Raw genomic sequence first — 243,793 nt, 5'->3', positions numbered from 1 at the left:
CAGCGAATCGTTGTTGAACTTAATTGGTTGGAATAGCTAATGAACGTGGGTTACATCAGCAGAGATGTGTGGGTTACTAAAACATTTTCAAACGTCCTGTCCACTAAAGAGACTAGCTAATGAATCATCTGACGTTTCTCCTATAACCGTGCTATCCCTATGTGTTTCATTAAGGAGTGCTATTTGATTCTTATTCTTTGATTTTGATGTCAGTACCAAATTGTTACAAAAACTGATTAACTTTTATCTCCAAGATTTATGTAACATTGCCTAAAGCTGTTTGTTTCTTTTGGATTCTCCTACGAATCCTGCTGCCAAGAAAAGTCGTGGCTCTGTCCTGAAGTTACAAGGCAACTCCATTGACAGGTCCCACATCTAACGGGACACTGAGTCCGCTGAGGAGGCCATCCTCCAGAATCATCACACAGCGTTACAGCGTCTCTCTCATACTAGACAAAAGCATGAGTTGTTTTTCTCTTCGGTCGGAGGCAAATTCCACCTTAAAAAGCACTGCTATTCGATAATTAAAAAGACAACCCGATTTTAAAAAAGCATTTGATTTTTTAAATAGAAATACTTTTATTTTAAAATGAAGATGTTGAAAGCATAAGAAACCTAAAAGTTCCATAAAATTACTTCCAAAAATCTTGTGTATTTTGTATTTTCACAATATAATGGAACTAAACGTGTACCCTCAAAAATGATTATCAAGTAATCACTGAAATAGTCGCCATTTTAACCTTGAGGTGTTTTTTCCAGCTTTAATGAGGAATAATTGACAAATATAATTGTATATTTTAAAAGGTACAAATATAATTGTATATATGTAAAACGTACACATGATGATTTGATACACATATACATTGTAAAATGATTACCAAGATCAAGATAATTAACATATCCATCACCACACATAGTTAACACTGTGTGTGTGTGGTAAGAAGGCTTAATGTCTCAGCAGGTTTCAAGTATACAATACTGTATCTTTAACTAGAGTCATCATGCTGTACATTAGAGCCTCAGAACTTATTCATTTTATAACTTTGTACCCTTTGTACCAATGTTTGTACGGTTTGACCTCTATCTCGCTCCATCATTGCAGTGTCATACCACATGGTTTCACTGCCCTAAAAATGCCATGCTCTGCTTATTCATCCCTCTCTTCCCTTCCCCCAGCCCCTCGTTATGATTTTGATTCACATTTCCATAGGGACTAATGTTGATGATCTTTTCAGGTGCTTATTAGCCACTTATGTATCTTTTTCGCATACATTATTAAACATTGTCAAAACCCACAGAGTGTGCAACACCAAAGGTGAATGCTAATGTAAACTATGGCCTTTGTACAATAATGATGTGTAAATATCATCAATTATAACAACAAATTTACCACTGGTGCAGAATATTGATAGAGCAGAGATTGGGGGTCGGGGAGTAGAAGGTATATAGGAACCCTACTTTCTGCTCAATTTTGCAGCAAACCTAAGCAGCTCAGAGAAATAGTCTATTGAACAAAATACAATGAGAAACCATTTCACACCCACTAGAATGACTATAATCAAAATACAATAACAAGTTTCACAAGGATATGGAAAATCGAAAACCTCGTGCATTGTTGGTGCAAATGTAAAGTGGGATAGCCACTTTGGAAAACAGTTTGTCCATTTCTTAAAAAGTCAAACATACACTTAGCAGCTATGCCACTCCTCTGTTTTTACTAAAAAGAAAAAAACGTATACAAAGACTTGTATACGAATTTTTTGGCAAGTCCACAAACTGTTAAACACAGAATTACCATATGACTCAGCAATTCCATTCCTAGACATATACCTGTATTAGTCAGCTAGGGCTGCCATGACAAAGTACCACAGACTGGGTGGCTTAAACAACAGAAATTTATTTCTCGCAGTTCTGGAAGCGGGAAGGTGAAGATCAAGGCACTGGCAGGTCTGGTTTCTTCTGAGGCCTCTCTCCTTGGCTTGCAGACGGCTGCCTTCTCCATGGCCTGAGTCTCTCTGTGTGGATGCACCCTTGGTGTCTGCCTTCTCATAAGGACACCGTTGACATAAGAAATGTCCACACCTGTAGAGAACTTTTATGAGTTTATTTGAGCCAAACTGATAACACTTGCCAGGAAGCAAAATTTCAAAAGATCGAGAAAATGTTCCAGAGAACGGCAGTTTTGCAGTTTATTTTATACAATTGAACCCAAGGAGGAGATATAAAGAGAGTTACATGAAATCTGGTGGTAAATTAAGGGGACAGAAGAAAGCAATGCAGGGAGATCTCTGGGATTGGATAAAAAGTAAACCGAAGAGATACATACTTCTTTCACATTGGTGGATACAGGATAGTTAATAATTAACATTTACAGCACAGAGAGATGGTATTTGGGGAACAAGATAACAATGAGGGGTTCTGTGGCCTTGTGCTCTGGTGGGAGTTTGTGTACTCAGGGGTCTGTAAAATATTACTCTGACGTTTCAAAGTTATGTTATCTTAGATGTAAAAAGACAATAGACAGTCTCACTTAAGCTAAAGATTGACCTTTGTCAAGGAAGGTACAGGACTAGGACGTGACTACCAGCCATTACCTGTTTTTAATTAGGGATTTTTATGTTCAGACCATCTTATATGGTTACTTTTGGTCTCTGAGTTTGCAGGGCCTGCCTTGCTGGCCTCTCTCACATGTCAGGTTTATATGTGGCCCCTCTGTCATCCACAACATCATCATATTAGATTAGGGCCCCACCCTAAAATTTCTTCTCATCAGCATTATTTACAGGAGGCAAAAGTAGAAACAACCAAAAGGTCCATCATATGATAAATGGATAAACAAAAGGTAGTATATACTTACAATAGAATACTACTCGGACATAAAAAGAAATGAAGTGCTGATACCTGCTACAAAGAACGAAAACATGTTAAGTAAAAGGTAATAAAAATACGGTATGTTTCTATTTATATGAAATGTCTAGAACAGCCAAATCTATAGAGTCAAAAAATGCATAGTGGTTGCCTGGGCCTCGGGAAGAGGCTGGGGTATGTGGAGCGACTGCTAGTAATGAGGTTACTTTATGGGATGATGAAAATTTTCTAAACTTAGATTGTAGTGAGAGATAGTTGCACAATTCTGTGAATATACTAAAAAACATTGACTTGTACACTTTAAATGTCTGGATTTTGTGGTATGTGAATTATATTTCAACAAAAGTATTTTAAAACATTTTTTCATATAGCACTGTTTGTGTGTGTGTGTGTGTGTGTGTGGTATAAGTCATTTGGCATGCAAAAGCTTTGCCAGAGCCCATTCTAGACTAAAATGAGACAGATGGTCTTCAAAATATGTCACACATTATACAGAATGTTGTACTCGGCCTGTGAGTCCCATTGGAATCAGGCAGCCACAGTTAAAATACTGTAGCATCTGGACTCACTAGTTGTAATTGACACTCAGCTGCACAGAGCCATGGGACAGGAAGGACGAAACAATGCAGAGCGTTCTTAGACATAAAACAAAGGTCACTATTTCTCCAAACCTCATTAATCCTCATGCTATTCTTATGTAAAGCCACAATCTGACACACTTACCAATTTCTAATCAAGAATCAAACGGTCTTCCAACTCAAGTAATGACTAACTCACTAGGTACAAGACATGTAACCTCAAAGTAATGTGTCCTTACCTTCCTGGAAATGTATGACAGTGGTCGTCTTCCTTTGGCACTCAAATATTGAGTTGAACAAGTGAACCGTAAGGCTCACTTAAAGGAATGCAATTGTAACATGAACTGTGGAATGAACTACGAGCTGTGGCCTAAGTCAGATTCTCAATCTCAGCACTCCTGACATTTTAGACCAGATCAATCTTTCCTGTGGGGACTTTCCTATGTACTGTAGATGTTTAAGAGGATGCCTGGCCTCAATCCACTAGACGCCAGGAGCACACTCTACCCCCCAAGTTATGACAACCAAAAATGTTGCCAGACATTACCAAATATCTCCTGGCGGACAAAATGGAGAACCACTGGCAGAAGTCAAGGAGACCTTTACATGTTCCATTAACCAAACAGTAGCAAAAATACATGTTTGATTTCTAATTCACATGTATAAGCTCTGTTGATTTGAAATATTCAGACTATTGGGTAAAAAGCAGTGTTATGGATCTTACTAAATTCAGCTGACCATATTATTTGCCGAGTTTATGTGAAGATTTTTATAGTTTGCTCTAAAACTTGAATCTAATCGCAAAATGCCAGCTAGGAGCCCCAGGAGGAATGAGTTGTTTGTATTATAGTAAAAGCTTGCCCTTTTACTTATGAATGGAAACACTTCAAAGGACTAGAAATGTAATTTTATATTCAATTTCACCACGTAGGAAGTAGGAAGGGATTTACTGTCTATTGACAGAGTTTGCAAATACAGCTGATGTGTTTATCATTAAGGACCCCAACTTAGCACGGCAGACTTCATCTTCATTGTCTTTGTAGCCTATCATTTCCATCACCTAAGAATGAAGCATGTAGTCATTTCAGTTTTGACACATTGCACTTCAGGGGTTTTAAATGTGAATTTACTGCAATCTGGAACCGTGGTGGGCATGGCGTCTCCCACACATTTTGATATGTCATAATGTTCATCTATCACTTTGTGCCATTAATTTTCCCACTGAAAAGGCTTCACCTGCCTCAAGAGGTCTGGACGTGGACCTGAGGCCTCTGCCTTTTAGAAGATGGGGTTAAATGGTTCCTAACTTTCTTTCCTTCCTCCCTTCCCTCCTTCCTTCCTTCCTGAACAAGCATAGCTGAGATTCTAAAGCTAACGTCCCCACCCCCTTTGCAACCCTATGCATGGAAGCGTGGACACGCTAGCCTCTCCTAGTAAAAGGATGGCGGTTTTACCAAGAACCACCTTCGCACCACAGAGCTCAAGCCATGGTGTTGCCTACAGATGCCCACTAGAGAAATATAAGATCATAAGCGGTACAGTCTTTTCCCAGAACTGGGAAAAATAAAATGAACTTGTTAATAGGAAGTTTGGTTCACTAACGGTGTAAGAAGAAACCTACTGTCTGTTTTCTGTAGTGAATGGCACCCCAGCCTTCCCTTGCTCAAGTCAAAACCTTGGCATCATCCTGATGCCTTTTCCTCTTCTGACCCCTCACATCTAAGCCATCAGCCAGTCAAGTCCGCCCTCAAAATACACCTGGACTCCAAGCACCCTCATCACCTCCGCCGCGGCCACCTCGTCCCCGGCCATAGTCACTCTTAACTGGGCTATTGGGACAGCCTCCTAGAGTCTTTTCCCAACACAACCCACAACCAGCTGAGTGATCCTTTGAAGATCTGTGCAAACTCCTTCCATAGTTGTTCAACTCACTCAGAGAGAAACGTAAATCCTCATGAAGGCTGGTTGGCCCCAGCTGACCTGGGCTTCTGTGGCCTCTCTGTCCTCATCACTCCCCCTCTCTACCTCTGTTCCATCCTCAGGATGCTTCTTGTACTTAGAACCCGCCAAGCGTGCTTCCTCAGGGCCTTTGAAACGGCTGCACCCTCTGCCTGTATACTTTTCCCCAGATGCTCCTGAGGCCCACTGCCTCTTTTTTTTTTTGAGCCTCTGCTCCAATGTCAACTTACCAATGAGGACTTCTTGAACATCCTACACAAAATTGCACCCTTCCTTTCCACCATTGTCATTCTAGCCCCCTTATTACTTTATTTTCTCTAAGCGCTTATCACCACCTGACATATATTCTTTTTATACATTTTCTCTGTCTTCCTCAATAGAAATAAACTCCACAAGAGCTGAAATTTTATTTTGTTTACTGGTTTAGCCCAGCCCCTGGAAAACAGTAGGAGCTCAGTAGATATGTGTTGAAAAGATAAATGCAACAGATCTTATTTTACCATATAATAGATGGAGTAAGGATTAGTACAGTTCCAAAGACTTCCCACAGAAACTGTTGTTTTCAAAAAAATAATAATAGTTAAAGCTTATAATTTATCTTATTTGTGCATAAAGTAGAATGGGGGACTCATTGTAGATACCTGTGTATTCCGGTTTTTTGGGCTCGCTGCTGCTAATCAAGCCTTATAACCATGCCTTCATCTTCAGCTAAGACATTGATAAATGACCCCCTCATTTTTATTTCTACTCCTTAACTCTCTTTCCAGCCCCAACCCTTAGTTCTAACTTGCTTTGAATAGATCCAGCAGCACCTAAGTTTGGAGTAAGGCCATCTGAGCTCTTCACTCCATCCAACTTGATGTATCACAAGCTGCGTCTCCTTGAACAAAACATGTTTTCTCTCAGCTTCCTTATGTGTAAACCAGAGACTTGGATTAGCTCAGCAGCACTCGACAACATATTGCTGTATTTGGACCACATGAGAGAGAGTTAGGATCGGATCAGAATTATGTCTAACCAAAACCTTTGTGTTCTGTATGCTAGCTGGACAGTTTAAAGCTGCAAACAAGCAGGGCCTGAGCAGGCTGGAGGGAGGGAAGAGAGTGGGGTCAGATCATTTCTTCTCCCAGCTCCCTCCCTCCTGAAGGCAGAGACCACAAGGAATAGCTGCTTTCCTCCACCAAAGATCACATCTCTCATCCAATCCTTCCCAGTTTCCTGGAACTGTCCTTTCTTCTCGCTCCATCAGGCTTTATTCAGGATTTTTCTGATTTTTTTGTTTTGCTTTGTTTTGGGACTTTATTTTCAATATTTATAACAATATCTGGCAGATAGTCTTCAATAAATATTTGTTCAATGAATGATGTTATGTTTGGAAAGTCTACCTGTCGTGCGGGAGACCCTGCTCGCTGCGCCATTTGTCGTGCGAGACGGCCTGCGAGGTCTCTGGTCCCGCTCCCCACATAACACAGGATATGGTGAGGCCAAAAAGGAACACCCACGGAGCCATAGGTAGGGGAGTCATACCACTATATTCTCTCTGGCGGCACTATACTCTCACTGGAGGCTGGATCCACACTGTCCGCAAACCGCCATCCACGCTTGCCAGCCCAGCCAACATCTTGCTAGACCCCATTTTTCTCTTCTTTCTGCTAGCGTAGCCACAGCAGTTATATTAGTGGCCAATGGCTCACTGGTTACAGCTGACGGCCAACTAGCCACAGCTGATGGCCATGCAATCACAGTTGATGGCCATTTACTACCTGAGCCAGCACCTGTCTATGTGAGGCCCAGAGCCTGGAAACTACTTTCTGGGGCTCTGCCCCCACACTACCCATTAACAAACATTTCAGAACATGATCAAATTCTTTAAGAAAAAGGATGATTTCTCACGAAACATATATGAGAGGCATTATTATTTAAGAAGAATAAAAACTGTTAGATGGCAAGATATGTTACTTTCTCTTAAAAATAACTGATAATTCATTGCAGATGTTTGTTTTTCCCAAAATGATATTTCAAGAAATCGGTTATAAGAGTGATTGCTGTACAGCAGACTTTTTAAAAATACTGTAGTGATTCAGACTATACCAGGCTCCACCTTCTTCAGCTTCAGATTGAATTTACTGAGAAGGAGCTAGAGGGATGAGGTAGAAAAAAAGACACTTTTCTAAGACAGCTCCCTAGTCTTCCTTTGACTTCTTTTCATTTCACTCTTTATATTCTGAAGCACAAATGTTAGAAGTTCATATATGTCAGTCTACCTTTAGTTTCATAACGTACACTGGGGGTCCTCTCATTTCCATTGACTTTCTGCGTCTTAGTTAATTTTGGTATCTTTATCTCCACCTGACTGAAATTTTTCTAATGAGAAATAATGTTCAACATAAGTTAATTCTACCTAAAACAATTGTGGGGACAGAGCCAGGAGTGCAGTTTCCAGGTGCTCGCCCTCACATGGAAAGGTGCTGGCTCAGGTAGTAAATAGCCATCAACTGTGATTGAATGGCCATCAGCTGTAACCAGTGAGCCACTGGCCACTAATATAACTGCCGTGGCTACGCTAGCAGAAAAATGGGGGCTAGCAAGAAGATGGTGGCTGAGCTAGCAAGAGCAGATTGCAGCTAGCACGGCGGATTGCAGCTAGCAAGTGAGGTTGGTTGGCAGAGACAAATGGACGGCAGGTTGCGGATAGTGTGGCTCCTGCTTCCTGTGTCTCCAACCCAGCCGCCAGCGAGACCATAGTGGTATGACTCCCCTATCTATGGCTCCGTGGGTGTTCCTTTTTGGCCTCACCACATCCTGTGTTCTTATGTGGGGAGCGACCAGAGACCCCGCATGACACCCTGCATGACAGCAATTTTGTATTATTATTACTTTTAAGAACTCAGTAGTGGAGTCAGAGGAAATTGATTTCAAGTCCAAGCTCCCAGACTTATCAGCGGTGTGGGGACAGAGCCCCAGAAAGCAGTTTCCAGGCTCTCGGCCTCACACAGACAGGTGTTGGCTCAGGTAGTAAATGGCCATCAACTGTGATTGCATGGCCATCAGCTGTGGCCAGTTGGCCATCAGCTGTAACCAGTGAGCCACTGGCCACTAATATAACTGCTGTGGCTACGCTAGCAGAAAATGGGGGCTAGCAAGAAGATGGTGGCTGAGCTGACAAGAGCGGATTGCAGAGAGGCGGATGCCGCCAGCGAGAATATAGTGGTGTGACTCCCCTACTTATGGCTCCATGGGTGTTCCTTTTTGGCCTCACCATGTCCTGCGTTCTTATGTGGGGAGCAGGACCAGAGACCCCGCAGGCCTCCTGCATGACAAGCGGTGTCAGATTAAGCACAGTTTTGGGCTGTGGTCTTCCCTCCTGAGTAGAAATGGAGATAATGATGTTACCTGGTATTATGGACTGAATTGTGTCCCCCTCAAAATGTACATCTTTTTCAAAGTCCTCACCCTCAGCATGTGACTGTGTTTGGAGATAGCATCTGTACAGAGGTAATGAGGGTAGAATGAGGTCATACGGGTTGGCCCTAATTCAATATGCCTGACTTGCTTACATATGAAGCCCTTAGGACACACACAGGAATGTGCAACGGAAGACCTTGTGAAGACACAGGGAAGGGAGGGCCATTTATAAGCTAAGGAAAGAGGTCTCAGAAGGAATCGACCCCACTGACCTCTCAATCTTGAACTTCCAGTCTCCAAAAAACTGTGATAGAATAAATGTCTGTTGTTTAAGTTACCCTGTCTGTGGTTCTTTGTTATGGCAGCCCTAGCAAACGAATACACTTGGCAAAGTTGGGGGAGGCAGTTGCCTTTTGTTTTTTAAGACTCTACAAGAGTCTTTGTGTTTGTGTAAGTATCTGTATTAGTTTTCTGTGGCTGCTGTGACCAATTATTATAAACTCCGTAGCTGAAAACAAATGACATTGATTCTCTCCCAGTCTGGAAGCCAAAAGTTTGAAATCAGCTTCACTGGGGTGAAATCAAGGTGTTAGCAGGGCTGTGCTGCCTCTGGGAGCTGCAGGGGAAAGTTCGTTCCTTGTATCTCCCAGCTTCTGGGGCTGCTGGCATTCCGGGGCTTATGGTCATCTCAGGTTGGTCTCTGCCTCTGTGGTCACGATGCCTTTACCTCTTCTGTCTGTGTCAAATCTCCACCTCTCTTTCATAACGTGGCTTGTGATTGCGTTCTGACTCTCTTACTGGTGATCTAGATAATCTCCCCTTGTCACAATCCTCCACTTAATCACTGTTCTGAAGGCCCTGTTTCCATATAAGGTAAGAATTTCAGAGCCCAGGGATGAGGCCCTGATATCTTTGGGAGCCATTATTCAGCCTAATGCCGCATCTATAGAGAAATGCTTTCAAATATTCTGTGAACGCGAGTTATCTTCCTGTGAACCTGTGCATTAGGAATGTTTGATGAACAAGAGGTTCCACGTACCTGTGCATTATGAGACCAGGGAGAGATAAAGAGCAGAAAAGTGAACCTAAGAATCCTGCAACTCTTAAAAATCATCACAGAATATTTCCAGAGAGACCTCAATTTTGAACTTGAGCTTTTTATTTTAAAGTCTTAGATTTTATATTTTTCAACTGAAATAAGTAATTTGATTGTAAAAAGCAGGATATAGATCCAGTCAATAAGTGTTGGCAATCCTTAGGTGTTCTGACGACTCTATATTCACTGTAGGATTTTGCATGCCCGAAATCCTGCTCTCTGCGCCATCTGTCCATCTTCCCCCCTCAGCCAGCACAGGCAAAGGCCCGGAGAAGTGACAAGTAATAGTGTGTTAGACCAGCTGAAGGTTTGCATGGAGAAAGCACCTTTGACCTCTGAGTCCCTGGGGGCAAAGGGCCCAGAAAGGAAGAGGCAACTCTTAGAGTCTCCTTTAACCCTTCTCTGCCACTGGTGGCCTCGTCCCTGGAATCGGAAACCAGTAGGTGTACCCATGTCCCCATTTGCCCAGCACGTGAGCTGGGCACCTTACACTCATTGAGTGCTACCTAAGATGAACCCTCTGGCGACTTTCAAAATGAGGTCAGAGGTTGTTGCCTCCTGTGCTGTCAATAAGGTCTGACACCAACAACAATACCTCCTATTAGTCTAGTATTTTATGATAAAGAGCACTTTGGGGCAGATTCTTTTTCCCAGATACTAGGAATACAAAAGGAAATAAGACACATTTTCAACCCTTAGGGATCATTTCAACCCAGTTAATTATAAATCATTCAATCCCAAAAACTCACAGAGGAAAGTGGGAAGGTATGCTCATTTTCCAAATGAGGAAATTGAGTGTTAAAAGCTAATTTTCAAAGAAAGTTACAATTGTGACTTTCATAGATTTTTTTTTTAATGGACATGTGATAAATTTTTGTTTAACTTATTCGATGAGGGAAGTAAGTAGATGTTACAGCTGATTCAAAAAGAAACCAAGAAACATGAATACACATAGGATGAAGGTGTGTGGAAGGGAATTGCAAATGGCAGCAAACTCCCCCACACACGTACACCACATACCAGGGACAGGGGCAGAGGAGAGTAGATAAAACTCATATAGGCAGGACAGGATTTGTATGCCCATCAGTTACTTACAATGTACATAGTTGTAAAATAGCTCCCACAGAATCAAAATAAAGTAACTCAAGGAAAGATGCATAGACAATCCATGGGGTTTCCCAAACAGAGCCTGCATGTGAATTTTATTCTCTCTGGCAACCGAATTCAGTTTGTCCCATCCACCAGTGGTCCCTGCTCCTGAGAAATGTACTCCTTTGTTGCCTTGATTAGGTGAAACAAAGTTACCCCCACAAAATTACAAATGAGAGCATAAAAGGGAAACAGGTTAGAGATGTCCTGCTATTCTCACTCAGTCCTGCTGTGCCTTGATGCTCATGGAAGCTGCCAATAAACCAATATGCAGACGAACTGGGCTCTTGGGGAGGGTGCCCACAACTCTCCTCATGCCAGGAGACCTCTCCTCACACCAGCACATCTCTCCTCACACCAGGGCACCTCTCCTCACACCAGGGCACACCTCTGCTCACACCAGCACACCTCTCCTCACAGCAGGGCGCATCTCTCCTCACAGCAGGGCACAGCTCTCCTAACACCAGGGCACAATTCCCGAAATGAGTGGCTTTGGGATTCGCATTGCTTCTCACTGGGGTTTGAATAGCAGCTTGAATTAGAAAGAAAAATAACCATCTGCTTGCTTCCCCCCACATTCAGGCGGGAAGAGCATAGAGGGGTCAAAGGCATCCATATGTGAACTCAAACAGACTTAAGTCAGGGATCCTGGGATTGCCCTAATTATTGGGAAGAAAATATTCAACCCAGAATAATAAAATGATAACAGTTTACAAAAATGTGGCAGTTTATGGTTTTGAACATTCCATACTAGAAATAAATATAAAGGCACCACACTCCCAAATTTTGTTTATGTTTTAAATTTTATTTGATGCTTTAGATTTACTAGACTAAAACAAAAAGTGGGGAGGGGATATTAACAAAAAATAACAGTGGTATTAACAAAAAATAACAGTGGTATTAACAAGTTTGCCTTCTACTAATGACCTAAAAAATGTGGCTACTCAAAAAGAACAATCATTTCAGTGTAGACTGTCCCAGAAATCTAGGACATCATCAAACCTTGTTCCCTTTGGGCTTTTCACTTGGAAAGAATGCAGTGCCTTTTTCTTTCTTTCTTGTTTTCTTTCTTTCTTTCTTTCTTTTTTTTTTTTACTTGCCTTATGCTCCAAGTCTTTTAAAATTGTGTTCATAAGCTAAACGACTTTGAAGAACTCACACCCATCTTTACACCAGATAGCCAAGCACTACCTCTTTACAAGAGGCTTTATGGTTTTTTCGGCTGCGCCTCAGTTTACTTACCTGTATTGTGAGGATGTCTATGGTCCACTCCTGTATTAGCAAGGCCACTTCCCTTCTGCCCCTGTATACGAAGAGCCAGAGGTGACAATAAGTATTTCCAAGGTATAAAGTTGGAGCATAAAGAAAAACCTAATGTTTTTTTTGTCCATATTCACACAGAAGATTGAGGGAAATTAACAGTCAAGTACAACCAAAATGGTGTCTAGGCATAAAACCTGCAAGTGTGGGTAAATGCTGGAATCTCTGGAGGCAAGAGGCCAAATAAAAAAGTGAGATTTTTTTTTTTTTTTTTTTGGTGATTCTCAGCCTTTGATCTGCTCTTTAACACCCCGGGTGCAGGATCTCCCCCAACAGCGGTCATTAAAGACCTTGGGGATTACAACAGAAACCTTCTTGGTTTTTACCCCATAAGACACTTGTACACTCATATGCTGATCAAATAAATTTAGCCCATTTGACTAAACAGGACTGTTACCTTCTGAGCCCCTGTGCTAAGCACATAAGATGGACATTTTTAGCTTTTACAATCATATACAAGTGTGGGGACAGAGTCCCAGAGAGCGGTTTCCAGGCTTTCGGCCTCGCGTGTGGAGGTGCTGGCTCGGGTCATGAATGACGGTCAACTGTGATTGGTTGGCCGTCAGCTGTGACCAGTTGGCCAATTGGCTACTGATGTAACTGCGGAGCTGCGTTGATTGGTTGGTTGGTTGGCAGGCAGAGAAGTGAATGGCGGACTGCAAATCGTGTGGGTACTATTGCGTGTGTCTCACCCAGTGTCCAGTGAGACTATAGTGGTATGACTCCCCTACCTATGGCTCCCTGGGTGTTCCTTTATGGCCTCACCACATCCTGCGTTCTTATGTGGGGAGCGGGAGCTGAGACCCCACAGGCCGCCCCGCATGACAACAAGTGTTCCCTTTCTAATCCTAAAGATACATAAAATAAAACCACACTTGATATGGCATTTACTAGTTAATTTCTTATTTTCAAGTTAAATTCTTCACCTGCGTTCAGATCATTACACAAGAAAAAGTTGAGGATATGGACTATTACTTATGAAGAATTCAATGTGAAACTTTTCATGGTATATTAACTTACTTTAGTCAAATTTTAGGCCTATATTGATCCAGTTTGAAAACTTGCTGCAGTGTCCTTCTTGTAATGCTAGTTTTGATGTCATTTGCAAAACCCTTTTAGTGAAGGGAACAAATAAGAAAACAGACAAGTACCACACAATATATGAAGCACTGTAATAGAATACCTAAATCCTGTTTGGGGAGATTAAGAAACTAGGATATGCACTGGAACCTGAACAATGATTGCGGATTAGCCAGATTTTGGCGGGGGTTGGTGGAGACCAGAGAGTTCTGAGTCAGAAGGAATAGCATTTGCAAAGATTTCAGAGGCAAAAGAAATCAGATAGTATTTAGGGCTGAATATAGTTTGGAGGGATGAGAGCAGATAATGGTGAAAGATTGGAGAGGCAAGTAGGACCAGATCATGAAGGAAGGACATGTCTATTGAGCCTTGCTTTCTAAATATTTTCCACATATATAGTGGATCTTCATTAATTTTCTACACACACACACACACACACACACACACACACACACACAGAGGCTTAGAAAGTGTACTGTCATTTTTTATCAAAGAGGAATGAAGGCTTAGAGTAAAGTGATTTGCTAACATTTATTTAATAAATATGCTCTCTATTCTGTTCGTGAGACTGTCCCTTGATGCTGAAATGATAGGTGGCTGGAGGAGGAATGTCGGTAGCAGGTGTGCTTTTGCCTTTCATTCTGCAACTCACAAGTTGTTCCTAAGCCACAGATGTCCACGCCCTTCCGCATAACCCGTTAGGAAATCCATCCATGGCTCTTGTAGGATTTAGCCCTTAGAATGATTCCCTAAGGGGTCGTTGGCAGAAATAAAAAGTGACTCATTCAACAGAATTAGGATCCTGGGATTCTTGCTTCTATTTTTAAAGGTACTAGATCCGTAGAATTCAAATTATTACGACAAACTTTCTGGGTAAGTTCACTGAGTAAGAATGACAAACCAAAATTTCCCTAGCGTGTAAGTTGCACAGTCACTACAACTTGGCAAGGTTAGGAACAAAGCTGTACAGTGACTGAATAATGTGGTGACCTGGCTGTCCTCTCCATATGAGTGACTGGTCACCAGTGGTGACATATGATAAGCTTAATCCAGATAAAAGAGGCTTTTAAGTATTATTAAAATAACACGAATTCTATTTTGGTCTTTGCATTTATTGCTCATTTGTTCAAGGGTCCTCGGTTCGGCCTGATGAAACAATGCTTCAGACATTGTCAGTTAGTTTGTGGCAACAGCAAAATTCCTGATTTTTGGTCAGGTATAATCCATGGCTTTCTGTCTTCGCAGTTCTTTCTAGGTGCCCTCAAGTTGGTAAGGATAAAACACTAATAATGAATGAAAAAAAATCTAGAAAACAAATGCAAATATTTTTAAGAACCTGGACAGTCCATCTCAGGTCAGCTGTGAACAGATTCTGGAAACTATCCAATGTCACCAGATTCTTTTCTCTGTTCCTTTGTATTGTCCTCATTCGTAGCCAGACTCTTTCAAAGTGCTGGCAAAAATGGTGCCTGGCCACTCTAAGCTCCATTATACTCAAGGTTGCAGACCCTGTAAAAGGGAGCACCTCTCTTCTTGAAAATTAGAACTACAATCAATAATCTAGCTTGAATTACCTGTCCATTGTTGAATGGATTGCTGTGTGCAGGGAAGTAAAGGACCTAACAGATATAGCCAAGGGACATACCACCTTGAATTTGGATAAATGGGGTCTGGGAAATTAGTCGGTTCTCCAGAAGGAAAAAATACAAAGCGAGTAAAAATATAAATGCGAAAATAAGTTGCAGGTGTCCTCTACACAGGCAAATCAGATAAAGAAAATCTTTTATTGAGAGCCAAAATAAAGCATCTTTAGAAAATAATTTTCCACAATACTTTCCACACATTTGAAGAATATGTTATTATACTGTTAGAAGGAAAAAGATTATTTGTCTCTCCCTTCTATCAACAAAGATTGTTTAAAATCACACACACACACACACACACACACACACACACACACAAATTCCCAGTACACTTTAAATATTAAAACATATTTTTAAATAGACTTATTTAATTTAAATTCAAATGACTATCAATTGACATATTGTTTCCAGTGAAAACGAAAACAAAAGAAATACTTGGCTCAAAATATATCTTAATGGAAGTTAACTGGCTGATATAGCAGGCAAAAAAAAAAAAATCAAATAAGAATCAGAATGACATTTTGTAAACTGACTAAATTAAAGGCTACTCTGTTTCAGAAGTTTATACGAGTACATTGTATGACATGACCAAAACCCACTTAGGATCATTCAAAACTTTCTTTACATAAGATACTTTTAATAAAATACTGACAAACATATCTTTATACACACTTTAAGGGGAAAAGACTTTATTCTATTATTGTTAAATAAATATATATTTACTCTTAATCTATTGTTCTTGTAGCTGATTTTAAAAGTGAAGGCAAGGGAGAAGCAGGGGTGGAGGGGGGAGAGAAAAAAGGCTCTAAAGACAGAACAACCAGTTATTTCCGTGTTAGACAAGAGAGAGAGAAAGAAGGGGGGGGAGGGGAAGGAGGAGAGAGACAGAAAGGAAAGAAAGAAAAGGAAAGAAAGCTGCACAGTGTCAGACCATAAACAAAGTGCCTTCCAAAGCAGATTGTATAAAAGGCATTTCACAAGTTAAACAATCCCCCAACCGTCAAGGTTGTGAAAGAGAACAGAGACTAAAAGAGGAAGCAATCTCCCTTCTTTCTGTGTTGGTTAAAGTAGAGATTCCCAGAGTCTCTGAGGCTGAATCTATCTCATCATGAGCTGGATTCTGTGCAGCCTCTGCAACTCCCTCTTCTTCCTAGAAGTGTGATATACTATCTATTTTTTATGAAATGAATGGAAATTTTATTTTTAACACATTTTATTCCACCTTTTGATTTAATTGGGCTCTCCGCAAACACACAGTGAGGTTCATTGAGCTAGAAGATGAGAGCTGGAAAGGAACTGACTCGTGGAAGGTGGGCTGCCCCTTCCACCCCCGCCCTCCCCACGGGATAGACCTCATGATGTTAAACTGTTTGATAGTTTAAACTGTCATTTCCCTCTGAGCTTCTCTAATCAAAGAATGCTTTCTGGATCAGAAACATCCCACTGCGTTCTCTGAGGATGTTATGCAAATATAGGCTTTAATGATTAGATTTTGTCTTTTATTTGAACAGTTCTGAGCAAAGACAGTTGGGTGCTTAGATACAAAATAACCACAATACCCTCTTATTCACAGAGCAGCCTTATGGTATTAAGAGAAATGTAGCCAACAGTGGAGAAAGTAGGAAAAATAAGTGCCTAATAACTAGATGTGTGCACATACTGGTTTGCCTTGAATAATTATTAATAGTGCCTCCTTTTACTCTCAAGAGAGTTTCCAGTGTGGATGATACACTACATGGTCACCCCACAAATAACCTGTATTTCTAAAGGTACTGTTGTAGCCGACATGGTTACATACAGTAACATATACAAAAGGGCCTTGATAGTACGTGATTAGTGGACTTGCAATGAATCAAAAGTCTGAAAACTTTATATTAAATAATACCGATCCATTATCTAGCTCAGTTCTACCCTTCCATTTGACACGCATGTTTGTTCCCCTAGGCTTACTGCTATGGACAGTGGGCACACAGGTGCCCAAGGAAGACAGGGCTGGTTGGGAACCAGGGAAAAGCTCACACCAACCAGAGGAAATGGGAGAATATCAGCCACTGGGAAGGAAGGCACATGTTTCAGAACATGGAGGTCATTAAAAAAGTGATGAGCAAGGAGGGGTGGGGAAGGGTGACAGGAAACCTAAAGCTGCCTTTGCCTAGCTCTGCTCCTGCCCCTCTTGTCACATTCTGTGGTGAGGAGTGGGGAAGTCAAACGCACTTGTGTTGCCTCAGTCAAGCTCAGAACATAAGCTGCCCACCATCACACCAATTATCCAGGACAAGCTTTCCCTTGTGCCCCGCGTCCTGCTCCTTCCATTTGTTTATATACTTCCAGCAGTAGAAGAGGAACTAAAGTGCAAGTATGTAGATGAGAATCCTGGCAAATGAGTTCCTGATAGAATGATGGTTATGTCATTGGATCTCTTCTGTTGCTAAATTGCAGTTGGGACACTAACAGTCGCAACCCAAACCATGAGAACTTTTAAAACCATCATCATTGCTTGAATTGCAGTGAGGAAAGAAACGCATGAGATTTTGAAACACCTGTTAACTTAAAGGAACGATCACTGGTCAATATACATGCAGTGACCTGCTCCATAGCAGGAAATCCTAATTTTTTGAATCAATCAATCAATCAATCAGTCAATAATTATCCCTGGCTCAACACACACTAGTTCCCTAGTATTGAATATATTGTAACACATTATAAAAGCAGATCCATAAAACACAGATGTCAACCTGGCATCACTCCTTGTGGCTGTACAGATTTCACTGAACACATAGGATAAAAGGTTACAGAGGTTGCAGTACTAATCAGGATTCTCCAGAGAAATAGAATCAATAGTATATATATATATATATATATATATATATATATATATATATATATATAATTTTATGATAAAAAATATAATTTTGTGTAATATATAAAATTGTATATATAAAATATAAAATTACATATAATCTTCCGCTATACATCTTTTGACATATATCTGATATATATATATATATATATATATATATATATATATATATATATATATATGTATATGTATCAGGGAAGCAGAGAGAGAGATTTTGAGGAATTGGTTCATAGAAATGTGGGGGGCTGGCAAGCTCAAGATCTGCAAAGTAGGCCAGGAGGCTGGAGACCCAGGGAGGACACGCAGTTAAAGTCCAGAGGTCATCTGCTAGAAGAAATCCTTTTCTACCAGAGTTCAGATTTTTTCTAATAAGTTATTCACCTGATAGGATGCGGTCCACCTACATTAAGGAGAGTAATCTGCTTTCCTCAAGTCTACTGACTTAAATGTTAATCTCATCTATAAAATACCTTCCTAGAAACATCTAGAATGATGTTTAATCTAATGTCTGGGTACTGTAGGCTAGCCAAGTTGACACAAGAAATTAACCATCACAGTCACTGTCCCCAGTATAATGCTACTTTGGTATTGTTTGGACTTTCAAAGTCCAATTAGCAATAGTAAGAGGCCCAGAATATTGCTAGCTGAGAGAGTACACTAATAATGCAAATAAAAACGAAACACCTGTGGAGGATTATTTGAAATTAGTAACGCAGAGAAGAATTCTTTCCTAAAGTAATGGAAAAAAATAAAGAAATTAATTCCCTTGAGCTTTTGCCCAGGTTTCTTGACCTACGTTTTGGAGGATAACACTTGTAGGAAAATAATCAATCATATCAATTCATTCCTTGCAACTGAGACATAGTCAGTCATGAGAAGCAGATAAATAAGGTAGGTGAAGGTTACACTGAGTCATTCAGACTTGCATCTTCTGACCAACTAAGACAATGTATGGTTGATTTTTCTCAGAAAATTGTCAACAAACAGTTTCTGGAATTTGGAAATGCAAAATGTTTTTTTTTGTAAACCTTACTTGTAAGGATATGGAAATACATGTCACCACTAGAACATACTTTCTGTTTTTAATCAAGGATAGTTTCCTAGTAGTCAGTAACCATTATTGGGTGCAGCCCCAAGAGCGTTCTTGGAGTAGGATGGGGACTAGAAAATGAATGTCCCAAGAGGTTCTCCAGGGACCAGAATATCGGAAACCAAAATAGAGGCGCCTGGACTGGCAGATGGGCTGACAATGGCACAGGATACTTTAAGCAGAAACTTGGAAACTTCTATCCTAGAAAACCTTCCTGGCTTTTATTTTTCTCTCAAAGAAAAAAGGTATATATATAAAAAAGATTTTGTAAAAAAGAGATATAGCAAGACATTTACAAAATGAACTTTTTCCTTAGGTAAGTTATCTACCTTTAAATGCAAGCCATCATGACAAATGAAATAAAGCTGATTCCTGGAAATGAGAACAAAATACCATTGGTGGTGAATAATTCCTATTTACATTTTATTTCTGGTAGTAAATAATTATTTCCATATTTTTACCTCTTGAGTTTTAGATCAATGAAATATATGAAGCATCCATTCAATGACCTTTTCTTGCTGTGCTGAGGATAGTCTCGACAAATACTGTTGCTCATGCATTTATTCCTTTAACATGCGTTGAAAACTGTGTATTAGCATTGTGAGACATGCTGGAGGCTGGCGGAGGAGTAAAACACAGCTTCTAATCTCCTGTTGTAGTAGGGAAATCCGGCGTGGAAACCAGTGTAGGCATCATGAAATTAGAGGAACACAGACAAAGGAGGGTCAAGCCTTCTTCAGAGAGAAGAAAAAAGCCAGGACAGTCTTAGTCAATAAGAAAGATGTTAATTCTTGAAATATCTGTGTGTCCAGCCCAGACATGGCCTTCCTTTGTCTAGTGCGGCCTCAGCAGTGGACACCCCAAATGAAACTGCAGAAATGTTGGCACTGTGGTTCTTCTTCCCAGACAGCAGGAAAACGGCTGTGTGGAATGTGGGGTCTGAAAGAGAGGGCGCCTCTCGGAAGTCTGACTAGGAAAGAGAACAGAAGCTCCAATGTGTTGCTGCTGCCTGAATGGAGGCTGGACACAGTGTCCAACAACTGTCAGACACTGGGGCTGCTATGCTCATACTCCTGGCTCAGCCATTCTCCATGTGAGCGTTGCTGAAAAAGCAGGGGCCTTTATTACACGCATTGTTCAGACCTTGCAGCGTACTTCCAGAAAGAATCTGAGAATGCCTGCAACGTGATCGATAAAATAATAAATGCTAAGTAATTGAGGAGGTAGTGAGTGGATAGGTTAACCTAGTTGTATGCAAGTGAGCTTTAAGTTTAGCTCTATTCTCTCTGACAATCAAGGAGGGGAGGGAAAGGGAAAGACAGAAGATGGGGGCAGGCGAACAAGATGAGTTCACACAGCTTTTATCATTAGATAAAAAAGAAAACCAGCAATTGAGAAATGTCTTTATTCTTCCTCTAGGGAAAAATCCTAAGAGGGACATGTTGTAAGGATATTTCTACATAGGGAATTAGGTAATAGTTGTACAAAGGATGCAGATACATACATACAGCTTGTGTGTGTGTGTTATAAAGGCTGAAGGCAAATTGTTAAATCTCTCAAAATGTCTTTCTATGGGAGCCAACATAGTGATAATAGCTCCCACGTACTATATGCTGACACTATACACATATTTTCTCCAACAACATTCTGAGGTAAATGCTATTGTTCTTTCACAAGTTACCGAGGAGGGAGCTGAGAGAGACGGAGGAACTTGGCCTAGGTGTAAAGCCAAGACATGGGTCCTGGTCTATAGTCCATATTCTTTTCACTCTACCCACTCAGACATACAGAGTTTTGTTAATTTAATATAGAGCTAGAAGTAGAACAATCTGGAAAATGCTAGTTATCATGTCTCTACATCTCCGATAACAATTTGCCAGTCCAACTTTTGTACATACTTGGGAGAGCAAACAATTCGAGTTTGAGGTGGCTGACAAATACCTGCAACACTGGTATATCGCAAAAGAAAATGAAAATATTTTATACACCAGATCTATAAGAGGCACAGCTGAATTTCTGTTAAATGAAAATTAGAGCCAGATATACACTTTCCAAGATGAAGAGTAAATCACGTCCGTGCAAAGGTGGGCTGTGGGGCTGCCTAGGATTAGGGCCAAGCTTCTCTTTGTAAGCAGGCAGATGTTCCAGATTCCACACGATAAAGCTTTCAAGAAACATACATCTGTAAGGACCCTCGCTTGAAAGTGACAGAAACCCAATTTGAGCCAACATAAGAAAAAGGGAAAGAAGTAGTTATCTTACAAAATCTAAAGAAGGCGTGAGTATCCAAATCCTGTGAAAAGCCGATTTAGTTGGGTCGGGAACCGATGGAACAAGGGACTCGAATGCTGCCAGGTCTCTCTCTCACACTTATTTTCTCTGTCTCACTTGCTATCTCTTTGCTCTGGGCCAATGTTTTCTCCCACAGAGCTAGGCTTTCTCCACGTGGCAGGAAATCTGATCACTTCCAGTTTCCAAGTTTTACATCTCAGTTCTATCACAGGATAGGATTGCCTCATGTGTACTACACGCTCCTCTTCAACTAACAAACAACAACCCAAGAAATGCCTGACAAGAAAAGCTTGATTTGGTTGCCCATCAACACTTCCTAGGAGGCAGAGTTGGTCAGAAAACTACATGATTGCAGTGGCAAGAGGAACAGCTTCCAGAGGAAAGAGTTGCTTTTTTCCAAAAGAGGGCAAGAGGTGGTTGGCAGAATAAACAGTAAATGGTATCTTCCATGGAGTTGTCTTGTCTCTGTGGCTTTTGAAGCAGATATTTCCATCTTGTCAAATTCATCTGTACTATAAACATAATATTTTATTTAACTGATGGATTAAAACTTTTTTCTTAATACTCTATCTTATTGAAAGAGATTTAAAATCACTTAAAGGGATATATAAAAAATATTAAGCTACCAATAAAATATGCTAATAAATCATAAACTACAAATGTTATGAGCGTGGAAAAGGAAAAATAAACATGGGGGGCATAAAACAGAATGAATTAATTGAAAAATGCAATTATATTGTCATTTTGAGCTACAAATTACACTCTATGACAGGGAATGTGAAAAGGGAAATATGATTGGTAACACAATTCATACTATCCATAAAATAAAAACAAATAAATTTCTCAACACATGCAAGACTATTCCTGATACTAGGACCGGAAAAGAAATTTTATTGAGGGGCTTCATAAAGTAGAGAGTGTAAATTCTAACAACATGAGCTCCATAGGAGAATTAATAGAGCAGTTTTCAGTATAATCCCAGGATATCATATGAAATACAGCTCAGGAACAATAATTCTTTAGGGAGAAAAACAATATATTATGGAAATATATCTCTTAGCTCTTAAGAGACTTAATCCAGGGATAGATTTTATACACTTGTTCAATTAACAAATATCATGTAGTACCCTCGCCAGACACAGATGTTGGGAATAGAGTGGGAACAAAATATGAAGGAATGCATGAAATGTGTCTCTTGCTGAAATCATCCATGGACATTGTTTCTCTTAGTTGAGCTTTTAATAGATACTTGAGTAGCAAAGAATTCAAGAGTGTAATTTCTGGTAAGTAGCTAGCAGGTCTTCTTAGTTGCCAATTAAGGACATAATTATATGACTCCTGCAGGGAAGAGCTAGGGTTAGGATGAACAACTTGTGAAAAATAAAGCACTTAAAGACATTTTTCCTGAAGCCATTCCTCTTCCTTTCAGAGGTGAGTGAGGGAATTTCTGTAGGCAGAACCAAGATCATCATACTTAGAAAATAACGAATGTCAAAAGTTTCCAAATATTTCTTCCAGATAATTTGACAATTATTTTAGTCGACAAAAAATTATAAAGCAGTGTATGTGAATGTCAATATGCACATTATAAGATCCCGATGAAACACTCAAGAACACCAAGTTTGGAACTACTCTCTGATATAGCCTCCAAGAGGGACTATTTGTCAAATGTACATCTCAGTCAGTGGAAAAAGAGATATGCTGCATAGATTTCTAATAATAGTTTCAACTCTGACCTGATGTATCATGAGAATACTGAATTATTATTATTATCTTTAAGATGTGATAGTATTGTGGATGTATTTATAGAAATAGTCTATATCTTTTAGTGAAACATAATGAAATGATACAGTCCTAGAGTTCGCTTCTAAATCATCTACGTGGGCAGAGCAAGGGTACTAATGAAACAAGATTGTCCACAAGGTTATAACCATTGAAGCTGGGGGATGGGTAGAGGATGGGTTTAGCATTCTAGTCTCTCTGCTTTTCAATGTGTTTGAAATTTTCCCTAATAAAACATTTATTTTTTTATCTTTTTTTAAAATCATGGATCTCTTTTATTTATACCAATATATCTATTAATAATAGTTCAATAATTCTTACAAATGCAGGCATGTATTGTATATTGCTTAACAAAGTAAATATACTTATTTAAATAAATCTAAATTGCATTACTTTTTATGATTCAAGATTTTTACTAAATATTGAGTAATAACTCAATTCACCCTTTTTGAATAGTAACTATGATCTCTCTGCCCAAGCTCTCTGAGTATTGCTCCCCACAGCGAGGAAAGGGAAAAATCATGGACTGACTCCTTTGCATAGATGGAACTTAAGGGTTTTTTTGTTTGTTTGTTTGTTTGTTTGTTTATTGTGGTAAGAACATTTAACATGAGATCTACCTTTTAACAAAATTTTAAGAGCACCATAAATACAGTACTGTTACCTATAGAAACTGTGTTGTATAGAAGATCTCTGCAATGTATTCGTCTTGTGGAACTGAAACTTTATACCAGTTACACATCAGTTCCCCATTTCCCACGCCCCCAGCCCCTGACAACCACTTCTGGGTACATATCCAAAATAATTGAAATCTGTATCTTGAAGAAATATGTACATTCCCATGTTCATTACAGCATTATTCATAATAGCCAAGATATGGAAACAGCCTAAATGTCCATAGATGGATGAATGGGTACAGAAAATGTAGAAGATACATACAATGGAATATTATTCAACCTTAAAAAAAGCAGGAAATCCTGTTATTTGCAACAACATGGATAAATCTGGAGGACATTATGCTAGGTGAAATAAGCCAGGTGTAGGACAAACACTTCATGATTCCATTTATATGAGGTATCTAAAAAAATTTGTTTTAATGTACAGTGATTTTTGAAAAACAACTCTGTCATCCTACGGAAATTTCTTTTCTAATGAACAAAAATAAATCTTTGTTAGAGAAGCCAAGGCAAATACGGAAAGTCACAGCATGAGTTGCTTTTCAAATTCTCAGGGGGTTTTGAGCATACCCGCTGACATCTTACTTGGAAATCATCATGTCTGGCAACTGTTCGCACTTCCGACACTTGAGCCACCCTAAGCTGGTTTTAGCCTGATATTAAGGTAGGTCACCCTGAGCTTCTGAGTCATTAGTAACACAGACTCACCATACAGTCTTATATTAACCTAAAAATTTTAAGGTATTCAGTACAAACCACAGACCTCTGTAAATTTCTGTCATCTGTCGCTCTCCTTAAAAATGTTCATTGTCTTCTGGTTTTACATCTCTGTCTCTTCTATTCAATACGATCATACCTATTGTATGAGTTTTATTTCACGTAATCTTGCTTCAAACTCTTGAAAATTCAACTGTATTCATAGGGGAAGACAGTAGCTACATGTATAGGGTCTTATTACTGAGTACTTAATAATTTTATCCTACGGGGTTCTATTATAATGGAGTCACTTTTATCAATTAAAAAAAGAAAAAATCCTCCCAGTGTATTAGGTAGGATTCCTCTGTCCTTTATTCCCAAGAGAGTAGGGAAGACAAGAGGCTCAGCGAGGGATCCACAGCCACAGGCAGAGGGTCACGACCAAACGAGTGGACCAGGGCCAGCCCGGTTCGGGCCAGAGCAGGAGGCAGCCAGCAACAGCCATGCCAGAAAGCTGGCATAGGAGCTTGGGTCATGCAGCCAGAGGCAAACAGGTTGGGGGAGGTCAAAATACAGTGCAGCCTCTCCGAGTTCATAAGACACAAGTTTCTGCCCTGGCCCTGCCTTTCCCTGTGATCAGACATTCTTCAAGTGATAGTGTTTCCAGCGCTGACTTCAGTTACACGGTTTTCCCCCAGTGCCTCCAGCACCTCTGAATGACAGTGAATTCTTTAGCTTTTGCCCCTTCAGCAGTTCATTCTGAGTCTAAAGTTGACATTAATATTAATGAAATATGTAACTAATATTAACCAGGACAAATTGCAGAAATACTATCGGTAAACAACTTGGACTAACTGACTCCTTTGAGAGATGTGAGATTGTTTTTTTAAGCTTAAATGCTTTATTTCTAAACAGGATCTCAAAGATTTTTCTCTTTTATTAAAAAAATGTAGTTTTGTTTCTTTCCTTTGTGGTTTATAGTAGAACACTTAATGGTATACTTTACTATTTAAATGGATTTGTGAATTAGATAGGACACATTAAAACCATTGTTCTCTAAATCACAAATACAGCAAAATATTATTATAATATAGGTGACTTATTAAGGTGCCTTTTAATCTAACATTAGAAACTAAACTATTTTTTTAATCCATCTCAATGTGAGCACCACTGTAAAAATATGAATAAAGTGTCTTGCTAGCTTCCCCTTCTAGAACCTACAAACACGACAGATGCCTTTTCTGTTCCACCCCATGCCTCTGTCCTTGACCCAAGAATCCCTGACGCCTATAGTATGGTTTCATCACCAAAGTCCTCTTTAATTATCTATCCACTTTCCTCTTCTCTCCGTGCACTCAGAGACTCCACGTTTTGAACTATTTCACTGATTTGGTATAATTTCACCTGCAAGCAAGGAAAGTTGATCTTTTACTAGCCTGTATATAATGTGTAGCTCTATACAGAAATATGGCACGCTCGGAAATGTCATTCGGACTTGCTGGTGGTGAGCTGCACAACTCCAGAAAGAAAACATTCTAAACACTCTGAAAAAGGAGGTATCAATTCCATATGGTACATTGCTCTTTTTAATGTAAGATGCTACATCAAAGTGGTATGGGTGCCAGACAGCAGATTTGTTGACTCCCGACTTTTCTGACTCTGCAATGATTAACATTGTCTGTAATTGGTGCCTTCGTTTATAAAACGATGGGTTAATCATCTCTAAGGTGCACCTGATTTGGTCATCGTGTTGCTGACAGAGGGCAAATACAGAATCGAGAGACCTCAGCTCTACCTCCAGCTCTGTGCTGTGAAGCCTGGAGGCAGAGCTCACGCCAAGTGCTCTCTGGCCCTATTTCCCCCCCAATACTAAGTAGGGATAGCTTGAGTCACTCATGAGATGCATAGTGAAGTTGTAGTAAGGGGTTATAAAAATGATTTGAAATCATTTAAAATGTGTTATACAATGTAAGGGGCGCTTCACTTAAAATTAGTTTATGTCAGCTGTGCTTATGAAGATAAATTCACCTGATGTTTGGCAGGGAAGAATTTGCCTCTACCAGTGAAAACAGCAAAGCGAAACAAGGGTGTCCAAGCCAGGACTTCAAGAACAGAGGCAAAGGTAGAGGGTCAAAACTAAAAATATCTTTCCTGACCTGGAATGTGGGCCGGTCCTGTCCCTCCTGGCTCAGGACACCTGCTCTTACTGCAGCAAAGTCTGGCTGAGGCTGGACGTTTTTTGTGGATATTCTCAGGGCTGCTTGTGCCTTGGGGGACCCTAGGGAATAAAGAGGCTTTTCTTGACCACATCCCTCTCTCAGTCAATCCTTTGACCATCCACCCCGCCCTTCGCCCCCATCCCTGATTCTAAGACCCATATCTTTTCAGACATCCTAAGTTGCTTTGATATTGCTGTTCATATTATGCCATGTCAGGGTCCTCTTAACTATGAGCTTCGACAACAATTAGATCAGGCAGGTTGATTTTGATGTACTTTGCATTAAGGCTCACCCTGAAAAGTGCTACTATTTGACTTCTGTCTCTTTCTGAAACCTGTTTTCCCCTATTTCTCAAATGTTTATGTTCTTTAACAAATATTAACAGCATTTGGCCAAATGTGGGAAGCAACTGAAAGTTATTTTAGTGCTGAGACATCAGCCAGTCCTGCTTCTCCAAGGAATATTAATGTGTGACCTCACTAAGGAAGGGAAGAAATAGAAGCACATGTTTATAACATTTACCTGCATAAGACACTCATATGCTGAGATGTGCAGGCGGGGCAGATCAGGAAGTAGCCAGCTCCTTCAACTCTGAAATGTCTGAGAGAGACATGGGGACAGATTAAGTACCCAAAGATGACGAGGAATTTGGGTTGTGGTGACTTAGGCTTTAAAAAATGACCATGTGGGCTTGCTTACGTCTTTCCATTTCTGGTTGGACATGAAATTGAGCATTTGATAAGTGAACTGCAAGTCAATTTGGGGTTTATTTAATTTTGGTATGAGTATGTTTGTTTTCAATATCTTGTTAATTAAATCACCGTGTGTGGGAGTCAGGTCCCAGACTCTCGTCCTGGCTCAGAAATTGATTTCAGTGTCTTTTCTACTTATAAAATATGGGTGATATGAAAAGTCATAATGCCTTGGAGGACATAAAAGACCAGTGAAGATTTCTATGAAAAGGATATCCAGGGCAATTAACTGTGGTTCTTCTTTTATGTCCGGAAATTCAATAAAACTTCTACATGGAACACAATTTGCCCAGTAATGTCAAGGCAAATTGAAGATGATGACATCAGAATTGTATCTGATGCAGTGATTATACCCCACCTTAATGTGCAACTCCTATGAAAAAAAGAAACAGATGCAGACCCAGACTTAGAATCATTGGGTACAAGAGTCCACAGATGGGACAAATAGAAGGTAAATTTTCAGAACTAAATTTGAGGCCTCCACTGCACCCCCAATCGCTTCACCATGAGGAGGCCCTGAGAATCTCCAATTCTCATGCTTCAGATCTTCTTCTGCTACCAACTGTCCATAATCCTTCTAAACAAAGTACCTGTTCCAGGGTTATTTGTCTTTTCATAGGTGATTCTAGAAGACCTCATAATCATCAAAGGGACACATTGATAGTTTTGTGTCCCATCCAGAGGACTTGTGTTTCACACAGCTGTATAGATCTCAAATGTCCCAACCTTGAGGGAGAGGACAAGAAGACACCTGTCTCTCTAGAGTTTTATTTGTTTTCCTCAAGGGAGAGGCAGTCCAGAGAGGAAGTGTGTGTGTGGGTGTATAAGGGGGGAGGGAGAGGCATTTGCCAGACACTAGCTTCACTGTGTAAGCTGACAGAAATGCAGAAAGAACCCTCATCCTTTAATCCTCTGAATACTGGAGGAGAGAATTCCAAAGGTGCACTCTTGCTTTCTAGGTCATCTGTTGTCTCATCCATCCTCAGAGACATCGAATTCTCCTTTTAATTGAAAAACTCTCCTAAGTCTGCATTTTTACTTTCAAGATTTATGTGATAGGGGATTTCTTACCGCAATTACTTCACCTACCTTGAGTGATCAGTAACATCAACTCACTTATTTTTTGCTTACACACATCTGTCATGCAGGGCGGCCTGCGTGGTCTCTGCTCCCGCTCCCCACATAAGAACGCAGAACATGGTGAGGCCAAAAAGGAACACCCACAGAGCCATAGATAGGGGAGTCATACCACTATAGTCTCACTGGCGGCTGGGTTGGAGACACAGGAAGCAGCAGCCACACTATCCACAACCTGCCGTCCACTTCTCTCTGCCAACCCACCTCCTTTGCTAGCTGCAACCTGCCGTCCTAACTGCAATCCACACTTGCTAGCTCAGCTACCATCTTCTTGCTAGCCCCCATTTTTTTGCTAGTGTGGCCACAGCAGTTATATTAGTGGCCAATGGCTCGCTGGTTACAGCTGATGGCCATCCAATCACAGTTGATGGCCGTTTACTACCCGAGTGAGTCCCTTTCCACATGAGGCCGAGAGCCTGGAAACTGCACTCCTGGCTCTGTCCCCACAACATCTCTTTTCCTCAGCCCTGTCTTCCATATTCTGAACATATCCTGAATTGTTTGCATAACAAAAGAGAAATGGAAGTATGCTGGTTAATTTACTTCTTCAGGAAATACATATTCTAGCTTAGCATGATTAGTTAGCGTATTACTTCAGATACTTCAGTGGAGTGGAAAATAATCAATCTATTGACCCTGAGGACCAGCTTGCCCCTCCTTCCAGAAATGTGCCAAGGTATCAGTGGGCATGTGAGGCTCTAGCCCAACGTCACTATGCATCCTCTTCCCTTTATTGTCAAAGTGTGAGGTCAAGCAAGAGAAAGGTCTGTGAAAACTGCCGCCATCTCAAAGTAGGAAGTAGTAACAACTTATAATTATTGGAGTACCATAAATGTAATTTGGCAAAATCTGTTTAACACCAACTACATCATACTCCCCTGGGTTCTGGGGAAACAAGAAAAAGCATGACAGACAACAGACCCTGCCCCTAGGCCATTTGGGGTTACCAGCTTGGTATTACAAGGCTTGATGGAGGGAGTCAGCTACAAATCTCAATGGCAGGACTCACTCCCCTGCAGAGGCTCATCTCACAGCCTGGCTCGGTTGTTTCTGGGCTTGCTCAAGGAGTTCGTCACATGTGCTCAGGAAGAAATCCACTCATGTTCTGCCGCTCGGGCTTCTTCCTCATTGTCCAGCACCTCAAGGGAGAGGCTGGGCCTCTGCGCTCTGTGGGGACATGGCTCCTCTGGCTTCCATAGGCACCCCTGGGGCTCTGTCAGGCTCCGCAGCAAAGCCGCCCAGCGATAGTACACAAGTGGGCACAACTTTCCCTGTGCCCCAACACAGTGTCACGATTAGTCACTTGAGCTGGGAGCCGCACTGAGGCAGCTCTCTCAGCCACTGCCTACTACAACTTCCTTATTAAGATGCGTGACGTCACTTCTGGGCTCTGACTGAGGAAAGAGGCCCACCACTACTCAGGGCTCATATGTGCCGGCACTGTGCTAAGCATTTTACATGAATTAACTCATGTAAGTCTCACAATAGCTTATGTTGGAGGGGAGGGGGGTCGCACTATTATCTTTCCCATTTAGAGTTGAGAAAAGTAGGTGTGGCATATTAATCTACCGCTATACAACAGACGACCACAAACTTAGTGGCTTGACACAACAAATACCTATGATGTCACATCTTCTATGAAGCATAGCTTAGTGGGCCTCTGCTTCAAGGTCTCTCATGAGGTTGCCACCGACGTGTTGACTAGGGGTTAGGTCTCACCTGAAGTCCCAACTGGAAAAGGGTGTGCTTCCAATCTCATAAATATGGTTGCTGGCAAGATTCAGTTACTGCGGGATATGGAATTGAGGATCTCAATTCCTAGGTGGCTGTCGTCCAGTGGACACTCTCAGTTCTGTGTCATGTGGGCCTCCCCAACATGACAACTTGTTTCATCCAAGCCTACGAGAGGAAAGTTTGCCAGCAAGAGAAAAGTCAGTCTTTTGTAACTTAACACAGAAGTGATAGCCTAACACCTTTGATACCGGCTGTTGGTTGGGAGCAAATCACAGCTCCTGCCCACTGACAAGGGGAGAATATTACAAAAAGTGTGCATGGAGGAGAATAGGCCATTGGGGGCCGTCCTAGAGTCTGTGTGCTACATACAGAGAGGGTAAGCAATTTACTGTCTTAGCCTGTCCGGGCTGCTATGACAAAATACCATAGACTGGGTGGCTTATAAGCAACCAAAATTTATTTCTCACAGTTCTGGAAGTCCAAGATTGTGGCTCAGTGGATTCGGTGAGAGCCGCTTCTCTGTAACCGCACGTGGCATGGGGTCTCTTTTGTAAGAGAACTAATGCCACTCATGAGAGCTTTTCCCTCATGACCGTAACACCTCATCAAGGCTCCACCTCCTAATACCATCACATTGGGGATTAGGTTCCAATATATAAATTTTGGGGGAACACATCCAATCTATAACACCCAAGAATTATCAGCTAACAGGCAATTAAGCCAATACTTGAGCACAAGAAATCTAACTCCAGAGGAAGTGTGACTGAAATGGTTTGGAAACTATGCTCTCCACAGATACAAGTGTGTTCTTCCATTTTATCATCTTTTGGATGAGTCACTAAAACAAGGGTTGCTGAAGATGTTGGCTTTTTTTGTGGTTGTTGATTCCCCCCCCCCCCATGTCCATCCCCCCACACACACAGGTTTTCAAAAAGTTTGAAAATGTCATGTGGTTTTAACAGAATTATCTAGATTTGCAGATGCTTTTAAAAGAATTATCAAAAGATATGGTAACACTATTTGCTCCATTCTCCTGCCTCAACAGGTATCCACTAGGGCTAAGGAACAACTAAGTAACAATGTGCTTGTCTGATCTCAGCTCCCTTGGACCTCGCTTCTCCTTACCAGCATGACATTTAACTGGAGGCATGTGGCTTTGCTACCACTGCAGCTAAACTGAATAGCGAACTCATTTATGGCGCCGATTAAAAATGGTTCCTCCCCGATATCTAATATCAAATTTCTTTGAGTAACATGTAATGTATACATTGAAATTAGATACTACTCCCAAAATGAGCTGTTAGTGTAACAGAGTTACATATATATCCACAGACAATTGATTAAGATGTCATCTTTATTACCTACACCTGAGAAATCACCTGCTTACCTGCTCATGCACAAACTAGTTCCACCTAGTGGCAGCTACCTGAACTATAAATATAACACCTTGGAAGCACTCAACAGCCTTTCTGGGAATAGAATTATTTGTTCCTTTATTGGGTCAATGGACATACGCTATGATTGGTAGGCACTGTGTTAATAAATCTTATTATAATAACTCAAATTGTGAAACATCGAAATGCATATGACAGGTAATTTCAGCAATGTCCGATAGCAAGCTTGTAGTGTACAGGAACAAAACCTGGGTCTTCTAATTCTTCTAACATTCCAGGCTGCCTTGGTTCAAATTCCCTTCATTATTTATATAAGACGGCAAGGTTGGTTTGGGGTTATGAACATTATCCTTGGCAGGCTGTTTCTAAATGACTGTATCATTGTATGTTAATTGGCACATTTTTCAGACTTCAAATATACTTACATAGGAAATATAATTACAGCTATTAGATTCTAAACTCTAGCAATTAGGTGATTCAAACTGTCTCTTTCTCTCTTGTAATTCTTTAGGAGCATATTATAAAAGAGGAATGGTATTTCCCACCACAGTTCCAGTTGGTAGTTCTGATTGTCCCATGATTTCACAGCTGCAAATCAGCCCCCACCCTCTCACACTTGTCTCTAGTTAATGATGCTTTCCTTAATTAGCACATGCCTTTAACGTTAGTCTTGACTTATCTGTTGCCTTGGTCTCCGGTCTCATTGGGAAAGAAAACCTATTTGAACATGGATGCTATCTGTCCTGACACTGAACAAAGGGAAGCATGATTTGTCTGGTTGTTGAATTTGCTTTCTTTACCAACTGAATTTGCATTCCCTGCCAACTCTCTCTTACAATCTAGTCTGAGGTCTAGGCTTTGTATTTCTTTGTATTAGTTTATTCTTTTGGTTCTTATACCATCTTCAACTTGAGAATGACCTCTAGAGAAAGCCACTGGGAGAGATGTCTTGTCTAAATCTGTGTGAGACGGCCTGCAGAGGGGGATCTCAGGAGACACAAGGTCCTCCTCTTTAAGGTCAAACCTAATATTGCCCTGTCCTGCTTATTTACTTTAAACTCCCAGGGTCAGTCACTCCCCGGGGTGCTTAAGCCACACAGATGACAGCTTTGTCTTAGAAGTCTATGTCAAATACGTGTCTATCAGAGAGGAGAGCATAGCTGAGGAAATGGCCATCCCTGGCATACTCTCCGCTTGTCACTGAAGTTTTAGATACATTTCCTTGAAAAGGCACAAAGAGAAAGTTCTCTGAGGAGTGAGAAAATAAAGCAGAAAATAAAAATGGGGACAGAATGAAACGAGAGAAGTACACATTTTGTTTCTGAAGTGACAAGTATTCATTGAGCATTTACAATACACATGGAGGGCAGCTACAAAAGCATGCAAAACATGCTTCCATGGGTTTGGGGATAATCTGTAAGCTGACATACAGGTAACGGTGAAAGAGGTGAAACAGGTAACAAAGGCATGAGGTGCTGAACACAGAAGTCCCACCTGGAGGACATGGGATTAGAGCTACACAGTTAAGAGGGAGGAAGTTTGGGTGTTGTCATCATATAGGCACAGGCAACTTGGAATTGGACTGTGTATAGTGTTTGGTGGAGAAAAGAAGGAAACTAATCAGGCTAGAATGAAAGATTTACTTTGAGCAATTGAAGACAGGAGTTGAGACTTTACCCCATGGCGTGACATAGCCATCATAGATATCCGGACAGAGGACTCACAAGATGAAACGGCTGTGTTAGGAAGTACTACGTTGGTGGCAGGTTTGAGGTGAGAAGCACTGGAGGAGGAAAGACGGGTGAGGTGATGGCAGAAATCCGGATTTGTCTCAGATGGGAACTAGGAATAAATGTGAAAGACAGGAGGAAAGGATTTTTTTTTTTTTAATTGCCTGGACATGGAACATTATTGAGATGGAAGAGGCAAAGAAGACTGTGAGGTTTACAGCCTGAATGACTCAGCTTGAGGGCGTGGGTGGTGACCCAGTGTCAGCTAGGTGACTTAGTAAAAGGGAAAGCCCCAGATTTCACAAAGTACAATCATTGAATCATGAGATTTTAAAGCTGGAAGGGGCTTTCGAGAGCACCTATTCTACCTCTTTCATCTTATAGGAGGGCAAACGAGGCAAAGGGAAGATATGTGACTCAACCCAGGACAGTGAGCAGAGGAGCGCAAGAGTGTAGCATCACCCACATCCTGTCCTACCTGGTCATCGTGCCTGCTGCACTGTCCTTTCTGACTTGTTCTTAGGACAGTGGGTCTCAAACTCTAGACTGAGGACCAAGGTCTACCTGCAGACAAATGAGACAAAATAAGAAAAACAGACTGAATTTCTCAAGAAGCTAAAGAACTGACCTTCACTCTGATTATGTCCTTCCTATTACTAGTAACTGGTGTTAAAACCGCCTTTTATTTTATGAAATGAGGCACTAAGATGAGTGGTACCATTTTCACTGCCTTTCTTAGCACAATAAAAAGCTAGTCATCGAAGTACGTACCTTCTTCAGCTTTTTTTTAAAAACTGGACTTTAAAATCTAAAAGTCTGAGTCATTTTCCTTCAGAACGGTATATGTATATCTATAACCCCACGCACGCTGGGGTTGAAACGTAGCAACAAAAAGGATGCCAGTTTCCCTGTGTCTGCCCCCATCCACAAGGCCAGGATGACAGCTATCCCCTTGATCACAGTTCTCTTGCACGAGGACTGGGCAGCAGTCCACGGGATGGACATCGGGTAGGGCTGAGGCGACGAGGGACACTCACCACTCAGCCCTCTGAATCACTGTCCCGTCTGTCCCTCGACCTTAGGCCAAGGCTTGGCGCTAGTAGCGGGGTAAGGGACCCAATTCTTTGCAATGGCCGTGCGGTATTTCTTCCGTCGGCAGTCACTTGTAAAAGCAGCCTGCAAAAGCGGCGTCAAGCCACCTTCCTTGCTAGATTGCTTCGCCCTTCCCGTGTACACAACCTCACCGCTGTGGTCTGTGCGGAGAATCCTGTCCCTCACGGAGAAGCAGGGCTCCCGGTGGACTGCCCGGCCTGGGCTCGGGGACAGCACTGCGACGGTGACTCCTGCGCTGAGGTCCACGTGGAGCAGGTAGAGCCCTACCAGGGTCAGGGCACGAGGTCACAGCGCTCGGGCTCGTCGGGCCAGCAGGCGGCCAGGCCTGTGGCGGCGATCGTTACAGATTCAGCGAGAGCCGAACCCTAACTGTGACCTGCGCTTAGAGCACCGCACCGAGAGCTAAAGGACTTGCGCTGCTTCTACAATTTAGGGAGGTAACCGAGTCACTCTACTTGGGCCTGTTCCCCAATTCCCAACACTACCCGTCTAGCATTCCTTCCAAGGGTCTAACATCGAACAGGACTTGGAATCACTGCCGGGGAGGAGCCAGGCGGGGCCCAAGTGGGAACCCCTTGCAGGCAGGGAACTCCAGGGCCCACTCCCCGCCACGTCGCCTGAGGTGTGAGTGGGGGCGTGCGCGTGCTCGCGAAGCTCAGCGTGCGCGTCTCCGTCGGGCTCAACGCCTGCGCTTCCGCCGGGTCGCCGCTGCTGCCGCCGCCACAGCCTCGGAGGCCTGGCCGGGCCGGGTGGGCGGGGCGAGCGGAGCAGAGCGGAGGGGGCGGGGCGAGTGGCGCGGAGGGGGCGGGGCGCACGAGGAGGGCGGCCTCCTGGGGAGCAGGCCCAGCAGCTGCTGGAGAAGAGGAGAGGTAAGGCCGCTGCCCGGCGGGGCAGAGAGGCAAGAAGAAGGGCGGACCGCGCGGGCGTGTGGGGCGCGGAGTGGCGCCGGGGCGGCGCGGAGCAGCGGGCCACGACGGCCACGACAGCCTTGGGCCTGGGCCGCGGTTCGGCCGTGCCGGCCGGTGAGTGTCAGGAGGCCCGCAGGGGAGGCCGACACGGCCAGGGGTGCCCCGGGGATGAAGGCGGCGGCCGGGCCGTGCGAGGCCCGCGGCCGAGGCGGAGGCGGCCGTGGGGGTCGGCGGGCCGGACCTGGGCCGGAGTAAACACGGCCGGGTGCTGCCCGGTGGGGTCCTGTCTCCAAAGCGGGCGGCCGCGCGCGGCGTGGGCGGCGGCGGCCATCCTCCGCCCGGCCAGCCGCAGAGGCGGTCCGCAAATGGCGACCCACACCCTGAGGGCTGACCCCCGAGTCCCCCTGCCTTGGTGTTGGTGTGGTGGGGAGGGGTGGAGCCGGAGTTCCACTCGGAAGACCCGACGAACCTCGAAAACCCGGCTTCTCTTTGCTTTTGCCTTTCAGACACTTGGGTTCTTTGGGGGTCACAAACGGGTTAAAGTAAGACTGGGAGGCATCATCAACTGTCTCCACGGGATGAGTGAAGTTGGTAACTTTTCCATTCATGGAAGTGAGAAGCTCTGAGTCTTGCTGAGCCTCAGCCCTTATTAAAGGGGAACTTCCTGATTTTACAGATCCGAGGGGTATGGCCACTTCCAAGTTGCCTGTGCCCTGTCGCGTGCAAGTGCATTGCTTGGAAGGGGGCCGCACGGTGCGCGTTGAATTCAAAGTAGTCTCCTTCGAGTATGTGTTTAACGTGTGTGTTGGGGAGGATAGAGACTGGCAGAGCAGTGTGTTGTTTACCATGGCTCTGGTACTCCGGTCCCCTCTGCCCCTCTCTTGTTTTTCTTTCCGAGCCATGTCGTAAGCCTCAGATAAAAGATGCTTGGGAAGGAATTGACCTTTTATTCCATAATTACTTTGTTGACTCCGATCCAAGATGAAGTTATTTATGGGCATTCTGATATCAGCGTGCATTAAGTTAAAACTCTTTAAATACAAAAACCCAAACTTTCTAAGCTTTAATTCCTGGTTGCTGCCTTTCAGTCGTGTGCTGTGTCCTTCAGAGACCTAGTAAATTAAATGAACAGGTTTTACATTTGCTCATATTTGTCAAGGTTTTCCAAAGCAGTCCAGTTGTTGACGCAGCAAAAGTTTTTCCTTTTTCGAGTAGGTAGGATAAAATGTACGTTTAGGATTTTTTCTAAGGGTTGGATTGTTTAGGATGAGATTTTTCGCTGAATCACTGTTCTTTATGCTTAGTCACTGTTTCTTACTACAGAATTTTAATTGGGGATAACATGGTGTTTTGCAAACTTTTTAAGTTGCCAGTTTGTTTTTATCTGGTACTTGAATGCGGTGACATAGCTTATTTTGTGATTCTGGAAATGTTAGTGGGTGGAGTTTTGTGTTACCAGAGAACTGAAGTTTCCGATACAGGCAAACTTTTATGCATTCCAAGTGTACTAGGGTATTTAACTTCAATATTTCTCCGTGTCTAGCACTGGAGACTTTTTTTTTTAAACACAAAGCTTCCTAATAAAATATACTATTAACGAAGCAATAATACATATTTTGAGGTAACAGATGGTTAGAGAGGTCACCAAAATAGGCATTGGTTCATGTGTGTTTACTATTTGATGTTACCAAAATGTGACTTTTAATGGGATAAGATGCTGTTCTTTATGGTTTTGGGTACATCTTTTAACTGAATTCTTATGACTGCCTGTTTCATCAAAAGGAGTTCGTATATGCTCTGGAATGACATTGTATTCCTAGAATTCTTTGACATTAAAGTCTTCAGTCAAAAGGCTATATAAAACATTATTTAATTTGAAAATTGGTTTGATGAAAAAGGTGAGATCGGCCTTTCATTAGTGGTTTTTACATTGTAGGTAGCTGGATAGTTAAACACAGAGAAGCATGCCTGAATTAAAACCCAGTCTGAAAATTTTTTATAAAAAGGGTGTCTTTTTTTTTTTTTTTTTTTTGAGTGGGTAATGTTAGCATTAGATCATTCCTCATATGATTACTTTTAGTAAACTTTATAAGTATAAAAGACCTGATATAAAAAATAATTATACATACACCTTTGTGTATGTAAATGTTGCTGTTGTGTAAAGTGAAGTACATCCAATTTCTGAGGAAAACAGTTTGTATCCTACTGGACACACACATAACAGTAACCAGCCTTTGTAGAGTTCTAGGTTGTTTTCACAATGGAGTAATTAATTACCTGAAGGTCACAAAGCTGAGATTTTTTGGAAGCCCATTCCCCTGTGCCTTGCTGCCCATTGTAATAAGCTGAGTTCCACCCCTTGGGTGGATTACTTTTATTTGAGTATCTACTCAGATAGGTTCTGGTCTTAAATATTTATTAATATTTGTTATTTTGATTTCTGATGTAAGTCTATAATAATTTCATTTGCATATTTAGTGGAGAATATGGCAGGTAGTTAGAACTTTCACTTTGGAATAAGTTACTCATGACCATATTTAGAAATGAAAGAGGTATGTTTTGATTCTATAACTGGAAGGCTAAAAACTTGAAAAAAACTTCCATATAATTAGGTCATCATTCTGTAAATAAAAAGTCAGAACCGAAATTTAATAAAAGAATGTATACAGTGTAGCCCATTTAGCTGTTTGGACTCATCAGGAGGATGTGTGCTTTGAATAGGGAGTTTGATGATATTGGGCTTTCAATCTTGCCCCAACCCCTTTTTTTTTAAACCAGTGAAATAAGATGTCCAACTGAGGTTATAGATTTATTGCAGTTTTTAAAACTTAGTGTACCTGATCAGCAAATCAGCCAGCAAGTGTTTCTGTTTACTGTGTAGTAGTACCTTGTACTATACAAGAAGGAAGAGACTCGCTCTGGAGGAGCTCATTACTGATTGCGTAATTTGAAATTTTAGTCATAGACTCACTGGTAATGGTTAATGAGTTGAACAAGTCTGTCTATAGTTCCATTCAGCTTTACATTGAAGCAGTATTTTCATAAGTAGACTTTTAGTCCATCTAGTACCATATTAATTGTAATATTAAGCAGTAGGCTGATACAACTTCCTTTTTTGAGCTTCTTTTTCTTACCCTATACCTACCTAGGCACTTACACATGTGCAGACATCTCCACCTTTGCTTTTCTTTTTGAATCTGATGTCTCTATAGTCAGAAACCAGTAACCAGACTGCAACATTGATTAGGGGATTAAAATAGTGGAGCAGTGTATAGGTAAATGTTCCCTTCTGTCCCTTTTAATACTATTTTTTTTAGGATTTTAAAATAATGGAAGATTGAAATTAACTTCATTTTTCCCTTTGATTTGCTTTTATTGATGGACAGTTTGTCTTACTCTATATATAATGCCTAGGACATATGACCTGGGTGCTCAATAAATGTTTGAGAACTATTGACTTTTTATAACTGATGCAGTGAGATATCAGCTATAAAATTTTGATTCAGTTTGATTGTCTAATGCTAAATCTATAAGATTGTATCTTTTCATGAAATACGTAGTTTTCCATGAAATCAAGAATCTTGTTTTGGAATCCATTTGTTTATTTCTTGTATTATAAATCTTTCATTTGTTCATGTTTTTAAGATAAGTGAGGCTGTAATTGAGGTATAATTTTAGGGACTATAGGGAACTCAAGAATGAATGAGACAGAGATGATCCTGCCTCCTTCATGGAGTTTATAGTTTTCCTGTAGAGATAGAGATTAAACAGGATAATTACCAAGGAAAAAGGCAACGTGTAGTGAGCATGTAGCATAATATGGGATCCATACCTTCCTTGCCTTTGGGTATGTGGAGAAGTAACAATGAAGCTGAGACAAAGAATGGAGGCAGCAGTTGGGGAGGGAAAGGTAGAGGTGTGGTGTGTGTGTGTGTGTGTGCGCGCGTGCGTGCGTGCGTGTGTGCGTGTGTGTGTGTGTGTGTGTGTGTGTGAGTGAGTGAGAAGAAAAGCCTGAGGCAGCAAGTTGGGTCCAGTACTTTGGGTGACTTGACTTAGCATATTTTAAAATTGTGCTAATTTGCAGTGTTTTATTGATTTATCGCATTATGCATTTTAATGAATTTGGAAAAATAAAGAAATACTATTTTGAGGGCATATCTTTAAGCATAGAAATAACCTTCAAAAACAAGGGCTCATTTCATTGTATGGGAAAGTGCCATGTCTTAAAACTATTTTTATGGATTGCTTGTCAGCCGTAGAGTAATAGTTTGCCAAGAATTTCTGTTAGAGAAAATTGAAACTACTGTAAAGCATTTAATCATTTACAGATATTTTCTAGTCTAATGAAACTTTTTCCAGTTGTTTGGAATGTTGAGATTCTCTTTCTAGAGCATTTAAAAAGCCTTAATATTGAGAAGTTTTAAATTAAGCTCATCTTGAACTTGAAGCCTCAATTTTAGCAACATGTTTTCTCCTGGGCCTGCTGTGTCACTGTTCAACTGATAAAGAAGGGATTGATGTTTTAGACTGTTTCACAGGATTTGTGAGCAACATGAAATCCTTTACAGAGGCATATTTAATTTGATAGTAATCACCTTGATTAGAAAGAGGATGGCTCTGGAAGTTTAAGTTCTGATACTGTGGGTTGTAGCCCCAGAATACTCTTTGGGTATTGTCTAGTGCCTTTTCTTATTTCTTAATATATTTAACAGTGTCATGGAATTAAACTTGATTCCTTTGTACAGCTATTTTGAGAATTGTTAAATTTATATTGTGCCATATGTTTATAGTGAACATTATAAATGTAAGTTATTTTTTTAAATAATTTAAAGCAAAGTACTGTGCTATTATAATTAGAAAGGACCAAAAAGTCTTTCTTGACCACAGGGGTGATTGTATTGGAATAAACAACAAGCAAAGTTGTGTCATCTCCATTCCTCAAATACCATCTTACAATTGGATCATCAGTTACTGAAGTGCTGCCTGATTTTCTTAAACTTTCATAAGTAAACATATCTGTTATTGTCCAAGTGCATCAATCAGATATAGATTTAAATCCTAGCTCTGCCACTTACTATGTAGATGACCTCGGACAGGTCTCTCAGCCTTTCTGGACCTCAGTTTCCTCTGGGTTTTCAGGAGGCTTGTGACATTAAGGACATGACATATGTAAAGAAAGACAAAATAGGTACATAGTTACTGTTCCCTCGTTCTTGTTCTCTGTAAGTCTACTGCAATGAATAATAAGTATTTTAGAGTCATTGCTGTGGATGTTTTTATTTTTTAACACTTGTTATTCAGAATGGAACAGTGTGCAAGAGGCTATTTATTTTGAAGCTTGAGAGCCTTCTACTGCCTGTCAGAGTTATTGCTGTTTTGCATTTAACTCAGTTGTTTGTAGCAGTTGCTATTTTAAACACTTTTGAATTAAGTGACTTGTCTGAGTTGTATTCTGTCTGGTGTGGTCATGTGATATGCACATAACATAAAGTGTTTCTACAAGTTCTGAGAGCAGTGGTCACTTCTGTTGGAACTGCTTATATTTTTAGGTTTCTCTCTTAGTAACAGTCAAGCTTATAACTTTCAGCACGTGAGATGAACTCATTCTGGTTGCAAAATAAGAAAGCTACTGCTGTTTTCACAATCTAATCACGCAGTAAAATTTGTCCTAATTCTTATTAAAGTTTCGTTTTGAATTTCTGCTTAATTTAGAAATGTTTGCCATCATTAATCCATCATTTCTTCTATTATGACTCTTAGCATATTTATCTTTAAAGGTTCTGTCCTTACCTATACAATTTATGGGGTTAAGTATTCGAAAATATATTTAGTTCATAATTTGTAATTTTTAAACACAATTTAAAAATACGGTTTTGTTGATAAGTGTGTGCCTCCCTCTCACCCCCTGCATCATTAAGCACCATAATATCGACTCATAACTTTTCTGCTTAATCAACAAAGCTCTATTAATAATCAGTAGACTTTTATTATTTTAGTTTGAGGAAAATCAAACTTGCACTGGAGAAAAAGAAATAGCAATTTGACAAGTAATTAGTTTACAGTAGCGACTATTAGGTTGGTGCAAAAGTAATTGTGGTTCAAAACGTTAATAATTGCAAAAACCACAGTTACTTTTGCACCAACCTAATAGCAATCTTTTATGCACCGAAGTGAAAAAAATAAGCTAATAATCAGCATTTTATCCACAAAATTGTTATCTACTACAACATAATGTAACTTGGGAAATGTTGACATGAGTTGCCTGTGACATATACAAGTAGAAATGTATAATAAGTAATTAGCTGTAGAGATCTCAACTTTGGAAGAGGGATCTGGGTGGGAGGCACGGATGAGTTTTCCGCATATTGGTGGTAATTGAAGCTTTTGTGAAACGGAGAACACCCAGGGAGAGAATGTGTAGAATGATCATGAAATGACATTGATCCCTGAAGAAGAGTAATATTTTAGAAGTAAAGTTGAAGGAATAACCAAAGAGGTGGGAGGAAAACCAGGGAAATGTGACATCATGAAAACTAAGGAAAGACAATAGTTCCCAAAAGGAGGAATTAGTCAACATAAGGATATAACGGCTAGGGAAGATAGGGTCTGGAAAAAATACCCTTTGGATTTAGCATTGAGAATCTGAGAGTGCAGTTTTACTATGAGTGGTAGTAAAAATAAAAGCCAGATTAGAGGCTGAAGAGTATATGGGAGGTTAGAAGGGTTTTAGGGTTAATTTTTTGTTTTTCTTCTGAAAGCTTGACCGAATAGGAAAAAAGAATAGTAGCAAAAGGGGGGATATTGCTTCATTATTTAGGTTTTTAAAGGTAAAATAGTCTTTTAAGTTTTTACTGCTAGTAGGAACAAGCCAATAAAGAAGTTAAATATAGAAAAAAGACATTGAATAGGTTCAGTAATTATAATTGAATCAATATATTGTGCTGATGCTTTCTCTTATTTTTATATTAAACTTTTCTTGATAAAAGCAGGCAAGACTCTTAGGTATCTGTAATTCCCTAGTGTTATTTTATAGATACCATTTCTCCGTTTAACTCCCAGTGATTTCCAGTTAAGGTCTGAACTCCTCGGAGTAGCATCTCATGCCCTCTTCAGGGTTTGCCTTATTCCTGTCTGGCCTCATCTCTCACAGCCACCTTGCATTTTCACATTGTGACTAGGTAATGCTAGGAAACTTGGAGTTCCCTGGACATCATTTGCCCATTCTTGCTTTTCTACATTTGCTTGTGCTTTTACTTCAGCATTGAATGCCTCCCTTTCTTTCCAAACCTACCCACTTTAAAAGACATTTCATCTTTCAAGACTTACTCTGAATTCTTCTTTAGCCCCTACCAATACTGATTATTTTCTCTGTATTACCATTTTACTGCTGTCATACTGATCACATAATAATATGACACGAGTTTTACTGTCTCTGACTTCCTGCTGTAGCTCCTTAAAAGGAGACACCGTGTTTTACTAACCTTTATGTTTCCACGTCAGACGCCGTGTCTGGTACATAATAGTTAAGCAATAAATAGATGTTTAATGAATGAATGGAAACTGTGGCCCTTAGAAGTAAGTGATTTGCCTATAGCCATGGAACTGGAGCTAGAACTTATATTTTTCTGAGTAAATTCTCTGTATGTTTTAATTAAGGTTTACTCTATTGATTTGCTGTGGAATTTATTAAGGCACCTGTAGAAGGAACAAACAATAAATGAAATCTTAAATGAATTCATATATTTAGAGGAAATAAAAGAACATCTAATAAACATTGAGTTAGATATATTAGTGAAATTCAGATTATTCTCTTAGGAATATGGTGAGTTCTCTGCAATTTGGGATACTTCAGGATTAGTTTTGTTGAAATTAAACAGGTGAAAGCTAAAGCATTCTCTGACATGTAAGAGTTAAATATACATTAACGCTTCTTTTATATATACATTATGTATACACTAACTTGTTTCTTGTTATATGGTATATAAAAATGAACTTTTATGACATTTTAGCTAAAGTACTGAATTGTTAGTTGAAATGCTTAAGTTGTTTCAAGATGCATTGTTTATATGTAAAATAACCTTGTTAAATATGTTTATATTTTATGTATCTCATTCTAAAATAAGCCAATATACCTTTATAATTTGATTTACATTATTAAACAATTTTTAAAAATGTATGATTCTTTGCCTAACTTCTCATCTTTTTTCCATCTCAACAACTAGCGCTGGAGTGGCCATTATGGAGGCGGAGCTGCAGCATTCGCACTGCGTGAATTGTGTCAGTAGACGGTGTATGACCAGACCAGAGCCTGGGATTTCTTGTGACTTGATTGGTTGTCCGTTAGTTTGTGGAGCAGTCTTCCATTCTTGTAAAGCTGATGAGCATCGACTCTTATGTCCATTTGAACGCGTGCCTTGCTTAAATAGTGACTTTGGATGTCCATTTACAATGGCTCGAAATAAAGTTGCTGAACATCTAGAAACGTGTCCAGCAAGTGTGGTGTGCTGTACTATGGAGTGGAACCGATGGCCGGTTAGTTACGCAGACCGGAAATCATATGAAAATCTAAGCAGAGATGTGGATGAAGTGGCACAATTAGATATGGCCTTGGCTCTTCAAGACCAAAGGATGCTCTTAGAATCTCTGAAAGTAGCCACCATGATGTCAAAAGCAACTGATAAAGTATCAGAACCTAGAGAACAAATATCAGTTAAATCAAATGTCCCAGAGATACCACATGCTAATGGTTTGGTGTCTGTTGATGAAGAATCTTATGGTGCACTTTATCAAGCTACTGTAGAAACAACCAGAAGTTTGGCTGCTGCTTTAGATATCCTGAATACCGCCACAAGAGACATTGGCATGTTAAGTGCTTCCCCAAATGAAATGAATGAAGAGCAAAATGCCAGAGAAAGCTTACAGAATAGAAACTTGAAAGACCAGGACCATCTTCACGAGGATGAGATGGGAGCAGTAGGTGGAATTGACCATAACAACGCACGTCAGAATGCCCCGTCTGAACAAAATGGTTCAAGTGATTTATTATGTGACTTGAATACCAGTTCTCATGGCACTTCTGCTCTTTGTAATGGCTTTCCTTTGGAAAATATATGTACACAGGTCATAGACCAGAACCAGAATTCACATGATGATTCAAAACAAAGTAACTTAACGAATGGAGAATGTGTCGCGTCAGATGGCACTTCCCAACCTTCCAGTTCACTTTCAGTAGCAGCACGACTTAGGGAAGTGATCCCATCTAATGCTTTGCCTAACGGCACAGTTCAGCGAATCCTCATGCCTGATGGTGAGGATGAGGAATTGTGTTGGAGGAAAGTAGACTTAGGGGACTTGAGGAATGTGGATGTCTTATCTTTCAGTCATCCTCCTTCATTCAAATTTCTTTCTAATTCATGTTGGACTAAACCAAAGGAAGACAAAGCAGTAGATACATCAGATTTGGAAGTGGCAGAAGATCCAATGGGCCTCCAAGGAATAGATCTAATCACAGCAGCCTTACTGTTTTGTCTAGGAGATTCTCCAGGTGGGAGGGGTATATCTGATAGTCGCATGGTCGATGTTTATCACATTGACTTTGGGACTCAGACTTTTTCACTTCCATCTGCAATTTTAGCTACAAATACAATGGTTGGGGAAATAGCTTCAGCTTCAGCTTGTGACCATGCCAACCCACAGCTTTCAAATCCAAGTCCTTTTCAGACGCTTGGGCTGGATTTAGTGTTGGAATGTGTCGCTAGGTACCAGCCCAAGCAGCGTTCAATGTTTACATTTGTTTGTGGACAGTTATTTAGAAGAAGAGAATTTTCTTCACATTTTAAGAACGTGCATGGTGACATTCATGCTGGACTCAATGGCTGGATGGAACAGAGGTGTCCTTTAGCATATTATGGTTGTACCTATTCTCAGCGTAGATTTTGTCCATCAACACAAGGAGCAAAGATTATACATGACCGCCATTTGCGGTCATTTGGAGTTCAGCCATGTGTCTCTACAGTATTAGTAGAGCCTGCTAGAAATTGTGTGTTGGGATTACATAGTGACCATCTGAGTAGTCTTCCTTTTGAGGTTCTGCAACATATTGCGGGGTTTCTCGATGGCTTCAGCCTATGCCAGCTCTCGTGTGTATCCAAGTTAATGAGGGACGTGTGTGGCAGTCTGCTTCAGTCTCGTGGAATGGTCATACTGCAGTGGGGGAAAAGGAAGTACCCAGAAGGAAACTCATCATGGCAGATCAAAGAAAAGGTTAGTTTAACCTTAACTGTGTCAAGCCCTTTCTTAGCATATAATAAGCAGTGATGTTGCTGAATTAATAAAATGAGTGTCTTTTGAAATTGACTATCCTTTAAAACTTAATATGACATCCAACTCTTTTTTTTATAATAGTAATTAATGAAAAACTAGGATAGTTAAAATTTTGTGTTGTAATCAAATATTTACTGCACACATCCTAGAACCGGATTCTAATCTAATACGGCAGAGGCCATTTCTCTTTTTTCCAGTTGAGCAGTTCTCTACCCATTCAGTTCTCCTGTAGCAACTCTCTTTGTTTGAGGCCATGTTAGCCACCTTCAAATTTGGGCTCCATATGAAACATTTTCACTATAGGACACTGGGGGAGGAGGCAAGAAGACAGTGTTTTACTGCTTACAATTGGCAGCTTCTTTCTATTTTTAGCAATTTCTTTTTTAGGACTTGGTTGTTTCTGGTAGAACTTAAATTGGGAGAGATGAGAAAAAGTGATAACTACTGCTACTGTTAAGACCAACGGAGTATTTGGGGTATAGAGGACATAAATGGACGGATATGGATACGTATTAGATTGAAGTGAGATAAGAGTAAGGAAATAGGATTTGGTATTGTTGGTGGGGAATCTGGGTTTAGTACAGTAAAAGGGAGGGAGTGGGGAAGTTTGGAAGCTTGAGCTAGCGATAGGCAGACCCGGGAACAAATCCTGGCTCCGCCCTTTTCCTCCTGTGATACCCTACTTTTCCCAGCTTCTGTTTGAAGTAGTATGCAATAGAAACAAGAAGGTATTACAAATATCTGATTGATGGTGTTTTTCATTTCAAAACCATCACAATGTGAATCCATGCATTTTATAAACTGGAGAAAAATTTGACAAACTTCACATCGGTTGCACAGGGTTCAAATTTTTAGCTACTTTATTTTTGCCACCCTTAGGTTTTCTCTTACTTTCACTAATTAATCCAGTTTTTCAGAATTCTACATCTGCTTCTGTGTTCTCCTGTGGCTTTGACCAATGAATGAACACACTGATTATTTTATGACTTTTTTTTCTAAATGGAATTTGGTGGCACAGAGTTTCATACTTGCTGTGTATACATGTGTGCTTGTGTGTATTTTCATTTTCCAGATGATTTGGTGTCTTCCATTTGGGTAGGACATTCTGAGTATGGCCTTTTTTTGTCCTTGCCCACTAGTATTGATCTGTGAGGGGAAATATTTTCTGGAGTTCTATTCCTGCAGAAAATCTTATCTACTCTTGTACTCTTGGAGTTCAAATTGCCATCATTCATACAGATTACTCACACATCTTTATTTTGGCCATTTTCTCCTTTGAACTCCGGACCGTTATGTACCAGCATCTACCGGACATCTCCACTTGATTATCTTACACTGATCAAGCTCAACATGTCCAGCCTACTCCACTTCTCTCCCTCTCTCATTCTCAGAAAATGGCATCATCATCTATCCAGTTGCCTAAACTAGGAACTTGGGAGTTAGGGTTGATTCCCTTGTGTCCCCTTTATTTCCATATCCATGTCGTCACAAAGTCCTATCGAGTCCCCCTTCTTCATACCTCTTAGGTTTGCTTTACTGTTTCCACTGCTATTTCCTTAGGTTACTCCCACCTTTAATTCTCTCCTGGATTACTGCAGCTGCCTCCTAACTGGGTTTCTAGTTCCAACTGTGTCCCTTATTCTCTACAAAAGAGCAAGAAGGACAGTATTTTCTTAAATACAGTTCTCAGGCTGCAGTGCTTAAGAACTTCAAATGTTTGTCTCTTGCCCTGGGATAGAGACAGTCCTTAATGAAACATTTAAGACTTCTTATAATCTTGTCCTTGCTTCCCTCTTCCATTTCCTCTTATCACTTTATATTCTACTCACATTGATTTATTTACAGTTGCCTGATGTTTTCTTTTAATTTTAATATTCTTTTTATTTTTTAATTACGGTTGACATACAATATTATATTTGTTTCAGGTAAACAACATAGCGATTAGACATTTATATAACTTAGGAAATTATCACCCCACTAAATCTAATACCCATCTGACACCATACATAGTTATTCCCCGAAAATAAGACCTAGCCAGGCCATCAGCTCTAATGTGTCTTTTGGAGCAAAAATCAATATAAGACCCGGTCTTATATTGTACCCAGTCTTATATTGTATAAGACCGGGTCTTATAGTAAAATAAGACCAAAAGATGCATTTAAGCTGATGGTCCGGCTTGGTTTTTTTTTGGGGGGAAACACGGTATTGTTGACTATATTGCCTGATTTTGTTTTCTTTTTTTTTTTGCTCCCCCCACCCCACCCCCCGGGTTTTAAGCCATCGTTTCTCCGTCTAGTTATAGGACGCAGCTCCCTGGCCCGTGCTGGTATTATGAACCTTGCTCTCCACTCGGCCTTCTGTGTTGGGAGCACGGCGCTCCCACCACCTGAGCCACTGGGCTGCCAGATGTTTTCTTTCTTGCCTTAAGACCTTTGAGTATGCCATCCCTCACACCTACATTTGAGCACTTGCAATATGCTAGATAGTGTGCTAATAAGCATTTTACTTTCGTTAATTTATTTAATCTACTGTCTCTATTTTATGGATGAAGAAATTGAGGTTTAGAGAGGGTCAGTAACTTCTCTAACGAATCTATGGATTCAGACCTAGGAAACCTGCCTTTGAAGGTTGTAATCTTCAACTCCTTTCCACATCCTGCTTCCTTTTAAGATCTTCCTCAAGTTAAGCCTTCTGGAACCCCACTCTGAAGCATTCAAGGAGGCCCACTGCTCTGTGTTTGTGTGGTGCCCATGGTGTACCCCTGCTCCATACACCCTTAACTTTATACACCCCTACTTCATACACCCTCACTTCATATACTCCTGCTTGGTAAACCCCTGCTTCAAACACCCCTACTTCATACACCGCTACTAAAGCACTCACCATGCTATTTTGAAATTCACTGATAAATTGTCAGTTTTTTCATTAGACTGTAATTTTCTTGAGAAGCAAAACTCGGGGAACCAAAATATCTAATGCCTAGCATAGTACCTGCATATAGCAGTCAATTAGTAAATGCTTGATGGATACTTGAATGCAAAATTGACCCATTACTAAGAAAGCTTGTCACCAGGAGGTGGGAGCCATCCATTTTTTTCCTGAGTTTGTTTCACCGGGCTCTCGAACTGTGTGGAAGTAGGGAGGCTGTCTGCCGCCATTGAATCTTTCAGCTAACTATTTCTGCTGAAGCTTAGCAAAAACTCCTCTACTTCTTCCCGTAGTTTAGTGGGTGTGGGGAATTGTAATCTAAAATGTCTATTGGTAGCTACTCTTTAGACCTTCACCGACTGCTGGGAAATGACTCCATCCAGGGTAACTGATACAACCCTCAGGAGTATAACAGCTAAGCCCCATGTGCCCAACAGTGGTGACTTCTGTTGCCAACTGAAAAATAATCATGTTCACACAGAATTCGAAGGCATCTGGCCACCCCGGAAGTGATTACCAGCCTTTCCTGAGAAGTTCTGAGGGCTCCCTCAAGTCCACGGCTACTTTCTAGCGTACCTGCTGTTTCACCATGGAGTCAGTGGTCTCTGACCAGGCATTACCTCAGCGGAGCTTAGCTCGGATGCCCAGGCCCGTCCTGTCCCACTCCTGCTTGTTACCCAGGCCTGTGCTGTTGTATGCAAGCTTATTAGCCATGTGCAAGTAGCTTTGTGTGTGCAGTTGTAAAGATGTGAGGGGGCCGTAACAATCATTGCCAGACTAATAAGATGACAGTGCTTCCTTGGGACTTGGAGCTGCTGAGTGGGCCAAAGGGGAAGTAGCCCACATTTTTACCTGCAGGTGCAAGAACAGGGATAGCAGGTGAATATGATAGGAAGTAAAATAAGACTCACTTTAGAAAAGTTTGTTCTATGTAAATTTTCAGAAAGTTTTTGAACACATCGAAGCACCTGTATTCTTCAATACTACGAAGTATCTTTAGTACTTATATATAGTGGAAAGATAAGGTACCTTGGCACAATATTCTACAGTATTTTTTAGTATGATTCATATAGTATAATAGGAATGGAACAAAAACTTGGAGAACAAAAATAATATTTGTATTGTGTGTATCTTCAGGCTATGGATAGTCTATATTGCCAATTGGATAGGATGAAGAATAGTGTGCATTATGTATTATTTTAGGAAATAGTTCTGAATTCGTGAGGTTATGGTTTTGTTTTTTTTAATTGCTTAATAAGCAAGGTTGGATGTGATTTTTAATGTTGATTTTTGTTTTTTTGGTTATTGAAGTCATGTCAAAGAAGTGATTTATCGTAAAAATATTTGATAAACATTCGTATCCAAATGGATTTATTATTTCAATTATGTAGCTAACTACTTGAAACTCTATATTGAATGTTTCTCTAACAGTAGAAATGTATAGAGTTAGAGGAAAAGGTGTGTTTTGATACTTGTATAAATTGACTTGTTTAAATCTGAAGTAGAATTTTCTTTTAGGTATGGCGATTCAGTACGGCGTTTTGTTCTGTTAATGAATGGAAGTTTGCTGACATCCTAAGCATGGCTGACCACTTGAAGAAATGCAGTTACAATATTGTAGAGAAACGGGAGGAAGCCATCCCATTGCCATGTATGTGTGTGACACGAGAACTCACGAAAGAAGGACGTTCACTTCGCTCAGTTTTAAAACCTGTACTTTAAAAACTATAACTCCACTTGCACATACATGCAAGCACCTAGTATAATTTCTTTGTAACATGTGACACTTTATTAATGTATTAAAGATTACAACTAGCTAAATTTATTGTCACTGTGTATATAATGTTTTGAAGTGACATATATTTTTATAAAGTACTGTTTAGTTGGGGAAAAGTTGCCTTAATGTTTGAAATGTGTGAAATTTTTGGAACTTGCTGGACAGGGTGATTGAATTTTTAGCTACATAATTATCAGAATTAGTATTTTTAATGGTGTGCATATTTTGGTTCTAAAATCTTTTACTTCTTAAACTAACAAGATCCTGACCAAACAATATATTCCTCATGTTTTCTGTGGGTTGCAACCCATGCATTCAAAAAGTAAAATTTTGATTCAAATTTTTGCAGCATAGGTTTTTCAGATTAAAAAATTCAGTTGCTTAAGCACTTCCTTAAGATCATCATAAAGATTTTATTTTCTAGTGCTCCCTAATACAATTGTTGATACATAGATGATCTCTGTACTTACATAATATTTAATATCATGGTTGGTAATGCCATTTATCATGTTTTAAAAATAATTCACAAAGATGTTTTCACCTTATGTATTTACAACTCCGATTTAGAGAGTGTCCATGTGCAACTTTCTTCTTTGTTAGACGCCACATCCAAAGACTCATGGCAATGTGTTATACGACAGGTTAAAGCAAAGACAAACAAAAAGCCTGTGAATTTATTTTAATTGGAAACTGTTCAAGGTATTTGCTAGGTCTGTGATATTTGTGGAGAAGAAAATATACCTCATTTTAAGTTTGAATTGGACATACTGTGTAAATAAATTTCAACTATTCAGAATGCAAAGGGCTTAACTGTTTTCATAAGCATTTACAATTTTTGCCTTTTGATGTTTATCACAACTATGTTTTAAGACATTTAAAAATGTGAAATTTGGTATCTTTGTAAGATGACAATCTTAAAATGCAGAAACCTGTCATGGTTGACAATCTCTAAAACATGTCCAGGTTAATTTCCTATAGACTTCTCTACCAAAAAAAGTACGAATTTCATCTTTGTGTAAGGATTGAGATCTAACGGAAAACTATTCAAAGACCTGTTCTTGAGCTATTTTAGTATAGTGTTCAAGTTTACGAATACTATTATTAACCTGATGTGATCAGTTTTTTTAAAAAATGAACATACCCGTATTTAGAAATAAATTGCAAAGATGGGGACATGTGCTTAAATAATTTGTTTTAAGTAACTTCTGGCATTTGGTAGTCTGAAATGGTGACAAGTGACCTCGTTATAAATATCAAGACTCTGTTTTGTCTCCACCTACATTTGTCCCTGGGCGTGCTCTTCTGTTACGAGGTTCTTGATTCCCATATATGGCAACCAGGCTGGGCAGAGGCGTTCCTTGGGCATTAGAAAAGAATTCAGAACTGCTTAAGACTTGCTTTGGTTGGATCAAGTCCTTATTACAGTTGAAAAATAATAGCACTAAAGACTAATCAATTGTTTTGCCTCACCTGTCATTTTAATGAGTAGAATACTTGTTTTTTAGTGCTTAAACTTTCTTTTTCAACTGTGAGATTGAATGACACAAACAGTCGCTATTTCTGTGGAAAGTCAGAAATAAGATTATCAAATACTGTAAAATATAACTGCCTTTTAAAGTTTTGCTGAAGAATGTGTGTCTGGTTAGGATAGCACAAACATTAAGTTTTTGTTTTATGGTTGTGCTTTTTAAAATCCTTGGTTTTTAAGTGTAGACTTCTTGTTTCCGTACTGGCTCGTGAGATAGTTAACATTTTCCGCCTGATATTTCTTTTACACATCTTTGGGTATTTTCTTTTTTGTTTGTTATGCCACCATACCATTTTGTTAAAATGTGTTCTTTGTGGAACATTTGTTCAAATTCTAATAAAAGTAATATTTTCCCTTCATATGGCTCAGTAACTTAAAAAGAAAAACTTTCATTTAAATAAAATTTTAGTAGTTGTTTTGACAAATTCCAAACACAGTCATCTTGTTTCTATCGAGGGGATTTCTGCATGTTGTAGGGGTTGCTTGTTGATCATTGCTCACCCATGTTTTCCTGGTGAGCATTAAACTTCTTTTTTAAAATGGAACACTCAGTAGTTAGCTTTCTTTGTCCCCTCAGTGTCTTCTTGAAAGTAGTCCCACCTAGGACCATTGAAAGGCTGAGGAATGGGGGGCAATATTGTTTTTCTAAAACTTTACTGGGAATAGTCTAGCCTTTTAAGCATGAAAAGGTTGGTATGTTGACAAACTGTCATTTGAGAAGTCTGTTGATGCCTTAGTCTTTGCTAACCAGCAAGATAAAGGCTAAGTATCAGGATGGAGGGAAGTATCTGAATTCACTTTTATCTGTTGCCTCCTTCCCCAGAACACGTCTCCCTCCCCCCTCCCTCTCCTCTTCCTCCTCCCTGTCCCCCTTCCCCTCCCCCTCCCTCTCTCACTCTCATTGTCTTTTAAGCCTCACATATCATTATAGTAGTGATTCCCAGAGGGTGGTCCCTGGACCAGTTGCATCATCATCTCCTGGCAATTTGTTAGAAGTGCGAATTCTCGGGCCTCTGCAGAGTTAATAATTCAGAAATTCTAGGGTGGGAACCAGCAATCTGTTTTAACAAAGGCCTTCATGTGGTTCTGATTCATACTAAAGTATGAGAACTTGGAGGAAAGCCTGGGATGTGCCAGCTATTCTCCTGAATGATATGTTATTGGAGTGAGTAAATGTGTGTACGTATATATATGTGTGTAATCCAAAATTAAATGAAGAGTAATGGTAATTTATTAATAGTCAAGTTAAATTATATACGTATATATTGTCTCACTATTGCAGCCATATGACAAAATACATTGGGGACTTTTTTTAAAAACTAGTATTTACTAGTAATTTTGAATTCACTGTTGTCATTAGTATTAATATTTCACTAGTGTTTTCTTCTGTTCAAGATAATGAACTTGATTATCACTAACCTTTAGCCTAGTCATCATTCATTCTCTTATTTAGTGGTTGCAGAGTCATGTGAATGTATTAGATTTCTAGGATAAGTAAAGAGTAGACATAAAGAATAGAAGTAGACAAATACTGGATTAAATCCTACAAAAATATTTGTAGGAATCCTTTCAACCCTATCAATGAAAGCTTTTAAAGGTTGAGTTTCTGGTTCATCAGTAGTGTAGTCTTTTTTGGTCTTTGACCCTGTGCTGTATATCCCTTCAGTATTGTTGCTGTTATTAACTATCCCTTAACATTGGGCTTGTGACGTTCAAGATAATGGGGTTTTCAATAAAACTTGAAGATAGGGTAGTTTATGTTACTATATTGATCACAGATTTTTACCTCTGGTAATTTGAATGTAGTCTTTGGCATTTAGAAACAAAACACATTTCTTCATGTTTTTTGCATTCCAATCTGAAAAGACATTGGGGTTTGTTAATTTTTGGAATTTTCTAAGGAATAGATTTTGCAAACATTAAAAAATGTGTTTGTTTCACGCATGACACACGGCATTGGAAGGTGATGTGATTGCAGGTGGATGTTTAGAATAGCAGTGGAAAGAAAGCAATTGGCCCTCATTCTCTCAAAAGTCTGGACAAAGCCTTTGATGGAAAGAATTTCTTTGATAATGTGTTTGGCTGGTTAGCTAAATACTGCTCTAATTCTCTTACATGCAAGAGCATATTAGTTATGCCTTTAAAGGAAATCAACTTGTCAATGACATCTCCATTGTGTTTAAAATAATTCAGTATTTTTGTTAGGTTTTTGTTGGGTTTTGTTAGGATTTAATCTAAATCTGATTTCCAAACAAAAAAAGTGAGATGCATAAGTAGAGGCCAACCCTAAAGGAATAAACTCCTTTCTAAAAGTAAGGGAAGAGGGAGGATGGTTTCTTTGTAAAGTTACCTTTTATGCAATTATTTTCTTAAAAGATCAAAGGAATTTCAAAAGATAAATCCTTTCAAGTTTCGATTTTATGGCTGGGAAAACTGAGGTTCTCAAGTTTACTTACTGATGAGTGTGGGGATATTTGAGAGATGTGTCACTTTTCTACTTTACAAATGCAGAAAGAGAAGGGACATTTAGATATAAGGAAATTACTTTGGAAAATATTGTTGCCTAGAATATTTGATTCCTAATAAGTGTTTTGGAAGAATTATTGAATAATACCGATAAGAAACAACATAGTTAACTTCTAAGTATGACATGTTGCTCTGAAAATCCTTTGCAAAGACTAGGGTCTTTTGCTGCGTTTTTACAGGTATTTTATTGCAACTGTGAATGGTGGAGTTCTATAAATTCATTGTTTACATGTATATTTGCATGTATAATATCTATAAATTGGCCAAGTAGATTTTAATACATCTTGAGGTGTATTAATGGAGGTACAGCTTGTGCTTTTTTCACCTTAGAACATTTCAAAACTGACATTTTGTATTCAGAATGTTTGACATTCCAATGTATTATGTGGGGAGTGACTTAAGAAACTACAAAAAAAAATTGGGTTACACAGATGATTCATGAAATGCTTTATAGAAGTACCATAAAACTCAACTGATATGGATCTCCTATTTTATAATTGTTTTATCTTTGACATGCTCGACTGAAGTCTCTATTCTGTACTGTGAAGAAAAGCATTTCTAAAGCAAACTGAAAAACAGCAATAATTTGTTATTGCTCAAAAGATTGAAGTTGAAAAATGGAGATCCTACCCTTTGCTATCCTAGATTATTTTTTCATTGAAATCCTTCTTGCCCTATTAATTGTCATTTCTTTTTTATACCATGACTTAAATTTTCTGACCAGGTGATCAGATCAGAAAACTTGGATGAAGTACATAGTTTTTTTAAAAAACTTGTTCTGCTAATCAGCCTACGTTTAGCAGTTTGGGCCAGTAAGTGTAGGTTTGATTAAGTAACGTCTTGAGCTTCTTTTAAAAGGCAGCTCACAAATCTGTAGTATTGAAAAACAAGTGTCATCATTCAAGTTTGACCACATTATTTGATTAAAAGAAATCAAACTAGAAATGGAAACCATAATAAGTATTACATCTGTTCAAGAGAAGAATTACCCAGTGAATACTTAATTATGTCAACTGGATGTCTTTTATATCAATTGATAACTTTTAAAAATTGTTACCTGTATTAGAACGAGATTGGAAATGGAGAATAGTATTGATTCCCTACAACATTCCAGTAGCTTTGCAATGAAAGCTGTGATGTATAAAAATAAATTGGTTTTAATGATTGATAGTTTGGTGGGCATGAATTTTAAAGATTTTTATGCTGCATTTCTATTGTTACAAATCTGTGTTGTTATTTGATCAGTGTTTAAGCACCATTCAGTCCTGAAAACTTGAATTGCATTCTGAAAGGTAATTGCACTGACTCACTCACTTACCTCAGATATTATTTAGTTTCCGAGGTGTCTTCTTTTTTTCATGATTTACTTTAATAGTTTTTCTTTCCTTAAATGTGAAAGGAAAAATATATTTCTTGAAAAACATGCTAAGTGAAAGAAGCTAGACACAAAAGGCCACATATTGTATGACTCCATTTATATGAAATATCTAGAATAGGCAAGTCCATCAAGACAGAAATCAGATTAATGGTTGATAGGGGCTGGGGAAGAGGGGATAGTGGGAAGTGACAGCTTAAATGGGTACTGGTTTCCTTCCAGGGATGAAAATACACTAGAACAAGATGGTTGATTGCACACTGTTGTGAACATACTAAATGCCACTGAATTGTGCAACTGGGTAATTGGCTTCAATGTCAATGTTCAGTTTTCACCTTTTACGTCTTCTTACGATGACTTGTGGCACATCTCAATTACACTTTTTAAAGGTCCGTATTTAATATCACAGTTTGCAAAAAAATGTAAATACTTTTCAGGATTATTTTTACAGTTTTATACTTTGTGTTCCTTTTAAACAGCAAGTACAATGATATGTTGGATAAGACTAAATTAATAAATTGAACTAATGTGCACATTTTGTATTCTTTTGTGTTGTCTCATGGGAAAAACATTTGAATCTTGGGATTGGTAGGTACTTTAATGATCATTTAATTTCTCATTTTATATTTGGAGAGTGTTTGTTCATTCAGTAAGCATTTACTGAGCACTCAGGCCAGACACTCGAGGCTTGATTCTGGAAGGTTGTGACATGCCTAAAGTTATGCAGGAGTTACTACTGCTTCCTTCCTTTCCCTTCCCTTTTCCCTCTCCCCCTCCTCCTCCTCCTCCTCCTCCTACTGTTTACCGGGTTACTGTGCCAGGTACATGAACAAATGGCCAAGTTCCAGAGAAGGAACTGTAGGCGGAGGTTTACTTTAAATGGTTCTTCACATAACTCTTCCCTAAACACTTTAAAGATATGTTTGAGACAGTAAAAGACACATGAACATAAGTAGTTTATTACTTGAATGCGTTTATTAATTAAATTTACCTTTATGATTTACCTTGGTAAGAGGAAATTACAGATTTCCCCTGCTATCCAAAAGTAGAGGTTCCTATGAGAACTTTCTCACCAGCTGAGGTGAAGACGCAATTACTATTAATTTATATGGAAAAATGTTGGAGCATTCCCAGATCCAAAAAATAACATACTACCAAATCATAGCAAATAATACATACAACCTAAAATAACACTATCATGGTAAAATGATCAATACACAGCCTGTAAAAGTAAAAATACTGTATGTACAGTTTTCACTTACTAAAAAGACTGTCCAATTTCTCTTTAAATATATGACAATGGAACACAGTGGTTTATACATGTCTGTAAGGGCTTATGCAACACAATGCTATTGTCATTTTTCCCTTTTTTTCATAAAAGTGAAAATCCTCTTCAGATTTCTTTTGGTTAGCGGAAACAGGTACTAACATGGGTCTTGTGTAAAACTAAAGTGGTATAACACAAACTTTCAAAAAGTGGGGGATACCTGTACTTTAAAACAATTATTTTTCCACTTTGTTCTTAGCAGCTGACTTTGGAAAGTTATTCATTAAAACCAATGTAAAAAGAAACAGTTAAATTGCTTTGCAAATAACTGCCTCTCATATCATTGGGGAGATATATGCCAATTTAGGTGTGTGTGTGCTCCAACTTGAAGGACATTAAGTATAATTAAATGAGTCTTAAGTAGAATGGGGCTGATGGTGTGAACTAAACTACTATCAGGATAAACACAGAGTCCGTAAGAGGAGACTTGCACACCAATCAATAGCTTTACTTACTGCGACAGGGTCCAAAGTCAAAGAGTGGGAGGAAGGGAAATGTGATAATTTGTACTCTGACGAGTTTGTTGTGATTTTTCACTTTAGGGATTTCTTCTTCATTTTGTGATATTTCTACAATAGTTAAGACTTCTTTCCAAATAAGTTATTTGAATCATATTTTCTCTTTTTTGTTGTTTATTTTTTAGAATGCAAAATGAGAGCACCTTGCTGTTTTAATAGTGCAAAAGCAAGAACATACAACATTCATTTATCCACATTTTAAATAGTCATTTGTGTGGTGGATAAATGCCATTTCAAAATATTTTCATTAGAAAAATCATTTATAAATCAGTTTACAGAAGATTAAAAACATCAGGGTTTTTAATACCAACGTTAGCTATAAATAACTAAAAAGAAAAAAAAATGTTCTCTAGCCTGTTTTGGCTTCAACATCTATGTCTTCTCCTTGCCTTTCGGAGCAAAGACTGCATTGTAAGTCTGCTGTCTTTGGAGGAGGGCGGGGGTCAAGATCTCCCTTAATGTACGTAACCTCTTTCCTTACAAGTCCGAGTAGAAGGAAAACCAACTTCCCAGAAATTCTCTGTGTGTTGGGTGGAATGTAGTGGAACCGGTGTGCTGAACAGGAAGCCAAGTTCTTTTCCTTCTGCTGGAATATCTGCATAATAAATTTCACATTCCTTACATGTATGTCCGAGAGCGAGAACCATATTTTCTTAATCGTCACTTCACACCCTTGCGGGCTACAACACTTTATATTCTTTTCTGTTTCTGAGCCTTTACATAGGCTTTTCCCTTTGACTAGAATGCCCTCCCCCAACTTACTTGCTGGTAAACTTCAGTTAATTGCGGAGGATCCAATTCTGATGTCATCTAGACCATCCCAAGCCAATGAGTCACCTATGTCCCCGTTTTTCTTTTTGGATCATACCTTTTGTCATTCACTGACCTCACTGCCATTACTGATGTGCTAGTATCTGTACACTCTTACCAGGGTGGGGGCCCCTCTAGGTCAAAACCGTGTCGTATTTGACTTTGGATCCCTGTACCTAGCCAAGGGCCTCACACACGGATGGCCTCAGTCAGTATCTGTTGAACTAATCAAAAGAAATGAATACTTTCATTGCTGTTTCAGTTAGCTTTTGCTACATAACATGCCACCCCCAAACGTCATGGCTTGGAACAAGTTTAATTAGCTCATGATTAGTGGGCTGGGCTATTCTGGTCTGGCCTGGCTTGGCTGACCTCTGCCTGCTTGGCTCACACATCCATGGTCAGCTGATGGGTCAGCTGGAGGTTAGATAACCTAAGACAGACTTTCTGACACATTGGACAGTTGGCAGGGTATTGGCTGGGGTGATGAGAATGATTAGGCCACGTCTCTCATCATCCATAAGGCTAGCCCAGGCTTATTTACATGGTGGTAGCAAGAACAGCAGGAATAAGCCCCAACGTGCAAGCCCTTTCCAAGCCACTGCTTGTCACATTTGCTAATGTCCCATTTTCCAAATGGCCAACCTCAAGCCTCATGGGATGCAGAAGTAGACTACCTCTCAAAAGGAGGAGCAGTAAAGTCATCTTGCAAATGAGGGTGTGTATATGGGAGAATCATTGAAATCTACCCCAAATGCCTGGGAAACTTCCAAATTTGATAGTCCCTCCTCCCTTCTTTATATTTGTCTAACAAAAACCCCCTGAGTATTAAAAACAAAGGCCAATTCAAAATCAGAATTATCTTCTGCTTTTTTTTCTTTTTTCAAATTGGAAAGAGTAAAAAAGTAATGGATTCTTTCTCCAGAAAATTTTCATAAGAATTGCTTGAGAGAAATGGAGTCAGAATAAAAGAATTACATTCTTGAAGGCCTCTGTGTTTAAACTCCTTTGGGGTTAAGGGAGGTGAGGAAGGTATCAGATGCTGTAGCTTTTCCATAGTGGTTCCGTGTGATGAAGAAATGGTGGCAAGATTTTCTGTCAAGGATGCTTGCTGGAGTAGTAGTGGGCAAAAATGCAAGGCATGGAAAAAAGATACCAGAGTTGGGAAGTGAGGGAAAGTTTGGGAAAGAGACCTGGGGAGGAGAGAAAAGGTTGTTTTGAGCACTGTCGATGTAGCTTATGATGTGGAATCCTTGTTTTTTGGAAAAGATAAATCAAGCTCGAAATTCTTGTTCTAAAGACACTTTGGCCCATGAGTTATGTTTCCTTGAATGTAACTCAAGGAAAATGTAGGGTCTGAGCCACAGAGAACACCAATTAACTTTCAGTTTAAAATTCGAATAATAGCCCTGATATAACATTGATGAATTAGGAGGCTTCGAAAGTATGTGATGAGTTGGAGAATTTTATGCCCCAAATTCATGCATGTGGCTATGTTGTCTAGTGGCAATGTAGTCTAGGTGAGAGAACATTCCTGCGGACTGCTTTGGCAGCTGCAAAGGGTGGGGAGCGTCACATGCTGTAAGGACAGCAGAGGGGAGACAGGACAAGGAGAGGGGCGACCAGGGTAGCACTTCAGAGGAAAGTGACTCCTTAGTGTGTGTGCTTTTAGTGTTTACAGGATCTGCAGTCAGGGCCCATGTTTCATTGCTGGTATTGGTCATTTGTTTATTCTTTTTTGTTGTTTTTCTTTACTACTTTTGATAGGGGTTTATGCATTTATTAATTTTTTCAAAGAACCTACTTTGCCTTCATTAATTTTCTCCCTTGTTTGTCTATTACATGCCATTGATTTTTGCCTCTTCTCATTACTTCCTTTGTTTCTACCTTGTTTAATTTGCTCTTTACCAGCTTCTTACTGTGGAAAGTTGATTTGATTTTATTTTATATATAATATATATTACATATTATTTATATATATTATATATTATTTGTATATTATATATATTTAGATGTTTATATATTTATGGATATAAACGTAATTTTTCAATTACAGTTGGCATACAATATTATATTAGTTTCAGGTGTACAACACAGTAGATTATTGCTTTTAAATCCTTTTTCCTTTTATAATATAGGCATTTAAAGATATAAATTTCCCTCTAATCACTGCCTCAGTTACACCCCATATATTTTGATATGTTGTATTTCATTATCATTCAGTTCAAAATATTTTCAGATTTCCCCTCTGATTCTTCCTCTTATTTATTTAAAAGTTATTGAATTTCCAGATTAAGAGAATTTTATAGATAGTAGTTGTTACTGATTTCTAATTCCATTGTGTTCAGAGAATATACTCTATGATTTCAACCTTTTGAAATGTATCATGACTTTTATTTTGTGGGTCAGCTTGTGGCCCCTCTTGAAAAATCCGTGTGCACTTGAGCAGGATGTGGGTTCTGCAGTTGGGGCTATCCCATTTAGTAAATGTCAGTCAGATGTTACGTATCCTGACTGATTTCTTTTGCACTTGCCCTATCAATGATTGAGAAGGGATGTTCAGAGCTCCAACTATGATTGTGGATTTATTTCTGTTTTCAGTTTTGTGAGTTTTTGCTTCAGGTATTTTATAACTCGTAATCAGTGTATGTTCCTTTATTATTGTCTTCCTGATGAACTGACTTTTTTTTATCTTTAGGAAACGTTCTCTTTTATCACTGGTAAAAGATATGCTATGGAAAGGAAATGCTGTGGAAAATAAAGAAAAGCTAGGAGAAAGAGGATTCAGGAAGGAGGGAATGAGAGGCAGCTTGTAATTTTTAAAAGGGATCAGAAGAAGCCTCCTTAAGAAGACAACATTTGAGCAAAGATGAGGACGTTTGCAAAGTGGAGATTCAGGCAAGAGGGTTCCAGGCAGGGGACAGCAACAAGCACAAATGCCCCTAGACAAAAGTGTGCCTGAGTATTTTCAACGAATAGCAAGAAAGACAGTGTGGCCGGAGAGGAAGGAGTGATGGGGAGAATAGTAAGAGCAGCTGAGAGCACTAGTGGGAGACCAGATCATGTGGAGCCTTGAAGGTTTTCGTGAGACTGGCTTTTACTTTTAGTGAAACGGGGAGTCATTACATGGCTTTGAATGTGACTTTCCTCATTCTCTGTACTGAGTGGAGCTTGTCGTGGCACAGGAGATAGAAGCAAGGACACCTCCGTTCAGATTCTTGCAGCAGTCCAGGCACAGGAGGGGATGATTTAAGCCAGGGGCTTAGCAGTGGAGACAGCAAAGCATAAGAGAAGAAGAGGAGACCGAGATGACTTGAAGTCTTTGGGCCTGAATGAGTACAGCTTTATCCTCATTTTACAAATAGGAAACTAAGATCTAGCTCAGTTCGTTAGTCACTCCCCAAAAAATGGGTAACAGGGAAGCTAACGTTTCTTGAGGCTGTTGAGAGCTGTTGCTGTATCTGTGTCTGTCGCCAGAAAGGGACACTGGAAGCCTGGACACTGGTCACATGGGGTAGAAGCCCTGAGAGACTGGCTTCAAATCAAACATTTTATGAGATGGGCCAAGGTTGCCAAACTGCTTACAAATGAAGTGAGTTCTTCGGCTAGTAACAAAGATGCCTGAAATTATTTGAAATATTGCTTTAAAATATTGCTTTAAAATCTGTGTGGGCAGATTATGCTTCCAAAAGGGATAATGGAATGAATAAAGAGTCAGTCTCGCTGATGCGCTAAAGAGAAAATGCATCATGAATAATCTAGGTATATTCATGGGAAGTTTTGAAAGTGAACACCATCAAAAATCTATTGTTGATGTGGTAACATGAGATAAAAATGCTATGCTAAGAAGCAGGTGTTTTAAAATGTTAAACAGGTAGCACATGTTAGATATAAGAAAATAGATAATACAGATAAAAATGAAAAATATTAGCATTAAATTATTATCACCCGATGGTAATCACACTTAATACTTCAGTTTTTATATTTCTAAAGTTTTTCTAAACATATTTTGTTTTACCCAAATGATGCCATAGTGTAAATATTGTTTTGTGAGTTACTTTTTCCAATCAATGATTTCTATTTTGGAAAATAGAAAATTTCAGTAAATTTTTATCACACCTACTGCCCAGGCCATATTCAATATTTTCCAGTTATTCTGCAGAATGTTCTTTATTGGCTTATTCAATGCAGTATCTAATCCAAGCCCACATAGTACATCTGGTTGTTCTGTGTTACAAGTGTCTTTTAAACTAGTACAACCCTTTTTTATGATACCGACTGATTGAAGATTTCTGTGAGAACCATCTCCTGCCTTTGTCTGATTGCTTCATCATTTAGCTTTTTTCTGTATCCCTGGTATTACCTGAATACTGGAAATTAAATCGAGTTAACCCTTTCTGATTAGATTACATCTTAACAGGTATTGTACTTATGGTACTTTTAATACTTTTTAAAACACATAATGACAGAGGATACAAATAACATGAAAAACTATACCTCCAGTTGATTCAAATCTCTCTCTCATTTAGTCATCAGCCTCAACTCGATCTTCATGAAATGTTTAACCACAGCAACTTAGGAAAAGTGGAAGGTCAATTTGAGTTTTATATCCTTTGCTTTTGTTTTCCTCTTTCTAGTAAAGATTCATGTGAACAATGAAATGGTAAAATTGAAGAGCATCAGGAAAGAGAGAAGAAAAGCAAGAGACCTTGTCATTCACAAAATAAATATAATTTCTAAGTAATACGTACTAGTGAAATAATAAACATAAATAAATTTATTTCATTATTTAAAATTTCAAAATATGGGGGTGACATTATCGCTAATGGCAGAGTAAGGACCTCAAGTAACCTTTTCGCCATAAAAGCAATGAGAATACTGGCAAATATAGTCAAAACGAACTTTTTTTCAAAACTCAGGAAAATAACCAAAGACTTGTAACAATCCAGGGAATATTTATTCAAGAAAAATGGCTGTATCTCAGTAAGAGGAGCAAGCGTTGTGGCATTTTAACTTACCTCAATCTCGTCTCCCTCTCTCAAGCTCCATGGAAACCCTGAAAACCCACAGCTTGCAATTGTGTTGAAAACCAGCAGTTTCGCGGCAAAGGGGTCAGAATGGGTTTAAAGGTTTTCCAAAGACTCATTCTCAGAGAAATGTAATTATTTCATCTGGCAGTTTCCTGGAAAACTCTACTTGTAATGCATGTCTTTATTTGACCTGATTCACAGCTCACCTAATGTGAACAGCCTTCATCCAGGGGCATTTACTGAAAATAATAAGTGGTAGTTGTTTAACCTTGCAGCTATGCGAGACAGTAGGGCAAACAATAGTTTAATGAAAAAAATTTAAAAGGAAAAGCTAAGGACCGCGATGTCCATAGGGCACTTTGTAAAGCTCTGATACATAATTGGGAATCTATAAATTTACATGCACACGCAGGGCTGTATGCATACTTAGGAAAGACCTGTATACAGGTCTTTCCCTTAGATCTGTTTGACTTGGAGGCTTTGTGCAAGAAGGCTCTAATGAAGTCATATCCCAACACACACACACACACACACACACACGGACCTTTGAGAAAGAGTGCACCTTTCAGAAAGAACCTAGACAGTAAGTCAAATCCACAAGAAGAGATAAAGTGTACTAGCAAGGGTAACTACATAGGTAAATATGAAAGACAGTATAAATGTAATTCTTGCTTGTAACTTCTTATTCCTCCTAAGAGACAAATGGCTAAAGCAATAATTGTAAGTCTGTGTTCATGAGCATACAATGTATAAAGATGTTATTTGTGCAATAATAACAGCACAATGGAAAGGGAGGGAAAGGAGATATATAAGAGCACAGCTTTTCTATAGATTACTTGGTGTTAATCTGAACCAGATTGTGATAAATTAAGATGATGTATTAGTTTCCTAGGATTTTCATATCCAATGACCACAAACTGAGTGGCTTAAAAAATAGGAATTTATTCTTTCATGGTTCTGCAGTCTAGAAGCTGGAAATCAAGGTGTCAGGAGCGCCACACGCCCTCTCAGGTCTCTAGGGGAGAATGCTGTCTTGCTTCTTCAGAGCTTTTGGTGGTTTCTGACAATCCTTGGGATTCCTTGGCTCGGAGCCGCCTCACCAGGTCCCTGCCTCTGCATCACATGGGCTCCTTCCGTGTCTATGTCTGTGGGTCCTCTTCTCTTCCGATAAAGACATTTTTCATTGAATTTAGGACCCGCCCTCATTCAGTTGGACATCATCTTTGTTTGCCAATGAATAAACAACATGTGGTATATCCATACAATGCAATGTTATTTGGCAATAAAAAAAGAATGAAGAATTGATGCATTCTATGACTTGGTGGAACCTTAAGACACTGTGCTATGTGAAAGAAGCCAGACACAAAAGGCTACATATTACATCATTCCATTTATATGAAATGTTCAGAATAGGCAAGTCCATAGCAAAGGAAAGTTGATTAGTGGTTTCCAAGGGCTGAGGTAAAAGGAATATGGGGAGTTATTATTTATGGGCGTGGGGCTTCTTTTTGAGGTGGTGAAAATATTTTGTGAATGCACTAAAAAGCAGTGAATTTTACACTTAAAAGGGGTGATTTTTATGGCATAAGTTATCCTTCAATTTCAAATGTATAATATATAAAATTCACAGAGTTCAGTATCATTAACCTAAACAGGGTTTTGAAATTTTCACCCATGCTTTATTTGGTTGGCTCGTGATTTGAGCAACATTGTGTGTTGTTACAAACAGAAATGTTCGAGCATTAATCTCCTGTATGTGCTGCAGAGTAGACCTACCACTCACAATTTCCTCATTTATCTTTGCTTTCTTCTGCATTAAAAATTCACCCATGTATAAAATTAAAATAAAACAAAACTGATTACAGCATCACAACTCATAAGCACTTTCAATAATTCATAATCATGCAGCAGTAAACTGTTCAGCAGTGATGGTCACCCATTAATAATGAGTGTGGCACAGAAATACACTTGGGTTATTTGCCATTCTCTCCACGTTGACTCTAACATCCTCTCCTTTCTCTCCCACTCCACCGAACATTTCTGGAAAGCCAGTGAGTGGAAATGATGCTTGTATAGGGAGGAACTCTAAATGGTGCATTATTGTCAAACTTTGAATTTGGGGCATTAATATCAAATTAGTTATAAGAGACATAGGAACTGAGAACTGGAGGACAGTGCAAGGGTTAGGTTACTGAAATATTTACCTCTGACCAGTTCTCTGGATTCCATCTTTCTCTCCTGCCTCTTAGGGGCAGTGCTGGGGCGGCCTCCGCACTGGCGCTGCTAACAAGTGATCAGGGCAACATTCCTGTAGATCTAACGGAGTGCTTTGGAAAGGGAAGGTGAGGAGAGTTCAACTGCGGTACTTGCAGACCATCTGGGAGATGTTAACTGGAAGGTAATTAGGCCAATCACTATGGAGTTGAAAAGAGGATTAGATTTGGAAGTCATCAAATCTGGTTTGCCTACAGGTGAGAAGTAAATGTGATTGTCCAGTTTGAGTGGAGAAGAGGCCCATGGGTGAAATGCTGGTGTGCCCTGGTGTGAAAGAAGAGCCCTGAGATGGAGAAGGAGCATTTATTCATTCATCTGACAAATATTTGCGTGTCTTCTCTAGATGACGCACTGAACTTGGTAATGGGAAGACGAGTAAGATGTGGTCCATGCCCTTGGAAGTCTGGTTAAAGTCAGCTGCCCCCAAAAACTGAAAGGAAAAGTAGGAGGAAATAGTATAAGGGAAGATGTAGGAAGCAAGTTTTGAGTGTCACAGAGAGTTTGCTATAGATAAGTACAGAGAAGTATCCCAATGGAAATGAATTAGCAGCTCTCCATTGTCAGGAGCTGGCAATGTGATTGTAATGTAAACTTATCACATTTGTGCTTGATAAGTTTTAAAACTTTTTGATGCTTAAAAATCTCTAGATAAATAGATACTTAAATAAGTATTTATTTTTATGTTATAGTCCATATGTGGCAAAGGGAAATTTTTTCTCTCTTTTCTCCAAATTTTTTCACCTACTGGTACACACACACACACACACACACACACACACACACTCCTTCCCTACTAATCCCTTCAGTCTCTGGTCCATCCCAAACTAGAATATTCAAAGAGGAAATCTTAGGCTTTGGCAAAGCAGAGAAAGCATTCAGATTAGGCTATAAAAAGTAGTCAATGAGTAAGGAAAATGTTTCTCTGTCTCATGAATGTCTCTCTCTGAGAACCAAAGGAACTGAAGCATCTCCCATATAGATTCCATTCCATCAAGATATACTGTAAATTATATCAAAGAAAGGTGAGCAGTAAGTAGAAGATGTGAGAAAAATAGGTTTAACTGGTGAATCTTAAGATGCAATAGTAGCATAAGTGATCCAGTGAAGACAGAAAAATTGGGGACGCAGGGGAGAGAGGGGAGAATTGCTTCAGTGATGCCCTTGAGTAGATGAGAGGAGGTGAGATCATGTAGCGATGGAGGAGTGAGCCTTACCCAGGAGGACTGACACGCAGTATGAGTGTATGAGTCCAGGTATGTTTTGCTGGGTAGAGGTAGAGGTGAAAGCTTGTACAATTTCCCTTGTGATTATATTTTCAATAAAAATGTCTTCAAGTTCACTTCTTCATATGATGCTATGTAGGTTGACATAAAAGAGCAATTTGTGTCAGAAATTTGTAGGAAGTTTAGAAAAATTAGTACTTGTCTAGCGCAGTGCTTCTCAATGAGGTGTGGTATTACCCCGCAGGGGACATTTGATGACATCTGGGGACATACTGGTTGGCACAACTGCAGCTGGTATTTAGTGGGTAGAGGCCACTGATGCCACTAAACATCCTACAGTGCACAGGAAAGCCCCACAAGTAACTATGCGGCTCAAAATGCCAGAAGTGCTGAGGTTGAGAAACCCTGGTCTAGACTAGCGATGAGCAAACCTTTTCTTAAAGGATAAGATAGTCAACATTTTAGGATCGGAGGCCATTTGGTTTCTGTTGCATCTACTGAACTCGGCTGTTGTGTGAAAGCAGCCTTAGACACTACACAGTGGGCCTGCCTGCGTCCCAAGAAACTTCCTTTATGAAAGCGGGGGACCAGTTTGCTGACCCCTAGAGGAATCCTTTTCTCTTTTGTGACCCCTGAAGAAATAGAAGCAGAGTTTGAACTAATTATAAGTGGTAACCATGATTAAAACTTCTGCATTTCTGATGAATATTGGTGCTTTGATATGCTGGCTTTGTACCTAGCTGATGCTTAGTGAATACTTTTAAACCCAGACTTAAGCATTGTAAGTCAGTAAGTTACCTGTGTTTTTAGTTTAAACATTAGATATCCTCCTGTCATTTTTTTCCCACTGAGGTAATTTCCTAGTGGCCACTGTTCCTCTCTATGTCCTTGTGATTTGGGGCTGATCATCTCTGCTTCTTCCTATAACTAAAGCGATCTCTGCCCTCCATCCCCAGGCTCACTGTGCTCCTAAATGCACACACACACACACACACACACTCACACACACACTCACACACACACACACACACACACACACACAGCCACGCTACATTGAAAGGTCACTATTTATTATCTTTGGTTAATTTTTCTTCTATATTATTATTAATCAGCACACACATATACTAAACAGAGCATGTTTTTGCCATTTTATTGAAAAAAATAACTCACTAATTCTTTTCAGGATTTGACAATCCCAAACCTTATGATATTGTAATTTAACCAAATTTAAAAGTCATCAAAATCAAATCTTCACTGGTGAGGCATTGAAACAATATTCCTTTTGCAGAACTATACAATTAAGTTTATTACTTTGGAATTTTCAGAAATCAAGAAAAATGTGACCTAGCATCTCTTTTTAGAATAATATAAGTTTCTCAGAAATCTATCATTCTTGATTTTGGTACACTAAGTTAGTAATGTTGCCCAGAGTTCCCTTCATTTGTTATTTTTAGCTTAGCTAGCAATAAAAGAATCATATCTAGAGTCACTAGGAAATTATCTTGACATTTTTAATATTTTCCACTGAAGATATGGCTTGTGTTACATTTGGGAACTTATATAACTTATATGTAATTTGACTATTAAAAAAATTTTTCTTATACCATAGTAGTTAATTTTGTATTTTTTCTCAGCAGGGCTAAAGTTTTTAATAAATATAGATCTTTAACACATTACCTTTTCTTCCCAGTAAAGAATCACTTTTGATAGGCTGTGAAGAAGGAAAAATAGCTATCCTGGCTCAGCCAAAGGGTAAGAAGATTAGAGGAAAATGGTGATTAATTTATTAAAATTAAAAAGAAAGGAGAAAATGGAAGAGAAAAATATTCCTGTGCATAATGGGCAATGAGAAAAACAATGAAAAAAATAGTAATTATTGAAACTTCTATTTTCAATGCATCTGAGAAGGTTAGGTTACACAGGAGCATTTTTCCAGTGGTTTCAAGTTTTCTGCCTCAGAATAGTATCAAACTCACACAAAATGAGCTAAAAATTCATCTACCAAAGTGAACTTGTGTTAGAGCAAAAATTGGATGGACTTAAGAGTCAACCAGAACAAATATCTTACCTCTGTGGATTTGGGAGCTAAATTCCTCCTACTTATTGACATTATTGTATTAATTGTTACATATTTGTTTCTAAATTGCCATTGTTTAAATTGACTTCCCAAGAATGAATGAAATGCAATATTTTCAAATAGTATTTTTTTTTCTTCTTAGCTTAAGTCAATTTCTTGGGTGCTTAAATATTAATAAATTTAAATTTATTTTTAGTTTAGTGATATATTTTCAAAGAAGGTACAGCTTCTTTTCTTAAACTAGGCCTCCAAATCTCTTTTGACTTTTTTTTCATAACTTAATATCCTCACCAGTATATTTGCTGTCTCAATTAATTTAATGTCATTTGAACTGTAGCATCTTTTACGAGGTAGCAAATAAATTTGAAGCCTCTGAATATTTTATAAAAAATATGAGGCCTTTTGAGTCAAATAACCTTCAGTTCAAATATCAGCTCAACCACTGCTAACTCGGAACACAGAAAAAATTTACTTCACCACTTAGGCTTCAGTATTTTAACCAGGAAAATGAAATAATAATTTCTAGTTAACAAAATTAAGGGGACTTTATTAGACGGTGTAACCATAGTGGAACCGCCACAAGGTAGCTCTCTTTAAATAGTCTCTTCTATTGTTATTACCAAACTATTTGAGAAAATCTAAGTATTTATGAAGCAGTTAGACTTTTACCGAAATATTTTGCTTTTTTATTCAGATTTTTTGCTTATCTAAACAATGAGATGTATTATAGACTGTTGTGTACAGGTCAGACAATTAAATTTGCGAACTCATCCTAGAAAAAAATGCTACATACTTCATTGCTGAATATCACTATGTTCACCTTCAAAGCTACTCCCCTTGGGAAGCTATGCACTGACGCCAGTGAGTCCACCCTTCAAAGCAATTTTGGAACTCTTTCTGGAATGGCCATCAGAGCTGTCATCATATTTGCCTTGATGTCCTGAATGTCATCAAAATGTTTTCCTTTCAATATTTCCTTTATCTTCGGGTAAAGAAAGAAGTCATTGGGGGCTAGATCAGCGAGTAGGGTGGGTGTTCCAATACAGTTATTTGTTTACTGGCTAAAAACTCCCTCACAGACAGTGCCTTGTGAGCTGGTACATTGTCGTGATGCAAGAGCCATGAATTGTTGGCAAAAATTCCAGTTGTTTTCATCTAAGTTTTTCACACAGCCTTTTTAGCACCTCCAAACAGTAATCTTAGTTAGCTATTTGTCCAGTTGGTACAAATTCATAATGAATGATCTCTCTGATATAAAAAGTTTAGCAATATTTTTGCAACAAGTTCTCCAACTTAATTGTCAGATCTCATATAAACAAATGCTAACCCTCTGAAATTTCTTTGTGTCTAAAATAGTTTTGTTTTGCATATTTTTGCTTGTAGAAAAATTTCGCACTTTCAACTTTCTAAGTATAAATTGTCAAACAGATCTTATGTAAAAGAGAACTGTTTTCTGAAGCCAGTAAATACAAGGGAAGTTAGTAAAAATTTTCCCTATTTCACTTTCTTTCCCATCGTTACTTAGCAACCAGCTCAATCTCCTTTGAATACTAAATTATCATTAAGATTTGTGTCTGTTGCTAAATTGAAGATCAAATATGCAGTAACAGTTTCCCTAAAGGACACAGTTGAAACCTAGGTAGTATTACCTCATTGCCATTAAGAGACCAATGTTTTGACCTTCCTGTTGAGGGATATCATTATGTGTTGTTACTTTTGCATAATAAATTCATAATAAAGTCTCAGAGACTGGGTTGTAAGTTGAAATGTGTCATGTATCCAACCACCCCCTTTAATATTTGATATGAGCCAGTCCTCCAGAAGCATTCCTTATTTTCCTTATTTGCTCTGAGAACACAAACATGAAGTGTGACATGAATACAGTAACAGTACAATTTGCTTTGCCTGGGATGGATCTAGTTTACATCTATTGTAAGTCAATTAAAACTGATTTTAACACTTCTTTTCATTCTCAAAATTGACCTGCTTTGAACAATAAATTACGTGGTGATCCTGGATGTGAAAAATTTGGAGGCAGTCCAGAAGGGAGAGAAGAAAATAATTAAATCATAGGAAATAGACTCTAAGAAGAAATAACTAAAGGAATTGGGTTTATTTACTTGTTGAAGAAAAGAGAATACTTAGGGAGATTGTACTACTTAAATATAGGAGACACTTTAAAAAGAAAAAAATGTCTTTGCCTTCTTTCCCACCCAGCGCTGCATCGAACTAAATCCTCACACTGGAGATACACTGCGTAGGAAGTAGAGATTAGCAAGATGTAACCACTGGATCACACCCCTGGTAAAGGTTATTATTTCCTATTTTGAATATTCTTTAAAGAACACATAGAATATTGTAGGGACAGAGTCCCAGAGAGCAGTTTCCAGGCTCTCGGCCTCAGGTGGAAAGGTGCTGGCTTGGGTAGTAGATGGCCATCAGCTGTGACTAATTAGCCATCAGCTGTTACCGGTTAGCCATTAGCCACTGATATGACTGCCAAGGCTATGTCGGTTGGTTGGTTGGTTGGCAGAGAAGCGGATGGCAGGTTGCAGATCGCGTGGCTCCTGCTTCCTGTGTCTCCAACCCAGCAGCCAGCGAGACTATAGTGGTATGACTCCCCTATCTATGGCTCCGTGGGTGTTCCTTTTTGGCCTCACCATATCCTGTGTTCTTGTGAGGGGAGCGAGACTAGAGACCCTGCATGACAAATATGTTCATATTTTATGTTTAGCAATTCTACTTCTAGGTATATACCCTAAAGCAACTTGTACAAATATACATCAAGATGTACATACCAGGCTGTTAATAGCTTCGCTGTTTGTAATAGGACCACAGTGAAAATAACTCTTCTATCCATTAACAGTAAAATTTGAGATATTCAAATGATGAAACATGCTATAAACAAAAATTACTGAAACATATATAGTTACAGGCCACGATATGTATGTATTTCAAAAAGACAATGTTGAGTGAAAGACATAAGTTACAAAAGAATAATGCAGTATGGTTTCATTTATACAAAATTCAAAAAATAAGTGAAACTTATTTTCTTAGTATGAGTGCCCCAAAAGGAGATCCTCAATCAAGGATTCAAGTTCAAATATTAAGTTGAACATGAAACTACTGATATTCAATCATTTTTTACCTATAAAAATGGCAAATCTGGTTCAATCTTATAGTTTACTTGAGAGGGGAAATAGTAGAAGTGGGGAAACAGATAAGTAACAGAAGCATATTATAGGGTGCATTTTCAAGTCAGTTAGCACTGTGGATGACGAGCTTAATCCCATTAGGGAAACGCAAGGGACCCAGTAAAAATCACGCACCAGAATTAACTTATTTAGGGCAAAGAAGTTGAGATATTCATACACAATTTCCTGTCAATTTTTGTTGGAGAGCTGCGCCAGGGTTTGCACACGCTCCACACAACACCACTCTCTTCCTCGAACATCTCTATCTTGATGGGATCAGCTGGGATATATGTTGCAAAAAAGCATGTCACTTGTACTACAGGCTGAACTGCTACCAAGCCCTCTTTTGTTCTGGGCCCAACCTCAACTGGTAGTTCTCTAAATTACCTAACGAATGGGTTTGAGGCACAGTTCCCTAGTGTAGTTAGTATACATTCTCCAAAATCCAAAGAGGCTAACTAATGTCTCTATGTCTTCCTTAGTTGTAGGAGTTGCAAGGTACAATAACTTGTCCTTTACTCCCAAGAAGATATGCTGGCATTCCCCTGACCACTGAATCGCTAAGCACTCTATCTGTGTTGCAGGCCCTTGAATCTTTGAAGGGATTTTTTCCCAACACTCTGTGTGTATTTGCCTTCCTAGGGCATCCAGAGCATTACAACGTCTTGATCCTTAGTTCCAATTATTATGCCATCTAGTATAGTAGCTTGGTGTGCGGTTCTGAGAGATATTCAGATGATTGAGGTTCTTATGGACTGCGTTGTGATCAAGGTCAGGAAGTTATCATAGTCCTGGGAAGACTGATGTAGTCTGCTGTCAGTCTGTCATGATCCGTATGGTTTTTGCAAGGGCTGAATTGGTGAATTAAGTGGAGCTATGATGGAGACATGCCCCTGTATCCTTGAAACTTTGGAGGGAGACACTAATCTCTGCCATTCCATCCTGGATGAGAGTCTGTCTTGCCTAAAAAGGAAGGCAGTTTGAATGACGTCCACTATTTAACAGATGAAAACAAACAGATGAGAAACTTAAAGAAAATGGTTTTGTAAGAGCATCAGTTTCCTTTGTTTATCAAACAAAGAGGAATGGAATGCAGAGGTCTTTCGGGCTCTTAAAATTCTGCAGTTCCAAATACAATAGTTTTTTCTTGGAATTTTCTAACTCAGGCAATGTGGTAAACTAACTATATGAAATTGACTGATATTAAAGGCATTAATCTAGGTAAATAAATTATGGTTTCATTTATTCTCTGCAGGAATTTCTAAATTGAATCATAGAATCAATTGCTACTCCACCTGAGACCTACAAACTAAATTAAACCACATAATTTTTTTTTCCAGGTGAACTTAGTGGCCCTGCAGTGACTATATCAGAGGTAAACATTTATCGAAAATTAAAGATTCTGGAAAAACAGTCTTTTCCTCAAAGTGATAATGAATCACATTTTCTAAAAAGGATGTTTTGCATCCCAAAGATATTCACTGAAAAGAGCAGTCTCATATACTTAACCTATACTTCAAAAAGTTTGATAACTGAATGAGATTATTACATTAGCCTTTCCATACTTAATATTGTTTGCCCAGTAAGCTGTGAGTGGTACGCTCATATACTCACTGCTGAAGGTAATGAGTAAATAGATGATAACTGACAATGCACTAGTTTCTGCTGCTGTGAATGAAAGAGCATGACAGCTCACCTCTTCTTGTGGGATTAAGGCGTATGAAGTGGTTCACCTTTTGATTTCAACAAGTTTGACAGTCTCTCTTTGAACATTAAACATTAAACATCTGTCTTTTATGTTCCATTTCTTCTTTATAGAACTACACAACATGCTTGTCTCTTTATCCATTATTTTAATTTCAAATTGCCATATGTGAAGCATATAAGCCAAAGTGCATAATTAATCCAAAATGTAATTAAGGCAAAATATATGTTTGTAGTATAATTATGTTAGAAAACCACTTTCTGAACTCTTTATCCTTTGTTAAAGTTACTTTACCTTAAATGATATGCTCTGAGATTTTCTGCCTCTCTGCTTTTGTCAATGCAGTTTCCTGACCTGGAATACCAGTGACCCCTCATTTCCATCTCTCTGTTGTTTTTTGTCTATTCCAAGTTCTGGTTTCAAGTCTTTCAGGACCTGATATCAGACCCAACCTGTCCAGGTCCCAGGTGCTCAGTCCTCTTCTGACCTTTACGGTGACTGTTCCTCGTTGTTAGTCATTGCTCTGTGACAAGTGATTTAGTATTGTTAAATTAAAAAAAAAAATTTGTGTGTCTGCTGTAATTTAACTGTTCATGTGTATTTCTCTCCAACGACTACACCATAAACTTCTTGTGGGCAATGATCACATATTTGTTTGTGAGTTCCTCATCACAGAACCTAATGCTCTATACTTCAAAAATATTTGTATATTAATTGTCAGGTGTGAAATAATTGCCTTTTTTTGAAAGATTTGAAAAAAATGAAAAGGTTATACTTCCCATCCACCACGGCAAAGTGCAAATCAGTACCTTAGTACATGCTAAAGGGAGCAAATTTCCTCTTCTAGATTCTTAGGAATCAGATTTATATGCATTTTCCTTTGAAAAGCAGAGGTTCAAAACTCAAATGATGTAAAGAGTCTGCACAAGCTGGTGTAATAATTAATTTGCTTTTTTTTTTTTTTTTGGAAACAGCCTTATTTAGATATAATTTATATACCATACAAATCATCCAGTTAAAGTGTACAAATCAATGGTTTTTACCATATTCACAGAGTTACGCAACCATCATCACAAGTCACATGCAGATCATTTTCAACACTCCCTCCACAAATCCCATAACTGTTACCAGTCATTCCCTATTTTCCCCAGTCTCCCTCGCCCTGAGGGAGACACTAATCTACTTTCTATCTTTGTAGGTTTGCCTATTCTGGACATTTCATTCAAATGGAATCATACAATACGTGGTCTTTTGTGACTGGCTTCTTTCACTTAACATGATGTTTTCAAGGTCCAGCTATGTTGTAGCATTTATTAGCACTTCATTCCTTTTTAAGGCTGAATAATATTCCATTGTTATGGATATACCATATTTTATTGATCCAGTCATCAGTTGGATAGACATTTGGATTGTTTCCAATATTTGCTGTTCTGAATGATGTTACTTTGAATATTCATGTATAAGTTTTTATATGGACATATGTTTTTACTTCTCATGGAGGAGTGAAATTGCTGGGTCATATAGTGACTCTATTGTAGGGACAGAGTCTCAGAGAGCAGTTTCCAGGCTCTCGGCCTCACGTGGAAAGGTGCTGGCTCCGGTAGTAGATGGCCATCAGCTGTGACTGGTTGGCCATCAGCTGTTACCTGTTAGCCATTAGCCAGTGATATAACTGCTGTGGCTGAGCTAGCAAGAGTGGATTGCAGTTAGCAAGTGAGCAAGTGAGGTTGGTTGACAGAGAAGCAGACGGCAGATTGTGGACTGTGTGGCTCCTGTTTCCTGTGTCTCCAACCCAGCCGCCAGCGAGAATATAGTGGTATGACTCCCCTATCTATGGCTCTGTGGGTGTTCCTTTATGGCCTCACCATATCCTGCGTTCTTATGTGGGAGCTGGAGCTGAGACCCCGCATGACACCTCACATGACATCTATGTTTAATCTTTTTGAGGAACTGTCAAATCATTTTCCAAAGTGGCTGCACTATTTCACATTCTCACCAACACCAGCAACAAATGAGGGTTCCAGTATTTCCATATCCTTGCTACTTTCTTTTTAATGCTATTGTGAACAACTAACAGACACACAAAAACTCGTGGAGGGTAAGGATGAACAGCAACTTGGCCTCAATTTCAGGGAGATAATTCGGGCGGGGTGGAGACCTAAAGGTCAGGAGTTCAAGCCCATCCAAAGGGGAGGCAGCCTCCAGCTTCGGCCTACTGTGCCTTTCAAGGCTGCGGCCCCTTCTTGCCAAGTCTGCTGGGTTTTTAAGAGAGGACAAAAGTTTGGATGTTTTTTGTGAAATTATCCGATTTTTAATTTTTATTTTGGCAACTACTTAAATAAAAGTTCATGTGTACCTGTCAGGTATGGTCTGCTGTTTTGTAACCTCTGCGGCAGAGAATACCAGTCGTTTCTAAGCTCACAGACTCATGATATTAAGTCACTGTGGTTACTGCCAGCAGAAGGACCAACAGTTACTGTTGTTACAATGCTTCCATCCAATGCAGCTCCTCCCCCCGCCCATCCCTCTGCTTCCCATAGGATGACGAGAAATTCTGCAAGCCTTGTTTTGTGTGATGGCATACAGAATAGCCCCTCGCTTCAGTGGGTCTCATTTCTAGCTGACACTGTGTTCAGCGAAATGTGTTCAGTCAGGTTAAGAAAACTGTTTCCCTCATCCTAGCCTTCTCTGGCCTTCTTTCAAGGAAGGAAGCATGAGAATTTTGGTTTCCTGTCTCACTCATTCGAGTTCCCTGAGCTACAGAAAGGCGGTGAGTTCCTGTGATGCTCCTGCTGAACCAGGTCTTAGCAGATCCCCAAAGGCGGACAATGTCACCATAGCGAATGTATGTAAAGTCTAGACTACTGTTCAGAATCTAGTTAGATGCATTTGTATTTGTCCAGGCTGATAAATGTAACCTGCCAACAGCAGCAATTTTGTTAAGGATCTGTCCCAATGAGTAAAAATATTGAGATTTGCCAAACTGTGTCTAAACATTTATCATTTCAATGTTTTTATACTTTTGGAGTCAGGGCTTCAGCTTATCGAATGCCTTAGGGGGACCTGGGAGTAGTGAAAAATGTCATCCCTGGGTACTCGCCACCCCCATGGCTTTCTATAGATTTTCCCTGTTGTATAGGTTGACTAAGGAGTATTTGATGGGAAGGAAAAGGCATTCAGAGCAAAAGGCTTTGCAAGTGGAGCGTGGGCTGAGTTTCAGCCCCCACTGTCGCTCCGCCTAGTGCTTTCGTACCGAGTACGAGCTACACGGTGGTATGCTGAGTAGCTGGCTGGAGAGGCCACCGGGTCAGACAGTCCTGGATGGAAATCCTGCTTCTGTCACTTAGTAGCTGTATGACTTTAGGCAAATCAGTTAATGTTTCAAAAACTTGGGTCCTTCTCCTGTTTAATGAAGATTATAACTATGTCATAGAACTAGGGAGAGGATTAAATAAAATATGTGAGAAAACCAGTACGGTGCTTAGACACGGTAGATAGAAACTCAACAGATGGGAACTTTTTATTGTTATTAAACGTTGTTTAGGAAAAGTCTCCCAGACTTAGGACTAAGGTGCAAGATTCACTGCATGTCCTACAGGCTGGGGCAGTGTTCACCTGGCCCACTTGAGAATTATTATCTATAAGATTATTCATGCTTTCATTTGTCTATTTACTGTTGACTAGGACCTAACCACCAAAGTTCCATATTACATCTTGCAGGGGTGTATCTGTTAAACATACCAGTGAATTTCTGTCTGGTAGAAGAGATAAACCCAAAGGTCACAGTTTTATGGTCCAGTAGGACATGAATCAATTTTGTATTTAATTTAGTTATCTTCTATTATTCTTTCAGTGTCTATGTACATTGTATATTGAATTCTTTTTGAACCATCTTTACCATCCTGCTGGTTCCTTCATTAATTTATACGAGAGTCATTTGGGAAAATTATACTTTGATAACATCCATAGTGCATATTTTTGAATAGGTGGCTGGTTCCATGACTTAAGATATGAGTACACTTTTTCCTCCTAAACTATTTCTGCATTTCCAGAGCATCTCTGAGTTCCTAGTAAGAGCTCTCGATCTGGAGGAAGCCCAAGACCTTTTCTTAGCTCCTAATTTATCCTTTTTTTTTTTCCTGTTGAAGGTCAATGGGGTTTCACTAAAGGTCCCCCTTTCCAGTTACCACTAACCCTTACCTTCCTCTCTGGGGGCCTCTTCTTCAACTAACTGATGAGTAAAAGAATGTTTGCCAACCAACCTTCTTCCTAACTTCCTGTCCCCATTTCAGAAACAAGCACCCCTAAATAGTTTTATGTTTAAAATATTTTGAATATAAACACATTCAATGGTTAGGAAAAATAAGCAAAGGGAAAATTACAGTGTTCAATTTCTTAAAAGCACCTGTCAGGTCCCCCCCCCCCCCCGCCGACTCCTGTCCTTCTCCCCGACCTCAGTCTCCATTCTCCATTTAAGTATAAATGAGCCAGCTCTGCTTTCAGCTAACCTCTTTTCTTTTTACCAAACTCTCTGCAAGTTCCCTTGAGAATTTCAAATCATCCCTTCCAGTCACTACTCTTTTATTCCTAGGAGTTGCATTATCAAGCCCTCTACCCTCTTGGAGAAAGGGGTTAACTAGCCTGCCATTCAGCTTCCCCCAGACCTGGGAGGATCTTTTTACAACTGAAGGAAGCCCTAAGCTGGTGTCTCTAACCTTGAGGTCCAGCCACCTGGCTTGGCCCTCTACTTTCCCTAGGAAAAGTCAGTTGAGGTCATTGCTGAACAGAAAGCCCAGGATTGACTGACCTGCTAAGGAGAAGTTCTCAACTGAGAAGTGTGAGAGGAAGTGTGGATTTCACAATGCTGAGTGTTGGATGGGATGTGTGAGGGAAAGGGCAGGTTGATGCTTTTGAAAAGGTGTATGCCTCAGGGTAATTTTATCCTTAGAGCATTTTTTAAAATTACTATTTTTATTGTATAAATTACAGAGAAAGAAGCTTTGACAAAATTGGCTGTTGGTGATGAACTGAAAATGCTGTACTTCTCTATGGCGGGATGGAGTGGGAAGTGGAATTGTTGGAATCTCCTGGAGATAGGAGACTTTTATATGTATTAAAAAAGGATATGTGTGTTTTGTTTTGTTTTAATAGTTGAGAAACATGGGAATTTTGGACAGAGCCTTGGTACAGCTCAAATCCTTCTATTGCTCCAGATTCTCAAAGGGATTTCAAGTATTCTAACCTACAATCTTCCAACCCAGGAAAGTCAGCAGCAATATGCAAAAGATTCTAAGCTGTATTCAAATTCTCTCTGGAAGGTTTTGTTTTTTGTTTTTTACTCTACAAAATTGGAAATAGTATACGTGACACATTAAACTCTTAGATATGTTCTGACAAGTAATATACTAATAGTTATAATGGTCCCTGAACTATTTGGATGATATATGGTTTACATCAGTGGGTATGTGTACACATATACAATATTATAAGGAAAGATTTATGATGTCTCATTGACTAGCGAAAGATTGCTTCAGAAAACATAAATCACAAGAAATCTAAATAATAGCTTTCCCAGAGGGGGCTTCGAAAGAATTAACATTTGAATTGGATCCTGAAACTCTAAATTTGAACTTACCCATTGTTCAAGAAAGATTGCAGTTATATACAAGATAGCACTTTAGAAATGAAACTCAAAGAAAACAAATTAATTTGATCTTTAAAATATATTGCTAGAATTATGTCACTCTACTGAGCTGATGCTTGTTCTAAATTCAGCGTATCCTTAATAGCATCAAGAATCTGACTTCAAATGGATTTCAGAAATAATCCCTTTAATAGATATCATAATTCTTTGAAATGTAGAAAGAAATCTCACATGGAGAACTCAATGAGGAAAAAGAGCATAACACAGCTTAATAACTGGCAAAATGCTTCACCTTTCCTTCTTAAATCTGTTTCCATTACCAACAAGATAGGCATATAAAGGCATAAAATGACCATTTTCTAGGACCTGAGGTTAAACCCACTTTAAATACCAAGATATTTATGTCTTATGGACTCATTGATCAGTTTAGATTGCCACTTATGATTCATGTGTTCCATCATTCTTAAGGATGAAATTAGTTACAGGAAATGACAGGAAATTATCTATTAAGAGCTAATAGAGAATAACTCATTTAAATATGCTGGGATTTAAATGATTTTCCTTATTAGAAATCAAATTATATATATATATATATATATATATATATACATACATATACACACACATATACACACACATACATACACACACACACTTATATATTATATATATCTTTAACTATAAGCTGAATAGATGACTTTTAGCACTGGCTCTGTCCCTTCCTTGCTGTGGGCTATTTACTGGACCTTTCTGTACCTGTTTCCTCACGTATAAAAATGGGGATAACAATAGTAGTTACCTCCTAGGGCTGGTGAGAGAATGAAATGAAATAATATAAGTATGAAAACCATGTGCTTGACACATGATAAGGGCTCAGTGGCTGTTATAATTTTCATGGAGAATAAATTCAAATGGTCGACAAAGTATGACTGAGACTTTGCAGTATGTCCTTTCATCCAGATTTTGGTCTTGCTCTTCTTTTTAGTTGCATTTTACTTGGTACACCACGTAGCAATAACATTTGTATTACATTTAAATTCATACCTTAAAATAAGCAGTTACATATTTTGTTCAGAGGCTTAAAGGGGTACTTTCGGCAGTTAAAATTACTCAATTTCTTTATGATGAGAAAAGAGCAATAATGTGTGTTGAAAAAATATATTGTTTTCTTTTTTTTTGTTAGTGTTTTATCTATAGAATGGTATGAAAGAATTTCAATCTAAAAATGGAAATTTTGTTTATGGTTTCCAGAGACATGAACAACTGACCCAGGTCGGTTGATGTCGTAAAATAAGCTGAATTGAGTTTTGATTGACTGGACTGTTTCATTCAAAGCTTGTCTCCGTTTGTTTTTTATTTTGACAGAGTCTAATGGAACTCTCCTCTCTTTACATTCCCTGCCCATAAATACAGCCCACCCACCCAAACCCTTAGTGGACTGGCCTGTAGCTTGCTACAGTTTGCACTTCCTGAATTGCAATTCCTCTGCTATTCCTGAATAAACTCATCTTTTTGACAATTTTGAGCTTGCCTCAGTTTACCTTTATTTAGTTTGACAATGGACAGTACTCACTTTGGAAGAGCTGGAGGAAATACGTGCTATTTGGAAAGTATATAACACAGGCAGTATGGCAGAACACACGAAAGTCCTGAATTGTCACTTCCCAGGGTCCTTGCATGGACAAATGACTCAATTTCCTAAAATAAGGCTAAGAATAGTCAGTAAGAGCAGTTGGAATAAACAGACTCACATGCCACTGTGATTTAATGTCTGCTTTGCTAATGAATCAGCTGTGTTTGGCCAGCCTTCCTGTCTTCACGTTTTTTGTGTTCACCCTTAAGCTTAGCAACCAACCAAACATTGAGTGGAATATTAATATTTAAGAGTAAGATGTAGTATTAGTTTACTGATTGTGCCACAGAAAGACTGAGTTTGTATGGTTTACATGTTTGTACTTTTTTCTGTTTTACTTAAGATATTCTGCGTGCATAAAATCTTGGCTCCTTCCCACACTATTTCTAAGCTTTTGAATACTGGTAAAAATATGCCTTTGTGTGTTGTTTGGTCACATACGAGGTTGTTATGTTACAAGTTGATGAATACATAAATGTAAGAACACGAGAACAATTTTATTAAAAAATCAAAAAGTAACGATGTAAAACAGGACGTCTGATCACCTTACATCAATGACAAAAATCAAAGCTGCCCCCAATATAGTTTTCTTTTGATCAAATAGCTACAAACCTGTTTCTTGACACAATAATGCTTTTTACGTTGAAAAAATAGTTCTGACTTTTCCTGAAAGCCAATTTTAAACAAAAGGTTTTATTTTTATGGCTTTAAAAATTATGAATGTCGCACATTTATAGTCACAGAATTACAGTTTTTGTTTTGTTTTACCTTGGAATTTGAAAATATTTGCTCCAAAGCCCTTTTACACGTACTAAAAATATTTATTTTTTTTCTTTGAAAAAAGAAAGTGATCAGGTGTCATTTCAGGCCTCGAATTGGACTAAACAACGGAAAAGTACTAAAGAGTTTTTGTATCAGCTCTGGGCTGGGAATGGCGCCTCTTCCACCAATCAGAGAAACTTTAGAGCAAAGTCTTTCAACGAGGTCTTACACCCTCACTTTAAAGATAAAAAATCTGAGGCCCAGAAAGAGCAAGAGATCTGTTAAGGTCCGGAGCTCTCCAGGCACTCGGTCCAGAATCGTTCCCAACTTCACTATTTCGGAGGCTGCCTTTCTACATGCCATTCCCTTTTTCTTTAGGAACCTCATAAACATAACTTCCAGTCATTTGGAAAGATGACTAGAAAACCGCAAGACTCATGAAATATTTTCCTCTCTTTCCGAACCCCGTTTTATCTTTCTTTTCTTCCTTTCGCCGCGTCCCCAGCCGCCCGGGGAAGCCGCGGTGCAGGAAGGGGCGGCTGGGCAGGGGCCAGTCTGCGTCTCCGGGACAGGCGGGTGGTGGCGCCCGCTCACCCCTGCCCGCGGCCATAGGTCCAGGCGTGGCGGAGACCGTGACTCCTGGGCCGCGTGATGCAACCCAAAAAGGTGCCGCGTTGCACGTGTCCCCGCTGGAGCCCCGGCCACTCGCCTGCAGGCCTCTTGCGTCGCCGCCCAATCGCCGCGCCCGTGTCGCGCTACAGCCGCGTCCGCGGGCCGCGGGGACACCGGGGATCGGGAGCCGAGCCACCCGCCGCCATGCTGTTCCGCTTCGGGGTGGTGGTGCCGCCCGCGGTGGCCGGGGCCCGGCCGGAGCTGCTAGTCGTGGGGTCACGGCCGGAGCTGGGGCGCTGGGAGCCGTCGGAGGGCGTGCGCCTTAGGCGGGCAGGCAGAGCCGCGAGCGCCGGGGCGCTGGCGCTGCAGGAGCCGGGCCTGTGGCTCGGGGAGGTGGAGCTGGCGCCCGAAGAGGCGGCGCAGGCCGGGGCGGAGTGGGGCCGCGTGGACACGTTCTGGTACAAGTTCCTGAAGAGGGAGCCTGGAGGAGAGGTCTCCTGGGAAGGTACTGGGAGCTGACGCTGTCCGAGCGCGCAGCGGGGACCCCGGCCTCAGGCCGGCCCCGTAGTCCCCGTTGCGGTGCTTCTGGGCACTTTGCCCGTCCGAGGGCCTTCGAAAGCCGCCCGAACTCCCCGGACTCCCCGAGCTGACGCACCTCTGCTGGCCAAACTGTGGTCGCCAGTCGCGCCTCCGGCTCCAGACTGGTCCCTAGATTTATGTTGTGTCCCCGCCCTCCACCCCTTTGGGTCGTCGAGCCTCCGACCTCTTTCCCGCACCCAGTTCCTTTCCTGCTTCGTGGGCCGGTTCCTTCCTCCTCCGCGTCCTCCCTGCGCCCGGTCCCTGGACTGCCTAGCCAGCCCCGTAGCTCGTGGGCTCACTCCTCAACTCTTCCTGAATTATTTTTGTGCCCTCCTTGTCTTACCCTAGTTCACTGAAAAAATGACCCAACCAGTGAAAATAGCCTTTTCGCTAATCCTAGACTGCAAAGTGCTGCTTACTGTGTGTCCACCATCCTCCCCCGCCCCCACCCCCACCGCTTAGATTTGAGATTTGAGAAAACTCAACTAATCTAAAGACGTTGAGTTTTTCGGATTTTTTAAAAATCTCAAATATATGACCATGGAGGCATGCCCTGATGTCTTAAAAGTACGTGCTGGTTGAAGAAAAAAAATAAATAGAGGAATCACACATCTTACGCCCACTGCTCACTGTCCAATATGTGTGTATGTATGACACTTTTAAGTGTCCCTATTTTTAGCTTTCCTGATATTCCTCCAAAAGTTCTGAATAATTTGCTAATATTGCTATTTCTCAGTGTATCAACTTGAACTTTTCTGTTTTCAGATTTTCTGAGTTACCATATAAATTATATTTTATTAAAATTAGACAATATCTACTGACAGCTGCTCTATATCCATAAAATCAACCTTGATACTTGCTATGAAATATGAGGAATTTAGCTCAAGTTCATTATCTCTCTCCCCCTGCTGAATTTTATATTATTTTAAATTATATATAATTTTATGTATGTTTATTATAATATATGTAACATATATTGTTCCATTTTATATAATTTATATTGTTTTGTGTTACTTTGCCTTCCTATTTTAGATTGATACGTTGATTCTAAGAATTCTAAGTTAGCAAAGAGTGTTCTGAGAAGGCAAACAGTGTCTAGGAGCAAGAATTCTAGAGCCAGAATGCCTGGGTTCACTAACCATCGTGCCACCTTGGGCAAATCATTTAGCCTCACTATTCTGTTGTTGCTGACCTGGCGAATACATTTAAAGGACTTAGAATAGGACATATATTAAGTGTTAAATAAGTGCTAGTTATTTTACTATTATGATTAGTAAATGATTACTTACTGCAGAACCAAGTAGTTCAAGTAGACTCATAGAAAAGGAAATATAATTCTGTGACATAGAACCTGTGCCACTAGAAGGAAAAAGTCTTTTCTTTTTTACTGTATAAATCATGCTCAGATTTTACTTAAAATGACACCAGAATTGGTTTTACTTCATATTAGGATGGCAGTGTTCTTCTACAACTTGTTTTAAAGTTTCTAGTTAATTTTTTTTTAGCAGGAGAAACACACCAATCCTGAAAATTTCCCAGGTTAATTGCATTATTTGATGAATGCACATTACTTACTTTTTGAAAACATTTTTTTTCCTTAAAGAATTGGGATTTTTATTCTAATTTTCACTAATATACAGCCTTCTGAGCATAGCTATCAGGGACTTTTTTTTTTAATTGAACTGTGTTAGTTGTGTTGTTGTGGATTCTGTTGTTCCTCTTTCTTGAATATCTTAACAATTTTGTTGGATTGTATCCTCAAATAATTTTCTAGAAGCAGTAACTGGGAGATAAAATATCTGAGTCCTTAAATGCCTGAGAATGTCTTTGTTTTGCCCTCACATGTGGTTCATCATTTGTTAGAATATTCTAGTCTCAAACTAATTTTCCTTTTGAAGGCTTTGCCCCTGTACTTTCTAGCACCCACTGTAGTTGATAATTCTGATGTGAAAATAAGCCAATTTTTTTGTAGGCAGTGTTTTTTTTTCTCTTGAAGGTTTTAAACTTTCCCTTATGTTATTTTACCAGGATGTATCTGAGTTTTTTTTTGTTTTTTGTTTTTTTTTTGTTCATATCTCTTGGCAATTGGTTGGCTCTTTCAATTCTAGGAATTGTTTCTTTCAACTCAGGGAAGTTTTCTATTATGTATTTCTTTGTTTCCTCCTCTCTGTTTTCTCTGTTCTTTCCCCTGAAATGTCTGTTGGCTATATATTGTATCTTCTGTTTATATATTCAGCATCTCTTAACTTTTCTCTGGTATTTTCCATCTTTTCTGCTTGGATGGGTTTCTTTCCCTGACTTTGTTTCTCAGACCACTCTCTGTTTTTTTTTTTTTTTCTTTTTTCTATACTAGCCATTCCATCATTTAGTCCTTACACTGGACTTTTCATTCTTGGCAATCATATTTTTAATCTCCCACATTTTTCTGGTATTCTCTGATTGTTTTTTTAATTTTTTTCCCCAGAACTACTTGTTCTTCCTATATGGATGCAATTTGTACCTGAATATTTCTGAGGACATTAAATTGAAACGGTTAAAAGTTGTTTTTTGTCTTGCGTTAACTTTTTTTTCTTTGTAGTCAATTGGGTTTTTCATGATGATTTTTTTCATGCCATAGATTTTTTTCAAATATATGGTAATCCTTGGATGGCCATTCATTTTCATGAATGAAGGATATGTTGATTAGTTTAGGGCAGCTATGCTGGTTTTCTGTTGAAATTGCTTATTTTTATTCACAATCCCCTCTAAATGGGAGGACACTCATCGGATACTGTGTAATTTAGCAGATTTTGTGGAGGGGAAAGTTTCTCTCTTTAGGATGTATGGCTGGGGAATCAGCAGACCCCAGGTCCCTATCATTAGTAAAGTTAAAACAAAACAAAACAAAACAATTTTACTATGGGGTTCAATATTTTAGTATATTTTCTTCCTGAATGGGTCTGCCTTTTTCTTTTACCTTTCAGGTCTGTTGGGACATCTCAGTATCTGTTCTGCCTAGATCTCTAGCCCTTACCCCCATGCCAGGGCCATTTCCTGGCAAACCTTTCCCCACTATGTGTGTTTAGAGCACACTTATTTCATGTTAGGAATACGGTGGGTTGGAAGGAGGCAGGTGGTAAACCTTTCCTTCAGCTCTGCTCCAGGCTGGCATATGTTTATTTGTTAGGTCTCCTCTTACATATTGCACTTTTACCTAACTGCCTTCTTATTTTTTCTCATAGCACCTGTTCCTTTCCTTATACCTCTTATTACAGTATAAAATCACATTAGTTAATTGGCTTGGACTCTTTGGTTGTAAGTAATAGCAACTGAACCAAACTAAAAGAAGCATGGGGTCCAATCTCTCCTCACTTGCTCTCTAACTCTCTCTCCCTTCCCCTTAGATTTACTTTACTCAGGCATTGGCTTTGTTATTTCAAGCTGACTGATTCAACCAAGCTAGACTTCCCCATAGGGAACTCCAGGCTTACATACTTAAAGCCTTTATCAAAATGTAATATAATTAGAACCATATAGTGTATGATCGTATAGACTTTTCAGACAGGCTTCTTTCACTTATCAATATGATTTAAGATCTATCCATCTCTTTTTGTGGCTTGTTAGCTCTTTTATTTTTATTGCTGAATAATATTCCATTATAGGATGTACCACAGTTTTTTGAATCCATTCACCTATTGAAGGACATCTTGGTTGCTTTCAGGTTTGGTGATTATGAATAAAGCTGCCGTAAACATCGATGGGCAAGTTTTTGTGTAGACATATGTTTTCAGATCAGTTGGGTAAATACCTAGGATTGGGTTTGCTGGATCATGTGATAAGATTTATTTAGCATTATAAGAAACTACTAAACCATTTTTCAGAGTGCGGTAGCATTTTTCATTTCTACCAGCAATGAAAGAGAATTCCTGTTGCTCCATAGTCTCATCAATGATTGGTATTGTGTTTTTTTTTGGATTTTAACTTTTCTAATAGGTTTGTAATGGTATCTCATTGTTTTAATTTGCAATTCCCTAATGATAAATGATGTTGAGCATCTTTTCATATACTATTTGCCATCAGTATATCTTCTTTAATATACGGATATTATATTTGAATGTCTGCTCAGATCTTTTCTCCATTTTTAAATTGGGTTGTTTGTTTTCTTACTGCTGACTTCTAAGGGTTCTTTGTATATTTTTTGTACAAGTTCTAAAGAGATACATGATTTGCAAACATTTGCTCCCAGTCTGTGACTTGTCTTTTCAAATTCTCTTAATAGTGTTTTTCTCAGTGCAGAACTTTTAATTTTAATAAAATCCACCTTACAAATTTTTTCCTTTCATGGACTGTGCTTTTAGTTTTGATTTAAAAACACAACAAAAAAAACTTATCCCCAAATCCAAGGTCACCTAGATTTTCTCCTATGTTATTTTCTCAAATTTTTATAGTTTTGTACTTTATGTTTAGGTCTATAACTCATTTTGTGTTAATTTTTATGTATGATTCAAGGTCTGTGTATAGGTTCTTTTTTTTTTTTTTTTTTTTTTTGGTATTTTTGTATACAGACATCCAATTGTTTCAGGACCATTTATTGAAAATACTATCCTTCATTTTTTGAATTGCCTTTATCAAAAATCAGTTCGCTATGTTTGCATTGCATGTGGTTTTTCTGGGCTCTGTATTTAGTCCCACTGATTTGTGTGTCTCTTCTTTCACCAAAATCACACTGTGTCAATGACTTTATACTAGCTTTATAGTAATCTTGAAATAGTGGAGTGTGATTTGTTCTCCCACTTTGTTCTTCTTCTTCAGTATTGTATTGGCTCTTCTTGGACCTTTGCCTTTACATATACATTTTAGAATCAATCTGTTATTATCCACAAAATAGCTTGTTATGGTTTTGATTTGGATTGCATTGAATTGATCAAATTTAGAAGAATTGACATCTTAATAATATTGAGTCTTTCAATCTATGAATGTGGAATTTATCTCTATTGAATTAGGTCTTTTTTGATATTTTTCCTTAGTGTTTTGTAGTTTTCCATGTGCCGACCCTGTACATATTTTGTTAGATTTATACATAAGGGGTTTTTTTTGTACTATTTTAAGAATTATATTGTTTTAAAATTTCCATTTTAAATTTCAGTTGTTCATTGCTGGTATGTAGGAAATAAGTTGACTTTTGTGTCTATTGATTTTTGTTTGGATGCTGGACATTTTGGTTTTACATTGTTTCAAAGAGTTTGGATTTTTTTTTTCTTCTGACAGTTATTTGTGGATTAGCTAATTCCTTTTGAGGTTTATCCTGAAGGTTTATAAGGGCAGGTCTATAATAACTCTTACTGTAGGCCTAAATTAGCCCCACTGCTAAGCCATGAGCTTTCTAGGTTCTCTACTAAATGCTCCATGTATCAAACAAGGTCTCTTCACTCTGTTTGGTGGAAACTCAAATGTGTCCCAGTTCTGTGTGAGCTCTGTATTTTTCTTGTCATTTGTTTGCATAGCTCTCACAAATTCCCCCTTATGCATCCACAGATTGGATGCAGCCAAAGAGTCTAGGAGACCTTTATACAGATTTATAGACCTCTTTCTCTGTATAACCTTATCGTCTCTGGAATTTGGCTCTACAAATTCCAGTCCCTTTATTCTAGATTTGGATTTCTATTTCCTCAATCATGAGACTATTGGGCTCAATCTATTTGGGATCCCTTCCCTGTGTCATGGTTCAGAAATTCCCTACAGATAGAAATGCCTGGCACTCTTATTGTTCACCTTGTTTATATTCCTTCTCTCAGGGATTACAGTCCTGCACAACATTAGTAGATATCTAAAAACAGTTGTTTCATGTATTTTGACATTTTTCTAGTTGTTGCTTTTATAAGCAGGAGAAAAAGTCACTGACTGATTTTTAAAAGTTTGCAGGTATAGATATTTTTCCAGATATTTAAAAAATTTTTCCAATATTTTTAAAATTGTTGCAAAGTAATTCCTGATTTTGTTGTTTATTTCTAATATTTTAATGTACATATGTGTATATGTACATGTATACCAGACACACAGACTCACACATGTAGAATATATCTTTCTTGCTAAAATGAGATTTTCTTTGAGAATATATTTTGTCATTCTGAATTTCCTTAACTCTTAACTTATGACCTTCTGTTGAATTTTGTCCCCACCCAGCAAAACTCTGGATCAGGCTTTATAGTCTTAGATTGTAATGGCCATAAATTCAATGTTCAAATTATCATTTTTTTACTCCACTCTTATTCCTTCTACACAAAGTGTAACTTATCTTCATATCACCTTTTGTGCAAGAACAGTGATTGTGTTAGAGTAGAACTGATATGAAAATTTTGAATTCTTAAATAATCCATTATTACTACTTAAGAAGATTAAACAAATCAACATGCAACTTTATATCTTTAAGATAATATATTAGTTTGCTAGAGCTGTATTACAAAGTAATATTCTAGACAAAAGGCATATCTTCTGAGGGCAGCATGAAGAGACCACTGTCCAGTGGAGAGAATAAATGTTTGGAATAAGATAAATGCAGATTAGACCAAATTCTGCCATAGACTTGTTGTATAACCTTACACACATTACTGAGCCCAGTGCATTTGTTCCTTCCTTTCTACAAAGGAGTGAGGAGCATCCCCTCTGGGGTTGTTGTAAGGACTCGTTTATAAAGTGTTGAGAACAAAGTAGTAGCTATAACTTTAAGATACCCAACAGTTTTAGGTAGCTTAATTACTTCTGCCTTTCCATTTTTACTAAGATGAACTTGATTGATCTTAAAGACAATATCTGTATGTATGTTCATAGAGGCAGCAGTTTTATGTAATACTGGACTACGCCATACTCTGACCCCAAATTATAGCAATGTTACCTGTATATTCTCGGCCATGCTGCAGCCTTCAGGTAACCACTTGCAGTACCCCTTTCTGCTCATGATTCTACTTTGCGCTGTGCCTTGATGAAGACTGGGTTAGAGTAAAGGATAGATGGACATGTACTGTATTAGGGATATCATTCACATTCCAGCCAAATTTTGTGAATACAATGCACCCAATTTTAATTAGATAAACTGAGTAGAAGATAGGTCTCCTAAATATAACCTTGGTACTTTGTTTCATCCGTTATGAAGTAAGAGTGTTTCAAGAGCACAGCTATGCTTACTACATGCAAAGGAACCATCAAAGGAGTCATTGGAAAGGTGAGCTGAGACCCTTCCAACCAGTCTTTTCTCTTGACATTCTCTTACCCTCCTGTCCCCACTTTCTTTCTTCCTAATATTCATTTAATGTGTTGTTTCAGTCAAAACAACACAAAATTTAGAAAATATTAGTAAGAAGGACATTTGAATAAAAATGAAAAGCATCGTTTTCCCACTCTTGTATCAAACCATAGTCTGCCACGTATCCAAACAAGTTGTGCTGGACTAAATTATAAAACTATAAAATAATCCAGGAGTAGATATTGTTGTAGTTTCTCATTCTATCTTCCCCAGTACCTGATCCTCAGCCTTTGCCAAAAAGTTCATGGGAGCTGAAATGAAACTATTTGCTGCTTTTGGATGACTTGTTCATGTCCCCTAGAAACAGAGTGAGGTTCTAATTTTAGGGAAATTAAAGAAAATATTGTTGCAGGCTGACGCTGTGGGGAAGGAGAAGAGTTATGAAACTCTTTTCTTTCAAAAGGTGGTAGAACAAGTACAATCTTAAAAGTGTTCCTTGGTGCTCCTATGGAGACAAAACAGTAAGCTCGATAAAGCATTAATATAAACCAGGAGAACATATTCTGTGGTGTTTAGGAAAATATAATACATGTGGTGGAGATTTTATACTTCATTAAATATGTTTCTTTGCATAAAGATAATGCTTATGAGTGTTTGGGATTTGAGGATGAATGAGAAAAAGATTTATAAATTGGATCTGTAGAAAGCCGGGGAATGGAGCGCTTAATGAGGTGATGGAAGTCTGAGGAGATTTCAGCTTTCTGGGAAAGAGACCAGTTCAGCCGGCAAGTCAAGTCTGACTAGCTGGGCTTCCAGTAGGTATGAGAGAAGGCTCTATGTCTTGGCAGCAGCATTGGTTCTGGCGCTTCTGTAACAGTAAGCTCATTAAAATGTTTTGTTATTCCAACACCATAAAAATTTGAATTTTGATAATTTGGAAAAGTTTCTCAGTTTTCTGCTCTGATGCGATCCTGGGCTGTGTCCCGCTAGCTCGGGTCTGTAGAATGGCTAGTATACGCTGGAGTGAAAAGCTTAACATTTTCAAGTCCATGACCTTCATGTTTTTAAATGTTAAATCATAATGTCACATTAACATAGAGCTTTCTCCTGAATTTTAGCAATTAAATCATAGAGAACCAGAGGAATGGTTACTGTGAAATGATTTTCTTTTTCAGGTTTAGTTGTAGAAAGCCATACTGTTTCCATGAGCAAAGATAATTTTTACCATCATTTGTTCTCTTATTGCCACGATTTCTGGATGTTATATTTGTAGATTTTATGAACTATTTGTACCTTTGGAATAAGTTAATATAACATTTACGTTCATGTCTTTTGCCATAATTACCAATATATTACTTTCTTCACTAACTGAAATCACTAAAAATCTATGTATCTGATGAGTGCTACAATCGTACAGAGCAATTTCAGAACTGGAATAATTCAGACTCACATACGCAGAAAACAATGGGGGTTACACTGTTATTTTCGTGATCTCAGATTCAGAACGATTCTAAATGTCTTCTATTGAATTCTGAGGTTGTGTAAATTCTGAATGTTGTGTAAAAAGACATTGGTTCATAGTGCAGCTTTAACACTTACTAGTTCAGAATAATTATGAGGAAGAATTGAGTTATATATATGAATATTCTTTGTAAATGGGATGTACTGAAATTTTTGATTGATGATTTTTGTCATTGGATTATTTATGTTTATTATTTTTTGATAATATCTCAGCTTTTATTTGCAATGAAGGGGTATTCCATAAAAAATTTTTATTAAAAAGTACTTTACTCCAGAGCTGTGTATACATTTTTACACAGACTTCAGTCTTTACTTACTTAATCTATTTAGAAATCTAAAATTTTAGCTTGATAGTATTTTCTTTTGATTGTGGTTGAAGAGGCTTTATTATTTCTCAAAGAGATATACTTAGAATTCATTAATGAATCAATGTAATTAGGTATGGGGAATGTAGAGATACATAATCCAAATGAAATTTAACAAAAGTCACTCTTCTAGGTAATCTGCCATTACCAAGGGGAAAAATGCCCTGAAAATAAAAATGTATTAATTTTATTAAACCTCAAATTTCAGTATTGTTTAAAACCTTATTTTGGTATTAGTCATTGAGAAAGAATTTCTATTACTTACCTTCCCTCAATTAAAAAAAACAAAAAACCCTAAAACAACAACAACAAAACACACACACAAAAAAAACCCTAACATGAGAATCAGTATTTGATTCATTTATTCAGTTCATTTAACAAACAATTTTGAGGCTCAGTTATCCACCTGGAATTGTGATACGTGCTTGGATACAAAGATTAAAAACTCACCACCCTTGAGTTTAAGAAACTCATATTCTAGCTGAGAAAAAAAAAAGTATGTTAATCAAGTACGGATTAGAATGGAAGTCTGAAAATCTGTGTGCAATGTAGGAATAAAGTTCATCCTGGAGGGAATTCAGGCCGGGGAGGAGCATTGGGGAGGGGTTTAGAGAGGGGATAATATTTTGAACTTAGTATTTAAAGAAGAATAGGATCTTTCCTATTTATTGTCTTTTTATAATTATGGAAATACAAAGAAAACCAAAATTGTTTTTAGAAAACTGAGGTGAATCCAAGAGGAAGTGGGTGCTCTGACTTTACCTTCCACAGGTGAGAGTCATGAGTAAGGCTGGTTTTGTTAAAGTGACAAAGAAAGAAGCAAAATCTGAGGATTCAAAGCACTTCAGCTTGTGTGGTAGGGCTCCCTGAGAGTCCTGGGATAGTGTGGGGGGGGCCCTGTATGCGTTGGGGGCGAGCTGTATGAGGGAGAGACTGCTGCAGGGACCGCTGGTGAGGAGGGTGGGATGGGGGCGAGCGGGAGGCTGGGAGGGCGTGTCGCTGTGGGGCGGGGGGCGGGGCCTTCCTTCTTGAGGCCTGGAGGACGTGGGCTGGGATAGCCTCGCTTGCTGCCTTGCTTATCTTGAGTCATCTCTGTTGGCATGCAAGTAACTCGAGTAACTTGCAAGTGAGTTGTCTGGGTACAGCAGTGATTCCCCAACCTGCTTGTGCATTAGGATCACCTAGGGAGCTTTTTAAAAAATATAACCAAAATCTTTTTTAAATTATAATTGATCTAAAGTATTATATTAGTTTCAGGTGTACAACATAGTGATTAGACAATTATATACCTATGAAGTGATCACCACAATAAGTGTAGTATAAGAATAGCATCATATGGTACCGTACATGTGATAGCTATAACAATGTTATTGACTGTATTACGTGTGCTGTACTTTACATTCCTGTGTCTAATTTTATAACTGGCAATTTGTGCTTCTTTTCATCTCTTTTACCCTTTTCATCTCTTTTACCCTTCTCCTAACCACCCTCCCATCTGGCAACCATCAGTTTATTCTCTGTATCTATGAGTTGATGTCTGTTTTGTGTGTTCGTTTATTTGTTTTTTAGATTCCACATATAAGTGAAATCATATGGTATTTATCTGGAGGTTTCTCAAAAAATTAAAAATAGAACTACCATATGACCCAGCTTTTCCACTTCTGGGCATTTATCTGAAGAAATCCAAAACATTAATTCGAAAAGATATATGAACCCCTATGTTCACTGCCTCACTATTTACAGTAATGAAGATACGGAAGCAAGTTAGGTGTCCATCAATAGATGAATGGATACAGAAGATGTGGTACATATATATGGTGGAATATTACTCAGCCATAAAAAAGAATGAAATATTGCCATTTGTGACAACATGGATGGACAGAGAAGGTATTATTCTGAATGAAATACACAGACAGGGAGCTTTTTAAATGCACCCATTCTTGGGTCAATCAGGGATCTACAGGATAGAGCTCCAACCGTAGACCTCTCTCCTCTGTGTTACTCAAAATCGCCTTTTCTCTGTATGTTTGGAGACGTTGGGTGTTGGGGACTGTTAACTGTTTACTGATACCCATGTCCTCTCCCCACGGGAGGACTATTCTTTGCCCTGTTGAAGAAGCATATCTTTATCTTTGTCATGTGGCTAGCTTTGGTCAATAAAATGTGACAGGAAATGATGTGTGTCACTTCCTGTTGTTCTGCGTCACTCTCTTCTCTCTGCCAATAGATTACTGTTGATGATCCAAATAGTGATTGCTCTGTCTGTGGTCCCAGCATGAAGACGAGGACAATGTGAAGGAGAGCCCTTCACCAATCTGCAGTAAACTAGCCTGGGAGAGAAGTAAAACTTTGTTTTCCTATGCCACTGATGATTTGGGGTTGTTTGTTACCACAGCATGTCCCAGGCCCTAAAACGATACCTGGCATTTGGTAGGTGTTCATTAAATACTTGATAAATAAATGAACTTGAGCATGTCACTTTCCAGATGTGTCAAACTGGAACTCTCATAACTCCCCATCTTCCCGCCTGCAGTGTGGTCCTGGGCTAGTGAGTTGGTAGCACCGGAGAGAGATGCACCATTGTCTTAAAGCAACAGTTTTTCTAAAAGACATTTGAGGGGAAAAAAGCCACATTTTATAATTAAAATGCAAAGGTATGTGATATGGAATAGAATGCAAATTGTACACAACTTTTTAAAGGAAAAATACAAGTCTTCCAAGAATTTTCATGACAGTAGGGCACTGCTTCGAGCTGTATTCTCAAGATGCCTTGGAAGTGTTTGAGAAGCTTTGATAATCTCTGAGTCTTAGTTTTTTCCCTCTATGACATACAGGGTTTGGACGAGAGTAGAGATGTCCAAGGCTCCGTGGTGTGAGCAGGAGTGGACTGGGCCCCAGCAGGCTTGGGCTCCATTGCTTGCTTTGCTACTAAATCAACATAGAGCCCTGTCTGGTCATTTAATCAGCTATAACCTCAGAATCAGGAAAAGATATACTCACACTTCTGCTATCTGTCCCACTGCATTTTTTTAAGGAATAATATTTTTGAAAGTATTTTGAAAATTATTAAGCTGTTTTATTCTTATAGAAAAGTGATAGGGAATTCTTACAATGTTTTCAAATTTTGAAGATTTTATTTATATTATGATTCCACTGGGTGGCAGTATTTCACATGTACTCCATTATAATTTTCCTGTTTGTATATAATGTCATAGAAAATAATTTAATTGACATTTTATTCTCTCCCATCCTTATCTTTCCCCTTCCCCAGTCCATGGTCTACCTCCCAATAAAATAATTCTAAGAAAGCATTACCATTAATTTAAAAAAGAGTTAATGACTTAAATGTGGGGACAGTCTCCCTAAGATTTAGCAATTTATCCCAAACTTCTGCTTTATCTGGGAAGTGTTAGATAGCTTAATTTTGCTCAGATGTGAGCAAATTACTTTGATGTAGGTAATTAAAATCAGTTAAAAATCACCTACAAAAATCTTGCGATTGAGTTTTTGGTGAGTGCTTTAACAATTTTTCAATAAACTCATGTAGGCATTTTTGACTGATAATACTAGTGATACTTTTTTATCATATGTATCGAAAGATGATAAAGTTATGCTGAATCCTTTGATGTCTAGGACATGTTTGAGAAACATTTTATCATGCTTTCATGTTAGTTTACTTTGTGTCAGAATTTCTTAAAGAACAAATTCCACAAAATGAGTTAAGTAAAAAAGTATACTTGTAAAGCTTTGTATAAGTGATTACTTGCTAACTTCTGTTGATACTAAGGTTTCAATATAAGTACTAGCCTAGGTCTATTAGAATACTCTTGTCCTGTAACATGGGAAAAAATTAGAAATCTGTAGCAATGTAATGGATTGCTTGTTTTTGCTTGTAATGAGACCATTGATGCAATTTGTAAATTGCCACAGTTAGTTACTACATTCTTTGCACGAGAAAGCTGCTTTGAAAAATTAGGTTGTTGAAAAGTTGTTTATAAAACTTCTTGTACATAGAGAAGTCTTTATTTTTAATTGGCTGACACTTGATAGAACATTGAAATTGTTTTCTGCCAAATAAACCTTTGCTGTTTTCAGGGAGGAAAAAAAGAAAAAGTTGTTTAAAAGAATGGATGTCTAAACTTGATTGCTATGTTAATGAAAATTTCATCTCTTTCTCTTATGGTCATAATTATGCACCACATTTTCTCTCTTCTAGTATATGAAATAATGATCAGCTGTATGCACTGTGTGCATGAGCATTTAAAGAAAACTGGGGGGAGGATGAGCCATAAGTTTTTTCTGATTTTCAAAGAGACTTGTGACCCACACACAAAAAAATATGAATTGATACTTTATCATTTCATGTTTTTGAAGTAGGTTTAAAAATTGCTTTAGAAGTTTAACATTATCAAATAGGAGTCATTTGTACAAGGGGGAAAGTCGAGGAATAGTGTATCTTAGTTTCAGTGGAAGACTTTAGAAAAATCTCACAAATTCTTTGTGCACAAATTAGAAAGCAGCTAATAGATTAGTTAGTTGGGTTCATTGCAAGATGAGCAACTGAATCTAAAGTGCTCTGATTAATAAACCAGGAAGAACACTAGGGTGAATGCAAATGGCATGTCAGGTCACTTGTCTAGGTGCTTTCCTGCAGAATCTTTGTATCAGTGATTCAGGAATCATGCTTATCATATTTGCTGACAGGGGAAAACTGGGAGAGAGAGTTGCTGTTTTGTTTGAGAGAAGCAGTATTCAAAATATTAAGTCCCAAAGATAGGAATGAACCAATAAGAAGAAATTAATAAAGGTTGTCTTGTATTTAAATTAATAACTTATTTTTTTTTAAATAGAGAAATTTGTCTTGATAATTCAGAGGGAAAAGATTTTGGAGATTTTCAATTAGTTTAGGGAGAAGTTTGCACAGTTTGGGTAGAGATTAGTCAGAATTTTTAACCTAGGTGAGTTGCTGGAAAAATCAGTGGTCTTATCTTTGGAACACATGAGCCCAGGTGAAGTAACTGTTACTGTGATTCTTGTCTTGAAACATATAGATCTGAACAAAGCTGTTGCTAAAAACAATTTGAGCTCTTAGTGATTTACCTGTTTTGCAAGTTACCGTGCAGTTTGCAAACAGATTGGAGGGACTGGAAGAATGTAAGAGAACAGTAGCTAAGACTTGTTACTGAACACCAGCCATGGTAGGTCCCATGTTTAATCCTTTAAATGGATTATCTAATTGAATTCCCTACAACAACTCTCTTGTAAGTAGTAAAGAGTATAACTGGGACTGGAGTCTGTATGTTGAGCCCATGATCTTAGGTGCTGTAATACACTGCCTTCCAGGAGAAGAGAATTATGGAACCGACAGAGGAGAGTTTCAACAGACAGTGGGCATTATCCTGAAAGGCTGCCGGCAGATAAAGGAAGGTGAAAAACAAACCTGACAGTTAGGAGATGAGTTCATTTAAAGTTTTTTCAGTGGAGTGTTGAGGGCAGATGTCAAAATGTAGTGCACTGAAGAATGAATAAGGAAATGAGGTGGTTCGGTGAGGACAGGGCCAGTTAGAGGAAGGATGAGGTTATGCGAGATGATGGCAGGGCAGAGACGACAGGAAAGCCAGAGGAGGAGGGATTTAGGGAGGTTTAGGGCTAGAAATAGAAGGGGGAGATTCTGTGTCATAGCAAAACAAGTCAAACAATCAAGCACTAGACAAATAGCCTCTCTCCCTCTCTCCCTCTCTCCCTCCCTCCCGCCCTTCTTCCCTCCTTCCTTACTTCTCCTATCTCTCTCTCATCTATCATCTGTCTGTCTCTCTTTCTGGCAATTTTCAAGTTTTTAAAGTACATTAAAATGCTTTTAGTTTTGCTGTTGATTTATATAAAAGTAATTTACAGTTAATGTAATGCATTGGGTACTTTTGAATGAAGTTGGGTAGAGACATGTGAAAACTAAAGAAATGTGTTTATCTTCCACAATGATTTGCTGGAGAAAGATGATGTGTTCCAACCCGTCACAGTTACCATCTGTGGCCTAATTAACATTTGTTCTCTCCACTTTCCTTGGCTAACAGGATTCACTGTTAGAATCCTGACTTATTTTGGTAGAGGTAGGTGGATCCTCATCCACCTTTAACTAGGATGGTAATCTTACTTCTTGGCTGGCAGTTGCTCTAAGGATGGCTGTGTCCCTTAGTTCTGGCTAATGAGAGGTAAGAAGTCATTTGGGTGAGGCTCCCAGGAAAGCTTTCCGTTGTCTCATGAGAAGGAGCTGAGGCACTTCCCCCTTCTCCGTGGCTAGGACACCAGACATGATGCCCAGAGGTCACCCTCTGAATGTGAGGTGACCTGCATGCCCACAGAGCCAATGTGTGAAGATTGGCAAAGCAGACACTTAGAAAGCACTTATTTGTGTGTCACTAGTTCTGGGCTACCTGGCTTTGCACCTCTTGTTATGTGAGAGACAGACCTGTATTTTTAAAGTCACTGTTAGATTTCCTATTGCTTGCAACTGGACATAGTCCTAAAGAGAAGCAAAATCCTTCTTCAGCTGTTTCTTACACTCGTACATGTGTAGTTTATGGCTTTTCCAGTTTATGGCTATGGAAATTTTAAGATAGTCTCCATAATTGACTCTCTTTAATTTTTGCAGCCTATAATGTCTCATTAAAAGGATTTAAAACAATCTGGCTTATCAACTTCAGAAACAATTAGTCTTTAAAAATTATGTTTGACCACTCTATCCTCTCTCTCAATCAACTGGGCATTTTCTAGTTTCTTTCCAGTAACTAGCGTAGTGCCTATATAATGTTCACATCAGCTGTGTCTCCATGATGTCAATAAAATATTTTTGTTATGGAAGAAACCAAAGCATGGAGCCATCATAGATGGATATCACATCACAACTGGATCAAACTAGATCAGTTCAGAGGAATATTTGGTTAAACCATTTAGTCCACATTCTAAAAAGTCTTAATTGAAGAGAGATTTCATGCCCAAACATTTACTTACTATGCAACTGCTAAAATGTATGTCCACTGGGGTAGTTGGGTTAGGAGTTAAATGTAAAATAACCTTCAATGTTCTTCAGACTTCCTGGGATGAATCTGATTATTTTGTGTTCTTTGTATCTAACTGTTGGACAGTCTTGAGGTATGGCTGCTAAGGAAGATGTCATCTTCTGCCTCAGCATTATTTGACTTCAAGTACACAAAGATAGGTGACATAGGAGCTTTCGTCGTGGGCTTCCAGGTGTGTCAAAGGAAGTAGTGAAATCTGGTTAGTGGGATTTGCTTTCTGTAGTGAGTCTAATACTGATATAAAAACTTTATCAGTTTTTATAGTGTGACTTGGATTTGTGTTCAGATGATGAAACACAATGAAATCTCTAGTCAAGTCTGGGAGTACTGTGGGGAGAAAAAAATGACCTGCTAATTTAACAACAGAAGTCTAGACATTACTATAAAAAATGTTTATGTGACAGTAGGGAAATCAACATTAATATTATTAGAGCAATTAAATAAAATTTATTGAACACATGAATTGCATGTGACATAGAAAGGGAATGTGGTAACCAGCAAATATATCTAATTATGCAGAGATGGAGCATTTTAATATCCTGATCTTTTTGTTTAATCCAGTGAGTGATGATGTAATTAGCTACCGAAGGATTTGATCATTTCAAATCAGGTGGACAAATCTTCAACTTCACTCTAGATTATCATCACATTGAATGAATTATTAATAATTAGTCTTGGTGCTTTGAGTCAAGCTTATTAAGTTTCAGATTTTCTCTAAAAATTATATAAGAAGGAGAGCTCTGCTATTGTACTCAATTTTACATGGAAGCATAATTGCTGGGTATTGCCATTGTTTGGGATGTTTTTAAAGAGAATCGTCAATCTTTGAGATGCTTCCCATTTTGAGATGTGTGTATCATCATGAATCACTAATTAATATAAATCTGTGTTAAAAATATGTGACTTAAATAATAGTTACAGAAGTGGTAATTCTCTGCTTTTCCAGTTTATGAAATCCAGTTGTTTTGCAGTACTTGCTTTAGAATTTGATAAGTTATATGGATCTCCTGTGTGTCTATGTTTTCACTCTATCCACCGAAATAAGCAGATTTGTTCTTATCTGTTTCCTGCTTTGAATCATACTCATTCACACATTGTTGTGCTCTTTGTTATGTATCTAAAGCATATCCCATTTTCAGTCACAGTTTGAGACCTGTCCCCTCTATCACAAATCCTTTCTCAGTAATTCTAGCTCACACAGACACAACCATCTTTGTTTTCAGTTTTCTACATCTGTGTACACACAACAAATCTATCATAGTTTTCTTTCCTAGTGAGCCCATTGCTCCTTAAAATACATCTTAATGTAGCATTCCAGTCACATACATTAAAAATGGTGTTGAATATGAAACCTGTTTCCAATCTTTGAATAATCTGTTCATGTGTCAATATCTTATAGGTTTAAAATTATTTTCATCATTTAGTTTTGTTTCATTCACTAATTGCTTTGTGTAACCTTTGTCTCATCAACAATGGTCCATTCATTTTGGGGATCATGTTTTAAATTTTATTTGTCCACCTCAGTCTACCACAGGACTGGATATATAACGAGTTCTCAATGATACTTGGTTATTGACTGGATTAAACTCTAAACTATTTCACATATATGAGTATATTAGTCTGACTGGGCTGCTATAACAAAATATCATAGACGCTGTGGGTTAAATGACAGAAATTTATTTTCTCACAATTTCAGAAGCCGGAAGTCCTAGATCAGGGGGCCAGCAGATTTGGTTTCTGGTGAGGACTCTTTTACTGGCTTGCTGATGGCTGCCTTCTTGCTGTGTCTTCACTTGGCCTTTCCTCTATATCTGCATGGAGAAAGAGATCTCTCATGTGTCTTCCAGTTCTTATGAGGACACCAGCCCTATTGGGTTAGGGCCTCAACGTTATGCTCTCATTTAACCCTTGTTTCCTAATTACCTGAAAGCCCTATCTCCAAATACAGTCACATTGGGAGTTAGAGTTTCAACATATAAATTTTGGGAGAACAAAATTTAGTTCATAACAATGAGATATTAAATTATTAGTACATCTTTTGAGAAAAGAGCTGTTGAACTTTGCTTTTCTCACAAGTTTTTTCCTATTATGTTTATTCAGTGTAGCTTGAGTTGAGCCTCCATTTCACCCATATCTTTCTCTAATCATGGAAGTTTTTCCTTCTAATGTTTTCTGTTCTCTATGGTTTGGCAGGTGTTAATTAAGTCTCCTTAAACTTCTTAACTGGAACTGATCAAGGATCTTCTGCGAGTTTCACCTAAAAGACCCCTCTGCAGGTCTGGCAGAGAGTGAATCCAAGACTAAGCTTTATTAATAACTCCTGCTGTTCCTCTTTTCTGCACACCTCTGGCTCCTCTGTGAGAGGGCCAGCACATCACACCTGGCTGCTAAACATCTGTCTGGAGGACTTTGGTTGATTACTTAATAGAACTTGAAGCACATGTGAATGGTCTTACTCCTTATTAATGAGACTAAATGACGCCATGTACCCATTATGTACAGAGGTATGAGCCCACTGATAATTCTAGCACGTACGTAATCGGCGTAGGCTGCAGTGGCTCATGTTTAACTAAAAGCTGACAAGTTTACGTGTTCTGTACAGATGTACAGAAAGGTGGATGCTTATGTGCCCCACGTTTCAACTTCCTGTTTGCCATAAAGATAGCAGTTACCTATAATAATCGGTTTCTGACCTTGAAAGACACATACACACGTATGTATGACACACGTGAATGCACACACACACATGTGCACACACACACATACACATGCACACACACCTGAGCCGGGAGTTCGATTCATTATCATAATTACATAATTACCTGTCATGTTTGACATTTTCTTTTCTGGTCCTCCAAAGTCCAGCCTCTTTGACAAATAATACTGGCACATCTGTTGTAGAGTAACCTCATTGTCTCTAAATCTAGTTCTTGTTTTCATCATTGCTAAGTGGGCCACTTATTTGTCTCTGTAGTCATCATTATTAATCAAAACCCTTGGCGCTCTTTCCTGAATTTGTTGGGTGGCTCTGTATTGGCTTTTGACTTGGAGTTATTTTAGCTGTAACTCTAGGCATAGCACTCTTTACTATCTAAACTTCCCGTTATTTTAATGAAATATTGTATAACAGGAACTAGGCTTTGGTCAACTTTAGTATAAAACGTTTTTCATACCCCTGGGTAGTCATTGATTCCCTAATTTTCATTAGCCAGATTTTATTATTTTTGACATTAGGGTGAAGTGTTCTACTTACATTTAAGATTTGTGCACTCTTCTAATCAAATGAGATTTAAAAAATGTCTTGTAAATATGCGTAAAAATGTTCTATGTGAGCCTTGTATTGTTTATTGTTTTATTATTAGATCTGATTGTTTTCTTTCTTAACATTTTGTTCTGTTGTGTGTATGCAGATTCTGAAGGCTTGTGAATGTTGCATAGGTTAGATTTTAACCTTCCTTCTTCTCGTGCGCGCACGCATGTGTGTGTGTGTGTGTGTGTGTGTGTGTGTGTGTGTGTACTTTTAGTCCCTGTTTCTATAAATTGGGGGGGATAGAAGCCTCCCTAAGCTGCTTGCAGCAGGGGAGGCTTGTATGTATCCTCATGGGTAGCCTGACGTTGTCTTCCCGCTTCTGCTCTGCTCAGCACACGTGCCTTTGTGTGGCCCTGCATATGTCGCTCTGTTCTACGTCAAGTCAACGGAGGCCAGAAATTCAGTTTTTAAAGATACTTTCATTAGCAGACCGTCTTCTCTCTCTCCACACAAGAAATTTGTGGGTGAGTGTAGTAGGTGACATTGAAGGTTGGGGAGGTGGATAAGAGAGAAATATTACAGAAGGGCAGACAGCTTCAAATTAAATATTAAAATGCTTGCCGTTACCTGCTCTTTGGTGGTCTCCTGACCTGGGTGTTTGCTTATCCACTTTACAGTCGCAGTTGGCCAGATGGATCTTCTTTCTTCTCTTTCTCCACTTCACTTTTCCTTCTCCTCGGTCTTCACACTCTTTTCCCCATCGTCTCCTTTGATTGCATCCACATAGTCTATGTACAGTTCTGTGATGCAGGATAGTTTAGCTGTCTCCATCATGACCCCCAAGCTCAGCTGTTTTCTACCTTTGCACATTGCAATTTATCAAAATGCTCAACCTGAACAGGGTCCTCCCTCTCAAAGATGCAGTTGGTTGAACAAAAATACTTTTTGTGTGTGTTTTGTGTTGTTTTTGCCTTTAGAACAGAATATCTAAATGCCAAAGAGTTGGTAATGATTATACCATGTTGGTACAAATTTATGCACCAATTGCTTCTGAGGTAGTAACAAATGGAGCATGAGAGAGATCCAATTTGGGTGAATTACTGGCTAAAATTAGAGATTAGTGTGCTAGGTTCAGAATTTATGTTCATGCCCTAGCAATAAAAACTGTACAGTAATTAAACTCCAAAGAGGATAGAATCAAGTAAAATAACATATGAATAATTGGAATTTTAAGTATTGTCAGTAGATTACACTATCCCATAGATATTGCTTGTCCAATATAATTTCAAAACTTATGACTTTATAAAAAAATAAATTCATTTTAACCTGAACTTTCAAACTTATAGAACTATTTAAATTAATGCATTAGTTCTGATTTTTTACATTCTGAGGTTTCTTATTTCTCTAGCCTTAATTGGAGTTCCAGAAAGCAGGCCTTTTGTTCCTTCACATTTACTCACTTGATTTTAACTTACCTCTTAATTTTTTTTCATTCAGTTTGAGATCTTTGTGATTCTTTCTAATGAAACCTGGGCATTTTGAGTGTTGTATAACGAGACTCTGGATCTTATTTACTCCTTCTGTTTCAACTGGATTCCTCTAACACTGCACCAGAAGGAAAGTCAGGGTGTCACCTCATTATCCAGGTTCCCCACCTCGTCTCCACTGATAACTGAAGGGATTGGACTCATTCCTACTGAGGGGGGTGGGAGTTCCAGCTCTCTACTAGGCCTCCACGAATGCCTCCATGGCTGAGACAGATAAATGTGCCTTGTTATCTCGTCCCACATGGCTTCCACTGACAGGGGTGGTGGGAGGGATCCCACATCTGTGGGAAGGGGTGGGCACCTTGTTACTGCTATGTGGAGGCAGAAGTCCACCTCCCTACCTGGCCTCCACTGGTACTGCCAAGGGGGTACTAAAAGTCTTGCATTCTTTGACACCCCAGCCTGAGGAGGGTGGAAGTGTAGGTTCTCCACTTGCCTTTTGCTTGTGTGGGGCCACAGATTTCTTCAGTGGTGTTGGGCTGGGGTAGAGCAGTCATTGTCTAAAAGCTTTCTGCTTTGCTACACTGCCCCTTTCCTTTATCTTTGGCTAGAAAGAGCTGACTGTTGGGTTTTGTTCTGCCTCTTCTCATTGGCCGTACTGGGTTGCTAGCTTCTTCAGATCCAGGTCTGGGATACACAAGGCAAAACACACAAACAACTCAGGGGGGTCACTACTGTGGAGTTCCTTAGTCCTCATGTCCCCAGATGGTCTGCCTTCTTCTCCTTGCCTTTTGTACTCTTCTTATGCTTGTGTTTATATATAACGTCCACTGTTTTTAGTTGTGCATTGTGGGAGGGATAGGGAAAAATACACTTACTCCATAGTCCCAGATGCAAAAGTCCTTAAAAGCAAGACTTGTTTTATTGTTCATTTTTGCTGTTTTCTTTAAACTAAAGTCAAAAGACAATGACCAACCCTCTAAAGACACTTACTAGAAAACAATTTGCACAACCCAGATTACTATATGTGAAAGATTCCTTTAAAAGTTACCTAAAACATGTATGTGTAAAAATGAGTATTTAGAGAAAAAAATTCTAGGACTGAAGAATTCTTAGGAAGTTTGATGTTACATAAATAATTTGTCTTGAACATTATAATTTATATATATTTGAAATCCTCAATAATTATATGTATTTGTTTTATCATTTGATTTGTTATAAGTCTGTTGTTTTAAACAGTGGGAGCCATCGATATTATTCTTTTATTAAACTAAAAAAGTCATACCTGCTTTTTGTAACAAATCCAATGAATTCAGAAGAGTTTAGAGTAAAATAGTACCTCCACCCCATTTCTATTCTCCAGATGTAACTGCTCTTTACAGCCAGACATGCATCAATCCATCCAGCTTTCAGTGTGTTTATACTTTTAATCATGCCCCCCTACCCCGTTTACTCCTAGTTTTCCTCTCCAGCTTCTCTTTCTGTGTATCCTTTGTAAGCTCATCCATCTTTATCCAGCTGTTAAATGTTTGAGTGCTTTCACACTTAGTTCTAGAATTATTTTCTTCTCAATCAATATTGTTTTTCTTTGGGACTCATCTATATCCTTGTTTCAATTGCCATTTACACTCAGATGACTCATAAATTTATTTTCCTACTTTAGATCTCTGCTCTGAGTGTCAAACCAATAACTCCAGCTTTCTGTTTGACATCCCTTTTTGGAGATCCAGATGGAACTCCAAACCCAGCGTGTCAAGCCAGACTGATGATCCATCCCAAACTTTTCTAGAGTTCGCATCTCAGTGAATGGAACCACTATATGTTGAGTTATGTTTGCTAGAAGCTTATTGATTTCCTTTTTCTTTCACCTCCCATATCTAATGAATCAACAAGTCATGTGACTTTTGCCTCCTGAATCTGCCCATTTCTTTCCATTTCTGTCTTCAGGCTTTCATCATCTCCTACCTGGGCTAATGCAGTGGTTTCTTAAATGGACTTTCTGCTTCTAATCTAATTGTGCTTGAATTAATTTTTTGCTCTGTAATCAGAGAGATCGTTTCAAAATACAAATTTGGTCATGTTACCTGCCTGCTTAAAATATTGCAATATTTTTATTGCTCCCATGGTAAATACCTAAATCCTTAACATGACTTAGCACAGTGCCTGTCATATAGTTGACACTCCAATATTGGTAAAAGAATATATAGATGAACTTATGTAGTTTACAGTATTTGCTTTTAAAATAGTATTGCCACACACACATCTCTGTACGTATCTTTCTTTCCTCTTAATATTTCTGTTAGATATATTTGTAGAAGTGGGATTGCTAGTATAGTTTAGTTTTCATCTATTAAATATCAATGTTAATAGAGCAGGTGGTGTAATGCCTTGTAGTTATCAAGAGAAAAAGAGGAGTCTGATCTAGGAATACCAGTGGTGATTTATTAAGGAAGCCATCCTGTGCCTTATATTTGATGAAAGGAATTACAACCTTAAAAGATTGCCCAATTATTTAAGGATTTTTTTTTGGAGATTTTTATGCCAAATAACGTTAGATTAAATATTTAGTAATACAGAGCAAGGAACAAGTGAGTTGAAATTTTATATTCATCACAAATGTGATTTATTCCTATTTTTATTTTGCTTATAGGTTTTTTATTAATAACAAATTATGGAAATTAGGTAATTTAAGGAAAGGAATAATTTGAAAATGGGGTGGTGACATAAGGGCTAATAAAAATAATGACTATTTATAATTTTCATAGGAGTAAAGGATCTATTTACTATTGTAGTTGGTACTGGACAGCTAGATGTTTTCAGAGACGTATTCTTCCATCTCTACCTCTTTTGCTCTACTCCCTGAAGGGAGGATGGTGTGTGCAGTGCTTGTGAAATGGGCAGAAAACAGAATGAAGGTATCAGATGTCTGAAAGGTGGGCGACTAGCTCTGCATTTACTAGCTCTGTGACCCTGGGCAAGCTAGTTAATATCTGTGGTACCTAGTTTCCCAATCTGAAAGCAGTACTAACCACTGACTTACATGCAAACTAGATTGGATGTGATCATTTGTTGTTTATTAATGTATTTATTTTTTAAATTTATTGTTTAAAGTGATACTAAAACGCTTTATTACTGATTTTAGTCGTGAATTTGCGTATGAGAAAATTAAAAGTATGTAATACAGGAACATTAATGGCTTTAAGAGCTCTTTTCAGCAGTTTATTCGGCTGCAAAATAATTTGCAAGAGGCTCTTAAGGCACTGAGAAGTACCATGAAATTCTGAAAGAGTTAATACGCTTTTGGAAATACCCACGTACTCAAAGGGAACACAGAACTCTATGGCATTCATAACTAACTTTTTTACGGATTTCTACTGTTTTCCCTTTCACTCTCGCCTGTTTATTTATACTGAAATGTGTAGATTAAGCAGCTTTATATTTTTCATCTTATTATTAATTTTGTGTCAGCTACTTTGTGGCTGTTTAAACAAAACCTTGATTTAATTGCTCTGTTTGTCGTTTCTTCTTGTAGGCAATGGGCCTCACCACGACCGTTGTTGTATTTACGATGAAAACAACTTGGTGGATGATGTTTATTGTCTCCCAATAGGACACTGGATCGAGGCCACCGGGCACACCAACGAGATGAAGCACACAACAGACTTCTATTTTAATATTGCAGGCCACCAAGCCATGCATTATTCAAGGTAAAAATAGTGCCGTGTTTACAAGCATAGAAATAGTACAAGAGGTAGCATTAGGACAATGGAAGTATTTACTGTGTTCACAGCTGCAGTGTCTCCCTTCAGAGGGGTGTCTAGGTCTTCAGTTCTTTGAGGAGATAAATTACCGTGAATCAGTGTGGGAGCTTTTCTGGTTCTAGATGTGAAGCACCCTTTTTATAGAATTCTTTGATTAAATGCGTACGCTGGCATCAACGTAATTTGACTGAGCAGTGGTTAACCAATCTTTGTATTTAGTGGATTAAAAATAAAAACTGGATGAAAATATCCTGTATCAGTATTTATATCTTTTATGCTACTGACCAACAGTAAAACGAAAATGGGTATCTCTGTATAAAATCTTATTCAAATAAACATGGGTGAAAATCTAGACATAAAACTAGATTGGATGTCACCATGTGCTCTATTACTTATTATTATATTAATTTTTATTTATGTTTATTTAATTACTATTTAAGCAGTATATGCCCTATTAAAAATTTGAACCCAAGAGTATGCTAAATATAAAGTAAGGTTCACTATACTTTATTCCCACTCATCACACCTAACTCTATTTAAACATTTATGGTTAGTTTTTCTGGAGGTTAAATCCAAGTCTTGAATAATATGCATATACTTTGTTAATGTATTAATTAAAAAATAGCTATTGATTTCCGTCTATGAGATGAGAAATTCAGTTCACTTGTATTTGTCCTCTCTTCCCACTCCCAATCCGTACCAGGCTCATTAAAATGTTTTTGGTATTTAACTTAATAAAAATTCTATTTCTTGACATTTTTGACAGTGCCTCCTGATTTCCTACTGCATAAGATCAGAGATTTATTGCCCCCGTATTGTCTTCCATATCTACTTCTACCTATTAACTCCTGTTTTTTTTTCATTGCTTTTACATTTTCAAGGTTTATGGAATTTACACTTAATTTAGTAAATATAAATAAGTCTTTCATACTTTGATGATTTCAAATTTCAAACCAATATCCAACATATGCAATAGTATGTATATACTACTTACTGTAGAACATGCAGTGTTTGTACCATAAACAAAGAGATGCATTCTCATGTTTTTAAAAATGGTATGGTTTTGAATGAGAAAGAATAGTAATAGGGTTGTGAGAGATAGGAGAGAGAGAGAGAATGCCAACGCCAACATAGCGTTAGGGATCAGTTTTCTTCCTGGACACACCTTCCTTACGAATTCATGTTAGATGCTGGTCTTGCAGATGGATAGGAGGCAAAGCATGAGGAACAGATTGGTTAAGTGTGACTCATGATTTTATCACCTGAGCAACTGGATTAATGATGTTGCTATTTACTGAGATGGAGAAGACTAGGAGATGAGCAATTTGGAATAGGGGTTGAGATAAAAATTATGTTTTAGACATTATTACAATTGAAAAGTATGTTAGATTGCAGAAAGGTAATCCATTTAATGTGTGAAGTTTTGGGGAGAGTTTGGAAATGGAGAGATAAAATAGATGACATTCAAAGTGATGAGTCTCGATGAGCTCACTTAGCAGTGGAGTGCAATATAGAAGAGAAGAAGTGAAAATACCACAATTGAGAGGATCCAGAGAAAAGAATGAGAAGGAGCATCCCTTGAGATGTTCTCACACTTAATGAGGATGTGTTTACGGGTGATTTTTCACTTATCCTGAACCACATTTGTTGAACCCTTTTATCTGAAAAGTCATGTCTTAGGCTGTAGGGCTTTTCTTCTATTATTTGATTATTTCTTCCCCTCTATTGTCTTTGTTCTGTCAAAAAAGACATTCCTTAGATGGTTGTTGGATTTCATGGATTTATATCGTATTCTAGACTTTTAAAAAATATTTTTCACCTGGTTTTATTTCTTTACATTTTGTGGTCACTTCAATTTTTCCCCCCAACTCAACTAATTTTTTTCCTTAATTTTGATAATTGTATTCTTAAGTTTCATGGATTCTGATTTATTCTGTTATTCCCTTTTTGCATATTAGTTTGCTTTAGTTTATGAATGGACATATTCTTTAATCCTTTATGGGTTACTGTGGTGAATTATTTAAAAATTCTCATGTCTTATAGAACTACCTTGTTTTCTCCTGGATCAGTTGTTCTCTATTCATTTGATATTTCTCTTTTGTCATGTTAGTTTTAAAAATAACTGGTAATTCTTAGTTTTTCATGTTTATTATATTGAAAGACTAGGTTATTAAATGTGGCTGGCATGAGTTCCCTTGGCCGTTACTAGCTTCTATACCTGTGAGAGTGTTGGTATATGCTGTGTGCATATGGGCAGGTCATGTCTCCCTGTGTAGACCGGAAGCAGACAATCCACCTGGGCGCTCCTGCCACCCCACCCCGAATGAAAAGAGGAGGACCTGTGTGGGGCACGCCTCTCACTCAGAGATCCTTTGCTCCTCAAGTAGGTGTTTCAATTTCTAAAGAAAGGGACTATAATTTCTGTATCTTGAAAACGGCTTATTGACAATTAAACACATTTTAAGAGACATAAATCAGACTTTTTATAAACATCACACTTTGTACTGTTTTGAAAAGGTTACAGTTTAGAAAATGTAAGAGCATGCTTAAACTTTGCTGCCCCTTTAGCTTATAAAGAAAAGGTACACAGTAATTTTCAAAACTCAAAATTATTTTAAACATTGTAGAATAATAACTTTGCACATTTTAAAATACAATTTTATCTAGCACATTTTCCAAAATGAATGAAATTAATCACTTTTGAGAGAAAACGAGGTACTTGGGTGCCAGCCCAGCTCTCTCCTTTACTGCTGGGTAACCGTGGGACAGTCCTGTCCCAGTTGGAGATTTCAGTTTCCTGATTTGCAGTGACCTGGTTGAACTAGATAATACTAAAGGCAGTTCTGGAAATAATCAAGGATTAAAGTTAAGTAAAAAAAAACCCACAAAAAACAGGCGTATGTGACATTTTGTTAATACGTTATATTGACCTAACACTGACTATACTTCATAATCAGCTTCTCTGTTTCAGACCCAGGGACCAATGCCTGCGATCTACCAGTGCTACCTCTAGGTGGCACTCTCCTCCATTTTTGTAGCCTAGGATGTACAGTCAGCCCAACTTTACAGAAGCTGTATTTGGAAATACAAATTTTATAGCCATTATACAAATACATCTTTAACAGTATGTGTATGCTTCTTATAAAATGATATTTTTACATTGGTCATATTTGTAATCAAACTTTGACAGGAAATCTCTTTTGGAGTAAATAGAGAATGGCCATAAAATTCTGTGTGCAGTAGCACCCAATTACATTGTCCTACTTCTATAGATGAGAATCAAGACGTTATTGGCCAAAAGAAGAATCTGCTTTCAATTGGCCATTACATCTGATTGAATTATTTGAGAGTTTTTAAAAGCATAAATACCAAGATTATAATTATTCATGCTCGTATAGGAAAGAAAAACAGCATGATCCTCCTTCTTGTTGAGTTCTTCTGATTGGGCAACGATTTTTATTGAGTATTAATTGAATGTGAGAGATTCGTTGAAGAGTTCCTCTCCCTATATAAATAACACTCTTCCTATTTTATAAGGTCAAGATAATTGATGGATAACCTCCTTTTCTTATGATTAAAATACATATTTTATATGAAATATTTACATATATTAAATAGATTGTATATTTCATATTATATATAATTATATAGAGATGATTTATTTTCAACATCGTATCAAAAATATTAGTGATAGATATTAGCATCCTAATAGTAATATGGACAAATGCACGCCTACCCTTTAATTCTTGTTTCTTAGGAGTCATTTAAAACATGCCTGTTAAAGTTCATGGGAAAAACAGTTTTTGCCAATAGTGCTGTTGTGGAATCCGTACAATTATAAAGGAAGCAGCTGTGTTCTGTGCTGCCTTGTATGTTATCAACCACATTGTCGTTTAAAATGATGATTAAAATATCTTGGTCACAAGTGAATGAGAGAGAAGCGTGACTGAAGGACAGAGTTTGATTGTCAGATCTCAGGTTGTGTCTATAAGAATGGTAGTAAGGAAGAGGAAATAGTCTATCATATAAATTAAGAAAATTGGATTTCTAAATCATTATGTGGGTAAAATATAGCAATTTTACTATAAAATGTGGATTTTTACTACAAAAGAGCAGAAAAATGAGGAAATGTAGGGTAGGGGAAGGTAATTTATAAGATGACAGCTATTACAGAATGTTTTGATGTTGATGAAAATGATCCCATAGAGTTGAGAAAAGTTAATGATTAACAAAGGGAAAGGGAGAATTGTAGGAGCAAAATCTTTGTGTAAACAAGAGTGAACTGAATCCAGGAGAACAAACTGTTCATTCATGGGTGTGGGAAGAAGGTGAAGCATTTGGGCATGGATGCAGGTTGGTCAGTGTAGTCGTGACAGCATGTGGAAGTTCAGTTTTTGATTTCATCTTTTTCTCAGTGAAATAAGAAGCAGGGTCATCAGATGAGAATAAGAGGACAGAGGAGTTTTAGGTTTGAATGAAATATGTAGATGGGATAACTAGTGGAATGTAAGTATACTGACTCATGAATTTTAATATTTAGAAGACTCTCCCAATTCCAATATTGCAGTAGCCATGACAACCAAAGAAGAGTTATTCTCACCTGTTAAATGAACACAGAAGACAGAATATTTTTGACAAGCTACTGTTTTCTGTGTGACTCTAGACCAGGGGTGTCCAAACTGCGGCCTGCGGGCCAACTGCGGTCCACAATCCATTGTTAATTGGCCCGCAGCAAATTCCAAAAATATATTTAGTTTACTTAAATAAACCAGGTGAGGCAATACGTACTTTACCTCGAGTGAGTGGCCCGGCTGTTTGTGTATTTTACCGCATATGGCCCTTGGTGAAAAACGTTGAAAAAAGTTGGGACACCCCTGCTCTAGACAGATCAGAAAGAAGTCTAAGTAACGTGCTAAAATGGAGTTTTGGTAGGCTGGGAATTAGGCACCATGTTTTTCAGAGTTAGAATTAAATTCATTATGCTGACCACTATGGAAGGTCCACTTCAGGAAGACCCATGTGGATCTATTTATATTAGAGTCAGTGAAGACATCCGGGGATGTTCCTATCTTGTTTCCACAGGCTTGATATATTTAGATCACATTGCAATCATTAATTGTGACCATTTAAGTTGGCTTAAAAAGACTAATTTCTTAGAGCATAGTCTCACCGTTGGCTGAACAAACTGGAAGGATTATCAAAACCACGGGCGATGGATCAATTAGGAAAGAGTAGTCAATGCATATGTTCCTTACTATGTATGAGAGTCAGTTGGCTTTTGGCTATTTGTGTGTCATAGAGGCCCTGTTACGACTTTTCTGTTCCCAGACTTGTTTTTGAAAAGTGAGATCTTTATTTTCATGCTCTGATAAGTTGTAAAATGCCTTTCCCATTCTTTAACTAAGTCCTTTTAATTTTTCTCTTTGAATGTAGACTTTTGTTCCTGATAATTGAATCAGTAGTGAGGACAATAATAACTTAATTAATTAGCATGTGTAAACATTGCTCTGGAAAAAAACTGGGTGTATCACACATACATAGAAACACACACACACACACACACACACACACACACACACACTGATAACATCTACTTGTACAGCTTTTCCATTTTATAATAAAAGGATTGTTTTCCACCCACAGGCCCCATGATGTGTTTGACAGAGTGTTAGGGCAGGACTCTAGGGTCTGGGCTAATGAAAGCAGGGAGTAGATTTTAGATGTCGTGCAAGGGTTATATTGGGCAAGTAAAACCACATATGCTTTATAACCTTCATCTACTTCTGACTGTGAGAGAAAAGGAATCTTACACAACATCGCCTCCTGTTGTAGAGGAGCTAACCGGGAAGCAAGGTACCACTCTGAGTTCATACCAGCTCATAAGGCCAGCAGCCTCCATTCCCAGATCCCCCTCCAGGTACCTCTATTTGTTCCTTGTAAGATGGGGCCTCCATTTTCTTGTAACACAGCATTCTACCATCAAAACACACATCTCGACACAAACAAATGACAAAATAATCCTACTTATTTTCACTAATCAAATTTTAAAATTGATTATATAGTTTTCCATATTCTGACATATTAGTATAGACTTATGTAACTTACATAAGTTAAGTATAAGGATTGGAAACCTTTTTCTCTCTCCTGGAGCTTTCATGCCATTTTTTAAAAAGTGATATTTGTTCAGGCTTTTGCCTTGTAGTTTAACTTGCCTGGCTATCCTTCCCACTTATAATCTTGAACCACTGTATTCATTGCTTATCTCACTTCCCCATTCTCTAGATTGCAGATCCTGTTGAAATACCCCTTTCTTCCCTAAGATTCCTGTTTGGCTGTTTTGTTTTTCTGAGACAATTATTATTAATCTTCTTAATGTTTTGCTTGCATTTCCATAACTGTGCCATATCCTCAGGTCGGTTTATTGCATCCACAATATGAATAGGCATGTGGATGTTAGACGAAGGCATTTTATGAGAGGATCTTTCAGTATAAACCACATCACATTGTTTTTCTGCTGCTACTCCAGCTTAGTTACACTTAGGCGTGACTCCTCATGCGAAGTTTTATGGAAATTTAATATATGAAGTCCCAAAGCTCAGAGTCATATTTGCATTAAAAAGGAAGTCACCAGAGAATTTATTTAAATGGTGACTTCCTCAAGGATTTAAGAGTTTATTTCCAGACTGTTTTGTTTGTTTGTTTGTTTTTTTGTTTAGTTGTAGGAGGGAAGAGAAACCTAACACTAAAATTAATGATCAATCAAGAATGAAAATAAAGCATCTCAAAAATGATAAATTGATGAGAAGCATGATCAATTTGTTATACACATAATAGATTTATACAAAGTATCAGGAATCATTTTGTTCACAGTGAAATCTATGTGTAGCCATTAAGCTACTTGTATGTTTACAGTTGGTTCTTAGTCATATCCTAGAAATGTTAGAAAGAAAGAAAAAAAGAGAAAGACAGAGAAAAAAGTGGCAAGAATGAAGGAACACTGATGTCTTTTCTGGACTTGGCCAGTTTTTGTTCAGCTCTTCTGTGGTAGCAGGTGGTGACAGGGATAATTTTTTAAATCCCGGGTCTTTGTGAAACATGCCCTGTCCCTTGAAAATTCACTCTGAATAATCTGTTGTTTGTGATGTTACCAGAGGTGTGGAAATAGGGCCCCCTGTGTGTCTCATTGCTTAGGGCCATGAAGGTGAATTTTTGTTATTTCTGAGCTTTTCAAAGAAAACAAAGCCCAGGGGTGCAGTGAAAGTGAAAGAACTGTTCTGAGATTAGCAATGCATTGATCAGTGACCCTCAGCCACAATAATAGCTGTTTACAGTTGATGGGGTTTTGAGACCTGTACTTTAATTCAAGAGATTTGAATCAGATATTGTTAATTAAGTCAAGACGAGTAAAAAGGATGATACAAATCATATCATAGAAGCTGGAAATAGGTGTAATTAATTGATTATAGGAATAGATTTGAACACCAGAATGCCAAATTTCAAAATACCCTTTTCATAAGATTAACATTATTCCCTACTTAAAACTAAACAAACTTAAAAAACTTAATTTGGAAGTATGTATCATTTTGATTTTATACCATGTGCCCTGTATTATGTTAGATACTTTTAGAATTTTTCAACTTAAATAATAATGAAATTGCATGGTATTTATTTATATAACAAAAGTGTTCTTCACTTTGCGAAAGGATTCCTTCATTTAGAGGACTAGACATTCCCAGGAAAGAGCTGAGAGGCAGGATCTCTCCCTGCCTGAATTAATAATACCTGAGGAATGTTTCTGTCCTGGCAACTGCCACAATGACGAGGAAAAATTGAGGATAGGAAAAGAAGAAACAAAACAAAACCATGAACAGTAATTAACTAGCTATTTCACATTTCAGAGATGAGTAATGAGAAGTTTAAACTGTGCAATTCACAAACTGCAGATTGTGGAATGGCATTTATAAAACATTACCTACAAATACACCTTTATTTCTCAGGTTTTGTCCTTATTCTTTGCCACCTTTTCTATTTTTCAACCTTTTTTCTGTATTTCTAGGCTACTTCTCTCTCTCTCACCCCCATTGCCACCCCTTTGTCTTCCACTATCTCTAATGTTGTGCCTCTATTTTCCTGTCTGTCTCTTACCATCCCTCAGGCTTTTCTTGTCCCCTCTTTCCTCTTAATGTCCTTCCCCCCTTTCTTTGTTTTCTGCTTGATACTTTACTGCGTGGCCACAATATGAGATTGAAGTCCATATCTAAACACATATTTAAAAGATTTGTACTTTCTGTTCTTAATATGGTAATCAGGTGACTTTGGTGTTTATTCCATTCACTGATTCATTAATTCATTCAACTGTTGAGTACCTACTTTTTGCCAGAAACTAGATACTAGGGGCACAAATTTAAGCAGGACCTAGTGTTTCTTCTTCAGAAGCTTTGATAATCTTTACTATGATATTACTATCATATTACTATGATAATCTTAATCCAATTAAATTACTTTTTATTTCTCTGTGACTTAACTTATTTTCTTTAAGTGGCCTGGAGTGAATTTAGGTCTTGAATTCCTGTTGAAATTTCTCTACATTTTAAATGTGACTTTGCTTATCAAAATTTAGTTATTTAATTTTTAGGAACAATTTTTTTAAAAAGGGCGAGACCATGGTACTTAAATTTTTTTTTTTATTAGTTTCAGGTGTACAAAACAATGATTAGACATTTACACCCCTCACAAAGTGATAGCCCCCCACATGTCTCCTACCCCTCTGGCAACGTGCATAGCTATTGCAATACCATTGACTGTATTCCCTATGCTGTACTTTACATCCCGTCACTATATATATTTTTATTTCTTGTAATTATAGTTGACATTCAATATTATTTTATATTAGTTTCAAGTGTACAGTGCAGTGGTATTTACATAATTTATGAAATGATCTCCCCCATAAGCCTGGTACCCAACTGACACCATACATAGTTTTTACATTATTGACTATATTCTCCATACTGTATTTCACATCCCTATGACTATTTTGTGACTACCAATTTGTACTTCCTAATCTCTTCACCTTTCTGACACATCCCCCCAATGCCCCTCCTGTATCTATGAGTCTATTTCTGTTTTGTTTGTTTATTCTGTTCTTTAGATTCCACATATAAGTGAGATCATATGGTATTTTTCTTTCTCAGTATGACTTATTTCACTTAGCATAATATCCTCTAGGTCCGTTCATGTTGTTGCAAATGGTTAAGATTTCATTTTTTTTTATGGCAGAGTAATACTCCATTTATATATATGGAGTATTTAGAAGAAATTATACCACACTTTTTTTATCTAGTCATCTATTGATGAGCATTTCAGTTGTTTCCATATCTTGGCTATTGTGAATAGTGCTGCAATAAACATAGGGATGTATATATTTTTTCAAATTAATGTTTTGGATTTCTTTGGATAAATACCAGGAGTGGAATTGCTGGGTCATAAGATAGTTCTAATTTTAATTTTTTGAGGAAACTCCATACTGTTTTCCATAGTGGTTACACCAATTTGCAATCCCAGCAACTGCACACAAAGGTTCCCTTTTTGATGATAGTCATTTTGACAGGAGTGAGGTGGTATCTCATTGTGTTTTTTATTTGCATTTCTCTGATGATAGTAATGTTGAACATCTTTTCATATGTCTATTAGCCATCTGTATATGCTCTTTGGAGAAATGTCTATTCATGTCCTCTGCCCATTTTTTTAAATTGGGTTGTTCGTTCTTTTGGTGTTGAGTTGCATGAGTTGTTTTTTAAATTTTGAATATTAACCCCTTATCAGATGTATCATTAGCAAATATCCTATTCAGTAGGATGTCTTTTTGTTTATTGATTTTTTTTTGCTGTGCAAAACTTTTTAATTTAATGTAGTCCTACTTGTTTATTTTTTTTCTTTTGTTCCCCTTGCTCGAGGAGCTATATCAGTAGAAATATTACTACAGATAATGTCTGCGAGTTTACTTGTGCCAGTGCCTGGCCTGTGACCACTTTGTCAAATGCCCTTAGAACAATGCATCTTAGCCACCGCTCACCTTGGTCTTGCAAATATCTGAATGGTGCTCAAGAGAGGCTGCAGAGCAGGATACGGCTCACTGCCTAACGCCAAAAGTTTCCTAGGCTGCCGCGCGCGGGCTTTCTGCTGCTGTGAAGGTCTTCCGCAGCTTGTGGGGTGGGGCTGGGCACTCAGTCCAGAGTGCCCCAGGCAGAGCAGCACTACCTGGGTGGGGCAGGGACCCAGGGCATCACCAAGGTGGTGTGCATGTGTGGATTTTACCAGACCAATTTGGTCTCAGATTTGGCCCTTTGCAGGAGGGCTCAACATAAAAAGGATAGCGCCGTCCTGTAGATTAGACTTGAGTCAGGCTCCACAAGGGATAATGGCGGCTGTCTCTCTATCCCTTGTCTTGAAGCCACAGAACTCAGTCTGTCCTCATTGTCTCTGGCGCCTTTCGAGTTGCTGCCCCTCCACCAGAGACTGTGTGTGGGCTCTCTAAGAGGGTGCCTAGGTTTCCAGCTGCCTTCTGTCTCACAGGGATGGGGAGACAAGAGTCCTTGCTGATTTTCACTGCCAGATGTTGTGGAAACTCTCCTGGCATTGGACCCCTGGGTTGGGGAGCCCATGGTGGGGCTGGGAACCCTCCCTCCTCTGGGGGACCTTCACCACTGAGGTGTCCCTCCCTGGGTTCAACCACTCTGTGGGTTTGGCATCAGCCCATCTTGCGATTCTGCCCCTCCTACCAGTCTCAGTGTGGCCTCTTCTTTATAACCTTAGTTATAGTAGTTCTGTTCAGCTAGTCTTCAGATTATTCCTGAGGTTGGTCGTCCTATAATTTATTTGTAATTTTGGTGTGATCCTGGGATACAGCAGGCATAGAGTTTACCTAATCCGCCATCTTGGACCTTCCTTAAAATTTTATGAAGTCAGGAAAATAATAAAAGTTTTATTTACGTCACATTCTTATTTTCTCATCCAACTAAAATCTTTTCAATAATTGTACTGTTGAATTACAAAAAATGCCTTCTGTGTAAAGTACAACATTATCTTTAACACTGTGCTTTAGATTTTCATCATTATTAAAAAATAAAACTTTGTAGAGGGTTGGGTACAGGACTGTTGCCTGGCACAAGTCCAGAACGTACGATCATAGAGTTTTATGTGACTTGCCTTGCTCTATGTTGGGAGCATAGCTGAGTAATAATTTTAGACCCATACAGAAATCTTGTTGGTAGGCATTGCAATCTTTTGGATTGACATATACTTAAAAATTTTATAGTAGATTTTTGACCCAAGATATAGTAACGTCTAAGAAATTACCCATAGTAACTTTTTTAGCTTGTAAGTCAAGTGACTGATATTCTATCACATCTCCTTTGGGACTCAGAGTGAGTTAAGGCCTCTCATGATTTTTAATCTTCAAGCATATCCAACTTCACAGTGACGGGGTTAGAACATGCTACCCCAAAATATGGCCCTTTGGGACATTGAATATTTTAAGCTGAGAGTTAATTTGAGAAACAGCACTTACAGGAAGGACTTTATGACCTCCCCTTAAAGCAGGTAATAAAACCCTCATGTTAGAGGTGCCCTCCCTATAACTGGACGACAGGCACATCCTTGCCTCCAAAGACTAAAAGGAATCCAAATTCACAGGCCTTGATAAGTTTCTCCCATTTTACTGCCCTTAGTTTATATCCTTTTGTCCTATTGCATTTTTCCACATTTCATCAAAGCTGGTATAAAAATGCTCAGATTTAACTTCTCGTCCTCATTTCCTTATGAAGGCTCCTATATCATGTAAACTTATATTAAATAAATATATAGTATTGGACTGCCCCAGTGGCTCAGGTGGTTGGAGCACCGTGCTCCTAACTCCGAGGTCGCCAGTTCGATTCCCACATAGGCCAGTGAGCTGCGGCCTCTACAGCTAAGATTGTGAACAACAGCTCTCCCTGGAGCTGGGCTGCCTTGAGCGGCCAGTGACCAGCGTGAGTGGCTGTCAGCCAGCGGGTGTGGCCGGCAACCATCATGAGCTGCTGTATTCTGCCGTGAATTGCTGTGTGCTGCCGTGGGCTGTTGCAGATCTCCATTAAAAATAAGCCTGTAAACTTAAAAAAAAAATCCTATAGAGCACAGAACAGGTCAGATATGTAATGAAACATGGATAGATAAAATGCAAAATAAAGAGAGGGTGAAATATGACTGCATGCTTGGAGAGATGCAAACAGTATTTAATATCCAACTTTGGCTTAAAGTATCTCATCTTGTTGACTGGACTACTTTCTTTAACTTATTTAAAAATATTTGTCATGGGCTGCTTTCTTGCTAGTACAAAAAGCTTTTTTGGGGAAAATCAAAATAGTGAATATAGAGTGCACATAAAGGTAGCTAGTATACTGAGAAAAATTAAGGAAATGAAGTTTTATTCCAGAGAGTATACAAACTCTGTCTGGAGGAAACAAACACAGTCTTAGGATCTACTAAGCTGATGGAATTCAGTATTATCAGTCTAGGACATAGCTGAAGGGCAATCCGATGAGATGTATCACCTGAGTGCCTGTATGTCTGAGTTCAGCAGACTCTGGGGACAGGGATTGTAAATCTTCTGCTGTTTTAAGAGTGAAATGACAGTCTTGATTACAGCATGAAATTGGTCCTTAAAATGAACTTGAAAATCTTAACAAAGGCTGCTGTGTGTTCCTAAAGTTGTAATAAAAAGCCGTCCTATAGCAGCTCCAGACCCCAATTGACCAAACCAGTTGTTACAAAAATGCCACTTATATTGGAAGTCAGATCTCAGATTATGAAACAAGTGCGTAAGAGAAGCTAGCATAGAAGGAGAAGGAATGAAGGAAGGAAGAGAATAGGGAAGAACGTACATGAGGAAAAGCAAAGGTCAGAAAGAAACACTGAACACAACCTAATGATAAGAATAAATCCTGTCAGATAGGAAGCATAGCTTCCATAAAAAATTACAACGCATGCCTGAAAAAAAAAGAATCAGAAGGATTAAATTTCTCAAATTTAAAAATAAAAATAATGAAGGATTTCTTTTGTTGATTGTAGTTTCTCACTCTTCAAATTTTATTGTTGATTCTAAACCTATTACAGACATTCTTTATAATGAATCCACCTTATTTTATTAGTGGACACCGAAAAAAAAATGTAGCATTTCCTAAAAGATAAGCTAATAAAAATAAGACCCAAGAGAATATTTTGCCCTTGGCACTACAACATTGAATTTTGACCATTTTTATCTATAAGATTGGGGAAATTTCATGTTGCCAGGCTATCAAAGTAGCCTTGTAGAGCAGGGATTTTTTTTCAGACTCCAAATACTGTGCATGGCATTCTGTGAATAAGAGCATAAATAGTTAAAATGGGTCAGGAAATTATCCCATACAGTTTCATATAGAGTCTTTGGCAACAGCACTGTCACAACAGCATTGGTTTTCCATGATGTTGGCCTCATGTCATCATGTTGACATACCTGGATATTAATCAAGCCTCTTCTCCCATGGATGCTTCTCTGGCAATGAGAGTAAAGACCCTGTCTGTTACGTTCACTGTTGTCTTCCCAGCTTGGTGCCTACACTTTGATATGTAACCGGTCACTTCTTATTTTATAGGAAAGTTATTTAAATGAGGCATCTTAACTGTCCCATAAGAAGACTATAAACTTCAGTACAGGATCTGTGTCTGTTCAGTTCATATTTATACACTGCTTTTGGCACAATGCCTTGCATATAACTGATGGTTATGTGTGCAGATTGAGTGATGAACTTTATGAAATTGAATGGCTCATTATTATTTGTCATCTAGGGATTTATCCAAAACTTTTAGAACTCATGGGTAGGTCTTGTATGGTGGCAGGGGGTCAGGTGGAAGAAATGACAACTGAATTGTTATAGAGTTGTAGCTTGGCTACCCTCAGGCACAATGACTTCTTTCCTCTTTCGTTCTCTGGAGTACCAGAGAGTCTGACCATGTATTGTTGGCAATCAGAGGGAACGTTCTTCAGAAGTAACTAATTGTCAGGAGTATAATTTTCAGTGGACAGAATGGGCAGGCAGGTGGGAGTAGAGAAAGGTGAAGAAATCTAAATGATAAAAACCTTTAGTAATTTAGAATTGTGGTGGCATATTATAGGGTCAATTGATGTCAAATTGTAGTGGGAATCTTAGATCAAGGCGGCTGAATGTTTCATGTTCACTGTGCAGAAAAATGTTAGAGCAGGCCTGAGATTTCCTAGTCTTAGAAAAGCTTTTTTGCAAGGTTGGCTTTTCTGCTGTTCTCTGGGAACTTGGCTAGGAAATGGTCCCCTGGACTGATATATAACTATCCCCAAATAATAATGGCTCACTGTGCCTCAACTCTGCAAAGAATGTGTTTATGCTTAACACCTGCCTTCTTTCTGGGAGTCTAGACTTTTGGTACTTGCTAAGCAGCCCTCAATAAAAACAGTATCTAAGGAGCTACCCTGGTGGACAACACTTTCTGTGTATTGTCACAACTTGTTGCTGGAGGAATTAAATTAAGCACGTCCTGGTGCAATTTCACAGGGAGGGGATTCTCTTGGAAGCTTGCAACTGGTTTTATCTGGACTTTTCCCATGTACCTTTTCCTGTTGCTGATTTTGCTTTGTATCCTTTCATTGATTGAATCGCAGCTGTGAGTATAACCATATGCTGAGTCCTATGAGATCTTCTAGCAAATCACTGAACCAGAAGTGGTCTCGAGGAACCCTGACATGTCCACGTTAGAGGAATCAGTCCAACTAATGTCTTGAGCTAATCCTGCGCAGGACTGTAGGCTCTCAGAGGCTTGTCACCAATCAGTACGGTGCAGATAGCCTTTTTGCCTTGGACCACTGTTTGGTCAGCCTGATGTGAATCCAGAGTACATGTGTGCCTGTTTTGTGTGGGTGGTTTCTTTTTGTTTTGTTTTGTTTTGTTTGTTTGCTGTATTTACCAATTAATTTCACTTTATGTAATGCAGTCCTTAAAAGCATGTGCTCTGAGTTGGACTGTCAAGGTTTTAATTCCAGCTGTACCACTTTCTAGCAGTAGGATTTTTGGTATATTACCTAATTGCTGTGAAATACGTGTATATCTGTAAGCTAAAGATAATAATAAAACTTACCTTAATAGGCTATTGCCATGATTAAATGAGATAAATTAATGTGCTGATTCTTTTGATTTGGTTCAAATGACTTTATTAATACAATTTGACCACTTCTTGAGGTTAGTAGTATGAATTGAGTTCTTCTCTTAGTTGCAGATGTGGTGATATGTTCTTCACTGTTTTGACTTTATGTGTATGTATTTGGTTTTAGGAGGCAGGTTTTCCCAGCCTTTCGATGCTGCCATTTTTCCTGAAAATGAATTTACTTTTAGTTGTTGAAAATTTTAAATGGAACTATAAGATGCTAATATTTACTTAGTCTTTTATTGTTTATGTATTTTTCCTAGTCATAGGTAGCAGGGAAACACTTGAAAACACCAACATTGTAAGAAAGTAAATACAATTTTATTGAACATCTACTAGCTACCAGTTGCTTATGCTAAGTAACTACTTGCACTAATTCATGTTATTCTCCCAACACTCTGTAATAAGGTGTTAATAACCCCATTTTAATGATGAGAAACTAAACCATAGAGAAGTTGAATCCATTCACCACACTAACATAGTAAGTGGCAGAACTGAGACTCAAACACAAGACTGTTTGATTTTAAGGACTGTTGTATTATGCTGTCTCATTATAAAAAAAAAAAACGTAATGAAAATAAAAACTAATTATCAGAAATTAAAATTAGGGGATGTGGAAGAGGACTCCTATATTTACTACATATACTTTTTTGCAAGTGCATTGGGCACATGAACATGGCCAAATTAGACATACTTTCTGAGATTTCTGCAGCAGAATTTATTGAGTTTTCTTTGGCTGCATTTTTATCAGCATTATCGATTTTTGAAACCTAATGCTTTAACTGAAAACTTCCCTACACTTTTTCATGTTAGTAGGTTTCTGGATTTGCTCTGAACATTTCCTTTTCCAATATTGCCAGAAAAACAGGTCTAAGCTGAAACCTCAGACTGCATTTTTGGTTCAAAAACCTAAAGCTATCCAGTAATAGTGACTCTTAAAAAAACCTTCTCAACACTAAGGACTAAACTTGTTTCCTGCTTTGTAACATAGTAGTTAATTTTAATGTCATGAATTTATGTATTTGTAACTTAAAAAAACAGTTTTTGAATCAGTGAATGCCAATGTGCTTTTCTCTTCATTATTATTATCATTATTATTATTATTATTATGGTTTTTTTTTTAGTAGTTTTTTTGGTTTCATGGGAACACTTCAATAGAAATACCAACCAAAGATTTTTACCTATGCCAGTCCCTAACAAAATTGAAATTCTCTTCTAAACCTTTAGGGAAATCTAAAGCCTAATCAAAACTATCCCCATCAAGTACTATATTTCTTGCAAATTTGGGTCCTTTAGATCTTAACATTATTATTATTGAAGTCATTATGTTTCGTGAATTTGAAAATAAATTATGGCTTCTACCTCTCAGATATTATCTTGGAGGACTGGTGTCACTTTTCTGTGAGTTTTTCAATAGTAGGAACCATATCTTATTTACCTTTATACCCTTCAACCTATTTCAAAGCCTGGGTGCTGAGTACATGCTCCAAAATTACTGAAGAGTTCCTTGGATTGTTTTTGACCTTGATCATAGAAGCTATGACTTGAGCGGGCAAAAAATCACCCTAAAGATTGTGATGTATCTCTTGTCTTAGTTGTTTTTCCTGTGTTTAATCTGCCTTCCTGGATGAGGAGCTCCTACAGATCAGTGGAGACAGTATCAAAGGTCTTATTTGGATAAAGACTCAGGGGGAGTATCTTTTAATTCTTATGTTTCAAGTTGTCAGAAATTACTTTAATATGCAAAAATGGTAGTCTTGTCATATGGATCTCTCTTTTGTCTGGTTTTAGAAAGGCTTTAAGAGAACAGACAACGCTGTGGAAAGCATATTCGGTGAAAAGTCTAGACTTTGTTCTTCAAGAGTTGCATGGCATTATACAAATTGCCCCATGTCTCCATGTCTCTGTTTCTTGCTTGTAGATTAAGCAAGATAATCCAAGTTCATGAACTCACCAAAATAGGCAAAATTCTTCTATGTGTTATAAGTCCAGATAGTGGATCTCCTTGTAATGACTGGACAGGAGTGGAAGGAGGAGTTCTACGTGTGGGTCTGCGTGCTGGCTATATGGATATATTCAGCTTATAAGAGATTTATTTCAATTTTTAAAGTGTATTATGTTTCAGTAGAAAGTTTTTTAAATTTCATGTGCTCAGTTTTGCAAAATCTTTTAAAAAATTGATAGAGCACAAAAATCCTAACGTGTTACAAAGATAAACAACCAAAATAACTTCTTGCAGCATTTCCCTTCAATAGTTTCCATCAGAAAATTATTGAAGACAAACAAAAAGGGATGGTAAAGTATATGCAAAGAAAAACAAATTTCTTTGAATTCCATTAACTGATTTTCTGTGGATCCACCTAAATTGAGTTTTAGATATCTGGTGCTATACGTATTTTCTTTGTTGACGTTCATTTCGAGAATGCAATAAGACCAAATGGTTGTATTGGTGGAAGTTCTTTTTGATGTTTGTTAATACAGGATGGAAAAGCAAAGTAATAAAAGTATAAAAGGAACAAGTAAATACTGAAAAGTATATTTGAAGCTTCACAGCTTTTAGTCGGAAAATATAATTATTTAGTGTTTCTATAAAGCGATGGAATCATCCTCCTTTTGTGAATCAAAAGTATGGTGCCAGCCGCCTACTTTTAATATCAATGAGAAGAGGATGGATAGAATTTTCACATGCACAGTAGGTGTTGGAAACAATAAAACATACACAACATTTTCTGCAGATCCCCTTTGACCTATTTAATAAAATGAAAGAATCCCAAATTACGAGACTTTTTTAAAAAAGCATCCGAATAGCTTATTACAGGTGCGTTGGTCAAGAGGGCGGCCATCAGTGTGACTCAGCTCTCTCTGTCATGGCCACACGCGCGCTTCTCTTTTGCTTGTTTTATATCCATGACCATTCTCTCTCCTTATGTACATGGTGTATATTAAAAACACACCATTTAATTCCTGTTTGCTGGATAGAGAAGGCAATTCATTAATACGTCACTCAGTATTTCTGGTTGCAGAAATGCTATGCATTGCTAAGCAGAGGACGGGGAAAGCTTCCTTTACATTGATAGAAACAGGTGTTCTCTTTTAGTTGTCAAGTCAGCTCCCTTCTGAGGATCTCAGATAAGTGGCCCAAATTACATCTAAGAGGAAAATTCACCAAAGCATAATTACTTTTCATCAGGGTGCCACAAATAATGAAAAGAAAAGACACTGGATGTATATTGTAGTCTACTTAATCACCCTCATTTTAAAAAGCTGATGGAGAATTCCTTCCTTCAAGACAAATTGTATAGCTTTGGTGGTAAATTAGGCATATTTTCTAAACACTAAATTATATTTCTTCTAATTCACATTTGGCTGAGAAAAGCTGACTAGTCTTTGTAGCTCTTGAATATAAGAGATAAGGTTTGCAGCTGCCATTTCAAACAGTGCATTTTTGTCTATTCTTCCATCACTTCCTGTGTTTCTATTCATATTGAATGAGTCCCCTTCTTTATTTTTTTTGGTGAGATAAATTTCATCAGTGTTGCTATCTATGCAGGATGCGGGCAGGTCCCTTATCTCACCTTGCCTGCCCTTTTCTCCCCCAATCCCCCCAAACTTGTGTATTGGTCTAAACTTGTGTAGACCAATAGATTATTAGTATGGGTAGAAATAGTAAAGCTTTGTCCAATGATAAACAGTTATCTTATGTAGTGCATAAGATATCCTGGTCATCAGATTTTTGTAGCATTTCTCTGCATTTAAGAGAAGTTCTAGAACTGAAAAACTTCAGTTGAGGCATAATGGAATATTTGAGGCAATAAAACTAGGTTTGTCTACAAACTCAACCTTTGATATGGGGAAATTGCTTAAACCCCACATGCCTTGGTTTATTCATCTATAAAACAGAGTAATGATACCTACCCTATAAGAAAATCAAATAGTTTTGGGAGGGTGTGTAGACTTTTAGGGAGTTGATGGGAGAAAGTGCCTATCTTACATCAGCACCTTTAACCAGGGTAAGACCTTTAGATTTCCTTCTGTTTTCCCAATTTTCTGTTTTTTTCCCCATCAGCTGCTCTTCCTCTGTGATCCTCACTGTATCCTTTCTGGCCCATATCATCAAGAACTTCTCACCACTACAGCCACTCTGTCTTTGCATCCCACACTGAGACTGTTTCCTTTCTCCCTCCAGCCATCTGGGTCAACAGAATAGACATGCCCACTCATAAAATAAGATGTGTCTTGATGATTAAGTTACTATGGGGAAGAGCTACAGGCTTTCCAGTACATTACACATCTAAGGAAGGGACTGGCAAACTTTTTCAGTAAAGGGTCTGACAGGATATACGAGTACTTTAAGCTTTGTGGGCCATATGCTTTCTCTTGTGACTATTTGTTTACCTCTTTTGTTGTAGTGTGTAGATATAGACAATATGTAAACAAATGAGCATGGCAATGTTCCATGAAGACTTTATTTACAAAAACAGATGGTGGACTGGATTTAGCCTGTGGGTCATAGTTTTTGAGCCTCTAAGACATCGAGATGAATCATAGCAGTCATGTAGTCCAGCTTCTCCAAAGTCTGCTCCATAGAGAGCTGTACCCCTGCAACCAAATGTTAACTGGTCAAATGCATTTTTGAAATGCTATACGGTATGTCCCCTACATAGAAGCTCGTCAACACATTAGCATACTTAAGACCCTGAGTTTTTTGGGGCTGTAATATTAATCATTAGAATAATAACTGATGCTTTAATAGTTCTTACTATGTGCCCAGGACTGTTGTAAATCCTTTTTCATATATGATTTCACTTAATCTCACAACCCTATAAGGTATTAGTATTGTTAAAGCCATTTTATAGTTGTGAAACTGAGGCACTGAAAGGTTAATTAATCTTCCCCAGGTAACATAATTAGTGAAGCCGGGATTAAAATTTAGGCAGCCCAGCTCCAGGGTCTGTGCCCTCAGCCACCGTGCCACCTCCTCATAACATCTGGATACCTCTGTGAAATAATGTGAGTTGAGAAAGTGCTTCTTTAATCCAGTTCTCTCAGTTTACACATTAGAAAAGTGAAGTCTAGAGGGATTCCAGTGACTTTGCAAAGATCACAAGTGTAATTATTAACTGAGATTAAGTCTACAAATCAATTAAATCAGTAGCTAGTACTTGAAAAAAATGCTTAAATTAATCCTTTATAAAGACAGAAAATCCTTTAAAAAATGAGTAATCACTTCTAATTTCCCCTTTTTAAGTTCTGATTTTATAACCAGTTTCACTTAATGGGGTAAATGTACAGTTTGATTTTTTAAAAGATAGAATTATTTTCACTTTTAAAAACTCTGTTAGGCAATCCTCTATCAAGGAAAAGATGACAAATCTTTACCTCCAACTCTGACCTCGCTTTCAGGCTCAAAATCAGTGATCACTAGACCTTAATGTACATTAGAATCACTTGGGATGCTTGGAAAAATGATGCTGGGTCCAACCCCGTGGACTCAGAATTCTGCATTAATTGAGGATGTGGTATCAATATTTCTAACGATACCTCCAAGAGATTCTAGTATTAGCCAAGGCTGCGAATCACTGCTGGAGAACCACATTTGTTATTGTCTGCTAAATTTGTCCACTTGCATTAACAGCTAACATTTAAAATACTAAATGTCATGAAACAAAACTTATTACTATGGTTCATGGGTTATAATTAATAAAAATGTGAGCACATTCCAAGCATGACTGGAACTTTATTATTGCAGATAAATCGTACCGGCGGCTGTAATGTTCAATCAGTTTTATGTGAGTGGGACTTGAGGATCGACATACACAGAATCAGACTGATCAAAAAACTCGGGGGTTCTGACAGGTTGCTACAAGTCTGTGTGGCCCGGACAGATTCCGGTCTATGCCTTTTATGTGGCTGCTTAATGCCTGGGGCCTACGGCGGAAGAAACAAGTGTTTTGGAGGATTAGGTTTCGGCACCATCCTCTACCTACTTACAAGTATTATAATAATGTATAACAGAAGAATTCAGAAAAGAAATCATGTGTAGTAGAAGAATTTAGTATAGAAATAGACCATCTATGAGAGCAAATGGGATAGAAATTGTCAGGGACTTGAGACGGTCTAATTACTACTATTGAACACAAAATTTGCCTTCAAATTTTCTGGCAGTTAAGGCAAAAAAGGAAACAAGTTGAGTGACGTAATTTATATTCTGGCTAAAAAGAGCTTTCACATTTGTCTGCAGAGAAAATTGTTATTTTGAACTATTTTCAATGAGTAATTTAACATATGAGTGTCCTTGGTATAACACAGTTGAAAATACCTTTACCACAATTTCTCAAAAGTCACAGCAATGCTGTTCAGTTGATAATAGTTGAATGAACCAAATATCTTGAGTCAAGACATTTCTTTGGTGGTTCATTCATTTATTTATTCAATTACCTATTTACTTTTTTTTTATTTTGTTTTATTGGGGAATATTGGGGAACAATGTGTTTTTCCAGGACCCATCAGCTCCAGGTCAAGTCGTTGTTTTTTTTTTTTTTTTCAATCTAGTTGTGGAAGAGGCAGCTCACTGTCCCATATGTGAATCGAACCAGCGACCCTGGTGTTATGAGCACTGTGCTCTAACCACTGAAGCAACCACCCCTCCCCCATTTACCTTTAAGTGCTAACTACATGCTGGATATGATGTTAAGTTCTGGGAATATGGTGATCAATAAGACATCAGTTTTCTTCTCAAGGAGCTCAGAGTACAGAGGAGGAAATGCTCAGGAAAACCAAAATTTCAGAGTGAGAAAGGCCAGAGTGAAATAAAAGTGTGTGATCATTAGTATATGTTATAGGAACACAAAGAAGGAGGAGCTAAGTGAGCCATGGGGGGATCAGGGAAGGTCGAGTAGGCTTAATCAGAGAGGTGAGCAGTGAAAATGCATTCCAAGAGGTGGAACAGCAGGGAAGGGAGAGTATGTGGCATGTCAGGAGAATTACAAGTATCTCTCCTAAATTGGAGAGTGGGAGTCCTATGGGAATGCAGAAGTAGAGACATAGGTAGGTGTTATATTCCAAAGGGTCAGGCCAAAAATTCAAGACTTCATGTGAAAGTGATGGGTAATCACCTCAGTATTTTAGGTAGTGGAGTCATATGATCACATTTGTGTTTTGGAAAGCTCAGTCTAGCTACGTGGTGGAAAGGAGACGGACTGTGAAGTCACTTAGGAGGCTCTTGGTGTAATTCACCCGGTAAGTGTTGAGGATCTGAAGAAAAGCAATAGTAATGGAGAACCAGATAGGTTTTCGGAGATTGACTTATGTGACTGCATTAACGACTAGAAGGGAGAAGAAGAGGAAAGAACTAAGAAAAATTTCCTGGTTTTGGTGTCTGGGTGGCTGTGGCACAATTTAGGAGATCAAGAATGATAGAGGAGAATTAGGTTTGTGGGTAGGGAACAAGAGAGAAGAAGATGGTGAAAGAGGAGTTCGGTTGATTACTTGAGTGGAGAATTCCAATAGAGCATTGGGATCTGAGCTAAGGTAATAGGTTTGTAACTTACCGGTATGTAAATGGCAATGTATATTAGTGAGATCATGTAAGAGTTTATAAATTGAATAGAGACCAGAGTTTGGAACTCTGTGAAACGTCACACTTAAAAAGCTTGTGGAGGACACCGAGCTTATAAAGGAAACAGAAGCTGAGTAACAGTAAACTAGGAGTATATAGGCTAATGGAAGTGATCAATAGGATACATGCTCCCACCTAGTAATGTAATTTGAGACAGAGATAGAAAGTGTACATCAAACTGTCTCTGTGAAATATAAGTTGTGTCAGATGGGCCTTGATAGATGTTGGGTCTAGGGCTGCTGGACTGAATTCTCTTAATAGGAGCCTGTGGCTATTATGTAAGGGACAGATGATTTAGATGTCTGATAAGTTTCAAAAGTTTGACATCCAAACATTTCCCCACACACTTAAGCCCAATTGTGAAGGCAAATAACTTTCCTGAAAAATCTTGACCATATCTAAGCACTTGCATAGCACAAGGTGGGGATGACAATGCCCTGGGCAGTGAGACATGGAAGAGGCAATTTTAGCTTAAAAAATTTAAGACCAATTTGTACCAATTAAACACTTCAATGAATAGAAGCTAAGTATGCTCAGTGGAATGGATGATCTTAAATAAAACAGTATTGTGAAGGTCTTGCCAGAATGACTTAACTGCATGTAAGAGTACCATAAAACTCAATGCACTCTTACGGTGATTAGGGTTATTTGAGATTTACCACTTTAAATATGACAGTTATAGTTTGGATATGATTGGTACTTATTTCTCCTTGTGAATTGTATTGGAATACATGTCCAAATGTTTACTGAATATCTTTCCTAGTTAGAAATAACATAACTAGGCCAAGTATCACGGAACATGGCCTGTTCTCATAGATCTATGGACCCTTAGGATCTATGGTAACTTAGAGAAAACAGAAGTCTTTTTGATCTGCACATCCTTAGAAGGGCTTATTGACTGTACTTCTCTCTGGACATTGTAAAATAGACTGTTTGTGCCTTGACTCCAGGCTGAATGAAAGAAGCAAAACTTCCCAGGGATTTTGTAGGTCCCAATATTCCAATACTTTTAATTCTGCATCTCTTTGACCCTGACATGCTCACTACTCACATCTCCTAGGGGAGTGGAGATGTTTATTGTTGGTCTCTCTGGAACCTAATTTCTGACACCCCTGAATGCAGCACTGCTCATTGCATCAGAGTTCTTAACTATTTAAATTCCTTGATAGCCCACAAATTTCAAGCCCATGTGTATATTTTCCCCAATTTTCAGCATTGTATGTAAAATCTCAGACTGCATACTTTAAAGTATAAAACAAAAGGGAATTTTAGGTTCCCATCAAAAAGCCAGTGAGCACTGTAAACAAAGGGAAAAGAGGAATGTTCTAGAACCAACGAAAGTCAGTAGGTAAATAGCTATTTGGCTCCCTGCAGATGGGAAATCAAGGAAGAAGGCTAAAGAGATTTTTAAAGTTTTCTGTGATTAGTAGAATTTTTCTAAATAGTGAGCCTCCCTGCCCGGTTAACATTAGGCCTCTTATGTTACGCGTCTGAGAGACTGTGCTCTTATAACTTTCAGGTGATTCTCCATTGAGGTACATTCTCTGAAAGCCAAACAAAGGGGCCCAAGACTACTGTATTTAGCAAAACTAGACATCGCAGAGCTTTAGACCTGAGTTACTAGGCCAGGAAGGAAGCCAAATGTCCACCGTGGCCTGATGACCTCTTCCGCCATATTGGAGGTGCCCAGGTGATAGACTGAGAGACTTGAGTAGGAAGGAGTGTGGGTAGTATTGTGTATAAGAGGACAATTTGTGTACCACAATCAAATGTTTGGTATATTTGTAGAATTCCAGACATCAGGATGGACGGTGAAAATATCTATTAAAATGCTTTCCTTTAAGTTCACCTGATGCACGGATATTTGAAGAGTCTAGATGATTGAATGTATGTATTTTAGGTCTGAGTATTTAGACCCTGTATTCATCTCCTGGGGCTGCCATAACAAAGTCCACAAATTGGGTGGGTGGCTTAAACCACAGAAAGTTCTTGTCTCACAGTTCTGGAGGCTAAATGTCTGAGATCAAGGTGTCTTCAGGGTTGATTCATTCTGCGAGCTGTGAGGGAAGGGTCTGTTCCAGGCCTCTGTCCTTACCTTGTAGATGGCTGTCTTCTCTCTGTACATGTCTTTAGACATGTCTCTCTGGACATTAGTCTTTGTCCAAATGTCCCCTTTTTATAAGGACACCAGTCATATTGGCTTAAGACCCACCCTAATGGCTTCATTTTAACTTGATAACCTCTGTAGAGACCCTCGCCATGAATAAGGTCACATTCTGAGGTGCTGGGGGTTAGGACTTCAACATAGAAATTTTGGGGAAACACAGTTCAACCTGTAGCAGATCTTCATAATTAATTATATGGCATTTTATGGTGTAGAAAATAAAAGAACATGTCAAAAATATTTGGTTCACATGGTTATAAACTACATAGCACATCAAAAAATATTAAAAGAAGCGAACTGCATTTATAGAAATTAACATGTGCTCTATATACACTATAGTCTATGAGCAAACTGTAATAAAACTACTTTTTGGTAAAAAAGTTAATTTGTATCACTCTCTAAATTAGAATTTGTCTTTGAGCAAGTTATTCAGCCTTAGCTGGAGTCTGTTACAAGCGCTCTTTTGGGTTAGAAATTTGGCATTAATAACTTAAAACTTGACACCAGAGAACAAATTTTCTGCAGAAGGAACTGTATGTGCTAATGAAGCTTGGAGCTTTATTGGAGGTTGACTGTAATGTTTCTCTTGCTTTCCCACTAATGAGATCTAAATTATAAGCCTGATGGACTTTTTTCTTTACCCATTATTTAAAAGCCAGATCACTTTTCAATTTCACATTGAATTGCCCTAAAATATTAAATAAGGTAAATGCAGACAACTTAGGAAATGTGCTAATCATTTTTTTGCTCCTAAATTCTTAGCTGGATTTTGTGAAGAACCTCAGCAAAATCCATTTTCTCCATCTTTGAAATGGTGCTGTTTGTATGGCTAAGAAGAGGGCACTGCAATTCAGTAGTTGTGGTTTCTTGGTGTGATAAGCAATAAACAGAAGCCTGTGTTTATACACTGTCATCATTCCTGTGGTTTTCCTATGGACAAAAAATAGTGCTAATTTTTACTTCAGGAAAAAGTTATTCTGTCATTACTCATGGCCGTTAGTGATGGAACCTGCACTGTGGGTTCTATATAATGGTCTCATTTCCTGATATCGCATCTGTTTTCCATGCCCTCCTCCTGCCAATACCCTGTGGTGTTTTCTGCAAAGTGTGTGGATGCGCATTCTGCCTGATGTACTCACTGTTGCCAGTGAGGCCTTCGTTGACTGACAGCTGAGATACAGCAAGCTCTCTGATTCCTGCGCTTCAGTAGCCAAGGGACCACGGGCTCCGGCCTGATAGATGAAGCGAGGGGTGTAGTACTGTGAGGTGACTGTGTGGAACTGTAAATCCGGATTCACTCATGTGAATGAACATGACTTTGATTTGCAGTCCAAGAAAGTAAGGTTCCAGAAATATCACCCATGCGTTTCTTTCCCCAGGTCTTCAGCTAACTTATAATGTTCCTAGGATGGATTTTATTTAAATCCAATCCTGTTAAATTTTAGTGGCAGTAGTTAAAACCCAGGTTAGTAAACTTTTTTTTTTTCCTACAGAAGTACATTCTTAATGGATGTAACTATATTAAATATTTATGTAACTATATTAAATATGACTCAGACATCGATTTAGTTTTGACTTTTTAGAAGAAACTATGCGTTAAACACATGGGCACACATTCTCAAAACAACTCTTTCATAACAGATAGTTTCCCGTTCCTCACTCTCTGTCTAGGAATCATTTGCCGTCTTGAAACTGGCGATAAAGATAAGGACTTAATTTTATACGTACGTGGGCAGAACTGAGCAAGTCCACGTCCTCTTACTTCCATAGTTTTTACTGCTATTAAAAGGTATTGCAATCTGTATACTAAGCTTCTCCTACATGTTTATTTGGGATCTGCTAGGCTAGTGGTTTTGGAATCTGGCTGCATATATAATATACGTAATCTGGTTAATTTCTAAGGAAAATGAATCCACAGAATTTTAGGCCTCACTCCAGATCCACTTCGTGGGTATCCGTGGGTAGATCCTGCTAATGGAGTGTTTATAAAAGCATCACATGGGACTTGAATGCAAAACCAGGTTTGGGAACTTCTGTTCTGCGTGGGCTGAGTGTCAGTAGCCAGTTGGTACCATAGTTTCTCTTTGACCTTTCCAAGTAATCGATAGCAGGGCTGCTAGCCAGCTCTGATATAACACAATTGACAGTGAGTTATTCGTAAATAATTCTCTGGAAGTTTTACAGTGTAATTTATAATATAAGCTATATTTTTATTCCATTATTATATCTTTGAAGTTTGATATGCCTCTTATTAAAACTGCCTTTACAAAAGAATTTGACTCCCTAGATCTTATATTTCATTAAGTGTCTTTCACCTTTAAAAAAAAGGCCTGATTTTTAAAATTGTTTAAAGTATCATCGACACCAAAAGAAGATTAAAACTAAGATGAGATGAGTAAAAATTGATTTTTAATGGTGCTAAATTATTCTCTTTTGAATGGATAAGTAAAAGTTTAATTACTGTTTGGAAAATACATCTTGCATCTTACTACTTTTAGTGTATCATATAACTAAAAATATCTCACCTACTATTAAAGAAAATAAACTGAAATGAGATGCATATAAAGGGCACTTTAGCTGTCTGACTAATCATTCCATTGATTTGTGTGTTTCTAACAAGCCCACTATTTTGTCTCCATATCCCATATAATTAATGGTTCAATAAATTTACTTTATAACTTTAATTCTCTGTCCTTCAATGCAGTGCTTGTTTTCAGAATTTGTCTTTAGTTACCTATCTCCTAGGTTCAGAATATCTTGCTTAAGGAATTAGGAATTGTTTTATACTCATTTCATAAAAATGGACTCTGGTTTCTGGCATTTCCAGAGGAATAATTAATTATGTTATCAAAAAAGAAATAATCTGATACAGAGACTGGTGTTTATATGTGTGGGTGAACATTTCAATGGTTTATTTCTATTAGAAAATTGATGTAGGAAATATATATGTTAAGGTACCAATTTTGGGCCTGTTTGTCTTTGACTTTTTCTGAATTTCCTGAGGTTCCCAGTAGTTTAAATATATTGAAGACTAGGGCTGAATGAGATTATAGAATAACACCCTTTTTAGCAACAAAATGTAATTCTGTGTAGTGACTCTGGTTTGGGATTCTGATTTCTTATTCTGTAGGCTCAAATGTCCTGGTTTACACTTTGCATCTATCGCTATGAGCTATTCTTTGGTCTTTATGCAAATCTGACATGCTAGACACTTTATTTTGGCATTTATTTACGAGCTAAATAGTTAAATCTACCCACTCAAAGAATACTCAAATGAACGCTTTAGTTTGCCTGTCATGACTATTCATTTTAATATTTTACCTGTCCACTTCAACAATTTGCCAATAAAATTCCATTGTTGTTCAAAAGGCTGTACTGCTTGGTTATATAACTGAGGTGTCCACTCTCCTCTTTTCAACTTGGGGTCCTTTTAATATGCTCCGTTAGACCGCAGAGTGTAGGTACGGCAGCCAAGCGCTACAGCCTGCTAGGCAGCCAGCAGGTTATTGGAGGAGGAATTTTAAAGCGATAATGGAAGGAAGGATGGAACATCTAGATAGAGGTAGGTTTCTATTCTCAATAGCCAGAGGGAAGGGGTGGTGCCCCAGTGGGTGTGAAGTTTCTACTCCTGCAGAGACTGAATGATCAGATACCAGTGTCCTGTTCAAGTACAGCTCATGGGGACTCTGAAAGTGTCCCTGTTGATGGTCTTTGTCTCAGCGCACTGGGTCTAATGGTGCATCCGGGAATTCTTTGGGGTCAGCAATGAAAGTGCAAGGCCTTTGGATTCTGTGCCCCTCTTGACAGCACCATAAAGTCTTTCCTGGGTTTCTAACTTTTCTCTATTTTAGATTATATTCACTGTATTTTTCTATAATAATCCTTAGTCACCCACAAGGAAATACCTAACAACCCGTTAGACTTAGAACACAAGCAACAATAAAAAATTGATTTATCTTCTCCTGGAGGGTAAGTAGGATTCAAGCTTCAGAAAGACAATGCTGGATCTTGTAAGATATTTCCATTGAGGATGCGTAATACCCACATTTGAGGATTAGTCCACTGGCTTCTTATATTAACACCAATAATGACAATAGCCAAAAGGAAAAAAAAAAAAAAAACCAAGCTGATTTCATATAAAAATAAGTTGAATATTTTATATTCGTTTGCATTTAAATGAAAGATACATATAGCAATGGAATATCTGAATAGTCATTGCAATACAAAATAAGTTACTAAAATCAATAAATTGTAATAACTAGACATAAACTCCACTTGCATTTATTAAGTATTCACTGGTGTCAGTCCTATTCTAATACCTTACTTAATTTTGTTTACTCCTTACTAAATTCCTGTGAATTATTTTTAGAACCATTTTAAAGAGGAACACACCAAAGGCTCAGAGATGATAAGTAAGTTGGCCTAATGTCAGACAGTTATTACCAAGTGCTTTTAAAAATATTGTGCTAGGATTGGCATTTGAACTCAGTTTTCCTGGCTTGTGTTGAGTGCCTTTTCCATTTTACCACACTAAAAATGTTGTCATGCTGTGCAACTACCTAATATTAGGATTTTGCTTCATTTTATAGCTCTCCTACAGACTTACATACATACATACATATTTTAAAACATGACATGGAATATTATCAGAATAACATAACTGAAGAGCCACAAACTCTGTGTCAGATATGTTGGTCTTACTCCTGCCCTACATTCCCTTTTTCCCTACAAATAGTAAGGAGTTCGATTCCACTTTTATTCTCCTAAACCAAGGCTTCCTAACCTCGGCACTACTGACATTTTGGAATAGATAATTCTCTGTTGTGGGGAGCCGTCCTTTCATTGTAGTGTGCTTGACAACGGCCCTGGTCTCAAGCTACTAGATGCCAGTAACACCACCCAGTGTAACAATAAGAAATGTCTCCATAAGCATTGCCAAATATCCTTTGGGAAGCAAAATTGGTCCCAGTTGAGAATGACTGGTATAAACTCAAAATGAAAGTAACGAAATAAAAGTGTAGTCCCCCTGCTCTGTTTCTGTCCTGCATATTAGAAGCTTTACGCAAGTAATTATTTAAGCTTTGTATTAGAACAAGTCAGGTTATGCTGTGGTAACAAGCGATGCCAAAATTGACTTAACACAATAAGCCATTAGCTCTTGGAGGCAGCTGTCCTCCCTGGAGTAGCTTAACATTCCAGGCTGCTTCAGTCCTCTAGCAGCTTAGCATCCATGTGTGTTTTCATGATCATTATAACAGGGAAAGAGAGAGCGTGGAGAATCATGTATGAGGTCTTAAAATGTTCCTCTGAAAGTGACACACGTCACTTCAGCTCACATTTTATTGACAAGAGCAAGTCACATGGCCATGTTCAACATTGAGGTGAGAAAGGAACTTAGTCCTCCATGCTTGAAAGGGGCTACCTGGGAGCACTGGTGAGCATCTGTGATATCTACCATCCTCATTCAGACAACTACTGTCTGAGTGTCCTATAATGAACCTAGTAAAGTTCTAGGTGGCATGATTCAAGTAAAGTTTGAAACAAAGTATTTGCCCATTTGTTCTGGAGTGAATGTACACATGTGAAATAATTGGTGAGCAAGGCAATGCAAACTATATACAATAGATTATAATAATATGCATTAAATTTATATATTTGGAAAATATTTATATTTTATATTTTATAATTTTAAGTCTTTCAATTAAAGAGCATGATGTGTCTTTTGGGTTCTGGGACCCAATTCCACCATGTGAGGGAAAGGGGCTTTTCCCACACATCCAAGCAATTTTCTAGGCACCAGCTTGGTGTCTTATAATTCAACTCAATTCTAATGCTATCTACCTGGAGATAGTATCAGATTCCACAGGTTAAGGGCTCAGTCCTACAAGACTGTCCACCCCACACCCCCATCCCCACCTGTACCACTTCAGATGCCAGTCACAAGTGCACATTGTTACCTGTACTTCTGACCTCCTGCCTGTAAATCAGAAGTTCTCATGACCTCCTTCCTTGAGTTTTATTAATTTTCTAAGAGCAATTCACAGAAGTCAGAGAAACATTTTACTTACTAGATCACCAGTTTATTATAAATGGATGTAACTCAGGAACAGCCAGATGGAAGAGACACATAGGGCAAGGCATGCCCTTTCCAAACACACCCCTGTCTGTAATCTCCAAGTGTTTACCAACCCAGAAGCTCTCAGACCCCATCCTTTTAGGTTTTTATGGAGGCTTCTTTACATACCATGGTTCCCAAAAATAAGACCTAGCCAGGTTTTTATGGAGGCTTCTTTATATACCGTGGTTCCCGAAAATAAGACCTATAATATGTCTATGGGAGCAAATATTAATATAAGACCCGGTCTTACATTATATTATGTGAGACCCGATCTTATACTATAGTAAAGAAGACCAAACCTTATATTAGTTTTTGCTCCGAAAGACGCATTAGAGCTGATTGTCCGGCTAGGTCTTATTTTCGGGGAAACACGGTAGGTATGAGTGATTAAATCATTGGCCTCTGGGGATTGATTCAAGCTCCATCCCCTCTCTCCCCAGGAGTTTGAGGTGGGACTGAAAGTTCCAATCCTCTAATCACCTGGTTGAGTCTGCTGGCAACCAACCCACATCCTTAGGGTGGCTCCAAAAGTACTATCATTCACAAAACAAAAGACACCTTTACATCTCTCAACACTTGGGAAATTCCAGGGGTTTTGGGCTCTGTGCCAGAACCCAGGGAGGAAGACCAAATAAATACCAGAGATGCCAAAAAAATGTATACACATGACTTACATTCATCTTTTGTTACCGGTATATATTGAGTATTACAATTTTAATACAGTTTTTTCCCTTTCTTAAAATGTGTATACACTTTTTTGGCACCCTCTGTGTATATTTCACATTATAAATCACAATATCACAATGTGTCTTTCTATTTATTTGTTGTTGTTTAATGTCCTCCAATAGAATTTCACAGTTCTTTCTGGTTAAATGTATTCCTAGATTTTTAAAAATTTTGTTGTTATTTTTGAATGAGATTCCTCCAACCCTACCCCACTCCATTTCTACCTGACTATTGCTTATACAGAGAAAAACGGATTTTTCTATATTTTCCCTCATCCAGATATCTTAATATTTTTAAAATTTTGCATAGTTTTGTAGTTGCATATCTTAGGGAGTGGTTCTCAAGATTTGGCCCCTGAATTAGGATATTTAGATATAGAATCATACTTGAAAAAATAATTATAATGCTTTCTCTTCTTTATAGGTAGTTATAGTTCCTTCTACTTGTAGCATTAGGTGAAAAATAGACAAGTATTGGGTACTAATGGAAATAATCTTTACTTTGATTTTATTTAAAAGACTGTTAGTTTCTGGTACTCAGCATGTTTAAAAGGTCTCATACTATTTGAAATTTTTATGTAGAGTTTTAAACAGGAATGATTGCTGAGTTTTAGCAAATGTTTTCCAGAATTTATTAGTATAACTACAGGAGTTTTGCCTTTAATTTGTTAGTGTTTATGTTGATGGGTTTCCTAATATAGAACCACATATATATTCATGGAATAAGTATAACTTGGTACACTTATTTTTATATATTGCTAGATTTGGTTTGCTAATGCCTATCTTGTGGCTTTCTACTTAATTGAATTATTTGTTTTCCCCCAAACACCACCACCAGTGTTTTTCTTCTTTCAATAATAATGATTCTCATATTCTTTATATTGCTGTTCCTGTGTCAGATTTAAAAATTAGTTGAATTTTTAATACTATGTGTTGTATGAAGCTCCTCCAATCTCAAATCATAATAATAGTAATAGTTGACTCCATATGTTCTTATTAGAATTCTACCAAATGTCTGGCTGGGTAGCTGTCCTCGCCAAGTGGAACACGTAACCATTAAACTGAAGCACGAATTGGGGATTACAGCTGTAATGAATTTCCAGACTGAATGGGATATTGTACAGAATTGCTCAGGCTGTAACCGCTACCCAGAACCCATGACTTCAGATACTATGATTAAGCTGTACAAGGAAGAAGGCTTAGTCTACATCTGGATGCCGACGCCAGATATGAGCACCGAAGGTAAGCGTCAGAAGTATCTTTCTGGCTCCTTGTGGAATGTATGTATGTATGTATGTATGTATGTATGTATGTATCATCTTTCTATCTACCTACCTACTACATACCTATGTGTCTACCTTTCTGTCTAATTGACTGACCTAACGCTGAATGATAGAATAAAAATAAGGGTTTAGGTTTAATATATTTAATATATATCTTTTGACAGCTTGGCTAAAATTCTGGTTAATATGTGTCCTTTGATTTGTTTATTCATTAAACATGTATTTATTGTGTATCTACTATGCATGTGGCATTATGCTGGTGGCTGGAAATACAACAGTGACGAAAGGCAGGCACAACTCCTGTCCTTGTGGAGTTTATAATCCTAGAGGGAAGACAAGCATTAATCAAATGACTACAAATAGAAATTTAAAATTGTGATGAGTTTTTGTTGTTGTTGTTAGAAAGATACATAGGGTACTGGCGTAGAATTAACCCCTGGCCATTTGCAGAATGTGAAAGAATTCACAGACTCAAAAGGAATAGAAGTTAGAAAGATTATTTAAGAAGAAAGACACCGGCAAAGAAGCTGCCTGCCGGAGGCAGAGTCTCGAGTGGACAGCTGCACCTAACTTTAGGTTAGCTTTTTCTTATATAGGAAGGGGGGAGTCATTCAGGCAGGCTTGAGGGGTGACATCACTTCCTGGGGTCTGGTCTGTTGGGAGATAATGTTATCTCCAGACTCTGGACTTGGACTCGGCCTCGGGCTTTATGAGTTAACAGTAAAAACTGCAAGGGAGTTGCAAATTCCATTCTGGTGTCCGGGTGCCTGAGGATTAAGAAATTGCTCTTTTTCTGACTCATCACATAGATATTGCTATGAGAGCATACACAGGCAAATCAGACCTAGGAAAGGGGGTGGTGTTCTTGGGAAATAATGTTTGAATTAAGATCTGAAGTGAGAGTTGGGGTTGGGAGTGAGATGAGAAAGAGGCTCCCAGGCAGAGGGAGCAGCTTGAGTAGAATCCCCATTGCAGGAGAGCGTAGAGGGTTGGAGGAACTGAAAGTAGCAGTGTGACTGCAGGTCGGAGAGAATGAAGGAAGTGAGTCTTGCAGGATTGGGACCACAATAAGGATTTTAGACTTTATCCTAAAGCGGTGGGAAGCTGGGAGTTGCCAAGATAGCCATTCCCCCCCTCGGCAAGTGCACTTTGATTGCAGCGTAGAGAATGAATTGGGGTGGGCCCAGAGTGGGTCTGGGGACATCAGTTAGGAGGTTACTGCACTGTTATTAAAGTGAGAGATAATGAGAAAGATAACGTAATAGTGAGGCGGTGTTTATTGCACAAGTACCGGCTGAGCATGTCTCTGTGAAGAGAGAATTATGGTGAGACTTGGGTGCTGCTGGGAAACAGAGACAGGAAAGGCATAGTTTTGATCTAATAGTCAGAGGCAGTCAGACAAGCCCAAAACCAACAGTGCAGAGAAGAAGGAGTCATGTGCCCTAGGAGGGTGATGTGGGAGCAGCACTTTCTGTGGCGGCTATGTGAGTGTCGTGGCATTTGAGCTGGGCATGACAGGTCAGTGTGGAGGGGCGAAATGCATGCCACGTGCAATAAACAGCACAGGCTGAGGCACAGAGTCATGAGATTTTAGAGGAATGATCTACATTGCAGCCTCGCTGTAATATACGGTTCTTGCAGGAAAGGGTTAGGAGATATCTGAAGCCAAAAGAACCAAGTTACGCTAATAGTATCAATTAGCTGTCAGCAGGGGGCAGCAGAGAGCTATGGGAATGGCACAGGCTAAGGGTTTGGGCAAACTGCAATTTATATTGGGGGGAAAGAAGGAAGACAGTGATGCCTACCGAGGATACGTTCTATTATCAACCTCTTCTCCCCAAAGTACTTTGTGTATAAAACACTATTCTTAGAAATGGCATGCATTAATTAATTTAATTCTCTCAACAACAATCTGGGCAGATGTTGTAGTTATCTCCATCTTGCAGAGAAAGACTGAGGTACAAAAAAGTTAAGTAGCCTGGACAAGGTAAATGAGAGAGATATAGACTGGATTTCATCGCAGGCAGTCAGACTCCAGACTCTACACAAGCTCACATGGACTGTTCAGGCCACCACACTTTCAATCTATCATATGCATCATGACCTGGGTTTCGGCAAAGGAGGTAGCTTGTCTCCCCGAAGTCAATAGTCCAGGGTGTGGGCAGGGACAAGGAGACCTTGAGAATCGCAGGTTGCCTGGCCCTGGGCCACCTCGGCTCTTTATGAATCTCGGGTAGTCCGGCTGGCTGGATTGGGCCCTTAATGGGTCTGTGTCTGAACTATCACTGGGGATGAGGTATGATTTTTGTTCCTTAAGGAGAGTACAGTTTGGTTACTCCTCTTGGTCACGCTGAACCAAAGGAGCTTGATTTAGCCATAAGAACTATTTTTTTTCAAGAAAGAAAGAAAAAAACCCCAAACCCTTATTCGCACAGAAGAGCACTGGTTGACTCTAGATCTATTTGTCCTGTCCAGCTTGTCTCTCTGGTTTCAAAACAGAGAAAATTGTTAGGATAGTGTGTCTGTAGCTTCCAGAGGGCATTTGAATTTTTGCTTCTTTGATCCTGGTTTTGTAGCATTGTCTTCCCATTGGAGAATATGTGAGACGAAGCGCAGAGAAAGTGAAATAAGTGGGCATGCATTCCATTCATCTCCATGCACTGACTACTGCAGGCCCTGCTCACTAATCAGCAATTTGCTCGATAGTGTGGGGGTACGCATAATCCTGAGGGGAAAGTATCCCCAAAGACCCACTGTAGTTGTATTAAAACCTTTTGGGGGGGAGTCACCCAGTTCTAGTCACAACAGTGGAACTTCTTCTACACTGAGGCGGTTTGGCAACACGAAATGACAGCAAATGAAAGCATCTACATGAAAAAGGCTGAACCCCAAGACTAAATAGAAGGTTTCTTTGGTTATTCTGGGGAGTAACCAAAGGGTTAACGACCATGCTGGAGTTGCTGAGGAATTTTTGACCAACAGATCAATCTATGTGGCTCATAATATAAGCACAGTGAAGATATAGATTAATTGTGCTGAATAGTTTTAGAACTCCAGAGAAAAATCCATCGGATATGTCTTGAGCCTGCAGCATAATGCTGTCAGATAAAGTCTGAGAAAGAAGACAGTTTGTTAGGACCGACTGTCACCTCTGGTTGTCACAGACCTGTTACGATCAATTGTGCCATCGATCCTTATCTTGTACACTTTGTCATATGCAGAGGGGTGGGTTAGGTGTTTTCTTTCTTTTACTGAAATTTTGGTATCTTTCACCTGAGAAACAAAAAGCTCCCAAATCTAGCAGTCACCTGAAAAATACCAAATCTGTTAAAATTCAGTTTTCCTTCACATAGGAAGCACTCGGGTTGTTTTTTGCCCTCTGTCACGGCAGTGCTTGGGTAAGAAAAGGTGCCTCTTGGCCGTTCAAACAGTGAATGTGCTCCCAAGTCCTCAGCTACCCCTTGGTTGTCACAATCTGAGTTATTTTCTCTGACTCAACACAGCAAATTCAGCTCTGCCGTGAGGCAGAGACTCTGACCTTGGAACTGTAGAGCACCTGGGCTCGAGCCTGGTCCCCACTGCGTTGCTGGCTGTGTGGTTCTGGGCAGGCTGGTTCCTGCACTTAGAAAATGGGGATACTTATTTCTGCCTTACAGGATTATAACAATAGAATAAGATGATGGGTATGAAAGCACTTCGCAAATCACAAAATTGGGACTATATGATTAGTCCCATCCAAGTCCTTAAGTTTCTACCAAAGGATGTTATAGATAATATGGCCCTTATCTACATAACATTGCAAATTAATGTGCTGTAGATAAGGTTCATATTATCAAAGGTGGGAAAGAATATATGTTCAAATAAAATAATAAAATAATAAGCTATTCAGCTATAAATCTGCCCCTGGATGAAGAGAGGGAAGACGTGTGCGTGCGCACGCACACGTGTGTGTGTCTACATGTTGGCAAGGCTGCAAGCTGTGCCAGGAATGCTTTCTTTCAGGCTTAGCCTGAGGTAAACCTTAGGTATCAGTAGGGCCTGTCCTCCCCCACTCATGCCTCAGGGTACCCCATCATACCCTTGTCCTTCTAACCACGTCTGTTTGTTCGTTTCATGCTTTCATTTAATCATTGAAAATGATTATAAGGAAGTTCTTAATCATTGCAGAGTTAGATTAGCCTGGAGGACATGGCACCAGAAGTTAAGAGAGAGGGGTCCAGGCAGGACTCAGGTCAAATAGATATTGGGTTTGGTTTTATTTTGTTTTAATTCATGTGATAATGAATGTGTTTGAGCATCTACTGAGAGCCAAGGCCAGCTTGAAATCCAAAGTAAGAGTCATAAGCAGTGGAGTGTTTTGTTGGACCTGCACAAGGTTTCTAATTTTCAACTTAGTTGCCAACATTTGAAATTTGGACTGTTTTACATTAAAAAAAAAATAAATCTGCATTTCTGTCTTGCCCTGAGGTATTACTTTTTTTTTTAAGAATGTAAACTTTTTGTCAAATTAAATTCTATATGAAGCCTAAATATATAAAACATAAAATGTAGGGGCTCTGGTTGACAGTGGCTTTATTGTGTGAGCCTTGACCCTGGGGACCCTTGTTTTATTTTTGGTGGGTCATATATTATTAGCTCAGTCTCCCTAGCATGGTTTTTCAAGCAGAGGGACTTGGGCGTGTTAGGCACATATGGCCCCTCTAGGGAAGGGGCAGAGGTGCTAAAGCCCGAGCCAGATGTTACTCTTACACAGGCGTGAAAGCAGAGCATAAGTGGGGTGCAGGAACTGACTGATACTTCAGATTGACAGCACGGGGCCAGCAAGTACCATTGGCCACGCAGGTTACGGACGGACAGTAGTGCAGAGGTTAAGACCACAGGTTTTGGAGTCTGGCTGGCTGGGTTTGAATCACCATTAGGGATTAACCTTGGGAAAATCTGTGTGCCTCAGTTTCCTCAGATATAACAGGATAATAATAGTACCGACCTAAGAGTTGCTAAAAGGTGGTTGTAAAGGAGCTATTGCATGCACAGTGCTTAAAACAGCACTTGGCAGGTGGAAAGGGCTCAGCAAATGTGAGCTGTCATCAAAGCAGGGTGATTTGCAGTCCCTAGAATTCAAAATAAATGAGGGCTCCAGCTGAGGCCAGGCTGAACCCGCTACTGCTCTGGTGCCCCTTTTTATTATTGGTCCGTTCTTTATGTTATTTAAATATTTGCTTGACAGTTCTTAAGTGGGATGGCTGAGTGATGCTAGGAGAAGGCCACTGGTGGCTAGAAACTGTGTTTAAACTAGGAGGCTTCTGGAGCCTCTGTGTGGCAGCTGACATTTACCTTCCAGGATTACTTGTCTGAGATCACAGAACTTCAAACTAACAGATATCACATTTCAACTTCTAAACGGTGTGCATGCCTGTTGAAGACTCTTTTACAGATCAAGAGGCAAGGGGGAGCTGTGATGTCCTTTGGGCCATGTGGTGCAGACCTTCCTCAGGGAAGCTCTGGCCAGAGAGAAGGTCCGGGAAGGGACCCTGCGGGGCCGTGTGAGCCTGGCTTGGGCAGGCCAGCTGCACGGGCCATGCGACCCTGACTGCAGCAGTTCCTACTGCCAGTGGCCACTGTGGTCTGTTCGGACATTTGGCATTTGATGAAAACCCACATTAGAAATATTTCCATTTATTTCCTGGCAGTGTGCATGGTAGCTGGAGAGGCAGACCGCGTCAAGGGGTGAAGCAGGAAGGAGCAGGAGGAACACACGCTTCCTGGACCCATCGGTGGCAGTTCCCTTCCCCACAGGATCACAGGGAGGAAACCCCTTACCACCCCCTCAGCCATCAAAAGCCCTGCACTTGGGCCAGCCTCACCCTCACCCCAGCAGGGTTGTTCAAACAAACCTTGGAGGTTTTGCTTCCCCGATGCCCCAGCTCACATAGTGGATCACCGACACAGTACTCTCCTGGGGACACAGTGAGATGTCTCTCTGGTGCATATGATGGTCCACCCCTTGTTACATTTCCAGTGATGTTTTACTCCCTCTAGGAGAGTGCCGTGAAGAACTAACTATGTGGCAGGCCCACCTCAGAGCACCCCAAAACCAAACACAGAGGTATAAATCCTTTCAAGTTTATGACTCAGTTTGGAATTTGGGAAACCAAGCGCCCACATAGGACCCAGTGTGTCTCCATCCAGATGCCCTCAGGCACTAGGGAGAGATGCAGCCTCGGGAAACTGCAGTGTGCCCTGCCTAAAGGAAGTCCAGTAGAAACTGTCTCTAAACTACTGTGTGGGGCCTGAGGCTTTAGATCCCGCAGTAGGAGGGCTTGACAGAGTGCCAGCAGCAGCATGAGAATATCATCCTGCCTTTCATGTTGCTGCTCCCATCTCACCGCGGGGCGAGTCTGAAGCTAAGGCAGACCCCTGGCTGGAGCGTAACTGACAGGGCCTTAAACCACCATGAGGTCTCCAGGACCATCTGTCTTTCTAAGGTGCTGGCCCCTTCAGGGCACTGGCATTGTAAAGAGGAGATCTAAACAGGAAAGACTAGTCACTTGAGTGGCTCTCCTGGGAGAATTCTGGGCCTCCCTGAAGACCTGCAGTGAAATCATTTGAGGGAGGGGCCTTTTCCCACCCACCTCTCCAGTCATCCAGTGGGCTGGCAGTGTGAAGGCTGTGGCCGTTGTATCCGAAGGTCCTTCCTGGGCCATCGTATCTCTGTGTGGTAGAGGACAGAGTAGCTAGAGGATGTCAAATCAGAGGCACATAGTTTTAATCCAGGACTCTGTGTAGTTGCCCTCTTTCATCCCCTCTCAAAGTCATTTACACTGACCATCCTCCACCCTCCCTCCCCCAAATCCACTAAATATCTTTGCTCTGAGAACCTGTGAGTAGAAGAAACTCCTGCTGCCCAGGAGTTGATGATTTTAGGGGGATCTCTTCCCTTAGGATGAAAGAGGGGGCTGGTCAACAGGCTTCAGCAGAGCACACATATCCTCTCTCGGTATGATGAGAAGACATTTGAATCACCTAATAATTGAAATAGTAGTCACGAAACTGCGATAACTATAATCATAATTGCCCAATAAAGGAGAAACTGAATCAGTTTTAATACTCACTGCATCATGAGGGAATGAATGAACAATTGGTTATCCCACCCATGTGTATTAATTAATACGTTAGCCGTTCCGTTGGGCAGAGGAAGGCTAGCATATGTTGAATGAATAAGACTGAATTCTTTAATCAATATGGACTAATTCTGTTTTCCATTTACCTGGAAGATCCTTTTGAATCATAGGAAATTCAGGTGACAGGACCTGTCAGGTTCTCTTTGAAATCGTCTGAACCTTTGCCGGATCTTGTGCAAACTGTTCTGGCAGAAGGAAAAATCCGTTCTTCTGAGGATAAGCCATAGTGAACTTTTCTTTTAAGGGAAATTGGCACCACACCGAAGGCACTCAAAGGAGCAGCCAGATCAAACGCCAGTACAGCGACAACCCATTGCGTCTGCAGGGCTCCTTCCACTTTATTATTAGCAGCTTTTGATACTGTCTCACTTTTTTCTTCCAAACAAAGGGATGAAGCAGGCTCAAATGCCCCCCGCCTCTCGTGGAGCGGCGCTGTGATTTCACGGGGCGCTGGTGGAGTTTTATCAGCGACGATATGGGGGCTTCCTTATTCATGTGTCTGTGCTGTGCTTTCTCGATCCCAGGCCGAGTACAGATGCTGCCCCAGGCGGTGTATCTCCTGAACGCGCTGCTCGAGAATGGACACACCGTGTACGTTCACTGCAACGCCGGGGTGGGCCGGTCCACGGCGGTCATGTGCGGCTGGCTCCGGTACGTGATGCGCTGGAATCTGAGGAAGGCGCAGTACTTCCTCGTGGCCCAAAGGCCAGCTGTGTACATTGACGAAGACGCCGTGGCCCGGGCAGAAGAAGATTTTTTTCAGAAATTTGGGACGGTTCTTTCTTCCTTATGCAGTGTGTAAGAGGCCGGTCTGCCTCCACTCCCTTCCCAGTTTCCTTAGAAAGCTGGGGTGATGGTAATGCAATGACCTAGAAACCAAGGTTCTACCTGAAAAGACTGGTTGCTGGCTTCTCCCCTAACCCACCTTCTTTAGTCTGGGGCTGACTTTCTGTTATGCTTTGGTTGAGCTGTATCATCTTTGAAATATTTTACACAAAGAAAGCTGTGACATGCATGAGAAAAAGCCACAAATAGTTGGGCTGTGCAGTGTTGTTCTAGCATCAGACAGAAAGGTAATGCATGCAGCTCCTGCTTCCTGCAAGCAGACTTGCTCTTCACTTTACAGACACTGCATTTGTTGTATTATGAATTCATGACTGCACTTTCTTGCTGCCTTGTAATGTGACATGCAGAAGAAAAGATAGGGATTTGTGTAGATTCCATCACTTGTGTGCATGCGTACACACGCGCGCACACACACACACACACACACACACACACACACACACACACACACACCATTTTCTGCTGAAATTATAAAATGAGAGCTAGTCAGTTGCCAAAAAAGGAAATATGGACTAAACACGACCCAAACCAATGGCTTTCTAGACCTTGTTTTTGCCTCCTGCTTCCCAGTTGTTCAAGTCTGTTCCAAGGCACCCTCTATCTACCCACAACCCTGTGACACCCAGTCAGTTGCAATGATTTCTTTGTTTTAGCTGAGGCTCAGTGAGCATAGGTAGCCCGCCCAGGGTCTCAGTTAGTTAGAAACCAGTTGAAGTTTGACTCAGTGCTTTTTCAACCCTACTTGTTTTGTCAGCAAACTGTAGTGCATTCAATTTCTCTCTCTCAGAGTAAGGCTGATGTTTCTGTTGCCGGTTCTATAATGGGAAATGGAACATTGTTCTGGACAGTTGCCAAAGAATGTAGGAAAGTAGCTATATTTTGTACAACCTATTTTAAAATGTGGTGGGCTGTCTCCAGGCCAAAGTGGTCTGTGCCATAGCTCAGAAGAGGAGCTATCTTACCAGAAGAGCCCCAAACCATAGATAATTGTTCCATAGCTTGGGAATGATCCTGGTTCCACGCTCAGTTGAATACAATCCAGAGTTACTGTGCCTCCAGAATGTGCAACTCCCTACCTTCCCCTAGATTCTACAGGAAACACAAAGATGAACAAGACCTTGCCTTCAAGAATCTCATAGCCTAGAAACAGCCCTGTGTTCAATCAAATATAACACAGGATAGAACTGTGAAAGACATGCTGGAATAGGGGGAGGTGTGGTAACTTTTGTTGGGTGTTTCTTATACGCTAGGTGCTTTATAATCTTATCCAGTTTAATCTTGGCAGTGCCCTATGAGGGATGTTTCATCATCTCCACTATATAGATGAGGAAACTAAGGCTCAGAGAGGTTAAATCAACTGTCCAGGGACACATGGTGAGTCAGTTAATGAAATGAGATACAAAGCTAAGTTTGTCTGACTCAAAGCCCATACTTTTCCTATTAAACTATGATGCTTACTTAATTTTCTGATCCTTCTTTTCTTCCATAAATATTTATTGATAGATACGCGACGCTCTGATTTAGGAAGTATGGGGGATAAGAAGAATGCAAGATGGGTTCCAGTGGAGTTCAGAGGAGGGAAAGATGTCTTACAGCTGTGGGACTCAGAGGAGACGACATTTGATTTGGGCAGTGAAAGCTAGACAAGGCACATTTCTCTCACTGTTTTACAAAGTTGAATTTATAAGCCAGGATTCAATAATATGAAGTCCAGCTCCCTTGCTAAGAATAAATAGAGAGAACTATTATATTAAAGTAACCCCTTTATAGTCATAATGTGTTGCGTAATGTTTAATCTTAAAAGTGGAATATTTCTAATCAATTATGTACGTGTGTGTGTGTGTGTGTGTGTGTGTGTGTGTGTATTTTCTTAATGTCGAAGAAGTCAAGTTGCACTACAGAAAAAAACTTTTTAGGTGGATTTTTTTTTTTTTTCTGAGAAGCAAAATCATTTCAGGGCTATTAAAAAATGTTTTGTAATAACCTCTCTTGTTTTCAATGAATGGGATGTCCAATGTCTTTCAAAATCACTTGGAAGTTTTGCTGGATAGAAGCATTAAAAATGACTTCTGTGTACAGGATTTAAAAAAAACAATGTTATTAATTGTGTCTGAAATCCAGAAAAACAAACTGTGTTTTTCTTATTTGTAATCTAGTTTATTCCTTTATTTTTCAAAGGAGCAAACCGAGACCCAGAGACATCAAATGATGCTTTTACAGCGAAGGGTTTTAATTGAGGGTCAGAGGAAAGGGATGAGCTAGGAAGATTTGTCAGGGAATTTATTGTGGTGTTCAGGAGTCATTGGAGAATTGATGGGAATGAGAGCAGACAGTGCTAGTGGGAAAGAACTGGTGGGAGGATGAATGGAAATTGGAGTCAGTGGAAGAAAAATGGCTCAAATGAGAAAAAGCAAAGACAAATGAAATTTCTGAAAGAAGAAGCAGGTGTACCCTTTTAGAAGGACAGTATTGGGAGGATCGCGAAGGAAGGTGTGACTGTAGGAACAGACAAGTAGGGTCAAGGTTATGCTCCCCGGAGAAATGGTCATGCTACGTATTCACTGCAGGAGGAAGGGCAGCTCGATGTAATGTGCTGACCAAGTAGGAGGGTAGTCTGTGTGGTGGCTTATTACCTGCTAGGAAGAAAAAAAGGAGGTCTGATAGGAGACGGGACTAAGAATAAAGAGGAAAAGGCTGCTGAAGCTACCTCTCATTAAAACAATAACAATGGCACGATAATAAGGGGAAGAAGAAGAACAAAAATAACAACTTCGTTCTTTCCTTCCCTTATCCATTACTCCAAAAGTCTTTCCCAATTTAGTTAATGGAAACGTACTTCCAGTTGCCCAGGTTCCAAACCTCAGAGTCTCTCTTACCTCTTCTCTTCCTTTCAAACATCACATATACTCCATCAGGAAAATCTGTCATCTCTCCATGTTTTACCTCCTCCACAGAACAAACCTGGTTAGCGCTTAGTTAGTGATCTCCAGACTGAACTTCAGAAGTCGCCTCCTAACTGGTCTCCCCTGCTGTCCTTCCCTCTCAGTCAGCCCCTACAACTGTCATACCTACTCGCACACAGTGGCCAGGGTGATCATATAAAAATAGATGTCAGATCATGCCAATCCTGTGTTCACAGAAGCCTCCAGTGACTTGCCATGTCACTCAGGATGACAGCCGATGCCCTTCAAGGACCCACACATCCTGGTCCTCTGTCGGTCTCTGACCTCGTCTCCTACTGCCTTCTGCCTCCTTCTGCTCTAGACATCTTGCTCTTTGGGTATTCTGGGCAGGCTCCTTCTTCGGGGCACTTACTGTCTCTGCCTGGAATGCTCTTTTCCAGGTATCCACGTGCCTCACTGCCATACTTGCTTCAGTGAGCCCTTTCTGGACCACCCAACCCCAAATTGCCACATGGCACCCTCAGGCCTCCCTTTCCTCCTTCTCTGCTTCATTTCTCTCCATGGACCTCATTACTGGCCAATATACTACATAATTCACTTATTTGTTTTATTATCTGCATTCTCTCACTACCATGTGAACTTCAGAAAGGTAAACATGTATGTCTGTTTTGTTTTGTGATGTGCTAGAGCACCTGTGATGGAGTCTGGCATATAGTTCAGTGAGTGAAGGACAAGAATAGCTAATAACTATTGAGAACTTACATGTTCCATGTGCCGTTCTCTACGGGCTTTACAGGTATTAGCTGATTTAATCTCCCTACCAGTTCTATGAGGCAAACATTATTGTTGTCATCCCTAGTGTACAGATGAAGAAAACTAGAGGCATAGAAAAAGCATGACCTTATTCTAAAGCAAGAAAGGCAATTTCCCTCCAGGTTTGCTAGAGTACGCTCCTAACAAACCACCCTGTATAAACTCTGCATGTATTAGTGTGCTAGGGCAGCTGTCAAAAAGTACCACAAACTGGGTGGCTTAAACACCAGAAATTTACTGTTCCACAGTTCTAGAAGCAGGAAGTACAAAAGCAAGGTGTCAACAGGGTTGGTTCTTTCTGAGGGAAGTGAGGAAGAATCTGTTGCAGGCCTCTCACCTAGTTTCTGGTGGTTTCCTGGCCATCTTTGGCATTCCTTGGTTTGTAGAAGCCTCCGTCCAACCTCTGCCTTCACCTTCACATGGTCTCTCCCTCTCTCTCCCAATCTGTGACAGTGTGTGTATCCAAATATCCCCTTGTTACAGATACCAGTCACATTGGATTAGTGGCCTACCCTGCTCCAGTATGACCTCGTCTTAATCATATCCTGGAGATTAGGACTTCAACGTACTAATTCTAGAGGACACAGCTCAAACCCTAACACTACAGAAAACAACTACCTGAAGACTACAGAGAGTGAAAAAAGCAGGCAGATCTGAGGAGAGTGGAAATTTGGAAGATGGGACTTGAATGGGCTGTTTCCCATTTTACAGGTTTACCCTGATGTCAGGCCCCAGTCCGTGTTGCTGAGACAGGTAAAATGCTGACAGGAAATGCTCTCATCCTTGGTTCAGGAACCTAGCGTTGAGCAAAATCAAACATTTCTCTTGTGATAGAGATTAGTTCAGGAAAAAACACACAAAAACATGTGACTTAACATGGGCCCCTGAAATACGTGAAGAATTTCTGGGGCTTCCGGGTAAAGCTTTCTCACTCTTAAGAAAGAACAGGAAGAGATGCTCTTTCTTCATTTGGTGGTTGTTTTGTGTAGATATGTGATCCAGACTAGTGGAACCATCTTCCAACCAGCCTGAGAATGAAACCAACACGAAAGATAGAGGAAAGAGAACTGAAGTTGTAGCTATTAGATGAGTTAACTTGAAGTCTCCCCAGCTTTTTGATTTTCAGTTGTATGTGAGTACATGTTTGTTTGTGTTTAAGCCAATGAGAGTTGGGTTATCCATTTCTTACAGCTGAAGGCATTGTAATTGCTACACTGCCAATACATAAGTTCTGGTTTTAAAAATAGTGTTTATTTTTGTCATAATTTGTGGCACTAAAGTGTATCGTGATTTCATATATCATTTAAAGAGCTTATGTTTTATGTTTGCTTCTACTGGGACAGTGCCCAATGGCGGCCTCTCTACCACTGGGTTTCAGAGGATTGTTCTTGAAAGGAAGATGGAAGCTCTTGAATGATGATCTGTAAATTAAAATTTCATGTCAGACAAAAGTAGCTTATAGCGGATCTATTAGAATTCGGAACATTTATATTTTTGTGATTCCCAGTTATTTTCATTTGAGCAGTGAATCCAAAGTGGAAGATACTGAAAACTATCCATTTTTCTTGGCAATAAACAAGTACACTGCAAAGGATTACACCTTCGGGTAATCTCCAAGCCTTATGTGAACCAGGTAACCTTAATATCCAGGAAGTGGCTAGTTAAAAATACATGGATTGGGCTGGTTTGAAGTTTATGACTTCTTTTCCCTACCTCTAGACAGAAATCATACTGAGTATAAAGATGTTTAAAAAAAGAGAGAAAAAGAAACATAAGGAAAAAGTAGCATGTAGAAGCAGAAGCAGTAAAAATAATGGACTTTTTACAAATGGAATCATTAGCCCCTGAATATGTGAATTGGGTTTTTCACATCTTAAAAGTAGAATTCTCAAGTAGAAATTTAAATGAGAGAGACTTTAAAAGATGATTCATATGACAATGTTTGGTATTCCTAGCTTTATACTTAGAACCTTAGACCAAGTTTTTAGCTAATGAAATGTATGTTCAAAACTCCTAACACAAAACACATTCAAAACATTCTTTGGTTGAATAATTAGCTATTTTTTCTCATGTGAGATCATTCAGAGTTTGCTAAAAGTATATTTGTATATTCCATATCATTTGTCTTCTACTGAGCAGCCCTTTTATCGTCTTCTAAAGATGTCCCTTTAATCTTTTTTGTTTATTTATCTTTGATTCCTTAGCGTTAATTTAGTATCGACATACAATATGCAGTTAATATACATTCTAGTAAACTTGGAATAGTTAGACAGTTAAGCCCTGGGATCCTGGAGCTAGAGGATATGATAGGATAGCCAAGAATCTGTGCAATGCAGAAAAAGCTCTAAGCTCAAATGCAATCTGGAAGTTATCATTTGGCCCAAAGGAAAGAAACCCAAGAACAAAGTCCAGAGACAAATGAAAGAATAGTTGGAGGCAGATACAAAATGTGGGGCCGTTTAGATAAAAAATGGGGAATTCCTATACTGTAAGTGTATCAGGCATTACAATAATATTACTAAAGGGAATACTGCTTAGCATTCAGTGAATAAGATTGCTGAACTATCTGATTTAAAACCTGAACTATAAACAATTAGTATTAAAGCATCTGGCATAACATCAGAATCGTATGGATTTCAAAGGAGAAAGTCAGAAGAAAATGGACAGAAAGAATGAAGAGCTGGACCGAGAATAAAACAGAACCGGTAAGTGTCATTATCACACCTGTCAAGGCTTTCATCAATTTCTAGTGAGAGAAAACTCAGAACTCACTGAATATAATTTAGTTTGCTGAATATAATTAAGAAAATGGAATATATTTTTATTCAATGAAGATCCTTATTGTTGCCTTCTTAAAGTTAAATAACAAACCCAAAGATGGATTTATGGTCCAGACAATTTCAGTGAAGATTTTGTATCCCTTGTGGACAACCAAGGTAAGCATCCCCCATATCTAACAGAATGGTGTTCAAACAAACGTATGCCTGCCCTGCACCTGACGCGTTTCCTGGGCTTAAGCCATTTCTGTTTAGTGTGACTACTGGTATATTTGGACTTTCCCCCCTCTTTGTTGTTATTCTTTCATAATTATTACTTCCTCCTTACAAGGAAAGAACGTTAACATTGACTTATATCCACTGGTCTTTGTCTCTCCTTCATGTTGACATTATTATAATTATGAGTTGTTTTAGATATACTTTCTCTTTTTCTTTTTGTGTTCCTACCTTTAGAAAAGTTGTTAGGGAGGGCAAAGAGAATGTTGGTGAGGACATCTCTTCATTGCCAGATTTACAATTACCACCCCATCCATTTTTGCTTTCTTACGTCTCGACTTCCATTGTAATTGAGAACGTGAAGCCCACTGACTCCCAAGGTTCCAATGAGCTGTTATTGTTCACTTCCCTGCAGTGCTGCGTCTCCTCTTGAGGTGTTCTGAGCCACAGGTTCCTTTCCTTTCCTTCATCCATCAACACATTCTTCCATCCTGCAATATCTTATTCTTTCATGCTAAAATATCTGCTGGCGATTTTTCTTACCTTTCTCTTTTTTGTTGTAGGTGGGTTTCTATCTTCAAATGTTATAACTTCCATTCAGATGTCAGGAGGAATGAATAGTATGTTTGTCATTTTAAATCAGAACTTTCTCAATCATCATCTATGTTAAGGACACCCAAATCTCAATCTCAATTCTAAAGCTCTTTCTTGAGTGTGAGGCCTATATAGCAAAACTTTTTTTCTGAATATTTTTATTTGGCCATCTCCCAGCGTATCTCCCAAACTCAGTGAACCACAAACTGAAGTTTCCTTTATTTTGCCAAATTGCCCATATTTTCTGTTGGGCAGACAGTGGCAACACCTTTCCCCCAGGTGCTCAAGTCAAAACCCTGAGTGTCATGTTTGCCACTCCCCTCCCATCGCTCAACCGCCTTCCTAATCACTTAACAAGTTCTTTCAATTACACCTCCTAAATGTCTCTTAAATATGTCTATTCCCAGCTATCAGCTCTGCCAGATGATGAAAGCATCCTGAATTGTCTTCCTATTACTATTCTTACCCCCTTCCAGACCATTCTTTATATTGCTACCAGGGAAATCTTTCTGAAATTCAGATATGATACTCTGTCTTCCTTGCTCAGCGCTTCTCAGTGGCTCCTCCGTGTTCTTGGGGGGAAAAGTTAAAAAGTTCATATTGAGACATTTAAGGACCTTTATGATCTAGGCCATGCCTTTTTCTCCAGTCTCTCGTCATTCCTATAGCTGTCCCCCAAGAGAACATTGTGGTCACAGTGACTTACTTAAATGTCCTATGACCTTGCCGTCTGCTTTTTGCACATACTCTTTCCTCTGCCTGGAATCCTCTTTTCTCCCATCTGTGGCTGGCCAGCATCGACTCATCCGTTGGGTCTCCAAGGCCAGCCTCCCTGAAATATCTTCTTGAGTCCTTAAAGTTGCTCCTCCCAGACATTTTCATGGCACCCCACATTTGCTGCTCTTGAAGCACTTCTCTCTGGCACTAGAGTGTCTTCAGGTAGGATTGATTGTAAGTGGTGCTGAGCACCTAACCTTCTGCATATTCTCAGAAATTATTTAAGCCAAATCCTTGTTTGGACCCTGTGCTCAGCTATAATGTATGTTTTAATCTAAGAGAAATGTGAAGAAAACATTTCATGAGAACTTTTTGTTTCATGTAAGTTAATGATTAGGGTAATTCACTTAATTAAAGTACTATCAAAGGCTTCCTTTTGCTCTGTTTTAAGCATTTTAACAGCTTTTTATGTATACTAGTATTTAGTGATATTAAATTATCAATATCTTATATCCATATCAGAAAGCCATAATCCTATAAAAGGTTCTGTTGCATTTTCAACCCAGTCTCTTGCTGTATGTTGCATTTATTCAGTCCTCCTTTGCTCTGCCATCATATGCTAATACTGATGGGTTTAAGAAAAGGACAGCCTTATGAATTACGTTGCTATGTGTACTGAGAATATTGTTGATTATACTACATTGCACCGTATTCTCCCACTGAGTGATCTTATGGACGAAATTTCCTTCTGGTCAAAGGATTAAACAAAATTGTTGTTTTCCTGAGCAATGAAAAATACTTTCTGTAGCTGCAAAGCTTACAAGTAATTTTGTGTTCCTCTTCTCAGTAACAATTAGGATTCCGTAGTACAAATGTTTTGAACTAACTTTACTCCTTGGTCTACTTTTTATTTCTACTCATTTTTCCCCCATTGCCTCATGTTCCTAAGTTACTTTAAATTTTATTTTCATTTTGCTGTATTGTTTGATCCATTGTAAAATGTTGTGTTTAATTCCTTTTGGACAAAGAGAGGCACAAATAGACACAAGGAAAAAGTTGCCATGTGAAGCCCTTTTACAGTATAGAGGCTGACATTATGTATCCTGTTGGTACAAATCTCAAAAAAGGGGGAAAGGACATGAAATGTATGTTTCAGGGTAAAATTCTATCTTCAGGACATGAAGATACTCTAAAAATAGTCTCATTCTCACATCACGGACACAAATATCAGAGGATTGTCTCAAACCTACATACTGTTTCTGTGCGTGTGTGTTGGTCTGACTGATAGATGCAGTCTCACGACTAAGCAAGACTGACCTAGAGTTCAGGTCATCGTCACGTTTCCTGTACATCTGAAATTTTACTGATGGAGGAATATGTTTTTCTTTTCTTTTTTTCTGATCAAGCCAACAATTTGCCTAGTCTCTATAATTTATAATCAATGGAGTAAAGAATCAGATGTGGCCACCTGTTCTTCCTCCATATAGTCTGTTGAGCATGTAAACAGCTGCAGGCCTCAGAAAGTCATAAATAAAACACACAACATTTCAGATGTCTGAATAGTGAAATTCTCTCTTCCAGAGAAAACTGCAGGCTTCATAGTATTGTTATTACATCAGCAGTATTCCCTTTTGAAGTTAACATCAAGTTTTATTTTTTTTCCTATTTATAGTATATTATTTTCTTTAAAGGTAATCAAAATTTAACTCATTACTTTAAAAGATTCATATTTCTTTTTTTAATTAAAGTTTATTGGCGTGACAATTGTTAGTAAAGTTACATAGATTTCAGGTGTACAATTCTGTATTACATCATCTATAAATCCCATTGTGTGTTCACCACCCAGAGTCAGTTCTCCTTCCATCACCATATATTTGATCCCCCTTACCCTCATCTCCCACCCCCCACCCCCTTACCCTCTGGTAACCACTAAACTATTGTCTCTGTCTATGAGTTTCTGATTCTCATTTGTTTGTCTTGTTCTTTTGTTGTTTTTGCTTTATATACCACATATCAGTGAAATCATATGGTTCTCTGCTTTTTCTGTCTGACTTATTTCACTTAGCATTATAATCTCAAGATACATTCATGTTATCACAAATGGTCCTATTTCATCTTTTCTTACCGCCGAATAGTATTTCATTGTGTATATGTACCACAATTTCTTTATCCATTCATCTATCGAAGGACATTTTGGTTGTTTCCATGTCTTGGCCACTGTAAATAAAGCTGCAATGAACATTGGAGCACACGTGTCTTTATGTATAAATGTTTTCAGATTTTTTGGGTAGGTACCCAGGAGAGGGATTGCTGGGTCATATGGTAATTCTATTCGTAATTTTTGAGGAACTTCCACACTGCCTTCCATAACGGCTGCACCAATCTGCATTCCCACCAACAGTGTATGAGGGCTCCTTTTTCTCCACAGCCTCTCCAACACTTGTTACTATTTGTCTTGTTGATGATAGCCATTCTGACTGGGGTGAGGTGATATCTCATTGTGGTTTTTAATTACATTTCTCTGATGATTACTGATGTTGAGCATTTTTTCATATGTCTATTTGCCATTTGTATGTCCTCTTTGGAGAAATATCTCTTCAGGTTCTCTGCCCGTTTTTCAATTGGGTTCTTTGTTTTTTTGTTGTTGAGTTGCATGAGTTCTTGTATATTTTGGATATTAGCCCCTTATCAGAGGCACTGTTTGCAAAAATCTTCTCCCATTCAGTTGGTCGCCTCTTTATTTTGTTGATGGTTTCTTTTGCTGTGCAGAAGCTTTTAAGTTTGATATAGCCCCATTCATTTATTTTAGCTTTTACTTCCCTTGCCTTTGGAGTCAAATTCATAAAATGCTCTTTGAACCCAAGGTCCATAAGTTTAGTACCTATGTTTTCTTCTATACAGTTTATTGTTTCCGGTCTTATGCTTAAGTCTTTGACCCATTTTGAATTTATTTTGGTACATGGTGACAAATAGCAGTCCAGTTTCATTCTTTTGCACGTGGCTATCCAATTCTCCCAGCACCATTTATTGAAGAGGCTGTCTTTTCTCCATTGTATATTTTTAGCTTGTCAAAAATTATCTGTCCATATTTATGTGGTTTTATTTCTGTGTTCTCAATTCTATTCTGTTGGTCTACGTGTCTATTTTTCTGCCAATACCATGCTGTTTTGATTATTGTTGCCCTGTAGTACAAGCTAAAGTCAGGGACTGTGATGCCTCCAGTATTATTCTTTTTTCTTAAGATTGCTTTGGCTATTTGGGGTCTTTTGTGGTTCCAAACAAATCTGATGATTTTTTTGTTCTATTTCTTTAAAAAATGCCATTGGGATTTTGATGGGGATTGCATTAAATCTGTATATTGCTTTGAATATGGCCATTTTAACTATGTTGATTCTTTCAATCCATGATCAAGGAATGTCTTCCATTTCTTTGTGTCGTCTTCAATTTCTTTTAAAAATGTCTTGTAGTTTTCAGCATATAGGTCTTTTACCTCCTTGGTTAAGTTTATTCCTAGGTATTTTGTTCTTTTTGTTGCAATTGCAAATGACATTGTTTCTTTTTATTTCTTTTTCTAGATTTCATTTTTAGTATATAGGAATGCAATGGACTTTTGTACCTTGATTTTTTAGCTGGTAACTTTACTGCATTTGTTGATTGTTTCTAATAGCATTTTGGTGGAGTCTTTAGGGTTTTCTATATATAGTATATGTCATCTGCAAAGAGTGACAATTTAACTTCTTCATTCCCAATTTGGATGCCTTTTATTTCTTTCTCTTGCCTGATTGCTCTGGCAAGGACTTCCAACACTATGTTGAAAAGCAGAGGTGATGGGGACAACCCTGTCATGTTCCTGAACGTAGAGCAAAGGGCTTCAGTTTTTCATGGTTACTTATGAGATTAGCTGAGGGTTTGTCATATATGGCCTTTATTGTGTTAAGGTATTTTCCTTGTATACCTATTTTATTAAGTGTTTTAATCATAAATGGATGTTGTATCTTGTCAAATGCTTTTTCTGCATCAATTGATAGAATCATATGATTTTTGTCCTTTATTTTGTTTATGTGATGTATCACATTGATGGATTTGCGGATGTTGCACCATCGTTGTGCCCCTGGGATGAACCCCACTTGGTCGTGATGAATAATCTTTTTAATGCACTGTTGCATTTGATTTGCTAGAATTTTGTTTAGGATTTCTGCATCTGTATTCATCAGAGGTATTGGTCTGTAGTTCTCATTTTTGTGTTGTCCTTACCAGGTTTTGGTATCAGGGTAATGTTGACATCATAAAATATGTTAGGGAGTACTGTCTCTTCTTCAATTTTTTGGAAGAGTTTGAGCAGGATTGGTATTAGATCCTCTTTGAAGGTTTGGTAGAATTCACTAGTGAAGCCATCTGGTCCCGGACTTTTGCTTTTGGGAAGGTTTAGGATGACTGATTCAATTTCCTTACTGGTGATCAGTCTGTTTAGATTTTCCATACTTCTACATACAGAAAATTTTTGAGTATTTTTAATATTTTAAAAATATTATGAAATGGAGATGCCATTCTTTGGAAGATATTGGATCATTACATATATAAACCAATTAGGTAAAGAAGCCTTATATAATACACGTAATCACTGGCAAGCAGTAACTTGGAGTTGTGTAAAGAAAATTTATTTTATTATTTAGGTATTTAAGTAGTTCTGGATATGCATTAGGAATAACAATTGATATAAACCAAATCTCTTTTGCCAGGTGATTTTCAAGTGTCTATAAGCAAATGTCCTCGTTTAATTTGAAGCATTTGCCAATATTATTTCTCCAGAATTGCTTTCACAAAAATATTTGCTTTTAGTACAGGATGTATTTTATCCCTCAGTGGTCTATTTTCTTTCAGATCGAAGGAAGAACTTTTTGACCTGTGATGTATAAATTCCGGGTGTCATTTTTAATGACAGAAATAGAGGACACGTAAACTAAATCCACATTTTAGTCATGAGTCATTCTTCCCACAGCTCATAATAGAAGTGTTATCAATAAGATATTTTGCAAAAATAAAAAGGGAGAGAACTGTCTTAGCAATAGTTCAAGTGTAAACAATCTAGGGTATTTGAATGAGCCAGCCACTTGCTGTTGTTGTTAAAAAGGCTACCAAATGATGGGGTGTGTATCACACACACACAAACCAGGAGTGCTCAGGCCCTGACTACACAAAGTATAGTGCACACTTCTGTTCTAACCACTAGTCAGGTGAAGGATTACATTTATTTCGGTCAACACGTTTGAAGTAGAATATTAACATTTATAGATTAGACAGTTTTCCAAAGAGAATTTCTAATTTCCTCAGGAGAATAGATGGAGAAAACAAGACCTAGAGATCTTTTGAACTGTTGGGCAAATGCTGGCTACTTCCAGGTACTGTGTAGGACATTCACTCATTTAGCACTCACAATGGCTTGTTGGGTGGATGTAATTATCAAAATATATGGAAAGGAGCATAGGAAGATTCACTTGGAGAAAGGAAGAATATGGAAAGAAATAACACTCTTTAAATATTTGAAGGATTGATGTATATGAGTAAATAAGACAATTACCTTGCACTTGTTGCTTGCAGAGGGCAGAAGTAAGATCTATGGTTAGGAGTTATAGGGTAGTAGCTTTCATCTTCCTTTAAGAAAGCACTTTCTAAATGAGTTGGAAAATGGTGACACAGATTGCTTTGTGAGACAATGAGCTCCCTGACACTAAATGATTTTAAAACAGAAGTTGAAAAACTCTCTTCCAAAAATGTTTTAAAGGCGATCAATTATTGGATGAAAGATTCTACTTTATGACTTTTGAGGTCCTTTCCAAAGTTAACAATCTATGCTTCTAATTATTCATTTATGTTACATTTCCATTTCTTCTTTTCCTTTGAACATTAAAAGCTACAAATTGGCATTTAGCAAGGTAACAAGTTTAGGGAAGTACAAGTTTTACAATGTTCAGAGAGAAAACTCAGTGGTCAGCGGCTCTGGTCACCCCCAAGTGATTTGGGGAAGATAAGATCAAGAAAATACACCACCTAAATAAATAAATGTAAACCTTCTGTAGCTACTCAGGGGATTTCACATTATGTGTGGAGGGAAATGTAATAGACATGCCAGGATTTTACTAATTACCTATCCTCTCTCTCCATTTGGAAGAATGTGCTTCCTTTTTCTGTTTCACAGGACAAAAGCTGTTTGGTGAAAGGATGTCTTCGTCAAGTATATTAAAGAGAAGAATACTTCTTTATGTATGATGCAATTACATTTTGCAAATAATCTCCTGAGTAGTTGTCTTCCTATTTTCCCTGCTGTTTAATTTCTTCCTTTTGACATAATTTGCCGCCTGTTCGGGTAAAGCAGTTAGATACTCGTGTTAATTGGATATTTGTTGCCTAACCTGAAGTGGAGGTCCTTAGCTCGTGATTGAAGCTGGCTCTTAGATGCTCATTCTGAGAGTAACTCTTTTTGCTTTGCTCTTTGCTATGTGGCACACTTGTATCTGTCTCTTCAGCACTGTGTATGGCTCGCTGCAAATCAGACTTCAATGGGCCCTCAAGAAAGCACTTTTGTATGGTCTGTTATTTACAAATGTGTTGATTATGTTGTCTTCTTCTTGAGTACCACTGGAGAAGAGAGATGACCAGCTATGGAGGGAATACAAATATTTCCTTTCCTTACCCAGGTCTTGAACTATTCATGAGATGATGTGTGTGAAACAAATGGAAGGGGTACCAAGGAGATTTTTTCATATGAGTGAGTGCAGAAAGCAAAATTCATTTTATAAGAGAAAATACTTGAAAAGGATATTAATGAAATAGTTTCTTACGTGTAATTCTGATATTTCTAGCTTTGGAAGGGTGTGTGCGTGTGTGTGTGTGTGTGTGTGTGTGTGTGTGTGTGTGTGTGTGTGATTCAGTACATGTATATATAAAACTATTTTTGAATGCTGTATACTGGCTTCCACCTGCACTTGGAAGCAGTGGGAAGAGTGTCCAACCACAAGACAACTGGTAGTGGCAAAGTTTAGGGACAGGAGAGAAGTAGCAAAGAGTCAGGATAGTAAGTGTTGGCACCGCATGGTCATAAGCACTTTGAAATACAGATGTGATTTCCCTTTTCCCTCTTGATTTATGTTATCTCGAACATAGGATAAGTTGGGATGGAGAGCCCATGTCAACTGAAGGTGCAAGAGCAGAGATATGTCTCTCCCTGTAGCCCCTACTCCGCCCCATTGTCAGTCAGAGCGCTTATGTTGTCATCTCTCTGCCATTTCAAGCCACAAACTAGTGTCATTTCCACCTCCTGCAGTCTTCGGTCTGGTCACACACTTTACTGCTAAACTAAACTTCATTTGTTTCACGCTTTCCCCTCATATCTGTCCCACTTTCCCCCAGCCCCAGGTTACTGCCTGTCCCAGCTGCTTTTTCTTTTGTAACTTGATGAACTTCAGGCTCCTCCTGGTCTCCCTGCCTACGCCTGTTCCACACGTACCATTGTCATCCTGTGGTCAGCACTGTTTTCTTCATCCATCACTTAGCCCTTAAAGTTCTTCCTAAAATGGACTTTCTTATCTCGCCTCCAAGCCTCAGAGTGTCTTGTCACTGACTGTATTCTCCAGAACGCTCAGATCCACATACTGTACATCAGAGCCTGTCAGGGACAAGCCTTGAACTTCATGTCCTTGGTTTCTGTTCTTTGGTTCATGGGTCTTTAATCATGTTAGACAAACTTGTCCCAAATTCCAATGATACAGTCATTCCAGCCCAAATGTCAACCGTTTAAGAAAACAGTATATGTCATAAGCCTAGATCAGGTCTCCTCCTTCAAACCCACCCGATTATGTCTCTCCTGTCATTAAACGGTCACTGTCACTGCTCTTCCATGAAGCCTTTCTAGAGTAACCAGAGGGGAACTGCACTTTCCCTCATGAAATAAACGATTCCCAGTGACTTCTATGGGTCTGTCAGCAACAGCTCCCAGTTCCCTTTGGCCTGTGCCTGATGTCAGCACAGCACTTTCAGAGAGGATGTTCTTAGTTGGTCATTGCAGAGTTCTGTACAGGCCACTCTGTTGCAAGGTGGGTGTGTGTACATTCACGCACGTGTGAGTTGCAGATTTTGAGAGGATTCAATCAATAGACTCATATATATCATACCTAGCAAAGCATCATGTATCAATTAGTACCTAATTAATTCATTGGAATGATGAAAGCAATACCAGCATATCACACTGGCTGGCAATAGACATAACAATAAGAGGAATAATTTAAAATGAATTGGGTTCCATAACATTTTTTTAAGGTAGGTACTATGATTGTTTTCATTTGCTGATGAGGAAACTGAGGTACAGGGAGGTCTTTTGTAAGATCTTTTGTAAGGTCACACAGCTTGTAAGTGTTAGAGACAGAATTAAAATCAGGCTTTCTGATACCATAAACCCACTCTGAACCATTATGCCATATTGCCATAGAGATGATTTATTTATTTTTTATTTTTTAAAAATCTGTATTGAAGGCAACCTAAACTATATTCATGTTTTTTAAAATAGAAATATGACATACACAAAATTTAGTTTAAAAAACGATGGAGAAAATATTTATGTTTTGGCATAGCTCAAATGAATTCTGTTTATCAATTTAGAAATTTTTTTCCCATAAAAGTTTAATATAATATTTGAATATGAAAAAAATAATATAAAATGTAAATACATGCTTTAAAAAGCATAAATTTTTTATTTATACCAGGGTACTGAGTATGATTTTTCCTATATGTAAGTAATAAAAGTGGGAAAAAGAATGACGACTTCTAAAAAAACTTACACAGCTAAGAAATGTCAGATTAAATTACTATCCATGTGTGCTGCCTACAGAGATTCACGCAGGGCACTGAAATAGCTGAATAGGGGACACGAGAACCATAAACAGTTGCTTTCTTTTCATGTGGAGTCAAACTTTTCTGATTTGTTTCTGGATTTGGTTTTCATTTTCTTCTTTGTCTCTTTGGTGGATTTGAAATAGAATAAGAATCTAGAATGTTGGTAAAGGAATTATCATTTGGCAGAAGTAAATTTCCGTAGCTAGTCACGTGGTTTGAGAAGTAGCCTATAGGATAAACAGCTGTGACATGAATAGGTCGGGTCACACATGGCTTCTTTGTCAGTGAGTCCAAGGTGTGAGGAATGTTTGCGATAGTTTTTTTCTTTTTTCCCACAATTTCTTCCCTACTGTATTAAATGTGTCATTGTTTGATAGGACACAAATAACTTACTTTTTGAGTTATTTACACAAATAACTCACTTTTTGAGTTATTTCCTATGAGTCTGGTAGCAGATGTTTTTGTTTGTTTCTTCTTGACCATGGAGAGTTTTATTACAATTTTTAATCTTCTTCATTTTAAAGGACATACATGTTAAAATATATAAAAATTTGACATCAAAGAAAACCACGACCTTTTCTGTATGTGCAAAGCAGCATGGTAAGCTTATGTGTCTCTCCCGGCCTGACAACACTCTCTTTGGAGTGTCAGTTTTCTTGAAGTACAGTGACGTGTGTCTACCTCCTAGCCATAGGTATTCCTTTTTGAGACTTGCAGTCACATAATCACGCTCCTACCTTTCCCTGTGGATGAAATTCAGAATGAAAGATTCCTGGATAGCACCCCTGTTTCAGAGAAGAGAAGCGGCTATGAGAACAGCCTGAGCTTAGGAGTACACACTCCACGGTACAGCACCAAGTACCAGCAGGGAGTGACATCAAAGTTAGGGCAGTGCCCAAACTGTTCCCAGTACATTTTTCTACATTTCTGTAAAAGATAAGCAACAAGAAAAATAACCCTTTAAGTACTCAAGTGAGAACATGCTAAACCAAAGGGTATTTTTCTTACCACCTATGGCATATTGATATACTTGTTAGAAATTCTGAGCAGTCTCTCAAAGGAAAATAAAGTACACGTGAGCAGTTCAAGCCTCTTTCTGGTTTTCAGGAGGAACTTCTCAGTAATAAGTAAGCCATTAAATATATAATCTGTTCCTAGCATAATTGTAAATGTAATTTTTCCATCCTCTTTCTGTTCCTTTAAGCCTCAATTACTCGTTTCCCATTCCCTCCTCCCCGCCCCACCCCAGTGCTGCCAATAAGCCGCCATCTGAATACCGAGGATGCCTCCCTGTGGTCTGCAGGCCTGCCTTACTCAGGTATAAGCCATCGGTTCTCATCTCCCCAGTCTGTGTGATGTTCCTTCCTTCTTGGGACTTCCTTTTGTGGTTGGACGATGACTGTATTCTAAGTCTAGATGCAACGTGATTAAGTAGTAAAAGTTTGGTATATTTAGTGCTCCCACAAAAAATAGACCGCAAAAAGGAACCTGCTTATGTGCTGCAAAGACCTCCACAGAATGACTCTCAACTCGTGAAATGTCTGAGACTGTGCGTCCAGGCGATCCTTTGAGGCCAGTGGTCCTCACTGATGTTTTTCAGACTGAGATCTCTTAGCAAACTATCTACATACTTAGACTTAAGGCTCCAGTGGTCATTTGAAAGAAGAGGGTAAAAGGAGTTCGAGGTAATATGCCTTGTTTTATTTTTCCAAAAGGAAGTAATATTGTTGACTAAGGGACATATTTTGCATGAGAATATGAGAAATAAAGCAGATATCCTCACTTGCCCATTTTTCGCAAATTGCCTTCCTTTTTTGTTTATTTGAAACACCTTGAAGAACTATTTGATTTATGAAAATTATTTGCAAGCTCTGGAGTAAATGACATTAAATACTGTACATTTTTCACTAAATTCATGTCTATTAATTATTTATTTTTAAGACTGTAATAAAACAGTTAAATGAAGAAAGTTTTCTTCACAGAAAAAAACATTATTTCCTGTTGAATAGAGTTTTTCAAGATACTCTTTTGTGTCTGGGTTAGATATTCCAGTAGTTGCATTTTGTAGATTTAATATAAAATTTACATTTTAAAGAGCAGGATGAAAGGTAAAACTGAATCATTCAAGTATACATATATTTTATTCTTTACCAGAAATTAAATTTGTTAAACAGGGAGTATCCTCAGTCCAATATGCCCAAATGTCTAATATATATTTTTGAGTATGACAGTAAATTCCTAAAGGAGACTTTCAAATCTTTGTATACAGTAATATTATCCAGCAGGCATAATAATGTTTATCAAATTCCCAAGAAGTACAAACTATTTTCTAAAATGGTAAGTTTAAAAAATACATACACATTTTAGGGATTTTGCCGCATAAACTCTTTATGATTATCCAATTTAGCTTCTGTGAATAAACTGTTTATAATTCTTTGGGGTAAAAATCAAATAATCAACAAACTTCCATCTTACATATTTTAATGAAATTTCTTCCCACATCTTCAAATTTACCCTAAAAGCCTTTTTTTTTTCCCAGTTAAATTGCTTAATAGATATTGTTAGGGTTTGAAATATGAGGATATATTTTGTATTTAGTGTCATATAACTTTTAGCTGTTTTACTGGAATGGGTCCTAAGAGATCATTTCTAGAATAACTTCTTCACTCTATAGACAAAAAGTTGAGTCTTAAAGAAGCTAAGTAAGCCATCTGAGATACATGGCAGAAATACTAATTCCCAGTTCAGGGCACCGATCTGTTCAACAAACGTTTACTGAGTACTTACTGGGGATATTTAAATAATTGAGAAATAATGTTGACCTTCTAGGAGCTTATAATCTAATGGAATGTGCAGACATACAAATGGAAAATATAAATGGAATGTGTTAAATATGTTAATAAAGGTGAATGCAGGATAAAAAATATGAAAGAGGAAGAATTGATTCATTTTATAAGTGCTTGTATTTTTCATGCACTAACATTTATTTGGCACCTTCTAATTGTAAGGTGATAAATACTGGTGAACTAAAATGGACATAGTCCCTGATCTCAGGATTCTTAGTCTTTTGGAGGACAGATGTCAATGAATTAATCACATCAAAATTATACAAAAAATTAGAGTGTGCTTTGACTGCAGTTCTCCAAAAGCACATAACGAAACAACCTGACTGCACTGGGGTTTTGAGAAAGAATTCTGTCTCATCCAATCACTGGGACAACACACAGGTCAAAGGGGTCAGGCTCACTGACTTTAATAGTCAAGTTAAAAGAAAACAAACATTTTTTTTTTTAATTTCCAGGTAGTTTAATTTGTGCAGGAAAGGGATTCATTAAGGGGTACTTGGCAGCTTCACAGGCTTGGGGCAGTCACAACCAGAAATGACGCCACAGTTGTACCACTGGCCGGCTCCAGCAGACATGCTGTTGTCTCCAGGGCCAAGTGCAGACCCTTGCAGACGCCCTGTCAACATGGGGCATAGACGCCAGCACGAACAATTCTGTTAGGCTCTGTCTCTGGACCCTTGTCTCTGGGTAGCTCTGCTCACTCTACTGAACTGGATTCCAGGAGGAATCTACTTCTTCATGCTGCCGCCTTCCAAAAATGAAGTCTCAGGAGCAGAGGCAGAACTGTGTGAAGCCACTGAAGCTTAAACTGCAGGCCCCTCCTTGCATGGTCCCTTCCACAGCCCTGGGGATGAACACAGCAGTGTATTCCTTGGTTCACATATTTTTGCTTCTGTGGTACACTGGCAATGTGTGCTTACTGATATGCTTGAAGGGCCGGGGGTTCTTACGGTGCCACATCACAAAGGGTTTCAATCTGTAGCCTGTGACATTGCCCCTCCAGCAAGACTGTTAACCCTGTTTTTTTTAAAAAAAGCCTTGAAATTTGGGATTGACTTGGCCTCCTTCCTTATGGGTGAAAGTCTGTTTAGGCATCTGTTTCCAGAATAGGAAGTTTTCATCCATAATGAATATTTGCTCTGACAAGTAATTTTCCTCTACCATCAGCTCATGTAGAGTTTCCAAAAATTCTTCAGCTGCCTTCACATGAGCACTTGCAGACTCACCACTCACTTTCCCACTATGTGACGTATAACGATTCTTGAATCGTGTAAACTACCCAGAGCGAGCAGTAAATTCAGCATCATAGTTGGGTCTAGCCTTTTCTTGCACAGTATGTTTGTTTGTGCTTGCATCACCACAAACATGTGAATAATGCGTTGGGCTACAATGCTGGGCAGGCTACGATGTCACTAGGTAATAGGAATTTTTCAGGTCCATTATAATCTTAGGAGACCACCATCACATGTGGTCCATTGTCATTACAGGCTCAGGACTGTAATCCACTCTTTTATGTTGGAGCCCTGTTGATGTGCATTTAGATGTGGGTGGGAGGCAGTGTTCTATAATCTTACGATTAAATCTGAGTCTTTTAATGGGCCTGTGTCCTTGGGCTGTGGACTTCACAAGGGTTTATAGTTTTTTCCTCTAGGTAGGTGAAATAGGAGAGCTAGAGGTGTATAAGGCTCTGGTAAAGATTTTTCCCTTTGGTATGGAGAACATACTCTCCCTTCCTTCCACCAGAGAGGGGAATCTCAGCTCTTCACCATGAGAATATTATCAGATTCCTGGAGGCAAACTCAGAAAAGGGTGAGGGGTTTCCCTAAAACTGTGGCCCCCAGGAGTTTCTCATTCTCATTCTGGTCCATATTCAGACTCCAGGAATTTGTCAAAATTATTATTTAAATGTTGCTACAGTGAATGGCTCTTGCAACATCTGCTCTGGGTAAACAGATCTTGGCTGTGGTTTTCTGTATTCGTCTGTCTCTCTATATTTCAGCATTTTCATTGCCCTATGACTTCAGTTCTCTGATGAAGGTCATTGATTTTTAATTTGTTCAGCTTTTTTTCTTATTTTAAGAATGGGAGGGACAATTTCCAAGCTCTTTTCTTTACATGCCAGAACTGAAACTAGAAGTCGATATTTTTTTAAAAGTTTTATTTTGCTTCTGTCTTGTTTCTTTCTTTTTTACAACTTGAATTGTACAGTAACCATTGCAGTGCTTGACTACCCCAGATATTAGTGGTCTCATCCATTCATTTGATTCTCTTTTGGCCTGACAGCAATCAGGACATGAAAGTCAGATCCTTGACTAGTTTCACATGAAATCCTATCGCACTTAAACTGTTCATCATCATTCTTTTCTTTTTCTTATTCTTGTAGTCCCTCCTTGAGATTTATACAGGCACTAGAGAGGGAGACAGTCACACGCTGCGTGCCATGTCCCTAGACAAAGCCTTGTGAAACACATAGGAAGTCACTCTGTCCCGTTGCTACCTCAGATATTCTACTTCACCATCCCCTGGCCACCCTACATATCCTCCCCAGCAATGACACTCAGCTTCCATTTCTCCAATAAAAACTGGAATCTATACCTAAAGTCCCTGTTATTTTGTGGGGGTAAGCACATTTGTAAATGAGAAGTGAAATGAAGAAATGCTCTGTGCCATTGTACTCTAGGCCATACTTTCTTCACCAGCAGCCTCTTCCAAGTAGCTCTAATCCATCCACACTCTCTCACAATGGTGGGCTGCTTCCCTATACCAACTCCCAACTACCTAGACGTTCTGTAAACCAGCTCCAGAAACTTGAACTGTTTCTACAGAGCAGTACTGTCCCTTTCCCTCTGGCAAGTCTCTCTGCCACCAGCAGATTTTGTGTCCGTGTCATAGATATTACACCCTTTTTGAAGAGGTCTAGATTTTGGCCTTGGTTAAAGAAAAGGTCCTCTCCTGTCATTAGTTCCCTTATTTTCCACTCTCCCTTGGCCTGGGGGTAGTAGCTTTTGCATTTGCTACCTCTAGACCCCTTAGAGTTCCCCTGCGTCTCTTTTAGTAGTTAACTACATTCTAATAATTAATAATTTCTTACAGTGCAATTTCCCTATTCAAATAACAGTGTGGTTTCTGTATCATGATGGACCTGATCCATTTGTCACAGTACATTGTTCCTGAGTCTTCACCTATCTGTTTCCCTCTGATACTACAAGTTTAAGTTTATGAACTATAAAACATAAGTCATACACTGTATTTTATTCATCTTTTAATCTTGAACATCTTGAAGTATTTGTAGTAAGAGCAGTAAGAGCTCAAAAAAGTTTGGTAAGTGAATGAATAACGGTGATGATATTTTTTTTAATCAACAAAGTGGGAACGTTTCTATACACTTATGATACAAAAGGGAAAGCTTAGAACAATGAGTGTCAATTAATATAATTTTTCATAAATTTTCATACTTTAAAATTTTTCCTAAACGCTTTTCCCAAATTTGTATCATTTTTGAACTTACAGTTAGTAATGAAACCTGGAATATAGTTTCCTGAAGAACAGTTCTCAAAAAAAGTGAAAAATAAAAAAACAAAAACAAAAACCTCAATTCTCCAAGGTACGCATGTTCCACATGAGGAATTTGAGTAAAACTACTTTGTTTCTCTACAGCGCTCATGATTTTATCAGGTTCTTTTCAATATTAAAAATGTTAAACTGTGAGATTATATTTTTTCCCCAGAAGATGGACATGTCAATAGTATACTCAGTGAGATCTATCGCTAAAATCCTGTATTTGGCAATGGAAACACATTATTAAGGTATTCCAGTTGTCTGTGTAATTCATTATGATTCATCAGAGAAACTCATCCTGAGGTTTTTGGTGTTCATTGTCAGCAATTGATAGCATCATTTTAATACATTTTGCAGCAGTGAATGACAGCTGAATCTCTAAGTGGTTTTCCAAACAGACTGCTATCCGATGTGCAAGTATAATTTTTTTTAATTCAGAAGTTTTATTTATGAGATTTCATCAACATTAATTTTTTAAAAAAATCTTGATAAATTGAATTATAGAGAACATGATGAATTTAAGAAAAATGGCATGTGGTTTTAGATGTTTTGTTGTTTTATACCTCATCAAAAATTCCTTTAACCTAAATTCTTATGTTTATGTTTTTTCCTCCTCTTGGGAATGATATAAGAGTTGGATTAAGTGAGAATAATGGCTTGGTAATGACAATTAGAATGTATCCAATTTGTGTGATACATTGCAAGGAATTATAAATCATATTCTGGCTCTGGCTTAACCTCTTTGAAAAAAATGAGTCCCTTCTCTTCCTGACTTGCTGTACTGAGAGAATTCTTATCTACAGAAGTCAAAGAACAGCTGTTTACTAATGGATCACAGCAGGAGAATAAACGCAGCAGTCTGGGCAGAGGACATTTTTCACTCTTGTACAAGTTGTTTCTCCATATTTTGTCCTCTGATGTGGATTATAAAGTGTGTATGTGAGAGTAAACATAAGGTGATCACTCTTCCTCTCCCTGCATGAGGAATAAGACTTCGAGGCATATTAGTAATTCATATATTCTGAGCCATGTGCAATGCAGTTCTTTATTGAATACAATAAGTACAAAATAGAAACATGGATTAGGTTTCCTTTTCTCATTTATCATAAGAACAACATACTAAGACGGGAATGTTTCTTCCCAATAGGGCATCCTGATTTGGCTGTTTCTGTATTCTGTTACGTTATTACCAGTTACTGCATACTTTCCATAACCACCTGGCTACTGCTCAGTAGTCTAGGTGAGACATGAGAGTGAACCTCAGGAGAAGTGATCAGAATAAGAATATTTCAAGAAGATAAGCATTTTCAAGCATTTCAAATACTTGAAATAGGTCATATATAAAAGGAAATGGAAAAACAAAACAAAACCCAACAATACTCAACACTCATTGGATTTGGAAATTAAGAGGTTTTGGTAAAGCTGCAGTCCAACTGGGGGCCACAGTACAAGGGATCAGGATTGATGATAGATTACTCTTTCAAGATTAGCAGTAAGGACCATCAGAATTCATTTGAAGGTTTTATTTAGATAGAAATAAGCAGTATGCATTTCTTTGAGTTGGAGATATATCTGGAACTATTCCTGTTATCTTAATTTTCAAAATTTTGTGTTGGGAGGTTGGGTTAGAGTTGTGAAGGATGGTTAGAAATTACCATTAAATAAATAGATAAGATCATTTTGTGGGACATAGGATCATCTCCACGTTATACAAAGATCTAAATAAAGGAATGCTTCTTTGACTGTGTATCTTGTGCATAATTTACCACTTTATCTTCAAATATAGTAGCATTCACTGTTCTCTTCTTTCATATTAATGTTGCTAAAAAATAAATGCCTGGGCTTTAGACTCAATGACACAGTTAATATAATTTCAAAGCTTAAGCAGTTCTGAAGGGATATTTGGGTGTTTGATAGTACCGCTGCTGTACCTGTGTGCTGCTTCCTTATTCCTTGAGGGCAAGCCCCCGTTCTGAGTGACAAAGTGTAGCTCAGAAAGATGTTTGAAAGAATAAAGTTTCTATAATACTAAAGAGTATACAATCTTTTTTCTTTTTTAGAAAAAGCGCTGTGAAGATGGTAAAACAGGCAAAAGATTTGCCATCCCACAGTAAACAAGCAAAACACGATGAAATAGATGAAAAAAAAAAAAGGTTTTCAAGGTGCTATAAATCAGGCAATGAAGTACAATGACCCTGAGTGATGAGAAATAAGTGGCTTGAGCCCAATGACTGCCCCAGCTTACAGCCTGAGAAGAGTTTCCAGACTGTCCAGGGAGGGGGAATCTAGGCAGAGCCCAGCACACTCCCAGAGTGAGAAGATGGAGCTAGGATTTGGGTTGACCAGAGCAGCTAGAGTTTGCAGGAAAGAATACTAGAGAGGTGAGAACTAGACAGAGAGGAAAATAAGAGATGTGAAAGTTCCCAGCATTTACACAGGAGTGGGAATTGTGCCTGCTCCTACCAATTAGATTGGAACACTAATAATTCATAGAAAATTGGGCAAGTACATAGAAGGGCTTTGCATCAGTAGTGATCAAAATTAGCCTTAGACTACAGGGTGCTCTGATCCTACTTAATACATTTTAAACACAAGATATGAAAGGATCAACCTGTTTCCAAGTAACTTATTTGTATGCCAAAACAACATTCAAAAATATTTACAGATAACATAAGTCACGTAGCTGACATGAAGTATTAAAGGAAGTCCTTTAGACATAACGACAATGATACCAAGTGGAAATGTGGATCTAACTAGAGGAATAAAGAGTACTGAAAATGGTAAATACTTGGGTAAATTTATAAGAACTTTTTCTTATTATTTAAATATTTAAAAAACACCATTGTCTCTTTAAACAAAAATAATAACAATGTACTCTGGGGGATTATAATTATGTAAAAGTACAAAGCTTAAAAACCAAGATGAGAGAAATAAAAGTATAGTATTGTAAGGTTATTATATGTGAAGTGGTATAACATAACTTAAATACAGACTGTTGGAAGTTAGATATGTCTATTATAAGCCTAAAGCAACCACTAAAATCACAATACAGAAAGTTATAGATAATAAACCAACAAAGGTTTATTGAAAATACAATTCAGTTAATCCAGAAGACAGAAAAAGAGGGACAAGGGAAACAAATATGGAAAAAGATAAAAATAATAAGTTGCAAGATGCCAGACTTAAACTGAACCATATCGATAATCATAATAAGTGTAAATGGTCTAAATGTTCCATTAAAAGGCAAAGATTATCAAACTCAATTATATACTGCCTACAAAAAAGGCACTTTAAATAGAAAGACATTACTAGGTTAAATGTTAAAATACAGACAAATACATACCGTGCTAACATTATCAAAAGAAAGCTGTAGTGGCTGTATTTCTGTCTGTCAATGTAGATATTAGAGCCAGTAATATCATGAGGGGTTAACAAGGTCATTTCATAATGATAAAGGGGTAAATTGGTCAAGAAGGCATTACAATCCTAAATGTTTAAGGATATGAAGATATAGGTTCATAAGAGAAAGCTGATATAGGATTGCAAGGAGAAACAGACAAATCCATAATTATAGTTGGAGATTTCAATATCTGTCTTAACAATAAGATAAGTTGTCAGAAATTCAGCAAGGACATAGAAAACACAAACAACACTACTAACTTGAGCTAATTGACATTTATAGATCACTCCGCCCAACAATAGCAGAATACACATTCTTTTCAAGTGCACATGAATCATTTACCAAGACAGACCATATTCTGAGCCATAAAACAAATATCTAGAAGTTAAAGGAGATTCAGTTAATGAAAAGTATGTTCTATGACCACAATGGAATTAAATTAGTCAATAAGAAATCTTTGAGAAATTCCCAAATATTTGAATACACCACACTTCTGAATAATCTACGGGTCAAAGAAGTCAAAAAGGAAATTTGAAAGCATTTTGAATTCAGTGAAAATCAAAATACAGTATACCAGAATTTGTGGAATGCCTCTTGAATTCATACTTTAAAGCAAATGGATAGCACTAAATGTCAGTATTAGAAAAGAAGATCTCAAATTAATGACTTCAGCTTCTACTTTAGAAAGCTAGAAACAAAGGAGAAAATTAAACCTAAAGTAAATCAAAGAAAGGAAATAATAGTATTAGAGTGGAAATCAATAAAATGGAAAACAAAATACTATAGGGAAAAACAAACAAAAATTGGTTCCTTGAGAAATCAAGAAATTGATAAATCTCTAGCCAGAGTGATCAGGACAAAAAAAAAAAGAATGAAGGAATATAACAAATAAAACAAAAAGAGGAATGAATGTAGAGAAGACATCACTATAAATTCTACAGATATTAAAAGGATTATAAGGAAATAGTATAAACAACTCTATGCTAATAAATTTGACAAATTAAGTGGACAGGTTACTTAAAAGACACAGACTACCAAAGTTCATGACTTTACATATATATGACAACTGATATTCAACAAAGTACAAAGGTGATTCAGGGGAGAACATGTGGTCTTTGCAACAAATGGTGCTGGAACATTTGGTTGCCTATGGGAAAACAAAACAAAACAAAATAACAAAAAAAACTGATCCTTATCTCACATCATACAGAAAAATAATTCAAAATGGATAATGGACCAAAGAAATCCTAAATGTATAAAACTCCTAGAAGACAATATTGGAGAAAATCTTTGTGACATTGAGCTGGACAAAGATTCCTTAGGTATAACACCAAATGCACAACTCACAAAAAAGAGAAAAGAAAAATTGGACTTCATCAAAATTTAAAACTTTTGCTCTTTGAAGGACCCTCTTAAGAGAATGAAAAGACAAGACAAAATAGAAGAAAATATTTTCAAATGTATATGTGATGAAGGACTTCTACTTAGAATACATAAAGAACACTTAATAAGAAAACAAACAATTTTAAAAATGGGCAAAAGTTTTGAACAGACATTTCACCAAAGAAGGTCTTCCAAAGAAGACAGCAAATTAGCATGTGAAAATATGCTCAGTTATCATTTGCCATTAAGGAAGTGAAAGTTAAAACTATAATAAAACACACACCTATTAGAATGATCAAAATAAAAAGATTGACCATACAAAATGTTGGAGAGGATGTGGAAGAACTGGGACTTTTATAAACTCCTGCTGAAAATATAAATGGTACAAACACTTTAGAAAACAATTTGGCATTTCCTTAAAATTTTAAACCCACATCTATGATACGATCCAGTCAGTCCATTCCCAGGTATTTACCCAAGAGGAAGGAAAAACATACAGACTTTTACACAAACGTTCATAGCAGCTTTGTTTGTAAGAGCTCAAAATGAGAAATAACCCAAATATCCATCAACAGGTAAATGGATAAACAAGCTCTGGTATGTCTATACAATGGAATGCTACTCAACAATAGAAAGAGTGAACTGTTAGTATTGGAACAACTCAAAATAATCATCCTCAGCCAATGAGGCCAGATTAAAAAAAGAGCACATAATACATGATCAATTTCATTTATGTAAAATGTTGGAAAATGCAAATAGAAAACAGATGAGTGACTGCCTGAGGATGGGGATAAAGGGTGGGAGGGAAATATTATAAAGAAGAATGAAGAAACTTATGGGGATGATGAATACATTCACCATTTTTGATTATGGTGATGGTTTCATGGAGTTTACATCTATCAAAACATCAAATTACACACTTTATGTGTAGTTTATTGTATGTCAGTTATACTTCAATAAAGTTTTTCAAAAAGAATTCCTATTTATTCCTGTTCATTAGCTTTTAAACTGCCAAGTCTTTACTTTTGGATATTACATAACTTAGGGTACACTGTTGCTGTGTGGTCTTGATGAGGATATTTCTTGCCCCTCAAATCTGACCCCATCTAGGCTCTCCCCAACTAGTGTCTCATTAATTGGGCCACAAAGGAGAAGGAAGTGCAGAACAGAAGAAGGCAGCGTTCCCTAAAACTCCATAAATATGTATCAGGGACTAATTCTGTCCTTTCCCCGTCTAGCATTGCTTCTGGGGTCTAGAATAGTATTCTAGGGAGATCAACTTACAGGACAGAAATTGTGAGACAGGAGCGATAGGGAGGGAATGGAAAGCAGGAGCATATCAGAATCTTTGGAGGGTGGGATGACGTCTATAGTTAACGAAGCAGATCTAGGCCCCATTTATGATTTTTGGGGGGTTGTGATTAATTTATTTTGATTTTTAAATAACTCTAAAGGGCATTGGATTTTTATGTTCATGAAAGAGAGGAAGATTTATAAAGATTGAGAAGTGCTATTTTAAGATATTCCTATTACTTTTGAGTTAGTGGTTCATAATTTTTTAAGAGTTTTGAAAGTCTGAAAATTAATCCACATCTCATGTTTTATAAAAGTGTAAAGGGGGCTACAGAAGCAACCCCAAGTGCTCATGGACTCCAGACTCTGAACCTATATCTTCAACCACCCTATTTTCAGATAAAATGAGTCTGACAGGTAAACACTGGGACAGTGAGGCTACACTGGCCTTATAGTCTTTGGAGAGGAAGCAAGAGGTGAGCCTTTGCTGAGAACGTTAGTTTTATTTCCTGCTAGCTATGTAATCCTGGGCGAAGTACCTAATTTCTCTGAATCTTACTTTTCCTCATTTTAAAATATGGGGAAAATACTATCTGTCTGGTCTACTTTAGAGCGTCATATGAGAGTCAAACAAGACATTATTAAAATCCGGCTGTGTAAGTACAAAAACTCTATTAAATGTAAAGAATTATTATTCTGTATAAAAAGACAGGGACCACATACGTCGAAGGGATGTATTTGAATTTATGATTACGAATTGAGATGAAAGATCTGCTCTACTTTCCAAAGTGATCAAGAAGCTCTGTGAGATTGCAAGAGGCCATAGATGAAAATCAATCACTCATTTCCTGTAATGCATCTGCCATTGCCACTGAGGTCACATGCATTTTCTGGATTCTTCAGCCGCTTTCTGTAATCTGATGCCTGATTCTGCTGCCACACAGCATGCTGGGGTTTACAAGATTCCCTGAGTCCTCGTGAATGTTCTGTCCCTTCTGTACTAATTGTACCATATCACCTTGAACAACCCAGATGCTGTCACGAATGAGTCTAGTACCAGTGAAAAGTCAGACATGTTTGCAAAATTCACAGTGGCTTAACGAGAGTTTGGCGGTTTTTGTTTGTTTGTTTGTTTGTTTTTCGTTTTTTTAAATACTTGTTTAGGCAACTGTTACAAAGTGGTGGTGACTACACCCGCCCTGCAGAGTCAGGACAGACTTGGTGCTGCAGTGCCATTTTGCTTTTTGTTCTCAATGTGTAAAGCTTTTAAAGGGGTGTACATTTTCCTGCACAGCATTTCAGCAATTCTTATAGCAGTTGGGTTTGAAAACTTCATGCCTATGGCTGCCTCCTCCCCCTTCAATTCCACTGTATTGGCTGCAGTGGCACCTCCAGTGCAAACTCATTTAGAGTCTGGGCACCAGCTTGAACACCCCACGGGAAGCAATTATTCCTTCAGAGGCCGCTTGTTGTCCTCGTCATCTCACTGATTTCTGCATGATTTAAGTATGCGTTTTCCACTGCCTGTTATTTGCCTGGTGCTGCACCACAGGTGCCATTATCAGAGAGGGCCTGGCTGTCCATCGTTTTCTGCCCTGCAGTGTCACGTTGGTATCCTGACATTTGAAAAGAGAAGGCATGAAGGAGATTAGAATCTAGTTCTTGGCCTGCCCTTCACAAAGCACTTCGCACTGGATAAGAAGTCACAGATCCTGGACTCCTGTTCTGGCTTTGCCATTTACGGGTCATGTAAACACAGATAAGTCACTCAGTCTCTCTGAGTCTCAGTTTCCTCTTTGAGAGTGAGATGACAAAACAAGATTTTCAGCCTGTGGAGAAGTCTTACATCTGTTCCCTAGATATCATCTCATTCTGGGCCCCTCGGGAATCTCTGAAATGCGGAACAGCTTCATTTATTACAGAGCTATATTAACAAGTTGAATTAACATGATCTTAATTAACATAAAATGACATTAGTTATGTGGCATCCTTCCTTCATGCTGTCAAATTCTTGATCTTTGAGTCTGGAGATACAAATAGGAAACGCTTTAGTCAACAACATGGGCGAATAGCTGGACAGCTCGCCAGTAGGCTGTCCCAACACTCAGCCTGTACTGGGGAAAGTGACATATTCTGGGCACTGCACAGAGACAGAGGAGGGCCAGATGTCAGACTGTGGGTGTGACTGCTCGGCTCTCTGCAAGGACCAGCTGTTCCTTGGCGTGATCTGGCTCTAGGATTCCACATCAGGATGAGGGATGAAATCATGGTACCTATCTCATCCTTCTAGTCAATGTGCTCGGTTGGGAAACAATAGGATGAGGCAGATACACTGTCCCCTAAGTCCCATGTGCTTTCCTCCATTTCCCAGGCTCCCCTGCACTCAGTTCAGGGCTTTGTGGCTAGTTCTGAGCAATGAGCTAGGAGCAGGCCTGTTGGTGCCAGTTACAGACTCAGGCAATTAGAGCCAGTCCACTCTCACCAAATTTCTTTTATCCTGCCTTGGCAACGTGGTCCAGGTCCAAGATGGAGCTGGCTCCCCAACCTGCATTAGAATTTACCCGACCAAGAAATAACCCTTTGTTGTGGTAAGTCATCCAAATTGGGGGGCTTGTCTGTTGCAGGAGCGAGTATTAATTGACACACATTTAAAATGGTAAAAGATATGGGAGGGTGAGAACTAGTATTTGAAAGTTACCTAGAAACAATTTCAGTTCTTAAGGAAGACTATTCCAAAAAAACCTTTTCAAGAACAGATTGGTCAAGAAAACAATATTGAGCCATCCGATGAGATAATGAGCTCTGTCTGGGTCACCACAATGTTTAGGAAGAACTTGCGTGCAAGGGATGCTGTTATGTGGCCGCCGAGGTCTTCCCGCTGCACCCACTGCCCCGGTGCTTGGGAGCCTCACTAAGATGGCACCAGGGAAAGGCTACAAGAGTGTAAGACAACATTAATTCATAAATGATGTCTTTATGGAAAGTGTACCGAGCATGTTTCACCTTCGCCAAAGTCGACTCACTCTTTTGTGATTTCTGAAGAGGAAATGACTCCAGGCTCAGGTTATTGGATTTTCACTGTCCTTTTATAGGACCGCTAAACCAGAAAGACTTTAACATGGGTACCAGGCACATTTCTGTCCTAGTAGAAGATTTCTTCAGGTCTTAGGCTACTCCTGCCTTTAGGATTGTTGCCAGGCAACAGTCCAAAGCTGTTGGTCTAAATCACCTCAGAAGAGCTCATCTTTAAAAGAGTAAAACTTTAGTAGTTTCTTTTGACCTCAGGGAAAAACAAGAGATTAACTAGCACTTTGAAAGGTGTCCTGCAGGATCTGTAGAATGTTCTCTGCTGTTGAGGATGTTGGTAATGGCTTTTTACTCTCTTTCTCTGAGGCCACATACAAGCAGCTCACCTTCAGTAACCTTCACTGGTTAATGCTCAGGAAAGGATTTGACCAGGTGATCACCACTCAGCAGACAATCCAGACACCTGTTCTCACCTTGAACAGATGCTAGGGGCATCTTGTGGGTGAGAGATCAGGCTAGGAGCTGCACAATGAGATAGAGGAAATTCAAGATAACAAGTTATGTGCAAACATAACATATCTAAATAAGAGAACTGGTCATCAACAATCCAGGAACTGGCCAGAGGGGTGATTAGCATTTTTATTTTAAACCAAAATAATTCTTCAGAAGGCAATAGAATGTAATGTTAGTTAAAAAAGAAACTTAGAGCTCTTCTAGTCCAAATTCCCCAATTTTCATGAGGTTGAAAACCAGCAGACAAAGATATGAAGTGGTTTGCCTAATGTCACCGAGTTATTGGCAAATCTAGGACTAAAACTCATGTATCCCAATTTCCAATCATTGCCTTTTGTATTATACCACTAATATGTTCCCTGGAGATGTATTATGCAGATAATTTTTGGTAAAGCTCAACCACCTAAGCAAAGGTGGCCTCAGGTTGTGGAGTTATTATGGCATTCATTCGTTCATTCATTCATTCATTGTTCTTGACCTCAAGGAGTTTCCATTATTACATGAAAATAATATTAATTGATCCAGACATTGACTTACAGGAAAGATTTGCATATTCCTTTCCTTATCAGTGTTTTACAAGGCTCACAAAACACTTAAGAAACCAGCAGTGATCCACAGTGTGTCCCATTCCTGTTTCCTGAGGTGCAACGGTTAATGCTGCTCTCTTTGCCTCACGAGCAGAGAAGATTCTGCTCACCTATTCCTTCCAGAGCTCCTCAGGGCCAAGGAAGATGGAAAGCCCTCACAGGACCATTCAGGTGGGTTGACACCACCCTTCTTTCAGAACTCCGTGGGTTTCAGAGGGCCCACCTCTTTTCAGGAAAAGCAGTGCACTCAACCTCAGCAGGGGCTGTTCCTTTCTGGGCCCGGGGCTTCTGTCAGGCTCAGAGAGCAAACACAAAAAACATATTGTGGAGCCTCTCTTGGTGTAGGCTCTGGCAGCCACCCTGCTTGGGAAAGTTCTTAGATCTGTGAGGATGGGGGAGCAGGTGCACGTTTTCAGATCACAGTTTCCCAAGAGTCCCAATTTGAATCTAAAATACAGTTCATGTTTTTTTCTTATCTAATCATTTCCTCCCCACTGCCTCAGTCCCCTCATCCAAACCCACAGAGGAGGTTACAGATGCTTGGGGTCCTGCTGTGAGCTCTCATTTGCATCTAGTGCACACATAATGTCATGTTGCCATGAGCACCAGTTGTTTGTGCCAGTGTTAGGAATGTGACACTTTGGGGGCAAAGCCAAATAGCAGGTAAGTTCAAAAATCATGGGCTCATAAAATGGGCATTCTGCTAGGAAGAGTGGCCAGTCGGAGGGTGCCAAGATGGGAGAGGAGAGAAGGAGGGGGGCAGAGAGAGAGAATCCATGAGTCAGATGTGCCGGAGGGCCCAGGCTGGAAGACGAGAGGGAGGCAAATGGGAAGCTTGAGGACAAACAGAGAAATCAAAGTTCAGACTAGCTAGACAAGGAAGAGAGGCATGAGTCTCCTGTGAGTCCAGGTGTGGTGTTCTGATGCTGTCTTTAGCAGTGAACCCTCCTTTAAGACGGAGATGCCCACTGGCAGAGGAAGAGGCTCAAAGCTTCCCAAGGCTTCTATTAAAATACTAGTGGTAGCATAAGCCCTTATCTTGGCACAAACACAGAAATAAGTGTCAGGCAAATTTAAAGGGCTACAGGTTAGCTGGGTCACTTTCCATGGGAGTGTAAGCCCTGGCTCTGATGTCAGTTGGTTACCTCAGTGTCCACTACCAGATTTCCCACCCACAACCCTCACATACACCCGCACATACACATATGAACACACAGAAATATACACATGCCCACACACCCTGTGTGTGTGTGTATATATGTATGTGTATGATATATTTCATGTATTATATATGAGTGGTAATATTACAACATCAGTTATAGTTATTTTATATATTATATATGAGTGATAATATATATACAGAAGGTGCCAAGTATACACATTTTAAGAAAGAAAAAAACAGTATTAAAATTGTAATAATATATACTGATAACAAAAGATGAATACAAGTCACATGTGACTTCTGCAAATACAAGAGGTGCTCAAAGTGGTTACCATCAGCGTAATTTTAATACAGATTTTCCTTTCTTAAAACGTGTATACATTTTTTTTGAGCATCAGTTATAGCATAGTTATACACACAAAAATAAGTTTTCCAGAACACCTGGAGTCCTTTTCAGAGATTGGCTGATTTCTTCCTTCACACCCCGTCCCGCCCCCCCCATTCCCATGATGCCTCAGTAACTCACTGTGCCTTGAGCAGTACCATAGGCTTCGTTCAAACCCTTTAAATGCCTTCTGTCCCTCAAACTTACCTGTTCAGTGTCCCGTTTCCTAAGTATCCTTTTGGTGGTGTTGGTTCTAATCAAGCTAGTTCCATTTGCTGGTGGCCAATGGCTTCCTGTGTTAGATTCTCAGATCATGGACGTGCATGTTAGCTAGCTGGGTCCTTCTGAGCTTCATCCCAGGTGGACTGTTGCCAGGGCCGAGCCAGGGGTGAGGTGGAGACGTGCCCAGGCTGCACACTTAGAGGAGGCCCTTGCACAGCGCTGAGTGAGTGCCTCCTTAGACTTCGTGCCCCAGGAGCCTGTCCAGCACACCCGAGCTCAGGCTCTGACTGCTAGACCGTGGCAATGCAAAGCACTCTGACCAGCAAGAAGAGAGTTACTTCTTGGCAGCCCTCAAATCACAATCCATTGGTATCTGCTTGCTCTAAGGATGAACCCTGGGACACTGTAGATCTTTTTTGCTAAGTCAAAATATAAAATGTCACATAAGCCATATCAGTTTGTCAAGATATTTCTTAATGATTGACAACTTTGAAACACAGCTAGGGATTTGTGGTAGTCACAGAAGGGGGTTGAGCACAAACTGATATTAACTTGGCTCTGAGTTAGTTTATTTTTATAGAAGTTCTGAAATAGAGTGGTATTAAGGATGAATTTAAGATATAATATGACACATACTCAGGAAGAATGAAATTTTTAGGTCAAAGACACAAGTATCTTTCTTAAATAGAGTAATTGCCTTCAAAGGCAAAATTTACAAGATTCCCAGAGGGCACACAGTGGCATGGTCATATCCTATCACTGAGGTTGATCTCCCCATTTCCAAGTACAATGGATGAATCTAATGCTGATGTTCAGTGACTTCCTGTCACCTTGCCTAAGTCACAAATGCAAAACGCAGATAATAAAGAATGTGTAATTCAATCATTTCGAAAATGTTCTAGAACTCATTCTGGTCATAAATGTTTTTTGTTTTGTTTTTCCAAATGGAAAATTAAATGAACAGGAAAGTATTACATTATATTTTTATTAAAGGAATAGTGGTTTTGAACAACAATTGCTTTTGAAAACAAAGGACAATTATTTGAAATCTATCACTAACGGCTGACTGTATCTGCAAAAAATAAGTGATGTGAGTTTTGTTGCAGGGTTTCCTGTTGAGGAAGCAACGGTACCTGATTTCCTCTAGCAGGTACATGCTAATGATCCTCCAGCTGCAGAAACTTCCTTTGACTTCTAGTCATTCTTCTCGAGGGACACATAATAGACTGGAGCTAAGAAATGTAACCGCAGAAGGGGACAGAAACACTGACAAAGCGGTACTGAAACTTGCTGAACTTTTACGTCTTCTCTTCAACATTAAAGACAGGGTGGTTAGGTGTTTGTTCCTTTTCTATATCATCTAGTTTTAAAAGTATTTTCTATACTCGTGCTTATTATTTATTCAGCACCCATAGAGTGTTGTGCTCACCAAGGAGAGAGTGGGGGTGGGGTGGCAGGGAGATTTTTGCAGGAATTCACAGCCTGTCCTAAACCCTAGGCCAAACCCTTTAGTGTAAGAGGGTTAGGTTTATTTGGGTCCAAATAGCTACATGAATAAAACAATGTTAGAGATGTTCTGTTGATTTGTCTATTTTTTCCTCTTTCACCATATCCAGTTCCCAAGTTTTGTCAAGCTTGCAGTAAAATTCTGGCTTCATTGCTCTAAGCTACCATCATTGATTGATTTCTCATTGCTTTTGCTGTCAAACCCAAACTCATGTCCATGGCTCAGGAAGGCCTGTGTGATCTGGCGTCTTTTGTTCACCTTGTTCTAACCTTATCTTCCTCTGTTCACCTTGTTCTCAGCACACTGGCCTCTTCTGTCCCTCACATGTTCGGGCCTTCCACAACTTTGGGCTTTGCTGTGCATTCCCTCCACCTGGGATGCTCTTCCTCCAGCTGTTCCTGTGGCTCTTCCAGCCATCGGTCTCAGCTGAAATATCACCCTTGTAATAGAGTCTGACTCTGTTTTTGATGTTTAACCATAAATAGTGCCAAGCTCTACTCCTTTGGGCAAGGCAGTAGGCAAGCTGATCCACTCACACCCTTGGCACAGGGACAGATGGGAAGTTCAAACCACGCAGGCCCCAACCCAGGCCTGGGAACCCTTCACCTAGCCCTGCCTTCTAACCACAGTAAGAAGCAAAGTCACATGCCCCTTCCTTTGCTCAAGCCATTTGAACTGGCTTGGGTGTCTGCTTTGCTTTCCCCTCAAACCCTTATTAGATGAGTAAGTAATACAACTTTTCATACTCTCAGTGCCTGTGTGACTTCATCAGTTTCCACACTGCAGCCAATTTTGAGTGGCAGGTTTGATCTCACCCTCTAAGGGGCAATCCCAAAACGTACTTCCTCAGAGAGGTCTTCTCCAACATTTGTCCTCAGATGGCTCTGCCCATCATTGTCTAGCTCAGCACATTTTCCATGACATACCCCTTGAAAAAGTCTTTAATGCTTCTTGTTGTCTTCAAAATCATTAAAATAGCAGTAATCTGGCATTCAGTGCCTTCCACAAACCGACCACTGCATCTCCAAAAACGTCTGTCCCTGCTCTGTGATCTCCCACGGAACTATTCTTTGCATTTCTAGGATATAACTGTTCCGTCTCCACCTTTTTACTCATTGCAATTCCACTTACTTGGAAAGCCATGACCCTTCTCAACTTGTTCAAGATGGATCCATCCATCGTCTCAGATTTAGGACCATTTCTTCCATGAACCATGCTAAATCACTTCAAAGCTCAGTGATTGCTCCCACTTCTAAACTCTTACAGAAATACTTGCTGACAGGGTTCCCCTCCCACACACACACACTTTCCTCTTTCCCCGTTTTAAACAGTAGCCAGACCCTGAGGAATTTTGCCAAAGGAGAAGATAGGAGAAGTCTGAAGTCAACAGCTTTTCCTGTGTTTTGTAAAAACGTAATCCATTGCATTGATTATATTAGCAGCCTGGAGCAGTAGGAGAGAGAGAAAAAGGTCTTTGGGAGGAAGCTAGAGAGTGAAGCGTGTGCTCTACAATAGGACAGGAGAGAGAGCTGTGAGGCTTGCCTGAGAGTGGGGACTGGTCAGCAGTTGTAAGACAACATCTCAGGGTTGGGCACAAACTCACAGCGGGTAGCTGTCGGGTATGCCCTAGGTGCCAGAACTCAGCCTCCCTGAAAACTATCAAACCCTAAGTAGACCTTCAGAGTGGCAGAATGCTTGGTCCTGGAAAATTGTGTCTCAACATAATGAGGACACGTAGGTGACTGGTGGCCTCCCCAGACCTGGATGCTGCATCAACTCAGGGAAGGGAGCCCTTGGCATTGACTCAAGTTGAATTTCCTTTCAATCTGGGCCACAATTAGATTGATCTAGAAAAGAAAGATACGGCTCTTTCTTGCACACCTGAGTTTGTGGACTTATTTTTTTATATTTGCTACTATAGTGATTTATTTAACTCATTAAATTAGCATAATATTCATCACAGACATTCATCCTTCTGTATTTGTGTTATATCTCCCAAGCTGTATCAGAAACTCCTGGAGAACCATGTAATTTCAGACTCTAGCAGAATTTGCTGTGTATAAATAACAACCAGGTTTCTGTGTACAGAAATACTAAGGATGCTGTCTGTAATAGAAATTTTAATTAGTCTCTTGGCAACCGTTATCCTTACAAATGGTCTCACATGCATTCAGTAACCCGACAGTTATTATAGAAATGAGAGAAGATGTGAGAATCAGGGAGTGGGAGACAGAACAGATAGGTCAGCTGTTATGGCTTGCCTGACGCATGGCTGTCATTTATAACAAAAGCTCCTGTTTGTGTGTCCTTATTAGGGCAGGGCTCTGCTGCCATCTCTCCTAGCTTTGTTGCAGTGCTTGCTGTATGTTAGTAAAATGAGGAATTCCACATCAAAATCAAATCTACAAAAGTGCTCAATGAAATAAGGTAGGAGACAAAATTGAATATAACATATTACTCTAATTTTGTTGTTTATATATCTGTGTATGCATGTATTTGGAGAATACACACAGATAAATATTTTTATGGATGTACATGTAAATATACCCATCTATACCTCTTTCTACATCTGCAAACATTAATCCTGGTTATCTCTAGATGGTGAGATTCCTGATGACTTTTATTATATTGTTTATAGTTTTCTATATTTTCTAAAATTTCCACAATGAACATGCATTTTTTTAATCAGAAAAAATAGTAAGTTGTTCAATTTTTTGAAAAGCAAGTGTCTAGAGAGTCTAGATGCATTATTTTTGGCCAATACTTTATTTATAGCAGAGTTAACACAGTATTTATCCGCCTGACATGGAACGGAGAAAAGAATAACCACAAAAATTATACATGTTCTGTTATTGTCATTTCATGACATATGTTCTTCAGAATATTTTTAGTGAAACATTTTCTGAATTGTTTCACTAAAATCAATTTTAGAAATGAATAACATTAATGTTCAGGAGATATCTCTGTACCTAACACAGGAAGACAAAATTCAGTGGTTATTTCAAAATGAAACCCATGGTCAACTAAAAAATTTTGACCAAGCTGACTGTTTTTTTAAATACATGGTTGTAGAGCTGAGCAAGCATCAATAGTAGAGTCAGTGGTAGAGCTACCCCATGCCTTTCGCTCCCCAAATCTGGCCAACACTCCCATTTGTCCAGACCCTTGAGGGGAAGGGGAAGTAACAGGTAGTCAACACCCCTCAAGCGCGGGCAAGAACCTCATGTGCATCTGAATCCACATAAGTGCCTTAGGGTCAAGTGGACAAGAACCAGCAGTTGTATCTGATTCAATTTGCCAAGTGTTTTTTTGTTTTTTGTTTTTTTAATGCTTAAAATAGGAAATGCAATGGGGAAATTTTACATTTAAAACAACAACAACAAAACTAGATTTTTAATTTCTTTTGAATTCCAAAGTTTTGGTAAAACTGGGCTCACTGCCCTGCGTGGATCACATGGGCCAGGTATCACGGTCCTCACCTGCCTTGTTTCACACAGTTCATTTATCAGCCTGGACCCTGTAGGCATTTAAATCTACAACCTATGAAAGTCCTCTAGCCCTAAGACACCAAGGTTTGGGACTTTGCTTTAGAATACACATCAAATAGCCTAAAAAGCCAACAGTCCTTCATCTCTAATTGTGATAGCCAAATGTTCTAAAAACCAAAAGTTTTTGCAGAACTCATTTGGCAGCTAAATTTGACCTGAACGCCTATAACCTTTTATAGCAGTTATGAAGTGTTTTAGTCTCAGGACTCTTTTCACTTTTAAAAATAATTGTAAACCCCAATATCTTTTGCTTATATGAGTTGTATCTACCCATAGTTACCATATTAGATTGAAATGGAAAGTTTAAAAATATTTATGTTTATTTAAAAATAACAATAAGTCCATCGCATGTTAACATAAATAAGATTTTATGAAGATGATTATATTTTCCCAAACCAAAATTTTAATGAGAGTGGCATGGTTTTATATTCTTGCAAATTTCTTTATAGTCTTGCTTAACAGAAGACAGCCAGAGTCTAATATCTGCTTCTACATTCAATCTACTTTAATACCACCCATCAGGTAGCCCCTTGAAAACTTCACTACCCACTCATAAGAGAATGATAGTGAAAAGGTAAATATCTTAGTATTTTTATGAAAATAATTTTGATTTCATGGAGACCCTGAAAAGGTTTTGGAAATTCCCTAAATCACACTTGGAGAGCAGTTGATTATTATAATCTTATTTATCCCACTTAATATGAATATTCATATGTTTGATTATGTAGTGCTGCCCCAGAGTTTGAGAGGATGTACTGTATAAACTTTATAAGATGTGAAAAGTCCCAAATTTCCAAAAAGATCTGTCCTTTTGAGATAAGCAATTATGTACCTTGTACACTTTCTTAAATGAGTTAGTTTCATGGTAACAACCCAAACTGAAGAAAAGCATATTGATACACACTGATAATAAAGAAAAATCTCAATATGATACAGTGGCAGATGTGCTTCAGAGTTTAAAAAATTTGCAGCATCTGGACATATAGCATGACCGAAGTGCTACTTTTTGATACATTCCTTTCTTTATTCAGCAGTTATCAATCATGTACTATGGGGACCTATGATAATCTTAGCTCTAAATTATTAATTACTCGAAACTGGTGAAAAAAAAATCACACAGTTGTTTGATAAAGTTTCCAACCAGAGAGACTGATAAATTGGCATTTAATTGTACGGCATGATGCAGATGTTTATATGGGTTTTGCAGGGGTTGGTGAAAAAACCATGGCCTGCGGCCCAAATCCTGCCCTCCACTTGTTTTTGTAAACACACAGCCATGTCCTTTCATTTATGTATTGCCCAGGACTGCTTTTATGCCACAAGGCAGAGAGTTGAGTCTGTATGACTTGCACAGCCTAGTATCTTTGCTATCTGGCCATGTACAGAAAAAGTTTGTCCACCCTGATTTCGAGCATTGATTTGAATGTCCCCTGAATAAGTGGGGGAAAAAAAATCCAGTCTATAATATGATGAGTGCGCTATGACTCATGTTTTGAGACATCTCTGATGATTTTATTAATAGTTCCTAGAAATGTGTGGATTGCATCATCAGTTGCAATCTAAGTTGGTGGAATACATCCTGAACAGAAATGATTTACTAAGAGGGGATTTACAATTGAAGCAAATTGTCCTCTCTAGGTGAATTTCACTGCTGACCTCACTGTTGCCTTCTGGGCTGATTTCCAAGGCCAAGGTCTACCATCTTGCACCTGTTGGTCTAAGTACCTGATGTGCACAAGCACCTGTGAATAAACTCGAATGTTCCAGAAGTGGCCTTTCTATTGTCTTTCTAACTTCAGGGGTTTCTGTTGCTCAGGGCTGGGACGTTTAATTTAATCTCTCATTGAGAAAACTGGATCAAGCTGCTACTACTACTGCTGCGTCTTCCTCCCCTCCTCCTTCTGTTCTTCCTCCTCTGCCTTCTTTTGGCAGAATTACTTAGATCGCAAATCTAATCCTTGCTTTATGAATTGTACATCTGAACAGTTGGAGTTATGTGACCACAGAGAGTAGTGTGGCTAATGTCATCTTACTGTAATTATTGTGTAAATCAGTCTCAGATTAATTGTGAGGGGATTTGCTTCTTATGAAGTTGGGATCAGTTAATGTACCTGATCGATTTGGTGTTTGCTTATTAAAAGAGCATCTTTTGTAGGGAGAAAGTGGGGCCATCCACAGACAAAATTATGAAAGAGTAAATTTTTCTTTGTCTCCCTTGTTTAAAAAAAACTTCTCTTTCCCGGAGGTGATTATTATTTTTTTAATTAGCATTAATGATACTGAACATAACTGTAATAGTTATTACAAATCATTTAAAATTCTTATAATGTAATCTCCATCCTTTAATTATTAGCCGCACATAGGCTTATGCTATCTTTAATAATCACAAATCTATTATTATTTTGATCATATAAACTGAGAAAGCTAAGGGACTTGGCCCAAATCACATAGTTAAGAAAGTGCAAATTGGGATGAACCCTGGCTGTATTTCTTTTTCCAGAGCCTCTGCTTCTATTGTCTCTTGGCTTCCTACAACCGTTAGGCTTCCCACGACTGTCCACTCAATTCTGGTTTTGTTTTATGTTGTTTTGATACATCCCTAGGCTCCAGGCATGGGGTTCCCACCTTCCGTATCTATTTTCCATCATAACCAGTTCCCAGATAGATTGCCAATTGGCAGAAACAAGGTAATTAATTCACACTGGTACTGATAGGGATTGGTTCATTTATATATTCTGCAAGCCGTTATCGGTGATCTCCATTTCCCACATATTTTGTCTGCCTCGAGACTCTAAAAATAAAGATAACACCCCTGCCCTCAGGGAGCTCGGGGCTCGCAGACATAGTACCTATACTGGACAAATAGTGACGGTAGATTCTCTCTCCTCAGTGACACATCCATTTTAGGATGAACAGAGTTGTAATGATGGAACTTTAGGCACCAGCCCACCAGCCTTATAAAAGCACAATAGAGGGTGGGGACGAGGGGCCCAGGGAGCCCCAGGACCTGTGGCAGCTGACTTCACTTCTGCGTAAGGCTCATCATGTTAGAAAACAGTCCGTTTTAGGCTGTTGCCATGCCTACAATATTAGCAATTCAAAACTTTATCAAGTTTCATCTCTTATTGAAATCTAAATTCTATTATGTAACCTAATAAGATATTTTTCTTCAATGACATCTAGAATTGCAATTTGGATAAAGCAGAATGAAAGGTGATCCTTTAGTCTTGAGATTTTTATCTCATTTGTGAGTGTATCCTATCCCTGGAGATAGACTAGAACCCAGGCATATATGATTTGTTATGAGTGAAATGTCTTCTGTCATGCTTTTATACATGACTACAGTACTTGTAAATATGTACCACCAGACTTTCTTGAATGATTACTATGAACAAGCATAATTATAAACACAAAAAATTTCAATAAAAATTATTATTAAGTACTTCAATTATATTCAAAGAGGGACTGAAAAATCAGAGACATAAACAGTTATATGATATGGTTGCATATATTTTTAAGGAGAGGAAAGTCAACTTTCTTCAGCAAACCAGTGATGGTTGTTCCAAGGAGAATACTACCTGATAAGATGAGCTGAGCACTTCAGGTTGGCCTGCTTCTCAGAGTTTTCCAGGAAACCTCACAGAGCCTGAGGCCACAGGCTGCTCTCCAGTAACCAAATGAGCTGACTCTCATTTCCTATACAGTATTACCTAATTTTTTAAGTGCTTCTCTTATTCCTCTTGTCACCTTACTTCTCAGAGCTCTAAATACGTTCTGCCTTCTAAATATTCTCTTATTAACCTTAAAGCTGTGGGGGAGGCCAGCAGGGGAATTTGGAAGGGCTATTCATCTTCTGAGCTCAGAATATTCGGTCACATCTGGGTCATGTAACTTTTTCAAGATCTCATCAGAAACAAATTTGCACTTTCTGGCTTTGTACAAGGAAATGAGGAAAAAATGAAAATACGTCAGTAGTAGTCACTCCCCCGATCCCCCACTCCCCAAACCTGTCAGAGGAATCTGAAGAGTGTTCTTCAGTTTGTCAGGAAAGTATTTCCACAAATGCACCATTTGAGGCCTGGGGAATCTTGGCATGCTTTTATATGTTCTATTCACAAGAAGCATTGTTTACATATAAACAATGGGGCTATATAAATACAGCCCTGGATCAAAAACCTCATATGTGAAAATTTAAGTTTTTAAAACAATCTTTTCACTTAATAGCGTGGCTTTAATTGTAGAACACAAAGTGTAAGCAGATTTTTAAAAAGTGCTGGAATCTGGAAATAGATTATGTATGCATGAAACACAATGACGGCCACACAAAAAAAGGTCAGTATGTAACCTAATTAATTTCTTCCATTACAGAGCCTTTGTCTTTGTTAGACTGTGCCTTTATTAGGTAAGCACAAGTTTGAGTTGTTTACATCAGAAAGGTCAGGGAGCTACTTATGGGAAAATAAAAGAATCAACCCAGAAGGTGAGAGGAGAGGAAAAAGAAATGAGCTAAGCCTGGGATCAGTTAGAGAAACAGACTGGGCTGCTGGCCTGTGTTTCCATGTGATACAGAAATACACATATTTATATGTTCTCTGTATAGAAATACACACACACACACACACTCACAACTATGTGTGTGTGCGTGTGTGTGTGTGTGTGTGTGTGTGTTGAGAGACAGAAAGAAAAGGAATTTCAGAGAATTCATTTGTGGATTAAGAATTTAATTCATCCATTTACTTTCAATTGTATTTTGGATGCTGGCCTGGGGTTTCTTTTTAAACTACACTGATCATGCTACAAAGTAGCTTAGTTTTATTAAGCTGAACCAAATTAAGTTGCTGCTTTTTGTATGTCAAAGATGGTCAAATATTGCTGATTTTTCCTGATTCGATGTATTTTATGGGTGACCTTTACATTTGGAGTTAGCTAGTTCATGCACCAAGATGGGTTTAAGTGTTCCAGGCACAGGAAGACATGTGTGCAAAGCTGGGAGTACAGGAAAGGTGGGGAGCCACGGGGACCTCTGCCTTGTGGCTGGTAAGAGGTTACCCAGGAGAGGAGCAGCGAGGAGCTAACTCCAGAGGTATTAACATGGTGATACCTAGGACGAGCTTTCGTCTAGACAACGTGCCAAGCACTGATAGAACACATCTCAGTACAACCTCACAAGGATCCTATGAAGCAGGTATTTTTATTTTTTGTTATTCTTATTACGGTCATTTCACTTATGAAGAAATGGGTCTGTGATGGTTATTTTTAGGTGGCAACTTGACTAGGCTATAGTGCTACGTTGATGTGATTAACATATAAGCTATTAGACTTTGAGTAAAGCATTTGACCCTCCATAGTGTGGGTGGGTCTCATTCAGTCAGTTGAAGGCCTTCAGAGAAAACAGTGAAGTACCCTGAGAAAGAAGGAACTCTGCCTCCAGCCTGCCTTTGGACTCAGGGCTGCAATGCCAACAACTGCTGGAATTTCAATTTCAGACTTGCCAATGCCCACAATCATGTGAGCTGATTCCTTAAAGTCTCTCCCTCCTTCTCTCTCCATCTATCAACTATCTATCTGCCTATCTATCTATCTATCTATCTATCTATCTATCTATCTATCTATCTATCTATCTATCATCTATCTATTCTATCTCCTATTGGTCCTTCTTCTCTGGAGAATCCCACCAAATACAGAGCCTTAGTCAAGAGTCTCAGCCGGTAACTTACAGAGCAGGCACAGGAATTCAGGTTTTACTGGTTGCAAAGTCCATCCTTTTAATCACTAAGTCATACTACCCGTCCTAGTTTTCATTATAAAAAGTGTCCTCCTGTGCTCCCATCATTTGTTTGTGTGTCTGTTTCCCCTACTAAGCTAAAATCTCAAGAGGGCAAGAATTTATGCGTCCTTAGCATCTATTAAAGTGCCTGCCACATGGCTTTGCTCAATACGTATTTGTTTTAGAATTTGAAACAAAAGGTTTATGGTAATGTGCTTTGACAACTGTAAAGCACTATGCAAATATGAGACCTTACTATTATGTGGCAAAAACATAGTTCTTGTACAATTATTTATAAGAAAATACAGAATGTGTATACCTAAAAGTCAGACTATGTGTATACCTAAGCCAATGAGAACTTGTAAGCCAGAATTTTTATTACTTGATGTAATTTTTATCCTTTGCCAGAAACCAGGGGTGAAGGACTATTTCCAGGACCAAAAAAGGAATTGTTATTTCCGTAACAACTGAAGAAAGAAGTAGCAATCATGCACCACTTTCCATATAGGATAAGTCAGCAGCCTTTAAGCTGGGAAAGGCAAGTAGGTTTGATGGTAAATGGTAGTTTTGATTGGTGGTGGCTATCGAGAGCACTTGAGAAGATTGTGAGATTATAATTGGGCCCTTCAGCAAAAAGTGCCATGATTCCACCCTGGGTAAAGGATTAGGGGTGGGAAGCATGAGTGCCATTTTGTCCCTTACCCTGATTTAAGCAATACAACACTAGTCCTGTCAGTGTTTTTGTGAATTAGCAATGCTTACTGGTGGGAAGAAAGGTTCGTTTTGAAAGGGAGCTGGAATAAATTTCTCGAATCACAGGTGAAGCATTCTAAGTGTTTAAGTGAAGATTAACCTCATCAGTGCGTTAACATACAGTATATTCCACAATTGTTTCCTTTAATTATCAAAATCAGGTACATTTAAATTAACCAACATTTTTGGGGAACATATGTCCTGGACTAGAAGAATTAGTTGTCAGGGTCCATGTCCAAAGCCAAAGTCCAAGGTAGAAATCCACACTGTTGTTCAGCAGTGTTTTAGTTTTGTCTATATTTCACCATAAACTAGACAATAAATCTCATGGTTTTATACAGTCAGTGGTTTCTTATTGTTACTCACAATTTATCAGTGTCTTTGCACATTATTTATTTTTGCATGTCAAAAATCTTCCGATTGGGATCACTTTCCTTCTGTTTGAAATACATCCATTCCTTAGAATTTAGTAGGGATCTTTTGGTCATAAACTAACAACTTTTTCTTTTGTCTGAAAATGTCTTTGTTTCCTATTTCTACTTGAAAGACATGTTTGCTTAGTATAGAAATCTAGGTTGACAGTGATTTTTCTGTTGGTCTATTTTTCTGTAGTCTTTTGGTTTCCATTTTTTTTTTTTTTTTAATGATCTGAAGTCAACAATCATTACACATGTCATTCTTTGGCAGATAATCTTTTTCTTCTTGGAATTTTTAAAATATGTTTTGTTTTTCTTTGTCATTCTGCTGTCTCTCTATTAGGTGTCTAAGATTGAATGCATTTTCATATATTCTATTTGAGATGTATCAGGCTTCTGAATCTGAGGATAGTTCAATACTCCTTAAAATTTCTCAGCCTTTTTATCTTCAAATATTTCTATTTCCGATTCCTTATCTTTTTCTGAATCTCTGATTAGGCATTATTATAGTCCTTTTCACTCTACCCTTCATGTCTTTCAATCTATTTTTCATATTTTACATCTAATTTCTTTATAGCTGTGTTCCAGTTCTCTGGGTCTCTATGAACATGCATCTCATTTGCTGTTTTTAATTTTTTATTTCATTATTAATTAAAATTTTAATTTAATGACTAAATTTTTATATATTTTTGTTTTCATCTAAATATAATTTTATTTAGTTTCTTTTAGATATAATACCACATGTAGTTTTATTTGGTTCTTCATAAAATCTTGTTATTCTCTATTCTTCGCTTATACTTTTCAGTCCCTTATTCTTAAAACTTATTTAAGCATATTAAACATAATGATTTTGCATCTTTTATTTGATAGTTCTAATATGTCACATTATTTTTAGTCTATTTCTATGGTTTATTGCTGATGGGCCTTATTCTTGTGAATTCTTGGATTTTCTAGTGTGAACTATTTATTTTCTTGGTCTATATCTGTGTCAAATCTTTGGTTAGAGTTGGAAGTTGACACTACAATTTATATATTTAAGCCATTCTCTTCTGTGTGACGCATCCAACTCAAAATCACTTTAAATTGAATTCTTAATTTAAAGTTTTTGGACCACAAAGCATACATTTGGGCCAAAACCCAATTTAGGACAAGATTGAGGTCTCAAATTCTCAGGGTATATTTTTTTTCTCTTCATTTAGTATCAAAATCAAGACAAATTTTATTACTTTTTCCTGTAGTGTCATTAGGGTCCCCACTTCATGCAGTGTCTCCTATTAGGTTTCTCATCTTCAGCAGTTCTGGGCTTTTTTTACTCTCCCCCATGTACTAAGAAGCTAACAAATCAGAAGCTCAAGTTTTCCAAGGTTCAGCAGAAATCCTTGGAGTATCAGCCAGCCTTGGTATTTACTTACCTGCCAGTGTGACTGTTTCACCTAAATTTTAGGACCTTTGAATTCCTGTGTGTGTTTTTGTGAATTAGCTATGCTTGCTGGTAGGAAGAAGGATGGGAATAGTGGTTCATTTTGAAAGGGAGTTGGTGTGTGTGTGTGCATGTGTGTGTGTGTGTGTGTGTGTGTGTGTGTGTGTTACTTCAGCAGTGCTTTTAAAGTGATTCTTAAGAATATAGTTTATCTGTCTTTATAACAAGTCATTTGAGTTATATAACCTGTTGTTTTGCTGAAAACAGAAGTCAAAATCAAATTTTATCACTTCATCTTTTACTCAGACTTCTGCTGGGGACATTTGACTTTAAGGCATGAAATCTCATTTACATTGAATCACAATGAGGAGAGCTGACTGAGTGTATTAAGGGGGCTCTCTGACATGGGGGTTGAAATCTACAAATGCATATACCATTTCATCAGCTTTCTGTTTTGGACTCTGCAATGTTTGAATAAAGGGGAATTCATATTAATTCTAGTTAGAAGGCTCCTGGATTCATTTTGACTCCCATGGGCTCTTACTTGTATGTTATAGATCATGTCAGGGCAAGTGAAGGAGAATATTGATGTGTACGGTACATGAAGCAGCAGCAGAGAACAGGGCCATATAGCTTTGCAGAGCTTTATTGTTACGCCATCCACACAATCTCTGGGATAGAGGACCTTGTCTTCCGTAAGTTTGTGCGAGGAAGGAGAGGCTGCTCATCATAAGCCACCGTCTGGGACAACTTATCCAGGTGCAATTTTCCTATACTTGGCTCTGTGAGCATAATGAATAGAGTTCTATCAGCTATTCTCTGGGAATATTTTGTAATATGTTTATAGTGCTAGAATTTTTTCTTTTTTTCTTTTTTTTTTACAAGGAACTGAGAAGCATGACAATTTATTGTCAGTAAATTTGAAGAATAAAATATACCCTTTCCCTGAGCTCCTAGCTCAGTTCTGCTCATGAATCCCCTGTTCCAATTAGTTGAGTCTGGAGCCAACTGTCTGAGGAGAATTCTGACATGGAATTACGTCACTGCAGAAAAAATACCTTATATAAATCATAAAAACAATTTTAAAATTATAATTCTTCAGAGCAGTAATATTTTCTTCATACTGTTTTGTAATGACAAGTAGGCTTAAACATTTTAAAACAAAATAAGAATGGCATTTGAAATAAAATTGACCTTTGTCTTCTTTAAATTCAATAGATAACATTTAAAGAATTAAGTGGGGTGAGGGAACCTTAATGTCTATGGCTCATATTACATGCCCTTTCACCATTTTTTAGGGCCATGACCTCTTTTTGTGTAATTTTGCCTGGAAGTTTCTTATGTTATTTTTTTTTTTAAGATTTTTATGAAAAATATAGTTAACAATATTCTATTAGTTTCAGGGGTACATTATAGTTATTCAACATTTATATACCAAAAGAAGTGATCACCATGACAAGTCCAGCAACCATATGACTTGTCATGATGCTATCATGACAATATGTTTGGCTATATTCCCCATAGTGTACATTACATCCCCATGACTTATTTGTTTTATACCTGGAAATTTGGACTTCTTATCGCCCTTCACCTTCCCCCCTTTTTAATTTTTCAATTACAGTTGACATTCAATATTATTTTATATTTATTTCAGGTGTGCATCATAATGGTTAAACATTTACATAATTTAAGAAGTGAACCTCCTGATGAGTCTAGTACCCACTTAGCACCATATATATTTATTACACTATCATTGACTATACTCCCTGTTCTTTACATCCCCATGATGTAATGTACTTTGTAACGACAAATTTGTGCTTCTTAATCCCTTCACCTTCCCCCCCCCGTCCCTCAACCCCTTCTCATCTATCATCCCAACAAATCTAGTACCCATCTGATATCATACAAGTTATTACAATATTACTGTATCCCTTATGCTATGCTCTCATCCCCATAATTGCTTTGTGGCAACCAATTTGTACTTCTTAATCCCTTCCCCTTTTGTCACCCACACCCCAAGCCCCTCCCATCTGGCAACCACCAAAATCTTTTCTGTATGTATTAGTTTGTTTCTGTTTTGTGTGTTTATTTTGTTCCTTAGATTCCACATATAAGCAAAGTCACATTGCATGTGTTTTTCTCTGTCTGACACTGCACTCAGCACAATACCCTCCAGGTTCATCCATGCTGCTGCAGAAGGGAAGAACCCATTTCCTCCCATAGCTGAGCAATATTCTATTGTATATAGTACCATCTCCTTTTTATTCATCCATCCACGGACACCCAGGCTGCCTGCACATCTTGGCCATTGTAAACAATGTGGCAATGAACATATGGCTGCACATGTCCCCTCGAAGTAGTGTTTTGGATTTCTTCAGGTAAATACCCATAAGTAGGATTGCTGGGTCCTTCTTTGTCTCTTCTTATAGACTTTATTTTAGCATCTGTTTTGTCTGGTATAAATATTGCTACCTCAGTTATTTTTCTTTAATTTCCATTTTCATGAAATATATTTTTTCTCATTCCTTTGCTTTTCGTTTTTTGTGTGTCTTTCAATCTGAAGTGAGTCTCTGGTAGGCAGCATCTGTAAGGGTCTTGTTTTCTTATTTTTTTAGCCTTCCGATGTCTTTTGATTGGAGTATTTGATACATTTTCATTGAAAGTAATTGTTAGTAGATTGTTGGTAGACATTATTATTCATAATTTTGATCTCTTTTTTCCATCTTAAAGAAGTTCCTCTAGCATTCCTTGTAATACTGGTTTGATGGTGATGGACTCCTTTAGCTATTTCTTATCTGGGAAGCTCTTTATCTGTCCTTAAAATTTAAATGATAGCCTTGATGGGTAGAGCATCCTTGGTTGAGGTCCTTACTTTTCATCATGTTAAATATTTCATGCCACTCCCTCCTGGCCTGCAAAATTTCTGTTGAGAAATCAGCTGACAATTGTATGGGAGCTTCTTTTAAAGTTACTAGTTGCCTTTCTCTTTCTGCTTTTAGGATTCTCTCCTTGTCTTTAACCTTTGCCATTTTGATTATAATGTGTCTTGGTGTGGGACTGTTAGGTTTCATCTTGTTTGGGATTCTCTGCACTTCCTGGACTTGTATGTCTATTTCCTTTGCCAGGTTAAGAAAGATTTCAGTCATTATTTTTTCAAATATGTTCTCAACCCCTTGTTTTCTCTCTTCTTCTTCTGAAATAACTATAATGCAAATGTTGTTATGCTTGATGTTGTCCCAGAGGTCTCTTAAACGCTCCTCATTTTGGGGGACTTTTTTTTTCTGTTCTGATTGGATGTTTTTTGCTACCTTGTCTTCCAAATAGCTGGTTTGATCCTCTGCTTCACCTAGTCTGCTGGTGATTCCTTCTAGTGCATTCTTCATTTCACTTATTGTATTTTTTACTTCTGACTTGTTCTTTTTTATGGTTTCTATGTCTTTTTTTATGCTTGCTATCTCTTTATTGAAGTTATCACTTAGTTCCTTGAGCATCCTTATAACCATTGTTTTGAACTCTGTCTCTAGGTTGCTTGTCTCCATTTCATTTAGTTATTTTCTGGAGTTTTCTCCTGTTCTTCCATTTGGGATGTGTTTCTTTGTTTCCTCATTTTGGCTGCCTCTCTGTGTTTATTTCTATGTGTTATTAGGTAGATCTGCTATGTCTCCCAGTTTTGGCCAGGTAGCCTTATATAATAGGTGCCCTGTGGGGCCCAGTGGCACAGTCTCCCTGGTCACCTGCCCCAGATGCTCCAGGAGTCTCCTGTATGTGCCCTCCTGTTATAGTTGAGCCTTGATTGCTATTGACACATCAGTGGGTGGGATCAACACTCAGGTTGACTGGTTGTGGAGTTTGGCTGCTCTGTGGAGTGGGGTACTAACCCCCCTGAATGGGATTCACCCCAGTGGGCCCTGGTGCCCTTGAGACTGCTCTTTGTGTGTGTGCCACTTGTGGTGCTCTGCTGTGATCTTAAGTCAACTTCCAAGTATTTTGGTTCGGGGGCCTCTTGGGAGGGGCTCCAGTGCAGACCCAGGTCACTCACTGCCTGTGACTGGCCAGGGACTACCTGGTAGGAACTACAAAGCAATTCACAATTGTTTGTTGCCTGTGCTAAACCTGGAGGTGTGTGAGAGGCCATGCTGCCAATGGAGGATGGCTGCCACTGGTACCAGGCCTGGAGTAGCTCTGCAAAATGCCAGGATGCCCTGAGGCCTACTGCCTCCTACTGGCTCCCTTAATGTTCAGCCCCTGAGAAAACCTTGTGTGGTAGGCAAGTTGGGTGAGGCAGGGTCTCAGGGAGCCACTAGAGTGAGAAGAGTTGTGTTCACCAGGTTAATATAGATTCTGGTTTGGTGCCAGTGATGAGCCGGGAGCTACTCAGCAAAGTATCTCAGAGCACACTGAGGCTAGTTGGTACCCTCTTGGGGCCTGCAGACTCTGATAGTTTTCCAAGAAAGAGTACAATGTGGTTGGGACTGGTTGCTCACCAAGAAAGTGCCTCCAGTGTTGGGGAAGTGAGGTGAAGCAGGTTCCCAGTGAATCAGCAGGATGGAACAACAGAACTCACCAGGCCAATCAGATTCAGATTTGGCCTTGAGGGGGGTGGGACCAACACATTAAAGATGGCCTCCGCCTGCCTGCTGTACAGCAGAAGGATCCCACACAGGGGAAAAGGAGACTGTCCTCCAGTCTTTGCTCAGAAGCCACACACCTCAGTCTGTTCCCCGTATGCCTGTGACGCCTGCGAGTCACAGTCCCTCCACTGGAACCCAAGGAGAGTGCCTGTGAGCGAGTGAGTCTGTGCGCGGCCCTTTAAGAGGACATCTGATTTTCCCGCGGCTTTCCATCCCACCCAAATGGTCGAAATCCCCACTGTTTTGCAAAGCCACATGTTGTGGGGGATCCTCTTCTCAACACCAGTACTCCAAGCTGGGGAGGCTGGTATGGGGCAGGAGTCTCGCTCCTCTGGCGTGATTTTCTGCAGCTGAGCTATCTTTCCTGATTCTCAACCAGGTTTGGGGTCAGCCTGTATCACGTCTCCGCTCCTCCTACCAGCCTCCATGTGACTTCTTCTTTATATTCTTCGTTATAAAAGTTCTGTTTAGCTAGAATTCAGATGGTTCTCAATGTTGGTTGCTCTATAGTTTAGTTGCAATTTTAATGGGTTCATGGAAGGAAGCAGGCACGGTGTTTACCTACTCCACCATCTTGGAAATCCGAGCCTCTTGTTATTTTTTAAGGAATTTTCATGAAAATAGTAAGAACTAAAAGTAACATTTCGAGAGGTGCCAAATGAGGTATGGGTGTCTCTAGTCCTCAATATAGTTTTTACAGGGAAAATTCTTAATATAATTTTACAGAGTTTTTTTTTTTTTTTTTTTTTTTTTTTTAACCCACTGAACAGAGGTTTGGATGAGAGATAATCAGGAAAGGCTTCCTGAAGGACATGGCATTGAAATTGATCTTTGAAGGATGAATACTAGTGTTTAGAAACCATATTTTCTGAGCAGTTGAATTTTCCTTTAGGAAAAACTTTGTTTTGTTTAGTGGATACTCTGATAGCTCTCATTTTGGAGTGGGGACCTGAGCCCAGCAACGTGAAGGCTTCTGTACTAGGCTCTTGGTTTACTGAATAGAGCAAGCAAAATGATTCACAGGGACCTGGTCACACCGTGATTCCTGATGTATAGGATTATGGTGACAGTGAATGCTAATACTTTTCTTATACGAACTCTTGATAGAAGTTAGAGAATAGATGCTTGAGACTTCATTTTCTCATGAGTCCTTAAAGTGCAAATAAACTGGGTTCTTGATTGGGAGTTCATTAAAATATAATAAAGGGCACAAGACAAAGTTGGTGTGGGTTTGTGGAAATTGAGGAGTCTTGCCAAAGAGTCACGGGGCTGGAGGGCCATCTAAGGTCCACATGGAAAGAAAAATAAAGAGCTTAAAGGGGAGTATGAATAAAAGGTAAGAGAAAGTTTGGAAAAATAATCAGCAGCCAAAGCATAAAGACCTTGAATGGCATGATTAAGTGTTTGATTCTTGTTTGTTAGGGGAAAAAAAATTGTCTCTATTAGATGGAACTCCAAGCTTAATGGTTTGTCCATTTTCTCGTTTCAATGGAGCTCAGCCAGTATGGGAATTCCTTAAGCTTTACTTTTTGACACCTAAATTAGGAAGGCTAATTACAGTTAATTCTTATACAAGTGTCTTAATTATTTAGTAAAGATGAGATATGCAGTATCCCATGTGTCAGTTTAATTCACAGGCCCCAGCTACTGCACTTAAGGGTAGAGGAAAAGGTTGTTTTTCCTCTCCTACACCTGAAATCCACTTACCTGCCAGGAGACCCCTGCAAAAGCCCCAAGTGTGGCCTTTTAAAGAGGAGGAAGAGATGAATCTGTAGTGTAATGAATGGCAGAGGCTTTAGCTATGCTGGCATGGTTTCTCTTGGTCTGTCACCTCTGACATGAGCAGAACATGCCTTTGCAGCCACTGGTCCCCACAGGAGACACAGACAAACTTAGAGAAGTAAGCCAACCCACACACCTCAAGTGAGAAGAACAAATGATTTGTGCTGTAAGCCACGGAGAGTTCATTGCAGCTTTTGCTAATGAAAGCAAGGAACCAAATTAGTACTGTAAGTAAGACATTGGTGGATTGGACTAAGATAATGGCAGTGCAGAGACGATAGGAAAAAATTGAGTCGATTCCAGAGATATTTAGGCTTTTGATTGGTAATATGGATGACTGACTGGATGCAGAAGTAATGGGAAATGTCAAATATGATATTTCAACCAAAGATTCATGAAATATTGTTCAACTTTATGATCCTAAAGACAACTGGATATGCCCACAGCTTTCAAGTATTGTATATCAGTTTATCCGTGACTATAGAGATCATTATTTTGGTGAAAAAAATTAAATAGTGAAGGCTCTTCCTGGGAGGTCTTGGGGGAGGACCCAGACTGCTGGGCATTTACTGTACTTCTCCTAGAAAACAATACCAGCCCAGGCTTCAGAGGACCTGCTGCCCCTGGGTTGGTCAGAGCAACAGCCTTTCCTTTTGACGTGATTGATATCAAATGTCCTGTCAAGGCTTTGGGGTTGTCACTAGCATGCCAGCTTTTGCTGTTAAGAAACACTAAACCCATCACTTTTATGACCAGCAAAAAACTCCAATGCATTATATTTTAGTGCAGGATGCTTGTCAGGCGGTATGCCTAAGGCACACTTTGTGCCTGCACTTGGCTCCACAGTTTTATGGCCTGTCCTTTCCTTACACAATTTCCCCATCATTTCTGGGTAATTCTCATGGCTGCTTATTATTATTATTTTTTTCCCATGACACAATGAACTATTTTCTGTCCAACGTTAGTGAGCTGCAAGCAGCAGGATTTTCATTAACAAAATGAGAAAATGAATGTTTGGCAGATCAGTTGTGGAGAACATGGCATTGCAAACTCCAAAAAGTCACCAATCTAGGCAGAGACTGACTCATTCTTTCATCGATGTTCTCTCCCAGGTTATGCTGTTTGTAAGGGTCTGTAAGCAGCAAGCTTGTTGTGGCCTTTCTGATGGAGCTTAGGGAATCAGAACCACTTGTGACTCATTCATTAGGCCTGCTGCGTCAGATTTTCTGGGTTCTGCCTGCTGAATTGATCTCTATTAGATTTAACTCCAAGCTTAATTGTTTGTCCATTTTCTCATTTCAATGGAGCTCAGCCAGTATGGGAATTACCAAAAACTTTACCTTTTGACACCCAAAGTAGGAAGGCTAATTACAGTTAATTCTTAAACAAGTGTCTTAATTATTTGGTAAAGTTGAGATATGAAGTATCCCATGTGTCAGTTTAATTCGCAGGCTCCAGCTACTGAATTTGAGCATAGAGGAAAAGGTTGTTTTTCCTCTCCTACACTTGAAATCTGCTTACCTGCCAGGAGACCCCTGAAAAAGCCCCAAGTGTGGCCTTTTAAAGAGGAGGAAGAGATGAATCTGTAGTGTAATGAACGGCAGAGAAATTCAGGAAAGTGGAATGTCATGATCCCAGATTAAATTTGGCTACGAGAAAGTCTTTAACAGTTCTTCACTGTCAGAAAGTGGTCGGAACCCTGAGGAACTACATCCTCATTAAGATGTAGACTTTGACTTTCTGTTTTCCTTTCAGTTAGGTTTTTATATTTGGAGTCTGGTAACGTTTTCCACTAATTGCACATTTGTCCCAGAATCCTTTGCGATAACTCTGTTTTATTTACCACTATCTTGTTATATAAGAAAGCTAAATTAAAAAAAAAAAGGTGTTTAAAGACAGAGAGACTAAAACATGATGCATATTACTTGGAAATGTACAATATTTTGCCAGATGATTTCCTATGACTTTCAAGGGACAGAAACCAACCATAACGTTGTTTGGGTGGATTTTTGTACACAATAATCTTCTCTAGTATATTCACACTTAGAGAAATTTGTTAATTTGTCCAGTGCTTACCTCTGGAGAGTCTTCAGCATTTAATGTCATTCTTAATTCTGCTTCATTCATTTATAAAAATATCTATTTAGTACCCACAACGTGACAGGTACTATACCAGTGCTGAGAGTACAAAAATAAAAATCCTAGAGTTCTTGACTCACTTTGACATATTTAAGTGGCATATATGGAGGTATTTATTGAAAATGAGGTCAAGTACTTATGAAATATTTGATTTTTAGTACTTGAATTACATAGATTATTTGCACGCCCATCTGGTCACGGAAAATTTTGGCTTAATGAATAAAAATTACCCAAAGTATTTTCACTTATTAGAATGGCTTACCATTAAAGGCTGAGTCCAATAAAGAAATATATATATATATATATATATATATATACACACACACACACACATATACATATATATTTTTTAATATAGTTAAAAATTATTTTTAGTTCTTTACAAAACTGTTTTCATACATGCTTATTTTCTTAGTCACAAGGCATCTCTTCAAATGTTTAAAATTAGAAAAAATTGAGTGTGTGTGTGTGTGTTAATGAGTGTTGCATCCTCATATATGGTCAGAGTGGCTGCCAGTTTTGTCTATAATGCTTCATAAATCAAAACAGATTCTACATAATTGTAATTATGCTAAATTTCAACACATGTTTTGAAATGGAAATTGAAAATAACTTCTATCATATATACCTGTTTTCTAAGTTATCCAAGTTTCTAAGTGACTTTGGGTTTACCATACAGATACTTTTTAATCTTAATTTTTCCTTTTTAAAAAGCTTCATTATGTGTTTAAAGGGAACTTCTAACAACCTAAACATTTAGCTAGATGTTAAGCGAGATTATGAAAAGATGAATGTTTTCACACTATTTTTGTTGTTTCTCCCCTTCTTCTCATGTGTGGTCTTATCACCTAAAGACAAATCTCCTTTAACACAAAAATGTTTTATTCTTTACTGTGGGGACAGAGTCCCAGAGAGCAGTTTCCAGGCTCTCGGCCTCACATGGAAAGGTGTTGACTTGGGTAGTAGATGGCCGTCAGCTGTGGCTAATTGACCATCAGTTGTAACCAGTTAGCCAATAAGCCAATGATATAACTGCCATGGCTATGCTGGAGAGTCGAGTCAGAGAGTCAAGTCAAGTGAGTTGGTTGGTTGGCAGGCAGAGAAGCGGACAGCATGTTGCAGGTCGTGTGGATCCAGCCTCCAGTGAGACTATAGTGGTATGCCTCCCCTATCTATGTCTCTGTGGGTGTTTCTTTTTGGCTGCACCATGTCCTGTGTTCTTACGTGGGGAGTGGGACTAGAGACCCCGCAGGCTGCCTCGCACGACAAATGGCACAGTGAGCAGGGTCCCCCGCACGACATTTACTAACTGCTCAGTTTAGATCAAACTTGACCAGGCACATAGGATTGGAGATTTTTGTTTTGGGTTAGGGCTGAAAATATGCATTTTTAAGATCTGTCCTTACAATGTGGTTCTCACATATATATGAGAACCCCTGGTGTCATGAAAGGAAATTGTTAGGGGTTGATTTATTGGATAAGTAATTTAGACCAGGTGAAAGGAGAAGGGAGGTGGGGAATGCAGGGGTAAACCAAGGACATCTCCATCTGCAAGTGTGGGGTCTTCCTGCCCGTCAGAGACTAAAGCAAATTTGGCTCAACCCCAGCCTCTGTGTCTGAGAATTCAGAGCCCTTTTCACCGTGTCAGTAACTTTGGACATCTTTCTGTCTTATGGTTTCCTATGAACATCTTCCACTAGTGTTTTAAAATATAGTGTATTAATAGAAAAGTGACGGTAAGGTGAACAGACTGGAAGATGACGGCCATTGAAAAATAGTTCCTGTTCCCAAGAGGACAAGGCAGAGGAAACCTGTGGGTCCATGGGAAACATGGGGGTCAGTCATGGCAGAAGGGAAGGCGGGGGTGGGGGGACAAGGGGCAGAGAATGTGAGCAGGAACCTTTAGTGTGGTTTCTGCAGGGAGCAACAGGTGAGGAAGAGTAAGCAGGTTTAGGATTAGCTAGTTTAAACAATGTCAGCAGGCTCTTGGGGGTAGCAGCTGTCCTGACTTGTCTGATAACTGGCACAGGGATGATTGTGCAGGTGGATATTGGCCCACAGTGTGAGAGTCCAGTAAAGGAGGTGGTTGAGGGGGTGAGCTCTGGATTAGTTGGTTTGCATTTGAAAAGCCTGCTCCTAGGTGAGTTGTTCACTATCTCCAGGAGCTGGCTAATTTTGGGAGGGTCAGCAAGACCCCAGATCGCAAAGCTTCAGAACACAATAAACAAAAAATGATATGGTTAATATATACTAGGTCTAACTTGTTATCTTGGTTCTCCCTCTTATAGACCTGGACCAAAAGTATAGCCCCTTCATTAACTTCCACAAAAGTTCCAATCACACCAAGAAGTTTGTTAGTTTGAGCTTAAAATGTTACAGGAAATTTATAAGGAGTTATAAACTGTGGGCATTTTCTCTTTTCCTGATTTGAACTTTTTCCCTCTTCACTACAACCAACAATTTCCCCTCGCTGCCTCTGACAGGGCAAGTCTACATTTAGGCCCTCCAAGATCTTAGCTTCTACTCCACCAAGGGTTTTAAATACTTTTCTGAGCATTGGTGGATCTCTTCTCCCTATGATAAAAGTTTCTGTCAACTGCTAAGAAAACAAAAATTCCCATCTCATACTGATAACATCGTAAACATCTATAAACATCGTATTGATAAGGTGGCTGGAGGAGAACTGAAAATAACAACAGCAAAAAGTGATTTTAAATTAACCATAAAGTTGAAGTGAAGATGGGGAACGTGGTGCTGTTGAATCCTAAGGGACAGTTTTGACAGCAGCACTGATAAACGTACCAGTGACTTTGTTCCCTGAGGCAGGATGTGATCTGTGAGCTTATGTAGAAAGAATTTATTGTATGTGCTTATATTATGATAATGCAGTTTGTGTTGCCATTGCGGGGGAACCAAGGACGGTTTGCTACATAGTGAAGCAAAGGGCTCCCGGGTATACAAAACCCTCCCAGGTTTATAGCTTTCTCTTTAACTAACTACAGGTGTCCTTGGTTATTTTGAGCCAAGTGAAAAACAAACAAACAAAAAAACAACTGAGTATCTAGTTATCTGACTTCTTAGGACATGTGTGATGGTTAATTTTATGTGTCAACTTGACTGGGCTGCAGAATGTCCAGCTAGCTGGTAAGACATTATTTCTGGGTGTGTCTGTGAGGTTGTTTCTAAAAGAGATTTAGCATTTGAATTGGCTGAATGAGTCTAGATCATGCTCAGCCTGTGAATAGTCATCATCCAGTCCACCAAGCGCCTAAAGAAAACAGAAAGGCCTCAGAGGAAGCGTGAGTTTGCTCTGAGCAGGAATATTCCTTCTCTCCTGCCTCAAACATCAGTGCTCCTGGGTCATGGACTCCTGGACTCAGACTGACTTACACCACCAGCTTTCCTGGTGCCCTGTTGCTTACATTTCTCTAGAAACCCCTGCCTAATACAACATGAGTAACTGGGAGCAAGGATTCCTGGTATGTGGAATAAAGCTGTGTGGTTTGTTTGCTTTGCTCCCCTGGGCCTGTCTGAGGCTCACAGTGTCCTCATGTGTGAAATGGGAATGATGTCTGCATCATAAGATTGTGTGAATTACTCCAAAAAATGTATTTAAAAGTGTTTAGCCTTGAGTTTAGTACTATTGGTGGTTACCATTCTCTGGCGAAATGAAACTCAAGCACAGTTACAACCTAAATCTCAGAGTAATAAACACTTTTACGTCTGAAACTAATTGCCTGGTACAATATTAGTTACAACATTCAGACATTCTAAAAACAAAAGAAATGGGACAGATTTACTTTTTAAATATATGTTGGCCTGTGTTCTTGTTGGCCACAAACTCTTTGAGCTGAACTGGAGGGGAAATCAAGTCACAGGGACGAGCTACCCCTCTCGATGGAAGCAGGGCTGCTGATTGCTGTGTAGGTCTCATCTCCACCTGATAAATGGTGGTTCAGGAAGGGGGAGAGAGAGAGAGAGAAAGAGAGAGCAAGTGGGCCATTAAGAGCTCTTGAGGAAGAGCTGTCGGAGTACTACTCTCTGATTTCCATCCAAAGAAATCAGGAATTTACTGCTCAGGCATCTTGATTATGCCATAGCTCCTTCCTTCTTATTTCCAAGTTATTATTAAACATGTACGAAGCTCCCACAGTGCTCAGCACAAAGCAAGTAAAGAAAGGCCTGTCGTGGGAAAGCTTCTGCTTTCAGGCCCTTCTTTACCTTTAACCCAAAGCCTAGGATTACCCAGAAATATAATATCATAAGAAAAGAAGTAGCTAATAGGATACTTCTGGACCTTTCCCTAGTTATTCTGCAATATAAAAATAAGTTATCTTTAATGAGTAAAATTATCCGTGTATTTGTGACTCATCACTGCAGTCAGGATGTGGGACAGGCTGGGAAGCAGAGGATGGGGTACCCACCATAATCCCTATTCCAATGGTTCTGAGAAACTGAATACACACGTGGACAAATGGCTGGACCTAAAATAGAACTTTGACCCGCAAGCTGCAACAACTTGCCCAGGAAACCAACCCCTTCTTTACAGTAAACAATCCAAGAAGACTTTAAGTCCAAGCTTTAAGTCAAACGTGAAGGAAGCTAGGTTTCTATCTCTAGGGACAATCCAGGAAGCTAGACAATAACTTCTGTAACAACTGGCCCCAAATGGCCAGCATCTGAATAGTAACTGACAGTTTCCCTAATTCTTGTTCCCACATTCAACTTGGGACAATCCAGAAAAAGCCAAATATGCATCCCTAACCAATCACAGGGCACTTCTAGTTAGCTGTCTATAGTTTCCTCATGCCAAAAACCTTTAATCAGGGCACATCTGAAGCCTTCCCCTCACATTTGTTCACTATAAAGCTTTCCCACCCCTCTGCCTGTCTTTGAGTAATGGCCAAAATGCAAGTGATGGTGGCTGACTCCCTCGCTACAGCAAGTTCAGGATAAATAGCCCTTGCTTTGCTCATTTGGTTGATCTTCACTTATTTCCACAGTAAGAAGGAAAGGAGGGCTGAGTGTAGATGACAAATCCTTCCCCACCACCAGGGGAAGATTCATTGGCTGCCAACGCTGGCCAATACATCTGTGTCACAAGTGGAGAGCCCACTGGGTTTGTGTGTGAGTGAATGAACATAAACACCTGAGTGTTTGTGGGCAGCCAAACTTCATATCTGAGCAATGAATTGAGGGAGTCGGTATAGAAATGGAAATAACAAAATACCACAGCCCTCCTAGAGGCTTCTGGGGGATGAAGCTGAAAAACCAATAGCCTCAAAGTACAAAATACAAACTGAGCGTAGTATTTTCAACTGTTCAATATACTGCTGTGAGATTTTAAAACATTACTGACTTAGCAATTTCATGACAATATTTTTCTAACATCTAAACTGCTTTTGACATAGCTTTGAAATTCACTGAAAAGCATTTTCCCTCTACCTTAAACACATCAAACCAGGGCTTCAGGCAGAAAGATAACTCAGGGAGTTTCACCCCTATGAAAGTCACCTGGAAAAAGGTAAACTCACAAAGGGAAGTAAAGTTACCAAAAGCATCATCAGAGGAAGCAAAACCAACAGAAACTACTAATGACAGAGTATTTTCACTCAATTTCACTTGCCAAAAATAATTGTAGAATGATAGAGTTGGGGCCTAACCAGAGTAGAGAATAGATCTCCGTAATCTCATTGATTTAATTAAGTGGTATTTCTTCATTAGCTTTATTGTTCCTTATTTGTGTACTATTAACTACAAAGATCATTGCTGCAATGTTGGAAGCATTCCCTGTGACTTTATGAAACCATAGGTTCCTACTGATCCACTTAAAGTGGTGGTTCTTAACCATGCCAGCTCATTAGAACCATCGTACTTCAGACCAATTAAATCATAACCTCTCGGTGTATTTTTAAAAATAGCTCCCTTAGTGATTCCAATGTGCACAGAGTGTTGAACAAACACTCTCTTAGAAGAAGCAAGATTTCCTTGACTGTCAATGTCACCTTGAATTGTATTCGCTTTGTTTGAGGGTTGTCGAAATTTAATAAAACAACTTTTACCTTGTCCACTTTAAAGTTATGGTCACACAGATGTTTATAGATGGACTCTCAGGAGCCTTACCTGACATGTTCAGTGTTGCACATCTCAGGATCCAAGGGTGGTGGTGGGGGGAAGTCACCTGATTTGGAGTAATGGGAGGATGGAAGACAGATTCATCTATTCCTTCGTGTGGCTTCACTGTTCAATATGCAAACGATCAATTACCTGGTAATGTAGACAAAGAGATGGAGAGTGACTATGTTAAGTTGGTTGTGTGAATGGCCAGTAACGATGGAGTATCACATGCCTGCTCTGTTAGAAAGTACAGCGTGTTTTCACCATTGCCAGACCACCCCAAGGACACAGGACCTACAGGTGTGGTGGTGGCACCTTTGCACTGATGAATTAGAGAAAGGTATAAGAAACTGATTTAGAGGCATGGAATCTGTAGTTTTTGTACCTCCAAGTCTCAGATCTCAATGCAGAAATACCACTAAGTGACTCTATATGAGGGATTTGGTTTTCTAGAATTTACAAGATCACAAATGAAGTATCATCTCTCTCAGAATAGAGCAAATCAGAATTGTGTGACTAGACTGTTAAATCCTTCAGTACCTGGGTGATCAGGAGAGGAAAGCTACAGTGAGGCCCCAGCCGTCCTCTCCTGCAGCAGAAGGGAGTCTGGCCTCCAGGCTTCTGTGAACTGGACCTTTCCTTGAACAGATACGTCTTGAATCAGCATTTGAGACCTCCTGAGAGGTGCATCACTGAGAAAGCGCTCTCTGTCCCTGATTTACTTTGCATATGTTTTTGTAGAAATAACTGCTTAAGAGTTTCTCTTAACTCCTCCCACTCCTTTTCGTTGTTAGCTCTACTTTCCCTGTTAAACGAGTAAGGTTTCTTTAGCATTTGAAAAGATATAAAATATTCTTGTTGTTCTTGAACTTCTCATTGATCTAGGAGAAAGAAGTTCCAGAATAATATACCCTCTCACCCTTATTCAAGGCAAATAAGTGCCTTAAAGATAACCATTTTGTGCATGATCCCTTCAGAGCTGGGGAAGGTGCCCTGGAGGCCTGAATTGTGCCCTTATCGCTAACCATGAAATGGTGACTACTCTCGCAAGAGCACAAAGATTGTCTGCGAGTAAAATCTCTCCAACGTTACCACCACTCACACCATTCAGCAGATTCTCAATGACATTTGCTAGTGGAATACGGACATAGGTAAATGAAACCATAAAGAATATCATGGTTAAACATTTTTAAGTTGTTAAGTCTTTTCAGCAGGCTTTATTTTTTAGAGCAGTTTTAGGTTTACAGCCAAATTGACTGGAAGGTACAAAGATTTCCCACATACCCCTGGCCCCACACGTGCATTAGTAACATCCCCCACCAGAGGGGTGCATTTGTTACAACTGATGAACCTAATTGACACATTACTTTAAATACTTTGTGGAGACCAGTGGAGATGTTGGGGAGACTCTGTGGAGAGAGTAGTGAGGCAAAATGGGAAAGTGCAAGACGGGTGAAGAGGCCATTGCAGGGGTCTGGGTGAGGGATGCCGGTGGCTTGGACAGTGGTGGTTGCAGTGGAGACAGAGGGAAATGAACAAAGAGGTGGAGTCAATGGGACTTGCTGATGGATCAGAAACGGGGTGAAGGAACAATGGCAACGAAAGGGGACTGTGGTATGGACATCTACAAGGCAGGAAAGAATAAGGACAGAGCAAGTATTTTTTGTTTTGTTTTGCTTTATGGGGAAGATTTGCTGGGGATCAGCAGTTGTGTTAGACCTGTGAAGTGTGGGAAGTCAGTCAATGTGGTCATGTTGAATCAGCAGTGGAATGTACAAGTTTGGTGCTTCAGGGTGAGACGGGCTGAAAATGTAACTCTGGGAGTCACCAGAAAAGAAATTATATTTAAAGTCAAGGGACTAGCTGAGATCTAAAGGCTATACAGAGGGAAGCAGGGGGCCTGCATTGGGCCCTGGCAGAGGAGGAGGGGATGGGTATAGAGCCTGAGAGGAATGGCCAATGTGGCAGCACCAGGTCTCAGCAGAAAAGATATCGACCGCATGGCAGGGGATTGAAGATAAAAAGGGAGGTGGAGGCAGCAAATATTTCCATAAGTTTTGCAGTGAAGGGGAGAGAAAAATGAGCAATTAACTGTGGGGATGGGGAGTGAGGTCAAGGGAAGATTTATTTATTTACTTTTATAACACAGCTACCCAAGCGTGTTTGTTTTCAGTTATGGAGGTGAATTTGTCAATGTCAGTGTCAAACAGCAGCATCCAGAGGCCCCCCCCCCCTTGTTTGTAAAGTCTTCCCACCTCCCCCATCCAGCAGGACTAATTGTTCCCTTACCTCTACTCCCATAGGGTGTGCTTAGTAATATTTATAGCATTTTATTATGGTACATTAGTATGTAAATTTCTATCTCCCGGGTGAACTGCAAACTCCTTGGGAGAAAAGGTACCCTTCATTAATTGTCAACTAGTTCAAGGCCTTTATTACATACATTCTAGGCATGATCTCACGACAGCCCCTCACAACAGCTCTTTATGAGAGACAGAATCTTCTCTTTTCTAGATGGTGAAATTCAGGCTCACGCAGGCCAAGTAACTGATATACAACAATTCAGGTGATGAGTCGGAAGCAGAGTTGAGATTCAAGCTCAGATCTGCCTGCCTCTAGACCACACACTGTCCCTTGCTCCACTTCTTTTTCACTGTCTTCTGTGTATCCCAGTGCCTGCCTAGCACAGTTCCACAGCAGGCACGAACTAGTCTGAAACTCCATAATGGTGAAATCAGTACAACAAAGCTATCGCAATACACCTTAAAAACCTGCCATTCAATTACTGTCACATTCTCCTGTTTTTGATGATACATTCCATTTGCTGATCTAGAAGGAATGTCTCAGATTATTCAGCCCCACACTGGTCCCTCCCCTGGAATCCCGCTGCACTTCTCCATCAGGAAAAAGGCAGAAGCAGGGGTGCTGGTGCTGGAGGTCAGCTGAGTAGAGGTGGGCAGCGGCTGCAGCTCTGCTTGAGAACTGGCTGGGAAGAAGGAGCAGCTGGAAGCAGAGAACCTTCAGCTAGCTGAGTACCGCTAAGTTAAGGTGGTTTGCTGCAGTTAGTCAATGGCGCAAAGTCAGAGAATTTAATTCTTTTTATTAACATCAAAGTGATGATTATTCCCTTTGTTATGTGGTTTTCCTTCTCAGAAAGCTTTTGCCAAACTTATCACATAATGATGATAACCTCAGGCACTTTATTTGCAAAAAAAGACAGATTTCCTTTTGGGCAATTTGGTATTTTTCTGAGTCATCAAATACACTTGCTCCCTAGTTTCACATGAATTTGGTGTAAAAAAACAATTCTGTCCAGTTGCCAGGATGGTTGGGGCTGAGTCTAGAGCCCAGTGCTTGCTGTACCTGAGTGAAACCAATCCCCCGGGCCTGCGCTGTATGCCCTTAGCCCCTGCACTGAGTTCCGTTCTGTTCAGGTAGCCAAGGTCGGTTGGCCTGAGCATGCTCTTGCAGCCCCTGACCCTGCTACGTCAACAAGGGACTCACGCAGTTTACCAAATGCCTGCTGCCTGTCGCCAACACTTTTCTGTCTACTTTGGGAACTACCAAAGAATTTCTACCCTGAAGAATTTCCATGGAGTTGGAATCCCAGGATATCCACATATACTTAAACCACTATAACATTAGGATTCACTTAAGAGCCAGTCATCCATTCAGAAAGCCCACATTGTTGACCTGTCATGTACCCAGACATTGTGTGAAGAACTAAAATAACCATGTCCTCAATGAGCTCACAGTTCAGAGGGGAGACAGACAAATTAAAAATAGCTAATTTACAACATGGAATATGTCTTGATGTAGATAAGAACAGGATGCATGGGGAGCACATAGGTAGAAATCCTAAACCCAGTTAGGACCCCTGGAAGGCTTTGTGGAACAGGGCAAAACTGAGTTGACTATAACGGATGACCGATAGCTAGGTGGAGAAAGTGGTGGGATGGAGGTGAGTATTTCCCATCCCAACAAGGATAAAGGGTTGCAAGAGGAGTTCCTCTGCGGCGCTGGCTGTAATTTGACGTGGCTGGAGTACTCGGTGAGGTGGTGTGTAGGGAAGCAGTGAAACGGGAGGCTGGAGGTAGGCAGGCACAAGGAAACAAGCAGTTGCCTCGTTTTGCTTAGGAGTATGGATTATCCTGAAGGCAATAATAGAAAGACCCCACTGAAGCACTTTAAGCAGGTTTGCATTTTAGAAATAATACTCTAATATGGAATAGGAAAATGGGTTTGAGAATGGACAAAACCAGAACAAAGAGGCTGCAAAATTGCTGCATCATCCAGTTTTGAAATTGTGAGGTAATAAATTTCAGCCCATGTGAGTAGGACTGGAGAAAGGGTACAGTTTGAAATATGGATTTAGGAGATTAAATCAACAGAGGTTGTTAATTATTTTAATGTTGCTGGTAAGGGCAGGAGTCTAGTAAGTCTTGGTTTCTGCTTTAGGTGGATTGGATGAATGAGTCTAGACATTTTCATTATCCAAACAATCAACCCCCCCAAAATCTTAATTTCATTCATCCCAGTCTCTGACCACTACTACTTCCTGTATACAGCTCACTCCCTCTAACATACTAACTCCAACAATGTGTCTGCCCCCACTAGGACCAAAAATCCACTGATTTGATCTTTTTCATCTATGGTCTTTTCACTTGCCCTTACTTCTTCAATGCTTATGAGCCCTGCCTGGGTACCTTAAATTCATGGTCAATCATTCTAATCACTGTCTTGGTCCCTCTTGCTTTATGGCGCTTGACAAAACAACAGCCCTGGTTAAGTCCAATCCTTTGCCTACTATCAGTGACTGCACCTGTGCAACTGACTGTGGCTGGGAGGAAACACACAACCAGGCTGACTGCGGTCCTTTTTGCATTCTTCACCTTGCATTTCATGTGGGCCTTTCATGTGCTTCCTGGCAATCAGATATTTCCTTATTTCTTCTTAAACTAGATGGCTATTTTATATCTTCTTTCATCTCTTCAAACCTTCAATTCCTCCTGCCCCTCCTCCATCTTTTTCTCACTCTCAGGAGATGAATTTGCCTCCTATTTCACTGAGAAAATTGAAGGATTTACATGAAAACTAAAGAACTCCATCACATCTATCCAACTATCAGAATCCATTATACGGGCTTTCTTACCCATTATCATAAAAAACATCTCGACGTTCCTGCTGAAAGCCAGACATTCCCAGTGTGTGCATCAGATCCCGTATCCTCCTGTCTACGCAAGGACATCGCTGCAGCAATCTCCCCTCTCTGCGATTTCATCAATTTCACTCTGCTCAATCATTTCCATCGACACACAAACTGAACTAGTTCTCCATTTTAGTAATAACCTCTCTTTCACCATAATTTTTGCCCCTCTTTGCTGAAAAATTCCAATTCCCCTTTTTCTGTTCCTTCTTAATCCTTCTTCAATCAGGTTTTCACTTTTTCCAGTCCACCAAAACTGCTCTTGTCAAAGTGACCGGGAACTTCCATGTGGTCAAACCCATTTCAGCTCTCATTGTCCCTTTCTGGAGCACTTGACCTAGTTGATGATTTCCTCCTCCTCGGCGTCCAGCACCCCAGCCTTCTTTGTTTTTCTCTTACATTGCTGGTTGCCTTTTCTAAATGGTCTTTTCTGGTGCCTTACTTCTTATGTTTGAGTGCCCAAGGTTTCAGTTTTTGGTCCTTTTTCTATTCCCCACTAAAATTCATACTATCTTGTTATGTAGCTTTAAATACTAGTTATATGCTCATGACTGCTTAATTTATAATGCCTATCTAGATCTTTCTCTTGAATTCCAGACTTGTCTATTCAACTGCTTGCTTAGTATTTTCACTAAGATGAGTAAGGGGACGGGATTATATCAATATAAGAGTGGTGGAGGGGATTATATCCCGAAGGGAATAGTTAGGGGCCCAATTCTCGCACTGTTTCTCTACTGTATGTGAAAGTCTCTAAGTCTTGAGTCTCTCTTCATGTTGTTAGTCCTCATTCCCACTTTTTCCTTCTCTCTACTATCCACATTCAGGAGTCAAATCTCCACTGTGGGTCATCCAGAGAAGCTTTCTCCTCTGAGTTTGGAAAACACTCAAAAACAGAGCCCTAGTACGGACTTTCTTCCCTAATCATTTATTAAGCTATGCTTCCAAAACAAGACAATTCTTCTAAGAGGAATTCAGGAGGCAACTATTAAAATAATATAATTTTCTTAATCCTGTGACATTTACAAAGTACTTGAGTAAGCAAAGGTAGCCATTATTAAAAGGGCGATGAGCACTTAGTTCTCATACAAGGCTGGGCTCTGGTAGCAGAGTGTGGAAGACTTGGAGCATTTCTTGATGCCATGTTTGCCACATTTGGGTACCATCCCTTAAATTTTCTCCCACACTTTAGCCCTGCCTTTTCAGCTGCCAACTTAGTCTCTACTTCTGGCTGTCTGGTTGGCATCTCACAGTTGTGCCATTTATGTTTCAATACCGTGTTCAATACCCCGAAAATAAGACCTAGCTGGACAATCAGCTCTAATGTGTCTTTTGGAGCAAATTTAATATGACACCAGGTCTTATTTCACTACAATTTAAAATCTGGTATAATATAATATAATATACATAATAATATAATACAATATAACATAATATAACATAATAATATAATATAATATAACATAATCTAATATAATATGGGGTCTTATATTAATTTTTGCTCCAAAAGACGCATTAGAGCTGATTGTCTGGCTAGGTCTTATTTTCAGGGAAACACGGTAGCATGTGGCCATTCGCTATGATATGCTATGTCAGAGTTCTGGATTGTTAGTCTGGGGTCGCAGCATCAGCTGGCAGTGGTTGATGGCAGGGGGCAAAAATGAGAAAGGAAATGATCAATTTCACCTCAGCATAAATACGTGGCTTTCTTAATCTCTTCTACTCAAAGATAACTGTTAGCCAATTCCAGTCACAAAACATGATTAGTAGACTTACCATGTCACAACCTTTATTTTTGTGACTTTCTCACAATCGAGAGCTGATCCTTGGGTAAATGCCATTCTGATTCCATTAAAGTTAAATTTCAAACAGACAGAAAGGGCAAAGCAAGAGCTGAAAGTAATTACAGAGAAGAGTGTACATCTGCTCCACCGTAATGTCCATCTTGCTGCTGATGCTGAAATGGATTAAGCCTTTCTCAGAACTGGCTGAGCAGCTTGAATGGTGGGATGCTATTAAATGATGAGATGATTCCCTTTTGGAATGAGGGCTGAAAATTAAGGCACCCCAAATAAATCACCCCAATAAAAAAGTACATTTCTCCACTTCTCTGGAATCAGCTAAAGTTTTCTTGCTGAGAACACAAAACACTGACCTTTATCCTAGCCAAAAAAATTTCAAATATAAGTAATGGGGATATTGAAAAAAAATGACGTAGGGTTCATTATGTGTAGAAGAGTCACCACATTCACCTCTAGAAGTAAGTTGTAATTTTAAGGCAACTTACAAAGTCCTTTAAGCCTCTGGAGAAACGTTGAGTTAGTGTTACGGTTTAAGGGTTTTGTGTCTACATGTTTATAACAGAAGACAGATATTTTAAGTGGTTGGTTAACTAGACTGGCCTTAGAGATCTCCCCATTGAAGACTAAAATGATTTTTTTCTCTAAATCAAGTGTTTAAAGTTTCATTTTTTGTGTCTTGTAGATCCAGATATAGAAGTGTAACCATGGTAGTGTAGAACATGATACCATTAGAGATATCACCTGATTGAGTTTATGATAAGCCACCATTATCCTAGAAGACCCATATTTCTGTCTAAATTGCACCTGGAATTTTTTAATGTGCATCTTTAAGTGCCTGCCTGACTCCCAGGGATAATTCACATCAACTTAGTGCTTCATTGTCTCACTTCCACAGCTACAGCTGAACTGAGTATGTTACAGATATTGCCTACCAATCATATAAATTAGGTAGATTTTTACAATGACAGAAATAATTTGTGTCTATCTCCACTGAAATCATTCTTACATTATGCCATTTGAAGTTCTTCTTCCTATGATAATGGGTTACATGAAAATAGTAAAGTCTTTGGAAAAAGTCACATTTGGGCAACTCTGTTTGGAATAATATGAGGTGCTCCTTGGGGAGCCTCAAGTATAGGGTTCCCTTAGATAGGTACATTGCCACATACCTGAGGCAATCGTTTTATGTCCCCACCCAGAAGACCAAGGCTATATGAAGTTCTAGCCCTTGGATCCAAAGGTCTATTGCCTATTTTCTCTTCTCTGGCCGTATCCTTCCCTAATAGAGACCTATCGAGATTCTCTCTCTCTCTCTCTCTCTCTCTCTCTCTCTCTCTCTCTCTCTCTCCTCTCACCTCTCACCTCTCACCTCTCACCTGAATATATATATATATATATATATATATATATATATATATATATATATATATATTTTTTTTTTTTTTTTTTCAGGTGAGAGAATCTATGGGTACTCGTGACATACACTTAAGCTAGTCCCATGGTCTCACAGCCCTGGAATGGTGGCACAGATTTAAAGGGGTATTAGTATCTTTGATGTTCTCTGTTCTCCTGTCCTTGCTATGATCTTAGGGATCATTATTTTTTTCTGGCCAGCCCTTACCTCTTCTTAATTGTATCACTAGGCATTAACTGCACTCTTAGTTTCTCTTGGCTTCTAGGTCCTAACAGAGGCAAGGACAGTTTCCAGTTGGCTCTCTGAAATATTCCACTTGGTTGCAGGTTCAATTCCTCTCTTGGAAATGCTTTCACCTTCCCCAGGGCTCTACCTAGGGACCAGTAGCTACTAATGCAGTCACCACCTCATTGGGTTTATGACACTTCACTGTCAATCTCAAAGACCCATTCATATTTTTAGAGAAGTGAGTGAAGGGACTGTGGGAGGACTCACCTCCCCTTTACCTTGCAAGTCATTGATGTGGGCAATAATTATTGTGGTTCTCCCAGGAATACGGTAACTTTTGGTTGACTGTCCTTTTAGGGAAGGGCAGTTATTCCTGGCCTCTGTAAGTCTGTACTCTGACTAGCTCCTAGTGGCATTGAATCCTTACGTGTCTGAGGTGTCAGCTTAGAGCCAATGCCCAGTAATCCTCAAAAAGCATTGTCCCCGTCTCCTTGTGCATAGTCACTGTGGTAAATGGTCACAGGTTCCTTTGGGAAGGCTAGGAGGAGGGTCTACTGTGTAAACATGTGGCAGTGTCTTAGGGTCCTCTTCAAGGGGGCCTGGCTTCATCTTTAAGGGCTCCAACCTGTGGACTGGCTCTAGTTTGAAAATTCAGGTAGGGGCTGGAACTTGTGGGGCCTTAGTCAGATCTCTGTTAACCATACCTAGAATTTTTGGTTTGCACAGGCCAAGTAGATTTTAGCAGACGGCCCATCTATCTCAGCCCTCGAGAAAACACGATCAGTTGAAGTCACTACTGGAGATGCTTGCAGATCCCTAATTATTGCCCCAGCCCTGCTTTCCCTGCCCTCTCACCCGCCCCCCAGTAGCCATGCCTTCCTTGTCTCTGGCAATTCAGTGGCTTCTGAACTACAGCATCCCATAATTCATAGTATTATTAGAAAACTCCTTTCTGTGGCAGTCTCTCTCTCTGTCATCGCTATTTGGTAAAAGACAGCCAGTATAAAGCTTTACAAATATGAAGTCTGACAATTAAGTTTGCGAACTCATCCTAGAAAAAGTGCTACATACCTCATTGCTGAATGTCACTATGGTCGCCTTCAAAGTACTCCCCTTGGGAAGTTATGCATGGATGCCAGCACTTAGTCCACCCTTCAAAGCAATTTTGGAACTCTTTTTCTGGAATGGCCCTGAGAGCTGTCCTCGTATTACCCTTGATGTCCTGAATGTCATCAAAATGTCTTCCTTTCAATATTTCCTTTATCTTCTAGTAAAGAAAGAAGTCACTGGGGGCCAGACCAGGTGAGTAGGGAGGGTGTTCCAATACAGTTATTTGTTTACTGGCTAAAAACTCCCTTACAGACAGTGCCATGTGAGCTGGTGCATTATTGTGATGCAAGAGCCATGAATTGTTGGAGAAAAGTTCAGGTCGTCTAATTTTTTCATGCAGCATTTTAAGCACTTCCAAATAGTAAACTTGGTTAACTGTTTGTCCAGCTGGTACAAATTCATAATAAAGAATCCCTCTGATATCAAAAAAGGTTAGCAACATTGTTGCAACAAATTCATGAACTTTAATTGTCTGATCTCATATGCCAGTGTTCCCAGCAATGTATTTCTTAATACCTTGGAGAATGAAGTTGTCCTTTGGGTCAACCTAGGTGACATGGAGTAGAAGAGAGGTTCTTCATGATAACTCCACTCTAATCTTTACATCACTTCAGTTTTCAAATTTCTCTATATCAGGGTCCTCCGTCTTGGCACTACTGATATTTTGGACTAAATAATTCTTTGTCATGAGAGGCTGTCATATACAGTGAAGGGTGTTCAACAACATACCTGGCCTCTACCTGCTAGATTCCCTCCCATTTGTGACAATCAAAATTGTCTACAGCTATTGACAAATGTCCCATGGGAAGGGAGGGGACAAATTTTTCTCCAGTTGAGAAGTACTGGAATTCTATGTTATTGAAGAAAATTGTGGTTGAGTCCAGTTTTCAGATGAAGAAAACTGTTACAGTAAATTGTTAAAAACATCTGGCTGCTCAAGCTAACACAGCAAATCCACATTTCCTAGTAAATGAACATACTCGTATATCAATAAATTTGACTTGATACAACATTATGTTTGTTCCTGCCGGGTCTGGTACCCTTAGAATTTATTCCTACCATACCCCTCATATTTTTCCTGATGTACGTTGGCAGAATCTTTCAATTATTTCAGTTTATTCCCTGTCTCTCCTTGGTTTAGACTTGTGCTGAAGCTCTGTTTTGCTAGTATGTGATTCTAGTTATGGAGCCCAGAGGCAATCTGGAGAGCTGGGGGGTAGGTCCTGAGAAAGGCCAGCACCCCTTGCAAGGCAATGGCTTCTGATGATGTGGAAGAGAGGTTTTCTTCTCATAGCCTCACACTCCACCAAATTTTCAGTTTCCTGTAATTACAGGGGGCCGTGTGTTCTGGTAAGTATGCTGTGAGCGGAAATAATATGTGACTCTTTTCGGCTGAGACGTTTGAAAGGTGGTCTGGGCCTCTCCTCTCTCTTCCCCACCATCAGCTCCCATGTGCTCTACCAGGTCAGTGGCAAGATGACTGAGCTTCAACCAGCCTGGGTCCATAAGCACATGTGTAGAAATGGAGTTCCTGCCTATCTTCACTGGGAAGGTAGCATGAGAAGGAAATACACTCTGGTTATATTAAGTCACTGAAGTTTTGTGGTCATCATATACCATCCTGTTATTAATCAAGTAAGGTCATTAGAGAGTTTTCAATTATAGCCGATTCAGATAGGGGGTTGGGCCAGCTTCTACTGGCAAAGGAGGTTTAGTGAGCATTTTCTTCCTGAATACTACAGTTGATAAGTAAGTACTTTCCACTTGCATGACATGAATGCTTAATATTTACATTTCTTCTGGCAATGAAGTCAGTATTGTCTTCACATCTAACCAGGTTGGATAAACAGTTTTAGGGGCCTAAACTTGACAGTCTACTTCCTGGAAACCCTTCTAATACCAGATACTTTTGATCAGGAAAAGAAATCCTCATTTGAGGAACCCCGTTGGCAAAGAATTCTGAGAATAATGGTTTCCAGATTTCTGGAATCTTCTAGATCACAGATGATATTGACTTATAAAAAGAAAATCCAGCATTTGACAAGTATTTCTCTGTAGTTTCTGTGCTAAACTTACTCTGAATACGTGTTGTTTACTTTTCTGCGTCTATTAATGTGAGAACCACTGTGAAAATCTTACTGGCTAGGAGAAAGTTTCAGATATGAAATGCTTGCTGTACCTGATAAAAATGATTTATATAGAGGATGTCTTATGCCTAGCATTGTAGCCGTCTTGTACTAGGTACTTCTTGAGGAAAATGGACTTGTCTTATTCGACTCTGAGTTTACAGTGCTTTGAACAGTGCCTGGAATATAATGTGTGTTCACTAAAATTTATCAAATAACCGAATAAGTCATTGTACATTTCAGTATCTCAAAAACACATGTGGAGAGACTTCTACAGGCCAGCTCTGAGCTCTAATCTGAGGTACAAAGATGACCCTAAGAAACTTACAGAAAGGAAGTAAGGAAATTTTATAAATACAAATTCTGAATGCATCGTATACAGGGAACCACATAGAGAACACAGAAAAAAGGCCAAACAATGTTTGATTAGTTTTGAAATACTGGCAGGAATTTCTTGGATAAAGTGGGGTGGGAAAGGAAGGTATTATTGTAAGAAGAAGAAATAGCATGATGCTGTAGAGAAACTATACAAATGAATTGTAGGAGAAAAATGTGGGAAGATAAAAATGGCAAGAAGCAAGCCTAAAGACAAAGATGCAAGAAGCCAGGCTGCTGAAGCAAGTGTAGACTGTTCTGACACCATGATAGATCAGTGTAGTGGTCCATGTTTCCCAACTAGTTTTAACGGTGTGACCCTCTTTCTCCCCCATAATAAAACCCAACATAGAATACCAATTGTATAAAACAAATAAAAGTAAAATGTTATTAGTATCAGTATATTTTAAAGGTTCAATGTTTACATAATACAAAAGACAGTGAGAACAATGTGTATTTTTATTAAATACAAATTTTGATATAAGAAATTATACATAAGACATTTGTGCATTTTATAACAGTTTAAAATGTTTTTCATTTACGTATATGTGTGGGTGCATAGTCAGATCAACTGTTTGAAAAATTCACTTCTACAAAATGATAGTGGTTTGCAAATTCTATGCTAGATGATATATAGCCATTTAAAAATTTTTTTTTGTTTTTTGTAATAAAAAAAACCGGTCAGTGTGCGTTTAGATAGAATAAGTGTAGCCGCAATGTGGAGGGGAGATTTGAGACAGGACACATAAGAGACCGTGGCATAGGAGCAAAGGAGACTCACTGCATGTCCATGTGCTCCCTTAATTTCCCAGCCTCCCTTTCATTTAAGTTAAAACCATGTGACTGTGACTTAGTTCTGGACAACTTTGTCACCTCCAGGCTGAATCAGAGAAGTCTTCCCTTTCTGCCATGTAATTGTGGGTACCATTTTTGAGACGATGTTCCTACCAGTTGGGAGCAGCTTGAACTGCTGGCATGACATGGAGGAACAGGATAGAGAATCAGCTCTCTCCCACTGGACTTGGTGTGTGAGAGAAATAAACCTGTAACCTGTTAAGCCACCAAGATTTCAGACTTTGTTTCTTACCCAGCATAGCCTAGAGCCAACTGACTCAGACAATATAATGAAAAGATAATGAGGGATGCAAAGCAGGGATTTAAAAAAAAAAAGCAAACAGGAAAAAATAGAAGAAAAATATTATAGGATTGGCAGTAGTTTGCAATTGAATAACTGTGTGGGATGAAGAAAAGAAACATCTAAATAACTCTGGATGTTAGGTTTGAGCAGCTATGTATGAGCCAGTATCATTATAATCAAAATACAGAAGTGGAATATGGTATTAAATGAAATTGTATCATTATTTCATTTGTAAAAGTAGTTTTAAGGATACCAACTGCACAGTAACTCAATGAAATACATTTTCCTTCTGTTCTTATAATTCACATAATTTTATGTGCCATATGAACCATTTATCAAAGGGCTCATTTTCTTAAATCTTTTACAAATGATCATTACAAAACTAATGTTCTTTCTCAAAAATTGGAACATATGGAAAAAATAAGAAAAATGTCATTTTTAATACCAACACTGTCTATGAAGTTTCTGTATCTTAAACAAATTCAATAATTTTATCCTCCATGCACCTATTGGCTCCTTAAGGATGGCCAGATACTTTGTAGCGATTGAAGCAAGCCTTCTGGACTGGCTTATCTCTGATCTGCTCCCTCTAATCCTGTTTTACTGGGCCAATTGGAAACAAGATCAGAAATGGGCTGTCGGTGAGGCCTCCTTGGCCTAATGAACATTAGTCAAACCCAGAGACTCCGAGAAGCCTGGGCAGATGCCAGACCTGCTCAGTGCCAGGGGAGGGTTGGGATGATCCATATACAATCCCTCTGAACCCGTTAACTTGTTTTCTTCACGTCTTCTTTTTTTCATTTGCTTGAGATCATATTTTATATTCAATTTTGAACCTTACTTTTACTAAATCTCTCAACCTAAATACTTTACATTGTGATTGCATTTTTAATTAATAAGTTTTGTTTATGTCTGTACGCCATTCTACCTTGTGGATATACAATTATTTATCTTACATTTCGTATACTTTTGGACTTTTAGGTTGTTTTTTCTCCTTCACATTTTTTGTGTGTTTGTTTTACTATTATTAGCCATGATGTAATAAACACCTTTGTGTCTAAGGCTTTGTTTACTTAAGATTACATTTTGGAGAAAAAATGTCAGGAGTGGAGTTCCTGGATCAAAGAATAAGGCTGCTGAATAAATAATGCAAACTCTTTCCAACAGTGATCTGCTCATTTATGCCAAAAGCAGTGATTAGATCCCTCTCTTCATACTACAAGGAGTTCATTAAAAAGTAAAACTAAACATTACATACCATACTCCAGTATAACACAAATCAAGCCATGTTGCCTGCCCTAAAAGAAACCTCACTGTTCTAGCGTGAAGTCCTCTGACATGGGGGCACCTCATTTGTGACTGTAGGTTGCATATTATAAGTAATACTGAGAGGAAGCTCATTTCATAGTGGGGAAACAAAACCAGCCTGTTCTCGTGTGAGGCCCTTTCCAGTGGGCTTCTACCCATGTAATTCTTCCTCACTTATCTTTAACCAACTAGGGAATTGTACTAGTTTTTTTGCAAATAATTTTGTCTTTAGAGGTAATAGACATTTTTCCAAAGAAGACGTCCCAATGGCCGACAGGTCATGAAAAGATACTCAACATAACTAATCATCAGGGGAATGCAAGTCAAAATCAAAATGAGACATCATCCCACCCCTGTTAAATTGTCTATTATCAAAATTAGATAAGAGATAACAAGTGTTGGTGAGGTTGTGCAGGAAAGAGAACCCTTGTGCACTGATAGTGGAATTATAAATTTTTGCAGCCACTAAAGAAAACAGTATGTAGGTTCCTCAAAGAATTAAAAATAGAACTACCATATGATCCATCAATTCCACTTCTGGGACTATATCCAAAGGAAACAAGAACACTATATTGAAGAGGTATCTGTACCCCATGTTCGTAGCGGCATTATTTACAGCAGCCAATACATTGAAATAACTTAAATGTCCATCGATGCCTGAATGAATAAAGAAAATGTGATATATATATATATATATAATGGAATGTTATTCATTCATAAAAAAAAAGGAAATCCTGCTATTTGTGATAACATGGGTGAATCTTGAGGGCATTATGTTAAGTGAAGTAAGTCAGACAAAGACAAATACTGTATGTCAAACTCAGAAAAAGACATCAGATTTGTAGTTACCAGAGGTGGGGGTTGGAGACAGAATTGGATGAAAGTGGTCAAAACTTTTTTTTATACGATAAATAAGCACTTGGAACATAATGCACAACAGAATGACCGTAGTTAACACTGCTGTATGGTATACACGGACGTTGTTAAGAGAGTAAATCCTAAGAATTCTTATCACAAGGAAAAAAATTTGTTTTTTCTTTTTTTTGTATCTATATAAGATAATAGATGATAACTGAACTTATTGCGGTAATCATTTCATAGTATATGTAAGTTAAATTGTATGCTGTACACCTTAAACTTACACAGTGCTGTATGTTAATTATATCTCAATAAAACTGGAAAAAAATTTTAAATGTTTAAAATAGCAGCACTAAATTTTATCCTTTTTTTATTCATTCATTTACTACAACCACACATATTACTGAAGGAAGGGACTCAATCCTGATAATGTTTCGTGATTTTTATGAAGGAAATAATCACAAGGAAATCGTATTAAGAAAATAATATGATTTGATGAATCTTTCAGTCACATATATTGTCCTACAATAATATCTGATTGAATCCCATTTTATATTAATCTGTACATTAGTTTTAGATAGAGATATAATATGCAACTAAGCATTTTTTTAAAAATGAGGGTAGGGATTATTTTTTTCTGCTTTAAGTAATTGGAACTACTGGTGAAATATAAATATGATTTGAAGATTTGATAATAACATTGAATAATGTGTTAATACCTTGATTTTGGTAATTATAATGGTTATGTAAGGGGAAAAGGGGCATCATTACTGCAACTTACTTTTACTTGATTCAGAAAAAGAATAAATTGTACATGTATATTAATGTGTACTTATATATGTATGTATATATGTACATATTTATACAGAGATAAAGCACATATAGTAAGATGTTAACAGTTGGGGAATCTGGGTGCAGGACATACAGGGGTTTTCTGTACTATTCTACAACTCTCCTATAAATCTGAAATTATTTCAAACTAAAAATTACAAAAGCAAGTAATAAATGGATCAGGAAAACACTCTTTCACACTAAAGTTTTCCTCTACCCATTTTTTATATAATTTTAATACCAGCATTTATTTAAATGAGATGTGGCAAAGCTATAGCTAAAATTAATTGTCCTTTCATTTAGAATTTGTGTTCTGCAAACTAATTATGCATTCAAAATCATTTTAATGCATATTTGTAATGAATATTACCATGAAACTGAATTAAAATCATTGTTAATTCAGTATGATAATTATTCAGTGAAAGCCTAAAGATCCCCAGATGTTAATTTTCTTATTGATTTGCACATTCAATTTGTATCAAATGTATATATTAATAGTTATGGTTTGTGTAGGATTCATTGACTTTTATTAAGCACTTCCAATCCGTTAAGTGCTACATACATGATAGGAGACAGTCACTGTTTATTTTCAAGGTGCTTTCCTAAGACTGAATAATAAAGGCAGCTTGAGCAAGGCTGGCATTGTGCCAGGTCTTAATAAGGCTGCCCCACCCCCCACTCCTTCTTCCAGATGGGAGGAGAGGGCCGTCCTTTGCTGCTTGGGGATGTAGGGGGAGAGCGCAGGCGAACGAGTTTGTACCTCCTCCCTGTAAGCAACTTCCTCAGCTGTCATCTCTTCCTCAGGAAAGTCATTTATTTGGGGGCTGTGCAGTCACTTAGAGGACACATTTCTGTGGCTCACCTCAGGATGACTTTGCATAAGCAAGGAACTCTGGAAACGAGGCAGGCTGAGTTTGGCCTCAGCCAGAGCTGTGTGGCAGATGGCACCTATGGGAGGCGAGAGGCTTGGCTGTGCTCAGTTTGACTGGCAATTCTGCACAGCATGAAGGTGCGCAGACATCAGGAAAATTCCCGTTTCTCTCTCATGGCCACCTTCATCTGTCTTGACACTTATGGACTCCAAAGGGTTTTTCCAAATAACCATAATTCATAACTGCCTTTTTCCCCCATTGACCTTCCAAAGGTTTAGCTATGTGCTTTCAAACTCTGCTTTACCTGTACTCATGCCTTCATTGTCTGGCTTTAGGGAGTCTCCTCAGTGTTCAATCAGTTAATAAAATCTTTTTCGTAGTGTTCAAGGGCAAGAGCTTTATTCAGTGGTTCAGGGTTCAAATCCAGACTCTTCCTTTTGCTGCAGCTCTAAGACCTTGGACAAGTATTTAAACTCTTTTAGCCTAAGCTTCCACGTCTGTAAAGTGAGAATAATAATAAAACCAACTCTTGTTTCTGTACCTATCTGTACCTATCCTCTATAAGACCTTGCCCTTGGGATTCAGATTACTTAAAAGAAAACTAAGACACAAACAGTTGGATTATTTTGCTAATCTTATTATGATTTCTCAGAAGATAAGAGATAGGTAATGATAGGTCCAGGATCACACAGAGAAGAAAACTTACATAAGCATCATACAGATGTGTTCCTAAATAACAGGACAAATCTCTTCCAGACTCCTTCCTCCACCCCTTCCCACTATGTAACAATAGGCATTCTCTAAATAATTGCTGACAATTGAGAAGTGACGTCTCCAGATTCTGGACTGAAGTTCAGCTTTGTACTTTGGACAGATGGGTCTACCAGTTACCTCAATTTTTTATACCAGTGGAACTGGAGACAGTAGCACTGAATTGTACCAGATGGCCACAAAATACTACAGACAGAAAATATTTAGGGAATAGAATAATTAATGGGGACAACAAAAAGGATAAAAGTAAAGAAAATGTGTGTTCCTTGAAGAAATCCAGGGCCACACAGGTTGTGTATTAAACAACATTTTGTGGTGCCTCTGGGAATATTGCCAGATTCATAATTTGGGCATAAGGGAAAATTTCAAAATTTTTCTATCAGGTTTGTTCCAAATTCGTTTGAATATTAGGATTTTTGTGATTACTATTATGACTCAGTAATGGTAGGAGACTGATTCTTTTTAAAAAAGATTTTTATTAAAATATAACTAACATACAATATTATATTAGTTTAGAGTATATACCATAGTTATTCAACATTTATATACCTAAAGAAGTGATCACCATGATAAGCCCAGCAACCATCTGACACCGTACCACGCTGTCACAATATTATTGACTATATTACCTATGCTGTACGTTCCAGGTTTGTTTCACACCTGGAAATTTGAACCTCTCATTCCCTTTCACCTCCCCCCTTTTAATTTTTCAATTATAGTTGACATTCAATATCATTTTATGTTAATTTGATGTGTACAACATAGTGGTTAGACATTTATATAATTTAAGATGTGATCCCCCTGACTAATCTAGTATCCACCTGGCACTATACATATTATAGCTATTAACATATCATTGACTATATTCCCTATGCTTTACTTTACATCCCCATGACACTTTTGTAACTATCAATTTGTACTTTTTAATCCCTTTACCCTTTTCACCTTGTCCCCTAATCCCCTCCCATCTGTCACTCCCAACAAACCTAGTACTCATCTGATACCACACATAATTATTACAATATTATTTGACTACTTCCTTATGCTATACCCTACATCCCCATGACTACTGTGTAACACCAGTTTGTACTTCTTAATCCCTTCCCATTTTTCACCCATCTCTAATCCCCTTCCCATCTGGCAACCATCAAAATGTTCTCTATATCTATGAGTTTGTTTATGTTTTGTTTATTGTGTTTTTTATATTCCACATATGAGCAAAGTCACATTGTATTTGCCTTTCTCTGTATGCCATATTCCACTCAGCACAATTCCCTCCAGGTCCATCCATGCTGCTGCAGATGGCAAGAACACATTGCCTTCCATGGCCGAGAAATATTCCATTGTATATATGTACCACATCGTCTTTATCCATTCATCCATTGACAGACACCCAGGCTGCCTCCACATCTTAGCCTTTGTAAACAATGCTGCAATGAACATATGGATTCACAGGTCCCCTCAAAGTAGCATTTTGTTTCTCTGGATTAAATACCCAGAAGTGGGATTACCGGGTCCTTCTCTGTCTCATGTTATAGCCTTTGTTTTAAGTCTATTTTGTATGGTATAAGTATTGCTATCAGCTTGTTTGTTTGTTTGTTTGTTTGTTTGTTTGTTTCCATTTTCACAAAATATCTTTTTCCATCCCTTCACTTTCAGTCTCTGTGTGTCTTTTGATCTAAAATGAGTCTCTCGTAGGCAGCATATGTAAGAATCTTGTTTTCTTATCTATTCAGCCACCCTATCTTTTGGTGGGAGCATTCAATCCACTTACATTTAAAATAATTGTTGGTAGATGTGTAGTTATTGACATTTATTATTCATATTTTTTATCTTTTAGTTTCTTCTTAAAGAAGTCTCTTTAACATTTCTTGTAATACTGATTTGGTGGTGATGAACTCCTTTAGCTTTTTCTTGTCTGGGAAGCTCTTTATCTGTCTTTGAATCTAAATCATAGCTTTTCTGGGTAGAGTAATCTTGGTTGTTACTGCTTGCTTTCCATCACTCTGAGTATTTCATGCCAATTGCTTCTGGCCTGCAAAGTTTCTGTTGAGAAATCAGCTGACAGTCTTTTGGGACCTCTCTTTAGGTAACTAACTGCTTTTCCCTTGCTGCTTTTAAAATTCTCTCTTTGTCTTTAACCTTTTAATTATGACATGTTGTGGTGTGGGCCTCTTTGGGTTCAACTTGTTTGGCACTCTCTTTGCTTTCTGGGTTTATATTTATTTCCTTTTCCAGGTTAGGGAAGTTTTCAGTTATTATTTCTTCAAATAGGTTTTCAATTCCTTGTTTTCTCTTCTCCTTCTGGTACGCCTATGATGCAAATGTGCTATGCCTATTCTTGTCCCCAAGGCCCCTTAAACTATTCTCGTTTTTTTGGATTCTTTTTTCTTTTGGCTATTCTTATTTGTGTTTTCTGTTACCTTATCTTCTGAATTGCTGATTTGATTCTCTGCTTCATCTAATCTACTGCCGATTCCCTCTAATGTGGTCTTAATTTCAATTATTATATTCTTTATTTCTGAATGGTCCTTTTTTATGTTTTCTACCTCCATTTTTATGTTTCCTGTCTCTTTGTTGAAGTTTTCTCTGAGATCACTGAGCATCCTTATAACCAGTATTTTGAACTCTGGGTCTGGTAGATTGCTTGTCTCCATTTTATTTAGTTCTTTTTCTGAAGTTTGTTCTGTCCTTTTATTTGGGACATGTTTCTTTGTCTTTTCATTTTGGTTGACTCCCTGTTTTTCTTACTATGTATTTAGTATGGCTGTTATGTCTCCTGGCCTGAGTAGAGTGGCCTCATGTAGTAGATGTCCTTTGGGGCCCAGTGGCACAGTCTCCCTTGTGACCAGAGCCAGGTGCTCCTAGTATGTCACTTGTGTGTGTTGTGTGTGCTCTTCTGTTGTAGTTGACCCTTGGTTGCTGTTTAAACATCAATGGGAGGGATTGATCCTCAGGCTGATTGGTTATGAGGACTGGTCATGACTATAGTGGAGGAGTTGTGGTGCAGGTGTTGACCCTACAGAACAGGATTTGCTTTAGCAGGTCTCTGGTGCCTGCCCATCTGCCTTTTCGGTTGTGTCATCCTTGGAGGCAGGTGGGCCAGCTCCAGCATGGTTGGAAGTTGGCCACCAGTTATTCCAGCCCTAGGGCCTCTTGGGTTGGGACCCACTGCAGGCAAAATTCAGCCACAACCTGTGCTTACCCAGGGGCACCTGGCATGAGCCACAAGCAATCTGAAGATAGCTACCACCCACACTGGGCTTGGAAGAGCCTGGAGAAACCAAGCCACAAACTGAGACCAGCTGCCTTTAGTGCTGGGCTTAGGGCTACTCAGCCAGAGGTACAGGACACACTGAAGGCAAATGCTGCTTGTTTGGGTTTTATGAACCTTTGAGAGATTTTAGTAAAGTCCACAAAATGAGCAAGCACAGGTCTTTGGATGGAAAAGCTACTGGAAGTTGCTCGAGTGTGCCCACAGTATGGATGGGGTAGGGTCTCCCGGAATCACCAGGGAAGAGTGAACTAATGGTGTTAGTGAAGTTGATGGAGACTCAGATATGGATCTGCCTGCATCTGCATGCTAGGATGGGGGAGGGCTCAAAAAAAAAAATAATGGCTTCCACCAGATCCTCTGTCCAAGAGAAAGCTACCCCTCCAGCTCATGCCCTGAAGGCAGACAAGTAGTTCCTCCCAGTGTGTGCTTGGTGCCTTTCGAGCTGGAGCTTTGAGCAAGTGAGTCCATCCATGAGTATATCGGTACATGGGCCCTTTAAAAGGATTGCCCAGGACTGCAACCACCCTTGTCTCACTCAGCCACATTCTTCACTGGTGTTCACAGCCAGAATTTATGGGTATTCCTCTCCCCACACTGGAACTCTAGACTGGAGAGCCTGGTGTGGGGTTGGGACCTTTGCTCCTTGGGGCAGGGATCTCCACAGTTGAGACAGCCCTCCTGATTTTTAGCAGTCACTTACAGGTGTGAGACTAGCCCAATCCAAGTCTCTGCTCCTCCTACCAGTCTTGAGGTGGCTTCCTGTATATATCCTTTGTTGTAGGGCTTCAGTTCAGCTAGATTAGGTTCAGGGGATTCTCAATGATGATTGTTCTGTAGTTTAGTTGTAATTTTGATGTGATTGTAGGAGGAGATAAGCACAGTGTTTACCTACTCTGCCAGAAATTGAATCTTTATATCACTGAACTCTTTAACGTCTGCTTTTAAAAGTTAAGTGACAAATACCAGAGTTCCTGATATAATACGAATGTTAGTTTTTATTATTACAAATGTCATGTACATCATTGAATACTGCCACATGTGAAATATGGCTCCTATAAATCCTTGATGAACCTAGTCAAATTACTGTGGCATCCTTATTTATACAGTTACTAGTAAGTTGAATCTACACATCTGACCTACTTGACATTTCCCACAAACCAAATCTGCACCAGCCCCAATCATCAATGGTGGGCTACATAGAAATCTGATAGAGCCATGTGATAATTCTATATCGTTAGTGCTTTCAGTAAAGACTGAGCACTGTTTCTCCTTTCTATTTCCCTTTTGTTGATTCTTACTAAGAAGTGGAGGGGCAGGTATGTGTACTTCCTGTGTTTCTCAGCCTAATTAGAATTGAGGATGTTTCTTAAAAGGGAGACAGCAAGTCAAGATAAACTGGGTGAGCAAATAATTTTTGAAGATAAATTTCCAAATCTAGTCTTGACTCAATTGGAGTTTAAAGTCATTTTCTCCCATGCCAAATTGAAATTTATAAACTTTTTTCATCCTTGGAATGTAAGAATCTGAGTCTGTGAAAGCCAGGGGAGGGCTCTGTGTGTGTGTGTGTGTGTGTGTGTGTGTGTGTGTGTGTCTGTGTGTGTGTCTGTATAAATTTGTGGATCTCAGGAACCAGATGTTTACATTACCAAACTTGAAGTAGTATCAAAAAGAAATACCAACAAAACAGCCTTACTCTTTTAATTTCCTTTTTGTCTACTCAACTAGCCTGGTAATTGCTACTGCACTGTTTGGTGTAGACCAGGGCAGGGGTTGGTTAGTAACCCTCTATGTCCTAGCTGGTGGATGACTGTTCCACATGGCTGAGTGGCTCAGAGCAATTATTAGGTATTCAGATATTCAGATAGATCAATAGCCTCCTCAGTGCTTAGATTGTGTAGCTGGAGGCAAAACTTCTGAGAAGTTTCTATTTAACAGTTTTCTCAACCTTGCTGGGGCTTTAACATCAAAATGCAAGCCATAGAAAATGAAACGGAGCGAGATTTACATGTTTTTGAATCAAGACACTGTTGTCCTTGTTTTATATATTTTACTCAAAGGGCTTTGATGAGCAATGTTTTGATGACTATCTTTCTAAACAGTTGGAACATCCATATAAATGATTGTTCTACAGCTTTGAAGGAAATTCTGTCATACCAGCTCACAGTTTCTTTTTACTCAACTCTAATTACATAAATTGTTATATAAACAGATGTCTGTTACACTGAAGTCTACTTTGCTTGGGGATTCAAATTTTTCTGAATTTATATGCCAGTGGGCTGAAAGAAACATCTTTTGATGTTACCAAGGAACATTTTATGCTGTCAGGATGTGAGCAGAAAGGCAGTCATTAATCAGGTTCCTTTGCCTTCATGCTCCAAGGAACAGAGAGAAAAGACCCATGGGAGAGAACACATCACAAGCTTCGACTCAGTCCCTAAAGGAACTCTTTATCTTGGTTAAATTAATTCCTTTTCCCAATATACACACTTTTGTCAGCATCTCCTCCATAACTGTGATAAAAACAATAGTACATAAAAAGACTCCTCTGCAGAGTTTTATTTCATCTTTATAACACAGTCATGAAAGACGTAAAGGAAAAACTATGGTCTTCCATTGGGCAAAGACTCATATCTCAAAGCCACTGAACTAACACTAATTCATTCATTCATCCATTTAGTCATTCATTCATGCATGCATACATGCCTGGAACAAATATTTCTGGTTATCTACTATGTCCCAGGCACTGTGTTTGTGCTTCTATCGAGTGATAATGAAAAACAGACATGAACACTGCCCTATACAACTTATAGTCTAGATGAGGAGACAGACATTAATCAATTAATAGTAAAAGTTGATAATTGTAAGCCATGATAAAATTATGATTTGAATAGGAATTAAAAAATATGTAGGAGAATTACGGAGGATCCCTTCAGGAAATGAATTTTGGGCTAAGTCTGAATAATGTATAGGGTTTACCTAGGCCAGAGCAAGTGAAGGGAGCAGGTGAGCTAGGAGAAAACGTTATGCTTTGTGATCCCGCAGAAGACAAGCTTGGCAGGAACTCAGCCAGAGTCAAGGCATCAGATTGAGAAAAGCCTTGCATGTCATGTTCGTTTCCTTTCTTCATTTCAAGAGCAATGTGAAAATATTACATGCTTTATTTGAAAAGACACATGATCAAATTTGTATTTATAAAGCCAAGTGTGACTATAGCATGAACAATCAGCAGAAGTGATCAAAATCAGTTGGGAGAGACACGTTAGCAGGCATTCTGCAGTCAGTTGTCTGTGGAAGGGGAAGACGGGTGTCTGAACTACGTCTTGACAGTGGAAGTTTACAGATTTTTACAGATATTTAGAAGATGAAGTTTAGAGGTGAGTATTCTTAGCATCTCTCACCTCAAGTACCTGGGTAGAGTTCTCCTTCGAGACACTCCCAACCCACAACCTGCTACAGGTGGCAGTATAGCTTTACCTCTGGGGCAACTGCTCAGTAACGTCTTATTTGGAACCCCAAGTACTGGCTGCAGGGACTGCCCTGCTCTACACATTAGATACTGAGAAACTCTGAGACCTCCTGGGGCTCCCAAGCATGAGATTTCTTGGCTTCTTGGCCCCAAACCTGTGAAATTTTCTGTATCTGAGAGGCCCACCCTTTTCTCTAATCTCAGAAGCAGAAATACCCCTTGACATGCTCTAGATGGACCTGGGGTTCTGTGCTCTGGATCTGTTCCTCCTTCCTCTGCTCCAGGACCAACACCACACTCTATGCATTATTCCTTCTGCTACACCTACATACATTTTTACCTCAGCCCACTTCCTTCCCAGTGGTTTATAATTCACTCACTTCTCTTTCTGAAACGTCCCCTGACTGCTGTCCTATCCTATCCTCCCTGCCAGTGAAAGCCAAGTCCATACTTTCTCTTTCCTCTCTCTTGTCTCATAAGTCATTACCACTCAGTTTCCTGCTACCTTGCTAAGGATCGCATGGGTTCCAATTGTGAATCATTAGAACGTATCTTGGAATGATCTCTCAGCATGTGATGTTATTAACTACTTCTTCCTGTTCAAACTCTTTGGGTTTCCATGACATCACTCTCTCTTGATCATGCCTCTCTTCTCTCTGATCATTCCTTCTTTGGCTTCTCAAGTGTTTCTGTTATAAGTTCGTTACTGGCCCAAGGTTACACCCCAGACAACCTTCGTTTCTCATGCTATAATATGTGCTGGACACCCCACTGCTTCATTGGTTTGGGTTAGCACCTACATGTTAGGTGCAAAAGGGAATTCCTAGCCTATACCTCATTCCTCAATGCCAGTATTGTTTTTAAATGTTGTGAAACACACACCTATACCTGAACACCAAACAAACAACACACACACACACACACACACACACACACACACACACACACACATAACCAAACAAAATAATTAAAAATGATAACCCAAAACTCTTATTTCTAAGTTAAATTTTTATTGTTAAAGTAATTAATTATATTAAGTCAATTGTCTTAGTCATTCTCACTGGAGATACTCATGCAGAGTGTAGACAACCATGTCTTAAGATATTGTAAAGAGAATCTAAACATGGAACAGGTGGATGAGGTTAAATGAAATTTTCTTTAAGGTCTCATGAAACCTGAGATTTGGTGTTTCAAATAATATTTATATGAGCATGGTAAATGCAATGCATTTTGCATTCACATATTTCATTTTATTAATCCTCTGAACAATCTTGTGTTTATTATGTCCATATTTTTGTCTGAACAAAATGAATCAGATAACTTATTTGTCTATAATCACATAGCAGAATGGCAGAGCTGGGATTTGGAGATTTTATCTTCTGACTCCAACCTTCATACTTTTTGTCTGGTAACAGATGATTCTTTGATGTACATAAATATGATTTCTTCAACAGGACTATTATCTTTTTGAGGGTGATGAACATAGATATTTATTATTTTAATCCCCCCCAATACCCAGTCAGTCTCCTAGGCACAGGGGTAGATGTAGGTTTCTTGGGGATTAAAGCTTGTAAAAATTTCGGGATGCTCTTTTAGAAAACTGTGCATAATGATGAAGATACTTTCTAAGGCTTTGTTTGGCAGGAGCCAATACATTTGGGGAACCCTGAAATTTAAGCCTCATTCATCTCATTAAATGTATTACAAACTAAATACTTGTTACCTAAAACAGTAGTTATCTGTATCCTAAATTGTGACAAAAAACAGCAGGAAAGTCCATTTACTCTTTACAATTACTCTGTTTTTAGCTATTTCTGATCAGTGATGTGATACTTTTGATGGTTTCAAAAGAAACCAACCGATTTATCTAAAAGCTGAAGCCCATCAGTAGTATTTAAAACTTGCACTCAACAAAAATAGATCTTTTTTAAAATTTTTGCTTGTCATTTTAAGGCATAGTCTCTTATTAGAAAGAGATATATATATGTTTGTGTAACTTCTTTTGTATTTTCTGATTTTTTAATGATTATTAGTTTCAGGTGTACAAAACAACATAATGATTAGACATTTACACACTTTACAAAATAACAACCCCAACAAGTCTACTACCCATCTGACACCACACAGCGCTATTACAGTATCATTGATTATCTTCCCTATGCTGTATTTTACATCCCATGAATATATATATATAATAGCTGACATTCAATATTATTTTATATTAGTTTCAGGTGTACAGTGAAGTGATTAGGCATTTATATAATTTATAAATGATCCCCTCAATAAGTCTAGTGCCCATCTGACACCATATGTAGTTTCTACTTTATTGATTATATTCCTCATACTGTACTTTATATCCCTGTGACTATTTTGTGACTACCAATCTGTACTTCATATTCACTTCACCTTTCTCACCCATCCCCACAATTCCCCTCCCAGCTAGCAATCATCAGTTTGTTCTCTTTATGTATGAGTCTATTTCTGTTTTGTTTTTTCATTTATTTTATTCTGTTCTTTAGATTTCATGTATAAGTGACATCATATGGTATTTGTCTTTCTCAGTCTGACTTATTTCACTTAGCATAATAACCTCTGAGTCCATCCATGTTGTTGCGAATGAAAAGATTTCATTCTTTTTTATGACAGAGTAATACGCCAATGTATATATGTACCACAATTTCTTTATCCAATCGTCTATTGATGGACATTTCGGTTGTTTCCGTATCTTGGGTATTGTAACTTCTTAATGCTGTTTCTCCATCTCAGACAGACTTTTAGAAACCCAAGCAGAACGATTGTTGTCATTAAGGTAGTTTCTATGAGGCCGCTAGGGAGCAGAGGTTATCACTAGATGTGTGACATGCCTTGGAAACAAACTACAGATGATGGGTTTGATCATGGTGTTAGCTGGAATGGGAAGAAAGATAAGTCAGGTACAAAGTAAAAACGTTACTAAGAAGCTAGTGTTTTCAAGACCCTTGTGTGGAAATATGTGCTCAGGCACCCCTGTTTACCATTACAACTTGTTTTTGACTATTATAAAATTGCTTGCTTTTCTCTGGAGTTCTGATCAAAAGTCACCCAGAAACAGCAACAAATTTTTTGCCTGGATGATTCACTTCCTTAATTAGTCATTACTTTTAGGTAAAAGAATGAATGGAATAATACCACCAGTTCGCTATAGTTCAGTCTTCAGGGAAATAGTGGATTGATGATTCTCTTGTCTTCTTAAATTCCAACCTCAAAAACAAGAGGCTAAATAAAACCTTACTTAAGTTTCCAACTTTCTTTTAAGAGGGAAGGAAACCAAATTAGTTATCTGTTTTCAAGTTATAGCAGACTGAGGATTGAATAAACTACTGTTTGTTGAGAGCTGACTGATGCTGAAGGAGCTTGAGCATGGACTAGAAAATTGGTTTATGTACTACGGCAAGGGTTCAAACACCAGAAAGTAGGTTTAACTGGATTAACTTGAAAGCTAATTTCAACTTCAACAGACAGGTTTAAATAATGAGGACTATTCCGTGCTAAGAGACAATGCTTTGATTTTAAAAATAAATGAAAGAAAGAAACTTTGATGAGCTTTTGTCTTTCCATTGCTCTTCTAATCAACATTTCCTATTGTGCCAGCACTGTACCAATATACAGCAAATAAATTGATGAGGATTATGTTAGCTAAGATAATGATAGATCTTAAAGCACATGTCAAGACAATACACTCAGTTTTATTTCTTATGCAGCTGTCCAGGCATTGCCAAGTAACCCATTCAGACATTGCTTTTTGCAGTTGTCCTTGAAGCTATTATTTAAGATGCAGCCAAAAGAAAAAAAATAGCTATAATTTAAGACACAAATAATCAATGCAATGAACCAGAGTATGGATAATGACAAATGGAGAGCTGTAGATATTAATGCTGATCTAAAACAAAAAGATTCATAAAGCAAATGGGTTCTTGTATTGTCTGTCATTTGGCTTCAGTAAATTTCTGCTTTCAGTTGCTGAGTGTTGCTGTTTTTTTGCACAAAACCTTTTCTCCAAGTGCATGTGAGGTTTCATGCATTATACTTATGAATGGGCCAGAGTTACTCATTTTGTTCAAGTAAAGATTATATGGAGTGCTTTTTTTTTTTTTTCATTTCACTAGCAACAATTACTTTATTTAAATACATAGAAAAAAAAAATAAATGAGTCACTGTTCATTGGTATTGTGGGCCATGATCAAACATGTTACCTTTTAACGGTATTTATTGTCACCTGCACACTGTAATGAAAAGCAGATCAAGCCAAGAACTTGAGCTTCATTTCAAAAATTGTCATTTATTCTGAGCGTTAATGATGGTCATTATATTCACCATGTAGAGGACATTTTTAACCTCGTGCAAACGATTATATTTTTCCAACATGATTTCTTTAAAGCCTCCAAGTTAAAGCTGGAAAAAATTGCTGAATGATATTCTGTTAACTTATGATATTATTTATTATTACCTCAGCTATCAGTGCTACTTAAAACTGCAGTGAATCTGAAATTATCACTTGCAAATTCTGTATTTTCCAGGAGAAAATGTAAATGTGCACAGATAAAACACAGGAACTCTGTCAGTTGGGTATTCATAGTTCCCCAGAGAGGAAGATGAGAAATGTGTTCATCAGATTCTCATAGTTTCTCTCCTCACAGGGAGTGTAAATTTATCTGTTGAGTCATGCATGAGATTTACTACTGAGATTTGATTGCCTCAGTAAATGCCCATGGTTGATTCCTTACTTATTTATCCATTCAAATATGTTGCTTATGGCCTGATTATATGATCCATGAACACACAATGTGATACATTGATGATTTATTTCAGAATTGTATTCCTGAAATCTATGTAATTTTACTAACAATTGTCACCCTAATAAACTTTAATTAAAAGAAAAAAAAAGAAAAAGAAAGCATCCTATTGATTTCAATTTAGGGACTATGTATATATGCTTTCTGTCAGACAAAAATAATGGATCTTAACTTTTTAACAATGACATTGTGTACAAGTTATCATTGCTGTATAGTAAAGCATCCCAAAGCTCAGCAGCTTAGAACAACAGCAAGCAATTATTATCTCACAGTTTCTATATGTCATGGATTCAGGAGTGGCACGGCTGGGCAATTATGGTTTGGGGATCTCTCTTGAGGTTGTAATCAGATCTTGGCTTGGGCTGCTGTCATCTGAAGGATTGACTGGGGCTAGAGGATCCATTATTAAGGTGGTTTGTTACAGTGAACTGTAGCAATCAGGTTACTGAATGAATATCCCTGATGGGTGGAACCTAGCATTTGGTAAGCCCGTCAATGGCAGCTATCTGGTATGCTCCTCCTGAAACAGCAACCTGTTTTATCCTTGAATTTGTGTGATGTTTAGACATAAATAAGTTTAGAAAGAAAGAAATAAGGCCACTCCTGGTAGTGTGACTGAATACATTTTCTGAAGATTTTCCAGCTTAAGAAACAAACAAGTAAATAAGTAACTTCTGCTGGATAAAATAGGACTTTTAATTCATTTCAGGTCTCAAAGTAAGAAGTTAAGGAAATCTTTGAGGGCATTTCTCACCACTACCCAAAGGCTGTAAAGGATCAATGAACGAGAAGCAGTTACAGGAAGCCAAAGTTGCTCTGAGGGCAAATAATGATACTAACTACTGTGTTTCCCCAATAAGACCTAGCTGGACAATCAGTTCTAACGTGTCTTTGGGAGCAAAAATTAATATAAGACCCAGTCTTATTTTACTAGAATATAAGACCTGGTATAATATAATATAATAATGATATAATATAATATAATATAATATAATATAATATAATATAATATAATATAAATATAATACTGGGTCTTATATTAATTTTTGCTCCAAAAGACGCATTAGAGATGATTGTCTGGCTAGGTCTTATTTTTGGGGAAACACAGTTATATCATGATTTGCCCTCAGAGCATCTTTGGCTGCCTGTAACTGCTTCTCGTTCATTCTATTGGCCGACTAACTCTTTGCCAGTCTCAATGCGGAAAAGCTCAAACTGAGAATCTTTATTAGTCCACACAACTTTAAGGGGCTAGATTGGTCCCAGAACACAAATGCTTTCGACTTCTCATAGAAGCAATGTCAGTTTTCTTTGGCTCATGGTTCAGTATTTGGAATAAAAAAATAACTGAAAAATAACTTAAATGTCTATAACTAAAATATAGACATTTAAAGCACAGTAAGTAAATATTATAATCATCTGGAGACTGACAATTTTGAAAATTTATGAAATGGATAAAAATAATAGAATTTATCAGAACCGGCTCAAAAAGAATGCCTACAATGCTCTATAATCTAATAATAAATTGAGTCAATGGATATATTTGTTTTCAACAATGAAAACACGAAGCCCCAACAGTTTTGTAGGGAAGTATTACCTTAAGTGTTAACATTATGATTACATATTCTGTCTG

The 243,793-nt window shown here is 38.8% G+C and overlaps 2 protein-coding genes and 1 long non-coding RNA gene across 30 annotated transcripts; 2 read left to right on the top strand and 1 right to left on the bottom strand.

The window, feature by feature from the left end:
* Window positions 1-665: 665 nt before the first annotated feature.
* Window positions 666-35,309, bottom strand: LOC109454099 (uncharacterized). 25 transcript variants are annotated; one of them, XR_012496768.1, is made up of 9 exons: window positions 34,499-35,309; window positions 33,940-34,025; window positions 30,323-30,502; window positions 27,237-27,314; window positions 26,652-26,773; window positions 19,510-20,226; window positions 12,298-12,358; window positions 2,858-2,904; window positions 1,878-2,082 (listed from the first exon to the last, which is right to left on the bottom strand). It is a non-coding gene; the product is annotated as an uncharacterized LOC109454099 (long non-coding RNA). The 25 variants fall into 25 exon arrangements; XR_002138425.2 differs by lacking the exon at window positions 2,858-2,904; XR_012496770.1 differs by lacking the exon at window positions 19,510-20,226.
* Window positions 35,310-35,460: 151 nt separating this feature from the next.
* On the top strand, window positions 35,461-52,397 carry FBXO30 (F-box protein 30). The gene is made up of 3 exons (XM_074333683.1): window positions 35,461-35,596; window positions 43,705-45,745; window positions 50,252-52,397. The coding sequence occupies exons 2-3, from the start codon at window positions 43,721-43,723 to the stop codon at window positions 50,453-50,455; spliced, it is 2,229 nt and encodes a 742-aa protein (XP_074189784.1). The 5' UTR covers window positions 35,461-35,596; window positions 43,705-43,720; the 3' UTR covers window positions 50,456-52,397.
* Window positions 35,464-150,649, top strand: EPM2A (EPM2A glucan phosphatase, laforin). 4 transcript variants are annotated; one of them, XM_074333685.1, is made up of 4 exons: window positions 35,464-35,596; window positions 107,778-107,952; window positions 140,878-141,119; window positions 148,866-150,649. In XM_074333685.1, exons 2-4 carry the CDS (start codon window positions 107,891-107,893, stop codon window positions 149,141-149,143), a joined length of 582 nt encoding a protein of 193 aa, XP_074189786.1. In that variant the 5' UTR covers window positions 35,464-35,596; window positions 107,778-107,890; the 3' UTR covers window positions 149,144-150,649. The 4 variants fall into 4 exon arrangements, with proteins under 4 accessions (XP_074189786.1, XP_074189785.1, XP_074189787.1 ...); XM_074333684.1 differs by lacking the exon at window positions 35,464-35,596 and adding an exon at window positions 82,455-82,802; XM_019744462.2 differs by lacking the exon at window positions 35,464-35,596 and adding an exon at window positions 82,817-83,253.
* Window positions 150,650-243,793: the final 93,144 nt, after the last annotated feature.

This window comes from Rhinolophus sinicus, linkage group LG05 (genome assembly GCF_036562045.2).
Source record: "Rhinolophus sinicus isolate RSC01 linkage group LG05, ASM3656204v1, whole genome shotgun sequence".
Taxonomy (NCBI): domain Eukaryota; kingdom Metazoa; phylum Chordata; class Mammalia; order Chiroptera; family Rhinolophidae; genus Rhinolophus; species Rhinolophus sinicus.
This window is presented reverse-complemented; position numbering and strand designations above follow the sequence as displayed.

Coding starts and splice junctions, on each gene's coding strand:
- FBXO30 (XM_074333683.1), top strand. CDS start 43,721: ATGGAGGCGGAGCTGCAGCATTCGCACTGCGTGAATTGTGTCAGTAGA. Junction 45,746..50,251: donor CATGGCAGATCAAAGAAAAG/GTTAGTTTAACC, acceptor ATTTTCTTTTAG/GTATGGCGATTCAGTACGGC.
- EPM2A (XM_019744462.2), top strand. CDS start 82,953: ATGCTGTTCCGCTTCGGGGTGGTGGTGCCGCCCGCGGTGGCCGGGGCC. Junction 107,953..140,877: donor CAAGCCATGCATTATTCAAG/GTAAAAATAGTG, acceptor TGTTCTTATTAG/AATTCTACCAAATGTCTGGC. Junction 141,120..148,865: donor GCCAGATATGAGCACCGAAG/GTAAGCGTCAGA, acceptor TCTCGATCCCAG/GCCGAGTACAGATGCTGCCC.